The sequence below is a fragment of the Ahaetulla prasina genome, chromosome 10, assembly GCF_028640845.1.
Source record: "Ahaetulla prasina isolate Xishuangbanna chromosome 10, ASM2864084v1, whole genome shotgun sequence".
Taxonomy (NCBI): domain Eukaryota; kingdom Metazoa; phylum Chordata; class Lepidosauria; order Squamata; family Colubridae; genus Ahaetulla; species Ahaetulla prasina.
This window is the reverse complement of record NC_080548.1, coordinates 22160999-22430320: the sequence shown is the minus strand read 5'-3', so window position 1 is coordinate 22430320 and position 269322 is coordinate 22160999. Positions and strand designations below refer to the sequence as shown.

The window sequence follows — 269322 nt, the reverse complement described above, 5'->3', positions numbered from 1 at the left end:
GAACGGTAGCCACGCTGGTGCGCTTATGCACACATAACAAATTAATCTTTGTTCCAAAGATTAATTGTTCTGTCAGGGAACAAATTTATCCTTAGTTCTAGGTTAGTTCTCTCCTTGATTAGATTAGATGACATGTTTATGCTGAATTTTTTAAATTTGGGGGTGTTTGTGTTTTTATTTATTTATTTATCAAACTTATAAAGTCGCCCATCTCACAGAACAAATAACTTGTATGAATGAGTTTTTTTAATTATTTACACTTTTGTAAATAAGTGTGCTAATGCAAGCATTTTCATGTGTGCTTTTGGGTGCTTCTTCCATCTAGTATTCATATTTTGGCACACTCAGGTTGGAGAGTTATATTGCGACAGTTAGAGAAAGATAGCCACAGAAGTACAAATGTTTTTCCAATGTGCATGTTGTTTTCAGAGGAATGGAGAACTCTTCTTGTAAAATATTTCTGGACACGTTCAATTGTCAGAGATGTGGTGAGGGTCCCAAACAGGCGAGCTGTATTCTAGAATTGGTCTTAGCATTGTCTTAGCATTGTTTTAAAGTTAGTCTGGTTTCTCACCTTTTGCTAAGATTAAGTTTATTTACGTTTGCCATTTTTGTTGTGATTGATTTTTACAGGGACAGACAAATCTCCCAAGTACACTTCCTGTTCAGTTTTTTTTTGTTCTTTAATCTCTAGAACAGAAAATCAAGAGAATAACAGAGTTGGAAGGTCTTCTAGTCCAACCCCCTGCAAGAAACTTTATATCATTTCAGACACATGGTTATCCAATCTCTTCTTAAAACCTCCAGTGGTGGAGCACCCACAACTTCTGGAGGGAAGTTTTATTTTATTTTATTTTATTTGTCAAGCATGTCTTTTATAACAGATACAAGTATAAACATAATTATAAATACATGTAAAGGGTATGAATAAAAGAAAACATTAGTACAGGAACGGTAGCCACGCTGGTGCGCTTATGCACATAACAAATTAATCTTTGTTCCAAAGATTAATTGTTCTGTCAGGGAACAAATTTATCCTTAGTTCTAGGTTAGTTCTCTCCTTGATTAGATTAGATGACATGTTTATGCTGAATTTTTTAAATTTGGGGGTGTTTGTGTTTTTATTTATTTATTTATCAAACTTATAAAGTCGCCCATCTCACAGAACAAATAACTTGTATGAATGAGTTTTTTTAATTATTTACACTTTTGTAAATAAGTGTGCTAATGCAAGCATTTTCATGTGTGCTTTTGGGTGCTTCTTCCATCTAGTATTCATATTTTGGCACACTCAGGTTGGAGAGTTATATTGCGACAGTTAGAGAAAGATAGCCACAGAAGTACAAATGTTTTTCCAATGTGCATGTTGTTTCAGGAAATGAGACATAAATTAAGTTTGGATTCAAATGTGAACTGAATGAACCTCTGTCCCCTTCTCATCTTTATTTATGGGCCATAATTAAGTATCACTACAGGTGCCAATTTGGGCAGAGACAGTAGTTAATAAATGCCAGAGGTAATTGAGTAGAGGGATGAACGCAGCGATAAAAAATGGTACCTGTAATATGCTGCCCAAGGCAACCAATTCACCTTAGCTCATAAAAAGGCCAGCTGTGCTTCCAAACCACATTGGAACGATTTGCAGCAAAGTTAACCTGCCACTGGAGCAAATGATTCAGACAGCTTGTGCAAGGGAGAACAAGTGTCTAGTAATAAATGGCGAGATTTGTGTGATTTGCCTTTCAATATGGCAAATTTTGAGGGGCCTCTTCCTCCTTCTTTCACAGTCACCTGTTATATCATCAGGAAGTTATTCAATGTGAATGGTGGATTTGGTCCTAGTCACACGCTAAGAGAGATAAAGGCGGGGTGTTAAGAAGCACTTCCTGATTAAATCCGAGCCAGGATTCCAAATAAAAGCTAGGAGGGGAACTGGGAAGCAAATCATTGAATTCCCACATCTTGGGGTAAGAACTGCCTATACTTCCTTGCTGTCTTTCTAGTTCATTTCAAAGTCTGTACAAATGTGTGTGTTTTCCAGGAGCATCATGAAGAAGATCCCTGCTGGAGGCAGAGGAAATTGATTGTCAGGAGATCTCAACAGTTGACAGCTGCTAATCAGAGCATTTTATTCCAGTAAACGAACAGGGATATTTGCAGCCTTGATTTATGGAACTCGACAGATGTGGAACAGATGTAAATGGCCACCTCTAACCAAGGAGTTGGTTTCTGGAGCATAAGAGTTGGGCAGTCTTCTGGGATTGATGGCTGCCAATCACTTTGGGAGAGGACGAGAAGGAATACAGGGGGATTATGCAGCAGAGTTTGGATTTTCTGTTTCCATCCTAGAATTGGGGGAATCTTTGTTTTTGCTAAGTAATATTGCTATAATACTGTGTTTAAGGGTTATGCAGTTAGGCTAGGCTAGGCTAGGCTAGGTTTGATTAGAGATTTCAATTTTTTTAAATCTAAAACCCTGGAATGAAATGCAACAACACTTAGGCCTCATCCATCTACTGGCACTTGGGAGATTTTTCCTTCTCTGTGGAGTTCTTTGTCCCTTGTGTGGTTCTTGTATTCCTGTATTGCCTCGCAGCCTTTATACTGTACCTTGGTTACACGCAGTTGTATTGAGGTGCTGTGATTGTAAGTCGGCATGATCTGGCTTTTAAACTTGCTTTTCTGTAATTTGTAGCATCGGGTGAAGGTATGCATGAGTGGCATTTATCTGCAAGAATAATTTATTGAGCGTATAGATTTATTTATTTTTATTTATATCCCGTCCCTTTATTTTTATAAGCAGTTCAAGGCAGTGAACATACTCCTTGCTTCCTCCTCCTATTTTCCTCACCACAACAACAACCCTGTGAGGTGAGTTGGGCTGAGAGAGGAGGACTGGCCCCAAGTCACCCAGCCAGTTTAGAACTCACGGTCTCCTGATTTCTAGCTAGGTGCTTCCACTACTAGAGCAAATGGAGTCTATTTGTTCGGCCCCTCAAAATGGCTAGAACTAAACATTGTGGCTTTGGACAATAATGGGTGAGGGGGCTCAACATAAAGGAGCTGAAGGGGCCGACTCCAGCCTTCCAACCTCAGGTTACCCACTTTTTGGAAAAGCCGTTTAGAAATCTATGATTCTTTACTTTTCCTGTAAAATCAAAGGTTCTATGTGTCTGTTTTCTGGGAGATTGATGCTGACTATTAGTCTGAATGGTTTGGTAAACCAAGATGGTGGAATGTTATCCTCTTAAATTTCTGTATATTCTTGTTTCCAACAGATCTTATTCCCGGGAACTATTAGCGTTGTTAAGAACCATGTTACATCTTTTCTTCAAGGTACTGGCTGCCATTTTGCTCATGGCATCTTCAGGTAAAGATCATGGAAACATACATGCTTTTTCTTTAGATACATTGAATATATTTTGAATGTGAGTTGAGGGTGACGCAGTGGCTAAGATGCTGAGCTTGTCGACCGAAAGGTCGGCAGTTCAGCGGTTCGAATCCCTAGTGCCGCGTAACTGGATGAGCTCCCGTGACTTGTCCCAGCTTCTGCCAACCTAGCAGATCGAAAGCATGTTAAAAAATGCAAGTAGAAAAAATAGGGGCCACCTTTGGTGGGAAGGTAACAGTGTTCCGTGTGCCTTTGGCGTTGAATCATGCCGGCCACATGACCACGGAGACGTCTTCGGACAGCGCTGGCTCTTCAGCTTTGAAATAGTGATGACCCCCGTGTTCCTTAGAGCCCCCTAGGAACGACTAGCACATATGTGCGAGGGGAATATTTACCTTTTACCTTTTGGGGGTGACAGGGGTGAGGTGAATCCAGGGTCAATCCAAGGAGACACAAACACTCGCACATATTAAATCTCTTGCATTGCACTATATGCAGAGCTAGGCAAGTTATTACAGCCTCCCGCAAATGCCTTTCTCCCATATTTCATAAATGGGAACCTCGTAAAAACAAATATAATTGTGGTGGTGGTGACCCCTTTAGGCAGACAGGTGGGGAGCTGAGTAGCAATTGAAATCCTTTTAATCATACCTGACATTCCTGTTGGAGGGAAGGGTTCCCTTTTCTGCAAATTAAAAAAAAAGAAAAGAAAAGATGAGCTGCTTCCAGAACTGGGGAATCAGGACAGCTTCCTGCATACCCATGTTGGAAAACTGAGGTGAGCCGGTTTACAACTTACACTGAAAGCTGAGAGGACTTTTTTAAGGCTGAATGGAGCCATCAGGCAGCAGTTCCCTTTACTTTGCTGTCTTTTGTGTTTCCACTGTGTTGTCACAACACACACGGACACACATACAAACACACACACTCTTCATCATTAATTTTTTCCCCCTGTCATTTAATGACCCCGGGATCCCTTGAGGGGTGGAGTCGGGGCAACTGAATGGAGCTGGTTGTTTACTGGCCGGATGCCCTTCCTGTCGCCAATGTGGAGTTTTCTTCAGCCGATATATTCTCATTGTGCCTAGAGAGAGAAATATCTGCCTCTACCTAGGGTCGAACTCACGGCCTCCTGATTGTGAGGCGAGAGCTCCACCTCCAGGCCATCCTGCACCACTCTTCCTCCCTCATTAATGCATTCTTTCAAACTCAGCAAGCCGCGAGTCTGAATTCCCTGTTGAGTCCCTGCTAATGAAGCTGAATCTCAAAGAGGCTGGCATTTTCTCTTCACCACATTAAATAGCAACTAGATGAGATTTTTATGTAGGAAAAGTTCACCGTTGCACACGTGGTCCTCAGGGATGGGTTCCATTTACCTTTACTACCGGTTCACATCGTGCCTGCGCACACTCTTCTGTGCATGCGCAGAAGACTTTTGATGACGTTTGGGTCAGTGGGCGGAGCCTCCCGCCGGTTTTACTACCAGTTCTATAGAACGGGTCCGAACCGGGGGCAACCCACCACTGGTGGTCCTTCACCTGAATGCTCTTTGGAGATTTATTTATTTATTAGGAACATGTATATGGCCTTTCAACTCACTCATGGTAACACCGGGCGGCTTACAGAAATAAAACTCTAATACAGAAATCAGTAACACTCACCACCTTGGCAACAACGATCAAGCCAACCATTTGATGGGCTTCATATATTCCTGGGGTACCCCAGGCCATTTGCAAAACCTTGTCTTCAGGGCCTTTGAAAGAGTGTAAAAGTGGAGGCCATTCCTATTTCTGCAGGGATGATATTCCACAGGAAGGGAGCCACCGTGGAGAAGGTCCTTCTTCTTGGTCCCCCCCCCCAAATGAATCTCCTTAAGAGAAGAGATCTGTAATATCTCTTCTTGAGATCAAAAGGGAATCTCATCCTTTCTTAGAACTAGGTGCCTCGATTTCTGACTTTAACGCATCTTTAACTTCTTCTGGGGTTCTTCCTTCCTTGGTTTGCGGTTTATTCATTTTTATTCCCTCTGTATTTTTTTCAGCCGCTGCAGCGGAAGGAGAAAGAGTCTTGGGGGGAAAACCATGTCTGCCCAATTCCCAGCCGTGGCAGGCTGCCCTATTCTCGGGATGCAGGCTAATCTGTGGAGGGACCCTCATTCACCCATCTTGGGTGGTCAGTGCTGCTCACTGCAGAAGGTCATCGTAAGTGCAAACAGGATGTTGGGTGTGTTGTTCATTTTAACAAGACCATGAAGGATCATGAAGGCAAGAAAGGTTGAAGGGACGGAACGTGTTTAGCCCTGGACGTAGAAGAGTAAGGATATGCTAGCCCTTGGCCACATGGAAGGACACAAATCTTTATTTTGTCTTGTCTAAGAGGGAGGGGCTTGGATTTAATAGGCATACATGGCAAGGACAGATTGTGGGTTAAATTGTTGAAGAACGCTCTGGTGCCAATAAGAGAGTTCCATCAATGAAATTAATTGTATATAGGGGGATAGATGACTCTCTGTCACTAAAGGTCTTCAAGTAGAAGCTAGCTAAGTGGTAGTCAACCTGGTCCCTACCACCCACTAGTGGGCGTTCCAGTTTTCATGGTGGGTGGTAGGAGTTTTGTCCGATACTGAAGCACTTTCCTTTTTAAAAATGTAATTGACTTTTTAAAAAATATTCATAACATTATTTAAAAACATTTTCATTAGGTTTTCATAAAATTCCCTGTGAACAATTTAAAATTTTGAAAATATACTATTTGTATCACCTGCGCATAAGTTTAGTTCACGTTACGTAAGTGAAACTAAACGGCGCTATAATGTGACCGCAAACAAAAGAGCCTCATCCCAGAATAGCTCGCGCAACTCCCCTCACACCACCCAGCTGTAACAGACAAGCAGAGCTGGTAGCTGGCACTCCCCCCAACCCAATCCACGATGCGCGAGAGGCATGCGCCGACGATGATACACAGCGCATTACTGTGGAACCGGTTAGAAAATTTTACTACTAATAGAGATATAAAAGTGGGCGGTAGGTATAAAAAGGTTGCTTACCCCTGAGCTAGCTACTAGCTATCTGCTATAGATCTAGATCTAGATCTATAGATAGATAGATAGATAGATAGATAGATAGATAGATAGATAGATAGATAGATAGATATAGATATAGATATAGATATAGATATAGATATAGATATAGATATAGATATAGATATAGATATAGATATAGATATAGATCAGAAGTGGGTTTCAGCAGGTTCTGACCAGTTCTGGAGAACCGGTAATGGAAATTTTGACTAGTTTGGAGAACCGGTAGTAAAAATTCTGCCTGGCCCCGCCTCCACCTCTTCTCTACCTCCCAAGTCCCAGCTGATCAGGAGGAAATGGGGATTTTGCAGTAACTTCCCCTGGAGTGGGGTGGGAATGGAGATTTTACAATATCCTTCCTCTGCCACCCCCACCAAGCCACGCCCACCAAGCCATGCCATGCCCACCAAGCGACACCCACAAAACCGGTAGTAAAATTTCTGAAACCAACCATTGATATAGATATATAGAGACAGAGATATAGAGATAGATATATAGATAGCTACACACACACATATATAGACACATACATAAATATGTATGTGTACATATGTATAGAAATACATAAACTCACACAAAATATGTGCGTATGTGTGTGGATATATACACACATTCACGAAATGTATATAAAATATAAAATTTTGATTTTCTGAATGAAATAGACAGTTGGATGAAATAACCCAAGAATCAGCTGTAGGATTCAGCAATGATATGATAAATGTAGACTAAGCTCAAGAACGCTCACTGACTAAGAATGCATTACTTATACCTTTCCCCCCTGGTCCTCTTCAAAATTGTCTGGATTACAGTTCCAGGAATTGTTGCTAGACTGACCAGTAAAACCCTTCTGGAGGACATCGGATTGGAGGGTTACTCTGAGAAAGGAGATGTCATATAATTGCCTCTTTTACATGAATGAAGTAGATCGTCCTGTCTCATTTTTCCTCCTGCAGTAACAAAGAGGTAGTTTTTGACTTACAACCACAACTGGGACCAGAATTTCTGTCGCTAACCCAAGCAGTTAAGTGACTTGTGCTCAATTTTATGACCTTTTTTCTTTTTCCTTTTGGCTGTGGTTGTTAAGCAAAACCGTAAAGTGAATCATGCAGTCCTTAAACAAATCTGCCTTCCTCCGTTGACTTTGCTTGTTGAAAGCCAGCTGGAAAAATTGAACAGGGTGATCACATGATTCTGGAGCACTGCAACTGTCATAAACATATGCCAATTGCCAAGTGCCTAAATTTTGATCATATGACTATGGGGATGCTGCAATGGTCCTAACGTGTCCGGGCGTCATAATCATTTTGTTTTCCAGTGCTGTCATAACTGCCGCTAAATGAATGCCGCTAAATGAATGACTGTGTGATTGGATCCTCTGCAAATTCCAAAAACACAGGTCAAAAACAGGTTACTTCCTGGTTAAAACCAGGAAGTAACGACATCTGGGCGGGTGGACGGAGCCTCACGCTGCCGCCAACACTGGTTCTCCGAACCACGCGCCACCATTGTTATCGGTTTGGCTGAACCGGTCCAAACCGGTAGCATTTCACCCCTTGTGCGAAGGCAAAAAAACGGCCGGTGGGTGGGCGGGGCTTCAGCAATATTTGGTCTATAAGACGCACAGACATTTTCACCCCCTTTTGGGAGACAAAAAAGTGCATATTATAGTCCAAAAAATGCGGTAATTTAGCTACGTTTAGTTTAACTTAGTTTAACTTATCTCTAGACTCAGTGATAAGATCAGCACAATTCCTCCCTATACTTACAGCCCAGTTTCTTTCCTCTCCATAAGAAGTTCAAGGTGAGGGCAAATTGAGGACAAATGAGCTGCATTTGTTTTCAGGCATGGACAAAGTGGCTAGGAGGTCTTTTCCCTTTTTTTTTTAATTTTAAAAAGTCCTGAAGTTTTACAACAGCATCAGGTTGTCTGCAGGCAAGAGCTTTCTTTCCCAAAAATGGCTGTGGGATCTCATATTACAAGGTCAGTCTAGGAAACGTTGGGGATCAACATAGGTGTAGCCAGTGGTGGGATTCAGCCAGTTCGCACCACTTCGGGAGAACCGGTTGTTAACTTTCTGAGCAGTTTGGCAAACTGGTTGTTGGAAGAAATCATTAGGGCAGAGAACCGGTTGTTAAATTATGTGAATCCCATCACTGGGTGTAGCCCAGGGGCCTGCAAACTTGGCTCTTTTAAGACTTGTGGACTTCAATTCCCAGTTGAAGTCCACAAGTCTTAAAAGAGCCAAGTTTGCAGTCTTGCAAACTTGGCTCTTTATTTCAGTCTTGAAATAAAGATGAAATGAACTAGGAGGACTCGTTAGTTTGAGCATTTTTTAAAAAGTAGGCATCATCTATCCACTTCATTCTGGGCTGGTGAATTAAAAAAATAAGCTAACCACCTTAAAACACAGAGATCTGGAAATCAACTTTCACAATTAGGCAAAGAATAGGATAGGATAGGATAGGATAGGATAGGATAGGATAGGATAGGATAGGATAGGATAGGATAGGATAGGATAGGATAGGTTAGAATTTTTTATTGGCCAAGTGTGACTGGACACACAAAGAATTTGTCTTGGTGCATATGCTCTCAGTGTACATAAAAGACAAGATATCTTCATCAAGGTACAACACTTACAACACTTAATGATGGTCATAGGGTACAAATTTAACACTTAATGAAGTAGAAGTAGAAGTAGAAGAGGGTTGGTTTATTTTGGTCAACTCAATCAAGGCACATAGTCTTGGAGGCTGTTGCAATGATGGGAGGTGTTGTTTTATACCTTTTTTAAAAAAATATTATTATTTAAATATTTTATTATGATACAATATGACAAACACATAATATACAACATATAAATATATCCTCTTTTTAACCAATGTTTCTTATTGTCTTCTTTCGGTTTTATATCTTTCCCCCCATATCTCTCTTACTGTTTTATTTTCTTTATTGTCCCTTTTTCTTTGGTTACATTGTATTTTTCTAACACTAATAGCCTTACTTTTATACATTTCTATATATTGTTATATACATATTTTAAATTTTTAGATTCTCCCCTATATATATTGCATCCCCTATATACCTTTTTTAGAGACACTTTATATGGAATTTGTTTAAAAAGCAGTGGGATTTTGTTTCACCTACGTTGATGTATTCAAATAAAAATACAACACATGAGAGCTGGCGTATAACTACTCTTGCCAAGAATTAGAGCCACCAAATAAAAAAATTTAAATAAATAAACCGATGTTGTGGCTTCTTCATTTTCACAACAGCCCAATGTGAACAAATGAAAGCTTCGGTTTATTTTCTTTAAAGAAATCAGCAAGCAAAATAAATGAAAGTTCTTGTCAGAAAAACCTCACTCTCAGATGCCTTTAAAGACGCAAGGGCAGATCCATCAAGGTGGGGGGGGTGTGGAATGACAGTTTTGCAACAGGGCAATTTTCCAGCAACAGAAGATAATCTTGTCTTGTTTTTCCAGCATTTTCCCTGTGCGTCTTGGAGAACACCATCTCAGGCGCATAGATTGGTCGGAACAGCTCAAGTTATCATCAAAAGCCATTGTGCATCCTGACTACAACCGGCGGACCTTGAACAATGATATTATGCTGATTAAACTGCTGACCCCGGTTACCTTAAATGACAAAGTCAAAGTTCTGAATTTGTCTACCAGTTGCCCGGAGTCTGGAACCAAATGCCTCATTTCAGGATGGGGTACAACAAGCAGCCCACAACGTATGTTGACCGATAAACTGAGTTCTCAGATCATTCTACATGCCGGTTGGCCTAGTGATCATTTACTGAATAAATCTGAGAGATTACATTGGTGCAACATGCTGAAATAGAAACACTGTGGTTTAATGGAGCGGGAATATGTATTATTTCTGGTGTAAATTTAGGGCTACATCATGTTTCATAGAACTAGTTAATGAAACGGTGGAGGAATATTGTCAGTTCTGGGAGGCAGTTCTAAGTGTTATGGGATGCTCAGATGTTTAGAAAGACACTTTAGGCGTCTGCAATGCTTAAGACACCCCATAGCCCCTTAGAACTCCTAAATAAAAGGCTCTGATGTTGACCCCCGTCCTGCTGGGCTTATGGCATTGAAAGTCACAAAAGAGACAATGATTGCTTGCAGATTTTGCTACTTTGAGATAGTTTAATGGGACAGTCCAATCACACACAAAAAAATCTACTCCTCTTTTAAATCATCAAAATTAATGCCTATCGTATGGCCATGAATTCTACAAGTTGAAGAAGGTAAGATGCTTCCCTTTTGTCTAGTCCAGGGGTCAGCAACCTGTGGCTCTGGAGCCGCATGTGGCTCTTTCATCCCTCTGCTGCAGCTCCCTGTTGCTAGTCGGCTCCACAATTGATAAGGCTTTCGGTTAGGACAGGTAGAGGAAAAAGGACGCCATGCTAGTGGGAGACTCTATGGTGGGGGAACCGGACTTCCGGTCGGCTCCAGAATTGAATGTGGGGCTTCCGGTTAGGACCTTTGTGGTTCTTTGAGTGTTTAAGGTTGCCGACCCCTGGTCTAGTCTTAAATCTCTGACTGGTCCATTCCAAAGACAACCTAGGCATAAGAGGAAGGAGAAGAATGCTACTTTTTGCCTATCTACCTTCTCCTTTATTGAATCCCGTCTTCCTTTACAGCCAGCTATCCAGATGTTCTACACTGTGCCAACATCACCATCATCAGTCACGATGTTTGCCGATCGATTTATCCCAGTTATATCAGTGAAAATATGGTCTGTGCTGGCAAGATGGAGGGAGGAACAGATTCTTGCCAGGTAAAAGGAGTAGGGGGGTCTTACTCCTTACCAGCTTAATGGGATTTTCTCTAGTCCAGGAAGAGGAGACCAAAGTATGCCAGATAACAACTTGTCTCTACTCTGCCTTGATGAAAAGGCCAGTGACTGGTATAATTCTCACAATGTACTGCAAAGCAGGTTACACTCCAGAGTCTGATTGATTTTCCAGGGGTAGGAAAAAGGCTTTCCCCCCGCCCCCAAATGAGCTGGCTTTGGGAAGGAGGTAAATTTTGACTGATGGCTGGAACAACAAGTTTAGCCATCTGTGAAAAACCTTACAATAAAATATGTGCTGTAACCATCTTCATGTGATCGGCTTGTCAGTCTTGTTGGGAAACTCATGCCTGACTTGAAAATCATTCTGCAGGGAGCTGCTGTCCTTGCAAAGCAGAGGTTTCTGCAAGATCTACCACTTTTATCAAATGATGAAAGTTTCCCTGCACCTTTGCCATTCATGCTCTGGCTTTGCAACATCATGACGCATGCCCAGAAGAGGAGGAGCTCGCACTGTGACAAGTGCTATTTTCATAATTTACCCTGCCCATTTTGCCTTCTCAAGGGCACTGTTGCTGCCAGAGTAACCAGCCTGTGGAGACATCTACGCAGGGTTGACAAGCAAGTCACTGTACCAGGGGTGAAATCTAGCAGGTTCTGACAGGTTCTGGAGAACCGGTAACGGAAATTTTGAGTAGTTTGGAGAACCGGCAAATACCACCTCTGGCTCACCCCAGAATGGAATGGGAATGGGGATTTTGCAATATCCTTCCCCTGGAGTGGGGTGGGAATGGGGATTTTGCAGTATCCTACCCCTGCCATGCCCACCATGCCACGCCCACCAAGCCACACTACACCCACCAAGCCACGCCCACAGAACCGGTAGTAAAAAAAAATTGGATTTCACCACTGCACTGTACTGACATTCTCATCTATAGTTTGCTCATGGGGACACTTAATAATAATAATAATAATAATAATAATAATAATAATAATAATAATAATAATAATAATAATAATAATAATAATAATTTAATTTTTATAACGCCCTTCTCCCGAAGGACTCAGGGCGGTGAACAGGCAGATAAAATAATACAATATATTACAATAAAAACACTATTTAAAAAACTTATTCAATAAAGCCTAAATTTAAAATACAATACAAAATATAAAATAAACCCCAATAAAATCCATGTTTAAAAACCCTATTAAGCCAGTCCTGCTTGGAACAATAGATATGTCTTAAGCTCGCGGTGAAAGATCCGGAGGTCAGGAAGTTGTCGAAGTCCTGGGGGAAGCTCATTCCAGAGGGTAGGTGCCCCCACAGAGAAGGCTCTCCCCCTAGGGGTCGCCAGCCTATACTGTTTGGCTGACGGCACCCTGAGAAGACCCTCTCTATGGGAGCGTACCGGCCGGTGGGAGGCATGTAGTAACAGAAGGCGGTCCTGAAGATATCCCGGTCCTATGCCATGGAGCACTTTAAAGGTGGTAACCAACACCTTGAAGTGCACTCGGAAAACCACAGGTAGACAGTGCAGCCTGTGCAGAATCGGTGTTATATGGGAGCCACGAATAATAACAACAGAGTTGGAAGGGACCTTGGAGGCCTTCTAGTCCAACCCCCTGCCCAGGCAGGAAACCCTACACCATCTCAGACAGATGGTTATCCAACATTTTCTTAAAAACTTCTTTAAAACTTCTCCTTTCTCCTCCTCTCTCAATGCAGCAACACAAACCAACATGGCGATGATGGGCAAGTGAAGATGAGGTGGCACATCGGTCCTCTTGTTCCCTCATGTTCCCTAACAATAAACACCAGGAAATAGGTAGCCATAGCTTAAGGAGAGGCACTGTGGTTCTATATTGGGGATGGATAGACGTTCCATTGGATCAGTTCTTCATTCAGTCGTGAAGTTTACTGGAGAGGTTTGACTTTCTTGTAGCCTCGTACACCTTAAGAGTTGCTGTGAAAACATAAAGGAGGAGCAAATGTCACCCATGCTGCCTTGTACTCCTGGAGTGTGGGAGAAGGAAGGACTTACGTTTATATTTCGTTTTGTTTTCTGGACAGGGTGATTCAGGCGGACCCTTGGTCTGCAATGGGAAGCTGCAAGGCATTGTATCCTGGGGACCCTACATATGCGCACAGCCAAATATGCCAGGAGTTTATGTTAATGTCTGCAAATACATTGACTGGATCCAGGAGACTATCCAAAATAACTGAGGATTACAGGACAATTCTGAACAAATGGCAAAGGGAGAAGAAACTTTGTTTATTTTTTTTGGGTTAAATTGGCATTGTATTATATTGATGGTGCTTTTGATATGCCTCTGGAGCTACTAAAATGTCAATTAATAAAATCCATGTTTGTGGCTAGTTTTTCTTGGGTCCAAAACTTTATTTGACTCCCCCCAACGCACCCCACCCCAATACCAATACTCTTAGCAACTCAAATCTTCCTTTATAGATTTTAAAATATACCCTTTGGTTCACCAAGTCTGCAAGAACCCTAATAAAATTGTCCTTCTCAACTAGCCATCCAACCTCTCTTTGAACATACTCAACAAAAACATCTCTCATCTCTTTTCTTAACAGACTCCATTATTAATTCCTTGCGCCAGTAGAAACATTCAACTGGAATTTTTCTTTTTGTAATTCATGCCTTGCACCAGGGATGAAATTAAAAAAAAATTCCCCTACCGGTTCTGTGGGCGTGGTTTGTTGGCAGGAGATCATGTGACTGGGTGGGCATGGCCAACTCGACATCACTCACATCGAGGGGCTCCTCACCGGCCCCTCCCCTCCCAGCCACTTTTTGTCGCAAATGGCAGGAAAATGGGGAGGGGAATATTCCTGCCTATCATCCTTCCCTCAATCTGTGCTGAGATTTGAGGAATGGATGACAGGCAGGAAAATCCCCTTCCCCATTTTCCTGCCTTTCACAAAAAACGGCTCCATTCCAGCTGCTCGAATTTTTTGGGGTATACGTCTCTCCCTTGTCATCTCTCAGTTCTTGCAGGAGCAAAAAGTCCTGCTAAGCTTGTCACAATACTTTTGACTCAAGTCCTGGGGAATCTCATGCAGCTGAGCTCTTTGTCTAGAGTATTAAATCATTAAACACATGCATTAATAACCTCCTGCCACACTGTTAAGTGTCAACACTCCAAATTATAGCTTCTGTGGACAAGATAATCTATTGTTGTAGGTGACTAACAACTCCCCACTTTGCTATGGAGGAACAAGGTGTGACTCATGGGGCTTCAACAGGCATACAGAGATCGTATCCAATGCTCCAGCACCAGGGGATGTGAATTTTAGCACCTGTGTTGGTTTAACAAGCTTCAGGATCAATCCAGCACAGATAGTTGGTTTCCATGGTTGTCAACATCAGATGAGATTAGCCTTCTACAACTGCTTGCCTTTCAACTATTGGCATGAACTCCAGCCAAGAATGAGATGTCGGTTAGGGATAACTGGGACTAAGACTAAGTGTTTCTGTTACTTGGCAGAAGGGTCGTGATGCATCTAGACAAAGCATTAAAGTGCAGTGATATCGCAGGGCATATAATGGCATGTATTGTCAAATTGGGTAGGTCTAGTTTAATGAAAAGAAGGACCAGGGGAGACATGATAGCAGTGTTCCAATATCTCCGAGGCTGCCACAAAGAAGAGCACTGCACACCAGAACAACTAGACACAAGGACAGTTTTTTCCCCAAACGCCATCACTCTGCTAAACAAATAATTCTCTCAACACTGTCAAACTATTTACTAAATCTGCACTACTATTAATCTTCTCATCATTCCCATCACCCATCTCCTTCCACTTATGACTATATGACTGTAACTCTGTTGCTTGTATCCTTACAATTTATATTATTGATTGTTTCCTGATTGCTTATTTGTACCCTATGACTATCACTAAGTGTTGTACCTTATGATTCTTTATGAAGGTATCTTTTCTTTTATGTACACTGACAGCATATGCACCAAGACAAATTCCTTGTGTGTCCAATCACACTTGGCCAATAAAAAATTCTATTCTATTCTATTCTGTTCTGTTCCGTTCCATTCCATTCCATTCCATTCCATTCCATTCCATTCCATTCCATTCCATTCCATTCTATTCTATTCTATTCTATTCTATTCTATTCTCCAAAGCACCTGAGAGCAGGACAAGAAGCAATGGGTGGAAACTAATCAAGGAGAGAAGAAACTTAGAACTAAGGAGAAATTTCCTGACAGTGAGAACAATTAATCAGTGGAACAACTTGCCTCCAGAAGTTGTGAATGCTCCAACATTGGAAGTTTTTAAGAAGAAATTGGATAGCCATTTGTCTGAAACGGTGTAGGGTTTAATTCTAAACCCTACACTGCTTCTAAATTTAGTTGTGTCTTATACTCTGAAAAATATGGTAAGTTAGTTTAGTTAAGCAAAAATCGATCCGTAGCATTATATCTTATCATACAAGTGCATTAGTTGTATCACATAGAAGTTACACTTCATTACTAAATGAAGAAGTTATAAATGCTCCAACACTGGAAGTATTTAAGAAGATGTTGGATAACCATTTGTCTGAAGCGGTGTAGGATTTCCTGCCTAAGCAGGGGGTTGGACTAGAAGACCTCCAAGGTCCCTTCCAACTCTGTTCTTCTACTCTATTTTATTCTAAATCTATGATTTTCCCAGTTACAACATACAAAAGCTGGACCATCAGAAAGACTGAGTGAAAAGAATTGAGCTTCTGAATTGTGATGCTGGAGAAAATGGTTAAGAAATTGAACAATTGAATATCGTTCAATATTGGATGAAGACCAGACTTACTACTTATTCATGGTAGCACCATAATGAAGCTAACATTTAAATATTTTTGACACATCGCGCAAAGCCACAGATCCTTGAAGAAAACTGTATGGAGAGACTCTCCTCCATGGAGAATGGCTGACCACTGCTGACCAGTGCTACACAGGTTAGTAAGTGCACCTGTAGACTGCAGGAACAGTACCTACTTAGGATAAACATGAGGCCTCTTCCAAAGGAATTATCACAAGGATTCAAGAGAATTAAGCCAAATGAGAGAGATTCAACCAAGGCATCTGTCTGAAATTATCAATCAATCAGAGAAGAAGGCTATGTAAGAAGTGTTGCATGTTTTCCATGAGCACATTGAAGTGTAGAGTAATCGTTCCCCATCTGAAATTCTAGGGATGTCTTTCTTGGCCTACTGTTGACATACAAATGTGATAAGAACAAGGCTTTCAAGTTTTACTATTCGTTGCAACAGATCCGATTACAGGAAGTGTGAACATGTGAGAAATAATTAAGCGAAACTTTGAATATGTCTCTACTTTTTAAAAAAAAACAAAAACTGAGGTTCCCTACTTCAATCTACAGTTTACATATAATATTTCCTGGCAAGATAAATAGCATTTTATCAGGCGGAAAGAAGCAAGACCCTTCGTGTAGGTTGCAGCATAAGTGATTTATTGAAATCTATAGCCAAGAACCCAGTCAACTAACAGTCAGCACTAAATAGGCATTAGATAAGGGTCAACCAGGGGTGAAATCCAGCAGGTTCTGACAAGTTCTGGAGAACTGGTAGCGGAAATTTTGAGTAGTTCAGAGAACCGGCAAATGCCACTTCTGGCTGGCCCCAGAGCGGGGAGGGAATGGAGATTTTGCAATATCCTTCCCCCAGGAGTGGGGAGGGAATGGAGATTTTGCAATATCCTTCCCCCAGGAGTGGGGAGGGAATGGGGATTTTGCAATATCCTTCCCCCAGGAGTGGGGATTTTGCAATATCCTTTCCCTGGAGTGGGGTGGGAATGGGGATTTTGCAATATTCTTCCCCTGCCACGCTCACCAAGCCACATCACGCCCACCAAGCCACACCCACAGAACTGGTAGAAAAAGAATTTGGATTTCACCATTGGGGTCAACCAAATTCAAGGGGGCCTGGCCTGGGTCTCTTGTGGCAATGAAAGGATTCTAAACTGATGACACGTTTTACTCTGCCCTCCAAGTCTTCCTGCTCTTCTCCTACACAATTCTAATTAAAAGCCACCAGTTACATCAGTTGCAATCTTTTGTTGAACCTCCATGCATTTTTTGAAGCTGAACCTCTGCCATCAGAAGGAAGTATTTGAAATAATTATGGGATGGCAATCATGCCCCATAAATTTAATTAGAAGTTTTTATGAGTACTTTTAGTAGAAGAGGGTGGCATATGTATTTCTGTTTCTTAATTAAGTCCTAAACCAAAAAGTAAACAGCGTTGCAGATAAACAACAATAAGACAACTAAGTCATAGTATATTCAGAGCCTGAGATGGATTCAGAAGCTGACTGGGAGAACATAGGCGCCAAGTAATAACTTGGTTATCTGGAAAACCAATAGACAATTAGTTGGTTCACAAAGAGACAGTTAATTTAAAAAAAATCTGCCTCAATAAACAGAGAAATTGAATCCCAAAATGTAAGCAATTTGGCTGCTGAGATTTCTGTAATTTATTCCATTCCCTTCAATAAATCTTCTCAAAGAAAACTTCGGGAGAATATTGCTATTAGCTGAAGTCAACAGAGCTTCATGTGAAAATACGTTGGGGCAGATTATGTGATTCTTTTTATGGTATATGTCTAAGGGTTGTTTTTGAGGAGATCTAGTAATGGAAATTTCTGCTGGCGAGGGGGATGGATTTTGGCTTTACATTCCTCTTGACATATCTGTAAATTTTGTTTGGGTGTTATGGCTGTGATACTTGGAGAAGATTGTAAAGTTAAGGGTTGCCCAAGTTTTACATCACTGAGTGTGCTTAATAGTTACCAGACATGGGCTGCCAAACTCTGGTTCACCACTAAGTGGCAGTGGAGTTGCCTCTGACTCTTTGCTGCCATCTTGTGGCTGACTAGTCAATGGCAGCCCAGGATAGATATTTGACTCCTTATTTGACTCCTTTATATATATTTTTTTCTCCTTGTTTTCAGCATCTTCTATAATCTATATGACTATTGGAGAACATAGCCCGAAGCATTTTGAATGAACTGAACAGCTGAGGATTGTAATTAAAACAATCTACAAACAGGAATGATATCATGTTAGCTACACACTCTTGGATCCAGTGCAAAGGTTACCTGTGTCCACATTAGTCAAATAGATGTTTGATTTCCTATGGTGCCACATTTTTCACCAGGAGCTTTTCACTTCTCTTACTTAGATATCTTCTTGCTTCCCTCCCCCCTCCCCCCGCAATTTAAATCTTTCACAAAGGTAGTTCTTGACTTACAACAGTTCGTTTAGTGACTGTTCAAAATTACAATACACCAGGGGTGGGTTTCACATACCTTTAACCACCAATTTGCCGTGTGCACGCGCTGCCTGCGTGCGATCGCCACTACCAGTTCACCCAAACCGGTGCGAACCGGCTGAATATCACCTCTGAACGGCACTGAAAAAAGTGACTTATGACCATTTTTCACACTTATGACCACTGCAGCATCCCCATGGTCACATGACCAAGCACAAAATTCGAATGCTTGGCTTGGCAACTGGTTCATATTTATGATGGTTGTAAAGTCCCGGGATTATGTAATCAATCAATGTGTAAACAAAGCCAATGGGGAAGCCGGATTCACTTAACAAACTTGTTGCTAACTTAACAACTGCAGGGATTCACTTAATAACTCTGGCAAGAATTTACCGTATTTTTCGGAGTATAAGATGCATCTTCCCCCAACCCCCCCAAAAAAAGGCTGAAAATCTGGGTGCATCTTATACTCCGAATGTAGCCCTGCCCAAATTCTTAAAAGGAGGTTTCAGAGACTGAAAAAAGCAGCAGAAACGAAGCTTCAGAAAAAAAGCTCCAAATGGAGCTTCAGAAAAGAAGCTCCCAAACAGAGCTTCAGAGGCTTTTTTTCTGAAGCTGTTTCGGAGGCTTCCAGAGGCAGGAAAAAAAAGCAAAGGCACAGAGCTCACAACCAAGGAAACTGTTGCTAAAATTCATCTCTGGGAGCAGCTGATTGGGGGTATTTTGGGAGGCCGATCCACCTGCCAATCAGCTTTTTTCTTATTTTCCTCCCCAAAAACTAAGGTGCGTCTTATACTCTGGTGCGTCTTATACTCTGAAAATGACGGTAAATGGGGCAAAACTCACTTAACAAATGAATCACTTAACCACAAAAATTTTGGGTTCAATTGTAGTCATTACCCAAGGTCTACCTGTATACGTTTTAACTGGAGAGATCATTCAAAAATTTAAAATAGAATAGAATAGAATAGAATAGAATAGAATTTTTATTGGCCAAGTGTGATTGGACACAAAAGGAATTTGTCTTGGTGCATATGCTCTCAGTGTACATAAAAGAAAAGATACCTTCATCAAGGTACAACATTTACAACACAATTGATGGTCAATATATCAATATAAATCATAAGGATTGCCAGCAACAAGTTATAGTCATACAGTCATAAATGGAAAGAGATTGGTGATGGGAACTATGAAACGATTAATAGTAGTGCAGATTCAGTAAATAGTGCAGATTCAGTAAATTCTAAAATGGCTGCTTCAAGGTCCCACCACTCCTAGCAGGTAATTCAAGCCATTAATATAGAGAATTATCTATCAGAGGTATATTTGTTTGTTTGTGTATTAGATTTGTTTGTCGCCCATCTCGCTTAAAGACAACTCTGAGCAGCTTATAACATTAAAAGCAATAAAGTTGAAGTTTATAAAAGTTTCTAAAGAAATAAAGTGTTTGATGGAGAATCCTCACATTTTCTGTGTGTGCGTGTGTGTTCACGACACACAAGCTTGTTATAAAAAGATGCTGATAAAAATCTACACAAGTAGGATCACAGTAACAAGCTCAGCCTGAAATTTCTAGCGTAGATATATATGTATGTGTTTTCTGGAACACCCAATCAAATAGTTTTATTTATCTCTCCTGTATTCACACACCCTGATGATGATAATAACACCATCAGCTTGTGTATCTCCAGAAGTTTCCATTGTTTAAGGATCAAAGGAATCCATTTTAGCATTTAAATGATTGTATCAGAGACCTGTGCACAGGCAGAAATCTTTTGCATCAATCTCAGAGGACACCTGAATGATTCAGTGCTTCAAAACAGCAGAGGATGGGTAGATTAATTGTATTTCGCATATGGATGGGCAAGGTGGCATCAGAATTAATCGCAGCCACTTTGGCACATGCCGCTCAACTATAAAGCATAGGCATGCATGCAAAATTGATGGAGCCATTTCAGGTGAAGGCACGGGGGAATTTGTGTGGATACCACACCTATGCATTGCTACGCAACACCTGGACTTCCAGCTTCTGCAAAGAAACAGAGTTATTTGCATTATTCTAATTGACATTGTGTTGCATTATTTTGCAATGCATGCATAGGCTTGCACATGCTTTGATTCCTATGTTTGGATAGAATAGAATAGAATAGAATAGAATAGAATAGAATAGAATAGAATAGAATAGAATAGAATATGGAATGGGGAATGGAATGGAATGGAATGGAGTGGAATGGAATGGAATGGAGTGGAATGGAATGGAATGGAATAGAGAATGGAATGGAATGGAATGGAATGGAATGGACTAGAATACAGAATGGAACGGAACGGAACGGAACAGAACAGAACAGAGCAAAACAGAATAGAATAGAATAGAATAGAATAGAATAGAATAGAATAATAGAGTTGGAAGGAACCATGGAGGTCTTCTAGTCCAACCCCCTGCTTAGGCAGGAAACCCTATAGCATTTCAGACAAATGGTTATCCAATCTCTTCTTAACAACTTCCAGTATTGGAGCATTTATAACTTCTGGAGGCAAGTTTGTTCCACTGATTAATTTTCTAACTGTCTGGAAATTTCTTCTTAGTTCTAACTTGCTTCTTTCCTTGATTACTTTCCACCAGTTGCTCTCAGGTACTTTGGAGAATAGCTTGTCTCTCTCTTCTTTGTGGCAACCCCTGAAATATTGGAACACCACTATCAGCAGTACTGTCAGCCCTAGACATGATATGTAGTGTCAGTTTCCTTGCATGGAGTGATGAAGTTACTATGTACTAGTGTTTCTCAGCTTTGGCAGCCTTAAGATATCTGGGCTTCAGCTAGCACAATTCCCCAGCCAGCATATCTGTCTGGGAAATTTTGGGAGTTGAAATCCACGCATCTTCAAGTTGCTCAGGTTGAGAAACACCGCAATATACTAACCAGGGCAAAAGTTCCCGATTGAGTAAAATCATGCCTTGTGGCAGTAACACCACTGAATTATGATGCTGCTGCAGGTATTGTGTCCATAAGTCCTACTTTTTAGATGGGAGCCCTGTATTTCAAGCTATTAAGGATTTCCCAGTTTGAAGGTGTTTTCAATTAAGTTAAATCTAGTCTGAAAATAGCAAATGTGTGTGGTGAGAAATTCAGAATTTTCATAGTGTCTTCTGACTTGTGGTTGGTGTTCATGGATGCGTTCTGTTAGCCTTCTGCCTGTCTGTCCTACACAGTGATTGTTACTGTCCTTATACTGTTGTAATGTTGTAGATGAGTCCTATTTTTTTCTTCTTAGACTACTGGGTATTTTTGTTTACTTAAGATGGTTTACTTATTTATTTATTTTTTATTATTTATTTATTTGATTTCTTTTTTTTATTAATTTTTATTATTATTTATTTTTTTATTATTATTATTATTTTATTATTATTATTATTATTTATTTTATTTATTTGATTTCTATACCGCCCTTCTCCCGAAGGACTCAGGGCGGTGTACAGGCAAGAATAAAACAGACAGTACAATATACAAATTTAAAATGCAGTTAAAAAACTTATTTTAAAATTGGCCTGAGAAGTAAAATATATAATAAGCTAAAAAACCCCATTTAAAATTAATTTCTAAGAATTTAAAAATTTGTTAAAATCAATTTAAGCCAGCCCCGCGCGAATAAAAAGATGTGTCTTCAGTTCGCGACGGAATGTCCGAAGGTCAGGTATTTAGCGTAAACCCGGGGGAAGTTCGTTCCAGAGGGTGGGAGCCCCCACAGAGAAGGACCTTCCCCTGGGGGCCGCCAGCCGACATTGCTTGGCGGACGGCACCCTGAGAAGTCCCTCTCTGTGAGAGCGTACGGGTCGGTGGGAGGCATGTGGTAACAGCAGGCGGTCCTGTAAGTACCCAGGCCCTAAGCCATGGAGCGCTTTAAAGATAGTAACCAACACCTTAAAGTGCACTCGAGAGGCCACAGGTGGCCAGTACAGGCTACCTACTTAAGATTTTAGAGGGCTTAAGTTTGTCTGTGTGCTATAATAATGCTATATCTTTGTAATAGTCTGTTATCAATAGGGATTTTGTGAAATATAAGCAATTGGATAGCAGTTGGTGCATAAGAGCACCAACGTGCCTACCGTTCCTGTCCTAATGTTCCCTTTGATTGTATCCAAATTTCGTATAGTTATTACATACTTATGCTTATATATATATGCTTATATATCTCATAGTTATTTCATGCTTATGCTTATATATACTGTTGCGACTAAATAAATAAATAAATAAATAAATAAATAAATAAATAAATAAATAAATAAATAAATGATGCAGTTTCATCACCAACAACTGTCTTCTGTGGCCATTTCATTTTGCCTCTCTTATACTCCTGATCTATTCAATCTTAGTTGGAGGAAGGAAGTGGAACCACAATAAGGCTAGTATCAAGGGAATGTTATGCACCTACGCATTGCTGATCTCTGTCAACAATGCCTCGGTTTGCAATCCTAAATGCCACACAAAATTTTTGACCTAACTGGGACCCATGGCTCAACTTCTGGAGAACAATGCGGAAAAAGATTGCTTGCTTTAAGTTCAACACTCTATCAAGCAGTACTGAAATGAGAAGAAACCTCCAGGGTTGTGAAAATTAGCGATCGATTAAATGAACAAATAGATTTTAAAAAAACATGTTTTCTACAACGAAAGCCCCTCGGTTGATATGACAGTCAATTTAATGAGCTAAATAATCTCTTCTTATATAAACTGATACTTCTTCAGTTATTATCAAGCTTGACTCCTTTGAGTCGAGTTCAATGGTTGTTTACTTCATAGCAGAGGTGAAATGCTACCGGATCAGACCGGATCGCGCGATCCGGTAGTGACCATGGCCAGTAGTTCGGCAATCCGGTAGCGATGACCCGTCCATGTGTGTCATTAGTTCCTGGTTTTAACAAGGAAGTAATGAGTTTTTTATCTTCTACGCATGCGCAGAAGGTCTGCACAAACATGTGATGTGCATGCGCTTCCAAGCCGGTAATGAAGGTAAGTAGATTTCACCCCCTGCTTCACAGATCTACCAACAGCATCTACAAATAGTAAAGAATATTTGTAACGCAGAGTTGAACTGTGGAGTCCTTGGTGCTCTCTGAGCTTGGTTGTTTTCTTACAAATGTTTCATTACCCAACTAGGTAACATCTTCAGTACTGTCCATTTCAGTGCAGCACTGATGATGTTATCTAGCTGGGTAATGAAATGTCTGTAAGAAAACAACCAAGCCGATATGAGTGCATATACTTTTCTTAGCAACATTGTGGAGATAGTTTTTCGTTTTCTTCTAGGATTACATTATTTTTTCAACTTCTTAGTCTAGCCTAGGGCCACAGAAATTCCTGGTGATGTTCTGTCCAAAAAATAACTATGACTAATTCTGTTTAGTTTTTGTTCAGTTTTGTTCAAAATTGGCCTTTTTGGTGTATTATATAATAAAGACTCAGAAGGCGGGAGGAAGAAGGAGATGCAGAGTTCAAGAATAATTAAAGAATGGAGAAGAGAGATGGAGCTACTTTATATTAATCTGAAAAGTCAGATGATATAGGAAAGATGCCATTGTAACACTGTCATCTTGCAGATGTATTCTCACATGAGCTGAGCAGAGAGAAAAGTGATAAATATTGCAAGTACTTGATTGAGATGATGTGAGTACAACTACATAATTTCTGGGGGTGGGTGCAACAGAGTTTGGCAATCAAGACATGTGTCAGCTTTGGAAGCCATATTAACCCTGGAAGCTTCCACGCTGCTACCTTCTTGCGCTTGGGAAAGTAGGAGGGGGGATCTAGTAGAGGGATTGTAGTTAGACATAATAGCATTCTTCCCTTCGGTCAAGGTCTTGGTGTTTTTTTTGTGTGTGTTTTTTTTATTTGAATTTATATCCCGCCCTTCTCCGAAGACTCAGGGCGGCTTACAATGTGTTAAGCAATAGTCTTCATCCATTTGTATATTATATACAAAGTCAACTTAATTGCCCCCAACGATCTGGGTCCTCATTTTACCTACCTTAAAAAGGATGGAAGGCTGAGTCAACCTTGGGCCTGGTGGGACTTGAACTTGCAGTAATTGCAAGCAGCTGTGTTAATAACAGACAGACTTTAGTCCGTTGAGCCACCAGAGGCCCTTGGTGTTCCTGCAACTAGAGGAGGAATGGTTGCAGTGATGGCTCAAGTTTAGATGGATGGTGATTGGGCCATGTGATGGACTGATGGGTGCAGGGGGCTGGATTTGGGGTTCTGATTTACTAAGGGAAAACCTCAGTAACTCTCAGATTCGGGTTTTCCCAGATGTGCCACTCTAATAAACAGGAACATTGAGAAAATGCCTGTCTTGGAGTTTTTAATTGGGGTTGGGTTGTTCTGGAACGCTGACGACATGAGGATTTTGGAGGGAAGAAGCAAGGGCAAAGATGAAATGCAAATATGAATATGCATCCATGGAGAATCAAAATGGGATGTGTGTGTTCTTTTCCAACCAATTTATACCATTCCTCCACAAAACTCCAGATTTGAGAAAGTTTGACCTTTCTGAGTCAAGGTTAGGATGGCATTTTCATTTCCATGGAGGATTTTTTTTAAAAAAATTTTTTTTTTAAATTTAAAAAATTTTAAAAAATCCAAGTGTCTATGGAGACTCTCAGTCATCTAAGTTATAACTGCCTCAAAAGTGCTTTTTCAAAAGGCAACTGGATTTTTTTTTTCTTCTGGAGGAAAAAGAAGACTTTTAACTTTTCAGCCAAGAATCTTCATTAGTAGCGACTGGATGGTGGGTGGGTGGAAGGATAGTTTCTGACCACCCCTCTAAGAAGAATGAAATATTTTGAGGAATAATTTTAAAAAGGCAGGATAAAATATTTTCCTGAAAAGAGAAATAAAAAAAATCTTAAGGGAGACAGAAACTCAGAGCCCCAGCTCCCTGCCCCCAAGCAGATACTCAGCTGGGGCAGCGTTTAGAAATGCAGATTTGGTAATCCATTACTCCCTGCAGCAAAGTCTGAACAAAGGCAGAGTGATAGGATTAGCCCTAATTCAAGATCCAAACCAGGGCAAAGCCATTAAGCCAATTGCCCAACACCAGGGGTGAAATCTACTTACCTTCCTTACCAGGTTCAGAAGTGCACGCATCACATGCGTGCGCAGACCGTCTGTGCATGCGCAGAAGGTACAAAACACATTACTTCCTGGTTAAAACCAGGAAATAATGACAGCCGGGTGGGTGAGTGGAGCCTCGCACCTCAATTGCTACCAGTTCTCTGAATCACCTGCCACAATTGCTACCGGATTGGATGATCCGGTCCGAACCACAAGCATTTCACCCCTGCCCAATAGCCTTTCAGAACACAAGCTTCTTCGTTGCATCATCTCAGAGCAGAACAAACTTCAACCAAACTTAGCTCAGACAACCTATGACCCCTACATAAGCCCAACAACGGCCATTAGAATACATGCTCTTGCACAGGAACAGGGAGCTCAAGTGCAAAGCCCAAGAGAAGGTATAAGGCACCACCCCACTCTCAACTCCATGTGGTCAGCTTCACCAGAACCCATGTGGTTCTGCTTCATCATTAAACCATCTTTCCAAACAGCCTCCATGCTTCCAGTGTCTTTCTTTCTCCCAGCTTGAAACTGAATCAGATGGATATTTCTTCCAACAACTAGATGGTGGGGGGAGGGGGGATGGAAAGATTGCATTTCTTGTTGAGGGCACAGATAAACCCCACACGTGGCCTCAATGGCTCTCAGAGAGAGTACTAATGACCAGATGGATGCAAAGAAATACAATCCTTCCATCCCACCCATCATTCAGTCACAACTGACTTCTTCCTCAAAAAAAAAAAAAAAAAATCCAAACCCAGTCCATTTGTCTTTTGAGAAAATATATTTGTGTCAGTGGTAAGTTTCAAACTTTTTTACTACCAGTTCTGTGGGTGTGGCTTGGTGGGTGTGGCATGGCTTGGTGGGTGTGGCAGGGGAAGGATACTGTAAAAGGTCTCTGTAAAAGATACTGTAAAAGAGAGGGTCTCCTCAGGGTGCTGTCCGCCAAACAGTGTCGGCTGGGGCCCCCAGGAGTAGGGCCTTCTCTGTGGGAGCACCGACGCTCTGGAATGAACTCCCCCCTGGCCTACGTCAAGTGCCTGATCTTTGGACCTTCCGTCGTGAGCTAAAAACATACTTATTTATTCAAGCGGGACTGGCATAATAGTTTGATTTTAAATCGGGGTTTTATTAATATTTTAAATATTTTAAATTTAAATTTTAATTTATCAGCCGTTTCCGTAATTTTGCTATGTTTTAATTTGTTTTTAACTGTACATATCTTGTATTTTATTTCTGGCTGTACACCGCCCTGAGTCCTTCGGGAGACGGGCGGTATAAAAATTTAATAAATAAATAAATAAAATAAAATAAAAATCTCCATTCCCACCCCACTCTAGGGGAAGGTTACTGCAAAATCCCCATTTCCTCCCAATCAGCTGGGACTCGGGAGGCGGAGGATAGATGGGGGCGGGGCCAGTCAGAATTTTTACTACCGGTTCTCCGAACTACTCAAAATTTCCGCTGTCGGTTCTGCAGAACTGGTCAGAACCTGCTGAAACCCCCTCTGATTTGAGTCCCAGCCAAGGGTTTTCTTCTATAGAAGAAAACATCACCCAGGGAGGATTTCAAAGCAGAGGTCTGCCTCCTAAAATATGTAATTTGACACCTAACCCAGATGAAGACTATATTGTTATGTTCTGGGCTGTAGTGTTGTTGTTTTTTTTTTTTTGGCAACAGTCTTGGAAATGATTGGCAAAATATTATCACATGTTGCATTCAGTTCTATAGCACATACCGTGCCAATGAATGGTAAAGGAGCACGCATTAGAGTTATTTAGCACTTGCATAAATCTTATCTAAATATGTGAAGTGGAATGTGTGTGTTTCCTATATAGTCTACAGCATATATTTATATATGGTTAGCATAGGCATACAAGTGCATGCACAGATATGTTATGGGAATATGGGACACTCCTAATGATTTTCATACGAAACCATCTTGGCTAATGTTAACAGATAATGAGTCACTATAATGTTTTTAGGGCAGGAAATTATTTCCTATTTTGCATTACTTGTGCTACTCAGAAGTACAATGAAAGAAAAGTAGGTAAAATTGCCACCTAAATCCTATTGAATTTCATGGAGTTTATTTCTCCATAGAAGGCACAGATTTCATTGTAAGAAAATGCTCAGTGTTGGAGGTCTTTAAACAATGGATAATTAGACAACCTGGGCAGGAATAATTTCCTTCCCTCCAGGCTAGCCATACCCAACAACTCCAACTATTTGTTTTTCCTTCCCGGTCCTATTATTTGCAGAAATATAGTCCGTCGCCTCTGACAAGACCTAAGTTTAACTCACAGAATCATCTATTGTAATGTCCTTCCTGTTAAAGACTACTTCAGCTTTAATTGCAATAATACTAGAGCAACTAATAGATTTAAACTAAATGTCAACCGCTTTAATCTAGATTGCAGAAAATATGACTTCTGTAACAGAATCATCAGTGCTTGGAATACTTTACCTGACTCTGTGGTCTCTTCTCATAATCCTAAAAGCTTTAACCAAAAACTTTCTACTATTGACCTCACCCCATTCCTAAGAGGACCATAAGGGGCGTGCATAAGCGCACAAACGTGCCTATCGTTCCTGTCCTATTGTTTTTCTTTTCTTCTTCCTATATATATATATATATGCTTATACCTCCTAATATTTACTCATATATATGTTTATATGCTATATAATCTTTTTGTATGATACCTACATATATTGTTGTGACAAAATAAATAAATAAATAAATAAATAAATAAATAAATAAATAAATAAATAAATAAATAAATAAATAAATAAATAAAATACTGCACCGGTCAAAAAGAGGGCTGTGAAAATATCTACAGACCCCTCACATCCAGGACATAAACTGTTTCAACTCCTACCCTCAAAACGATGCTATAGGGCACTGCACACTAGAACAACTAGGCACAAGGACAGCTTTTTCCCGAATGCCATTACTCTGCTAAATAACTGATTCCCACAACACTGTCAAATAGTTTACTAAGACTATTACAATTATTCTTCTCATTCTTCCTTTTACCTATCTCTTCCCACTTTTGGCTATAACCATGTTACTTGCATCATTACAATTTATGTTTTTTTATTGTTTCCTAGTATGATTTGATTGCTTATTAGTATCCTATGACTATCACTAAGTGTTGCGTCTTATGATTCTTGATGAATATATTTTATTTTTTCTTTATGTACACCGAGAGCATATGCACCAAAGACAAATTCCTTGTGTGTGCAATCACACTGGCCAATAAAGAATTCTATTCTATTCTATTCTATTCTATTCTATTCTATTCTATTCTATTCTATTCTATTCTATTCTATTCTATTCTATTCTATTCTATTCTATTCTATAAATTCACATTCTCACATCTCCTAATGCAGGGGTGTCAAACTCAATTTCATTGAGGACCGCATCAGGGTTGTGTTTGACCTTGGGGGGCCGGGGTGGGCGTGGCTAGGGTAGGGTCAGCTCGACGTCACTCATGTGGGGGTCCCGAGCGCTCTGCTCTGCCAGCGAAAATGGGTTCCCAAGCTCCATTTTCGGCTGCAACAGTTGCCTGCAACCCTCTACCAGCAAAAATGAAGCTCAGGAGGCCTCCTGAGCTCCGTTTTTCGCTGGCAGAGGCACCAATCCTTCACTGTTTCCAGGGTGGGCCACATCTAAGCACCCCATGGGCCGAATCCAGCGCCCAAGCCTTGAGTTTGATATCCCTGTCCTAATGATACTAAAGGGGCCGCGGTGGCTCAGGGGTTAGGATGTTGAGCTTGTCGATCGAAAGGTCGTCAGCTCAGCGGTTCGAATCCCTAGTGCTGCCATGTAATGGGGTGAGCTCCCGTTACTTGTCCCAGCTTCTGTCAACCTAGTAGTTCGAAAGCACGTAAAAAAGTAGAAAAAATAGGGACCACCTTTGGTGGGAAGGGAACAGCATTCCATGCGCCTTTGACATTTAGTCATGCCGGCCACATGACCACGGAGACGTCTTCGGACAGCGCTGGCTCTTCGGCTTTGAAACGGAGATGAGCACCGCCCCCTAGAATCAGCAACGATTAGCACGTATGTACATCCCGGTACAGTCAGCTGCAGCCGCGGCTGACTGTTGGGGGCGAGTCATTGGCCCCAATGGAGAGGGTGCGCAATTTGGGCGTTCTCCTGGATGGACGGCTGTCTTTTGAAGACCATTTGACGGCCATCTCCAGGAGAGCCTTTCACCAGGTTCGCCTGGTTCGCCAGTTGCGCCCCTTTCTAGACCGGGATGCTCTGTGCACGGTCATTCATGCTCTCGTGACATCTCAGCTGGACTACTGCAATGCTCTCTACATGGGGCTCCCCTTGAGGAGCACCCGGAGACTCCAGGTAGTTCAGAATGCAGCTGCGCGGGTGATAGAGGGAGCCCCTCGTGGCTCCCACGTAACACCTCTCCTGCGCAGACTGCACTGGCTGCCTGTGGTTTTCCGGGTGCGCTTCAAGGTTCTGGTAATGATCTTCAAAGCGCTCCATGGCATAGGGCCGGGTTACTTACGGGACCGTCTGCTGCCACCGAATGCCTCCCACCGACCCGTGCGCTCTCACAGGGAGGGACTCCTCAGGGTGCCGTCGGCCAGGCAGTGCCGACTGGCGACGCCCAGGGGAAGGGCCTTTTCTGTGGGGGCTCCCACCCTCTGGAACGAGCTTCCCCCAGGACTTCGTCAACTTCCTGACCTTCGGACCTTCCGCCGCGAGCTTAAGACACATCTATTCATTTGCGCAGGACTGGACTAGGGTTTTAAATTTTAAATGACTAAATTTTAGATTTTGGTTTTAAATTGGGTTTTATTATTTATATGTTTATTTTAAATATTTGGCCTTTATAATAAGTTTTTTAGATGAATGTTTTACTTTGTATATTTATGTGTTTTTACATGGCTGTACACCGCCCTGAGTCCTTAGGGAGATAGGGCAGTATAAAAATACGAATAAATAAAATAAATAAATAAATAAATAAATAAATAAATGTGCGAGGGGAACCTTTAATGATACCTTTAATGATCATTAAACACCTTTAATGATACTAAATTTCTCAGATTAGTCAATCATATATAACTGAATTATAAGACACTTGAAGAACACATCTCCGCTAGTAATCTTTTGCTACTTGTACAGGTAAGAAAAGCCAGGGTCATCCAGATGTTCTTACATTCCAACTCACTGGAGTCTCTATGCTCAGAGAGTATAGAGTATTCTTCTGTGTGTCTAGAAATAGAATAAAACAAAATTGCTTGTTTGTTGTTTTTTTTTAAAGAATCCACCTCTATTGCAAAAATGCAAAGCTTGCAATGCTTGTCATGCATGGAGCCGAGTCCTATTCCCTGCCAATTTTATCTGAACATATTGCTGTTTAAAAGGCCAGGTATAGATTCCCATTTGAAGCTAATAATTCTACTTGTGTTTTGAATTTAGTCCCTGAATCAAGACAAGTAAAGAACGATACATGTGTCCAACATGAAATAGAGGGTTTGGATCTTGCGTTCTGATAAGGAATAAACCTTTGTTTATCCTTAGAGCTGAACAGCTGGCATTTCAAGTTCTCGAGTTTATAATAATAATAACAGAGTTGGAAGGGACCTTGGAGGTCTTCTAGTCCAACCCCCTGCCCAGGCAGGAAACCCTACACCATTTCAGACAAATGGTTATCCAACATTTCCTTAAAAATTTCCAGTGTTGGAGCATTCACAACTTCTGCAGGCAAGTTGTTCCACTGATTAATTGTTCTAACTGTCAGGAAATTTCTCCTTAGTTCTAAATTGCTTCTCTCCTTGATTAGTTTCCACCCATTGCTTCTCGTTCTACCTTCAGGTGCTTTGGAGAATAGCTTGACTCCCTCTTCTTTATGACAACCCCTGAGATATTGGAACACTGCTATCATGTCTCCCCTTGTCCTTCTTTTCATTAAACTAGACATACCGAGTTGCGCTTTCTTACTTTTTTCCCCCCATGCTTTATTTGTTTTATTTATATAGCATTTAATTTCCATCAAACAGTGTGTGATCTGGGTACAGTTATTTTTAAACAGTCATAATCCACGTATTTGTTGTAGTATTCATCACAATAATATTAATAATATAATAACAATAATACTTAACATCATCTTCTTTTCCACATTAACATTTCCTCTTTTTATATCTCTTCCTTTCTAACTTCTGTTCCTATTGTCTAGCCCAGGGGTCGGCAACCTTAAACACTCAAAGAGCCATTTGGACCCGTTTCCCACAGAAAAGAAAACATCGGGAGCCCCAAAACCCTTTTGACATCTACAGTGAAGTTAACAATGCATATATCGTTTTTTACCTTTATGCTATGTATAAAAAAAACGATAATGTGTTGCATTTATGAAATCAATGAACTGCTACAGAGAAAATTAATTTTTATTTCTGCGTGCAACAAAAACATTTTGAACTCCGAAAAAAAAAAGATGGGTCAGAAAGCGCAATAAATCACGTGCCGGCGGGTGTGACACATTGGCGGTTGTGACACATATTTTGAGTGACAGGGAGCCGCAACAGAGGGATGAAAGACCCCTGGTCTAGCCATTGATAAAATACATCCCATATCAAAAAAAATATTCAGTTTCTTCCTTATCTATCCACTTCTGCGCATTCTAGTATTTTCTGAATTACATTCCCCTCTTTTTTTTTTTTTTTTTTAAATTGCATTTATATCCCGCCCTTCTCCGAAGACTCAGGGCGGCTTACACTATGTTAGCAATAGTCTTCATCCTATTTGTATATTTATATACAAAGTCAACCTATTGCCCCTAACAATCTGGGTCCTCATTTTACCTACCTTATAAAGAATGGAAGGCTGAGTCAACCTTGGGCCTGGTGGGACTAGAACCTGCAGTAATTGCAAGCAGCTGCTGTTAATAACAGACTGCATTAGCAGTCTGAGCCACAAAGGCCCCTCTGACAGAATCTCATCATTTTTCCATTGCTGTGCAAATACCAATTCTAGTTGCTGTTAGTATATGCAAAGCCAGGAGCTGCGCTTTCTTTAAATTCAAATATTGGCCATCTAGTTTCCCCATTTCTCTACTACTGATACTCAAACTGCAAGTTTACATTATCAGAGAAAAGTACACTCTGTGATGGGGGGGGAGGGGGGAAGCTTATTACATTTTCTCCATTATATTCTAGGAAGATCCTGATGTTTCTTCAAGAGACATAATATGAAGAGGCGGAGGGTGTACCCAAGAGCTGGTAGGCTGGCCCATTCAGATTTTAATGTGGGTTTCTTGCTAGAAAAGAGATTGGACGATATACAACCACTATTTGAGTCACAGTGGATGCTCCAAACCTGTGATGCATCATCTAAGGACTCACATCCAGGACATCCTCCTTCTCTAGCATTTAAATGTTAACTTCTACATTAGTTACTCACTTTTAGACAACAGTATCAAGACTGTCTTCCCTCTGAAAAGCTTTGTCAAGAACCGCAGGTGAGTGAGATGATTCAATTCACAATTTCACTCCGGAAATCTAGCTATAAGTCTTAAATTTGGACAATAGTCTATGCTGCTGTATTTAATCTTTTGGAATGGGCTAGTTTGGTTGGCATTACAGTGCGTAGCGATATTGTACCCCTTTGTGGAAAGTTATCAATTTTTTTTTTTTAAAAAAAGAATGGTGTAAAATTTGCAATTTCCTTTCCTAATGCATTGTCTTTGTGGGAGAGAAGAAAGGTTGCTAAAGAAACCTCTTGTCAAAAGTGTCGGAGATTTAAACTAAATTGTTTTTGTAAAAGGGTTTTGGGTTGTTCTTTTTTTACATTTTTTAAAATTTGCATTTATATCCCGCCCTTCTCCGAAGACTCAGGGCGGCTTACATTATGTTAAGCAATAGTCTTCATCCATTTGTATATTATATACAAAGTCAACCTATTGCCCCCAACAATCTGGGTCCTCATTTTACCTACCTTATAAAGGATGGAAGGCTGAGTCAACCTTGGGCCTGGTGGGGCTTGAACCTGCAGTAATTGCAAGCAGCTGTGTTAATAACAGACTGTTTTAGCAGTCTGAGCCACCAGAGGCCCTTTCTGGGATCTATGGCTGGATCATGGATCAGAAGCACGCAGAAGAAAGACGACGAGAAGTTATAACATGATTTCAAAACTTTGGTGCTCTTTGGATAAATATGTGAGAACCACCCCCTTTCCCCTTCTCCCCCTACCCTTGTAGATCAGGCCACATTTTAATCATCGCATGAAACATAAATTATATGGAATTTATACAAATGAAAAAAGTATCTTTGAGATTTAGGCATTACCTAACGTACCCTACTTCTGGCTCTGGATAACATGCAGAGTAGATTGCAAAGATATATTTTAACTGGGCGTTGAAATGTGTGTCTTACTTAAGTGGCTGAAAAGGAAGCTATAAATCCATTGTCTAAACTGGAAGAAGGCAGTATGGGAATCCTATTATTGGAAAGAGTTATTTAGGTAATTGAGTCTAATCCTTTGCTCAGACCAGCAATAAAGGGACTTCCTAGAATTTTTATTGGGATTATTTACGACTGGTTATTGAATTCTTTATGTGCAAAAACTCATAACTGCCTGCCTCTCTCCCTCTCTCCATCTCTCTCTCTCATTCTTATTGGAACAGGGTTTCTTATCAAATGTGCATTACGCGTTATGGATAATAATTATAAGAGAACTTAAATGTTTAAGTGTGTGTGTGTGTGTGTGTGTGTGTGTGTTTGTGTGTGTATGCGTATTTGTATAATTTATTCAGAGTCAAAAAATGTGGGGAAGTGTTGAGATTAATAGGTACAATAGCCAAACATTCCGTTGTGTGGATTCTTCTTTTTCCTTCCCCCTATAATAACTAAATAGGGGACGCGGTGGCTTAGTGGCTAAGACGCTGAGCTTGTCGATCGAAAGGTCGGCAGTTCAGCGGTTCGAATCCCTAGTGCTGCCGTGTAACGGGGTAAGCTCCCGTTAGTTGTCCCAGCTTCTGCCAACCTAGCAGTTCGAAAGCGCGTAAAATTGCAAGTAGAAAAAATAGGAACCACCTTTGGTGGGAAGGGAACAGTGTTTCATGCGCCTTTAGCATTTAGTCATGCTGGCCATCTGACCACAGAGATGTCTTTGGACAGCGCTGGCTCTTCGGCTTTGAAACAGAGATGAGCACCGCCCCCTAGAGTCATGAACGACTAGCACGTATGTGCGAGGGGAACCTTTACCTTTACCTAAAATAACTAAATATATATCAGAGAAGTATTGGACTGTGCAAGAATTCAAACTTCAACAAACCAAATACTGAAATGTTAAAAAAAAAAATTATGCATCTTTCAATAGGGTTTTCTCTTCCAACAGAAAAAAAATATTTATATTTTATTGGAAGTGAAATTTGTTTTAGTTAATATGCAGATTTTCACACACCTATTTATTTAATCAATTTATATTCCTGCTCATCTCACATTATTTGGTTCTCCAGTAATAATGTGTCTCAAAAGAAAAGTTGGGAAGAGAAACAGCTAAAACACACTGGTAGACTACTTTTTTTCCCCTTCCAAATGATGGAACATTGTTCTAGTACCAATTCCATGATGTGCCTGTCATTCAGTGCTTTGAATGTTAAATGTTGCACTATTGTTATGCTTTCTTTTATATACCTCATGTTCAAAAGAGTCTAAGCAATGGTGGGCTTCAAATAATTTAACAATCGGTTCTCTGCCCTAATGACCAGCTGGGTAGGCCTGGCTCGGTGGTCACGTGACCACGTAGGCGTGGCCAACTGAACGTCATTCACATCGATGGGTGCTTCACTTTAGCTGTTACAATGTAGCAAGGGTTAACCAGAGAGGCAGTTTCTGTAAGCAGGGCAATAAAGATTAGGCTAGAGACAACTCCAGAACGTTCCCTTCCTGCCTTCCTTGCAGGATTAGCCCTGTAAAGTGGAAAAAAACAAAATAAGATTTCTTTCAACAACGGGTTCTCTGGACTGCTTAGAAAGTTAACAACTGGTTCTCCCGAATAGGTGCAAACTGGCTGAATCCCACCACTGAGTCTAAGAATCAAAATATAAATCAGCCTCCTCCTTCATTTTCTTCTCATTTCTATTATTTTATTATGATCACAGACAATGAAAATTCACTGTCACTGCTGTGAGAGAGGTGGCCATTTAAATAATTCAAATAAATAAATAATCTGAGTAAAATGTCCAACCTTCCCTGCCTGATTAAACCCATCTATGTCTCAACCACAGGAAGTGTTTACCGATGCTTCACAGCAGGACAAAACTAATGATAACGCATTATGGATAATAATTATAGGAGAACTGTTTACATGTACAGTTAATGCTGCTTGGCCTCATTACTGGCGCCGAGGAGGCCCGTAATTGTGGTTTAATCTTGTAGATATCCATGCATTTGTTCTTTGCAGATCTCTTGCCCTGCAGCCAATTGTCCCAAGATTTTTGGGTTCCAGTTGACCTCACAAAACTAAGGATGAAACAACTATTTTGGGGGTTACTTCTGGTGAGCTCAACAGGTAAGGAAATTAACGCCAGGTAACCAACTTTTTCTTATTTGTAAGCTTTATTAGGATCTTTGCTATCAATACTAGGAGGTTAGTAGAGATGGGGAAGACAGTGCAATATTGCAGATTTAGATGTATAAATTTATCAATATTTCCCCCCCACACACACTCATTCTCATTCCTAGATACACAATTATCATGGAGTTACTCTACTATAAGTTAGGTAGCCAATATATTTCATAAATAAATAATCAGTCTGACCCAGTAAGAAGCAAGAATGTTGTGTATAAATCTGGAAATCTAAAGTGAAACTCCTTGTAAAATTGAAGTATAATCTTTCATTTTCTTTTCTGGACATAATAAAGACCTATGTGATATGTAGTGACAAACAAAATGACAATTATAAGTCTATGATGGAATAAATGAAATAGAAAGATTTAAAGGGCAAACAGCTATATACTTTATCTTCCAATCCTGAAGTGAAACCTCAATTAAATGACCCCATTTAGCGGACTCTGGAAGTAACAGCCTGAATTTCTTCTCGAAATAGCAGACAAATGTGTTGTGTCTGAAATATTCTAGAGTGAACAATTACATTTGTTTTTTTACTTTAATTGTACTTTAATTTAAGTGGGATGCGGTGGCTCAGTGGCTAAGACACTGAGCTTGTTGAGCAGAAGTTTGGCAGTTCAGCGGTTCAAATCCCTAGTGCTGTGTAACGGAGTGAGCTCCCGTTACTTGTCCCAGCTTCTGCCAATCTAGCAGAAAGTGGGAAAGTAACAGCATTCCGTGCGCCTTTGGCGTTGAGTCATGCCGGCCACATGACCACGGAGACGTCTTTGGACAACGCTGGCTCTTCGGCTTTGAAACAGAGATGAGGACCGCCCCCTAAGGTTGGGAATGACTAACATGCATGTGCGGGGGAACCTTTACCTTTTTTTAGCAGTAATTTGTGACATTTGTGTCATGACACAAGTTATTTAAATTCACACCAATTTATATCATTTGCATCATGACACCATGATGTAGATATCATGAACTGCTGGGGGAAAAAAAATGAGATTTGCAATGTAACAATATTATAACTGCCTCTCCTGAATGGGCAGTTAAACTGAGATTTCGCCATTCTTTAAAATGGAGAGAGCAAAGAATAACTTAAGCCTGTCTGTCTTGTGAGCTCCGATTCTGATGAAGGCAGCATTATAGGGACATGGCAGAAAAAAAGAGGATGGCAGCAGTGCTGGAATTCAAATTTTTTTACTACCGGTTCTGTGGGCGTGGCTTGGTGGGCGTGGTGTGGCTCTGTGGGCGTGGCTTGGTGGGTGTGGCATGGCTTGGTGGGTGTGGTGTGGCTCTGTGGGCGTGGCTTGGTGGGTGTGGCAGGGGAAGGATACTGCAAAATCCCCATTCCCACTCCATTCTGGGGTCAGCCACAGGTGGTATTTACCAGTTCTCTGAACTACTCAAGATTTCAGCTGCCGGTTCTCCAGAACGTGTCAGAACCTGCTGAATTTCACACCTGGATGGCAGGTCATTCTGTGTTGTGGCTGGAAAGCTGGGAAAAGAAACGTCAGCGTGATTAAAAGCAACAGCATCACAATAACAAGCTGGGGAAGAAAGAAAGATAGGGAAAGATTGTCCCCAAGTGCTCGGAAATGAGATAGTTGGCTAACACTGATGATGTTACTTAGTTTGGTGATGAAATGTCTGCACGAAAACAGTCAAGCTCAGTGAGCATCAAGGACCTCAAAGTTCAGATCTGAGCTACAAATATTGTCTTCTATCGGAGTAGACCTTGCTCCTCCCCTCTTAAGAAAGAAGACAAAAAGCACACATTTCTATCAAATGTGTACATTCTGGTTTGTATAGAAACATACTATGGTAATTTAGAAATGGCCATTATAATAATGCCAATAGATTTGCTGTCATCAGAGTGTGGAAGACCTGTTTACATTCTTAGCCTGCTCTGCTCTCCAGGTGTTAACTAAAAGCAGGTAAGTTTGAAGCTTCTCCCATTGTCCTTCTTATGAGTTGCTCTTTCCAGACTGGTCTCACCTTTCCACTGAAAACAATTCTGCCCTAGTAGACTTCCAGAGAGAAAGTAGCCCTTGAACCACAATTCAGTGCATAATAGCCAAGGCTTTTAGTCACTGTAATGTTAAAAAAGATGTTGAGACTCTAAAAAGAGTGCAGAGAAGAGCAACTAAGATGATTGAGGGATTGGAGGCTAAAACATATGAAGAATGGCTGCTGGAACTGGATATGTCTAGTTTGATGAAAAGAAGGAATAGGGGTGACATGATAGCAGTCTTCCAATATCTCAGGGGCTTCCACAAAGAGGGGGCTGACCAACCTATTCTCCAAAGCGTCTCAAGGCAGGACAAGTATTGTGATCCACCGGCGGCCTGTGGAGCTGGCAGCAATCAGACAGTGAGGGGCTGGGGAGGGTAGAAACAAGAAGCAATGGGTAGAAACTAATCAAGGAGAGAAGCAACTTAGAACTAAGGAGAAATTTCCTGACAGCTAGAACAATTAATCAGTGGAACAACTTGTCTCCAGAAGTTGTGAATATTTCAACACTGGAGGTTTTAAAGAAGAGATTGGATAATTTGAAATGCTGTAGGGTTTCTTTCTATTCTATTCTATTCTATTCTATTCTATTCTATTCTATTCTATTCTATTCTATTCTATTCTATTCTATTTGAAATTATCTGGTCTCATTTTGGAGCAAAGAAACGGTTTTGCTGGAGAAAGTCCTTCTAAGTCCTTCTTAGAAGAACAATAGCAAACAATGCAGTGGAATGTAAATGGACTTCATGCTCAGGTTGGTTTTAGAAAATATCAAGTGGAGATGTCCAAGCAGCGGGCTAGGTTCTAGCAAATGATGCTCTGATGACCATTTCTTTCTTTGGTGTGCTTTTATCTCAAGTCTTGGCACAGGAAAGTGGTGGTGGCCGAATCATAGGCGGATATGACTGCAAACCAAATTCCCGTCCCTTCCAGGCAGCCATTGTAACTGGAAATAAAGGCAACTGGAGGATTTATTGTGGAGGAAGCTTGGTGCACCCGTGTTGGGTGCTGACAGCAGCCCATTGTAGAGCCAGACAAAGGTAAGTCAAAGAAGAAATTAGCATGAAGCAGCAAGGAGAATGGTAAGGATATTTATCCCAGGATAAGAGAGCCAGCTGATGCAGTGGTTAAGGTGGCTCAGTGGCTAAGACACTGAGCTTGTCAGTCAGAAAGGTCGGCAGTTCAGTGGTTCGAATCCCTAGTACAGGTCTCCTAGGTTTGGACTAGGTGACCTCTCTAAGGTCCCTTCCAATTCTGTTAGTGCTAGGTGCTATGAATGGGGAGAACTAGGGGGTGACGTTCTCCCTTAGGCATGGAAGCCAGATCGGAAATCATGAGACAGACAGTCCTGCTTTCTAAGTGCAAATCAGCATCAAGGTGACTATAGGAGAGAGACTGGCTGAGCTGAGGGAGGAGTCAAGTGGGAAATTAGTCTGTAATCCCTACATAGACATAAGAGGCCTGGCCCACTTGAATGCCATTGGACCTTATCTAGTCTGGCCCAGATGCAAACTGCCGGTCTGGGAAGATTCCTGCGAATTAGGCATTGAGCAATGTAGCTAATTAAATTCTTCACATTGTTCATGCCTGACACTGACTGAAAAACAAAAAAACTCTCATCATATCATCCGTGGATGGTTTTGTTGTGTGAACCAGGCAAATGCAGTGCAAAAACAAGCAGACTCTGCTACCAGGCAAGACAAACGTTAAGAAAAGGAACAAGAATCTTGCTCTTTCCCAGGAAGCACAACAAGAAACAGCCCTCAAAGTCCACGTCGCTCCCCGCACACAAGATTTGACTATCAACCCCAAAACCTCAATATGCAAATGTAATATAAGCATTTTAAGAACTGCCTACTGTCTGTTATGATCAATATAGTCTAAAATATCAATATAAAAGGCGCCACGGTGGTGCAGTGGTTAGAGTGCAGTACTGCAGGCTACTTTTGCTGCCTGCCGGCTGCCTGCAATTTGGCAATTTGAATCTCATCAGGCTCAAGGTTGACTCAGCCTTCCATCCTTCTGAGGTAGATAAAATGAGGACCCAGATTGTTGGGGGCAAGAGGCTGACTCTATAAACCGCTTAGAGAGGGCTGCTAAGCATTGTGAAGTGGTATATAAGTCTAAGTGCTATTGCTATTGCTATAATCCCCCTGAGCCAATTTGATGTAGTAGTTAAGGTGCTGGCCTAGAAATTAGAAACAGAAGACGGGGAATTGAATTTCCACCTTAGGCCTGAAAGCAGACTGGATGAATTCAGGCCAATCACTTTTTTTCAGCCCAACTCACCTCCAAAATAGTTGTTGTGGGGAAAATAGATAGGAGGGAGGACAGTGGTGGGATTCAGCCAGTTCGCACCACTTCGGGAGAACCAGTTGTTAACTTTCTGAGTAGTTTGGCAAATTGGTTATTGGAAGAAATCATTATGGCAGAGAACCGGTTGTTAAATTACTTGAATCCCACCACTGAAGTAGGAGTATTACGTATGTTCACTATCCCACTAAATTCTATTCTAAAAAAATATATATTCTTTTCTATTCTATTAAGTTACCCATAAAGTAATAAAAACCGGATAAAAATCTAATAAGTAATCATTCCTAGTTTCTATTAGGGTGGTGTTTTTCAGCCTTGTTCACGATTTTCTTGTGACTCGTTCTATTCTGTTTCCTTTCGTACAGAGTGAAGGTGTGTTTAGGAAAACACAACCTGAAAAAAGTTGAACCAACAGAGCAGTGCATGGATATCGCTGAAACTGTCCCACACCCAGGTTACAATAAAAAGAAAATGGACAAGGATTACATGCTTGTTCGGCTTAAACCCTGCGCCATAATAACCAAAGCAGTTAATGTCACACGACTGCCTACCAATTGCCCAAAGGACGGGACACGATGTACTGTTTCAGGCTGGGGCACGATCAAGTCACCTCAAAGTAAGGGGACAAAAAGGGATGGACAAATGTTGTTTTCCTCGTGTCATCATTCATGCAAATGTGGCCATGGCAATTTCTTGCCCCGGTGGCGCAGAGGTTAGAGTGCAGTACTGCAGGCTCCTTCTGCTGCCTGCCGGCTGCCTGCGATTTGGCAGTTTGAATCTCACCAGGCTCAAGGTTGACTCAGCCTTCCATCCTTCCAAGATCGGTAAAATGAGGACCCAGATTGTTGGGGGCGATAGGATGACTCTAAACCGCTTAGAGAGGGCTGTAAAGCACCGTGAAGCAGTATATAAGTCTAAGTGCTATCGCTATTGCTATTGCTATTACTGCTGTCTAATCTCCCACTCCTAAATTCAGTTTGTCTTATTGTACTATAAGTGCTGAGACAGACATTTGTGAAATGGCCTGTATACTTCTAAAAAAGATGAGCTTAAAAGAAATGAGAAACCTAGGGTTAGGTTTGGGGTTTGGATTGGCCTTCGAATATAATTCATAAAAACTAGAAACACTCAAAGGTCTGGTGTAACTTGAAGTGCAACATTGGAGCCATATGTAAGAACACGTATAAATTAGACTTGGAAGTCTCAGCTTTTAGTTTCCAGCTTGTATAGGAAAGGAAACCTAAAAACTGGCTCAACCAAACCATTGGACAATTCAGTCAACATTCCCCAAATTCATGTTCTCCAGAACTGTTAGGGTTCTGCTGCCTCCCATAATTCCCAGTCAAGGTGATCAAATTTCTGATTTCTGATGTCTGTTCAGACATTGTGGGTTTCTTCGAAAATATCATAATTGTCTCAAGTTCTGTTTGTTGGGTGAAATCTAGCAATCTGTCCAGTGGTGGGTTTAAATTTTTTTTTACTACTGGATCTGTGGGTGTGGCTTGGTGGGCGTGGTGTGGCTTGGTGGGCGTGGCTTGGTGGGCGTGGCAGGGGAAGGATACTGTAAAATCTCCATTCCCTCCCCACTCCAGGGGAAGGTTACATTTCCTCCCAATCAGCTGGGACTCGGAAGGAAGAGAATAGATGGGGGCGGGGCCAGTCAGAATTTTTACTACCGGTTCTCTGAACTACTCAAAATTTCTGCTACCGGTTCTCCAGAACTGGTCCAAACCTGCTGAAACCCACCTCTGAATCTGTCCCAATGGGAAGAACCAAAGGTGAACTTTGAATGAATGTCTCTCCCAGGAACATCTAAAAAGCCACAGATATGCCTGATGTTTATGCATCACTAACTTGTTTTGGGTTTTTGTTACTATTGTTCAATTGATATGTCTTGCAGACAAACTTCCAGCCAAGATGCAGTGTGCAAATGTCAGCATTGTTCCATTCAATCAATGCAATAAAGCGTATTATGGTAGGATCACTTCACACATGTTGTGTGCTGGAGTACCTCAAGGAGGCATTGACTCTTGCCAGGTAAGAGGAGAGCTGGTGGCGGTTTCAGCCCTGTGATGTACAGGCTTTTAAGAACATGTGAGAGTTATATCTTTATTTTATCGACAAAGAAATAAACGGTAAAATAAAAATTCAGCACAAAAGTAGTTTGTCGCAAAAGCAACAGGCTCAGGGGTGAAATGCTTCTGGTTCAGACCGGATCACGCGATCCGGTAGCGATGGTGGTGGGGATCGCTGTTCTACTTATCTTGTTAAGCATCCTTTTTCCACATGAAGGGTGCGTTTGGTGCATGCATGCCCGTGCAGTGTGCATTTGGTGCGCACTGTGCATGCACATGCAGTGTGTGTTTGCTGCGCACTGTGCATGCTCATGCAGCATGCATTTGGCGCGCACCGTGCATGCACAGGCAGCGAACCAGTGGCAAATCGTGAAGTATTTCACCACTGGTCTGCAGTTAGTGGTTGGGCTGGCATAAGAAGATTAAAAAAAATAAGATAAAAATGAATTAGATCTTTTTCTTGAAGTTAAACTAGGATAAGATCAATATGGGAGAGTTAAGTGACAATTTCTGCCTTTTTTTTTCCCCTTGTAGGGTGATTCTGGGGGCCCCCTCGTCTGCAATGGGCGACTTGAAGGTGTGGTTTCTTGGGGGAGGTTTGTGTGTGCTCAAAGAGGGAACCCAGGAGTCTATGCCAAAGTCTGCTGCGTTGTACCATGGATTCAGAACACAATTAAGAAGTGGATACGTTCTCTCTATGGAGGATTCGAATAGAAGGAAGACAATCATTTCTGAGAAAACCTTGGGAATGATTTGGCTCTCTAGCAAATCATTTTATCTCCCCACATTTCCTGGATGGGTTTAGGGTTAGAATCTGCAACTATGAGGGACGTTTTACATATTATGGTATTTGGCCAAGGGCTCTGTGTAGCTGGGTCAAGTTATTTGGTTGATTTAATGCAAATTTGTTATGCTATCCATTTTTTTCTTGGTTTCTCCTCCCGCCCCCCAACCCTATCATTCTGTATTGTGAAAAGCGATGAGAACAATTTTGTCTTGTACAAGTAGACCTCAGCTTGCAATCATTCATTTAGTGACCCTTCAAAGTTACAGCAGCACTTGAACAAGTAACTTACGACCGTGTTTCATTCAACAGTTGTAGCATCGCTATGATCACGTGGTCAAAATTGAGACATGCGGCAACTGGCTCATATTTTTGACAGGTGCAGTGCCCTGGGGTCATGTGATCACTTTTTGTGACCGACTGACGAACAAAGTCAATGGAAAAGCCAGATTCACTTAACAACCGTGTTATTAACTTAACGAACAATTCACTTAACAACCGTGGCAAGAAAAATCATAAAATGGGGCAAAGTTCACTTAACAGCTGTCTTGCTTAACAAGAGAAAATTTTGGGCTCAGTTGTGGTCGTAAGTCAAGGACTATCTGTATAAACAAGTGGTGGAGGAGCACTGAACCATCGTATGAGAAATTGGTGGGGGCAAGGGATTAGGGCCCCAAACGTCTTCATTCTTGGCTGTCTTATTCTGAGGGATTGGTAGAGCAAAGGAGTGGGGGAAAAGAGAACGGAAAGGAAAAAAATAATAATGCCCTGGTTCCGATATCAAAACCAGGTTTTGAAGGCTCCTCAACAATTTAAGTCAGATATATCTTTTCTTTTTTTTTATCAGTACCCCATTTTCAGACTTCATTTCCCACTTGGTAAGACCAATAACTAAATTGCATCTACCATTTGCTCGTCTCTTCTCTCTGTGTCTATTACAGGGGTGTCAAACCAGCCGGCCAGCACGCAGGCATGTGTCAGAAACAAAGACCAGCTGGCCTGTGCGCTCATTCATGCACGCTCATTCCGGTTTGGGCACTCGGTCCCAAAAAGGTTCACCATCACTGCCCTATGAGCACCTCTTAAAGCATGGCACGGTTGGGCCAAGCTTCAGGTTTTACCTGAATCATGGATTACGTTAAAATGGAGATCCTCAGTGATAGCTATCACCCCCGGCTTCCGGTGTGAGTCATGGCTGACTAAAAATGCCTCTGTGAACAAGTGGAGACAATGACCACTGTGCAAAAGACCGGTGAGTCCTTCACATTTCCCCAAAGAAGGAGAGATTGGGAAGTCATCCAGAGGTGCTCTGAATTTCAGCTTCTCATGAGGAGAGCTGGGGTTTCCCAGGGGTTTGAGCACCAGGAGCCAAGATAATGTCTTTGTTCTCAGTAGGGGCACAGCTTTTCATAAGGCCATTAAGATGGCTGAACTCGGTTTCTAATTACTTTTGGAAATGTTCAATTTAACTAGTTTATGGATATTAGAGACCTTCGAAACAGAAAGCTCAATTGGACACCTGGAGAGTTTTAACTTCTTTTGGATTTAAGTCATTTTAAATAGCGTTTTGAAAATTTACAATAATATACAATTGACAAAAAAACAGGGGAAAAATGGATTGGGAAACCAGGGAGATTGGTAATATTGGTTATTTTTTTCTGTAAGATTTGAAAGGCAAGTATATAATGAAATATATTTGTAGGAAATGGCTGAAACAAAAACCATATTAGTTTTAATAAAGGTTGATAAAGCTGCCCAGAGTCATTCGATTGTGAGATGGGTGGCATATAAATTTAATTTAAAAAATGAAGATTGCTAATGGATGCCAGTGGAAATCAAAAGATCAAGCAGAAAAGAGTTAAAACGGCCAACCCAGCGATAACTTTTTTTCATCTTAGAGGTTTTTTTTACATGGTCTAAAATTTTTAATAAGTAATATCTTGTAAAGGATTGGATTTTAATGGATAAACTTTTAAAAGATGATGAGAAAAAAATTAAAAACTTTCACCTGACAGAGTTTGAAACATGGAAGATAACAATAAAGAGGTTACCAAGATGGAAATACGGAAGAGAAATCAAGAAAATGACATGGAACAGCTGCAACAAAAAATTCTAGACAATGCCTTTCTATTGGTATTCTTGAATTACAATCTCAACCTTCATTTATATATATATTGATTAAAACTGGGACTAAATTTATTTATTAATTTACAATAAATCAGAGGGCAACAGTCCAACAGATGGGTGATCTTGTTACGTCTCCTTGGTTTGTACACTGAATCTTTCTTCAAATACTAGTGATAAGTTTTCTCTGAAATCTCCCACATTTATTGCTACTCTATCAGATGTTAGCCCTTTGAAGTAGTCCAGAGAAAAGGACCACAATGAGTACTAGTTCTATTTTTATTGTAAGGTTAATGTCAGGCCCCAGGGAAATCCAGAAATCCAGGCAATTCAAATGAATATAAAGATGTATTGCAAGTGTAAGCTCTCTACAAGAATCTGAACTACTAACGGTCAAAGCAAATTGACGGTAGGTGAGAGTCAAGGAAATCAAGGTGGGCTGAACGTAGATCTCTTGTGGATGCGAAGGGATTCGAGACTGATGATTTGTTCGACTCAGCCTCAGCCTCAGCCTGCTCATCTCCTATAGTTATATTAAAAGAATCTTGCTATTCTGAAAGTGTTCCAGCCCTAATTTCCTTGTACTGGCCAGAAAACTAGTGAGGACCTTTCTGAAATGCTTCCCATGTTTCCTCTACTTCTCTGAACTGAGATACCTTTTACATGGCAGTTGGGCCAAGCTTCAGGTTTTACCTGAATCATGGATTACGTTAAAATGGAGATCCTCAGTGATAGGTATCACCCCCGGCTTCCGGTGTGAGTCATGGCTGACTAAAAATGTCTCTGTGAATAAGAGGAGACAATGACCACTGTGCAAAAGACCGGTGAGTCCTTCACATTTCTCCAAAGAAGGAGAGATTGGGAAGTCATCCAGAGGTGCTCTGAATTTCAGCTTCTCATGAGGAGAGCGTAAAGCAGCTATCTCCCAGGGGTTTGAGCACCAGGAGCCAAGATAATGTCTTTGTTCTCAGTAGGGGCACAGCTTTTCATAAGGCCATTAAGATGGCTGAACTCGGTTTCTAATTACTTTTGGAAATGTTCAATTTAACTAGTTTATGGATATTAGAGACCTTCGAAACAGAAAGCTCAATTGGACACCTGGAGAGTTTTAACTTCTTTTGGATTTAAGTCATTTTAAATAGCGTCTTGAAAATTTACAATAATATACAATTGACAAAAAAACACCCAAAAAATGGATTGGGAAACCAGGGAGATTGGTAATATTGGTTATTTTTTTCTGTAAGATTTGAAAGGCAAGTATATAATGAAATAATATATTTGTAGGAAATGACTGAAACAAAAACCATATTAGTTTTAATAAAGGATGATAAAGCTGCCCAGAGTCATTCGATTGTGAGATGGGTGGCATATAAATTTAATTTAAAAAATGAAGATTGCTAATGGATGCCAGTGGAAATCAAAAGATCAAGCAGAAAAGAGTTAAAACGGCCAACCCAACTTTTTTCATCTTAGAGTTTTTTTTACATGGTCTAAAATTTTTAATAAGTAATATCTTGTAAAGGATTGGATTTTAATGGATAAACTTTTAAAAGATGATGAGAAAAAAATAAAAAACTTTCACCTGACATAGAGTTTGAAACATGGAAGATAACAATAAAGAGATTACCAAGATGGAAATACGGAAGAGAAATCAAGAAAATGACATGGAACAGCTGCAACAAAAAATTCTAGACAATGCCTTTCTATTGGTATTCTTGAATTACAATCTCAACCTTCATTTATATATATATTGATTAAAACTGGGACTAAATTTATTTATTAATTTACAATAAATCAGAGGGCAACAGTCCAACAGATGGGTGATCTTGTTACGTCTCCTTGGTTTGTACACTGAATCTTTCTTCAAATACTAGTGATAAGTTTTCTCTGAAATCTCCCACATTTATTGCTACTCTATCAGATGTTAGCCCTTTGAAGTAGTCCAGAGAAAAGGACCACAATGAGTACTAGTTCTATTTTTATTGTAAGGTTAATGTCAGGCCCCAGGGAAATCCAGAAATCCAGGCAATTCAAATGAATATAAAGATGTATTGCAAGTGTAAGCTCTCTACAAGAATCTGAACTACTAACGGTCAAAGCAAATTGACGGTAGGTGAGAGTCAAAGGAAATCAAGGTGGGCTGAACGTAGATCTCTTGTGGATGCGAAGGGATTCGAGACTGATGATTTGTTCGACTCAGCCTCAGCCTCAGCCTGCTCATCTCCTATAGTTATATTAAAAGAATCTTGCTATTCTGAAAGTGTTCCAGCCCTAATTTCCTTGTACTGGCCAGAAAACTAGTGAGGACCTTTCTGAAATGCTTCCCATGTTTCCTCTACTTCTCTGAACTGAGATACCTTTTACATGGCAGTTGCCTAGTCTGCAGCTCATCCTCCTCCCTCCCACATACCATTACAGCAGTGGTGAAATCCAAATTTTTTTACTACCGGTTCTGTGGGTGTGGCTTGGTGGGCATGGCGTGGTTTGATGGGATTGGCTTTCTGGGAGTGGCAAGGGAAGGATACTGCAAAATCTCCATTCCCACCCCACTCCAGGGGAAGGATGCTGCAAAATCCCCATTCCCTCCCCACTCCTGGGGGAAGGATATTGCAAAATCTCCATTCCCACCCCACTCTGGGGCCAGCCAGAGGTGGTATTTGCCGGTTCTCTGAACTACTCAAAATTTCTGCTACCGGTTCTCCAAACTGCTCAAAATTTCCACTGTCAGTTCTCCAGAACCTGTCAGAACCTGCTGGATTTCAGCCCTGGATTACAGTATATCTGAGAGGCAGGGATGGTTGCTGGGCAGGCATGGCCATGGTGGGCGTGGGCTAGTCGACCTCTTGCACCACAGCACGGGGATCGTTTTCGCCATCCTCAGTCTCTCTGGAGGCTGGAAACAGGCCCATTTCTGGCCTTCTGGAATTTTCCGCGAGCACTGTTTTTCACCCTCCCTGGGCTCCAGAGGCTTTTCTTGAGCCTCCAGGGGGTGAAAATGGCCTCCCCTGGGCTCTGGAGGCCCTCTGGAAGCCAGAAATGAGCCCGTTTCTGGCCTTCCAGAGCCTCCGGGAGGCCTGCTTTTTGCCCTCCCCAGGCCCTGCACTTACCTGGCATCCAAAACAGGCCACGTGGAGACTCTTGGAATGGGAGGGGTGGGGTGGGTGGGGTGGGGCCAGCCAGGAGTGGGATTTGGGGGTTCGCCGAACGCAAAAATCTTCGCTAGAGGATCGCCTGAACCTGGGTAAACCCGGAGCAGCCCACCCCTGCTGAGAGGGGAATCAGAACAATCAAGTTGGCATATGCAACCACATGATCAAAGCCCTGCCCTTTCATTTTATTTTATTTTTTAGTGGGTAGGGAGTAGGGTTTTCTTTTTTTTATTGAAAGAGTTTTAAAAAAAACAAAAACATTTTCCCCCTTTTTTCCCCCTCCCTCCCAAAAAAAAAGACAAAACAAAACACCCCCCTCCCTCCCCCACCCCCGGCTTCCCGGGTCAATCACAAGGTAAAGTCCAATCCAAATAACCACATCCAAAGCTTTTCGTCTCCCAACCCCCTCCCCATTACATAAAATAACTTTCTAATTATTCAAAGGCAATCTGATATTTCTTAATCTGATATCTGTTTTGTAGATAATCAATCCATTTTTCCATTCAATTAAATATCTTTCCTGCGTATTGTCTTTTAAAACGCTGAGATTTTAGCCATCTCAGCCAAGTTAATAACTTTCAATATCCATTCTTCTATTGTAGGTATCTCTTCTTCTTCCAGTATTGTCCAATCAACAGTCTTGCTGCTGTTATTAAGTTCAAAATCAGTTTAGTCTCAATCCCTGTACAATCCATTATAATTCCCAAAAGGAAAAATTGTGGCAGGAACTTTATCTTCTTCTTCAGTACATTTTGAATAATCCACCAAATTCTTATCCAAAAGACCTTAATTTTCTTGCAAGTCCACCAAATATGAAAATATGTAGCATCATCACAATCACACCTCCAACATTTCGCTTGGATATTAGGATACATACATGATAATTTTTTGGGATCTAAATGCCATCTATAAAACATCTTATAAAAATTTTCCTTTAATTCTGTGCTTGTGTAAACTTAACATTTCTAACCCAAATTTTCTCCCATGTTTCCAACATTATTGGTTCCTGAATATTCTGTGCCCATTTTATCATACAATCCTTTACCAAATCCTTTTCCGAATCTATTTCAAGCAACACATTATACAATCTCTTTATATGCTCCAGGGTCTGATTTCTAATTTGCTTTATTAAATTTTCCTCCCTTTGCATTATACCAATTTTTTGATCTTCTTTCCATCTAGCACTTATTTGCCCATATTGAAACCAAGTATAATTCCTCCCTTCTTCATTTAATACCTGTAATGATTTTAATTGCAATCTACCTCCTTCAGCATACAAAAGTTCTTTATATGTAATCATTTCCTGTTTCTGTTCTATATTTATATTCTCTATTGCATGTCTAGGGCTCGCCCATATAGGAATCTTATAATCTAATTTATAGGAATATTTATTCCAGACCATAAAGAGCACTTCTCAACACATGATTCTTAAAAGCCCTATCCACTTTTTTTCCATAAAATAAGTACGCATGCCATCCATATAACAAGTCATAACCTTCTATATTCAAAATTCTTTCCTCTGTTAAGTTAAACCAGTCACTTATTACTGAGAGGGTTACTGCTTCATAATATAGTTTAAAATTAGGCATTCTTAAACCACCTCTTTCCCGTGAATCCTGTATTATTTTCATTTTAACCCTCGCCTTTTTACCCTGCCATATAAAGGGAGTAGGGTTTTCATTATGCAATTGTAGATTCCTTCTTGACTTTTTTGGACAAACAACCCCTCCTCCCCTATGCTCCTGGATTCAGGCTTTACAGGTCTTTGTATAGGCTCCAAAGAGTCATCTATTTCCTTAGCCTGAGAAATAGGAGGAATACTGGAATGTGGCCAATCCTACCATTGTTACAAAGGATGCATTGTTGGCAAGTGATGAAAGAATAGCATATTATTCTGAAATACAACCTGAGTTTGGGGATCTGCAGCTTCTTTCAGGTCAATGGTTGTAGTCCATTTTTTTTGAAATTATACAAACATTTACATGCTGGCTATTCACCTAACTCAGAACCGGGGGTTTAGGGACAGAAAAGGGTTCTTTCATCCATAACCAACAAAGTTTATAAGATTCTCTCATTATAGCTGACAACAATAATGTAGAATTTCAATAATAGGGAAGAGGTGGCTTTTCACAGAAGGCTTTAGAGGAGCACAATGGCTCGAGTGGTTGGGAGTGTGGTCAGGAGGTTAGCAAGTCCACGTTTGAGACCCAACAGCTGCCATGGGCGGGGTTGAGTTCCAACCTTCGCTCCAGCTCATGCCGGGGACATGAAAGGAGCCCCCTAGTGGGCATCCCCAGGACAATGGTGATGTCACTGGCTAATTATTTCAACCTGATAGGATCTCTCGGTGCTTCTGACACAAGTGCAGCAACATAAGGCTTTATGGTCAAATGGACCGCTGCTTGATGACAGATGTAATAATATGTGGAAGTAACCTTGGGAGACTGGGCAAAGAGATGGTGCCTAGGGAATGATCAGGTGAGAGGAAACATAGCCCATAGCTGCATAACGGACAGAGTAAGTAGCTCAAGAGGAACCCTCTCTAAGTTATCAGAATGTAAAGGTAATGGCAGCAGTATTGTAATTTCAGACTTGCAAGATTCTATTAATGTAGCTTTACAATAAAGAAGAATTAGCTCATCTTGTCTATTTTATTTATTTATTTATTTGTTGAGTATGTATTAGATAATATATAAAAGTATAAGCATGAATTGAATACATAAAATGAATACAATTAAAGAGAACATTAGGACAATAATGGTAGGTACGATGGTGCTCTTATGCACGCCCCTTACAGACCACTTAGGAATAGGGTGAGGTCAACAGTAGCCAGTCTAAGGTTAAAATTTGGGGGGTTTGGGGATGAGACCACAGTCTGGTAGTGTATTACTGGCATTGACCACTCTGTTACTGAAGTCATATTTTCTGCAATCGAGTTTGGAGCATTTTACCTTAAGTTTGTATCTATTGTGTGCTCATGTATTGTTGTGGTTGAAGCTGAAGTAGTCATTGAAAGGTAGGACATTGTAGCAGATGATTTTATGAGCTATGCTCAGGTCATACCGAAGGCGGCGTAGTCCTCAATTTTCTAAGCCCAAAATTTCAAGTCTGGTGGCATAAGGTATTTTGTTGCGAGCGGAGGAGTGAAGGACTCTTCTTGTGAAATATTTCTGGACACGTTCAATTGTATTAATGTCCGATATGCAGTGAGGGTTCTAATCTATCTATCTATCTATCTGTCTATCTATCTATCTATCTATCTATCTATCTATCTGTCTATCTATCTATCTATCTATCTATCTATCTATCTATCTATCTATCTATCTATCTATCTATCGTCTTGTCTATCTGGGAAACAGCTCAGATGAAAAAATTGGTCTAGGCAGATTTGATACTGGCCAACTGTGCATCAAGCCAGGGTGATCTACTTCCTCAGCACTTTCATAGGTTTAGATTCCTTGAGTCACAAGGCTCTTTGTTCTTATTGGATACCCTTCCATTATGAAACCATTTTATCGGTCATTCAGTAGGGAGAGATTTTATTAGTCTGATATTGAAGGAGATGGTCTATCTCTGTGAAACCCATTGTTGTGACCCAGGCCCAAGTAGGTAGTGGGAAACTCAGTCAGTGTAAAAACAAACAAACTTTATTAGAACAGCTGAGAGTTACTTCATTAAAGCAAATTCCTCCCAACACAATTTCTCAGTCCTATCACTAGCCTTGGTCTAATTAGGCAAACTGCCAAAGGCCTTTCTTGGCAAAAGTTTATAAGATTCTCTCATTATAGTTAACAACAATAATGTAGAATTTCAATAATAGGGAAGAGGTGGCTTTTCACAGAAGGCTTTAGAGGAGCACAATGGCTCGAGTGGTTGGGAGTGTGGTCAGGAGGTTAGCAAGTCCACGTTTGAGACCCAACAGCTGCCATGGGGCGGGGTTGAGTTCCCATCCTTCGCTCCAGCTCATGCCGGGGACATGAAAGGAGCCCCCTAGTGGGCATCCCCAGGGCAATGGTGATGTCACTGGCTAATTATTTCAACCTGATAGGATCTCTTGGTGCTTTTGACACAAGTGCAGCAACATAAGGCTTTATGGTCAAATGGACCGCTGCTTGATGACAGATGTAATAATATGTGGAAGTAACCTTAGGAGACTGGGCAAAGAGATGGTGCCTAGAGAATGATCAGGTGAGAGGAAACATAGCCCATAGCTGCATAACGGACAGAGTAAGTAGCTCAAGAGGAACCCTCTCTAAGTTATCAGAATGTAAAGGTAATGGCAGCAGTATTGTAATTTCAGACTTGCAAGATTCTATTAATGTAGCTTTACAATAAAGAAGAATTAGCTCATCTTGTCTATTTTATTTATTCATTTATTTGTTGAGTATGTATTAGATAATATATAAAAGTATAAGCATGAATTGAATACATAAAATGAATACAATTAAAGAGAACATTAGGACAGGAATGGTAGGTACGATGGTGCTCTTATGCATGCCCCTTACAGATCACTTAGGAATAGGGTGAGGTCAACAGTAGCCAGTCTAAAGTTAAAATTTTGGGGGTTTGGGGATGAGACCACAGAGTCTGGTAGTGTATTACTGGCATTGACCACTCTGTTACTCTGTCATATTTTCTGCAATCGAGTTTGGAGCATTTTACCTTAAGTTTGTATCTATTGTGTGCTCATGTATTGTTGTGGTTGAAGCTGAAGTAGTCATTGACAGGTAGGACATTGTAGCAGATGATTTTATGAGCTATGCTCAGGTCATACCGAAGGCGGCGTAGTCCTCAATTTTCTAAGCCCAAAATTTCAAGGCTGGTGGCATAAGGTATTTTGTTGCGAGCGGAGGAGTGAAGGACTCTTCTTGTGAAATATTTCTGGACACGTTCAATTGTATTAATGTCCGATATGCAGTGAGAGTTCTAATCTATCTATCTATCTATCTATCTATCTATCTATCTATCTATCTATCTATCATCTATCTATCTATCTATCTATCTATCTATCTATCTATCTATCTATCTATCTATCTATCTATCTATCTATCTATCGTCTAGTCTATCTGTGAAACCAGACACAGCTCAGATGAAAAAATTGGTCTAGGCAGATTTGATACTGGCCAACTGTGCATCAAGCCAGGGTGATCTACTTCCTCAGCACTTTCATAGGTTTAGATTCCTTGAGTCACAAGGCTCTTTGTTCTTATTGGATACCCTTCCACTATGAAACCATTTTATCGGTCATTCAGTAGGGAGAGATTTTATTAGTCTGATATTGACGGAGATGGTCTATCTCTGTGAAACCCATTGTTGTGACCCAGGCCCAAGTAGGTAGTAGGAAACTCAGTCAGTGTAAAAACAAACAAACTTTATTAGAACAGCTGAGAGTTACTTCATTAAAGCAAATTCCTCCCAACACAATTCCTCAGTCCTATCACTAACCTTGGTCTAATTAGGCAAACTGCCAAAGGCCTTTCTTGGCAAAAGTTCAAAAGACACCAATACAAAATAAATGCAGCAAGACGAAGCTATCAATGTTGTTTTCCGGCAAAGAACCCAAATGCCGTTGCTGGTCTTTTAAGCCTTATGGGAGGGGCCAATCATCTCTTGTTCCTACTCCCGAGTCATCCTCTTTGCTTGAGCTGCTCTTGCTTCTGGTAGCTCTTCTCATGTGTGCATTAGCAACAGGCTCCTTCTATTCCTCTGCCTCACTACTGTCAGTCTCTGGAGGCTCTGGAGTCCACACCTCACTCCCCAATGGCCCTGGCCCCACCTCAGCCTCCGACGCAGAGCCCTCATCCGGGCCTTCTCAGCCTCCAGGACTGGCCCACGCTCTTCCTCAGCCTCATCGCTGTCCAACTCCGTTGCCAGCTCCGCAGGCTGCTGGCTGTCCACAACACCCATCCCCTACAGTGCTGGCACTATGCTTGTGAGGATACGACTCCTTGTCTCTTCTGCCTGCAGGCAGAACTCTGCACTGTCAATTCCTTTGCTGGATGGAGCTAGCTAAGTAGGAGAGTTGTAGCATTTGCCACCCTATCATTACAGAATCTCAAAGCAAGCCTTTCAGCATGTTACTGGCTTGCAACACTGCATCCAGTCATCAGCTTTGAACCCTGATTTCTGCATCTGCAGGAGGTTCATGTCTGTGAATGTACCCTTCAGCGCCACCCTTATCCACAATAGTCAAGGATTATGCCATCAGGAAAGGGTGCCTATTCTTTCATATCCACCCTGCACATTAGAAGTTCTTCTAAGTGACTCAAAACCAGAACAATGCTTAAACTGGAGTGGATTCAATGACCTGATCAAGATGCAATAAATCAGAGTAATAATAACCTTCAAGAGCCACCTTTGCGCTGCATCAAGCATCCCATTGGAATGAAGTGTGACTGACACACCATAACACTTCTGCCATGGTTACTAACCTTCATTTGGATTCCTAAAAACAGAATGAGGAGGAACAAAGGCTATCATCCGCCTATTGTTGTGACCCAGGCCCAAGTCGGTAGTAGGAAACTCAGTCAGTAAGAAAACAAACTTTATTCAAACAGCTGAAAATTACTTCATTCTCAGTGTAGTTCAACTAAATTAAAGCAAATTCCTCCCAACACAAATTCCTCAGTCCTATCACCAACCTTGGTCCAATTAGGCAAACTGCCAAAGGCCTTTCTTGGCAAACGTTCAGAAGACACCGATACAAAAATAAATGCAAGAAGACGAAGCTACCAACGTTGTTTTCCAGCAAAGCCCAAACGCCGTTGCTGGTCTGTTTTAAGCCTTATGGGAGGGGCCAATCATCTCTTGGCCCTACTCTCGAATCGTCCTCTTTGCTTGAGCTGCTCTTGCCTTCTGGCAGCTCTTCTCATGTGTGCATTAGGAACAGGCCCCTCCTGTTCCTCTGCCTCACTACTATCAGGCTCTGGAGGCTCTGGAGTCTGCACCTCACTCCCCGATGGCCCTGGCCCCACCTCAGCCTCACCACTGTTTGACTCTGTTGCCAGCTCCGCAGGCTGCTGGTGGACCACAACACCTATCACCTACACATACCCCAGAATTTGATGTGTCCCATTCAATTGTTCTGGGCAAGATTTCTTAACCATGGCAACTTTAAGATAGGTGGACTTCAATTGCCAGAATTCAGCAGACATCTGTGGAATTCTGGGATTTGAAGTTCACCTATTTTAAAAATGCCAAGGGTTAGAAACCCTGGTCATGGGGTTCCATAAGACCAAACTGGAAGGAATAAATACGTTGCATTCAAAATTCCCACTGGCCAAAGACCAAAGAACAGGGAAGAGAGGGGTCTGTGACATGGGGATAAGGATCAAGAAAATCAAATGGTGGTAAATGGGAATGTGATTGAAGCTGGTTTTTTACACGCAGGAAATATACTTAATTCATTCTCTGTAAAAGAACGTAAGCATATTTTTAACATCGCATACAGGGGTGGGTTTCAAAAAGTTTAGCAAGGAGTTCTCTTCCCGGTTGCTTATTTTTATTTTGCTTCCGTTAAAACAGAAGCTGCTCAGGGGGTTGTCTCAAAGCAAACAAGGCTATTGCTTTATTCTCGATCTCTACTGAAGGTTCTTCTGCCGAAGTGTAAGATCAAGACCTCTCTAACAGGATTTGCTTCATATGGCCAGGTGTGCCTCAAAGGATTGATTGATAGGATACAGGCTGCGTGGGAGGGAGGAAAGAGCAGTCACATAACTGGAACCTTCTGTTTCTAGACAAAGGCAAGGAAGGTGGGGCCAGTGGAGATTTAAGGGTGGTAAACTCTATGGAAATAAATGGCTCTTCATCTAATCGCTCCACTGGCAACAGGAAGACCCAACCAGATGACATCTATTCCCTGCAGGGATGTGTGGCTTTTCAAGTTATTTCTATTTCTACTGATACTTACAGGTAGGTTAAGGAAACCTGGGTATAATAATGAAGTGAACAATGGAAACAGGAATAGATCAGCATCTAGATGCTTCTATAATATCTATGTTTATTTGTAATCTGATGTCTAAGATAGTTTTTTTACATTTTAACACCAGGAGGGTCCTTGGGCGGCTTCTTCTTCTTCTTCTTCTTCTTCTTCTTCTTCTTCTTCTTCTTCTTCTTCTTCTTCTTCTTCTTCTTCTTCTTCTTCTTCTTCTGATTGTTTCCCGATTGCTTATTTGTACCTTATGCCTCTCCTTAAGTGTTGTACCTTAGAATTCTTGATGAATGTATCTTTTCTTTTATGTACATTGAGAGCATATGCACCAAGACGAATTCCTTGTGTGTCCAATCACACTTGGCCAATAAAATTATTCTATTCTATTCTATTCTATTCTATTCTATTCTATTCTATTCTATTCTATTCTCCTTCTCCTCCTCCTCCTCCTTCCCCCCCTCCTCCCTCCTCCTCCATCTTGGTCTTGGTCTTCTGAATTACACTGTCAGATTTGTTAGAAGTCTGGCCCTACCATTCATCCAACGGAGTGAAACCCAGGTTGGAGATGGGGCCACGATATTGGAAGACCATTGGCTCATCATGATCCTCAGGTAGCCAGATTCAACTGTTGGTCAGGTCAATTTATTTTCACCGAATTATGTAGCTGGGTGGCAAAATCTGTCCAGAGTTTCTTTTGATAGATGGGCAGTTATGCAAATTTGTTCAATAAATCTATCATCTATCTATCCATGTCTGAGTCAATATTGTAATTAGCTCGATGTGTGCTGAAATAAACCCACAGCTCTTTTTCCCAAGATTTTGTCAGGAAACAAGAGTTGTTTTCGCACCATGTTTTTTAAAATATGTAACAGGGTTTTTTGCAGGACAATGTCATTGTACTCAGGTCATTATTTTGATATTTTGATGCTATTTGTGGGAAATTGAGTCTGCCTCGAGCCATGAGCCATGGTGGTGCAATGGTTAGATTGCAGTACTGCAGGCTACTGCTGCTGACTGTCGGCTGCCTGCAATTTGGCAATTCAAATCTCACCAGGCTCAAAGTTGATTCAGCCTTCCATCCTTCCGAGGTGGGTAAAATGAGGACCCAGATTGCTGGGGACAATATGCTGACTCTGTAAACCACTTAGAGAGGACTGTAAAAGCACTGTAAAGTGGTATATAAGTCTAAGTGCTATTGCTATTGCCTGCTCGTACTTAATCTGATATTCTCCAGATCTGTGAAAGTAATACATCCCAAAGTATTTAGAAGACATTCAGATCAGGAAAGGTGGAGTTGATGTTGGCCCTGTCTCCTTGCTGATTTAGCGGTAGGACTTTGCTCATTGCTGAGGGATCTTTGTTTCCAGGGACTGCCCAGGATGAGTCTCGGATCATTGGGGGTCAAGAGTGCCCCAAGCATGCTCAACCTTTCCAGGTCATCCTCTCCAACGGGAAGAAAAATGAACCTGATGTCCAGTGCGGTGGCGTCTTGATAGACAAAGACTGGGTACTTACTGCAGCTCACTGTGACCAGCAGGGGTAAGAAAACCTTGAGTTGCAGCAAGGAAAGAAAGTCCAGAAGCGTTGTCTCTGAGTCACCAATTTCTAGATTTCCAGCAAGAGTCTCTGCGGCTCAGGGCCTCTGTGGCTCAGACTGGTAAGACAGTCTGTTATTAACAGCAGCTGCTTGCAATTACTGCAGGTTCAAGCCCCACCAGGCCCAAGGTTGACTCAGCCTTCCATCCTTTATAAGGTAGGTAAAATGAGGACCCAGATTGTTGGGGGGCAATAAGTTGACTTTGTATATAATATACAAATGGATGAAGACTATTGCTTGACATAGTGTAAGCCGCCCTGAGTCTTCGGAGAAGGGCGGGATATAAATGCAAATAAAAAAAAAAGAGTATCAATGGGCTATAAAAAAAATCATTCACTTTGAAATAGCTTTAGCATATTTTGAATACCCAGGGTTAATTTCTGAATACATCCCAGTTGTATTATAAAGATAAAGGTAAAGGTTCCCCTCGCACATATGTGCTAGTTGTTCCCGACTCTAGGGGGCACAGTCTGAAGACGTCTCCATGGTCATGCATGACTAAATGCCAAAGGTGCATGGAACACTGTTACCTTCCCACCAAAGGTGGTCCCTATTTTTCTACTTGCATTTTTTACGTGCTTTCGAACTGCTAGGTTAGCAGAAGCTGGGACAAGTAATGGGAGCTCACCCCGTTACGCGGCACGAGGGATTTGAACCGCTGAACTGCCAACCTTCTGATTGACAAGTTCAGTGTCTTACCCACTGAGCCACTGCATCCCTTATAAGTTGTATCATAGGAATGTTTAATAAGATGCTCTTTTGGGCTGCTCTTGAGCAGACTGGTAGTATTCATTCTGAAACACTGAGATAGAAGACAATTGTGTTTTCCAGTGATAGCCATACCCCAAAGAAATAATAACGTTTACCTTGAAGCAGAAGAGTTTAGCATAAACAAATGCAGAAGGATAGATAGACTCTTTAGCAGCAAGTAATATCAAGGAGGGAAATGGAATTGACATATCTGACTGATTATTCACAGGTAAGTTCCCCTGAGTTCAGTGAGACTAAGGTAAAAAATAAATAGCAATATAGCTTTAATAAGCCAAAACAATTCAATAGTCTATTGACTCTGAATGTTGGTATGAAGATGCTTGACAATACTGTGTTGAGGAATTACTGTATCAACATCCTCACTAAACTAAAATTCCCAGGAAACTTTGGGACAGAGCATGAGAATTAAACTAGCCTAAAAGCTAGTTTAAAAGTTTTAAAATTATTTTAAAAGAATTAAAAGCCTAAAAAGGATGTGGTGGCTCAGTGGGTAAGACACTGAGCTTGTCAATCAGAAGGTTGGCAGTTCAGCGGTTCGAATCCCTAGTGCCACGTAAAGGGGTGAGCTCCCGTTACTTGTCCCAGCTTCTGCCAACCTAGCAGTTTGAAAGCACGTAAAAAATGCAAGTAGAAAAATAGGGAAACCTTTGGTGGGAAGGTAACGGCACTCTGTGCGCCTTTGGAGGTTAGTCATGCCGACCAAATGACCACAGAGACGTCTTCAGACAGCACTGACTTTTCGGCTTTGAAACGGAGATGAGCACCGCCCGCTAGAGTCGGAAATGACTAGCACGCATGTGCGGGGGAACTTTACCTTTACCTTTAAAAGCAGTGTAAGGTAGAGGTGGCATCAAAGGTTGCAAATCGTGGGCCTGAAATGCAAGTTTGGGAAGTAACTCACTGCTGGTGGCCAATGTGGGAAGTGCAGTGGAGGATTAAATAGTTTGGCCCAACAAAAAGGATCTTTTGTGGAGACTTCCTGACAGCAATTTTTTTTCTTCTAACTATGCAGGGATATTCATACCCGGTTGGGTGATCATAGCCTTCGAGACATTGAGGGCTCCGAGCAATGCATCACCTCTGAGCAGAAATTCCGACATCCAGCCTTCAATCCTACCACACACGACAGTGACCTCATGCTGCTAAAGTTGCGCGATTCCGCCATGATCAACCAGTACGTCCGACCCATTGAACTGGCTACGGAATGCGCTCAGCCTAACACTCATTGTGAGGTATCAGGCTGGGGCACGATCAGGTCACCACAAGGTACAATTGTCAGATTGTGTAACCTAGAGCAGCATTTCTCAATCCGGGCAATTTTTAAGTTATGTGGAGTTCAACTCGCAGGATTCTTCAACCATTTTTGAATTCTGAGATATTTCTGATAAATCCATCTTTGTGTCAGGGGTTCTACGGATGCCCTAATTAAATCAGGAGTCTTGAGCCAAGTTTTTTAAAAAATCCAGTCATTTATTAGGAGCTTCATGTTGGCACGTTCCCAAGTGAAGCCAGCCCTACGTAATTTATGCTCCAATTATAACCCTGTTTCCCCCCTCCTTACCAGGGTGTGTCAGCAACCACATTCGCCAACGGAGCAATTTCGCGGGTTGTAGAAGTCAATTCCCCTTCAACTACTGTAGGTATCCCTGGGATATAGCCTTGAGGGAGATAAGCGTGGACTGTGCATCTGTTTTTGGCTGCTGTGCAGTTGCGCCAGTTTCCCATCCCCCCTGGCCTATGGCAACTCGAGAGCAGGCCAGGGATGCTTTGCAAGTTGACACTTTGGGGGGGGGGATGAGGAAGGCCTACATTTCACATAAACAGGAGGTGGGTGAAGAAAGACATTACTAAAACATCAAAGAGTGCTTGAGCAGATCTAAGTCCCAATAAATTTCTCTTACTGGATTATAATATCAAAAAATGTTGGTTTTTTGTTGGTGGTGGTAGTTGAATACCCTGACCTCCTACAGTGTGCACAAGTCTACACAATATCCCATGAAGACTGCAAACAGGCATACTCAAGCTCTATCACGGAAAATATGCTATGTGCTGGTGTGAGAGGAGGAGGTGTGGACTTTTGTCAGGTGAGGGGATTTGCAAAGCCAACATTTGTCACAATAGCTGCTGCATTCTCTCTCTCTCTCTCTCTCTCTCTCTTTCTCTCTCTCTCTCTCTCTCTCCCCCCGCCCTCCCTCCCTCTTTTTCCCTCCACCCTCCCAGAAACGGGCAACCTAAGGTGGTATGCAGTCTCTAAAGTTTCTTGTTGCAATCCGTGGAGCCTTTTCTGCAGAACACATTGAGAAAGCAATCTTCTGTTTTGAGATGGAAAACCCATGTCAACTATAGCATAAGGCAGTGTATTATAGTTGGGGGTAGGAGGGAAACTCCTGCCCCAAACGTCAACTCTCCTTCCACATTGGACATGATTATAATTCTAATTATATCATTAATTGACTATCATTAAGCGTTGTACCTTATGATTCTTGATGAAGGTATCTTTTCTTTCATGTACGCTGAGAGCGTATGCACCAAAGACAAATTCCTTGTGTGTCCAATCATACTTGGCCAATAAAGAATTCTATTCTATTCTATTCTATTCTATTCTATTCTATTCTATTCTATTCTATTCTATTCTATTCATAATTGAGAGCAAGCTTCACAGAATTCAGAGCTTCAGAACTTCAGTCCGCTTGCAGTCTTTAATTACAATTTAACTATTAGTAAATCGTTCACTACAGTATTTATTAGCCTGATTAAGCTGCTGCATACTAAGAAGGCTATTTCAAAGGGGATTTCTGAATTCCTTTCTTAATCAGCTTCCTTCCAACAGCTTTTTGCTTATGGATTTTCTACCATTGTTTTATTTCCCCGGGATCTTCTTGTAAGACCTCCATGCTGCATGTATTTGAACGGTACATCTACCAGTCTTTTATTGTTCCATGTTTTGGCTGGGTTTCTGCAGAGGTATGAATTTGGGATAGAAATCATTTTAAGGCAACAAATGAACAGTTCTGTTCTTTGCCCTGCAGGGCAATTCCGGGGGACCCCTAGTTTGCAACAACAGACTCCAAGGGGTCGTCTCCTGGGGGATGCAAATCTGTGCCCAACCTGGGAAGCCTGGAGTTTATACAAGCATCTGTCAATTCATCGAGTGGATTCGTGACACCATGCAGAGAAATTCAGGCAACCGAGCGGCTTATTCCCGCTAGTGCAATAGGAAGACTTCACTGTATTGGGAGGGATCCCGATGTCAGAATAAATGCTCTAGGAAATTAAATATTAGCTTTCTCCCTGTGCATTTCGCCAGCTTTCATTACGTCCCTTTTTCTATGCATTGACGCATCGTCCAAAATTTGGTGGTGAAAGTAGAGGCCTCGTATACTACTATAACCTTAGAACTGAAAGTTTAGAAATAATATTTGCTTCCTTTTATATTCAAAAAGCACATATATTACCAAACCGTATTTTTAAAAAAGACTCCATTGTTTCATGATTCCACCTTGCGCTCACAGCAGTGGGCAAGACACTGAGTCGTTTCCAAAGATTTTTATAGGATGAATGCAGGATATGGTCAAAAAGTCAACTTCTCCCCATGAATACTGTGGCATCATTGAGGATTTTGGACTCCACCAATGGGCACGGCGGCCACGTGAAAGTCAGATAATTGGCAGAACTAGAATTAGCTAGTGGCTGCATTGCTGGGTACCGGATGCCCCCTTCTGGCACCTGGTCTCCCCAGCAGCAGTGTTTCAGTTGAATTGCTCTACAAGCTGGTTTTTATACAGGTAGTTCTCAACATGCCTCTGGTGGCTCAGACTGGTAAGACAGTCTGTTAGTAACAGCAGCTGCTTGCAATTACTGCAGGTTCAAGTCCCACCAGGCCCAAGGTTGACTCAGACTTCCATCCTTTATAAGGTAGGTAAAATGAGGACCCAGATTGTTGGGGGCAATAAATTGACTTTGTATATAATATACAAATGGATGAAGACTATTGCTTAACATAGTGTAAGCCACCCTGAGTCTTCGGAGAAGGGCAGGATATAAATGCAAATTTTAAAAAAAAACCAAAAAACATGTGACCACAACTGACCCCAGAATCTCAGTTTTAACTCGAGACATCCCATGATAGGATGCGAAGTTACTTCATTAGCAGTCATTAAGTGAATGCCTCGGTTGTTAAGTAAATCCATTTTCCCCAACGGATATATTTTTGGCTGGAAACGAAGTAAATGCAAAAAGAAAAAAATTTGCAAACCATGGTTACGTGACTTTGGGATCCTGCAAATAGTTGTCTAAAGATGAGCCAGTTGTCTAAAATGTAATCACATGATTGCAAGATGGTGTGCGGCCACCATCACTCTGAAAACAGGTCGTAAACAGCTAGGGGAAAGTTCATCATTAAACTTTGAAAGGGTCGATTATTGACTGGTCGTTAATTCGAGGACTATCTGGAAGCATCATTTCCACAAGTAAGAAATCTTTCTTCGCCCTTTCGCTCATTGCATCTTGTCAATGTGTTGTTTTCTTGTCCTTCAGAAAAAGGTACTGTACTTTTCAGGGTTTAAGATGCACTTTTTTCCCCCCATAAGAGGGTGGAAATGTTGGTGTGTCTTATACACCGAATACAGCCATTTTTGGCCTCCCAAAGCCCTGCCCCGGGTGTTCCGTTTTTTGCAAAAAACAGGGTTGTTTTTCGGAAAAACAGGGCGCATAGAGGCTTTGGAAGGCCTGCAGAGTGGTCCTGTGGGCTGGGGAGAGCAAAAACAGGCCTGTTTTTGGCCTCCCAAACCCCTCATGCGTTGCGCTTTTGCCCTCCCCAGCCCCCAGGAACACTCTGCAGGCCTCATAAACCCTCTGTCCGCCCTGTTTTTGCGAAAAACGGGATGCGCAGAGGATTTCGGAGGCCTGCAGAGTGCTCCTAGGGGCCGGGGAGGGCAAAAAAATTTTTTTTCTTCCTTACCTCTTCTAAATCTTGGTGTGTCTTATACACCGGTGCATCTTATAGTCCGAAAAATACAGTACTTCACAGATGCAAGTTGAACAGTGAACAGTGTACATGGGAACATTAACTTGTTGTATGCATGAGCCCACAAAACAGGAAACAAAGTCAGGTGTTCATTACTATGGCGAAAGATACTGCTGCTTCTGTATAATGCTAAATAAATAATAAATAATAAAAATATAAATATCTGGAGAAGGCAATGCCAATTGTTATTGGTGTATGTAGGGAGAAAATAATTTTTTAGTATGAACTGCTGTGCAACTCCAATAAAACGGTATAATCTGCATTGCCAGAATTGATCCAAATTACTTTTTTTACAATTAAAATACCGAGTTTGCAACAGTCCAACCTTTATGGGGTGAAGTAGTAGCTGGGGTTGCAAACAGACAGAATAAGTAATCTAGATTTAATTGTGCGTAGACCACTTCATCCTCTGAATTGCACCAGCTGAATTTCAAGGTGTAATCCAATCCTAAACTGCAGCCAATATTAACTAGGTTTTGTAAAAACAGGAGTTTCGTAACCCATGGTTCAAAAAAGCCCTTTATTCAGCCAGCCCATAGTTAGCATAACGATTTGGAGGATGATTTTTTTTCACAAACAAGTGTTTAAGTTCATCCTTGTCCTTAAATTATGGCTTGGCACAAACTCTAATCCAGAAGAAGCTTCATGTTGCACACGCTGGGACAAAAACAGAAATGCAGATAGATCTTCCTTTCACAAACTGGAAAACAAGAGCCGGAAACAAGTGTTGTTTTTGTAAAACAACGTTTATACACATATTTGAGCTTAGAATGTTATGATACTGAGGAGAATAACTTTCACTTCTGGCCCAATGCACAATTCTGCTTTTCCAATTTCACAAATGTTTATTATTTTGCCCGTTATCCTAGAGATAACAATATCACAGATTATTCCAGAAGCACACACATGGACCTTCCACAATGCTCAACATTTATCCGTAGGGCCTTATGGATACTGAGGTCCAAAACATCTGAAGGATACCAAACGGGGTGAAATGCTCCCAGATCAGACCGGATCACACAATCCAGTAGCAATCGTGGCTGGTAGTTGGGCAATCCGGTAGTGATGGCGGAGCAAAGCTCTGCCCACCCGCCCGGGTGTCATTACTTCCTGGTTTTAACCGGGAAGTAATGTGTTTTTTACCGTCTGCGCATGCGCAGGTTTTGCGCATGTGCAGAAAGTCTGTGCGGTGTGTGCACTTCCGAGCCGGTAAGGAAGGTAAGTAGATTTCACCCCTGATACCAGAGTAACTATCCTTGTTTCAATTCTGGGACTTATCTGATCTCAGGCCCATAATAAAGATAACTGACTTGAACAAAGGAGAGAAACCACTTGTTATTGCTGCAAAATACACCCAATATGGATGGACATAAAAGTAAATTGAATGATAAAAGAAAAAAAAACATGAGTTTTAATAAAAGTGAAAAGACTTTGAATGGATTCAATTAGATGCAAACAATATTTCTTTTTTTTTTTTGATTCATTAAAACAAATCCAAATTGTAGGGAAATCCATAGCAAAAATTCTCAAAAGCCTGTAATTTCTTTCTTCCTAATCAATCTGCGGATGCCAGTAAAATATTTGATCTATTATAAAAAGTACTATTTTAAAAATAAAGCTTTTATTACAACTGCAATATCAAAAGTGTACAGAGCTCCATAACTTCTGAAGCTGCCACAGGTACGCCAGGAATTATGATCCCATCACTCGGTTCAGTCAAGAAAAGGAATTCTCATCTCCTGTCTCATCTTCATCTTCATCTTTGGAAGCATAGATAGCCTGGTTCCGCCTTTTGATTTTCTTGGGGCCAACCGTCCCTTCTTTGTTCTCATCACTTAGGCGCTTCAAAGGCTTCCCCTCAGGGCTTGGCTCCTCGGATTGATTCCCATTGCTGGATTTCTCCAGTTCATCTTCTACAATGTCCAGAGTGTCATTGGGGGACACTGCCATAGAAACAGGCAGGATTCTGATATCAGAAAAGATTTCTGAAGTATTGCAGGAGAGATCAGAGGATGGCCCTTCTGAAGTCTCCAAGTCGTCATCGCAGCTATCATCGTCCAGTAATATTTCATCAGGGTTTGAAGAAATTAAGCTAGAGATATCGGCACTGGACTCCATCATCGACCCGGTAGTGTCTATTTCTTCTTCTTCTTCCTCTTCCTCCTCCTCCTCCTCACCGCTGTGCTCTTCCTTCCGTTGTTGAATTTTAGCATTGATGTCCACAAGGCCGAACCGGGCACAGAATTCGGTAGTCTGGGGGCTGATTCTATGAATCAAGTCAGTCTTTTGCTGAGACTTGTTGGAATTGTAACAAGCCTCGGTAATGCTGAAGTTCTGGGGGATGGCAAGGTCGTGGTTGATCTCTTCCAAAACCTTCTTGATATCGTCTTCGTTAACACTGTAGTCCCATCTGCAAAAGGGGAAAAGCTAAAGAGTTACGGTGAAATGAGCCCTCCTTATTCTGTACCCCTCTACACGTTTTCATCAGGAGCAAAGTAAATTATGGAACTCCATTCGGTTGCATCCCTTACCACTGGCCATACTTCCTACAGGTACCAAAGTTGTAATTCAGCATCATCTCAGTAAAGCTGGCTGAGGAACTCTGGGAGTTGAAGTCCACAAGTCTTAAAAGAGCCAAGTTTGCAGACCCCTGCCCTAGGTCTGTGATGGTGGCACCCAGCCCCCTCTGTGGGCACACAAGCTGTCGCCCCAGTTCAGCTCCGCTGCGCATACACGCGCGCCACCCGCCAACTAGCTGGTCTTTGGGTCTCTGCCATGCGAGGGGCGTGTGTGTGTGGGCCGTATGTGCATGCGCAAGGAAAGGGGGCGTTGCGTGCACATGCATGGCTGGGGTGCATGCGTGGGGGCTGCACACACATTGGATTTTGGGGGTTTGGGTGCATGCGCACATTTGCATGTGTGCACTTTGGGCACTCGGTCTGGAGATGATTAGCCATCACTGCCCCAGGTTGCCCACTCTTGTTTTTGATTGTTACTTAACAGAGCTATCACCCATATGGGCAAACGCTGGTAGACACAATACATAGATAGTCCTCGACTTACAATTTTTTGTTTAGTGACCGTTCAAAGTTGCGACGGCACTGAAAAGAGTGGCTTATGACCATCCTTCACACTTGCGACCATTATAGCATCACCATGGTCAGCTGATCAAACAGCTGGCAACTGACTCGTATTTATGAGAGTTGCAGTGTCCCTGGATTACATGGTCACCTTTTGCAACCTTCCAATAAGCAAAGTCAATGGAGAAACCAGATTCACTTAACAACCGTCTTACTAACACCTGCCATGATATTTGTTTAACAACTGCGGGAAGAGAAGTTGTTAAATGGGGCAAAACTCACTTAACAAATGCCTTACTTATCAATATAAATTTGGGGTCAATGGTGGTCATAACTTGAGGACTACCTATATATAAAGTAATAATAATAACAGAGTTGGAAGGGACCTTGGAGGTCTTCTAGTCCAACCCCCTGCCCAGGCAGGAAACCCTACACCATCTCAGTCAGATGGTTATCCAACATCTTCTTAAAAAGTTTCCGGGTTGGAACATTCATAACTTCTGCAGGCAAGTTATTCCACTGATTGATTGTTCTAACTGTCAGGAAATTTCTCCTTAGTTCTAAGTTGCTTCTCTCCTTGATTAGTTTCCACCCATTTCTTCTTGTCCTGCCCTCGGGTGCTTTGGAGAAAAGCTTGGCCCCCTCTTCTTTATGGCAGCCCCTGAGATATTGGAACACTGCTGTCATGTCTCCCATAATCCTTCTTTTTATTAAACTAGACATACCCAGTTCCTGCAACTGTTCTTCATATGTTTTAACCTCCAGTCCCCTAATCCTCTTGGTTGCTCTTCTCTGCACTCTTTCTAGAGTCTCCACATCTTTTTTACATTGTGGCAGCAGAAAATTGCAGTATTTCAAGTGTGGCCTTACCAAGGCATTATTAGCACTGGTATTAGCGCTTCTCGTGATCTCGATTCTATCCCTCTGTTTATGCAGCCCAGAACTGTGTTGGCTTTTTTTGGCAGCTACTGCACACTGCTGGCTCATATCTAAATGGTGGTCCACCAAGATCCCTTTCACAGTTGAGAGGTATCTATTGAGCAAGGTACCAAGGTACCTTTTAGTCCAAGAAAGGGTCTTTTAGTTATGCTGAGAAACCTGGTCTATGTATCTACACTACAGTTCTCGAGAACAGTTTCCCAACCTTTCTGGGCTGGCAACCCAGAGTGCGGGGGAGAGGGAGGGGCCTTTACACACACATGCATGAACAGGGCTGTGAGCACGCAATGCAAATGGGGTGGTGACTGCACCCCAGCACTCATAAAGTTCATAAAGTTTCTTAGCAGTTTTGATATCGTGGCTTAGAACTTTAGCTCTTATTTTTAATGTGTCTGGGCATGAAGAATCTCTCTAACTATCCAGCAGCTTAAAACCGTGATGGTGAACCTATGGCACACGTGCCAGAGGTGGCACGCAGTGCCCTCTCTGATGGCACGCGAGCAGTCGCCCCAGTTCAGCCCCGCTGCGCATGCGCACATGCCTCCCGCCGGCCGATCTGCATGCGGGGCGGGGCTGTGTGGCAGGTGCAGGGGTGCATGTGAATGCACGGGGAGGCGCATGTGCATGGGGCACATGTGCATTGCATTTTGGGGGTTCGGCCACCTTTTTTTTTTGTTTGTTTACATTTATACCCCGCCCTTCTCCGAAGACTCAGGGCGGCTTACAATGTATAAGGCAATAGTCTCATTCTATTTGTATATTTTTTTACAAAGTCAACTTATTGCCCCCCCAACAATCTGGGTCCTCATTTTACCTAGCTTATAAAGGGTGGAAGGCTGAGTCAACCTTGGGCCGGGCTCGAACCTGCAGTAATTGCAGGCTCTGTGTTCTAATAACAGGCTTCACTACTGCCTGAGCTATCCCGGCCTTTTGGGCACTTGGTCTGGAAAAGGTTAGCCATCACCGGCTTACATGGTTGAATCTTCTTGTAAAAGCAACTGAATTTGGTGCTGAATTATATTTTCCCTTTTCATTCCAACACAGCACTCGTGGCAACGCTAGCACGAGTGCGCGCAGTGGCTAGCCAGTCATGTGGCCCGGTGGCCACAGGTTGGGGACCCTTCCTCTCAAACTTCAGACTGAATTTACCAGCCCACACGATTACAATAAACCTACTTTTCATGCAGTCCATTATTTTCAGGCATGTTCCAGTAGCAAGGAGAGACGTTAATGAGATCATTAGTAGCCTTCAGAACAGCAATCCATTCAGGGTCATATTCCAGGCAATCGGATGCAGTGGGATTGTGTTCGATCTCTACAATCTTAAGAGGAGAACGAGATATCAAGCGAGGCCCTCACAACAGAGAAAAGACAACCACAAACTTCAGGTGGGGACACCTAAGCAATACACGCCCTCGACTTTCAACAGTTCATTTAGCGGGTGAATGGCAAATTTGAAGTGACTTACGGCCGTTTTTCACACTTAACGACAGCTGCAGCCTCCCCATGGTCATGTGATCAAAACTGAGACACTTGGCAACTGACTCATACTGACAATGGTGGCAGTGCGCCGGGGTCACGCCCTCGTCACTTCCCGCCTGGACTATTGCAATGCTCTCTACATGGGGCTCCCCTTGAAGAGCACCCGGAGGCTCCAGTTAGTCCAGAACGCGGCCGCGCGGGTGATAGAGGGAGCACCGCGCTGCTCCCATATAACACCTATCCTGCGCGGCCTACACTGGCTACCGGTAGTCTTCCGGGTGCAATTCAAGGTTTTGGTTACCACCTTTAAAGCGCTCCATGGCTTAGGACCGGGATACCTTCGAGACCGCCTTCTGCCGCCGATTGCCTCCCAACGACCTGTGCGCTCCCACAGAGTGGGCCTCCTCGGGGTGCCGTCAACCAAACAATGTAGGTTGGCGACCCCCAGAGGGAGGGCCTTCTCTGTGGCGGCACCAGCCCCTGTGGAACGAGCTTCCTCCGGGATTATGACAACTCCCCGACCTCCGGACCTTCAGACGTGAACTGAAGACTCTATTATTTCAGCGTGCGGGACTAGCCTAAGAATAAAAATGTTTTCGCTAAATTTTAATGGGGGGTTTTACCGGTTTTTACTGTTTTAGTGATCAGGCCATGATAATATTTAGTTTTAACTGGGTTTTAATGTTTATTTATTATATTGTTTTTAATACGCCTGTGAACCGCCCGGAGTCCTCCGGGAGATGGTGCGGTATATAAGTTTAATAAATAAATAAATAAATAAATAAATAAATGTGATCTCCTTTTGGGACCTTCTGACAAGCAAAATCAGTGGGGAAGCCAGATTTGTTTAACCACCATGCTATTAACTGAACAACCGTGTTACTAATTTAAAGCTGCAGGGACTCACTTAACGATGATGTCAAGAAAGGTCATAAAATGGGGCAAAATTCTCTAAACAAGTGTCTCACTTAGCAACAGAAATTCTGGGCCCAGTTGTGGTCGTACGTCAAGGATTACCTGTACATCAGAAGCCTAACTGTAAAGTAGGTGTGCAGAATCTTTACCTAGGGGGTCAAAAATGACCTTAGTGGGTTTCAATCTAGACCTGTGATGCACCAAAGACAAATATCTTGTGTGTTCAATCACACTTGGCCAATAAAGAATTCTACATCCTATCCTATCCTATCCTATCCTATCCTATCCTATCCTATCCTATCCTATATGCTATGCTATGCTATGCTATTCTATTCTATTCTACATTCTATTCTACACTCTATTCTATTTTATTCCACTCTATTTTATTCCACTCTATTTTATTCCACTCTATCATTCCACTCTATTTTATTTTATTCTAACTGTAAAGTAGGTGTGCAGAATCTTTACCTAGGGGTCAAAAATGACCTTAGTGGGTTTCAATCTAGACCTGTGATGCACCAAATAACCATGAGCTTAAAACACATCTATTTATCTGTGCAGGACTGGACTAGATTTTAAAATTTAAATTGGTTTTAAATGGGTTTTATTATGTATATTGTTATTTTTAATTATTCGGCCATTTGTAATAAGTTTTTTAACTGATGTTTTATTTTGTATTTATATGTATATTTTTATTTGGCTGTGAACCGCCCTGAGTCCCTAGGGAGATAAGGCGGTATAAAAATACGAAAAATAAATAAATAAATAAATAAATATGCTATGCTATGCTATGCTATGCTATGCTACGCTACGCTATTCTATTCTATTCTACATTCTATTCTATTTTATTCCATTCTAAAGGTTTTCACTCCAGGTTATTGATACTACTTGCTTCTCCCAGATTTATGTTAAAGTATAAAGCTGGAAAGGCATAAATTGGGGAAAGAAGACCTACGAGCGGAAATTCCCTTTGCTGTTGCTATTGTCTATTGAGTAAGAGTATCATATGTAAATTGATGAGGTACAAGTTCTGCAAGTATGTCATGCTTACAGTTAAAATCCTTCTCCCAGACTGGGTCAATCAAGTGAAGGGCAGCCTTCAAAACTGGGTAGTTTCGGGCGAGGTGACGGAGGCTAGTCTTGTTGAGACCATCTGGGAGGAGTTTGACCCTGTGGCTCCCGAGGACATGGACAGGTTGCTGGGGCGGCTGAATGCCACCACATGTTTATTGGACCCGTGTCCCTCCTGGCTGGTGCTGGCCACCCGGGAGGTTACACGAGGCTGGCTCCAGGGGATTGTTAACGCTTCTCTGAGGGAGGGTGTTGTTCCCACCGCCTTGAAAGAGGCGGTGGTGAGACCCCTCCTCAAGAAGTCTTCCATGGACCCAGCTGTTTTGAGTAACTATCGTCCAGTCTCCAACCTTCGCTTTGTGGCGAAGGTTGTTGAGAGTGTGGTGACACACCAGTTACCCCAGTACCTGGATGAATCTGTCTATCTAGACCCGTTCCAGTCCGGTTTCCGACCCGGGTACAGCACGGAGACAGCTTTGGTCGCATTGGTGGATGACCTCTGGAGGGCCCGGGATAGAGGTTATTCCTCTGCCCTGGTTCTCCTTGATCTCTCAGCGGCTTTTGATACCATCGACCATGGTATCCTGCTGCGGCGGTGGGAGGGATTGGGTGTGGGAGGCACCGTGTTTCGGTGGTTCTCATCCTATCTCTCCAACCGACCGCAGACGGTGTTGGCAGGGGGGCAGAGGTCGACCTCGAGGCGCCTCCTTTATGGGGTGCCACAGGGGTCGGTTCTCTCGCCTCTCCTGTTCAACATCTACATGAAACCGGTGGGCGGGGTCATCAGTGGTTTTGGGGTGGGTTATCAACTGTCGCGGATGACACCCAGCTGTACATTTCCACCCCTGACCACCCCAATGTAGCTGTTGAAGTGTTGTCTCGGTGTGTGGAGGCCGTATGGGTCTGGATGGGGAGAAACAGGCTCAAGCTCAACCCCTCCAAGACTGAGTGGCTGTGGATGCTGGCATCCCGGTACAGTCAGGGGCAACCGCTGACTGTTGGAGGCGAATCATTGGCCCCAATGGAGAGGGTGCGCAATTTGGGGGTTCTCCTGGATGGACGGTTGTCTTTTGAAGATCACTTGGCGACCGTCTCCAGGAGAGCTTTTTACCAGGTTCGCCTGGTCCGCCAGTTGCGCCTTTCTGACCGGGATGCCTTATGCACGGTCACTCACGCCCTCGTCACTTCTCGCCTGGACTACTGTAACGCTCTCTACATGGGGCTCCCTTGAGGTGCACCGGAGACTTCAGTTAGTTCAGAATGCAGCCACGCGGGTGATAGAGGGAGCCACTCGTGGCTCCCATATAACACCGATCCTGCGCAGGCTGCACTGGCTGCCTGTGGTTTTCCGAGTGCACCTCAAGGTGTTGGTTACTACCTTTAAAGCGCTCCATGGCATAGGACCGGGATATCTTCGGGACCGCCTTCTGTTACCACATGCCTCCCACCGCCGGTACGCTCTCATAGAGAGGGCCTCCTCAGGGTGCTGTCAGCCAAACAGTGCAGGCTGGCGACCCCCAGGGGGAGAGCCTTCTCTGTGGGGGCACCTACCCTCTGGAATGAGCTTCCCCCAGGACTTCGACAACTTCCAGACCTCCGGACCTTTCGCCGCGAGCTTAAAACATATCTATTCTTTCGAGCAGGACTGGCTTAAATAGGGTTTTTTAAATATGGATTTTATTGGGGTTTATTTTATATTTTGTACTGTATTTTAAATTTAGGCTATTGGAATAAGTTTTTAAAATATTGTTTTTATTGAAATGTATCGTTTTATTTTATCTGCCTGTTCACCGCCCTGAGTCCTTCGGGAGAAGGGCGGTATACAAATTAAATTATTATTATTATTATTATTAACCGTTGACCGATGAGATTAAGATCAGATGCAAATGCAAATTCAGATGAGGTTAAAAAAAACCGCTAAAAAATGAAAGCACATCTACAAAGTGGTTAGCTCAGGGGTCAGCACCCTGCGGCTCTGGAGCCGCATGAGGCTCTTTCACCACTCTGCTGCGGCTCCGTCACTCAAAATACACGTCACAACTGCCAATGTGCGACACCCGCCGGCACGCGATTTATTGAGCTTTTCAATCCCTGGTAGGCCAACCACGGATAAATCCAAGAAAAGAAAAGTTTCAGAAGAAAACAGAACATTTAATTCAACTACATTTGTGGCCGCTCAAGAAACAGACAGGCCCGGGAAAGGTTTTGTGGCTTCTGGTGTTTTCTTTTCTGTGGGAAACGGGTCCAAATGGCTCTTTGAGTGTTTAAGGTTGTAGACCCCTCGGTTAGCTAATCATTTTGCTTTCCTTCCACAGAAGACTCCAAAGTTCGTGTATCTTACTGATATATCCCAAAGCGTCCAAACAGAAAAACTGAAGATTGTTTTTACCTGAAGGAAATCCCTGTGGGGCAGGCATTTATCCAGAGCCAGAAACTTGGTCGTTTTGGGTTGCTCTTCGCTATTATCAGCCTAAAAAGCAAGAACAGGGATAGTCATATTGTGAAAGGCCTCCCCCCTGCTACCTTTTTTAAGGCTCAATTTTTAAAGTTCATGACAACATTAATGATTTATAGCTTCTATTGCCTAAATACCACTGTACTCTGTATTCTATATCCTGTATTCTATAATGTAGTATTTTCCTCAACCTTGGCGTGTTTAAGATATGTGGACTTTTAACTTCCCAGATCTTGTCCTTTTGAGGCAACAAGCCAGGACGTGGTGTGAATCCCATCATTTGAGTTGATATTTTATTTTTTTATTTTTTATTTTTTTATTTGTCAATCATATACAACAGGTAGAAGTATAAACATAATTTGGATACATGAAAAGAGTAAATAAAAAAGGAATATTAGGACAGGTAGGTAGGCATGCAGGTGCACTTATACACACCCGTTACAGACCTCTTAGGAATGGGGTGAGGTCAACAGTAGACAGTTTAAGCTTACAGTTTTGGGGTAATAAAATATTATTTTACTATTGTGGATTTCCCCTTCTCCACAATTTGGCCATTCTTTACTGTTGTTTTAATTGACTTTATAACTTGTTTTAACGTACTGTAAGCTGTCCCGAGTCAATGGCGAAGTGGGTAACCTTAAAACAATGAAGTAATAAGTGAGTAAGTAAGTAACAATTTTGGTATTCCTTTAAGAAGCTGGTATCTTAACTATTATAGTTTGAAGCAGACTGTCTTTGTAACATCATTCCTGTGAAACATTTTACAAAATTGGAAGATTATGTCCACTGTTAAAAGTTCTCCAGTTTTCATTACAATGTACTCAGTTTACAGAAAACAATCCCCCTCATCCCACCCCCATTCTCTACATTTCTTACCTCTGGGGCAGTGGTGGGTTTCAAATTTTTTTACTACCAGTTCTGCGGGTGCGGCTTGGTGGGCATGGCATGGCTTGGTGGGCGTGGCAGGGGAAGGATACTGTAAAATCTCCATTCCCAACCCACTCCAAGGGAAGGTTAGAGGGGCAGAGAATAGATGGGAGCGGGGGCAGTCAGAATTTTTATTACCAGTTCTCCGAACTACTCAAAATTTCCACTACCGGTTCTCCAGAACTGGTCAGAACCTGCTAAAACCCACCTCTGCTGTGGGGGTCTCCAACCTTGACAAATTTAAAACTGGGCTGTTGGTCTGAGTTCCGAGCTCGGCAGTTTGGCTGCAAACGTTTCGTCCTCATTCAAGGAGACATCATTCCGTACGCTTTGAATTGTGCTCGCACACGGACGATGTTTCCTCGAATGGTGACGAAACATTTGCAACCAAATTGTTGAGCTCGGAGTTCGGCCCAATAGTCCAATTCGAGCTACTTATATTCAAACACATTTCGAATTTAAAACTTTTTGGACTCCGTCACCCAGAATACTGGGAGCTGAAGTCCACGAGTCTTAAAAGTTGCCATGGTTGGAGACCTGTGTCTTACCTGATGCTGCATTAATGCTGCAAACTTGACGTGCAAATGAGCCGAAAACCAGTAACTGGGTTTCAAGTGCTGCAGGAGTTCTGATGCCGCTGGGCTCCCTAAAGTGTTGTTCTCCACTTCTGAGCGGAAGAAGGATTTCTTCTTAAGCAGCAACGCCTTGTTCCCGTAGTGGTAGATGCTTCTAGGCCAATCATGGGACAAAAATACGTCCATGGGCTGCTTGAGCTGAAACCAACAACAGAAGTGAAGTGAAAGATCAGATCATATTTCCATTTGCCCAAAACTGGAAGCAAAAATATACCCCAACAAACATGATGGTTATAAAAAAAAGGTGCTGGAATGTGCAGAAGCAGATAAATTAATGATGGAACTTAAGGACGGAGAGGAAATGATTTATTATGAAATATGGAACAGATGGTATGATTGGCTGGAAAAGGAATAGAAAATTAATGGTTAGTGCACAGGCTCGATTTTCGGTCATGATGGCCTCCTGCAGCCCTCTGCCAGCGAAAACCGAGCTCAGGGCTTCGTTTTCACTGGCAGAGAACTGCAGGAGGCTGTCACAGCCCAAAATGGAGCCTCGACAAATGATGCTGATCAACACTCACCCGGCCACATTTTAAATGGTGAGAATGAATATAGGTATTTTCTACTTACAATGGTTCATTTAGCGACCATTCAAAGTTACAACGGCACTGAAAAAAGTGACTTACATCTTCATGCTAACATGATCAAAAATTCAGAAGCTTGGCAACCGGTTCATATTTATGGACGGTTGCAGTGCCCTGGGGTCACGTGATCCCCTTTTGCGACCTTCTGACAAGCAAAGTCAATGATTCACTCAACAACCGTGTTAACAAATCCAATGATCCACTTAACCACGATGGCAAGAAAAGCCGTAAAATGGGGCAAAGTCAGTCAACAAATGTTTCACTTCGCAACATCAATTTTGGGCTCAATTGTGGTCGTAACTCAGGGACTACCTGTATGAAGGAGAACCCAATATATGACAAGATGACATTTAGAGTTACCTGCTTCAGCTTGAAAACTTCAATATTTCTCACATGATAGATGCTTCGTACTGTGTCCTGGTTGTAAGGAGGATATTCAAAGTGACCTGAAACAAGTTCAGAAACATCAACTTGAAACATCAAGAAATGTCTTTAGTTCACTTTGAAAGACAGGTCCTGCCTAATACTTGCAGGGGGACTATAGGCTAAAGGAAGGGTCTGCAAACTTGGCTTTTAAGACTTGCAGATTTCAACTCCCAGAGTTCCTCAGCCAGCAAAGCTAGCAAAGCTGTCTGAGGAACTCTGGGAGCTGAAGTCCGCAAGTCTTAAAAGAGCCAAGTTTGCAGACCCCTGGGCTAAAATATTAACTTAAAAATAAAATCCCAGAAAGCGATAATAGTATTGTGCCAAAAAAACCTGCATAGATTAATCTAAGTTTTATAAACTTGAGTTCAAAGTCAAAGGAGACATGAATTTAACAGAAAGAGCTGCTAGACTGAAAATCATGCTACGCTTGGACTTATCCCTTTGGTTTCAACAAAAACTGAAAAGAGTTGGCTCCTGCACAGTCAAAGGAAAACAATCTGATAGCAGATTTGACTGTTACCAAAATATGGGACACATACAAACAGGGCCATTCACCCAGAGGACTGGCCTTTGATACGTGGCAAGCACTCGAATGCTTTCATAATGTCTCCTTAGCTTTTCTACCTGATCAGAAATTATTCCATTCTTGGGTGTTTGTTTTATTAGTTCCAATCTAACTTCAGGAGTAGCCTGGAGAGGGATTTTTGAGATTGTGTTAGTCAAATAACCCAAGATCAAACTAGAATTTCAGATCCTATTTTGACAAGCCAGCTTCCTATTCTTCTCCTTGTGCCATATCCGTCATCGGGCGTTGGCGAGCATGTTAGGTGATCCTATTTTTATCAACAGCCGCATGAAAAAGTGCTGCTGAGTTTTGTCCAAATCAGTCCCTTAGGTTTTGAAGCCGTGATGTTCTTCTTCTGCCTGGACCTCGTTTGCCTTCAATCTTTCCTTGGAAGATTAAATGAAGGATGACGTATTTTTCTGGCTGTCGCATCACCTGTCCAAAATATTCTAACTTTCGCTTTTTTATGGTTTTGATGATTTCCCTTGGCTTTCCCAGGCGGCTTACATTACAGCTTCCCATTACAGTTAATCAATCCTAAATGTATATATCAATAACAATAAAAGCAGCAAAAAGGACTAGAACGAAGCCACACAAATTTCGATGGCCCATTTGCTTAAAACCAGAGCTTGAAGAATTACTCATACGCACCTCTTCTGTAATCATGACCTTTGAAAATACCAGAGAGGCCACCAATTCTCACCCCTCGGTACCTGACAACTCCAGCATAACCTGTGTGGAGAATAATAAAATAACCTTGACAAAGAGATGCAGGAAACATTACCTAGGCAAAAGGCAACAATTGTAAATCCAGAACGTCCAGATAATAATTGAACACGTCTCAGGAAGGCTCCTCCCTAATTCTCAAGGCTCAAAACATCTTAAAAAGTTGCACAATTAAAAAATGTAGCATGGGAAAAAAATAAAGATATAAAATGCTGGGGGGGAAAAACAATCTGCTTCAACATCCCGAAGCAAACTACTGCAGTTAAAATGATGTATTTTTATATGATGTTCTGCGAAATGGGCAGCTGTATAAATATGACGGGTAAATAAATAAAATACTGATAGAAGAACCACATTGTCTCATCCATGTAGGTTTTCACCCCTTCTCCCTTTCTACACCAAGCTTTTGATACTATCAAGCCAGAAAGCAAAACAAAAAAACAAAAAAAACCACAATACCAAGATAATAGATGTTGGGGGCCACCCATCCACCATACGGTAACTCTTGCAAGTGGTTGGAGGCCTCATGATTGCCACCAATGAAGATAGTCAGGACAGGCGCTTTCTTCTCTCCAGAATAATATCTAGGGAAAAGACAGTTGGAAGTTTGAGCTGTTAGTGGTCCCGGTTTTTCTATTTTGATATCCTCTACTTAGAAGAAGTCACAGTAACACCATTAATTAACTCTTTCAATAGGAACTGAAGGGAAGGGCCTTGCCAAGAAGGTACAGCTGGTGGGCATAAAATTACCAGCAAAGCTGGCTGAGGAGTTCTGGGAGTTGAAGTCCACAAGTCTTAAAGTTGCCAAGGTTGGAGACCCCTGCTTTGGAGAATAGCTTGACTCCTTCTTCTTTGGGGCAAATATTGGAAGACTGCTATCATGTCTTCCCTAGTCCTTCTTTTCATCAAACTAGACACGCCCAGTTCCTGCAACCGTTATTTGTATGTTTTAGGCTCCAGTCCAGGGGTGAAATCCAGCAGGTTCTGACCGGTTTTGGAGAACCGGCAGCGGAAGATTTGAATAGTTTGGAGAACTGGCAAATACCACCTCTAGCTGGCCCCAGAGTGTGGTGGGAATGGAGATTTTGCAGTATCCTTCCCCTGGAATGGGGAGGGAATGAGGATTTTGCAGTATCCTTCCCCTGGAGTGGGGAGGGAATGGAGATTTTGCAATATCCTTCCCCAGGGGTGGGGAGGGAATGGGGATTTTGCAATATCCTTCCCCAGGAGTGGGGATTTTGCAGTATCCTTCCCCAGGGGTGGGGAGGGAATGGGGATTTTGCAATATCCTTCCCCAGGAGTGGGGAGGGAATGGGGATTTTGCAGTATCCTTCCCCAGGAGTTCGGTGGGAATGGGGATTTTGCAGTATCCTTCCCCTGCCAAAAAAAAAAAATGGATTTCACTACTGCTCCAGTCCCCTCATCATCTTGGTTGCTCACACTCTTTCTAGAGTCTCCACATCCTTTTTTTTTCTTTCTTACATCCTGGCGACCCAAAACTCACAACGCTTCGCTTGACTCTCCGACCTGCAACAGACTTTACACACACATCACACACTCCGGCCCCCCCATTCCGGTCCCCTCCCCACACTCACTTGGCAAAGCCTCCCAACTGGCGGTACTTGGACGGCACCGCCATGCAGCGCAGGTCGGCCGCGTTGCGCACGGCTTGGAAATCCCCGGCGCAGAGCAACAACTCCGGCCGGGCGTCGGCGTGGCGCTGCTCCAGCAGCTCCAGAGTCTCGTACAGCTTATCCAGCGCGCCATGACAGCAACCGGCCACCGCCACCTTCATCTTCCCGGACGGGACATGCGCGCTTTCGTCGGGCCGGCCTCTTACTCACACGCAGGCGCCCGCCTTCGCTTTCGGGGACTAGGCCGGAACCAACCGCCGCTTCTTGGCCGCCAATGCCCATGCGCTCGCGGAAGCGCAGCCGGGCTTGAGCGCTTGGCTGCCTTGCAAAGATACGAAGGGCTGTTTTACAGCTGGGGGGCTTCTTTTCTTTTTCCCCTTCTTCTGCTTTCGTCCTTCCTGCCCCAGAGCTTTTTTTTCTTTTTCGGGTGGGTTCCTCTGGAAAAATGGCGTGGAAACGAAAAATGCACGGAGAGCAGCGCGAAACGGAATAGAATAGAATAGGATACGATACGATACGATACGATACTGGAATAGGAATAGAATAGAATAGAATTGAATTGAATTGAATTCTTTTATTGGTCAAGTGTGATTGGACACACAAGGAATTTGTCTTGGTGCAGATGCTCCCAGATAAAAGAAAAGATACCTTCATCAAGAATCCTAAGGTACAACACTTAATGATAGTCATAGAATAGAATAGAATATGAATTAGGAATAGAATAGAATAGAATAGAATAGAATTTTTTATTGGCCAAGTGTGATTGGACACACAAGGAATTTGTCTTGGTGCAGATGCTCCCAGATAAAAGAAAAGATACCTTCATCAAGAATCCTAAGGTACAACACTTAATGATAGTCATAGAATAGAATAGAATATGAATTAGGAATAGAATAGAATAGAATTTTTATTGGCCAAGTGTGATTGGACAAACAAGGAATTTGTCTTTGGTGCATATGCTCTCAGTGTACACGAAAGATACCTTCATCAAGAATCCTAAGGTACAACACTTAATGATAGTCATAGAATAGAATAGAATATGAATTAGGAATAGAATAGAATAGAATAGAATAGAATTTTTATTGGCCAAGTGTGATTGGACAAACAAGGAATTTGTCTTTGGTGCATATGCTCTCAGTGTACATGAAAGATACCTTCATCAAGAATCCTAAGGTACAACACTTAATGATAGTCATAGAATAGAATAGAATATGAATTAGGAATAGAATAGAATAGAATAGAATAGAATAGAATAGAATAGAATAGAATAGAATAGAATTTTTTATTGGCCAAGTGTGATTGGACACACAAGGAATTTGTCTTGGTGCATAGGCTCACAGTGTACATAAAAGAAAAGATACCTTCATCAAGGTACAACTCGCTAAAGTCGCTGCCACCATCCTGTCCCATCTAACCTGTGGAAATTTGGCTTCTAGAAACAAGCCCCATCTTTAAATAGTATTTTTAGGGCACCTTTCCTTTTCCTAACGTACAAGTCATTTGGTGTTAGTGGTGAAGGGGCTTGGCTTGGTAGAAACTAGGAGACAATGTTAAATTCTAGTCCCATTTTAGAAATGAAAGCTGGTTTAGGAGGTGGCTTGGCTCCTCCTCTCTCTCAAAAACCCAATCCAACCCGCCTCACAGGGTTGTTGTGGTAAAAACAGGATGCACATTTGCTGTCCTGAGTTACTTATAAAGTTTTTATTTATTTTATTTCTTTGTCAATCATATATGAGATAACAGGTAAAAGTATAATCATAGTTGGATACATGAAAAGGTAAGTAAAAAAGGAATATTAGGACAGGTACGGTAGGCACGCGGGTGCCCTTATGCATGCCCCTTAATTTTATTTCATTTATTTTATTTATTTATTTGTCAATCATATATAAGATAACAGGTAAAAGTATAAACATAATTTGGATACATGAAAAGAGTAACAGAGAAAAGAGTAACAGTAGCAGAGTTGGAAGGGACCTTGGAGGTCATCTAGTCCAACCCCCTACTCAAATAGGAGACCTGTACTAGGGCTTCGAACCACCGACCTTTCTGATCGACAAGCTCAGTGTCTTAGCCACAAGTAGTAATAAAGTAAAATAAATAAATAATAAAATAAAATAAAGGCAGGATAAAAATCAAATAAATACATAAATGGCCGCCACAGATGGGGTAAGCAGCAGATCCATAGGTGGTAACTCAGGCCTCCTGTTTGCAAGTCAGCCCCTAAACCTGCTATTAGGGTGCCATGGGAAAGATGATGAAATTTGGCAGAAATGTGTGTAAAATTCAGAAAAGGGCGTTGGCCTCATGTTGGGCACTTGCCGTAGACGTGACTGAAGATTGTCGGTGGGTGAAGCAGAACAAAAACAGGACAGGGATGGCATTTCCCAACACCCTCGGAAATCAAAACTTCCACTCCAGAATCTGGAGAAACTCAAGTCACTCTTTAAAGTCAGTTCTTAAAGTCAGTTTTCCCCCCAGGTTGTTGATTGCACCATCGACAGGCCTCAACTGCCAAGTGTTCTCTTCCCTCCCTCTCTTCTCACGAGGTCAGTTGCATAACCTGTAGGAAAATACCAGAATGGAGTTGCCCAAACCTATTATTGAACCCAAATTAGCTCTAGCCACACCTTTCCAAGCAATGCAGATGAACATGGAAAAGGAGAAGCTGCCGATACTGCCTAGACACCGACAGTAGCAGTTGATACCCCGTAGGGTCGACAAAGGGTGCCGTGCGTTCAACATCAAGCAACCGTTTTGAGTATGGAGTTGCTCCTGAGGCAGGAGCAGAAAATGCCGGATCTGCTTATACCTTGGCAAGGTCCCTAAACCGCAGGGAAATGGCCATATGCTTCCTCTTGATGATCTGCTTTATTTGGATGCCATTTGTCGCTTCAGGTAGGTGGTGGTGACCCCAATTCAGGCAAGCCCTTAAAGCAAAGTGAATAAATAAAGTATTATTTCTAAGAGTATGGATTTAGAGCCAAAGAAGGTAGAGTTATTTTTGACCGGAGTGCAACAAGTTCAACAAGATCCTTTTGTAGCTCAGTTCGGTAGAAACTGGATACAAAGAACAGGCGATGTCGATCCAGCTTTCTTAACCAAATGTGTTTTTTCCCAGCAATGGGATTTAGGGAAGAGGAAAATCGTTTTGTTGAGGCTTGTTGTTTGTAATATGAAACTTTTTGGGGCAACGTTAATGTGTAAAACTGAATCTCTTTAATATTTAGAAACAGGTATTTCTAACATGCCACTTAAATAGAATTGACAGTTGGACATTGGTTAAAAAAAAAAAAGAACAGAATAACCTGATAAATTGATAGAGTGATGAATATTCACTGTATTAATTTCAGCAGGTTTATGCTAGGTATGTTTAAATCTACTCAGCCAACAGCTAAAGAGAAATATCGTAAGACTTATCCTTCGTGTACACTGTAATGGTGACTGAGAACAATGTTTGTACTGTAATGTCATCTCCTATAATATCAGTTGTGGGAAGAAGTGGAATACCTTAGAATGATGGTCCGATCGTAATTTTCAGCCAGGAAACAGAGGATACAATGGGATTATGGAAAATTATATTTCAGCTTGTGTATAGTGTTTGATGTTGGATTCAGTCCGGAAGTGTCAGGCAAAAAGCTACCCAGTTATTTTAGAGCTAGGTGTCCTCAGTTAATAAATAAATAATAAACAAGACTGCTTTTCCTAATATGCAATTCCAGCCACATTATTCCAGTAAATGGGATAGGAAATATAGCTCGTTTTTGACTCGTTTTATTTATTAAATTTATATGCTGCTCATCTCACTGTCATGCAACCCTGGGTACCTGACCTAGAACTGTTTGTTTAGCGATTGTTCGAAGTTACAAAAACCTTGAGAAAAATGACAGCTTACAACTAGTCCTTGCACTAATGGCTATTGTGGCATCCCCATGGTCACATGATCCAAATTTGAGTGCTTGGCAACTGGCATCTATTTACAATGGTTGCAGCATCCCTTATGGCCCCATTCCTTTAGAACACTCTACCACTGGAGATGAGAACTGTTTCTATCCTTTTGGTTTTCCCGGAAGGGTATTAAAACTTGGCTTTGCTAAGGCCCTGATGGAAGTGCTCACCACTAGAGGTGGTTGACAATAAGACCTCATCCCTGTGCCGTCCGAATCCTGGTTTTTGTAGAGTTTTAATATTTTAATTTGCATATTTTAATTATTTTTCCATTTTTCCTTTATAATCTATAAGCCACCCAGAGTCACCTTATAGGGGACGTGAGTGGTATATAAATAGATAGATAGATAGATAGATAGATAGATTGATCTAACCCTAACCCACACGATTCACAGAAACTGCAGGGATTCATTTAACAACCATGACAAAAAAAAATTGTAAAATCAGATGTGACTCACTTAACAACCATCTTTAGCAATGGAAATTCTAGTCCTGTTTATGGTCATAAATCGAGGACTACCCGTAGACAGTAAAGACATTCTTGGCAATAAGAAGAATATTGACAATCAGAAACTGCAAATGGCATTGTGTTGCCCTTGTATGAACTGAGAAGTGTCCTTCCTCTGATAGCTATCTATTTCTTCCTAATTTCAAGGTTGACTTGGCCTTCCATCCTTCCGAGGTGGGTAAAATGAAGACCCAAATTGTTGGGGGCAAGAGGCTGACTCTCTAAACCGCTTAGAAAGGGCTGTTAAAGCACTGTGAAGCGGTATATAAGTCTAAGTGCTATTGCTAATACTAGGGTCAGTCAGTCTGAGTCTTTGGCATACATGACTATGACTGGGAACAATTCGCTTCTGATATCATTCCAGCCCCATTATTCAGGCTAACTTGGTCCGTGACTTATAGTCTCCTAAATGAGAGTATCCTGCTCACAAATAGAGCGTTCCATCACAAATATGGAAGTGAGATTATTGTTGTTCCAGAAGGCAGGGGCAGTAGACAGAGAAGGCATGCTTTCCCAATCAGACAAGATGACAATGTTTAATTGAGGAGACCTGAAGCATGTTCACTCTGTCCAAACGTTGCAGGTGGGCATAAACTTGGAGATTGGTAGTCCCATAGTTAACTTATACCATGAAGGGCTTTATAGGTGACAGCCAGGATCTTGAACTGCACCTGGAAGCCAACTGGCCAACAAGGCAGCTCGTGTAGCAACGACGACACTTGGATAGACCAAAATGTGCCTATTAGTGCTCTTGCTTCTCCATTCATGAATCCACTGTAGCTTCTAGATGGTCTTCAAGGGCAGCCCCATATAGAGTGCATTGCAGTAGTCTAGGTGACCAAGGCATGAAAACCATCTGAAGGGTCTATCGGTTGAGAAGGAACGTACAATATGAACCTGGGCTAAGATGTTTTTGCTATGGCTTTTGAAGAGTGAAAGAAACTGGGCCCAGCCAGTATTTGATTCTATGTAAGATATATTCTTTTTATGCTTTTATGCTTCAGAGTTAGAATATTCTGTGCACACGCAGAGCATCCGTGATGACGTCCGGGTGAGTGGGTGGAGCCTACCATTGCCACCGCTACTGGTTCGCCAAACTGGGGCGAACTGGTAGAAACCCACCACTGATCTTAAGTGAATGTAAAAGGGATGCATCTCTAAAGACAGGAGCACATAAAATGTGTGCTGAGAAAATGTAAAATTCTCACAGCAGGAATACAACTTGAAGGAAAATATTTGAACTATGGGCAAACACATATTTATATCTTTAAACAAAAATGAATTGACGCAGAGTCTTCCTCATTCTTAAGTAATGTACAAGATCTGATAAGACACTTTTTCTAACCTGCATCTTGTAAAACAAATACTAAATGTCTGATAAAATTCTTTTTTTCTAACCTGTATCTTGTAAAACGAATACTAAATTGCATACCCATTTAGTTTGAGTTCTATTAAAAGCCCAATTAAGTTTATTAATTAAATTTGATTTCTATTAAAAGCCCACTGCAACTACATCGCAAAAAAGGCTTTAAGAGTTGTAAACCTAATCTTGCGTAGCTTCTTCTCCAGAAACACTACACTACTAACCAGAGCATATAAAACATTTGCTAGACCAATTCTTGAATACAGCTCGCCTGTCTGGAACCCATACCACATTTCAGACATCAATATAATGATCAATATTTTGGCCAGAAATATTTTACAAGAGTTCTCCACTCCTCTGAATACAACAAAATACCTTATGCCACCAGACTTGAAATCCTGGGTTTAGAAAATTTAGAACTCTGCCGCCTTCGACATAACCTGAGTTTAACTCATAGAATCATCTGTTACGACATCCTTCCTGTTGAAGACTACTTCAGCTTCAATCACAACAATACACGAGCACACAATAAATTTAAGCTTAATGTGAACCACTCCAATCTTGATTGCAGAAAATATGACTTCAGTAACAGAGTTGTTATTACTTGGAATACACTACCTGACTCTGTGGTCTCTTCCCAAAATCCCCAAAGTTTTAACCAAAAACTGTCTACTATTGACCTCACCCCATTCCTAAGAGGTCTGTAAGGGGCGTGCATAAGAGCACAAACATGCCTACCGTTCCTGTCCTATTGTTTCCTTTCATTATATCCAATTAATATAGTTATTACATACTTATGCTTATATATATGCTTATATATTGTATAGTTATTTCATGCTTATGCTTATATATACTATGTGATAAAATAAATAAATAAAAATAAAAAATAAAATAAATTTGGGGCATCTCTGTTAAGTAAATTCCACTGAGTCCCATGGTCCTTACTTCTAGCTAAGTCAACATAGTCTTTAAACTTAACTAAGCTCTTCAGAGCAGTTACTGACTGTTTAAGATTACAATGGCACTGAAAAAAGTGACTTAGGACCATTTTTTTGCATCCCAATGGTGACATGATCAAAATTCAGATGCTTGGCAATTTGATTCATATTTACGACGATTGCGATGTCCAAATGGTCATGTGATCATCTTTTGCAACTTTCTGATGAGTAAAGTTAATGGGGAAGCCAGATTCACTTAAAAACCATGGGATTAACAACTTCAGTGATTCAACTGTGGCAAAGAAAGTCGTAAAACGGGGCAAAATTCACTTAACTGCTTCACTTAGCAACATAAATTTTGGGTTCAATTGTGATCGTAAGTCAAGGACTACCCGTACACCTACATCTGGTAATTGATTATTCAATAATGAAGGATCTGATGTGATTTCCTAATAACAATCTCAGTGTCTCTAATCTGTGAGGTAATTTCTGTTTTTTTCTCTTTATATGTCCTTTTGATGATCCCTACATAAAGCTGCATTACTATCACCCCCTCAGAATATTACAATTCTGTCCACCAATATGAAGCACTTTCTCATTTGGAGCCCAGTTGCGGAGACTGTGCCTGGCGAGGTTGTAAAATACTCAGTCGAATTTCAAGGGTAAGTTCTTCTTTCATCTTGAGTAGCCTAAAGACAACTCAGCATGACTGATAACTAAATATGTGCTCCTTCAACTTATACCCACCAAATATGTTGGACTAAGATACAACTGATCATACCAGCTGCAAGTAGAAGTTACAGTCTCACAAATCGAGATTGCAAGATGAAGGAAAGCTATAATTTTTTTGCTATACTCAATACAATAGTTAACTAATAATGAGGAGGCACCACAGAGGTTTATGAAGTTATTTATGCTATGAAGAACATGAACAGGGTGAATTGTTCTCCATTTTGTCTTGTACTCATAGCAGATGGTTGCCTAGTAGGGCATTCAAGAGAAATAAAAGGAAATGCCTCACATGGTGCCTTAAATTGATCAATGAAATTTGGTTCCATGAAATCTAATTGAGGGCCACTATTTTTTTAAAAAAAAGAAAGTAAGCTAAGGTGCTTTCTTCGTTGACTGTTGCAGCATCCAGATGGTTTGCCAATCCCATTTTGCCTCTTGATCACATAATGCTGACCTTAATTTTGTCTTCTATCTATTTAAGAAGTCATAGGCGCCAGTTTTTATGTACCACTTTACTTTCCCATAGTTATTGAACTGACCATTGTTTGGGGGAAAAAGTTGACTGGTTAAGCCTTTAATTTGATTCAGCACATCCTGTTACTAGAAAGGCTGCCTGGGTGAGATAACTTTTTCCATTAGGCATTTATGGTGTAGGAAGGATAGGCAGTTAGGAAAGATGGAAAAATGTGTTAACACAACACCACAAAACCAGCAGTCACATCCTCTGTCGCTTCCTCCCATGTAATAAAGTTCAGAAAAGTCCACTGAGAGAAATTTGAAAAAAATTCTCACAATTAAGTAGAAAAATATCCTTTTTGACCAAAGAAAGCTGCTTAGACACCCCAAGGCAATTTTTAGATAAGATTTGAAGCCTCTTGATGTGTGCGTGGAGGATGGGTTTACTTGTTCCAAAAGTTGACCTCCAAAATTCCTCCTAATCAGGATACAAATGCAGGAATATAAGATGGAAAAATCTCCCAAAAGAGGAGATGGCATCACTTTAGACTACTAGAGAGTGATATTCTTTTCTTTTACTTCCTTTTAGAACAATCAGTGGAGCAACTTGCCTCCAGAAGTTGTGAATGCTCCAACATCGGAAGCTTTTAAGAAACGATTGGATAATCGTCTGTCTGAAATGTTCTAGGGTTTCCTGCTTGAGCAGGGGGTTTGACCTGAAGACCTCCAAGGTCCCTTCCAATTATTCTGTTCTACTCTCCTCTGCTCTGCTCTGCTCTGCTTTACTCTACTCTCTACTCTACTCTACTCTACTCTACTCTACTCTACTCTACTCTACTCTACTCTACTCTACTCTACTCTACACCTCTTAAGAAACCAAACTGCAATTAGAGAAATATTGGGAGAAAAATCTTCAGAACAGAATAGTTGAAAGGGACCTTGGAGGTCTTCTAGTCCAACCCCCTGCTCAAGCAGGAAACCCTATACCATTTCAAACAAATGGTTGCCAATCTCTTCTTAAAAGCTTCCAGTGTTGGAGAACCCACAACTTCCCACAAATCATTCCACTGATTAATTGTTCTCACTGTCAGGAAATTTCTCCTTAGTTCTAGGTTGCTTCACTCCTTGATTAGTTTCCATCCATGTTGGGAGAAAATTCTAAACCCGATCCCCCTTTACTAATCTTGTTTTCTACTCCCAAGGAATTTAAGAATAAGCATTTTGAATGTTCTCTCTGCTGTTTGGAGTGACGAAATCTCTCTCTTTTCCCGCCTTAAAACTTTGCCATGGCATTCTGCTGCATGTATAGGCAAGCAAGGCATGCAATAGTATTGCAACAAATGAACACATGCGTGGTTGGGCTGGTATCCCCTGCCAGGCTTACATGCCTTTGGGCTTCATCACATTGTAATGCAGATGTGCGGTTGCAGGTTGGGGTGGAAGAAATGCTTTTATCCAGAAGGAAGATTCAATTACAATCTTTATGTTCTCCTTTCCCTGTGACATGAACAAACACAGAGATCATGGGACAGGTGAAAGCACAGGTAGATCATTATCTCCAGGAGGTACTTTGGGCCATCCACAGCAATGTGCTTTCCTCTCTTTCTTGAAGGCATGTTGCTATGTCCTCAACAGTAAACAGCCCTTCCTTGCTCCAGGGCAAGGAGGGTGAGTGGATGAGATTTTTGTCAATAACATCTTTAGGGCAAAATGAATTCTCTTTGAATTTAACATCTCAGGCATCTAAGCCCTTCGTGGCATGGGTCCAAATTACTTGAGGGATTATCTCATCCCATAGGATTGGCCCATCCCACCTGTGTTGGCAGAGGAGGCATGCCGCGGGCTCCATCAGCCACAGTATTCCAGCTGGCGGGGTTCAGGAGAATAAATTTATCTGCTGTTGCACCTACCCTTTGGAACATCTCCCCCCTCCAAGGTCAGCTGCAACCCTCCTGACCTTCCATAAGAACCTAAAGATCCGGCTCTCCCAGTTAGTTTGGGACGCCAATGGAAAGATTTCACATTGGAGCTATTTGATAGATTAACAGATCCCACCTGCCCTCCTTCTCATCCTATTCCGTCCCTCCCTGTCTTTTAATTTGGGCCTCAGTAATTGGATCTTTATAGTATTTTATTTATGTCTTTTAGGTTTTGTGTAGTTTTTATCTTTTTAAGCTACCTAGAGGTATTTAGTGGTAAGATGGGTGGCCAGTAAATTTTACAAATAAATAAATAAATCTCAGCCAGAAAAGTGGGAAAATACATTGAAGGAGAGAAGGAAGAGGATGAGAAGCAAATTTGGAAAAAGAAGCAAATTTAGAAAGACTGGTATGAACACACATTGTTATGTATAAACACACATTACACTAAAACAGGGGTCTTCAACCATGGTCCCTTTAAGACTTGTGGACTTCAACTCCCAGAGTTCCTCAGCCAGCTTTGCTGGCTGAGGAACTCTGGGAGTTGAAGTCCACAAGTCTTAAAGGGATCAAGGTTGGAGACCCCTGCACTAAAATGATATTTCATTTTTTTATTCAACTATATCCCTCCCGCTGTTAATTTTTACAAGTAATTCAGGGTGGTGAAACGTATCCAACACACCGTCGTCCTATTTTTCCTACAACAATAACCTGGCGAGGTGAGTTGGCTGAGAGTGATTGGCCCAAAATCACTCAGCTGGCTTTGATGGCTAAGGCAGGACTAGAACTCAGAGTCTCCCACTTTCTCGCCTGGCACCTTAACCACAAGACTGAACTGTGTGAGAATCTGGCTTTTGAAAATTATAAACCATGATCTATGACTTAGAACTTGGGTAGTTTTGAGTATATCTATGAATTAAACTTTAGGCATTTTTATAAAGCAGTAGCAACAGAAATGGTAATAAAATAATTTTTAGCTGAAGGATACAAACTCTGTGGTCTTCCAGATGTAGTAAAATTAGTGTTTCCAATAGCTCTAGTCTAGGCAGTATTAACCAATAGTGAGAAATTTGGAATTGTAATTCAGCTGCATTTATTCATTTGTTAAATTTGTATGCTGCCTGACTCAACAGCTATGGGTGGTCCACAAGTAAAAACATATTTTAAAAAGCTAACATCTGGAGAGCCACAACTTCCTTTTTCCTTCCATTAGATCCACCAACGGGAGCCAGTTACATGAGAGAGGCTGGAGGTTCTATCCAAGGGGTGTCAAACTCAAATTCATTGAGGGCCACATCAGAGTTGTGTTTTACCTCGGGGAGAGGGGTGACATCACTCATGTTGAGGGCAAGTGGTGGCCAAGTGCTAAGGCAGGACTTCCCTCAGACTCTTCCTCACGCTCATTATAATCCTTCCTTCCTTCCTTCCTTCCTTCCTTCCTTCCTTCCTTCCTTCCTTCCTTCCTTCCTTCCTTCCTTCCCTCCCTCCTTCCTTCCTTTCCTTCCTTCTTTCCCTTTTTCCTTCCCTCTTCATTCTCCTTTCTTCTTCCTTCCCCTTTCCTTATTTTTCCTTCCTTGCTCTCTTCCCACCTTCCCTTCTTTTTCTTTGTCTTTCCTCTTTCCCTTTCTCCTTTCCTGTCCCTTCTTGCAGGCTCAAATGCAGAAAGGGAAACATTTCTCCTTTTGTTTTGTTTTTAGTTTGTTTTGCTAGCCCTCTGCCAGAGAAAACAGAGCTTGGGGGGGGGGGCGCATGCACCTCGACTGAGCTCCATTATAGCTGGCAGAGGCACCGCAGGCCAGTCCTTTGCTGTTTCCAAGGTAGCCCCACGGGCCAGATCTAAGCACCCTACCGGCCGAATCCAGCCCACGGGCCTTGAGTTCAACACCCCTGCTCTATCCTTAGGCTCAGGAAATGAGTTACTATACTTATTTCCAACATACTCTGAGCCATCTCTGTCTACTAGGGTTTAGATATCCTAACGGCCTAAAGATTGTTAAAAGGTTAACGATTTGGAATCAGATCTCTATGGTTGGCTGCACATGAGCCACTCATTAGTCGATCTGTCCATTTTTGAACTTATGTACATACACATCCAGGGATACCTAATCTCAGAGCTGCAATTACAGTTACAAATAGGCTACCAAGGAAATCATGTTGCTTATGAGCTGGCCCTTGTTATTTTATTTATTATACTTATATGTCATTGAATTCAAATGACTCAGGTTCTTTCTTTTTTTTCTTTTCCTGAGGCAACATGAGGAAGGTCCGATGTTCTCTGTGTAGAAGCTGGCATTGTTTTTGGTTTTTTTTTTCCTAACTGTTTCTAGGGAATATGAGAGAGACTATGCCAACGACAGCTGGATTCCCATTGCAGAATGCACATATGTTATTCTTACTCAGTGTGATATCACCGAAGACATATCGGCTACTGTGCCATATAATCTACGTGTTAGAGCATCTATGGGGACACAGGCCTCCCTCTGGGCCACACTCAACGGCTTCTTCAATCGTGTCACAAGTAAGTTTGCGTTCCCTGTTAGGAAATCTCACAAGCCCTGCACCTGTCTGAATGAGCCCAGTCTTGAACCTTGTTTTGTTGATATCAAGCCTAGCAACTATTTAAAGCGGCTGGATTGGGTGGGGCAGGATTTAGTGGCAGCTTTTTCTGACTTAAACTTCTACTGAGGTTGTGATTCAGCCTTCCTCAGTGGGAAGTAAGCTTTTTAAGCCACCGTTCACATTCAGGAGAGTGCTTGGGAGCAATAAATCAGAAAAGTTAAGCCAGCATAAACAGAGTAAGGACTCTATTTTAAAGAAAAGGCAGCTGAAATAATGCATTTTAAGAGTCCATTTACTCAATGGAAAGAGGAAAAGACTAATATTGACCATATGGAAAGGAATTGGGCCACAAGAGGTTGCTACATCCATTCAGCATAAAGTGCCACTGCAGTTATCTTATCTAGTTAGAACCAGAGCACAAGTAACAGATTACCGTATTTATTACTACAGAAGGCCCCTGGGGGCAAATACGACATTCAAACAACCCAGGAAACATTTCAAGTCCAAGCAGGATTGCTGGCTTTAATGATAGAACTCAGCTTCTACCCCACTTTAGCCCTAAGGGTTTTCTAACCAAAAAAAAATAATCAGGAATAGGTCAGGAGAAATAGAGGATGCACAAAAGTTGCTGTCTCAGGAATATAATTAGGGGATCTTGCTTTAAAAAAATTCAGCACACTGTCATTAAATTGTGAGGTGTCCTCTGATGAAGGGCTGAATTTACTCCTGATAGATTCTTATCTTTGACTTCCTTCCTTCCTTCCTTCCTTCCTTCCTTCCTTCCTTCCTTCCTCCCTTCCTCCCTTCCTCCCTTCCTCCCTTCCTCCCTTCCTTCTTTTAAGGCAGGATGATGACTTTTTGGTAGGTCATACATCTCATCAGATGTCCAGTAGCCCCGTATCCAGTGGTGGGATTCAAGTAATTCAACAACCGGTTCTCTGCCCTAATGATTTCTTCCAATGACCAATTTGCTGAACTGCTCAGAAGGTTAACAACCGGTTCTCCCAAAGTGGTGCGAACTGGCTGAATCCCACCACTGCCCGTATCTAAAAAAAAATAAATCCTAAATAACTTCCCAAATAAAACCAGCCCTGCTCTAAATCTCATTAGATTTGGACAACTTGTCCATAATTTTGAAGCATTTCTAAATATTCATTTAATAGGGCATCTTTTCTGAAACCAGGGGATGCCCTGATAGTCACAATGTTGAGTTGATGACACCTGCTACAAAGTGTATGAACATAAAACCCAACCACCTATTTAGGTCCTTCCTGGTTGGTCACAGCCACATGGTCAGGTCCACGTGGTGGCAAAGGGGCCGGGATAGCTCAGGCTGTTAAGAAGCCTGTTATTAGAACACAGTAGCCTGCAATTACTGCAGGTTCAAGCCCGGCCCAAGGTTGACTCAGCCTTCCATCCTTTATAAGGTAGGTAAAATGAGGACCCAGATTGTTGGGGGGGCAATAAGTTGACTTTGTAAAAAATATACAAATAGAATGAGACTATTGCCTTATACACTGTAAGCTGCCCTGAGTCTTCGGAGAAGGGCAGGATATAAATGTAAACAAAAAAATTTTTTAAAAAAATCCACACCTCCCTTGAAGGAGACAGTGGTACAGCCCTTCCTCAAGAATCCATTCTTGGACCCAACAGTTCTGAGCAATTTTTGTCCCGTCTCCAACCTTCCCTTTTCCCACCGACTGAATATGTGAATCCCTTTTCTTCTTTTTTTTATAGCATCCCTCATTCCGCCAATGTTGACCGTCACCACTGATGGATATCACTTGCTAGCAGAATTGGAACACCTGGGACCTGCCTTTGAATTCTGGATATTTTACTGGAAGAAAGGCCCAGAATCTACAGTAAGTTCTGATCTTGCTTCTGATCTGCAATTGTTCATTTAGATCAGGGCTGTCAAACTCCTGGCTCACGGGCTGGATGTGTCATGTGCTGGCCACGCCCGGTTTAGTGAAGGGGGAAAAAGTTCCCATATGTCACGTGACGCCGCCATGATGATGTGAGTTTGATACCCCTGATTTAGATGGATTGAAAGACAGGAACGTTTTTCTACTGGGCAAGGTTGAATCATTAAGTCACCCTGAGCTTTGACTGAAAGTCTGAATGCAGTGCTGTGACTCATCTGCCTTTCTTTGAGATTTCCTGTCATATAATGCTACCTGCACAGACATGGGATCATTTTGGTTCCTGCATGTGGCAAGTCAGCTATCTTGTTTGGAAATAGGAGCGCATTCACCTATTGCCAGCCTTCTCAGGTAGACCAGGCAGGAAAAACAACCAGGTGAGCTAATTCGATTTCATTGTAAGGCAACATTAACCGAAGCTTGAAAGTTCGAATTTCTCACCGTCTCCTTTACAGCAGTGTTGGTGAAGGAAATCTCTTTTGAGCCTCTTTCTCTGCTCATTATACGGCAGGTAGTCCTCAACCTTACAACAGGTCATTTAGTGACTGTTTAAACTTACAACAGCACTGAAAAATATTACTTACAACTACTTTTCACACTTATGACCGTTGCAGCATCCCCATGGCCAGGTGATCAAAATTCAAATACTTGGCAACTGGTTCATATTAGTATGATATATATTATGATGGTTGCAGTGTCCCGGGATCATGTGATCAACTTTTGCAACTTTCTGACAAGCAAAGTCAATGGGGTAGTCAGAATCACTTAATGACCAGTTGTTACTGATTTAACAACTGCAATGATTCACTTAACAAATGTGGCAAGAAATGTCGTAAAATGGGGCAAAACTCACTTAATGAATGTCTCAGCAAATGAATTTTGGGCTCAATTGCAGTCGTAAGTCAAGGACTACTGCCTGTATGCAGCTGCAGGTTATGTCCTCTCTTATTTGACTATTCCCTAGATAGGATCGCTCCCCTGACCCCTGTCTCCCAAGGTTATTCTCCCATATCATTACACCTCTCTGCAACCATTGTCAAAACTTGCTTTTGAATCCCACTGCCATTATAGAGCCATGGTGGCGCAGTGGTGAGAATGCAGTATTGCAGGCTAATTCTGCTGACTGCCGGCAATTCCATCCTGACCAACTGAAGGTTGACTCAGCCTTCTATCTTTCCGAGGTCGGTAAAATGAGGATGCAGATTGTTGGGGGCAATTGTCGTGTCCCACTCCTCCGCTGACGGCCGGGTCAGGGAAATCCGAATCAGGCTTGCCTCTGCAGCTCTGCCCAAAGTCCTAGCAAAGTCCTCAGAGCAGGCAGGAGACCAGTAAGTGACTTCAGCAAGATAAGTTCGACTTTGCCTGACTCAGAGACTGCCAGAAAGCAGATCCTTTATATAGGCCATGGGGTGTGGCTCCATGACTCAGCACTCATTAAGGCCTGCCCCTCCCTTCCTTCTTTTGCCTCCGCCTATCCAATCTTCTGATGCAAGGGTCACTCCAATCAGCTGTTGTTGGAAGTAAACTTTCCTCAGGCTCACATGCTGTGGAGGAGGGGGAGGGGTCTAGCTACTCCGTTTGCCTGGGCATGGAGCCAGGGCTGGGGCCGGGGGATGCTCCCTCCTCTGCAGTCTGCTTGGGCATGGAGCCAGGGCTGGGACCGGGAGGTGCCCCCTCCTCTGCAGCTTGTCTGGGCATGGAGCCAGAACTGGGGCCGGGAGGCATACATTCCTCCGTGTTCGGGAGCAGTTAAGCAGACCCCGGCTGCGGTGAGAGCGGACAAGACACAACAGCAATAGGCTGACTCTGTAAATTGCTTAGACAAGGCTGTAAAAGCACTATGAAGCGGTATACAAGGCTAAGTGCTATTGCTATTTTTTCCCCCCATTTATTATATATGGGAATAAAAATAATAATAAATAAACTCACCCCGACAATCAACTGTGGTTTTCCCAGTTGTAACATAATGGCTCTGAAAGCTGGATCGTCAAAAAGACTAAAGAAAAATGTACACAGTTGAATTTGGGACTGAAGAAAATTTTTATGAGTATCTTAGAACTGCGAGAAGAACAAATCATTAAACATCAGATAAAGAGAAACCATTGCAGCTCCTGGGAAGCATTAAGAAAGAAGTTGAATGTAAAATATTTGGGGACATAAGATGCAAAGACAAGAGTCATTAGCAAAGAGCTTGATGTTTGGGAAAAAATCAAAGGCAATAAAAAAAGACAATTGAAAATTAGATAATAGCACTGATGATACAAGTAGGAGGTTATAGGAACTCTGAGAAGCAGGCACAGATACACCATCCTGGCAAACTGACTTCCTTCAGGTCACAAGGAGTTAGAAGCCACTGAACTATCCAAGAAAAGCAACGATGCATAAATAGAAGTACTTCTATGTAATAGGAGTTGTTATTAGTTGAAATGCAAGAAAAGGATTGTTTTACTATACTTGGAGAGCCCAAAATCACCTGGGTGCCTGGTCAAAGAAGCCTCTGATGCATAGCTTTCTTCCCACTGGGGCCAATTGACTGTATTTGCCATGGAAGTTCTCAGGAGAAGGTCCGGTTGTGATGTTAATGTCTCACAATGCCCCAAAGAATCCTAAGTCTGGAGAATTTTCAGAGTTTTGGAGAGATACTAGAACCAGCTACTTGGTGCTGCTTGTAATGTTGGACCAGAAAGAAATAGTTCATTGCAGTGGTAAAATTTGAACCGCTTTACTACCGATTTGCTGGTTGCGCACGCACGCTGTGTGCCAAACGCGCGCTGTGCGCATGTGTGCACAGTGCACACCATGCATCAAATGCGAGGTGCGCGCGTGCACAGTACATGCCAAAAGGAAGCATGGGGTAAGTAGAACAGTGCGCGGAGGGGTGTGTGTGATCAGCTGTGGCGTGCAATCTTTTTTTTTTTTTTTTTGCTTTTAAAAGCATTTTTTTACAACCTATTCAGCTGAATAGGTTGTAAAAAATGCTTTTAAAAATAAAAAAAAAAGGCTCTGACAATCCCACGGCTCAGCTGTGATCGTCAGAGCCTTTTTTTTACCTTTTTAAAAGCATATTTTTGCAACCTATTTCTACCATTCAGGCGGGAAAAGCGGGCAAGCTGGAAAGAAGCGGCAAGCAAGCAAGCGGGCGATTGGGTAGGCATGGGTGGAGGGGCCAGGGATGTTTGCTACCAGTTCTCCTACCAGTTTGCTACCAGTTCTCCAAACCACCCGCTACTGGATCGGGCAATCCGGCCGAACCGGGAGCATTTCACCCCTGGTTTGATGGGCAGGAGAGCCATCTAAATTAGAGGCAGGGGTCCTTGCCAAACACCCAAGTTGTGGGCTAACTTAGGAAACCCAGTTGGATCCCTTCTTTATTGGTATTTTAGTGTGGTGCTAAAACATCTTTTTGATAGGCTGCATCTTTCGTGCATGGTTTAGGCTTGTTCTTTTTGTGTTTTTCTCTGTCGTTCCTTTGGTGCTGCTTGGGTTTTGTTGTGACCCAGACCCAAGTAAGTAGCAACAAACTCAGTCCGTGATAAAATAAACTTTATTCGAACAGCTGGGAATTAACTCATTCCCAGCGGCGTTCAACTCAAAGTAAAACAAAGGCCTCCCAAACACAAATTCTTCAGTTATCACAAACCTGAGTCCAATTAGGCAAATTGCCAAATGCCCTTCTTGATAAATGTTCAGAAGTTATCAAAACACGAAGCAGAAGACACAGCTGCAAGGCAAACTGAAACACCGGTGCTGGTCTCTTATTAAGCCTTATGGGAGAGGCCAATCATCTCTTGGCCCTACTCCCGAGTTGTCCTCTCTGCCTGAGCTGCTCTTGCCTTTTGGCAGCTCTTCTCATGCGTGCATTAGGAACAGGCTCCTCCAGTTCGTCCTCCTCACTACGATCAGTCTCTGGAGGCTCTGGAGTCCGCACCTCACTTCCCGATGGCCCTGGCCTCACCTCAGCCTCATCGCTGTCCGACTCCGTTGCCAGCACTGGAGGCTGCTGACGGACCACAACAGGTTTTCCTCTTCACCCGTTCTTTCTTTTAACCGTTTTACTGATTGCAAATTGCAAATCAATAAAGCAGTATATTGCAGCACGGGATGATTTAACTTCCCCGAGCCGCTTAAATGGCTATCAGACCCAAGAGACACGTAGCAGTTGGATAACCTGAATTCGCCTACAAACGCTCCAGCGTGTCCTTTTCCTCACTCCTTGTTACTGTTCTAAACCTCAAGGTTGAATCCCATACTCAAAATATAGATGGTCCTTGACTTAGGACCACAATTGAGCCCAGCATTTCTGTGGCTAAGCAAGACTGTTTGTTAAGTGAGTTTTGGCCCCTTTTAGACCTTTCTAGCCACAATTGTTAAGCGAATCACTGCAGTTGTTAAATCGGTAATATAGTTGTGAAATGAATCTGGGTTCTCCATGGACTTTGCTGGACAGAAGGTTGCAAAAAAAATAAAAATAAATGATCCCATGACTCTGGGACACTGCAGCCATCCTAAATACATGCCAAGCATCCAAATTTTGACCATGTGACCATGGGGATGCTGCAAGTGTGAAAAAACGGTCAGCAATCCTTTTGATCAACGCCATTATAAGTTGGAACAGTCACTAAATGCATGGTTATAATTTGAGGACCACTCGTGTATAACAACATTTCAATGGGTAAAACAGTGGTGGGTTTCAAAAACTTTTACTACTGGTTCTGTGGGTATGGCTTGGTGGGGGTGGCAGGGGAAGCATACTGCAAAATCCCCATTTCCTCCCGATCAGCTGGGACTCGGGAGGCAGAGAATAGATGGGGGTGGGGCCAGTCAAAATTTTTACTACCGGTTCTCCGAACTACTCAAAGTTTCTGCTACTGGTTCTCCAGAACTGGTCAGAACCTGCTGAAACCCACCTCGGGTGTAAAAACCCAAAATTTAAAACCATTTGTTTTCCTTTGGATTTTTTTTAAAAAATTTTAATTTTTATTTACATTTATATCCTGCCCTTCTCCGAAGACTCAGGGCGGCTTACAGTGTATAAGGCAATAGTCTCATCCTATTTGTATATTTATATACAAAGTCAACTTATTGCCCCCCCAACAATCTGGGTCCTCATTTTACCTACCTTATAAAGGATGGAAGGCTGAGTCAACCTCGGGCCGGGCTTGAACCTGCAGTAATTGCAGGCTGCTGTGTTCTAATAACAGGCTTCTTACAGCCTGAGCTATCACGGCCCGTAGGCATCCTGCAAAAAAAAACAAAAAAAAACCCAACAACAACACTGCAATTGTTTTTCTTGTTTAGTAACAGGGGTCCGGAGAAGGGCAAACCAATCTAGCTAAGGAGATTATTTCCACCTAACACGTGGAAATTTCCTTCAGCCTATATTTGCTTTTCATTCCGTGTTTTTACACGCCTAGGTTTACCGCAAAGTGGTGAGAGAAAGCACCACCACTGTGCATCTGGAAACGATGGAACCTGGAGCTGAATATTGTGTCAAAGCTCAGACCTACGTGGAAGCGATCAACAGGAGCAGCAATTTCAGCGAGGTGCAGTGCGTGAAATCGGAAGGTGAGACCAAGGTGGATAAAAGGGGCGGGACGGGCTTACAGATTTTGAGAAGCTGTTGATTGCATGGACTCTCTAGAGCAGGGGTCTCCAACCTTGGTCCCTTTAAGACTTGTGGACTTCAATTCCCAGAGTTCCTCAGCCAGCTTTGCTGGCTGAGGGACTCTGGGAGTTGAAGTCCGCAAGTCTTAAAGGGACCAAGGTTGGAGACCCCTGCTCTAGAGCAGGGGTGTCAAACTCAAGGACCAGGGACTGGATCCAGCCCACAGGGCGCCTAGATCTGGCCTGCGGGACTGCCCTGGAAACAGCAAAGGACCGGCCCGTGGTGCCTCTGCTGGCAAAAATGGAGCTCAGGAGCCCGTTTTTGCTGGCGGAGCACTTGGGCCGCCACAGGCGCTCCCGACATGAGGGATGTCGAACTGGCCATGCCCAGCCTGGTCACGCCCAACCTGGCCCTATGGTTAAACCAGTAGTGAAATGTAAAATTTGTTCTGTGGGAGTGGCTTGGTGGGGGAGGTAATGTGACTGGGTGGGCGTGGCCAATTTTTTTTTTTAACTTTTAAAAGCATTTTTTTTTTGCCTTTAAAAGAAAAAAAAGCTTCTGGCAATCAGGCAACTCAGCTTGGGTTGTCAGAGGGGCCTTTTAAAAGCATTTATTTACAATCTCGTCAGCTGAAGAGGTTGTAGAAAAAATGCTTTTAAAAGCCTCTGATGATTCCAGCTGAGCTGCGTGATCATCAGAGGCTTTTTTTTTTACTTTTAAAAGCATTTTTTCGGCTGAAGAAAAAATGCTTTTACAAGTAAAAAAAAAAACAACCTCTGATGATCGTGCGGTTTAGCTGGGCAGAGTGGGGGAGGGATTTTTGCTACCGGTTCTCCAAACCACCTGCCGCCATCGCTACCAGATCAGCTGATCCAGTCCGAACCGGGAGCATTTCACCTCTGGGTTAAACACAACCCTGATGCGACCCTCAATGAAATAGAGTTTGACACCCCTGCTCTAGAGCAGTGTTTCTCAACTGTGGCAACTTTAAGATGTGTGCTAGGGAATTCTGAGAGTTGAAGTCCACACTTCTTAAAGTTGCCAAGGCTAAGAATCCCTGCTCCAGAGGGAGCAAAGCCAAATGATTTAAACTATTTAATAATAACAACAACAACAACAACAACAACAACAGAGTTGGAAGAGACCTTGGAGGCCTTCTAGTCCAATCCCCTGCCCAGGCAGGAAACCCTACACCATCTCAGACAGATGTTTATCCAACATTTTCTTAAAAATTTTCAGTGTTGGAGCATTCACAACTTCTGCAGGCAAGTCGTTCCACTTATTAATTGTTCATTAATTGTGAATAGAAATTCCTTTTTGGATAAATTGATCTGGGAAAGGTTTGCCAGGAATACATGTCCAAGAGATATCTGCAGAAGGAACTTGCTCAGGGGAAAAGCAGTTTGGAGAATGCTTAAAAGCTATTGAGAACGCTGATTGCAAAATGCATTTATATTCCATTTGTTTATTTATATTAATTTTTTATGCTGCCCACCTCTCTTGTGTCTAAACATTTTCAACGCAAAGCCTTCACTGAGATATTGATGTTTCCTTCTGCCTCCAGATGCCAAAGTCATACTGTTGACCTTTGCCCCACTCTTCCTGGTTACTTTTTTTGTGGCTGTCTTGGTCCTTCCTTTTCTTGCTTGGAAAACCTGTCGGATCTGCCAGTATTCCTTCTGCCCAGACGAGGTCCTTCCAGATACTTTGGTAAGAAGCTCTGCTCGGTGTTCTCATTTGTGCTTCTGAGCTCATCTGCCTGGAGCTCAAGATACCTTGCTATTATTCTTTAAGGACATAGCTTTCATCTGCTTCCCAGCCCAAAGCGGAGACGGTTCCATTTCATATGTCTCCCATTCAGTATTGAAATGTAGACATCTATCTCCCAACCCAAACCTTGCTACACAGGATGCATGATCGGCAGCAACCGGTTGATGGAATATGACCAGTTTCTTGCTTTTGGCTCCTGTAATATGTGTACTCCCTCTCCCTTTTCCTCCCTCTCCCTCTCTCCCTCTTTTTTCTCCCTCCCTCTCCCTCTCTTTTTCCCTCATTCCCTCTCTCTCTCCCTCTCTTTTCCTTCCTTCCCTCCCTCTCTCCCCCTCTCCCTCTCTTTTTCCTCCCTACCTCTCCCTCTTTTTCCTTCCCTCCCTCCCTCTCTTTCTCTCTCCCCCTCTCTCTTTTTTCCCTCCCTCTCTCTCCCCCCACTTCCAATCCCATTTGGTGACTTCTCTGAATATCCATTTTATCTTGAGCAGCAGGTGTGATCAGACACCAATGTTGAATAAAGACATAATCTATGAATCATTATTCATGGGTTGAGTGGGGAGAGCATTGCTTGATCTGTGTGGTGATTGGGGGGTTTCCCAGTAAAGCAGGAAATCCCCCACCCCCATCAATGAAGTTCTGAGCCCAGCCTCACCCCTCATTAGGAAGAGCAATGAGTGAGATCATCCCTGCAAGGGGGAATTCCACCAACGAATTATCCTTCAGCTTATCTCTGCATTAAAATTGTCAGGACAGCATTACTTGCCGCCTTTTTAAGGAGGTGTAATAGACATCAGCTGGCAAGAAAGGGCAAATTATGTCATCTCACAGACTGGAGGGAGACTTGTTAAACTGGCTATCGGGCTGTGTACTTAATAGTGTTATGCTGGAGAAGGCGCACTTTCATAAGTGTAGGTTCTTCTGTGTAATAGGAGTTTGAGGGATCCTTGGTGCTCTCTGAGCTTGGCTGTTTTCGTGCTGATGATGTTACCTAATTTGAGTCTGCAAGAAAACAACCAAGTTTTTAATTAGCATTTATAGCCCGCTATTTTTCTATGAAGATTTTGTATTGTCCTGTTTTCCTGAGAATGCATCTGAAATCCCATTTAACAGGCACCCAAACTTGTATCATTCCAGTCCAGGCTGTTGATGCTTCACCTTCTGAAAGGATTCCCAAGATGATTGAGGGATCTCTTTGGCCAACGTAGGATTTAGATTGGTATAACCTGGGTGGTTAGATTAACAGAGCATTTGATGCTAAGCATTAGAAGATAAGTTACAGACGTTTAGAGCGCAAAATAACAAAAGACACTTGGGACAGAACATGTATAGTTTTATATTTATTTAGTTTTACCCAAATTGGCTTTGTCCAAATCCTTTGGACAAAGATTTACAGAATTCTCAGCTTCTGAGCTGAGAATTCTGGAAAACATAATGTGATATATCTTAAGGACGACGTCTTGGGAAAAGCTGTGGTATCAGCAGGCTGTTGATGCTTAGAGGTTGCACTGTATTGTTGGAAGAAATATCCTTCTGGGTTCAATTCCAAGTGGGGAAAAAGACACTGGAAACATGGTGGCTGCTTGTAAAGGTGGTTTTAATGGTGGGCAGGATCACATGCCTTGATGATGTTGGATGAAGAAGAAAAAGGACAGAGATGCTGAGAGTTCCCTGGTTTTATGCCCTCTCTGGGCATCACCTTAGAGCTTCCCGTTCCTGTACAAGAAATGTATCCCATTGGCTGTCAGACTGCCAGGGGGCGGGGTGTGTGTGTCTTAGCTAACTTAGTAGGTTGTCTGTCTCCCAGGTGCCAGGTGGTGAATTCTGTTGCTAGATGGGTAGAAGACTAATCCTATCTTCGTTATGTAGAATGGACTGGCTCAGGCCTTAATGGCCCATTAACACAGGTGGGGGCTGTGTTTCTGCCTCCCTTTTTGGGGAAATATTCTGCCCTTTTAATATTTTCTGAAATATTTCATTTTTCTAGGAGAGGGGTGGCTGCTAACTTCCTACAGTGTTTGTATTAGAATGTTAGGTACATCATCGTCTCTGTGGGTGAATTTGATTTCTGCAGTAGAAAGGATGTTTCTAGGTATTCTCTACTTAGCTTACCCTTTTCCCCCTTCTTCTAGAAGCTAACAGCATCACCTGCTAAGATACTAAAGGAGAGGGGAGAAGAGATGGAGAAGTGCGATGAATCAGTGCAAGTGTTGCCTTCCGAAGAGATTTTGCTTCATTTTTGGATCCATGAAACTCTTTAATATCACCCTGAAGACACTTAATGGCAAACTGAGATTAGCAGTCTTGCTCTCCTTCTTGACCCCTCTTCAGGCACACCACACGGTTTCTACTGAGAAGGACAGATTGCGCAAAGATGGGAACCAAAATATATGTGGATATCAGGAAGAGGTTCCAGCAACCTAGATTTCTTCATCTGTAACTTGACAGAGAAGTGTAGACAGGTTGTGGGTAACAAACAGACCATCTTTACAGCCACTTACTGAATGTTTAATTGGGATGTAAGGATCTTGGGCCAATCCCATTCCTCCGGTTCCTTAGAAAGGTAACATTGGAAAGAGGTTCACAAGTCCAAGTCTGTTTTCTAATTCATGCTTGCAAGCCAGGAGGAACAGAGGAAAATACCAGGAGGTATTCTGTCTTAGTCGTACAGCATATTCCTCTATAAGAAAGCAAGTTGCATGAAATGGCTCTTTTGGGGGATTATTTATTACAACCATTTTGTGAGGGCTCTGATGTCTTCAGAAAGCAGTGGTGATCTAGATGCCGCCATATTTCTACTATTACAGAAAGGCAATCAATGAGAGCCAGAAACTCAGAAATTTGGGTTGAGATTTAGTGGATTATTCAATCAATTGTTCAAAGAAAGGCTCAATCATAACCATTCCTAGGCATTATGGCCTACGCTGAGCTGACTATTCGTTGTGATACTGTCATTCCACATGACTGCAAATCAGCTCATCTAGATAAGGTCCTCTTTTTCATGCGAGTTCTAGAATCAAGTACAAAAGTCATTAACTCATAGCTGGCTTGCTGGCTGTATTTTGTGGAGTATTTTTTTTCCCTCTCCTTTCCGAGGGTCCTAGAGAGCTGTCTTATTTCCAACTGCCAGATCTTGAGTTTTCCACAAGCTGAAATGCTTACTGCAGAACTGGAATTCAAAGTTCGGAAGCTTTCTATTCCTGGGTGAGATTTTAAATGAATTTTTTTTTCCTTGTGCTTTATAACATGCAAGCACTGAAATGCTTAAACACATATTTAAAATATGGGGCTGAGCTTTTATTTACTTTGTGGCTTTACCTCTGAATTTTAAGTTCAGTTCGCATACTTGGAGGTTTAAGATGGATGTAAACCTTTGTATATTTCTTATATCAGCCATACAACAGCTAGATATCTCATTGTGTATCTGTATTTACAGCCTGATCACTCGTAAGATTTGCTATGGCTGAAAACTAATGTATGGGAAGGCATCAGATAATGCAAAATTATGACTATGGGGCTGGGAGGGGAACCAAGCTCTGGCAAATTCACATAAGTTGAGTGGCTTGTTTCACATTTCACACTAAGTCATGATATGATTTGTTTAGTTTTCAGCTTATTGCATTGTGAAAATCCAGGTGTTGTGACTTATAGGTAGCTTATGCCTTAGCATGAGGTGCTAAGAATATTATGCATAATATTCAACAACTCTAGCAAAAGAGCAAACTCTAGATTGTATAGTGATGTCCAAGAGCCTTTTAGATTGGGTAAATTTTTCCCTTATGTTGTCTGCCTGTACCTTTAACAAGTGCACAAAAGGCAGAATCTTAATCAGCCCAGCATTTTGTGCCATGATTCTGCAGGCAGGAAAAAACAGCACCAGGAAAATCATGGTCTGCCATGCAGCTATTAAAAAAACACTCTTCTCTATTAAAAATCAAAGGCAACCTGTTAACCATAGTTTCAAGGAGGAAGGGGGCCAGTTAGAAATTGTAGCTGATCTTTTTTTCCCATCAATCAGATTTTTCTTTCAGCCTTAAGGCAGTTAAGTCTGTCATTTAAGAAAATGAAAATGTTAGAATTGCTGTGAACATTGCTGCCTGGTTGAATAGCAATGGTTTGCAATAATAGAACAGAATCAGAATGCGATTTATGATTCATGATTTGAACGTTAGATCTAATTTAAATATATAAAAAATAATCCATAATAATATTGAATTGATAGTCTGTTCGTCTTTATTCCATTACAAATGTTAAAGATTATTTCTAGGTAACCATGCAAACATTTGTAACCTAGAATTACATTTTTAAGAACAATAAATATTGTATTAAATTTGCGGAATTTGCAGGTATATAAAAAAGTAAAGGTTCTATGTGTTAGTTGTTCCCGACTCTATGGGGTGGTGCTCATCTCCGTTTTAAAGCCAAAGAGCCAACCCTGTCCGAAGACATCTCCGTGGTCATGTGGTCGGCACGACTAAACACCGAAGACGCACGGAACGCTGTTTCCTTCCCACCAAAGGTGGTCCCTATTTTTCTACTTGCATTTTTTACATGCTTTTCGAACTGCTAGGTTGGCAGAAGCTGGGACAAGTCACAGGAGCTCACCCCTTTACACTAGGGATTCAAACCGCTGAACTGCTGACCTTTCGATCGACAAGCTAAGCGTCATAGCCACTGAGCCATCGTGTGTGTGTGTGTGTGTCTTTGGTTATTCGGGTTTTCTCCCGCGTAAAATTGGAAGTGTCTTGGCGACCTTTCGACAAAATCCCATTCGTCATCATCAGGCTAGGTGTTTATAGCCTGATGATGACGAATGGGATTTTGTCGAAAGGTCGCCAAGACACTTCAATTTTACGCGGGAGAAAACCCGAATAACCAAAGACCTACATACAAACACCCGCGAAAACCTCAGAAAACGTGTGTGTGTGTGTGTGTATGTGTATGTGTGTGTATATATGCGTGTGTTTCTGTTGAAGCACCTGGTCTGTCCCAGTGTGGGAAGGAACATACTGCACATATACAGAGTGAGTGAGTTCTGCCTGAATTGAGAAGCCGGCAGCACTCTGTAACAGCTCCCTTTAAAGCAAACGATTATTACAAACTGCAGATTACAAATCCCCCCCATTCATTCCGTGCTACGGAAAGCAAAATCCATCTCTAAAAGCAAACCCTGCGGCAACATAGAACCTCTCTTTTTTTTTTCCGTTTTGCTTCGGAACATGTCACACCCACGCACACACCCCCCCCCCCAAAAAATCTTAACACAAATTCTTGATTTTAAGATCCGAAACGATCGACTAAAATTTGATCGAATCAGGTGACGATCCTAACGGTGATCTCACGTGCCTGGAAAAGCCATAAATTACATTTGTGTTCTCTCTCTCTCTGCATTTCAACTGACATGAGGAGAAGGATGGATTTCCTAGCCAGCCCTGGTGGGTTTCATGCGCCAGGACTTTAAAAAAAAAAGGTCGCCATTTGCTATTCCTCCTCCCGCAATGAAAATGCCTTTTAGCGGCATCTAAAGTAGATCCGCAGGGATCAGTAAATCCTTTCCTAATCCAGCCTCCGCTGCGGGGAGGGGGGAGACAACAAAGGGAGGGGGAAAAAATCGTTTTGAACGTGAAAGGAAAGAAGCGATGGAGACCAGGAGCCAAAAAAAAAAAAAAAAGCGGGCGGGGAAAATCACTGCAGCAAACTGCATTCCCCAGAAAGCCCGGGGCGCTCGCCCGCTCGCGCATGCGCGCCGAGCCTTAACGTAGTTCCCGTGCGACCCGCGGCATATGACGTCGGAAGACTTGCGCGGTTGGCGTTTCCTGTCCTGGAATTTTAGGCGCGTGGGGTAGGAGGTGCCCGGCGTGCTCTCGCTCCAAACATGCGGCCCGGTAAGGCGCGTGTGAGGAAACTTCTTCGCCGCGGCGGAGTTGGTTTCCCGGCGGTTGTGTGTGGCGACTAACGCGGCCCAGCTGGTGGGGGACGGAGGGAATTCGGGCACACGGGTGGCTCGTGACCGTTTCTGACGGGGATTTCTCTGCCTCTCTTGCCTGCAGGTTTTACCCCTCGCGGGGGACGTGGGGACCGTGGAGGACGCGGAGGCTTCCGAGGAGGACGAGGTCTGTTAGTCTTACGAGTTCCTTCTCTTTTTCTCTCTCTTTCCCCCGCATCTCGAGATGGGCTTGGAATGGCGGCCTGCAGTTCCGCCGGCACCTCGATCTCGGTTGAGGGAGTGAGAGTGGGTGTACGGTCAGACTTACGAGGTTTTGTTAATGGAAGTCTCCGGTGGGGGGGAAAAAAATCTAAAATTATGATTGTGCTTCTAGCGTGGACTATCTCGCAAAGCTAACGTCATTCTTGTAAGTCTGAAAGTACTCCTCATTTTACTCTTCGTGAAAACTAGGAGAAGGTTCTTTGCTAGGGTGCTTTCTCCATTCCTCCTCTTTCGGGCTCAAATTGCCTCTGTCAGACCGTTATCTAGGCTGCAGATCTCTCAAAGCCATTCCCTCATAACCATGAAAGTAGGGGAGACCAAAGGGTACTGGTAGATTGTATTTATCAAAAGTATATCTCCCCCCTCCAACTTACTAACATGACTCTGAGTGGCATACAATAGAGCAAACAATTAAAATGAATCAAAAATAACCATCAAAACAGTTAATAAAACAAAATAATAATTTGGTTCAACTCAGTAATGGGGGGGAGAACATAAATTTCAAATTAATGATCATTCTTCCAGTCAAAACCTCGCATCTCTGGAAAGAAGAAAAAAGGAGATGAGAGAGGGGTGGGGAGGAGAGAGATGAGAGAGAGAAAGAGAGAGAGAGAGGACAGCAAGAGAGGACAGAGGGAGATGAAAGAGAGAGAGGGGGGAGAGAAGAGAGAGGACACACAGAGAAGAGTTGTAGAAGAACCTGCCAAAATCTCACATTTAGTGCAACCACTTCATGGATTCCTCATTACCATTTTGGTGAGCTGAAGTGAAAATCATTGTTTACCTGAAAGTTATGTTTAGTTGCATTTTCTGTTAACAGTTTGGTCAGTATGCAACTGGCGGACATCCGATGTGTTAACTTTTCCCCCTGAGATTACACGTTGGGCCTTGCTAGTGTGGTAACCGAAGCACAACCACGAAAAGATGATGTGATGCCACATCAACAAATATAATTATGGTAGAAATGTTTGTTGCTTAGAGCAACCTTTGTCTGCTTCTATATATCTGAATCTAATGTTGCTTTCTAAACTCTAGTCAGCAGTAATGGAGCTATTTGTTGAAGAACTAATGGGTTATTTAATGATTGATTACTAGATATCTGTTGCAAATACGTAGTTGTAATAATAATTGTATACATATAATCTTTGCTTAACAATCGTAATTGGGACCAGCAACGCCATTGCTAAGCAATATGGTTATATGAAACATTGTGTAACTAAGACTTGAGATTTTACTGCCAGTTTCTCCACTGAAATCTACTTGTCAGAAGACAGCTGTGAAACATACAAGCGATGGTCATATGACAATAGGACACTGCAAAGGGTATAAGTGCAAGAACCAGCTTGTAAAGTTATGTTTTCAGCACCATTGTAACTTCAAATAGTTCTAAACAGGGCATTCATTAAGTGGGGATTACCTGTACACTTTTTCTTTTACCTATTCTGTTGCTTGTCAAAATGAGTATAGGTTTATGGTTCTTACTTAAATTTGTTTTAAAGATATTAATAGAAAAGAGTATCTGTAGCTTGGGGTTGAACTGTCCTTGGTGCTCTCTGAGCTTATTTGCTTCCATATTAGTTTGCTTCTGATGTTATCTGGTTGGCCAATGAAACATCTGCAAGAAAACAGCAAAACTTAAAAGATATTTCTCTGAAAATGTGGGGTGTTGTTTTTTTTTAAATCTGTGGTCCTGTAGCCCAGGTTCAAATCTGTTATTTGTCAGTGGAACAAATAAAAGTCCAAACCTAGTATAACCTATTGGGTTATACTAGGTTTGAATCTTTTCTATCACCATGGGTTTGTTTTCAAGAGAAGTGATAAGATGTTGCCGAACATGTAATCTTGATTTTTTTAGGAGAGAAGCTAGGCTTGGAAGTACAATGTTAAAAAGGTTGTCTCCTTTTCACAGAACTTGTGTTTTGAAGGGAACACATTGGGCATAAGCGTTAAGCTAATATTAGTCGCAAACTTTTGGCTGTACAGGTTTTATCTTGAGGTTGATTTTTGGGATGTCGTTTAATACTGACCAGGTGCTGTCTATGCCATCTGTTTCTCCCCATTGTTCATAGGAGGTGGATTTAAATCTCCTGGAGGTTTCCGAGGAGGAGGAGGTGGTGGAGGTTTCCGAGGTGGAAGAGGAGGTGGTGGCGGCGGCTTCCGAGGTGGACGAGGAGGTGGAGGACGAGGAGGAAGGGGTGGCTTCAAAGGAGGCAAAAGGGTGACTATAGAGCCCCACAGGCATGAAGGTAAGACTTGCCCAGTATGTCATATATTGGCTCAAATGTAAGGATATAATTTTATTTTTTAGCTTTCTCTGCTAAAAAGTTGATGGAGGAATAATGCCATTGATCTAGACCAGGGGTCTCCAACCTTGGTCCCTTTAAGGCTTGTGGACTTCAACTCCCAGAGTCCCTCAGCCAGCAAAGCTGAGTCCACAAGCCTTAAAGGGACCAAGGTTGGAGACCCCTGGTCTAGAAAAGGCACAGGCAGCCTGGAGGTCCACACACAATGCAATCCCAGAAACTCTTTTTTTGCAGCCCTGATAGCTGTTGAAAATTCTTGGTACAATTTCTTATTGATTTGAAGTGAGGAGAGACTAAAACTCCCCTGTAAATTTCCCACAATGTTGGCTTTATATCCTCGATGCCTCTTGATTATAGAGTATAGCGATGTGGCTTCATGGGGCTGCCTTTGCACAATTATGCATACTGAAAAACATGCATAATTTACATTTCCTTTTCTTTGATTGCATTTATTGTGATCAAATGGTTTACTTTTTCATTTTAATACTTGGTTCTGTTAATAATTTTGATATCAGGGAAAGAAGATTGGTGCTAACAGATGTTAGCCAAGATCACATTACATTATTACTTGAGCTCTACATGAGTTACCAGTAGGTTTCTATGGGCAATTTAAAGTTTGGTTTTGTCCTAAAACACTCTGTGGCTTGGAATCTATCTATCTCTTCCATTTGAATTGGCCTTTCCATTATGATTTTCCTGGAAGATGGCTAGTGTTAAACAGAAGGTACTATTGCTCAGTGGTGCCTCCAGCCTTCCAAAATAGTTGATTAAAATCTCTTTTAGTCAGATTGCCATTATAGCTTATGTATACGCTATAATTTCCCTTAGAATTCCTCCACATTCTTTCTTATGGAGTTAGAAAGGAGTTTCTAAAGGAGTTACATATGATGGAACTCTGCTGAAAAACATGTATAATTTATATTTCCTTTTCTTTGATTGCATTTATTGTGATCAAATAGTTTGCTATTTCATTTTAATATTTGATTCTGTTAATAATTTTGATTCTTTTTATTGTATTTATTGCAAACTTGATTAGTAATTGGTTATTTTTAATTTGATTGGCACTTACTGTGGACATTTTAACCATTTATGGATGTTTTCTATTGACTATTTTGTAAACCACCGCAGGTCTGTATTGATTTGGCAGTATACAAGTAGGAAAAAAACCTAAATAAATCGTAAACTAGACTTAATAGTGTTTTTAAAAGAAAGAGAAATTTCCTTCCTCAAATCTAAGAATTATTTCCTTCAAAAATTCTGGCATCACCATTTTGCATCATGACCTTTCCTGTAAAACTCTTGACTACTGTCTCAAATAACATTAGATGTGCCCTTAACTGTCAAAATGTTGCCTGTGTTTGAGTAATTTTCTCTTTCTTACCACAGTTGTTAAGTGAATCATTGCAGTTGATAAGTTAGTAACTTGATTGTTAAATGAATCTGGCTTCCCCATTGGCTTTGCTTGTCTGGAGGTCACAAAAGGGGATCGTGTGACCCTGGGACAATGGGTCAGTTGCCAAGCATCTGAATTTTGATCACATGAACATGTGGATACTGCAAAGGTCGTAACTTTGAAAAACGGTCATAACTCACATTTTTCAGTGCCATTGTAACTTTGAACTAAACGCACTGTTGTAAGTCGAGGACTACCTGTATGTATGGGTAAAATCTGTCAATCAGAAAAGGCACTACTATACCAGATTCAGATTCTGGATATATATTTTTTGGCCGCCATAGACTTTGACATGGCTCTTCTCCAATAATAGCTTGTTAGCTGGGACCAAAATGATGGCCGGAATAGAGGCTTTAGCTAGCTGAGGCTTAACAAGGCTCTGTTCATTGTAGAATATTGGTTTTTTTAAAAAATTTGCATTTATATCCTGCCCTTCTCCGAAGACTCAGGGCGGCTTACACTATGTTAGCAATAGTCTTCATCCTATTTGTATATTTATATACAAAGTCAACTTATTGCCCCCAACAATCTGGGTCCTCATTTTACCTACCTTATAAAGGATGGAAGGCTGAGTCAACCTTGGGCCTGGTGGGATTAGAACCTGCAGTAATTGCAGGCAGCTGTGTTAATAACAGACTGTCTTAGCAGTCTGAGCCACCAGAGGTTTATGGAAAGCTTTTTTGTTTTGAACTCAAAGGCCATTTTCTCACAGTAGCTTGCTAAGAATATGCTGATGGGGAGCAAGGCTGTCTCCACTATACCTCTGACCCATTTTTTAAAGAACAGTACTTTGTTTCCAAGGAGGGAAAAGTCTTAAGTCACGTTCTTTCCCTAATAAATGCTTAGAATCTTCACAAGTCCATGATCTTGTAGAGCAGGGGTCTCCAACCTTGGCAACTTTAAAACTTGTGGACTTCAATTCCCAGAGTTCCTCAGGCAGCAAAACTGGCTGAGGAATTCTGGGAGTTGAAGTCCACAAGTCTTAAAGTTGCCAAGGTTGGAGACCCCTGTTGCAGAGTACTAGAAAGCTTGGATTTTTATTGTACAGGTAAATCCTTGATTTACGACCACAATTGAGCCCAAAACTTCTGCTTCTAGGTGAGCCATTTGTTAAGTGAATTTTGTCCCGTTTAGCAAACTTTCTTGCCGCAGTTGTTAAGTGAATCGCTGCAGTTGTTTAAATTATTAACCCAGTTAAGTGAACTTGGCTTCCCTGTTGACTTTACTTGTCAGAAAGTCATGAAAGGTGACACATGATCCTGGGACACTGTGACCATCATAAATATGAGTCCGTTGCCAAGCGTCTTTTTGATCACATGACCATGGGGATGCTTGTAACAATCATAAGTGGAAAACCGTCAATGTGTCACTTTTTTTCAGTGCTAGTGTAATTTGAACAGTCATTAAATGAACTGTTGTAAGCCAAGGATTACCTATATTTAACATATGTGTTAAATGTGTTTTTCAAATGCTAAGGCCTACCGTATTTTTCAGAGTATAAGACGCACCCTTTCCCCCAAAAAAAGAGGGTGAAAATTTGGATGTGTCTTATACTTCTAATGTAGCCCCACCCAGCTTCTCAAAGGGAGATTTCAGAGGCTGAAAGAAGCTTCAGAAAAGAAGTTCCCAAACAGAGCTTCAAAAAAGAAGCCCCCAAATAGAGCTTCAGAGGCTTTTTTTCTGAAGTTCTGTTTCGGAGGCTTTCAGAGGCAGAAAAAAGTTTTTTCTGAAATGGAGTTTCAGAGGCAGGGGGAAAAAAGCCAAAAAAAGCAAGGCACAGAGCTCACAACCAAGGAACCTGTTGCTAAAATTCATCTCTGGGAACAGCTGATTGGGGGTATTCAGGGAGGCCAATCCACCTGCCAATCAGCTTTTTTCTTATTTTCCTCCCCAAAAACTAAGGTGCGTCTTATACTCCAAAAAAATACGGTAATTCTAGCATCTCATTGTGCATTGATTGCTTGAAACTGCTCCAACTAGATTGGGCTATTTGAAAAGAAATCACTGTCTCTAATATTGTCTTCGTAGTGGTGTTTTAATTAAAAAAAAGGGGGGGTTGCTTTAAATTTTAAAGACCGGTAGTAATATCATAGGAAGCCATTGTTAACCCAAGCAAGTGCAGAACTTGGGACGTTCATTTTCATAACTTAAAAGAAATATAACACTTTCTTTCCCCATTGGAAAATAATAAATCTGACAGGATTTTGAAAAGAAGCTGCTAAATCTGGAAATATTCTGGTTGTCCCTGTTGTAAATAAGCCCTTTAAGTTATTTGCTCTGTCCCTGTCAGTGTTAAGCATGAGAGGCAGGGTGGTATCCAGTTTAATTTCCATGCCAAATTTTGAGGGGAGAGGGAGAAAGCTCCCCCATTTCGCCTCTGCCAGCCGGCTCGTTTGCCTGTATAAAATTCCATGCATGTGTCTCTGTGTGATCCCTTGTTACCAATGGCTACTGCATGGGTGTTTAAATTCCGAGCTATAATAAGCTTCATGCGTTACTCGGAATACAAATAAACACAGGCTGCATAGTATGTCTGTTACAAATTCTTGGAAAGAGAGTTCACGAGCTGTTGACATAGACGTGTTTTAAAGAGATGGTTGTTTTTCCTATTAATGTTATTTGAAATTTCCATTTGGCTTCTTGACAAACTTAGAAAGTAGCAGCAACAGGACCAAATAGGCCCATGGTCCCCTTGCTGTTGTCTGAGATGATGACTGTAGTCTTGTGCTTGCTTTTCTGAGAATAAACCTAGTTGAACCTAGTTAAGGTTTGTTTTTGAATAACCGGCCATGGGATCTAAGTTATGGATCCACGATTAGGGCTTTATTTGTATACCGTTGGTCCTTTTTTAATAAGGAAGAATTGCCTGGGAATAACTGAAGGACGGGAAAATAGCAGCTATATTTCCTCCTTCTGTCTCATATTCTACAAACTCTGCTCTTAGAATGTTGATTAGAAGCCAAGGCATTCAAATCTTTAAATCTCTATCACTACTATATTAATTAATCTTTTGTATACTTAGGCATCTTCATCTGCAGAGGAAAAGAAGATGCATTAGTCACACTAAATCTGGTACCTGGAGAATCTGTATATGGAGAGAAGAGAATATCTGTAGAGGTGAGTATCAGGGAGTGCTTTGGAAAATTACAAGACATTGGGACACCTGCAAAGAGGAAACGTAGAATGAGAGTGTTGGAAGGGTCCTTGGAGGTCTTCTACTCCACCAGTCCTCAACTGGAGAATCAGGCACGCAGCTCAATTCTTATGAGTGGTGGACCGACACGCATACTCAGCTTGACTGCAAGTGGAACTGTGCATGTGTGCCCGCTGGCCTACCGTGTCAAGTCGCACGTGTGCACGCCAGTCCGCAGCCCACTTGCAAATAGGCCACGGCCTGCTAGTTCTCCTGTTCTAGTCCAACCTCCTGCTCATGTAGGAGACCCTAAACCTTTCCAAACAAGTGGCTGTCCAGTCGCCTCCTCTTAAAAGCCTCCAGAGATGGAGCGCACTACTTCTGAAGGCTCCATTGGTAGTTTTCACTGTTAACAAATTTTCTCCTTAGATATAGGTTGCTTCTCTCCTTGTTGAGTTTCCGTCCATTTCTTTCCTTGCTTCTGGTGCTTTAGAGCAGGGTTCTCCAACCTTGGCAACTTTAAGCCTGGAGGACTTCAAGCTTTGCTGGCTGGGGAATTCTGGGAGTTGAAGTCCTCCAGGCTTAAAGTTGCTAAGGTTGGAGACCACTGCTTTAGAGAATAGGTTGACCCCCTTTTCTTTGTGGCAGCCCCTCAAATATTGAAACGCTGCTATCATGTCTCCCCTAGTCTTTCTTTTCGCTAGATTAACCCAAGGATTGTAAGTGCTGTTGGGAATACAGATAGTCCTTGGCTTACAACCATTTGTTTAGAGACAGTTATAAGTTACGGTGGCACTGAAAAAAGTGATTTACAACCAATCTTCCTAGGACGGTTGCAGCATCCCAGGGGTCATGTGATCACCATTTGTAACCTTCCCAGCCAGCTTCCAACAAACAAAATCAATGACGGAAGCTGGATTTGTTTAGCACAGTGGTAGTCAACCTGGTCCCTACCGCCCACTAGTGGGCGTTCCAGCTTTCATGGTGGGCGGTAGGGGTTTTGTCCGATACTGAAGCACTTTCCTTTTTTTAAAATTTAATTGACTTTTTAAAAAATGTTCATAGCATTATTTAAAAACATTTTCATTAGAATTCCCCGTGACAATTTAAATTTCTGAACATATACTATTTGTATTGCCCGCGCATAAGTTTATTTCACGCTACGTAAGTGAAACTAAATGGCGCTATAGTGCGACCGCAAACAAAAGAGCCTCATCCCAGAATAGCTCGCACATCTCCCCCCACACCACCCAGCTGTAACAGACAAGCAGAGCTATAACCAGTGCCCCCCCCAACCCAATCCATGATGCACAAGAAGCATGCGCAGACGATACACGGCGCATTACTGTGGAACTGGTGGGTGGTTAGAAAATTTTACTACTAACAGAGATACAAAAGTGGGCGGTAGGTATAAAAAGGTTGACTACCCCTGGTTTAGCAGCTGCACAGCTCACTCAACAACTAATGATTTTGGTTAACTGACAAAAAAGGACGTAAAATCACGCAGAATTCCTTTAGTCACCTTGCCTAGTAATGGAAATTCTGGTCTCGGTTGTGACCGTAAGTTGAGAACTACCAATGGTCAAGTTAGAAGCATGTCCCAAAGGATTCTTTCTCAATCCAGGATGCTTTGCTTTTCAACTCCAGGAGGGTGAAAAAAAAGTGGAATATCGTGCCTGGAACCCCTTTCGTTCTAAGTTGGCTGCTGCCATCCTCGGAGGCATTGATCAGATTCATATCAAACCAGGAGCAAAAGTTTTATACTTGGGAGCAGCATCAGGAACAACGGTGTCTCATGTTTCTGACATAGTGGGACCGGTAAGAAAACTGCTCAGACGCCAAAATAGCGACAATAACTTGAGTTAAATGTGCCTTATCCTTGCTGTAGGCTGCTGCTGCATCTGCAGTTGTATCGCAGTTAATTCCTACTGAATCGTTAAGCAAAGCAATTTTCCTAAGCCTTAATGCAGGGGTGTCCAAACTTGGCCCTTTGGAGAGTGGTGGACTTCAACTCCCAGAATTCCCCAGCCAGCATGAGCTATAAATTTAAGCAAGTTGCTAGTTGGAGAATTCTGGGAGTTGAAGTCCACCACTCTTCAAGGGGCCAAGTTTGGACATCCCTGCCTTAATGCATTTCCATGGATTTTGACTGGCCTCAGTCAAAAAAATTGCATTGGACCTCATTTTTAGATTTTTGGGATGAGTGGAGACAGTCTCTTCCTCAATTGCATATCAGAAGAGAGATGTGGGATGAGGAGAAATGGTTCCCAGTTGGGGATCCACCATGGAGGGCCAGGTTGGTGTAGTGCTTAAGGTACTGATCTGGAAACCATAAAAGCCAGCTGAGTGACTTTGGGCCAGTCCCTCCTCTCTCGGTCCAATTCACCTCACAGGGTTGTTGTGGGGAATAATAGAACGGAAGTATTAGGTATGTTTGCTGCCTTTAGTTACTTATAAAGTAATGCTATAAAGGGGGGATAAAAATCTACCGTAATACTGAATCAAATAAATATAATTGTGAGGATGAGCTATTACAATAATACCTAGCTAAAGAAAAAGATCAAGGGAAGCAACACAGAGAAGACTTACTTGCGTAGGATTGATCATTACTCTTCCAAATAATTAACTTTTAAATAGTTTCATTTAAGAGCACTCCCAAAGATATGAATACTTTGTCTGTTAGCCTCCATATACGTATATATGTAGCCGAGCAAGGCACCGATTCTCCTTCCTTCCTGTTTCTGGTTAAACAGGAAGGGCTTGTGTATGCTGTGGAGTTCTCCCATCGCTCAGGACGTGACCTCATCAATGTAGCAAAAAAACGGACCAACATCATTCCTGTCATTGAGGATGCACGACACCCACACAAATATCGCATGTTGATTGGTAAGAGATGTAAAGTTATGATTCCTGCCCAAAGAGACCCATGTGTTCTAATTTAAGAGTTTCTTGGAGGGGAGTCCCTGTATTCCTTTTCCTTCTATTCCGGGTTTTGGGGTGGAGCAACCATGGAAACACTATGACCTGTGGATTTCAAGTCCCAGAATTCCCGAGACATCATTCTGGGAGTTGAAGTTCCACAGGTCATAAAATTGCCTTAGTTGCCCACCTGTGCTCTATCCTACGCCTTGAACAAAAAGGAATAGCAGAATTTTAAGAATAAAAGAAAGCGGTAGGAATCTTCAAAACCTGTTTACATTGCGGATATGTAAAATTCATTGTTGGCATCCATTTAGCTTAACTGCCTACACTTTTCAAGGTTGACCTACAACTTCCCCAATCTGGGTGGGTGTTGTAATAAGGTTAGTTCTTCTAACCCTTGGTACCATGCTGCTTTGGGAATTCTGACAGTTGAATTTCACCCATTGTAAAGTTGCCATGGTTGAGACTTAACTAAGATTAATAAGGTATATGATTACATATTAATTGTAACATAAGTTATAAATTAAAGGCTTTGCCTATAGATCAGGGGTCTCCAACCTTGGCAACTTTAAGCCTGGTGGATTTCAACTCCCAGAATTCCCTAGCCAGCTTTGCTGGCTGGGGGATTCTGGGAGTTAAAGTCCACCAGGCTTAAAGTTGCCAAGGTTGGAGACCCCTGCTGTAGATGTTCTGATGTACCTGTTCTCTTTCCAGGCATGGTGGATGTCATTTTCGCAGATGTGGCTCAGCCTGATCAGTCACGTATCGTTGCCTTAAATGCACACAACTTTTTGAAGAACGGTGGTCATTTTGTTATCTCCATCAAAGTAAGGCTTTAATCTTGATTTAAGTTTTACTTTCTGGCTGTAGAATCTTGGGCCAATAGGGGAACATCTTCACGGTATGATCGTTGTTAGCGATCCCTGCTTTGTATTCCTGTATTTGATGGGAGTGATAAGGTGTTCCCTAATCTAGTTGGAGCTGAGGATTTGGTGTGCTTATTCATTCCCCTGTCTTCCAGGCCAACTGTATTGATTCAACAGCGGCCCCTGAAGCAGTTTTTGCGTCGGAAGTAAAGAAAATGCAGCAGGAAAACATGAAACCCCAGGAACAACTGACTTTGGAGCCATACGAGCGAGATCATGCTGTGGTGGTTGGCATATACAGGTATGGGGAAACCAGAGGCTACTGGTGGAATTCCAAGTGCTTCCCGGGATTTGGGAAGGTAGTATTTAGTTGCCAGTAAAATATGATCTGTTCGTCCATCTTATCCACCCTCCAACAACAGCAGCTATAATGCCCTCGCTTACCCAGAATCATTCAAAATATCGTCCCAAGAGCGCTTTTTCAAAAGGCAACTGGACTTTCTGCTTTTTCTGTGAAGACATTTTGCTTTTCATCCAAAAGAGCTGAAGAAGCTTTTTGAATGAGAAGCCAAACCAACCTTCAAAGAAAAACCAGAAAGTCCAGTTGCCTCTTGAAAAAAGCGCCTTTGGGACAACCATGACCTGGATGGCTGAGAATCTCCATAGACGTTCAAAATATCCATTATCTCATTTAACCTTCAGACCTGTAATCCTTATGTCAACCTGGTTCCGAATAATAGCATTTCTTGTCCATCTAATCTAGTATTGTGTGGATTGAAGAGAAATATCTCTCTCCCAGTGCCTTTTTTTGTTAATGCTTCTCCCTTTCATTGGATGATATCAGGAAAGGTATATAGGCATATAGCGCATGCGGTTATTCTTTACAATATGACATGGGATGAATCAAAGACGTACTGGCCTAAGGCCATTTATTCATTCAAACTTGAGATAAGCTTGGGCATATATTTTTTCTGGCTCCCTGTTGGACTATCTCCTGCCTCCTGGAAAACCAGCCTCTACTATTGCTGTCATATCTGGGTCCTCCTTTGCAGCTATAGCAAAGTCTGATGTTGGGATAATTGTTCAAAGATTACCTCTGAATCTGTATAAAACTTTGGAATTCAAATAGACTTTATGAATGAAGACTATTAATAAAGTTCTGTAGGCAAAGGCTGAAAATATTGTACATTGGCTAGTTTTGCCACATACAAAGGGTTGAGGTGTCGCTGTTTATTTCCAATTCAGGTAACAGATGCTCTCCTTTCTATTTTGCTGATAAACGTTAAAAAAATTAATCTAATCTTCCTTCTCTTACAGGCCACCACCTAAACCGAAGAAGCAAAACACATAAATAATTGATGCCTGTTGCTATAGGGGCAAAAGGACTTTTCTTACTTCTTTTTATGTCAGGATTCTTGCTACTGCCTGGGACTCAACAGTCTTAAGATGCTGTACTGCATCTATGTTCCGTGGCATTCTGAAATGTGTACATTTTATATTAAAATAAGTAATATAGAGACCTGCTAGATTGTTTGTAGTTTTGAGGGTGAGGCAAGACTTGCAAAAAATTAACAAATCAGACTGATTCAAGGAACTCTGGTCCAACTCTTTCATTCATTAACCGTGCTTACATCCTGCCCAGTATCTGCATCCGCCATTTTAAAATACTGTATATAAAGTATTAAAACACTTCCCATCATAAAACAACGTTAAAGATTAGTGAAATGTGTATACAAGTGTTGCCTGTTAGATGTTAAGGTAATTTATTTCCATTTTGATTTTTGGTTGACCATTTTCAGATTTGTTTGTTTTTCTTGGCAGCTGCATGGGCAGATCCCTGCAATGTTCTTGGCAACATTGTTTAGAAATGGCTTGCCATTGTCTTCTTTCTGAGACAGAGAGAGACTGACTGGCCCAAAATCACCTGAGCTGTTTCATGTCTGAGGCAGAAGAATTCATGATCTCTTGGTTTCTAGTTGGATGCCTTTAACACCAAACTGACTCTCATCTCCAATTAAAGCCTTGCCAAAAAAATAAAAATAAAAATCCCAGTGCCTTGGTCAGGAACAGTTCAGATTAACATTCAAATTGATAATAAAAGTGGGGCAGGAAGCCAAATTGGAATGTAGGAGGAACTGTTAATACTGCAAAAGCCTTACAAAAAGTAGCTTTTTTTTAAAAAAAAAAGTGATTTATGTAGAATTTTTCTGGAAAACAAATCCCAGATTTATGGGAATTAGAAATCATATCTGTTGGTCCTTGCTGATTGTTAACTCTTAACAGATTTTCACGGTTGATGAGGTAGATACTGTAGTGCATGCGATAGCTGTTTGGCCATTTATAATCCAAACATTTACTATCTTAAAGAGGAAAAAAACCTGGACATGCAGTTTAATTTCAGGAATAAAGAACAGTGTGAAGAGGGAGCTGTAAATTCTAGGGTTTCTGTAATAAACTAGCAAAGTGAGCCAAACCTCAGAAGTAGCATCCCCAGTTCTTTGTAAGTAGCCAAAGAATTATAAAAAAAGAATAGCTCTTTTTTGCCTTTTTAAAATATATATATAAATCCTCTGGTCCAGATGCACTAGTTATTTCCAAAAGCTTCCCTGACACACAACCACTGCATGTTGCAATGGCACCATCCATAGGTAACGCCACCAGATTCCATCCTACAGCATCTTTAAGGTAATGTCAATCCCAAGATTTCAGGCTAGGTGTTCTTAGCTTTTCCCATAGCATTCAATTCCTCAAAGTTGCTCAGCAGTAGGGATGTTGAAGGCTTTTTCTTTCTTTCTTTTTTAAAAAAATACGCTTTTATTAAATGTTGTCCAGAAAGGGTTGGGATCCTGTGCGTTATTTCACGTTCGTGTTATAAAACCCGGACGTGTTAGGGGTTTGTTTGGTTTTTTTTTTTTTTTTTTAAACGGCTTAATCTTCGGCAGCAAACTGATTGGGGTGGGGGTTGTCGAGGGGGTGGGGGGTGGGAAAAAAGACTCCCTCTGCGCTGCTCCTTTTCAGGGGTGATACCAAGGAGAGAGGGATCCGGTGCCTGCGAAAAAACTGAAATGTGCTAATCCTACCCATCGATTTGCCAATACCGTTAGGGCATTGCAGAGCGCGTTGTTAATTGCAGCGCCCCCCCCCACGCCCCAATCCTCCCCATCAAAGCTTGAAAAATTAGCTCAAGGAAAATCCTCCCCCCCCCAACGCGGCAATAGATCGCTTTTTCCGTATTTCCACCCACACCTGGAAGACCATTGAGAAAAAAAAACCTAAAGGGAGTTTTTCTTTTTTCTCTCTCCTTCCCCCCCCTCCCGCTCTTCAATGGTGCAGCCCATCTTGCTACCCTTCCCTTCTATGTCACGTAGAAAATGTTCTAGGCTTCGTCGATGCCATTCTGCAAATGGGGCGGGGGGGTGCAGAGATGCATATACGCCCAGCTGCACGGGCTGCAGACTCCGGCGCATGCGCACCCTCGGCAGGGAACACGCATCTTCATAGCGGGCGGGCGTCCATTTCTTTCCCCCTTTTTTTTCTTCTCCCCCCCCGCCCCATCCTTTCTCTCCCCATCCCCCCGTCGTTTCTCTTGCTTCTCCCGGCCCGCTGCCTCACGTGGCTACGCCGGCGGGGCGCATGCGCTTAGCGGCGACAGCGGAGGCGGTTTGTTGTGGTCGCCATTTTTTGTTGCATTACTGGGAAATCCCGGCGCCGGAGCAGCCGCCGGAGAACGCCCCTTGCGCTGGGGGTGGGGGCGCAAGACGCCCGCCTGCCGCGCCCCGCCCCCAGCGCGCTTCTCCTCAGCCCCAGCTTTGAAACACGCCGCGGGCCGCAGCCGCCTCCTCAGGTAAGAGACCCGCCCGGCTGTCTCTCCCGCCCTCCCGTTCACCTTAGGGCCCTTCCCAGCGCGAAGAAGGGAGCGGGAAGCGGGGCAGGCGGGAGAGCCTCCGGGGCTGCCTCAGCTTCTCCCCGCCCGCTTTCCCCTTCAACCTCAACCGCCGGGGGGCTGCGGCGGGCAGCTTCGCCCAGCGAGCCGGGTTGCCTCGTCAGGCCCCGCCCCTGTCCGGCTCTCCGGCTTCGCCTCGGGCGGAACCCCGCTCGGCCTCCCGTCCGTCCCGCCCCGCCCTCGTCCCCTCCCCGCCGCCCGACCCCACCCTGATCCCCCCCCCCTGCCGCCGCCGTCGCCCTTTTTTTTCTCCCCGGTTCGGAGCCCCAAACTTCTGCCCGCCGCAACCTCTCCCGGCTGCTGGCTTCAGAATAGGCCCGGTCCGCTGGATCGGATTCACCGCCGCCGCCTCCTTTTTTTTTTTCTTCCCTTCCTCTCCCCTTCCTTCCCTTTGCGCTGCTGCTGCTGCTGGTGCATGGATGGCCCATCTCTCTTCTCCTTCTTTCTCTTGCCTTCGTGATAGTCAGTTTCCACCGGGTCTCTCTTTTTCCCCCTTTTTTTTTCCTTCCTTCCTCCCTTCCTTCCTTCCTTACTCGCGACCCCCCCCTCTCTCCTCCCCCCCCTCCCTCCTTTTGGGTACCTTTTCCAAAAGGAATGAGATCTGTTCTGGCATTCGTCCATTTATTTCTCTTTCGAAGCTTGCTTGCTTCCTTTCTGTGTGTGTGTGTGTGTGTGTGTGTGTTAAATGCCATTATGATTGCTGATGCTGTTACAGTTGGTAGAGAAGTCATTGCTGCTCAAGATCAGCGATGTACTAGTAAAATTGAGGTTCCAGGCAATTCGGTGGTCTTTTTAAGATACCACTGGATTTGGTAGTGCTTCCCTATTTCCCCCCCCCCTTTTTTTTTTCTCCCTTCTTCTTCTTCTTCCAGAATTTGTGATGGGTAAAAAAAATATCTCTGGGTGAGCTGACTTGCTCTGTACTGTACTTAAAAAAAAAAACCATTAGCACAGGTTGTGTCTCTGGTATGTGTGTATTTGATAATCCTGTATCACAAATAAAATCCATTTGCAATCCTTCAACCATTATTTCAAGGTTTTGTATTCAGGATACATGGAGAAGATAGTTAGCTCTCCTAACTTTGGACAAGTTAGGATCCAAAGGCCCTTGTTTTTCCAAAACTGTAAATTGTGCCTCAGTGTGCCCCATTATTTTTAGGAGACTGCTGGTTGAAGATTTAAATTGGACAAGCCTGAACCTTAAAATAAAGTGTCGTTATTGATCTTAATGGAGTGAATTGATTCCTTTAGGATTTATCTTTAGGGAAGCAAAATTATGTTTCCCTCACATAATCATTTAAATATTGTGGCATGTAAGTACATTTGTTTCTGTTTCTGTCACTTCTTGAAATATATGATCTTCAAATGCTTTCCTTGTCCTAATATATATTGTATTTTCTCCATTGCCCCCAACCAAACGATTTTAAAAAAAAATCATAATTGCCATCTTTGCCTCAGTATTACTAATTCTAGTGTGACCTGTTTCTTATCTCCTGTCTGAGTTTCTTATGTTAAATATAATGCTAGCAGCTGTAATGATATAATTCAGAATAGTTATGAATTGGAAAAGCTCCTTGATGCCAATAACTTTGAGGAGAAATTCATGGTGAACCTATTAGTGCTTCTCAGAAATAAATGTCATTATGTTCGGTCAGGCAGTGCAAAGCTTCAATCCATTTTTGCCTGATATATACAATAAAAATACAGTGGGACTTACTTTTGATTAAACATTAATAAAATTATGCAATGTAGATAATTCACAATAATGCTAGGGAAATAAATTTCACTACATATCTATCTGCCAACAGTAAGTGATAGAATTTACTTAATTCTCTAATCTGGATAGGTACTAGCATATATAAACACTGCTTTTATGAAAAAAATGTTACAAAAAAGTAGTGTGTCAAATCAATATGATTTTTGACTATTATAAAATAAATGTTTAGCAAGTAACTCGGCTGCTGAGTTCAAAAAAATGCTGTATTGGTTTGTCAAGCTGTAGTAGCACTGATTTTGTTTGTTTGGAAATATTGTGGATGTTGATGGTAAGTTGGATTCCTGGAATTCTCAGCTGTTCCTGAGTTGAATCTGATGTTATTCATTGAAGTTGGGATTGGCTTATGTGGTGTTATATACAGCCTTCACAATTCTCTGCTAATATCCATTTGTGCAATAACATATCACGAAACTCTTTGAAAAGCGTAAATAATTATGATTTCAGACTAAATTGTTTTTGTACTTCTTGCTTAGTCTAACTTTTGTATGGTTTAATTTGTGAAGATTTAGTTTGATTTTTGTAGAACCCTGTTCTTGATTACATTTGGGCCTGGATCATTGAAAACCTGGAAGCCTTTGTGACCAAAAGCTCATCCCCAAAAAATTGGAGGAGCTTTTGGTCATAAAGAATCAACCTTGAGTGATGTATGTGTGTGTGTGTGAGTATCCATCCCAATTTTAAATTTCTTGTGAATTAAATTTCTAAGATCATAATACCCTATAAAACTATAGTAGTGGTATTGGGTAATGGAAACAAGTAATATAATTATCTGCTCAGAGGCAACAAAAAAAGCATCACTGATAAGTGAATTATGTTATGCAAAAGTGAATGTAAACCAGGAAAGCTCAGAGCAAGTTAATGATATGAGGCAATGGAAATCATTGGCAAAGGACCATAGGATGATATGTTACACAGTCCATAAACTCTAGCAGGTTAGAATAGGGAGTTGAAATTTTGTTAGGAGAGAAAAACAGCCTTGGAAGTTACTTCTGAAAATGAGGGGCTAGATACTTCATCTTGAAAACCCAAGTAGACAATTTCTCTAGCTTACTGTGCTGTTCAGGTATGGTTTGCTTATTTTTTGTAGTTCTGGAACCTTTCATATTTGGGCAAAAGTTCAGGGTACTTTTTGCACTGAAAGAAATGAAATTGCCCCAGGGAGCATGTAAAGGTTACCACATTAGAGGCATTTCCTGTTGTTGCAAACTGATACTATGACATTTGCTGATATGTTGATAAGCATAATAAAGATAAGTTACAGTTATTTCTGTGACAGAGCTGAATGATTTCATAAACCCTGTATATAATGAAAGGTAACGTACTTGAGACTCTCTAGCCTAATACACTGGTAAATGATTATGAATACCAAGCCATTGTTTCATTGCCCCCAAAAAAAGTAATTTGGATTTTTCAGTGGGTATGGATAAGATGGCTAATACTTTTACATGTTATTAATGAGAAATATTCTAGTTTATAGGAGACATCATTTTTGACAATCACGGAGCTGAAGAAACAACAGAAAACTTAATTACTCTGTTAGAAAGGGTTAATTCACATGTCAATTTAAAGTTAATCCTTGAATCCACAGTGTACCATAAACCAAGAATTTAAAAGGTCCTGTAAGAACATCTAATTTGGTAATTTAACAAGCAAGTCAAGATATATACTGCAAATTCACAATGATTACATTTTCCTTTAAAGTGAAATATTTTGTGCCATGGTTCACATTCGAGAATCTAATTCACTAGATTCCCCCCCCCCCAAAGTATTATCACTTTTGCGCTGGTTGTCTAGAAACCAGTTCATGGAGGAGGCCAAACCATAATTTCCCATAAGCAACCAGGGTAAATTGCTGTTGACACTAAAATACAAGTGTCTTGCAATGATATTTATGGAGTATGGCTGAATTGCAGTCACCAGTATGACTAACCTAGAGTATCACTGTGTTGTGTAGAAATAGCTTAGATGAGCTCTTAAAACTGGATGGAACATAGAGTCATATTAGCCAACTGTTTTCATTTCTAAAGAGAAACTAAAATGCCATAGGACATGTAACATACAAACTAATATTAAGCTATACTTTTATCTACTTTAGAAATTATTATTTTCTATTAAATGTAAGCATTGACAATAATGTTATAATCTGAAGTCAGAACTGTTATAATTGAATCCATGACTTTCAAAAAGTCGTTTCAGTGGTAGGCTGCTTTAATTTTCCTGGATACTATGAAAACACAAAACACTTAGCTGCTTGGTTATTTTAATACTGTATAGTTTTAAGACTTGGCTCAACATTGTATGTTAATTTAATAAGAAATTATAGGAGTTTCAGAATTGGGAAAATGTATAAGGTTTGCATATAATTGCTGATAACCTATTCTTTATTCATATTTCAGACAAGAGGTTGGATATTATGGTAAATCTTATTTTACTAGCCATAGTATAATAGTGCATATATTAGGATCAATCTTTGTCTTTGATAGAGAAAAACTACAATTCTATTAAACTTAAAAAGAATATATAAGTTGGAAATACCATACAGGTACTTCTGAACCAACAATTTACAGGGCACATAGAGCAACATGAGAATAAGGAGTTAGTAACACATATAACTACAATAAACATTGGTCCTTTACAATCTTAGACATTGCAGATTCAGTTGAATAGGTCATTTGTGTTTCATTATTATTTGGCTAAATTCTATTCTGAATCATTTCTCCAGCAATTTAAACCACTAAAACTAGTTCCTAGCCTACATCACCTTCATGTTAGTATATTCTGACAATTTGTGCATACGGATGTGTTGGGGTGTCTTTAGCTCCAAATTGGTGACATAGATTCAGATTTGCTATGAAGAATATGCAGAGAAGAATTACTGTCTTCTCCAAAAATCTAGACCTATTATATTTAGAGTCTACGATATACTTTCAAATGTTCTTTTTTTCTACAATATAACTTTTTATTGATCAACATTCCTATGTTCTGTTCCTCATGTGTTTAATTTTGGGGCTCTAAATTCTTTGATACGGATTTTCTACCTGTTTTTCTGATGTTTTCTAATGTCTATTTGCTGGTATTTTTTATATATTTGATGCCTTTTACAGTTTATTAATAATTGTACATTTAATGTGGGAAACTTGTTTTGGTTCAAGAGAAGGATTAGACTAAAACTTGGTAATTATCTTTTTGGACTTAACTTCTGGCTACTCCACCATCTATCAACATTGTGAACAAAACTTGCAGTTTCATTAGATAGGAAAAGCAGATTTTTTTAAATGAAAAAAAGGATTTAAAATGTAGATTTTTTTAAAGTCTTATGAGCCCAAAAGAACTTTTATGATATAGTAATTATTGAAATTCTTGTAATTTTGTAATATTTCAGATGTAGAATAGAAGTAAGAAGTATGTATGACTTTAACTCCAAGTACATTATGATTTGTTTTACAATTAAGATCCCAAGAGCAGGTAATTTCTGATATTCTAAAAGGAGCAGGTAAATTCAAGTGCTTGGTTTTGGTTGTTCGGAATATAGTTAGGAAGATCCTGAAAGTTATTCCTATAAATGTCACCTTGAGACATTCTGTATCCGATGGATGAGGGAAGATAAAGATTTTAACTTTAAGCTTAGGTAGAAAATAATCCCTAAAAATAGACTTTAACATGACTCATGTATATATCCACATATTTTGCTGTGAAAATCTTGGCTCACTCACATCTAAAAATGTGATCGGTTTTATCCATTTCAATATGCTAAAAATGTTAGAACCCTCTTCCCTGAAAGTGCTAACAACTTGATTAAAAAGGCAAATTTGGAATGAATTTTGTTCATTCACAAGATAAAACTTTCAGGAAAGTTCAGTTTTGATCCACTGAATTCAGTTACATAAAATGCAGAAATGATTTTAAAAGATACAAATGAATGGAAGTGTAACAGTAAGAAAGGGACTGTTCTTTTAGCATCTTGAACTATTAAAATATATTGGCTACTTTTGCCCATCATCAGTGTGTATTATCTTTAGCACACTAAGTCCAACTTATGTGTATCTTCAATATACATGTCCTCCCTCCTTCCTATGAAGTTATCAGAAGTGTTCCATTTTAGAACATTAGAGGTTGAGTTTTGTCATAACTCAGTATACTACTAAATTTTAACTATGATTCAATTTAAACTATTCATCTTCAACATTTGAGATAATGAAGCTGGCTTGTGATTTATTATGCCATCTGAATGTTGTCTTGTTAACACTCAAATGTAATTACTGTTGGCAATGAGTTACTTGGCTGATAAACCTTCAGTTTATCCCAGAATGGCTTGTCTGCTCAAGGTTTCTGCGCCGAGGCAGGATCTTTCACACCCAAACATGGCTTGTAGGTTAATCATGTCATCTATGTTACTGCCAAGTCTGCTGCACACACTTTGCCTGCTATAACTGAACTCCATTCACTTGCTATTTGAGCTTTCCATGTACCTTATTCAGTAGGAAAGCTGGCAGAAATTCATTTTCATTTATAGTTTGTTTTCTCCTGTATGATATCTTCATACACTTTTTTTTTGTGATGCATTGAAAATATTTTGGGGGGCTTCTGTAGATCTTGAAGTTTCTGATGTGTGTCACAGTGCCCTGAGTCATCTCTACGGTTTACCTTTTACTCAGAAGTGTGGCTCATAAGACTTCCCAGTAAGTGTGCTTAGTGTTTCAAAACAAGCTGCTCTCTTAAATACATTTGGAAGTAATTTCTCTTAAAATCCAAGAGGTGAACTTAGATTTGGAAACATCTTTTTTAAAAAAAAACAATTTTCTTCTACCGAGTCTTTCCTATTTTATTTTATGTTTTATGATACTGTTTTTGAGTTTCTGATGAGAAAAGGTTTAGGAATGATTTTCTTATATGTGGGTACCATGTAATTTAATAATTGTCCAATTAATTTTGACACCCCCCCCCCAATAATTTGTAAATGAGGCAGATATGTGTGCTTTATTGTTGATTTAATTGAAGGTGAGAAATTTAGAAGGTGAGCTTACAAAAAAATACTATGACATATAAATTTGGTTTACATATTGCAAAGTAATAATTACAGATACTTTTAATGAATTTTTATACAGTTTCCTGTATGAAAGCACCTCAAAGCAGTTTACAAACTTATTTATATTATGTAATACAAACTATTTATATTCTATCTATTATTGACAGGTTGTAATATATTTGAAATCATCATTTATTGTTTAAAAGGTACAGTATTTGAAAGCTTTCAAGCTGGGAATAGTCTATGTAGGTTTTTTTGACATAAATTATAATCCATACAACCAAAAGACTCTTTGGCACCCTTCCTCATGAGATCATATGCCCTTAAAGTGTTCTGCAAGGATTTTGCTTGTTTTAATATTTCAAGGTGTTTCTGAGAGGCACATTTAGGACTGCAATTGCATGACCTTTGGGGGCTTTTGCTCACCTCCAGTGGGTTGCAGTAGGTTCCCAGGTGCATAATTCTCTTGCCAGGAAATAACTATAGATTGGGGGGTGGGGGGACGACTGCTCTTTCTGGCTAATTAGGGCAATCCTGGAGTAGAAAGACTCGGCTTGATCCAGACCTTGATTTATCTAAAGGAAAGGTTCACAGTTTATTCCGGTGGCCTTTGGCTATAGTCTCAAGCCTGTAGAATATATAGTAATGCTTTTAACTGCCCAGTTTTATAGCACAGCTGTTTCCTATTCGTAGGGCCATTCATTTTGACCACGTATTTTCCTTAACTATATGAAACTCTCGTAAGCTTCTGATCTGGCACTGAGCCTCTTCTGAGAAAGAGACTGGATGCCTTGTGGTTGGCACAAAAGAACGCAGGACCTGCTAGGGCATTGTGGCCAAACCAAGAAGCCCTTTATGATAGAGTTGCTTGTTACACTGAAGATGGAGAAAGATAGGAAATGTGATTCAAGCACCACTTGGGACGGGGGGGGGGAGGCTTTTGACCCAGCTGGCTGTAAGAGTCACCACGCAAGAGAGATCACGGCTGCAGTGAGTGGCTATGGCATTCTGCCAGCACTGTGAACCCTGTTGTTGCTGGGTCTCCCTTTGCAGGTTATTTCTAGCCCCTGTTCCTGGAAGGAGAGCCAGTTCTTCACCGAGGTATTTTTGGAGACTCTCGCCTTCTCTTTCTTGCTTTGTTTGGGCATAATCAGCCCATTGCATCCCGGAGAACCTAGCAACACCGCCTGGCTTCTCATTGGCTCCTCAGCAGCGCTCGTTCTCCAATGAGAAGCTTGTTGCCATGGCAGAGATACCATTGCACAGAAGCAAATGAAGAGGCGGGGATTGAATTTGCTGCCTGGTGGAAATCTGCAGGGCAGAATAGGGACCAGGCAGAGGGTTAATGCGTAGCCTGTGGCCTGGAAGCAGAGTGCAGGCTTGGCCCAGTGCCAGTGACGTACAATGCCAGGGTGGGCTGACAGACTGAAACTCCCCTAGGTAACCCTGCATACATGGCAGTACGGCTCCTTGGCTAATATTTCCTCTGCTGCAAAGTGCCTGTAACATGCTTCTCTTTCCCTACCCCTCCTCTGCCTCCTTTTCATGTAAGCTCTCTCTCCCTCCCTCCCTCCCCCCCTCTTCTCCCCCCCATCTACTCTGAACAGTAAGAGTGTTCTGACAAGAGACATATGCAGCCTCAAAAAGCTTGTTGTGCATTCTCCTTGTGTAGGGGCTTGTGCTAGCTACACAGTTCCATCAGAAGCCATTGCAGCAGCAGAGCTGGCAATGTTGATATGTATAGAACTCACCGGCAGCCATGAAAGTCTGAAATTTTGAATTTTTACTGGTATGCAGTGCAATTTTTCAGCTTGTGCTGGCATCAAATTCTTATCTCTTTAGATGTGATTTGTTTAATGCAGCTGGTTTTAAACCAATCACTTTTTTACACTAGTGTATCTTTGTTTATTGAAAAATGGAGCACATTCCAAAATTGCATCAGAATAGTTCCCTTTCGTAAATCTAATTTGCTAAATATCAGATTGCTTGCATCCACTTCCTTCTAGGATTATATGATGGCCCTAGTATAGGTGTAATTTTTAATTATCACTAGTTAGTGCTGGGTTATAGAACAAGTCTTAGGAGTCAGGATCCTCAATAGAATTGCTCTGATAAACTGCATAGCTTCACGTACTGCATAGCTTCATGTACAAGGAACTCAAATGATAAGCAGCTTATAGAAAATAGAGGACTGAAGAAGAAAGATGGAAAATTTTGTGTTTTTGTTTTCAGCTGAGGGTATCATGTACTATCTGGGCAAAAATCCAAATGACCATTAGATGGCAGCAGAGGCTTTTCTGTATCATTCTGCTGCTATCCAGTAGTCATTTGGATGTAGCAGTGATGTATTAACCTTACTTTTTGCAAGAAAAGTGGTGTTATCTTCCAACTTAAAAGAAAGGGGTTTCTTTTCCATTTTTTCTTGCCCCAGTAATTAATCAGATTACATTGAGAAAATGTACAAAAATAAGAAAAATTTAAAAATATATTTTTTGATGAACATGTGTCCTCTACTAGATTTCATATTTTTCTCAAGCTTTGAACTACTTGCACAAGTTGTATGATTGGCTGTCCCAAGTTTCTGTCCCCAATGCTTCAAAACTTGTAGAGATTGACACATAAACAAGTAGAAAGCAAATAGAGACCTCCAGAAATGACAACTGTAGTCATTTTGATTATGTGTGTGGAATTCAATAGGCAGCTGGGTAAATTATGTGGTCTTTGCATTCAACTTCAAGTTATTAGTTGATTTCATCTTATTGCCAGCTCAAATTGTATAACATGCAAGTTTGATCTAGAAAGCATCTCTGAAACAGTTAAGATGGCAAAATAATGTTAATGTCAAATAAACATGAGGTTCCGTGTCAATATCTTTCCTAAAAAAGCTATTCCTTATTATTCAGGTGGTAGATAGATATGAGAGAGAGAGAGAGAAGAGAGAGAGAGAGAGAGAGATATCTCAGTATATATATTATTTCAGTGATTCCAGATAGTAGTTGCTTCCTCCAGTCACTAGCAGAAGAAGTGGCAAGTACTTGGGCACAGCAAAAGTATGGACGACACAATTTTGAAAGCTGTTAGGAGCAACACAATATCTTCTCAAGACTTAGAGAACTGCCTTTAGGGACCCAGAAGTTAAGGGAAAAAATACTGCAACACCCCCCCCCAAAAAAAACCCCAGAACCAAAAAAGTTTTCATGCCTTCCAGGAATGTAACCTTTTTCATTGGAAGTTCTCTAGACTGCTCTTTTCCCAATAGATGAAGGAGCTTGAGATACTTAGAGTTGCATTGAATATTAACTACAGAAATTATTTCATTTTTCTTTGGTTTCTTCAAAGAATATACCAACATTCTGTAATTTGCTTACTATTGGTAAGACCTTATTTGAGATTCTGCATGCTAGATTTTTAAAAATAATGTGTTAATATATTAGAAGGAATTAATAAGAGAATAGAAAGGCTAGTGATATGAGGGATAATCAGGTGTCATTGGGGAAGGAAAGACTGCAGGACCTTCTCTCAATATGCAGATGGAGGGGGACAATTTACCCCTGCATTGATGGTTGGATAGAAAATACATTTGATTTCACAGGGTTAAAACAACATCAACATCATCCCATCTTTAATGGCCATTTAATAATGATATAATTTTATTATCTCTTCCAAGTTTAGAATTGAATGTTTTATTATCATCAGTGTTAGATCTGAACTAAATTTCACATTCTAAGATGTACACACAGTGCCTCTCTCCTGATACCAAAATATAAACATAAGGGCACATTTGCCTTCTCCCAATGAGCTCTGCTCTGAAGAAGTCCCATGAGCTTGGTCTTTCTTGTATGTCTTATTTCTTGGGAATGGTGACAGTGTTGAGCCAAAAACAGGATGAGGCCAATTATTGAAGAGCCGAAAAATGAGAGATCAGACAATTCCAGGAAGAAAGTATAATTTGGCCTACAGCTCCACTTTTCTTTCTTTTTGCTTATTTACAAAGATTTTTTTTCAGTTTTATCTCCCTTTAAGGAGGTGTTTCACCAATGCTGTGGCCAGCAAACTTTATTTTGTAAATTTTCAAGACGCAGCCTCAGTCATTTCTATGTGCCAGACTATTCTTCAGAAGTTAGGCTATACATAAATTGGTAACAATAGTATGTCTATACCAAAAGATATACCTTAAGGCCTTAAGTCTCTCCAGACATTTTACACTAATTCTTTGAATAATGTTTTTACTGACAAATCAATCATTAAAATTTAGAACTGGAGAAGTAGAACAGTTGCAGAATAGAATAGAATAGAATAGAATGGAATGGAATGGAATGGAATGGAATGGAATGGAATGGAATGGAATGGAACGGAACGGAACGGAACGGAACGGAACGGAACGGAACGGAACGGAACGGAACGGAACAGAACAGAACAGAACAGAACAGAACAGAACAGAATTTTTTATTGAGCAAGTGTGATCGGACACACAAGGAATTTGTCTTGGTGCATAGGCTCTCAGTGTACATAAAAGAAAAGATACAGTCATCACAAATCATAAGATACAACACTTAAAGATAGTCATAGGGTACAAGTAAGCAATCAGGAAACAATATCAATATAAATTGTAAGGACACAAGCAACAAAGTTACAGTCATACAGTCATAAGTGGAAGGAGATGGGTGTTGGGAATGTTGAGAAGATTAATAGTACTGCAGACTTAGTAAATAGTTTGACAGTGTTGAGGGAATTATTTGTTTAGCAGAGTGATGGCGTTTGGAAAAAAACTGTTCTTGTGTCTAGTTGTTCTGGTGTGCAGTGCTCTATAGCGTCATTTCGAGGGTAGGAGTTGAAAAGGTTATGTCCAGGATGTGAGGGATCTGTAAATATTTTCACAGCCCTCTTTTTGACTCGTGCAATATACAGTTTAAGAGCAGCATTTGTCTTTTCATGGATAGTAAAACTACCAAGCCTGTTTTTCTGGGAGGCAAAAGATCTGATGCGACCAATCAGATTGAATTTGAAGTTGCTGGAAAACTTTCTGGGCTTTAGTCAAAGTTGCAAAGTTTGTGCATTTGGATGCATCCGTTTGCTGTAAATTAATACTGCAAAAATGAGTGCAGCAAATGTTCATTTATACAGTTCCAAACTATGATTTGTCTTACTTAACCATGGTTTGTTGAATAAAACATAAGCTAAACTTGCTTAATACATTGTCAAAATGTGCCAATTCTCAACTCCACTAAAAAATGCTTCCTCTATGCTACCACTTGCCTCCGTGAGTTTTCCCAATGGTATTCATTTGTTAGTAAAGGCCTGGGCCACAAGGCTTTAGGAGATGTATATAAATATGATCACCCACTTTTTTCTGCCAAAATACAGCATGCTGTTTCAGTGTATTTCAGCCCTTTCCTTAGTGGCTTCTCTGGGCTGCATTTAGAAATCTTTTGTCAGCTGTTCCTCTGATCAGTTTCCACTTGGCCATGGCATGCAACCAGCTGTTTGCTTTGATCCAGGCAAAAGAGCATTCCAAGCCCACTGACCTTCCATAGCCTTTGCAATGACAGCTGTGTAGCACTGCTTTCTGGGTTAGCTCACTTTGGCTTTAAGACTCACTTGGGCACAACCTGGGTGAGTACCGTCCAAAAAGCCTGGCTGTCAACTCCGTGGATTGTATGTGGTTGAATAAGGGTGGCCTTTCACCTATGGTGATCTTCTCCATCACCAAGACCTATCTTGTACAATGCTGCTGACATTGCAGTCCCATTGGGCCCGGCAAGAGCCTTCCTGTTTTCTGCCTTCCACTTGCAATAACAGAAAAATGGTCACAGGTAAGATCTGTTTGTGGTTAGCAGAAGGATTCTGCATAGCCATTTAAAAATCTCCTCCTCCTAAGCGGTCAATATGGAGATGGCGGATGAGGTGTACAATTGTCTATGATCATAGGGCAAAAGGACAATGGATTATTTAGAGAAGGAAAAGGTATTTTGTTTTACATTTGTAGTAGATGGGAAAGGAAGTTGTAATGTGAGAATATTTTTCAAGCCATATGAAAGAGCAATGTCAGAAACTGGAAGATTCTGAGGAGGAAAGTCTAGCTGAAGTGTTAGTTTATTTATTTATTTGGATTATATCCTGCCGTTCTACTCCGACAAGTACTCAAGATAGTTGAGAAAAGTTAAAAATAGAGGAAGGTAAAAACCTAGATTAAAATTAACAGTAAAATTGATATTAAAAATTATTTAACAGTTAAAATCTAGGTTAGGGTGCCTTTTTATTCTTGAAGATGAAGTGACCTAGTTTCTTGAAATGCAAGGAATAGGTTGGTCTTCAGTGTAATGAGAATGAAAATCTTATGAACCATAGCAGTACATCTTTAGGGTTTCATAAGTTACATGCGTGAGTTAAAAGTAACATGGCTGAGTGTGGATGAATTTCTAAGACTCAACATGATGAATTCTATACTGATGCATCATAAAGACCATGCTCATAATTACTGCTATAACAGAGGAGCATTCCTTATATGGAAGTTTTTGAATCTTATCATGGTTACAGAATTTTATTTAGACTGAATGAGCAGTGAATTTTGTGGGAGTTGCATATTATATTGCTGGTTATCTTTGTCGTTTATCTGATGGAAACACTTTTTGATCTGCTTAGTTAAGGGTGATCAGCTGAGTTAAGGTGGTTGCAGTGTTATCTTTAAAATGCTTATTGTATAAATCATTTCTTGTGAGAAGAAAAGTGCGGTAAAGAAACAAAATCTTCGTTTAAATGACCATGAGCTTGCACCCTCCTTTAAAGATACTTGTTTTACTAAAGGAAAAAAAGGGAAATGCCTTGAGTAACTTCTATTTTACAAACACAAAAAGCCCTCAAACCGTTATAGGGCTATAAGACATGGGCTTCAAAATGCAAGACAACGCATGTTGAATATGAAACTCAAAAAACTACTTGCAGTTGCATTTAATAACAGAACATTGGTTGAGCTGGACCTAACAATAAAATACTTTCAGGTCTAAATTATTCTTACATTTATTAATTTCATGTCCAAGCCCTGGTTTGCTAGATAGAATCCAAGATAGAGAAGTCTAAATAAATAGTACTGGTGCATCCAGAATTGTGTTTCTGAGAATTTATTTGTGGCTATCCTTTTTTAAAAAATTAAGTAAAATTAAAAGTGTGAAAGATGAAGGGAATGAGATATAATTGGGGAGTACAATCCATGGGGGTGGTGCATCTCATGACTGGTGGAGAGACAATACCTCCGTAGCTTTAACGGTTTTGATCATCAGTTATTTAAGTCATAGAATCTGTACTGTTTGGAATGCCATATTTCATAGTACATAATAAAGCCAATCAGGGATAGTCATGGATGAACCATTTATAGCAACTAATAAAGAAATGACTTTATTAAAGATATGTTCATCCTGGAGGATCAAAAGATGGTTTAAGTTTTAGCTTATTTTTGAGAAAGATATGCAGTTAACTCTAAGATTGGATTGAATTATAGATCATTTCTGCATTATGCTTAGGAAAGACTGTTGTCACATACTTAACTGTACTTTTTAGTTGAGAAAAGAATTGGCTGTCTTAGTTAAGCAAACTCTTCTGAGTTGGAATTGATGGGGCTTGCTCTGCCTGACCAGAATTGTGAGCTCAAGTTGTCTGCACAGCGCAGAAGCACAGCACCACAGCCCTGCTGCTAAGTATGCAGCTATAGCTAGCACAACATTATAGAGATGCTGTTCTGCTAAGAATTGCATGTAGCTGGGCTGAACTTGCCAAGACAGTACTGGATTTTGTGCTTCAGTGGAGCAGAGCTAGGAATAGAAACGGCTAGCTCTCTAACATGTTCGCTACTGTATCCCATTCCAGCCACTCTTAAAACATCCCTTGCACATCTAAGAATAGCACTTAGTACTTTGAGTGTTGCTGGGGCACCATCCTTAGTAATAATAAATTCTGTTTATTATTTATTTATCAAATTTATATGGCCACTGATCTTACAAGGAATGATTCTGGGTGCCCAACAGCAAAAAAATGTATAAAATAGTAAACACGACAAACACAGTCATATTTTAAAAGTTTTTAAAATAGCATACACAAGAGATTTGACCAGTAACGGAGCCATCGCAAGATTGAACCTCATAAAATTGCATTTTATGTGCAAAAGTGAACAGTGACGTAGACCTCTGTTTTGAGGAAAAGCAGAATTCCTTCAATGGAGAGAAATCGCAAACATAACTAAGAAATAGCCTATAACTTCAGTGCCAATTTTGAAGGCTCCCCAAATCTCAATATTAGTTTAGTGTTGAATAGGTTCTGCTGTTCCCCTGGTATCAACCATTTATGTTAATATGGCATCTTGAAAGACATAGGACATAATATGGCATCTTGAGAGACAGAGTGCCCTGAGTCTTGAGAGACATGGCATCTTGAGAGACATAGGAGAGACATAGGAGACATAGGACATAGAGACATCCTTGTCCAATTTATTTAAACAACTATATATTTAAATGCATTGTAATTAATTGCATTATAATTAATTCCCCCACAGTGTAAAACTTACAATGCTGTGCAGATTTAGCCAGCTCCAGCCCACTGTTTTGACTACTGACTAATATGACATGTCACTGGCTTTTGTTATTTGTGGGTACTCTTAAGGCAAGGCTGCATTTTAAACTAAACAAACAGCCGTGCCTCCTTGAATTGCAGCAGATGGTCTAGCTGCACATTTTTCATGTTGAGATCAAGTTGGTATCGGCTCAAATCTTATACCAGGCCGAATATATGTAATAGGTTAAAAATCCTTCACACCATATGTGACATCAAGGCATTGGAAGGATAGTACTTGACAGAGAGTCTGAAAATGTTCATTGAGATCCTTGTCCCTGCAGCATTGCTCTGTGGAACCCATTCTTTGGCTAGTTTTATCCTCACTTCAAAAGTAGCAGAAATTAACTGCAAACATTACAAAACTGCATTTAGTTTCGGTCGCCATGATGTAAAAGAGATGTTGAGACTCTAGAAAGAGTGCAAAGAAGAGCAACCAAGATGGTTAGGGGACTAGAGGCTAAAACATACGAAGAATGGTTGCTGGAACTGGGTATGTCTAGTTTAATGAAAAGAAGGACTAGGGGAGACATGATAGCAGTCTTCCAATATCTCAGGGCCTGCCACAAAGAAGAGGGAGTCAAACTATTCTCCAGAGCACCTGAGAGTAGAACAAGAAGCAATGGGTGGAAACTAGTCAAGGAGAGAAGCAATTTAGAACTAAGGAGAAATTTCTTGGCAGAACAATTAATCAGTGGAACAACTTGCCTCCAGAAGTTGTAAATGTTCCAACACTGGAAGTTTTTAAGAAGAGATTGGCTAACCATTTGTCTGAAGGGGTATAGGGTTTCCTGTCTAAGCAGGGGGGTTGCACTAGAAGACCTCCGAGGTCCCTTCCAACTCTGTTATTCTATTCTATTATTTTGTAATACTATATATCATTTGCAGAGTGCCCTGAGTTCAGTCCCCAGCATCACTAATATAAGGTCTTTGGTGATAGGTCTGAAGAAAACATCTCATGAAAGCCTAAGAGAATTGCTATTGAGTCAATGTAGACAATGTTGGCTTAAAAGTGTTACAAATCTAGCTCAGCTTCCAATGAAACATTGTTCACATGACAGCTAAATTGCTTCCTGCCCCTGATGTGTCCCTGCTTGAGCTAATTTCCCTCTCAGCTATGTCCCATGTCTTCTTCCAATGGCCCTTTGGAATATACTGTGAATCATTAAGAATAAAATTTGAACCTAGATTTACTGTTTTAGTCTAGAAATGTTTCTTGTGAAGAGGGCAGGTCTTATTATAAAGGAGAACTACTATACTGTAATACCTCCTAAGATCATTAGGTTATATTTTTGGAAATCTTTGAAATCTGATAATATATATGATAAATATGACATAAAACTTTTTTTTACCAGTATTTGTGCACATCAAGGCCATAAATACCGTATTTTTCATAGTATAAGACGCTCTGGACTATAAGACACATCTACCTTTTTTGGTGAGGAAAACAAGAAAAAAAAATCTGCCTCTGCCTCCCAGCAATTTTGCCTCCTTGCAGCAAAAAGCAAATAGCCTGCTTTACTTTCATTTTCATTTTCAGCATAGCTTGATTAGCACAAGAAAAAAAAAATCTGCTCCCAGCAATTTACCTCCTTGAAGCAAGCAGCAGAGGCCTGCGCAGCAACAGGCAATGGCAATCCCTGTAGCCTGAAACAACTGAGAGTCAGGAGGCGGATCCAAAGGACAATCAACTTGTGCTAATTAGCCTGTGCTGAAGCTGAAATGGGCTGCTTCTGCTTGCTGCAAGGAGGTAAATTGCTGGGGGCAGAGGCTAAAGGGGGGGCAGTAGGTGGGTGGGGCTACATTCGGTGTATAAGTCGCACCCAAATTTTCACTCCCTTTTGGGGGGGGGAAGGTGCGTCTTATACTCCAAAAAACATGGTATATCCATTATAACAGAGGAAATAACATGAAGAAAATGAAGTCAAATCAGATTTCCAGTACATATAAAACTAGAATTCTGTGACCTGCACTACCACTTCTCATGACTCGCAGAGAATTTGTGTGTGAGAGAGAGAACATGTATGCACGAACAAAATTCTTCTCTTGGCATATAATTAGATTAATATCTTACATTAGTAAATATTTAGTGTTTATTTTTTTTCATAAATAGTAATGCTGGGAGGAAAAAGAAGTATCCTGTAGGACTTTTCTTCTTTGAAAAGAAAATTGGTAATACCATAGTATTCTGGTAGTCTGGTCCTGCAGAAGTTTTCATCTGGAAGTTAAAAATTAGAGAAGACAATTTATATATACTTACAGATAATTAGAAAATACCATGACCTTATTAATATAACATGCAAATGGATGAAAGTTATTTGAGCAACATGTAAGTTATTTCAAGAAGTTTTGGGGTTGTTTGAATACTTTGAAAAAAGTGCTGTGATAGGACACATAAATCTCAGCAAAGGAGTCCACAAAAATAGAAATGTATATCCTGGAAAGTAGTAAAATAAAAGTGATGATCTGATGGTATCTCCAGGGTTTAAGAAGAGTGCTGCTCAGGTTTCCAGTGCAAAATTACAATTGCTGGAAAAGAAATCAGCTGGCCTTCCTCAGTCAAACATGCAGGTGCTAGAATTCTTGCTGGATCACATGGGCTGACCAAGAACTACTTGAGTGAAATCATCTATAACAGGGGTCCCCAACCTTTCGGACCTCAGAGACCGCTAAATTCATAATTTTAAATCCCACGGACCACTAATGATCTGCCTAATGACTGGCTGGGTTGGCCTGGCTAGGTGGTCATCTGACTGGGTGGGCGTGGTAAACGTGATGTCACTCAAATTGAGGAGCACCTCTACTTGCCCCTCCCCTCCCAGCTCCTCCTCGCCTGCCCGGCCAGGCTCCTTAGTGCCCCAACAGGAAGCAGTTATTGGAGCTAAGCAGCCACCATGAGAAAGAGTTGGCAAAACAGCTTAGTTCAAATTGGGTCTGACCGAGGAGGCTCAGCAGAAGCACCTCACTGAGGACTAGGAGCATAGGATTTAAAACAGAGGGAAGACCTGTGGGAGTGCAAGGCCAGGTACCAGCACCTGGAGGCTCAGCAGTGTCAGACCTGGAAACCATACTAGGCCGTATGTTTCCAGGCGCTGCCACATTTCTCCCCTGAGGGGAAGAAGGGGGGGTGATGGGTATGGTTACATTCCTCAAGCGATCAAGGTCGGATTGTGTTCGCATCTGCAGAGGGAGTGGCAAGAAGAGGTTTCGAATAAAGTGGAAGAACGTTGGACCATGTGACCGGCAAAAGGGTTGGCGGGGGTGGGACTCTTGGGGTTTGTATAACAGAGAAAAGAATCCGGAAATTTCAGTTTTGGAATTTCACTCATCATGTGCCAGTTTCCTTATGCTAGTAAAGAACTTTGAAAGACAATGGCTTCAGAGTTTTTTTTATGCAGAAGAGGTTTTTCTGGAACCTTGAGAAGCGGGCTGAGATGGTCAGCCAGTTCCAGGCCATGATGCAGTCCCATTAGAACAGGGCCCTCCTGTTCTTCTCCACCAGAGGCGCTTCCCTCCAGCCTTCGCCCAAAGTCCTGCATCAGGAAGCTGAAGCAGACCTCAAGTCGGAATTTCTGCCCCCCTCCGACCCACACAAAAGACCCCAAAGCGGGAGACTCTCTGCAGCAAAACGTTCATTTCACGTATCCAGTTTAGGGGCCGTAGTTTGAGGACCCTTGATTTAGTGCAATATAAAAAATGCAAATAATTTTTTGCAGACCACCAAAATTATCTCATGGACCACCAGTGGTCCCCAGACCACTGGTTGGGGACCGCTGATCTATAATGTCATGTGGAGCAGGTAGCTACTTCAGAACAAAATATTTGCCTATAGCTGTGCTGTATTTTTAGTCCAAAAATTATATAAATTCTTAGTGTTGTAACATACAATGGTTCTGCACCTTATTGCCTTTGAAGCTTGAACCATGTGAAGATGTCCAGATCTTTCTGACTGATCGAGAGAAAATAAATGATCAATTCTATTCCTCTAGCCACTATAATTGGGGCTGGGGCTGATAGCTAGAATAGCTCTAGAACAGCTGCCTCTTTGCACAGGGAATATGGTTGACTTGCTAGATCGTAAACTTCCTGCAACAGCTTCAGAATGAGCCCTTGGCCCTCATCTTTATATCAATGTAATGGGGGGAAATGCATCTGGGCTATAATGCAGCATTGAAATTAGTAGCAAGCAAGAGGGACACTTGCCATTTCCAGATTATTCCGTGACTTCTTGTTCATTACTTTTCTACTAAAACTTCTAGTAAAATTCTAGCTCACTATGGTCTTTTATCAGGACCTTGTCTGGAGCTGTTTGTAATAATTGTGTGTTAGGAAAAGTGAATTCCACACATTCAGATTGATATGTTCTTGCACTGACAGTAAAAAGTTATTTCTTGTGGGAGAAGAGCAATAAACGATAGTTTAGAATCTCAAGGCAGTGCCAGAAACAGTTAAAAAATTGATTACCCCATATACTCTTGGGAACTCTTTATTTATTTATTTACTTATTATTTATTTATTTATTTATTTATTCATATTTTTATACCGCCCTTCTCCGAAGACTCAGGGTGGTGTACAGCCAATAAAAAGACAGAAATCCTAAACAAATTAAAATACTATATAACAAATCTAAATTTAATTTAATTTTACCTAACTATGTTCAAAAAGTGATCTTATTTGTAGGGGTTACGTTGCTAAATGGTTTAGATTTAATGATAAGCTTAATGTCTATTAATTTTATACAAGTATTTATACTTTGCGGATCTTTCTGTTCTTATTTATGGATCAATTTAAATATTTTAAGATATTTACTTTTTTGTTCACTGTGTAATCACTACACAGTGCTGATTCTTCTTTTGTATTTCATTGTTTTAATAAATAAAACTGATGTTAAAATGTGTAGGGGTGCATAAAACAACCATAATATGATACGAACTCAAGATTAGTATTTGAAGATGGCAGGATTTGATTTTCATGTAAGGTTCAGGATTTAGAAGCAACAAGATTAGATTTGAACCTATTCAAAGTTTTGATAGTTGTTTTTTCTTTAAAAAGGGAATGGAGAGGAATTAAAACTTTTCAACAACTTTATTTGCAGAGTGGAATGTAAATAGCTGTGGTGATAGAAGTTTTAGAGGATACTAACCCTGCAAAATTTTGTCTAGCTACCTTAGAGGATTTAATTGTAATATATTTTTGAACTATTCCCCTTTCACTTCTTTTAAAACAGGCTAGAAGGGATGAGAAAACAGACTGTAAAGAATTTGCCTGAATCAATTTAGAAATAAAAACATCAAAAACCTGTTTTTAAACCTGTTATTATTAAAGATCAATGAATTCGCAACTCTCGGACCACCTGTTTTTGCTGGGACATTTCTTGGCCTAGTTCATTGTCCAGCTATTCATGTCACCATCAGGGAATCCAGTCCCCTTCTACTTCTTTGCTCCTCAGCTCTGTCATTTTATGGAAGGAAAATTATAATAATATTTAAAACTCCAAAAGCCAGAAGCTGCAAGGAATCTTTGAATCGCCATCAAATCACTCCAAAGCTATTTGAAGACACCTCAAATCATAGGCTTGATTTGAAAGGGCATTCAATTGAATCTCATTTGAAATAAGTCACCACTTCAACATTTTGCACAGCCCTAAGCAATTTGGTTTGGCTGCATGACAAAATTTTGCTTCTTGCCTAAGCTCCACCTAGTCATCTGTTTCAATCCTTGCGGTCCCAGCCTACCAGGAAATGTATCCAAGGAGAGGTATCCACCAAAAATTAATGCAAATGCCTTCTTGTTTTCTACTTGTTGCCCCTCCTTTATGCCTTTCAAGCTTGGCCCCACCTTAGTTTCTCCTCTTGCTTCTCTTGCCTGTACCTATGATGCTCTCATCCTCCCTTTCCAAAATCCCATTACAGTAGTGATAGGACATGCTCAGGAATGCATCCTTGGTTCCCAAAAGGTAAAGAAAAACTCATTTTCCAGACCTAGAATTGATTACATTTCTATCCTGTCCTTCCTCTAAGAAGCAGAGGGCTATATATTGGGTCTCCCTTTGTTTGATCTTAACAAACCTCTAGAATGGGTGGGAACGATGCCCTTTTATGACTTGCGGACTTTAACTTAAAGCCAGCATGGCTAGCTCAGGAATTCTGGGAGTTGAAGTCCACAAGTCATAAAGGGGCCATAGTTTATTTTTTATTTATTTATTTATTTATTTATTTGTCATAACAATATATCAAGCATCACACAAAAGATATAGTATATAAACATATATATGAGGAAATATAAGGAGGTATAAGCATATATATATATATATATATATATATATATATATATATATATATATATATATGTATGTATGTATATATATATATATGAATATATGAAGAAAAAAGAAAAACAATAGGACAGGAACGCACACCCCTTAGTTCTCCATTTTTCTCTAGGAGGATTAACTGAATGAATTGTTCAGAATTGTTCAGAATTGTTCTGAAGGTCACTCAATAACCTTCAGGACTGAGCACGGAGTTTGAACCCAAATCTTAGCGGACAGAGTCTTAACAGCAGACCTCCCATGCTGCATTGCTCGACATTTGAAAGCCACCTTTGAGAGTTTTCATGTACTGAATGGAGGACTAAAAGTATTTTGGGAGGTACCCAGTTTTCTTTCTCTTTTCCTTTTTCTGTGGTTTTAAATCTTGGTGCCAACATTTCATTCATCTCATATTTGTCCCTCAGTTTTCCTGATGGTGTTGTTCAGCCGATACTTCCATAAGCACTTAATCTGAAAAATATTATAAAATGCGTGCCATTTATTTCTTAATGCAATACCTTGTAGCTGCGCAAATAAATTCAGTGGACTTCTTATTTGGCAAATATAAAGGGAAGTCTAGGTAAATAAAGTAAATGCTAGGAAATATGAGCATTAAAATGGTGAATTGTATGTGTTTGACCTTCACTTTGTGGTTTACCGTATTACTAAAGAAATATACTTAATAGTGAAATACAGACAACAATTTGATGTACTTCTGTTGTCGTTCTGGGCTATTTTAGGAAATTAGATCTATTGTCAGCTCTCCTCCTTTCCTACAGACAAGCTAGGAATAGAACCGAATTTCTGGGGCACATCTTCACTCTAAATTGTAATGGAGATAGCTGACTCTGTTCTTAAACTGGAGTTCATTTTGCGGTCAAGGCATAATGTTATTTTGGGGCAGTACAACCATGTTTTGCAATATTTTTCATCTAGGCTCTTTTTTTGTCCTCTAGGTGGCAGCAGCACCCCACAATGCCAGCTGCCTCCCTGCAGCCAGGTTGCCTCTCTGGGCCGCTCTCTTCCTACTGAGACAATCATGTCGAGCCAGCACAGCCATGCTCCCTTCTCCAGCATCCAGACCATGGCTGAGCATCAGCAGGTAGTTCCCTGGAAAATCCTTACACTGCCTTCCTTAGAGATCTCCCATTCATCTCATCTTCAAAAAGCATGCAGTTAAACTGTTAAGCTGTTTTCTCGCTTTCGACCGGTAGCTATTCCAACCAAAATCTGCATGCATATCTTGCAGTTTTGAAGCCCTCGTTTTTAGAACCTGCTATTAGAATCCAGGCATTAGTTCAGTTTGTGAATCATGGAACATGGATAGAAATTTCAGAAGAGGTAAATGGCTTCTATAGTATCAGCCACAACCTCCAATTGATGGCAAACCATTGGTCAAGCCTCTAAAAAGGAAGCTCAAATTTGGTGACAGGCTCTATATCCAAAATCAAAATACAATCATCTTAACATCACTACTGCACACACTTTTCTTTGTGAATTTTTTTCCCCTAGTTCCATGGGAATTATGCCTACAGTATATCTAACTCTTGTCTTTTCGTTATTTCTCTTCCATAGATCATGCCAGACCTGGCCATTCTGCAGAGAAGGATCCCACTTACATTTCGGGACTCTGCCACAGCCCCACTGCGCAAGCTCTCTGTGGACCTCATCAAAACATACAAGCATATCAATGAGGTAAGTTCTTTTGAGGGCAGCTTTGATTAAAATACGAAAGGAGGAGGAGAGTGATGTCATAAATACCAGCCTCATTTTTCCCTTCATTTTCTATGTTGATAGTACCATTCCATGTTCTTTCAGTAAACAAGCTGAGACTTTAGTTGTTGCCCTGAGAAAAAGTAACTTTCATTTTTTTTAAAGGAGCACAGCATTTTCTTTTTGCTTGGGTGGTTGGTTGGTTTTTAGTTACACCCTGATCTTTGCTATAATCGACAGGTCTATTATGCTAAGAAGAAACGCCGAGCTTTGCAGGTGGCACCTGAGGACACAAGTACCAAAAAGGAACGGAAAGTGCACAACGAAGGCTATGATGATGACAACTATGATTACATTGTCCGCAATGGCGAGCGCTGGCTAGAACGTTATGAGATAGACTCCCTCATTGGCAAAGGATCCTTTGGACAGGTCAGAGGATGGGGGAGGGGCAGCAAAGAAAATAATTTTGTATCTGATCTGTAACCATATGTGGGGTTGTGTTCATTTCCATTGTGAACATGGACTAGAAACCCTCCTTTGCTGCAGGTAGTCTTCCATCAGATGGAAGACAGTGTAGACATAACAGCAAATTATCTTCAATCTTCAGAAAGAAAGAGCCAGTGGCCAGTGGTAGAGCACATGGTTTGAAGGCTACATAAAGCCATTTTGCATTCTAGAGCAGGGTGTGTAAGCATTCTGCTTGAAATCCTACAGACTTTTTGCCTGTCAGGAAACAGTACTACATTATGTGGACTGGCCATTTGTCTCTGTAAGGCTGTAGATTCTGTCTCCTGTAAGTGACTAGGAATTGTATTTCCACCTCATTCTAAGCTAAGTTTCCTTTTCCAATTCCCAAAGAGTATTGTTGGCAACTTGACTGTTTTCTTCTATTGAGCAATTACTTCCACTTGTTAGTTTTCCATAAGAGTTAACTGCTAACATGGTAGATGGTGGAACCTTGGTGACAAGCTAGGGATATTGACATGGTCTTGGACTCCCTATCACCAGCTTTATTCCTACCTAAGCTTGTTGGTACTGGAATTTCAGTTTCCCTTCATTAGGAGATGGGGATGCAGCTTCTGAACTCATGACCACCATGACATTCATGGACTTGTTCAGGATTGTGCCCCAATACATATGGGTGGCTACATGTTCAACTTTTTTATTTGGCTTTTGTTTTGGAGCACTAAGACACAGTCTTAGGGATAGGATCAATCTCTGGTTCCTGTAGAATTGATTGGCTCCCCGCACTTCTTTGAGGAAGGACTTGTTTGATTGGTCCACCCCAAGTGCTTAATGATTCTTGTTGGTTTCCAATGGACAGTATTACTGAGTATTTGCTAAACTGGGGGGGGGGGAAGGGTGCAGCTGCAGGGATTGACAGAATTGCTTCTGAGTGACCCATCTCTGGCCATCAGCTTAAGAGAGCATATTGGAACTCTGAGAAGCTCTAGGAGATTAAATGATTTAAGAGTCAAGTTGACCAACTGATAGGTAAAAAGAAAAATATATGTGACTGAACATATAGGGAAAGCCTCAAGTTTATGCCTACATTGGGACCGTAAGACCAGTGAAAGATATTCTCCACTGTTACAGAATCCGTGGACAACCATCCAGCAGTAGCCCTGTTAGAGAAAACCAAGCCAGATTGTCTATTGGGCTTCATGTAGCATTTAAAGGATCAAATCAGCCTACTTCACTCAGTTAGATACAATCTAGGCAGGATCATCTGAGTTGATAGAGGCCTCATTTTGCACAGTTATATCAGTTAGATTTGTGCCAGTGAATCCTAGGAAGTTTAACAGGATGTGCACTCATGCTGGTCGGAGAATTCTGGGAGTTGAAGTCCATCTATCTTCAAGTTGCTGAGGTTGAGAAATACGGCTCTAGGAGTCACTTGGGGATCCCTGAAGATTCTGCTGTCCAAATGATGACACACCAAGGCCTTTTTCATTCTGAAACTGACTGATTGTGCTTTAATTTTATGCTATTACTTGTAAGCTACTTGGGGTCTTCAGAAATGGTGGCATATACCAAAGTAATAAATCATAAACTGCTGAATACAAGGTAATTTTGTTACGTTTTTTCTGCCCCTGTAGGTAGTGAAGGCCTACGATCAACAGGCTCAGGAATGGGTAGCCATCAAGATTATCAAGAACAAGAAAGCATTTCTGAGTCAGGCTCAGATTGAACTGCGGCTGCTGGAGCTTATGAACCAGCATGACACTGAGATGAAATACTACATTGGTGAGATTTTGTGGGAGTAGACTCACTTTAAAGGGAGGGAGAGATTCTGGAATTGGTTGAGAAACATTAAATAAGATGTAGCCAGGACTGGAGATTGATGAGAAGTTTGCATGCATTGGAGGAGTTACCATATTTTTCGGAGTATAAGATGCACCTTAGTTTTTGGGGAGGAAAATATGGGGGGGGAAATTCTGCCAGATAGTCATCTGGCTAGCCTCCTTAGTCTGGTCAGCTTCAGCACATTAGTTTGCTGGTTTTGAGCACGTGCACGCTTTTTATCCCCTGGTTGGTGATAAAAAAGAAGCTTCTTAAAGCACAGCTGATAGTCTGAGAGAGAAGCAATGAGAAAAGCAGGCGAAGCTCAGATCACTTCACTCGCTAGTGCCTCGTTAGGACTGAAAAAAAGCTTCTAAAGCACAGCTGATTGTCATAAGGAGCAGCAGTGAGAAAAGCAGGCAAAGCGAGGAAGATCCCTTCACTCTCTAGCCCTCGTTAGGGCTGGAAAAAAGCTTCTAAAGCACAGCTGATTGTCATAAGGAGCAGCAGTGAGAAAAGCAGGCAAAGCGAGGAAGATCCCTTCACTCTCTAGCCTTCGTTAGGGCTGGAAAAAAGCTTCGAAAAAGCTACATTTGGAGTATAAGATGCACCCAAATTTTCAGCCTCTTTTAGGGGAGAAAAAAAGTGCATCTTGTACTCCGAAAAATACGGTAATTAAAGACAGGATGGAGAGAAGTGGCTAACAGCATACCTTTTGATAAGAAGACAGGATTTCACTGGCATGATACTCTGGAGCAGGGACCAGCAACCTGCATCTCTGGAGCCACATGTGGCTCTTTCACCCCTCTGCTGTGGCTTCCTGTCACTCAAAATATGCGTCACAACAGCCAATGTGCGACACCTGCTGGCACGCGATTTATTGAGCTTTTCAACCACCGGTAGGCCAACCATGGATAAATCCAAGAAAAGAAAAGTTTCAGAAGAAAACAGAACATTTAATTCAACTACATATGATAGTTTTGTGGCCGCTCAAGAAATAGTCAGGCACGGGAAGGGTTTTGTGGCTCCTGGTATTTTCTTTTCTGTGGGAAATGAGTCCAAATGGCTCTTTGAGTGTTTAAGATCGCAGATCCCTGCTCTAGAGCAGCAGTCCCCAAACTTTTGCCATTGTGGACCGATTTCGTGGAAGATAAATTTTCCACTGATGGGGGTAGAGGGAGGAGGAACATAAAACCTAGATCCCTTGCATGTGCAATTTACAGTGTGGTTCGCAGTCCTATGAGACTAATGCCCGATGAGGTGAGATAGAGCTGAGGCCGTGATGGTAGCGCTGGGGAGCAGCTGCAAATACAGATGAAGCTTTGTCTGCTCGCCTACCGCTCACCTCCAACTGTGCGACCTGGTTCCTAACAGGCCACGGACAGGTACCATTGTGTGGCCTGGGGTTTGGGGGGCTCCCTACTCTAGAGAGAAAATTTGTCAGTGAGGTGGTGTTTCTTTACGTACTGAACGCAAGTACTTTATGAACCAGGTTCTTTCAGCAGGATGCTGTCAGAACAATAAGAGTTGTAGCAGGCTGGCAGTGTCATCATCCCGCTTTGCTCTCTTTCCGTCCTCAGTGCACTTGAAGCGTCATTTCATGTTCCGGAGCCATTTGTGCCTGGTGTTTGAGTTGCTGTCCTACAACCTCTATGACCTGCTTCGTAACACCAACTTCCGTGGCGTCTCTCTCAATCTCACGCGCAAGTTTGCCCAGCAGCTGTGCACTGCGCTGCTCTTCCTGGCAACACCTGAACTCAGCATCATCCACTGTGATCTCAAGCCTGAGAACATCCTGCTCTGCAACCCCAAACGCAGTGCCATTAAAATTGTGGACTTCGGCAGCTCCTGTCAGTTGGGCCAGCGTGTAAGTGACTCTCTAGCTCTAACCTGCCCCCTGAAACTGTCTCCCAGGGCCTTTCTGTTGGCTCACCTTGGCACTTTTTGAGCTTGAAGAGGTCCCCTCACTTTCAGATCTTCAGCATTTTGACCTTGGCTAGTTGGGAGTTTGTTTGATTCAGTCCCCATTTGACAAGAGAACCACAAGAGAGGAATCCCATCTGCCTTGACTTTCCAATACGCTCAGTGCAGACGTTTGATCATCTCTTTATCTTTGGCCTTGCAGATCTATCAGTACATCCAGAGCCGATTTTACCGCTCGCCGGAAGTGCTGCTAGGCATGCCTTATGACCTGGCAATCGACATGTGGTCCTTAGGCTGTATTCTGGTGGAGATGCATACAGGAGAGCCCCTCTTTAGTGGTGCCAACGAGGTAAAGTGGTCTTTACATTTCAAAGAACAGCTCAACAGCAACTGGAATTGGAACTGTGTCGGGAGGGCCACCAGTCCCTAGTCAGGGAGTTTAGCCAAACCACGGTTGTTTTGAGTCAAAAAGTACTGGTTGTGTCTGAGCACCGCCACCAGTTGTTGTGACCTAGGCCCAAGTAGGTAGAAATAAACTTAGTCCGTGGAAAAACAAACTCTATTTGAATAGCTGGGAATTACTTCATTCCCAGCGTCGTTCAACTCAAAGTAAAACAAATGCCTCCCAACACAAATTCCTCAGTTATCTCACAAACCTTAGTCCAAATAGGCAAACTGCCAAAGGCCCTTCCTGGCAAACATCCAGAAGCCACAAAAACAAAGACGTATACGAAGCAGAAGACGCAACTACAACGTTGTTTTCCAGCAAAGCTCAAATGCCATTGTTGGTCTGTTTTAATCCTTACAGGAGGGGCCAATCATCTCTTGGCCCTACTCCCTAGTTGAGCTGCTCTTGCCTTCTGGCAGCTCTTCTCATGCATGCATTAGGAACAGGCTCCTTCTGTTCCTCTGCCTCACAACTATCAGTCTCTGGAGGCTCTGGAGTCCGCACCTCACTTTCCAATGGCCTTGGCCCCACCTCAGCCTCATCGCTTTCTGACTCTATTGCCAGTTCCATAGGCTGTTGACGGATGACAATACCAGTTTTCTAAGTCACTAAGCATATAGATGGATTCCCAGAGGTCACTGAAGAAATAAGGAGATCAGAAATCCATATCGGGGGAGAAGGTCTGCGAAGCTGTGGCTGTCACCTGCCGCCCCTGATCCTGTGATCCCCCTTTCTCTTACAGGCGGATCAAATGAGCCGGATTGTGGAGGTGCTGGGACTGCCCCCACCTCACATGTTGGAGCAGGCTCCCAAGGCTCGGAAATACTTTGAGAAGCTGCCCGAGGGGGGCTGGGTCCTCCGGCGGGGCAAAGATGGCAGGAAGGTAATAATTCTGCACCACTCTTGGATCTTGGGGGGGGGGGGTTTCTTCTGACTCCTAGTTCTGCTGACTTTCAAGAAAATGTAGACCACTGCAGTAAAAGTCTACCTGGGATGTTAGAGCAGTGCTTTGCTGGCTGGGGAATTCTGGGAGTTGAAGTCCACCAGGCTTAAAGTTGCTAAGGTTGGAGACCCCTGCCGTAAAGCGCATCTCAAGTGAGGATGATAATAATATTTGTAAATCTGCTCTAATATACCTGTCAAAGGAGAACACTGAAGAAATGGATTTTCATGATGAAATTCTTCATTCTAGTATGTTTCCTGTAGAGCACTAGCTAAAGTAAGGGGAAGGCAATACATGGACAGTTGCTGATTAATTCTTTTCTTTTCTCTTTTTCTGCTCACGTGCTGGTCTTTTTTTTTCCTTCCGCCTTCTTGCATGCCACAGGGGGTGTGGGAAACAAACTGCTGAGGAATAGCCATCATGCTGTTCTTTGGGTTGGCTTTTAGGGTCACGTTAAGCCTTTTGCTTGAAGGAGACGAGGGCATTCTTCCTGGTGGAACTTGCGTTAAAAGAAAAGGTTTTGATTCTGTACAGTAATGAATATTACATATTCTCTCCAACTTCCCCTTAATTTTCCTGCTGCTTGATCTCTTTCAGGACTACAAGGTTCCAGGGACACGGCGGCTGCATGAAGTATTAGGGGTCGAGAGTGGGGGCCCAGGTGGACGCCGTGCAGGAGAGCAGGGCCATTCGCCTTCTGACTACCTGAAGTTCAAGGATTTAGTGCTGCGCATGCTGGACTATGAACCCCGTAGCCGCATCACTCCCTTCTATGCCCTGCAGCATAACTTTTTCAAGAAAACTGCTGATGAGGGCACCAATACGAGTGCCAGCACCTCACCAAGCCTGGGAACAGAGCATAGCCACTCCACCAGCACCACCAGTTCTGTGTCCAGTTCGGGTAAGTATCTCTCCTTCCCTTCCCCTCCCCTTCTTTCTAGCTCTCCTTCTCTCCTTATGTCCCCAGCATTCCTCTTCCATCTTCAGCTTGGAGAGTTCATGCTAGTCCTGTCTGGTGAGTATTCTGTTCTCCACTGTCCTGTCTTTGCCCAGGTGGTTCCAGTGGTTCTTCCAATGACAACCGTGGTTACCGCTACAGCAATCGTTACTACAGCAACATGGGCACAGTGCATGCTGACTGTGAGATGCAGAGTCCCCAGGTATGTTGGATGTCAACCTCCCCTCCCCAGCCCTTTAGGGCTACAGGTCTTCTCTGAAACCCTAGTCCTAAAAGTAACAACACTACCCGCTTCTTGTGCCCATCCATTCTATAACGATCCCTCTTTTCTCTTGTTTTCCTGTAGGCGCTTCCTCAGCAGCAGATGCGTCTCTGGGCCAGCGGTGACAACGAGGGTATTCCTCACATCTTACCTCATAAGCCCACACCTAGTCAGGCCATGCCATGTTTCCCCCCGAGCGGGCACCCTCCGTACCAGCGCCCTCCACTCCCGCTATCTCCTCCACTTCCGGAGGCCATGGAGGTGTCTCTGGGCCCTCGCCATCTGGACTGCAACCCCACTGGGCTGGGCTCCTCCGGCTTGCACTTGGGCGCCTCGGCCTTCCGGACTAGGACTGCTGGCGGCTCACGCCCTGAGGGACTTGGCCTCAACTATCCACTTCGTGGCCGTGGGCACCGAGACACTGACGAGACTGCACTGATGGGCGTCTGCGTGCCCCAGGGCACAGCTGCCAGCTCCTGATGATGGACTGGCCCGGCAGGCTAGGAGCCGGTGCCCAGCGAGAGCACTCCTTTGTTGCACCAGAGCCTGGACGGGCCGGGACTAACTGTAGGGCAGGGAACTAGTGCCCATAGAGCACTTCTCCACATGCGAGAATCTGAGTGGGCCAGGACTTGGGGTGGGATGGGTCAGGTTGCCTGGCTATGGCCAGTCTGGAGACCAGGTCCTGTTACTACCCAGGACCCTGCTGCCAGTGGTAAGCATTACGGGGTGGGAACGAGGGAGGGAGGGGGGATTTGAGAGGGGGAAGCATGTGGAGCCAGCATCCTGCCGCCCTTGCAAACTGGATGCTGCCTTCCCCCTTTTCAGTCAGTGCTTTCTCTGACATGCGGTCCTTCCTGGCCACAGCCCCCCTTGATTCACTCAGCGACATGTGGCCTGCCAGCCATTCCCTTCCCTGGTGCGAGAGATTTCAACATTCTGTGCTTGGACGGACGGACAGACTCCTGTGCACTACATGGACTGATGGGCTTGGTGGCCTGTGTGGTCCCATGGGAATTGCTGCTAAAACTCCCTCCCTGCTTGGAAATAAAGGGTTGCCCCAACCAGCGAATGTTTATGCTGACTCATGCGCAGCCATCTTGGACCTGCCTCTTGTTATGTGTATGCCAGGGGATAGTGCCTAGGTCTGTGCTCTGACATCCTTGGGTGGAACCACACGTGCCAGGCTACCTTAGGAAAGGTGGCAAAGTGGGACCTGAGCTGGACCATGGCTGTGAACTGTTAACTCTGCCTTACTTGAGCTCTTGCATCTTTGCACAGTCGTCTGATTCTGCTTTCTTGAATAGGAAGTTTGGAAGCTGTGCAGAGAATGAGGGATGTGACCCGATATCACTATTCATTGTCACTTGAGATTGGTCCTTAACCTTAGCACCCAAGCATGCACCAATATATTAACTTCATATGGGTATTCCCCCCCTCCCCCTCCCCCTCCCCTTCCCTCCCTTTCCCTGTTGGATAGGCAAGAAACCGATGCACCAAGGCCAAAGGTCTCCTGGAGAACAGATCTCCACTTTCCACTTGCTTCTTGTTACTCACCAGGTGCTTAGTGCTATCATACTATGCAGTCAAGAAAAGTGCTAGTGTCTGACCAGAGTTAGAGATGTTTTGTGTTAGTATTGTAGCACCAGCAGATTGCTCTGGAATGAGGTGTTCTCCTCTTTGTTCTCTAGCGCAGGACACATAGTTCCAGGCCTGGCTAAAGTCAGACCAAAGGTGATGCCTCAGTGGAAATACCAAGTGGTTGAATGTGGCTTTTGTCTATGGCGCACAGCCTTTTTTAGTCTAGAAACTCATTCCAGTGGATCAGGGTTAAGAAACGTGTGACGTTCCCATCCCGTGGGCTTTCAGCCATTATGTCCAGAGATTAATGACAGTTCTAATTTAGCAATATCCGGAGAGCTACAGGTTTCACACTCTGTGTTTATATTAGCCTTGCGCTTAGCTGTCATGACACATAACACACAGGTACGTTGTAGCTTGACATTTAATATTAGGATCCAGTTTCCTGAAAATCTGCCATAAAAGGCTAGCTTTAAAAGTGCAAACAGGCCTGGTTGAAGTAAGGAGGCAGCTCATTAGGTTTCGGATCGGTTGGAGCGAGGACGCTGCAGTTTTTCCTGTTCGTGTCCGTTGCCACCTAGAGAAAGCTGGAATAAAGCATACTTCGCCATCGACACAGGTTTACGGTATTTTTAAGTTTTCTCAAGGCTGCAAGGCTTTGTTGTGTTATTTACAACAAGGTACATAACCTTGCACAGGTTGCTGCTACTTAAAAGAAATTTGAAAGACGTAGTACTGCAGAGGTGGCGTGGCATAGATAGCCAGTTAGGGAGGAGGGCTATGGAGACATCAATAGCTGTAGGCAAGTCTTAACTGGGAAGAAAAGTCACAGCCGTACTCGAGAGAAAAAATGAAATTGGCGCTCATTGATACTTGTGCGAAGAACTTTCTGCTGGAAACGGAACCCTCAGGCACTGCCACTCAGCAACAAGCATCACAAAAGTTGCACACCCCCTGCAGTTTTGGATGCTGATTCTGAGCTGACGTTAGTTAGAATTTAAGCTAAACTTGGGAATGTATTGTTAGCTAGCAAGCCCTCCTTAAATGATAAATGTTTAGAAATGAGCATCAAAGGATTCTGTGTTCTTGCTTGCCTACCTGTTGTCTCTCCCTCCCCACCATGGAGTTCACATTTTCACACCTTTGTCATTCATCCATCTAGATTCTTTCAAGATGCACACAATTTACAAAGGAAGGACGTAGGTTTCATCTTCTGCAACTTGCCTCTTATGTGATTATCTTGGTACCGATTAACTGAAATGCTAGTTGCCACAGGGTAGCTGTAACTGCAAATACAGTTCTTGTGCTGTGTTTTAACAAATATTTCACAAGCTGAAACGAGGAACCGCAACAGTATGTAGTGCGTGCAGGTGCACAAGGGAAGGAAACGATTTCTCGGTTCTGTAGATTTTTAACTTTCTTGAATTTTAACTTGCCCCCACCCAAGGAAAGGTTGTCATTGCAAAAAAAAAAAAGTCACTGTTTTTTCCAGTTAGATATAAATCTAAGAAAAAGTAATGGAAACCAAAGGAAACGTGGACATTCCTGTTTCAGTGGTTTAATTGCAAATTACCTGGATTAGGCCCGAGTGTTCATGCCCGATTTTTAATTGGGGGATTTTAAAAACGACAATGGAGATTGGTTTTAAGCAAGATCAAATTAGAGTGGTGGGGGATAAAAGCTACTGTAAATACAATCCCTAACACTATAAAGTTAATTCAGGTAAGCAGGAAGACTTGTAGCATAAACTTGACACGGGTGTTTAAAAACCATTTGGATTTAAAAAGTGATCATAGGACTGTTCCTTCCCCTGGGCTGATGTGGTTAAAGGCAAGGAATGACTAAAAGCATAGGAGAGGTTCATACATTGTACTAAGTCACAATATGATTTGTTTAGATTTGGATTAAGGGTAGCATGTTGGGTTAACCAGTCAGACACCATCTACCTTGTCAATCTTTCACTGTAGATCCCCACTGGGTTTATGCCATGAGACCTGTATTTTGCTTTGGTGAATAGGTAACAAAAATAATAGCGTATTTTTGGTTCTTGAGGAGAGCTATCTTACCATCTTGTACCTCAAAGTGACAAATAGGGAAGAAAATGGAAAATTTGCAATTTGCCTAGCTTGTACAAATCATAGCCTATATATAGGGTTGCTGAGGATATTAATGTCTAATCTGCTCAAGTCCCTTCATTTTTAATTCACCATTTTGACTAATGGGTGACATCCCCGGTGTTTCAGGGTGTGTGTTTGAGATAATTACTGTTTTGATTGGGTTAGCTTGATTTTTCTCTTTCCAACTTCTAGTCTTGTCTGATTATATACAGTGAAAATACAGAATTCCACATGTTGGACTCCGCTATCGTTACTCTTGATGTATTGCTGTGGTCGCTAATATAATGTTCTTTTTCATTCTGAGGATATGACATGAAAATGTGATTAGTTTAATCACAAGCAGGTTTTTCATGGGGGAAAAAAATCAGAAACGTCTCACACACACACACACACACACACACACACACATATACACAATTCCGATCCCCGTGTTTTCTTCCAGTTAATAATTTCTACGCAATACATGGTCTAAGATGATATGTGTGCTACTTTTTTCTACTTCAATCTAATGTTTTGACCATTGATCCATAAGAACAACTGTCACGTATTGGCTCACACTCTTGAGGTGCAGGTATTTCTTCCTCTTATCACCTTTCCCTCTCCTTAAGTAAGTTTATTTAGCCCAGCCATGAAATCTACAACTTGCTTCCTGGGCCAAATCAGCTCAAATGCGGAAATCTTTGGTAATATTTTGCACCAGGTCTACCTGTGCATTTGGTTTTGTTTTGTTTTGTTTTTGAGAAAATGGATTATATATATAATTACAGGAGCGCAGAAAAATATTTGCCTAGATCAGGGGTCTCCAACGTTGGCAATTTTAAGCCTGGAGGACTTTAACTCCCAGAATTCTGGGAGTTGAAGTCTGCCAGGCTTAAAGTTGCCAACGTTGGAGACCCCTGCCCTAATGCGCATCTCAAGTGAGGATGATGATAATATTTGTAAATCTGCTCTAATATACCCTGTCAGTTTTTAGCAGAGATCAACCCCTGCTACCCAATGAACGGTGCTGTTAACTTCCATGCACTTTGAACGGGAAGGGGGAGAATTCTCTTCAAATTAATTTCTTCCCTTTCCTCTATTCGGATGATAGTAGTTTGGATTTGGCTTGCTTGGGATTTGGAGACGGTTTTTCTTGGGAGGGTATGAATGAAAACAAGCCGGTGCTCCTCCTAACGGGAATACCCGATTTGTGTAGACACAAAGCAACCTGCCAGAACTTTGTGTGGTGTTAACTTACTCTTTAAATGTGTGTGTCATTTCTGGCAGTTTTTTTCAGTTTCTTCCCCAAGAAATAGACATTTTTATTTGAAACGCCCACAACCACGCAGAGATCATTGGTTACACTCAACAGTGAACTTGCAAGTCGGTGTGCAAGTAGTCTTTGACTTACGGCCACAGTTGGGATCAGAATTTCTGTTGGCTAAGTAAGTGAAGCGTGCCTGATTTTACAACCATTCACGGTGGGGGGGAAAAATGACTCTAGTCATTAAGTGAATTGTGGTCATTAAGTTAATCTGCCTTCCCGCATTGATTTTGCTTGCTAAAAGCTGGCTAGGAAGGTTCCAAATGGTGATCACATGACCCCCCGGGACGCTACAAGCATCGTAAATACATACTGGTTGCCAAGTGAACGAATTTTGATCACATGATTAGGGATGGTTATAAGTGCAAGGACCAATCCTAAATCCCTTTTCAGTGTTGTAATTTTGAACGGTTACTAAATGCATGGCTATAAGTCGAGGATTGCCTGTACCTATGTATTGGGAACGATGCATTGGTGTGAAAAGATAGCAGGGCAGGAGTTTTTAATTGGCACAGCTACCTCATCCCTCCCAATTTCAAACTTGCTTAGATTAGACCGTGTTACCTGAATAGTGACATTTGCAGGTTTCCCTTTCTTACGTTTTATTTCTGCCTGCTGCTTGTAAATACGTTAGGTTGTTTAATCATTTTGTCCCATGAGCAAGCAGCGTTTCCACAGGAGCTTTCAATCTTCTGAACCCACTTGCTTATTTTATATGCTTAAAACATTTAAAAGCAAAAAAAAAAAAAAATATAGCAAGGTAGAAGTTGTCTCTGCAGAAACAACCATCCTTCTTGAGCAAAATTTGTCATGTTAATTTTAACATGCCGTTTCCTTTTTAAGGAATCACTGGTAACCATTGGTTACTTTCCAATTTCCATCTGCAATAAAGGATAATAGATAGAAGCAGCATGGATATTTGGGCTGAATGTTTTGTTCAAGATCATGTTAACACATCTCTACCACCTTTGTTTTGAAACTCCATCCTGAAAAGGTCTGATGAGAAATGGGTGTTTTACAGTGTTTTTAACAGTGAAGCGTGTTGAGGAATTCTGTTTCTCAACAGTCTAACTTGCCATTTAGGAGGCCAAAAGGGTCTCCGGCTGTATTTTTTAAGGGCACTTAAAACACAAGACAATAGGTGTGTTCACAAAACCCTCTAACCCAAAGCAAAGCAAGCCACGTTTGGCTGAGTCCAGGATTCGAACCACAACTTCCTGTTAAGTCTTTATACCGGCAGTATTTCCGAGATTCTCCCCATTTCCTTAGCCACCAAATTACATTTCATGCACCAAATTATTCCCTCCTGCCTTCAATTTGAGTACTACCGTTTTTTTTCTGAAGGAAGTTTTCTGGAGCTTTATTGCTTCCTTGATGAGTTTATTCATCACACTGGTATCCTTTCAAACTTCCCTATTTTGAAGTAGAGATTATATCCACGTTTCTGTTTTGATTTCCTGACTTTGTTCAGCTTCCTTTTTAAGCCGACTCTTCATTTTTTTTAAAAAAAAAAGTTTTTCCTTTTTGAAAATAAATATGTCAACATCATGGAAGTCACTTAGCAGCAGGGGTGGTATTCACTTATTTTCCCTACCGGTTCGCAAATGTGAATTCTGCGCATGCGCTTTGCTGGCGCACGGGCCTTCTGTGCATACACCCAGCCTCAAAAACATGCCTAAATAGAATGGCACAGAGCCAGGGTGGCTGGGTGGGTCCATCTGCAATTTCCGCTACCGGTTCGAGCGAACTGGTCCAAACCGGCTGAATACCACCTCTGTCTAGCAGGATAGTGAAACTTGTTGCTGTTGTGCTATAGAGCAGGGGTCCCCAGCCTTTTGGACCTCAGGGACCACTAAATCCCCGTGGACCACTAATATGATCTGCCTAATGACCAGCTGGGTGGGTGTGGCTATGTAGTCATGTGCCTGGGTGGGTGTGGCTAACTCAATGTCACATTTAGGGCGCCTCACCAACTGTACTCGCCCCTCCTCTCTCAGCCACTCCTTGCCTTCCCGTGCAGGCTTCTTAGCTTGGAGCTAAGCAGCCACCATCAGAGTTGGCAAAACAGCTCAGTTCAAATTGGATCTGGCCAAGAAAGAGGCTCAGCAGAAGCACCTCACTGAGGACTACAAGCATAGGTTTTCCAAGCATAGGGAAGACCTGCAGGAGTGCAAGGCCAGGTACTGGTGCCTGGAGGGTCAGCAGGCTGAGATGCCATGATGCAGTCCCACTGGAACAAGGCCCTCCGGTTCTTTGCCACCAGCGGCGCTTCCCTCCAGCCTTCACCCAAAGCCCCGCACCAGGAAGCTGAAGCAGAACCTAAGTTGGAATTTCTGCCCCTCTCCGACCCACACAAAAAGACCCTGAAGGGGGAGACTCTCTGCAGCAATACAAATGTTCATTATACATATCTGTCCCAGGGGCCATAGTTTGAGGACCCCTGATTTAGTGCAATATAAAAAATGGAAATAATTTTTCTTCGGACCACCAAAATGTTCTCGCAGACCACCAGTGGTCCACAGACCATCGGTTGGTGACCGCTGCTATAGAGTAGTGGTTGCCAACCTTTTGGCCACCAGGAACCGGTTCCAAGGGAGAGTTTTTCTGTGGAACAGAGGGGGCGTGATTTCACATGCTGCCTGCATCCCATGGATGGGACTTTGCTTGTTCACGCGGCCCCATTTCTGGCATGCCACAGCCCAGTGCCAGTCCTTAGGCTGGAAGTTGAGGACCCCTGCTATAGAGCTAACAGAATTCAGGCCGCTTCTCCACTACCATGCAGCTCCAACTATGCCTCTCTCTTCATTCTCCCTTACATCAGTACCTGGATGATACATGGTCCTTGTGCCCCGACTGATGTATCTGCTGGTCTAGATCGATCTTTGGTTCTTCTGAGTAAGTACAAGTTCCTCTTGTCAAAACTGACCTGCAGAGGGTTTTTTTTTTTGTTTTTTGTTTTGCATAACTGAAAAATGCTAAAAATACAAACCTATTCATAAAGGTCACTGCTGTGTTCATTGCGAGACAGTTTTTGGAAAAAAACAACACCCCGTAATCTGTTAGGAGCAGCAGAAGAGGGGGGGGGAGAACTGAAGGTGGCCACGAAATGCTAACAGATGGAAGTCTGCAGTGCAAGATTATTGCCACCCACTCCCTTGGGAAGTGCAAACTGGCCCATTCGCTCATTTCCAAGGGTGACAGAACAAACGGAGTTAACTCAAATGACAAAAGCTAGAAATCATTTTAAAAAAAAAATAGCTGAGTATCCGTTTGCCAAGTTACAAACTAGATATCCTGCATGTTTGACCAGGCTCGTTTTTATGTGAATTTAGAACTGGCCAGACCCCTTTGAAATTGACCATTTGAATGTTTATGGCAGAGGTCTTCAAACCTGGCAGCTTTAAGACTTGTGGACTTCAACTCCCAGAATTCTCCCAGCTATGCTGGCTGGAGAATTCTGGGATTATTATTATTATTATTATTATTTATTATTTATAATTTATTGGATTTTTATACCGCCCTTCTCCCGAAGGACTCAGGGCGGTTCACAGCCAAGATAAAACAGCAATAATATACAAATAAAACAATAGTTAAAAAACTTATTAAACATAAGGCCAGATTAAAACATTTAAAACCATAAAAACCCCATAAAATTTATATCAAATATTAAAAGCTATTTAAAATTCCTATGCCAGTCCTGCGCGAATAAACAGATAAGTCTTCAGCTCGCCGAGTTGAAGTCCACAAGTCTTAAAGCTGGCAAGTTTGGGGACCTCTGGTCTATGGAGATTCTCTGTCATCCAGGTCATGGTTGTATGGTTGTCCCAAAGGTGCTTTTTCCAAGAGGCAACTAGACTTTCTGGTTTTTCCTTTGAAGATGTGTCTTCGCGTCTCATCCAAGAAGCCTTTTCAGCTCTTTTTCAGGGACACAGCTGAAGAAGCTTCTTGAATGAGACGCGAAATGTCTTCAAAGGGGAAAAAAAATAAAAACAAAATGCAGTTACCTCTTGAAAAAGCATCTTCTGGATGACTATCTTGAAAGGGGTCAAACCAAACCAGAGTGCCATATGGAGCAACAGAATGAAATCAAAAATGAAGGTGTTTTCTGAGCCACAGGGTTTGCAAAAAAAACCCAAAACCAATAAAATGAAGCTAGTTTAATTTTTATCGTGCTCATCTAGACTAGTATTTCTCAACCTTAGCAATTTTAAAATGGGTGGACTTCAACTCCCAGAATTCCCCAGCCACAATGATCCACATAAAAGTCGTTGAGGTTGAGAAACACTGATCTAGACCAGGGGTGAAATCCTCCCAGTTCGGACCGGATCACCCGATCTGGTAGCGATGGAGGCGGGTGATTCGGAGAACCGGTAGCAAAAATCCCTTCTCCCCCACCCCCAATGCCCAGCTGAGCTGCGCGATCATCAGAGCTTTTTTCTTTTACTTTTAAAAGCATTGTTTCTTTGGCCGAAAAAATGTTTTTAAAAGTTAAAAAAAAAAAGCCTCTGGTGATTGCATGGCTTAGCTGGGATCATCAGAGGCTTTTAAGAGAATTTTTTTACAAGCTCTTCGGCTAAAGAGGTTGTAGAAAAAATGCTTTTAAAAGGCTCTTCTGACGATCCCAGCTGAGTTGCCTGATCGTCAGAGGCTTTTTTACCTTTTAGAGGCAAAAAAAAAATGCTTTTAAAGGAAAAGGCTCTGATGATCAGCAACTCAGCTGGGATGCTTAAATGCTTAAAAAAAAAAAGTTGGCCACGCCCACCCAGTCACATTACCACCACCACCAAGCCACACCCACAGAACCGGTAGTAACAAATTTCACATTTCATCACTGATCTAGACCTTACTGAAGGTATACAAGCAAGCCTACTGCTCCTCTGGCACCTACTTGGGCTCTCATTTTGGCAGAAACTACCCCTAGATCAGGGGTCTCCAACCTTGGAACTTTAAGCCTGGAAGACTTCAACTTCCAGAATACCCCGGCCAAGCTGGCCGGGGAATTCTGGGAGTTGAAGTTCACTAGGCTTAAAGTTGCCAAGGTTGGGTACCCCTGCCCTAGTTTAATGTGTCGACTTGCAGCCAGCTCCACAAATGGAGCCACTAGCGCTGGCTCTCAGCCAATGACTCTCGCCTTCTAGCTGAATGTAGCCCAACTTCTCTCCTGGCAAAGAGTACCACTCATTCAGGAGATCGGACCCCTAAGCATTTCCTTCTAGAACCAGACACCAGAGGGGTGGGGGGGGAGGGGGAGGGGAAAAAAATAAAAAATAAACTGCCACTCACTTGGCCATTACGTTTAAAATAAATTGCACTTTAATAAGAAAAAAGCCAACCCTGGCACAACAGCTCTGAAAATTCGGATTGCTTAAGGGAGCTCCACGTGACTTCAGCGACGCTCCTCCAGCCAAGGTTCAGAAGGCATCCCAGGAAAGGTCAGAACCCACCTCAATCCCCAGGGTTAAAAAAAGGCCCAAACCTCTGGGGTAAAGGGGTGAGCGGGTGGGCTGTGTAAAATCCTCATTTGGTCACTGCAGGGCTGTTGCTCACAGCACCCTGGCCGGACTCTGCAGTCAGAATATGATTACAGCCACCCATCTTCTGGGCAAGATATTCCTCGCTGGAATCTTTGGTTTCGTCCCTCCAGAAGCAGTGGCAGGGCGGGGCTCCTGTCCCCGGGCCACTCTTGTCGGATATGCATCATGTGGTGTGCTGCATGCCCTTCTCAGTCCCAATGAACACAGTGATGTTGGTGTAGAGAGGGTGGAGTTCCTTGGAGAGCAGCTGATATTCCAAGGTGTTCATCCCGTCTTGTTTCCAGGTCCTCCTCGTCTTGGCCAGCAAGTTAAATCTGCAGGAGACATTGGGAAGAACTGATGCCTTAGCTTCTCCTTCTTGCTCCTCTTCTCTCCCCAAGAAGACTGGACAGTCATTTGACAGAAGGTCTCCGGCCTTGAGCAGGGGGTTGGACTAGAAGACCTCCAAGGTCCCTTCCGGCCCTATGATTCTATGACAGTGATGGCGAACCATTTTTTTCTTCGGGTGCCGAAAGCGCAAGCACATGTGCCCACACCCATAATTTAATCCCCCCCCCATGCTCTGCCTCTCTGCACATGTGCGTGCGAACCTACCCCGCACTGCCTTGCCCCCCCCCCCGCACGCAATCCCCCATGCTCCCCTGTGCATGCACGCACGACACCCCCCTCGTGCCCTGTTTTGGGCCTAGCAGACCTCCCTGAAGCCTCCGGAGGCTGGAAATGGCCGATTTCCAGACTTCCGGTAGTCCTGGTACGCCCGTTTTTCACCCTCCCCAGGCTCCAGAGGCTTTCTTGGGGCCTGGGGAGAGCGAAAATGGCCTCCCCTGCCCCCCCTGGAGGCCGGAAATGCCCTCCCAGAGCTTTGTACTTACCTGGCATCCAAAATGGGCTCCTGGAAGGGGAGGGGCGGCATGGGCAGGGTAGGCGAAAACCAGCTGGCCAGCGCGTGCATGCGTGCTGGAGCCGAGCTAAGGCAACGGCTCGCGTGCCCGCAGGTATGGCCATGCATGCCACAGGTTCGCCATCATGGTTCTATGACTTCTAAGAGCTTCCCATATTTACAAACGAAGAGAAGCTTTATGCATGCTCTACCACAAATTCCTAATGCTTTTAACAGTTTGCAACAAAAGCCAGGAAATGGAAGGATTTCCGTCTACAAATCCTTCGTAAATATTTCTTTCTGCTCACCTCTTGGGATTCTGTTCATTGCCCTTGTCGTGTCCATGTTTGATCATGCGATAGCGGCCATACTGAATAGACGGGCGAGAGATCACCATTCCACTTAGGGCTACCCTGCAGGAGAGGGAGGATAAACATTAGCAGACGCTAGCAAGTGATCGCAACAGACATGGCGGCTTCTAGAATCAAAGATATACTCAGGGATTGCTCTACTACCACACTCTTCAGATGGAAACTGGCTTTTTAACCTGCATAGGAAGAATGGAAGCAAACAGACAAAACAAACAGACAAACACAGTGTTCCAATATCTCAGGGGCTGCCACAAACGAGGGAATCAAGCTCTTCTCCAAAGCACCTGAGGGCAGGACAAGAAGCAATGGGTGGAAACTAATCAAGGAGAGAAGCAATTTAGAACTAAGGAGAAATTTCCCGACAGAACAATTAATCAGTGGAACAACTTGCTTACAGAAGTTATGAATGCTCCAACACTGGACGTTTTTAAGAAGATGTTGGATAACCAGTCGTCTGAAGTGGTGTAGGGTATCCTGCCTAAGCAGGGGGTTGGACTAGAAGACCTCCAAGGTCTCTTCCAACTCTATTATTCTATTCTATTTGCTGCCTTAATTGCCTAAAGGAGTCTCATGTGAAAGTAGGAATACATCTTTTATAATTTTTTACTGACTTCTTAATACAGACAATTAATGAGTGGTTGGGGATTGAGCCAAGGTGGCGCAGTGGTTAGAGTGCAGTACTGCAGGCTATTTCTGCTGGCTGCCTGAAATTTGGCAGTTCAAATCTCACCAGGCTGAAGGTTGACTTAGCCTTCCATCCTTCCGAGGTGGGTAAAATGAAGACCCAAATTGTTGGGGGCAAGAGGCTGACTCTGTAAACAGCTTAGAGAGGGCTGTCAAGCACTGTGAAGCAGTATATAAGTCTAAGTGCTATTGCTATTGTTCTTCCTTGAACTAATTGCCTTCAGCCCAGATTGCTACAGACCTGTCAATAGAAGTCATACCTGACGGCGATGTCATCATCTTCACCACCCCAGCCCCAGTAGTTGTTAGGAAAGCCGTTCATCTTCATATATTGCTCTGGACTAAGTGCCGAAACCCCTCCAAAATACGTCTTGTAGGGAAGCCTGCCGGAAGAACGGTGAAGGAGAACATTTGCTTACAAGAGGCAGCAGCCGTGGAACAAGGAGAATCTTTCTGAAAACTTAAAACTGGCACAGATACCTGTGGGCTGACATGCTTACCCCAACTCACAACTTTGTTAGCGAGAAGGTTTGTTAAGAGCTGGTTCCCACCAAATGGGTAAAAGGGAAAGGCTCTGGATTGGTACCGTTGGGGCTTTCAAGAAAGTCTCATCATACGCTACCAATCCTAGACAGCACCTGACTGTCCCCTGTCTTGAGATTGATCGTAAGATGGATAAGCTAATACTCATTATTCCAGGATATCTAAAAATCCCCTCCTCCGCTTGTTTGATGGAAAGTACCTGCCTTTCCTCTCTGTTAATCAGACAAGCCAATATAGTCAATAAGATTTCCCATCTAACGAGGCATTGTTTTCATCACCTTTCCTCTAGAGCAGTGATGGCTAACCTTTTTGCCACTGTGTGCCAAAAGCAGGGGGAGTGCGGGGGCGGGTCACGTGCGTGCCCACACCCATAATTCTATGTGCCCAACCCCCCACGCATGCAGGCACTCCCCCCTGGAAGTCGGCAAACAGGCAGTTTCTGGCCTCTGGGAGGGAGGAAGGCCGTTTTTGCCCTCCTTAGGCTCCTAGAAAGGCTCTGGAGCCTGGGGAGGGCCAAAAAACGGGCCTTCCTCACCACCACCTCCAGGCCCTCCGGAGGCAGGAAACAGTCTATTTCACTACTTCCGGTGGGCCTAGAAGGCTCAAAAAGGAGCTGAGCTTGTGTGCCCACAGATATGGCATGCATGCCATAGGTTCGCCATCATGGCTGTAGCGTTCAAGACTATAGTGATGGTTCCTATGCCACCAATTTAACAATCTAGAAACTATGGCTGGTTCAAAATACGGTAGTAGTGCAGGCAGTTACGAGAGCCCTTCGGCGTACATGTTATACCCCTGCTCTGCAAGCTAACCCTGGTTGCCAGTATTTTTCTTGGTGCAAATGAAGCCGTTGGTGATCATTTGTGAGACTGCCTCCTCACCCACCTATTAGATCTGGGAGAAGAGGCACTTTACAGATCCAACGGCTAAGGAATATAATCTGGCGGGACCAGGAGAGGAGCCTTTTCGGTTGTTGTACCTGCCCTGTGGAACATGTTCCTTGCAGAGATCAGCTTAACCCTAACTCTATTGGTGTTTTGGCAAGGTCCCGAGCTCATGGCTGTGCTCCTGGACTTGGGGGCTGGATTGTCAAGAATCATGGGAAGCCATACGAAGTAAGAATCAATCCAGAAAAAGAAATAAGCTGGGAAACAATGACTGCCAGCAGGTACATTTTATGGTTGAGCAAGGATTTTAAACCCACAGGTTTTCTTGGCCTTAGTACCTCAAATTGCACCCTATTTCCAAAATAGAAATGGAAAGAAAGAAAGAAAAAGAAATGAAATGAAATGAAAAGCTGGAGAAACAATGATTTCCAGCCACTAAGTTCTATGGCTGAGGAAGGATTTTAAATCCAGGGTTTCCCAGGGTTTTAATCCCTCAAATTGCACCTTATTTCTAGATGGAAAGTTGAAAGAAATCTCCCTTTCTGAATTCGTTTTTGTTTCCAAAAAAAGTATTAGAACAGGGAAGGGGAAGCAGCTGCGTGTTTAGGAAAGAAATATCACTAGCCTTAAGCTTAAGCTTACTTGTAGCCAAACTTGTCCATGGCAACAGCCACATGTTTCGGAAACTGATCGCACGTATAAATATTTCGATCATCCTCCGGAATGAGATCTACATCGTGGAAGAATATGCAGTCCCAATCCTCGTCTTTCATCGCTTCCTTGAAACCCACATTCAAAAGCTTGGCCCGATTAAAAGTATAACTTTCAGTCTGGGAAAAGAGAGGATAACAAAAGAATTGGCATGGATAAGCAACAGCCATTAGGCCAGTGTTGGTGAACCTATGGCACGCATGCCGGAAGCTGCATGCAAAACCATCCCGCAATGAATTCGCAGCCTCACCAGCTCCTCTTTTGTGTTCCTATGCTGAAACGTGCACCAGTCAGCTGGCTGTCGCGCGCGGGGGGGGGCGGACTCTGGAAGAGCAGCGGTCCATCACACATCCATGAGCCGGCACCCAACCTTCCGGATTGACGTCACGTACATGCGCAATGGCCAGCTGTTTGTCAGGTGTTTGAGTGCCGGCTCGCGCATGTGTGATGGACCGCTGCTCTTCTGGGGTCCGCCGTCCCCATGACAGCCAACTGACCAGCGTGCGTTTGAGCACAGGAACGGGGAGAGGAGCCAGTAAGGCGGCACATTCATCGTGGGACGGTTTTGTGTGCCACTTCCGGCACTGAGGCCGGCACACAAGAACGCCAAGGGTTCACCAACACTGCATTAAGCATTGTTATCAGATCAGCCGCATATCCATCGGCTAAATTTCCACAAGTGCCAGGCCATTTTAGACCAATTTCATGCTTACTGCATTCCACTTCACAGCCTGACACTATTGTCCGCAGCCCCGATTACACAATTCATCCTTCCTCTCTTCAATGTAACTAGAAGGGGTGGTGCCTTAGTACTCAAGTACTGCTTTGAATTTACTCAAATGTACTCAGCACATTCTGATGTGAAAACTTTGTCCCAGTACTCATTATTTGTTTAGTACTCAACACACAAGCTAGAACTTGTCACTGTCAGTTGCCTTGTGATTCACTATACGAGTGGCTATATTTTTCCTTATGGGAAACCAATTAACACTGAGTACCAAGGTACCACTCAGAGGAGATATTCAGCCAGTTCGGACCGGTTCAGGCGAACCGGTAGCAGCGACTGCAGATGGGCCCACCCACCCGCTCTGGGCTAATGCCATCCTATTTAGCCACATTTTCGAGGCCCGGCGGATGCACGGAAGGCGCACACATGAACAAAGCACATGCATGGAAGGCCAGGTGCATATGTGCAAAGCGCACACAAAGCGAGCATGCACACAGCTAACGGGTGGTAAGACTATTGGAAACCCACTGCTGGTACCACTGGACTAGATACTGGCCACACCTTTATTTTCAGTTCCTAGTCCCAGTTCTGTGTTTAAAATTTGGATGTATAATCTTAATTTTGATTCCCTTGGAGTCCTTGCTTAGTTCTAGTTTCTTTAACAGCTAAGTTGTTAAGAGTTCTGCACAGCAGAAAAGCATCTCATGCTTTGGGGTTTAGAGGAGTAACTCCTGCAATCTTCTGCTATTACTTCTCATTGCAGCCTAATTTTATACAAGCAGCTTCCGGTAAAAGCTTGTTTCCAACTGTCAAGTCCTTCAAGGCTGAAACCTCAGGAAAACAGTTGGATTTCAAGAACAATCTTTACAGCTAGGTAAGACGGAAAACCTGCCAAGGCAATTTTCCAGATCAACTTATCCCTAGCACAGTGGCAGCTTTAAAATGTATGGACTTCAACACCCAGAATTCCCCAGCTGACATTTTAAAGCTGCCAAAGTTGAGAAACGCTGAACCTAGCAAAATTAAAACTGAGTTATTAATCTCCTTTTCATACTTCCTCTCTGTCCAGCATGAAGGAATTTTAGAGCCGTGGTAGCGCAGTGGTTAGAATGAAGTACTGCAGGTTACTTCTGCTGACCGCCGGCTGCCTGCAATTTGGCAGTTCAAATCCCAATACGCTCAATGTAGACTCAGCTTTCCATCCTTCCAAGGTTGGTAAAATGAGGACCCAGATTGTTGGGGGCAAGAGGCTGACACTGTAAACAGCTTAGAGAGGGCTGTGAAGCGGTATATAAGTTTAACTGCTATTGCTCTTCTTGGTAATGGTCCTCCTCCCTCCTCCATATTACCAGGTGGGAATCTTCTGGTGGGCATTCCATCAGAACAGCCTCCTTCCCACTGACTGAAGCACAGAATCCTGGGCCACAGATGTAGCCCACACGTCAAACTGAAGACTACGGCTGCCAGTTTTCCACAAGGGGAAAAACGGTGACGACTCTGCCTACTACACATCCCTGCTCCCCACTTCCTTGCTTTCATCCCGAACGCTTGTCTCCTTTTAAGCACTGTGCTGAAAAATGTACGAGAATTTGTCCCCAGCTTCTGGAACTGAACCAATGCCATACCTGATGGATGATATAGATGCCATAGCTGAGCTGCTGTCGTTGCAGGAAAGGGTGCAAATAATATAGTAGGTACTTGAGGTGTTGCTCCCGATTACGGTGGGGAATGATGACAGCTGTTTTGTGAGTGGCGTCACAGTCGGGGGGACGGTAACGCCCCCCTTTGGTCACATAGGGATTCCTCCGTAGGACACCTTCAAGCGTCAATCCGAAGGGAAGCGTCACTCGAATGGGCCCTCCTGCACGCGAGCAGAGATGTATTAGTCCGTTTCTTTCCTACTGCCCCATAGATCAGTGAATTAGAGCAGTATTTTCCAAACTTGGCAACTTTTAAGATGGGTGGACTTCAACTCCCAGAATTCCTAGCCAACACACCAAGGGAGAAAATGGGTTAGGCTGCAGCAGGTTTGAAGTTTCCTATCCTCTCTTTGAACCGGCAGACTCAATGAGTGGCCCACCATCAACATATGAGTGTCTGGACTCTTTTTTACTTCTAAATAAGGCTTTGTTGTTGTTGTTGTTAGTTGCGAAGTCGCGTCCGACCCATTGCGACCCCATGGACAACATTCCTCCAGGCCTTCCTGTCCTCTACCATTCTCTGGAGTCCATTTAAGCTCATGCCTACTGCTTCAGTGACTCCATCCAGCCACCTCGTTCTCTGCCCTCCCCTTCTTCTTTTGCCCTCAATCTTTCCCAGCATTCAGCTCTTCTCCAGTGATTCCTTCCTTCTCATTAGGTGGCCAAAGTATTTCAGTTTCATCTTCAGGATCTGGCCTTCTAAAGAGCAGTCAGGGTTGATCTCCTCTAGGACTGACAAGTTTGTTTGTCTTGCAGTCCAAGGGACTCGCAGGCTTACCAATATTCTATTCTGTGCCTGAAAAAGAACCTAGGTCTGAGGCAGAGAGCACAGAAGCGGGGGGGGGGGTCTTCTTTAAGCAGACCTTGATAAGAGTAATTCCAGCAGGGCTTTTCCTGTGCAGGCTTCTCGTGGTCTTCTCATATTGGCTGGACTACCTGCCTCCCTCCATCTTCTCCTTCTTCAACCCACATACTTTCCCTTTCAACAAAGCAACCTTTACACTTAGCCAGCCCGAGTATAGTCTAGAACCGTGATGGCACAACCTTTGGCACGCGTGTTGGAGGTGGCACACAGAGCCCTCTCTGTGGGCATGCACACCATTGCCAACTGCAATTCTGGTTCTGGTGCCAGCCAGCTAGTCTTCGCGGGCACCGGAGTGCCAAAAAATGGCCCGAAAAAAGGCCAAAAAAACAGGAAAACAGAAGAGCAGCTGGCAAAAAACAAACTGTTTTTTGGGCGAGTTTTGGGTTGTTTTCCGGCCGGTTTTAGGTAATTTTTCAGGCTGTTTTCCAACCATTTTCAGCCCGCAAACTGGCCTGAAAACAGCTGAAAAACTATCCCGAAAATGGCCCAAAAAAAGCCTGAAACTGGCTAGAAAAACGGCCTGAAAATGGCCGAAAAAACGGCCAAAACAGCCTCAAAAATGGCCAAAAACCAGGCATGTGTACCGGCCAGCTGGTGTTCGGGGTTCTGGCGCACGCACATGTGTGCGAGTTCTGGTTTGGGCACTCGGTGTCAAAAAGGTTCACCATCACTGGTTTAGAACCAAGGCTTATTTTCAAGGTAGCTGGTGTTTCCTTCTCTGCCACAAACTGAAGCCTTGCCACAAAACTCAAATTCTAGGTCCAAAGGTTACGAGAACTGATTATTGCAAGAGTTTCGGTTCACTTACCAAGAAAAGGCGAGACTTCAGGGCAGTAGGGAAGTTCCTCGGGGGGCAAAGGAGGCCGGGCAATCAGGCTGAGGTTGGCGTAGACATCCCCTGGCAGCGATGCGTTGGGGAAGCCGTTCAGCATAGTCAATGCGCCCCCTTTGCAAAAAATGCCTAAGAAATAAGCGACGCGTTTCCGGTAGCCCTCGCGGTACAGCAGGGCCATCACCACCAGCTGTACTCCCAGGAAGAGCAGCAGGTAGCGGCCACGCATTTGTAGCATGGCGGCGCAGAGCCAAGATCATCTGTCCATGGTGTCCCTGGGCAGGAATGCTGGGGCAGCAATTGGGAAGGTGGCGGAAAACCAACCTGCTGGGAGTTGAAAAGAGGGAATTAGAGAGTTCACTTTTCAGAATCACTCGTTAAAAATTGCATCCATGTTTAAAGAAAATAAAGGTTGCTCCCTACTGAAGCACTCTCAGATTTAAACATATATGAATTATTCATACACACACATGCATATACATACATATACACATACACATATACATACATACACACACATACACACACGTATCCATATATTTCTCTCTCTATGTATATCTATATACTCTGTTTCCCCGAAAATAAAACCTAATCAGAAAATAAATAAATAAATAAATACACTGTAAGCCGCCCTGAGTCTTCGGAGAAGGGCGGGATATAAATGTAAATTTTAAAAAAATAAATCCTAGCATGATTTTTCAGGACGCTTGTTATATAAGCCCTACCCCAAAAATAAGCCCCAGTTAAGATTGTCAGCCAGATGGATGCATTTAGTACCGTATTTCCCTCCAAAAAAGACCTAACCAGAAAATAAGCCCTAATGTGTCTTTTGGAGCAAAAATTTATATAAGACCCGGTCTTATTTTCGGAGAAACATGGTATCTATCTCTATATATCTAATCTATCTGTATCTATATCTATATCTTATCTATATCTAGTCTATATCTATCTAATCTCTCTCGCTTTCTAGATAGATAGATAGATAGATAGATAGATAGATAGATAGATAGATAGATAGATAGATAGATAGATAGATAGATAGAACGATAGAACAGACAGACAGACAGACAGACAGTAATTCTCCTTGTTTGATTGGGGTCTTGCCAAGACAAAGGGGTTTGTGTGGGTAAATGAGACATTCGGCAAGCTAAGCATAATTTTCAAAAACCACCTCCCCCTCTCTCTGAAAAGTTTTTGATCAGTGTGTGCTACCTGCTCCGACATATGCCGGTGAAAATCGATACAAAAGTTACAAGTGGCCTCAAAGGGCCACGGAAAGATACTTGCTTGGCATCACAAGACAAGATAGAAAGTCCTGCACGTATATTAGAGAACAAATGAAAGTATACGATATCAAGAGAATAAAAGAATGGAAACGGAAACGGGCCGGTCACAGAGCAAGAAGAACTGACGGCAAGTGGACCAAAGCAGTCATAGAATGGATCCCACTTAACATAACATAACATAACATAACATAACATAACATAATACTTGATAAAAAAGCATCCACGAAAGAGACCCAAAACAAGATGGATCGACAACGTCAGCAAGAATTGAGGGCCCAATTGGCAAAGGAAAGCCAAGGACCATATTGGTTGGAAACATGCGGAAGAGGCCTTCCTGCTGCAGTGGACAGACAATGGCTAAAATGAGGATGGTGATATATTGTAATTGAGCATCTATTATGAGAGGCATCCTCTCATAACGGAAGGAAAAGCCTCAATCAGAAGATATGACTGCAGCACATGCTCGCATCACCCAAAAATAGATTCACTCCTCCCACTTACCAATTAATTTTTCTTGGGAGAAAATTTATGGAGATTTGATCATTTCATTGTCTTCTTTAACTGGCCTTAGTGTTCTGACCTAGGCTTCCTTAGACAGCATGAAGCAAACTCTTAATCCCGGTAAAACCTCTTTTATGAACACAACTGTGTATTCTGTTCATTCAGTCAACAAGGCTTTGGCAAACAGTCTTTCAGAGTAATGTTTATCAACCCCCACCTTATCTCACTTGGAACGCTGCCAGAGAACCAATTTCCAAATGCAGAGCAAGGCCAAACTTGGCACCGAGTCTATTACAGCCATGAACAGAACTTTTCAATCTTGAAACAAGATGAACTAATTGCTTCCTGCAAAAGCCCCCGCCCTGTTCGCTCCTCTTTTATGTCTCCTATGGGAGGGGCCAATCATCTCCAAGATGTGGCCTTACTCCCGAGTCGACCCTGCTTTCTTAATTGTTCTTGTTTTCTGGCAGCTCACTATGTGCACACTAGGAACAGGCTCCAGCTATTCCTCTGCCTCGCTGCTGTCTAACTCCCTCTCTGCCTCTGATGCAGAGCCCTCATCTGAGCTTTCCCGGTCCCCAGGACTAGCCCAAGTTCCTTCCCAACCTCCACTCTGCTGCCAGCTCCACTGGCCGCCGGTGGGTCACAACATCTAGTTAAAACCCTGGATTTGTATCAGATATCTACTCCAGCTTGGACTTCAATAATAAAATGTCCTTTATTCTGTGGTTCCTAGGGGTTCACGCTGCAATCCCAGTCCGTCCTTAGAACAGCAGTAATATGTTACCGATGAGTTGAAATCTCCTTACAGCACGCTTAAGGGAAGAAGCAGGCACATGGCTGAAGTGTCTTCCGGCTTTGTCAAATGCAAAATGCCCACAGGAAAAGAGAGGAGTGTGGAAACGGAAAGACAAACACATTATTGCGAATAGGTGCACCGAAGAGGGGGGAGGAAGGATGCTAAATGGCAGAGGAACAGAAAACCTTGGTTCTTTTGGGGTCATAGTTCTTAGCGCCTTACTTTGTGCAGTCTAGATTTGTTTCCTTCTGGATTTCCCCAAGTTGCAGTTTGGGTTCTTTAGGACAGGGGTGTCAAACTCAAGCCCCGGGGGCTGGATCCGGCCCACGGGATACTTAGATCTGGCCCACAGGGCCGCCCTGGTAACAGTGAAGGACCGACCAGTGTTGCCTCTGCCAGAGAAAACAGTGCTTGGGTGGACCGCCTGCGGCACTCCAGAGCTCCGTTTTTATTGGCAGAGGGATGCAGGAGGCAGTTCGCAGCCGAAAACAGAGCTCAGGAGCCCGTTTTCGCAGGCAGAGCACTCCCCACCCCGACACTAGTGACATTGAGACAAGTGACTCGCCACCACCACCCCGCGCCCCTGAGGTCACACATAACCCTGATGCGCCCCTCAATGAAATCAAAGTTTGACACCCCTGCTTTAGGATGAACCCTTCCATGCAAAGCTCTTAACTTCAATCCTTGCAGGAGCCCCAGGACACGACAAGGTTTCTACTCAAAGGACTGGACTGGATTGCAACAAATTCCTTGGCTGCCAGCATCAGTGCTGTTTTCGCTGTTCAGTCCAAAGAGACCCACTAGGATTGCATGGTTACACCTACCCTACTGGACACACCACAAGTGTCCTGACATCATGCCAGTTTGCAACAGTCAAGAAGGAACAAGGAAATGGCAGGAAAGATTTCTGAGTAAGACGTCACAGGATTATGCGGGGAGCAAGCGGATCGAGTATGTTTAAAGGGCTTGTTCCCTTAGAAAGACTATTACCTGTGGAAAGAGTTTGCTATCGAAAGCTTGTCAGCTGCTTGGAGATCTCACACACAACTCCTGACTCTAAACCTCTATAAAGAAAGCAGCTGTGTTCCAAACTTAGTAAGGGACTTAGCAGACAAAGAAACTTCTTTAATTCCAACAAGATTCTTTTTCATCTTCAAAAATTGCTATGCTAGCCCAAGCTGGACTTCTATGGAATGTTTCACTTTTGTCTGCTTTTAGTGGGTTTTTTTTTTAAAGTAATGTTCCATTATTAATATGCAAATACATGATTTCCTTCATAACTAGCCAAAAAAAAAAGAAGCTTGAACTGATTTTACAGTTGTTACGCAAATACAGAAAATGATTTGCTGGATGGAGTCACTGAAGCAGTAGGCATGAGCTTAAATGGATTCCAGAGGATGGTAGAGGACAGGAAGGCCTGGAGGAACATTGTCCGTGGGGTCGCGATGGGTCGGACACGATTTCGCAACTAACAACAAGAAGAATGTACAATACAGTATATATTGTATTACATAACAGCTTTTCATCTTATTTCCTATTGGGAAACAGTAGCTTTTCATTCATTAGCTATTTATTGACAGTCCTGATAAACTTTAGCCTGCCTGCGTCATATGTGTCAAGTCATTTGGAACATGAATGCAAAATAAATTCTACTTTCACAGACATCCTTTTGGAAATGGCAACTCCACTACTTGAAGTGGTGTAGTTAATGAGTAATTTTTGGAGCCTAAATTGCTGTCCAAGTATGTTGGGTGAAAAAGATCACTTCAGATCCTGCAGAGATGTGGATCTCTCTCTCTCTCCCTCCCTCTCTCTCTTTCCTACATATAATCTTAGTTCATGCCCCACAAAAAGGAATGGAGGGTTGTAGCCGGGTAAAAAGGTAAAGGTTCCCCTCGCACATATGTGCTAGTCGTTCCCAACTCTAGGGGGCGGTGCTCATCTCTATTTCAAAGCCGAAGAGCCAGCGCTGTCCGAAGACAACTCTGTGGTCATGTGGCCTGCATGACTAAATGCCAAAGGCGCACGGAACGCTGTTACCTTCCCACCAAAGGTGGTGCTGTGTCTTGCCCGCTCTCACTGCAGCCGGGGTCTGCTTATCTGCTTCCGAACGCTGAAGAATGTCCTCCCGGCCCCAGCCCTGGCTCCATGCCCAGACAGGCTGAGGAGGGGGCATCTCCCGGCCCCAGCCCTGGCTCCATGCCCAAGCAGGCTGCAGAGGAGGGAGCACCCCCCGGCCCCAGCCCTGGCTCCATGCCCAGGCAAACGGAGCAGCTAGACCCCTCCCCCTCCTCCACAGCATGTGAGCCTGAGGAAAGTTTATTTCCAACAGCTGCTGATTGGAGTGACCCTCGCATCAGAAGACTGGATAGGCGGAGGCAACAGAAGGAAGGGAGGGGCAGGCCTTAATGAGTGCTGAGTCATGGAGCCACACCCCATGGCCTATATAAAGGATCTGCTTTCTGGCAGTCTCTGAGTCAGGCAAAGTCGAACTTATCTTGCTGAAGTCACTTTCTGGTCTCCTGCCTGCTCTGAGGACTTTGCTAGGACTTTGGGCAGAGCTGCAGAGGCAAGCCTGATTCGGATTTCCCTGACCCGGCCGTCAGCAGAGGAGTGGGACACGACAGGTAGTCCCTATTTTTCTACTTGCATTTTTTTTACGTGTTTCAAACTGCTAAGTTGGCAGAAGCTGGGACAAGTCACGGGAGCTCACCCCGTTATACGGCACTCGGGATTCGAACCGCTGAACTGCCGACCTTTCAGTCGACGAGCTCAGCGTCTTAGCCACTGAGCCACCATGTAGTGACACGCAATTTTTGCACAGTCTGTTCAGCTTTGCTCTGACATTGCTTCCTGTCTACAGCACAGTGAAAATCCCTAATCCATGTTTTCAAAAGCAGAGAGAGGAAAAAGAACAGGATGCAAGTAAGGTGGTGCTGATCACAAAGGCAGCGAGAAGCAGATACAAATCAAATAATGCTACTTTGCTGCCTCTGACACAAGTCCGTGCCGCTCGTAAAGAAAAAACAACGGCTCCCTTAAGTCAATTAAATTGATCAATCTTCGATGAAAACGATCTCAGCGCTATCACCGAAGGAACATACCTAAGAGAAACCCTGAGATTCGGAAAAAGAGACACAGGGAAAAACAAACACACACAAGGTTGGAAAAAGCATCTTCTTCTTCTTCTTCCCCTTTCAGATCAGAACAGAAAATTTTGATTTCAACTGTTTTGATCAGTGGTGAAATGTAAAATTTGTTACTACCGGTTCTGTGGGTGTGGCTTGGGGGGGGTATAATAAGACTGGGTGGGCATGGCCAACTTTTTTTTTTTTTACTGTTAAAAGCATTTTTTCTACAACTTCTTCGGCGGAAGAGGTTGTAAAAAATGCTTTTAAAAGGCTCTGACGACCCCAGCTGAGTTGCCTGATCGTCAGAGGCTTTCGTTTTCTTTTAAAAGCATTTTTTCGGCTGAAGAAAAAATGCTTTTAAAAGTTAAAAAAAACAACACTCTGATTATCGTGGGGCTCAGCTGGCCATGTGGGGGGAAAGGGATTTTTGCTACCGGTTCTCCAAACCACCCATCGCCATCGCTACCAGATCGGACGATCCGGTCCGAACCAGGAGCATTTCACCCCCGGTTTTGATCCTTTTGGCTTATGAAGACAATGAACTCTGTTCCTTCCTTCCCATGAAGGAATACTTGTGGCACTGAATTCCTCTCTTACTCCCAAGCTCCCGGCAAAGTTCTCATAATATAGTATCACACCCAAAACCCATTAGTATATTATCAGGCATTTACATGCGAGCCCACGTTGGACTTTGGTGTGGAATTTATAACGGCCTGATAAAACGTGTTGATCTTTATGAAATAAAACTGACCAATTCGTGCAATAGAACAAGACATAGCTCATTAACGGGTAATAAATTAATAAAAGTCCCAGTAGGGCTGCTGCCCAAGTTAAGACAAAGGCTTGAGAAAATATACTTCATGGACGCCGTGTTCTCGCTGACCTTCCTGATCTGCATTTATCTCCCCAACCTTCCTCCCACCCCCTGCTCTCCAAACATGCAGCCATCAGGAATCATTGCAATACCTAAAGCTCCTTGAAAATCCCCAAAGCCAATTCATTTGCCCCCTTTCTATTGCTCCTCTTCCTCTTCCCCTCCCTTTCTGTCACCATACTTTGCCAGCTTCTTCCAACCACCATCAAGAGTGTCCAGAACAATGGCCAGCCCTGTTAAAAGAGACCTTATTCCTTGAACTTACACTCTGAGTCTCCAAGGTAAAGATAAAGGTTCCCCTCGCACTTATGTGCTAGTCGTTCCCGACTCTAGGGGGCGGTGCTCATCTCCGTTTCAAAGCCGAAGAGCCAGCGCTGTCCGAAGACGTCTCCGTGGTCATGTGGCCGGCATGGCTAAAGGCCAAAAGCACAAGGAACGCTGTTACCTTCCCACTAAAGGTGGTCCTTATTTTCTACTTGCGTTTTTTACATGCTTTCAAACTGCTAGGTTGGCAGAAGCTGGGTCACGGGAGCTCACCCCGTTATGTGGCACTAGGGATTCGAACCACTGAACTTCCGACCTTTCGATCGACAAGCTCAGCATCTCCAAGCAGAGGTAATATTGGAAAAAGACTAATATGAGGCAGCGGGGAGAGTCTTCAGGGATAAAGTTGCCCTCTAGGGATTGCCCAACCCTGACAGTCTTCTTTAATCAGTGAGTAAGGAAGAATGAACTCAAAAGCCTAAAACCAAAACTGCTCGACAAATAGTCCCTCCTAGTTCTTTCATAGTTCTTCACCTCAAACACATCATCATCAAGGAATGAAAATTGCAAAATCAGTGATTTTTCACAAGCTGGAGCAGCGTCTGGTTCCCTGCCACTAGCAGAGAAACAAGATCTGAAGGACCCAGATCCCGAAGACTAAGCCAAGGGTACCCTTCTTACAATTTCCTTAATGATCCTATTTCATTGGTGTATGCAACTCGATTCTTATGGAAAAAGCCATTCTGCTTGGGATTTGACTAATCCCCAAAGGAATGTTTTAAGGTTACTCTTCCGCTGTGAAAGGCCCTTATTTCTGCTTGGCAAGACTTCCTAAAGCATTGAGAGCAGGAGGAGGCAGGGAGATCAACTACACTCATGGTTTGCATATGCATCGGATCTCCAGCAAAGCTTTGTAGGGGGACATCTTACTCTGTGGTCATCAAAAATCTTTGTGGCACCTTTTCAAACTACTGTAATAAGAGTTTATTAAAAGGTATTTATTAAAAGCTACAGTTCCATGGCCCTGAAGTTAATGAAGTGAGCAGTAGTTCACAAACCACTATGGCTTTTAATAAAATTTGTAAGTCTGAAAAGGTGCTGCCACACTCCTTCTGATTTCTGTATGAGCTTGTATAGATTAATAGCTGATTCACTCTTTGCCAGTTGGGTTCCAGTTTAAGAACAGAACAGAACAGAACAGAACAGAACAGAACAGAACAGAACAGAATAGAATAGAATAGAACAGAATTTTTTATTGGCCAAGTGTGATTGGACACACAAAGAATTTGTCTTGGTGCATATGCTTTCGGTGTACATAAAAGAAAAGATACATTTGTCAAGAATCATAAGGTACAACACTTAATAATAAAGGTAAAGGTAAAGGTTCCCCTCGCACGTACATGCTAGTCGTTGCCGACTCTAAGGGGCGGTGCTCATCTCCGTTTCAAAGCCGAAGAGCCAGCGCTATCCGAAGACATCTCTGTGGTCATGTGGCCGGCATGACTCAACGCCAAAGGCGCATGGAACGCTGTTACCTTCCCACCAAAGGTGGTCCCTATTTTTCTACTTGCATTTTTACGTGCTTTCGAAACTGCTAGGTTGGCAGAAGCTGGGACAAGTAACAGGACTCACTCCGTTACACGGCAGCACTAGAGATTCGAACCGCCGAGCTGCCGACCTTTCGATCAACAAGCTCAACGCCCTAGCCCCTGAGCCACCATGTCCCCCCTACACTTAATAATAGTCATAGGGAATCAGTCAATATAAATCTTAAGGATACCAGCAACAAGGTTACAGTCATACAGTCATAAGTGGAAGGAGATGGGTGAGGGGAACGATGAGAAGATTAATAATAGTGCAGATTTAGTAAATAGTTTGACAGTGTTGAGGGAATTATTTGTTTAGCAGAGTGATGGTGCTCGGGAAGAAACTGTTCTTGTCTTTAGTTGTTCTGGTGTGCAATGCTCTATAGCGTCATCTTGAGGGTAGGAGTTGAAACAGTTGGTCATACAATTTTGATTTTATAAAAAATACTAATAATACATAACAACAATATGATAAAGTTGCAACAACGGTCAATTGGAATATCTGCAAGAAACAACATCCGTCTACTTTAGAATTCAAACGGATAGGCACTTGCCACGTAACATCCCAGACCTAACAACTGTCAATCAGAAAGGTGAAAAAGTCTGAATAGTGGTGTGACAGAAACTGGAGGCAGCAGAATACAAGAGAAGTTTGCAACTTATCATAGACCTGTCATTCATAAGTAGAATGACAGTGGCAAAAGAAAGCAAAGATAATATTAATATACTTTGGGTTCAATCCTAAAATATCTGGCACACCACTATAACAAAATCATCACTCAATTGCAAAAGGCAATTTTACTTGGATATCTTTCAATAACCTTCTTTTAACACCATCAAACTATATCTCCCTATCCCAGATTTTTTGGAAAGGACTTTTGCTAGGTAGTCCCAAAGGGTTTCCGAATGACCAGATGATTGCAATATAAATCCTTCCATTCCTCACCATTCAGTCAGAACTGAAGAAACTTCTTGGATGAGAAGCAAAACGTCTTCAGGGAAAAACAAAACCCAGTTGTCTCTTGAAAAAGGCACCTTTGGGACAACCATGACTTGGACGACTGAGAATCTCCATAGACTCGACGTGATAGGCAGATGAAGTCTGAACACTTGTGTTGTGGTCCGTCAGCAGCCTACAGAGCTGGCAACGGAGTCGGACAGCGATGAGGCTGAGGTGAGGCCAGGGCCATCAGGAAGTGAGGTGCGGACTCCAGAGCCTCCGGAGGCTGACAGTAGTGAGGCAGAGGAACAGGAGGAGCCTGTTCCTAATGCAGGCATGAGAAGAGCTGCCAGAAGGCAAGAGCAGCTCAAGCAGAGAGGACAATTTGGGAATAGGGCCAAGAGATGATTGGCCCCTCCCATAAGGCTTAAAAGACCAGCACCAGTGTTTTAGCTTTGCTGGAAAACAACGTTGTAGCTGTGTCTTCTGCTCCGTCTTCTGCTTCGTGTATGTCCTTGTTTTTGTGGCTTCTGGATATTTGCCAGGAAGGGCCTTTGGCAGTTTCCCTAATTGGACTAAGGTTTGTTAGATAACTGAGGAATTTGTGTTGGGAGGCATTTGTTTTGAGTTGAACGATGCTGGGAATGAAGTAATTCCCAGCTGTTCGAATAAAGTTTGTTTTTCCACGGACTAAGTTTATTACTACCTACTTGGGTCTGGATCACAACAACTTGACCGACAGTGCAACCCACAATAAAAAATGATTTTGCAAACCCGAATGCTGCCCTCCCATTGTTAAAAAAGATATTCTGTCCCTACCAAGGAGCCACTTCATACATCCAGCAGGAGAGAACGAAACCATCCAATCTACCAACCAAATGGAACACGAAACACAGGAAGCATTGTACAGATGAGCCTTAAATCCATATGTAAACATATGGGTAAGGGCTACATGCAAGCGTTGTAACAAGAACATGGATTTGTAAAACAAAAGTGTAAATAGCGTTTTGGTTTCATCAACCTGTCTACCTCTGTTTACAAATAACTTAGAGAAATAAAAAGCATATAATTAATCCTTTATAAAGTAGGTACATCAATATCTGCACCATTTGTAAAAACAACAACTGGTCCTTAGGATCTCTTCGTCTATTGTAGGTTAATTTTTCATCTGCAATGAAGAAAACAGCTTCTAGAAATAAAATATAATTATCTACTTTTAAGAGATGGGCAAATTATCACTGAAACGTTAAGTAAAAATTATGAGGGTTTATAGAAGATCTGAGCCTCGTGGGTTTTCATTGAGCTAGATCCTGGACAGCTATTCCTATAAAGCTCAGTCAAGTAATAGCAATAGCACTTAGACTTATATACCACTTCATAGTGCTTTACAGTCCTCTCTTAACTGTTTACAGAGTCAGCATCTTTTCCCCAACAATCTGTGTCTTCATTTTACCCACCTTGGAAGGATGGAAGGCTGAGTCAATCTTGAGCCGGTGAGAATTGAACTGCTGGCAGCCAGCAAGCAGAAATAGCCTGCAGTACTGCATTCTAACCACTGCACCACCACGACTCTTGATAATTGATACCAATCTAGTATGGAGGTTTTTTTAACACCATATCCTCCAATGCCAATAGAATAACAGAGTTGAAAGGGACTTTGGAGGTCTTCTACTCCAACCCACTGCTCAGGCAGGAAACCCTATACCAGGCGTATCAAACTCAAGGCCCTTAGGCTGGATCCAGCCCACGGGATGCTTAGATCTGGCCCATGGGGCCAGCCTGGAAATAGCAAAGGACCGTGGTGGCTCTGGTAGCAAAAACGGGCCACGGGGAGCCACACACGGGAGGCCCATGCTCCGTTTTGGCTGCCAGAGTGCTACAGGAGGCGTCCAGGCCAAAAATGAGATACGGAAGTCTATCAAAGCTAAAAACAAAACAAAAGAAGAAATGTTTCCCCTTTTGCATTTGAGCTTGCAAGAAGAGGCAGGAAAGGAGAAAGGGAAAGAGGAAAGAAAAAGATGAGAAGAGAGCAAGGAAGGAAAAATAAGGAAGAAGGGGAAGGAAGAAGAAATTAGAATGAAGGGGGAAGGAAAAAGAAGGGAAGGAAGGAAGGAAGGAAGGAAGGAAGGAAGGAAGGAAGGAAGGAAGGAAGGAAGGAAGGAAGGAAGGAAGGAATATAATGAAAGTGAGGGAGGGTCTCAGGGAAGTCCTGCCTTAGCACTTAGCCACCACAGGTGCCCACGTGTCATGCCCATGGCTGCCCATGGCTACCCATGGCCACTCAAGGTCAAACACAACCCTGATGCAGCCCACAAAGAAATTGAGTTTGACTCCTTATGGCTAAACGCAGAAGAGTCCAATTCTTAACTTGCAGCTCTGCATTCCTGTCAAAAGTTACGTACCTTGTGTGACCCAGAGCAAAGCTTCCTGGCGTCCATATTGGGCAGAGAGACAGCCATGAAGCAACCTTTCAGTTCACACCTGAAGAAGCACCCTAACTCTTTAATTTGGGGACAGCATTTTTCCAAGTCTTCCATCAGTTCATTCAGAAATAAGAAGTGCTTCATATTAAGGATAAAGCAATATTGTACAATATAGAATAGAATAGAATATTTTTTTATTGGCCAAGTGTGATTGGACACACAAGGAATCTGTCTAGGTACAGATGCTCTCAGTGTACATAAAAGAAAAGATACCTTCATCAAGGTACATCACTTACAACACTTAGTGATAGCCATAGGGTACAAATTTAACACTGAATGATACAACACTTAATGATAGTCATAGGCTACAAATAAGCAATCAGGAAACAATATCAATAGTAAGGAAACAAGCAATATATATATATTGGGCCTATCCAGCTTGTTAACTCCTCAGCTACGTGGCCACTTGAGAAATCTTTTAAAAAAATACTGTGCCAACACACTTTTTTTTTTTAAAAAAAAATTAATTTATTAAGCAAATGTATATGGCCGCCTGACTCATATTAACACAGCTTTGTTTATTCAGCAGAACTATGGTAAAAACCTTTGTTTCCTGGAGTGCAGGATTTGTCTGATTCCAATTTCAATAAGAGTTTCTGCAATGAATCAGAGACACTAAAAAGATGTGATAAGTTAGAAGCAGGGCAGGCAGCCAGGCCAACAAGCCCGAAGGCAGACGGATAAAACTTGGCATTGACTGAGTAATATATATAGTCCTTTCGAGCCAATAGCATTCAGCCAATTTAAACAGGAAGTGGAACGCTGCTGGTGCAAAGCAAAAACCAGGAAACTGGAAGGGTGGTGGGTGGGTGGGTGGAAAGGAGGGGAGGGGAGGGGAAGAGGGGTGTCACACATCCAGAATGTGCAGTGCCTTCATGAGGAGGATAGAACTTAGTCAATACCAGATGTCACTTCTCCAACAGATAACAGCTCTCTGAATTAGCTCATGGCGTTTGCTAAACCAGAGGTCTTCAAAATTGGCAGCTTTTAAGATTTGTAGACTTCAAATGGAGAATTCTGGGAGTTGAAGTCCACAAGTCTTAAAGCTGCCAAGTTTGGGGACCCCTGTGCTAAACGGTCCCAATGTTGGTTTTTTTGTTTTTTTTCTCAAGATGAGCCCAACTTTCACTACAACAACATGGATGGAATGATAACAGAAGAATTCCAACTCAAAACAACAAAACAAACAAATCCTTCTCGGGAACTGAACCATTACTTGGATGTTTTTCCGTAGCTCCTAGACTAATTCTTGGCGGCCTATTTTACTTATTTATTCTCTAGGGAGAAAACACAGAAGCCATACGAGAGTTAAAGCACGGGTTCATTAATTCCAATCCCCAGAGCAGACTTTGCATTCAGTTGCTTAGAAAACAGAGAGGCTCCCAAGATTCCACCCTTGGATCTAGTCTTTCTTAAAGGGCTACCTGATCTCAAAGGAGGTTTGGTTTTTTGTTTTTTTTTTACATAGAAACAAGCCCCAGCTTGCAAACAACATCCAATCTAGGTTGACAAATTCAAGGGCATGTCTAATGCACTTTTTCTTTTCTTTTTGGAAGTCTACAGATCTTGATTTAATGCAGGGGTGTCAAACTGGATTTCTGGATCGGCACTGTAGTTCTCCTCCGCAGGGAGGGAGCAAGGGGGGAGACAGGGACGGATGCCTCCTGCAGCCGGCCAAAACAGGACACGGGGAAGGCACGCGTGACCCCCCTCTGCCCCATTTTCAGCCTGAATTGCAGCACTTTACTGGCCAAAACAGGGTGGCCTGTTAGCATTCTCTTCCTATTTGTACTTGATTTGATTGTAACAGTTGAATCCGACCACTTCATATACTGCATGCTCCCTCAAGTTACACCCTACTCATTCTCTTAAAACATGAGGTCATGGTGCCCGTATTGGGCTCATGTACTTTTTATTGTACAACCTAATTCATTTCACCTTTCGCTCTACCAAGTCCTTTAGATCAGGAGTCTCCAACCTTGGCAACTTTAAGACTTGTAGATTTCAACTCCCAGCCTGCATGCGCCCCACCCCCACCCCCGTGCCTCATTTTCACCTTCTGCAGTACTCTACAAGCCGAAAATGGGCCGAAAACAGGCCATTTTCGGCCTCCAGCTCCACTCTGCTGGCCAAAAGCGTGGCCCGTTTTTGACCGGCAGAGTCCTGCAGGAGGCCGAAAATGGGCCACGAGAAGCTGCAGGTGTATCCTTTTAGCCAGAAGAGGTACTGCAGGCCGGTCCTTTGGTATTTGCAGGCTGGCCCGATGGGCCAGATTTAAGCACCCCGTGGGCCAGATCCGGCCCGTGGGCCTTGAGTTTGCCACCCCTGATTTCATGGATTCAAAAGACAATCCAGTGGCTTCATCTGAATCCATGAATTCTTCTAGGAACTTTTTTTTTTTTTTTTGATTCTCAGAGAGGAGTAACCAAGGTATGCAACTCTCTAAAAAGTTGCTGCAATGTAATTTTTCATTTGCTTGTTTTTTTCCATGTAAAAGTTTTACAGAAATGATGAAAAAGGGGAGAAGGTTACACACACACACACACACACACACACACACACACACACACACTCACACACACACAAAAGGGGTAGTGAATGAAAGAAAATGAATTGTTATAATGATAGGTATGATGGAATATATACCTAAATAAGGGATAATGGGACAAAAAAGATAAGTATAATTAAAGGAAACGAGAGGGGAAAAATGTAAATAATAGAAGAATACCTAAACAAAGCTGATGTAAAGAAGGACTATATGTTTTATTAGTGCTTGTTATGTCTTGTTTTTTTTTAAAAAAAAATAAAAAGTATTTTTTAAAAAATAAATAAATAGAAGTTTTACAGAAGAGTGATAAACTATATGGATAAAAAAATGGCAAAGAACATTTTTAAATGTAAATTATACAGGAGGTAAACATACAGGAGATTTAATAACCTGTAAGTGGCTATAATTTTCCTCACATCATTAATTATGAATAATTGAATATGTTACGTTAAGGAACCAAAAAAAAAATAATCAAAACTTCGAGCTAGGATAAATAAGAACCATAGTTAACACAGTACGAATCACCAAAATCATTCGTTGATAAAACACTGAACTGCAATTTTTAATGGAACAGGAGAAAGTATAAACATATGATTACAGAGTAAATGATAGATTCACTGCGATTTTAGCCCAAATAAATTAAATCCAGGCCTCTTCTAGTTTCATCCACTCCTTTTTAGAACCCAGTGCCCGGCACAACACTCAAAAGGCATGTACTATACCTGTACAAAGTGACCCTAAATTATATTCTAAATATAATCTAGAAGAGGCCATGCCAAAGCCCCATTGGATGACTTTAAAACAGCCTCTGGATAAACTCTTGTTTATCCAGAGGCTGTTTTAAAGTCATCCAATCCTTAAAATCTATATGGTCGCTAGGAGCCAAAAAAGACTCGATGGCCCACGCTCAAAATCCATCTTTACAAACAAGGGTGACACAACCCTGAGGAATCAATCGCTTCTTACAATTATTTCTGAACAGGTTAACTCAAGATAACGTTGCTTGTGTGCCGTTCATTCAAAATAGGAAGTTGCCATAGTAAATATAGATACTTAATGGCATCGTGGAAACTGTTAAGGAAAAAGGAAGACTTGCCCTGTACACCAGGTGACACTTCCTAATAGTTTCTTACGCTCTCTTTACAGGCTTAGCATTCTCTTCCTATTTCTACTTGATTTGATTGTAACAGTTGAATATGACCACTTCATATACCGCATGCTCCCTCAAGTTACACCCTACTCATTCTCTTAAAACATGAGGTCATGGTGCCCATATTGGGCTCATGTAATTTTTATTGTACAATGTAATTCATTTCACCTTTCACTCTACCAAGTCCTTTAGATCAGGAGTCTCCAACCTTGGCAACTTTAAAACTTGTGGACTTCAACTGCCAGAATTCCTCAGCCAGCCCACAAGTCTTAAAGTTGCCAAGGTTGGAGACCCCTGCTTTAGATGATAGATAGGAAACTATCTTAGAAGATCATCTGATTTAGCATCCATTTTCTATCCATTTAAGTTGTGGCTGCTCCAACATAGGAAGTTTTTATGAAGAGTTTGGACAACTATTTGTCTGAAATGGTATAAGGCAGTGGTCACCAACTGGTGGTCCGTGGACCACTGGTGATCCATGAGAAAATTGTGGTGGTCCGCAGAAAAATTATTTGCATTTTTTATCTTGCACTTAATCAGGGGTCCTCAAACTACAGTCCCTGGACTGGATACGTGCAATGAACGCTTGTGTTGTTGCAGAGTGTCTCCCCCTTTGGGGTCTTTTTGTGTGGGTCGGAGGGTTGGAAATTCCAACTTGGGGTTTGCTTCAGCCTCCTGGTGTGGGGCTTTGGGCAAAGGCTGGAGGGAAGTGCTGCTGGTGGCAATGAATCAGAGGGCCTTGTTCCAGTGGGAATGCATCACGGCCTGGAACTGGCTGACCATCTCAGCCCACTGAGCCTCCAGGTGCCAGTACCTGGCCTTGCACTCTCTCAGGTCTTCCCTCTGCTTGGAAATAACATTCCAGCCTTTATTTAAATAGCTCTAAACTAGGGGTGTCAAACTTGAGTTCATCGAGGGCCACATCAGGGTTGTGTTTGACCTTGGGGGGGCCGGGGGCTGGGTGTGGCCAGCTCGATGTCACTTGTGTCAGGGGTACCAGTGGAGGCCCCGAGCGCTCTGCCAGGGAAAATGGACTCCCGAGCTCCGTTTTCAGCAGCGACGGCCTTCTGCAACCCCCCGCCAGCGAAAACGGAGCTCGGGAGGACTACGCCACTTTCACTGGCAGAGGCACCAGGGGCCAATCCTTCGCTGTTTCCAGGGCGGTCCCAAGGGCCAGATCTAAGCACTCCACGGGCCGAACCCGGGCCCCGGGTCTTGAGTTTGACACCCCTGCTTTAAACAAAGGAACATCCCTCTCAAATTTTCAAAGAGATAATCTCCTGTCAACCAATTCCTGTTAGTTTTTTCCCCCCCCCTTAAATTTTAGTTAAAAACTGCTTTCCTTCCATTTCTGTCTCCTGGGCTCTAGTCCTAAGGCACAGTAATGAAACACAGTTTTGTTTGTGTACCTGAAGAAAGTAACTGTTGCAATCTGCCCAGAAGAAAAAATGCAATAAATCTGAGTTAGCTATTAAAAAGTATGTGTGTGTGTGTGTGTGTGTGTGTGTGTGTGTGTGTGTGTGTGTGTGTGTGTGTATGGACATGCACATACTCACAAGAACAAAAGGGCTTCACAACCGAATCTAAATTTGTCTATCCTGGTTCAGAGATAAGAAGTCGCGCAGAAAATGATTAACCAAGCTGAACCAAGTGTTGAAATGTGTTTTATATGGGGAACACTAAAACGTGTATTACTTTTCCTTAGAAAAAGGGAGTAAGATAGTAGCTTATGAAAATACTGTATTCCTCATTGAAGGAAACTAGAAAGAACTTCCTGTTACTGTAATAACCATTCAGAATCACCCAATGAAAAGTGGTCGGTTATAGATGCAAAACAAACTACAACATATATTTCTTTGTGCAATGGAAAAGCTATCCAATGCAATTTGCTATCATCAGGAATGGCAATGGCCACAGACTTTGGTAACTTTCAAAGGTAATCAGGCGAATGAACAGAAGAAAAGCTGAAATTAATGGAGCAAAACTCATCTGCTGCCATGGCCACCACCACAAAATACAAAGTCTATGTTCAGAGTTTACTTTTTTTTTTTAATTAATTACTGAATTTACACCCTGCCTTTCTGTTCAAAATAAACCTTAAGGCAGTTTACTGCCATTAAAAACAGGTGGTGTGTAAAATTATTCCAATAAAATCGGTCATTAAAATACAAGTGTTGGGAGAAACCACAGGAGGAAAAACAACATCGTACTTCTCAACCACAGACTATCAAACCTACAGCTTTTGAAAAGTTCGCTAGTCCGGAGTTCAGAAGTAAGAGGTATACTCCCTTGTGCCTTTTTTTCCCCAACAAGGAGAAAAATTTGACTCTAAGGAAAGTCAGACTTGATTTGCATTTGGATGGGAGCGGGGGGGGCGGGGGTTCAAAAATTTTAATAAGGGGTTCTTTGCCTGGTTGCTGGGTGGGTGTGGCTGTGGTGGGCGTGGCCTAGTCAGACTCATCATCATGGGGGGGAGGGGGACGTTTTTATCCTCCCTGGGCTCAGGAGGCTTTTTTTGAACCTCCGGGAGGGCAAAAACGGCCTCCCCAGGCTCCGGAGGTCAGAAACAGGCCCATTTCTGGCCTTCTTGAATTTCCCATATGTCTGTTTTTCACCCTCCCCGGGCCTCGGCCCATGCCCTGCACTTACTTGCATCCAAAATGTGCTGCGTGGGGACTCCTGGGAGGGGTGGGGCGGGGTGGACAGCGCCAGCCAGGAGTGGGATTTGGGGGTTCTCCAAACTGCGCATAATTTCAGCTAGAGGTTCTCCCGAACCCCTGCGAACCCGCAGCAGCCCACCCCTGGATGGGAGATTAAATGCTATCTCAAAATCCCAGGACTGCATCTTAGAAAAAAACCTGCATTAGAAAGAAGGCAATGGCAAAGAGCTTCTGTGCTGTTCTCTATATCAAGGAGCTACCCAGGAACTACAGGGAGTCCTTGACTTACAACCACAATAGAACTCAAAATTTCTGCTGCTAAACAAGACATTTATTAAGCTGGTTTTGCCCCATTTTACGACTTTTCTTGCCACTGCTGTTAAGTGAACCATCACTGTTGTTAAGTTAGTTGCACCATTGTTAAGTGGCTCAGCAGACTAAGTCTGTCTGTTATTAACACAGCTGCTTGCAATTACTGCAGGTTCAAGTCCCACCAGGCCCAAGGTTGACTCAGCCTTCCATCCTTTATAAGGTAGGTAAAATGAGGACCCAGATTGTTGGGGGCAATAAAAGTTGACTTTGTATATAATATACAAATGGATGAAGACTATTGCTTAACGCAGTGTAAGCCGCACTGAGTCTTCGGAGAACGGCGGGATATAAATTCAAATTAAAAAAAAAAAAAGTGAATCTGGTTGCAAAAGGGAATCACACATCGTAAGTACGAACTGTAGTTGCCAAGGGTCCAAATTTTCATCATGTAATCCTGGGGATGCTGCTACGGTCATAACTGTAGAAAAATGGTCATAACTCGCTTTTTCAATGCCATCGTAACTTCGAACGGTCACTAAATGAACTGTTGTAAGTGGAGGACTACCTGTAATCCAATGATTCTCAACGTTTTCTTTACCATGGACCCCCTTTTGTGGCCACGGAACCTGGCCACAAACCCCCAAAACTTAACTTGAGATTTAAATCGTAACAGTTCTTCAAACCTTTAGACCCCCACAGGGATCCACAGGTTGAGAGAACCAGTGAAGTAATCAATTAAGCCCAGTTTGTTCGGAAATGTTTGCCTTTTTCTGGATTTGAGGTCACTCTTAACAGGATCCTTTAGAAGAAACAAATGCAGGGGAATTACTTCTAAGACTTCAGGAGAAGGTAAGAAAAAAGAATATTATTCCCTCCCCATCCCCGACATTTTCTTTTTGCTCTTGTTTCTTCATTTTTTTTTCTCAGTCTGGTCAGGTTGAAGGTTCAGACAAAGAAAACCTTCCAAGCCCAACAGCTGAAGCCATCATGCTATTTTATTTATAAAGCATTCTAAAATTATGAGGTGCTGAACAGTAAAATGGAGAGTGATAGTTCTCTGCCCACAGACTCAAGTCTAAAATTAACCAAAATCTTTCCTTCTTACAATGGGGAGCGGGGGGGATGTAGCGAAACAAAAGAAAAGACTGAAAAATCTTTTCTTGATTCTAGAAAAGTCAATTTCTCGATACCTATAAGACTGTTCACTGGGATACAGGCAGTCCTTGACTTAGGGCAACAATCGAGACCAGAAAATTCATCGTCAAGCATTGCGGTGGTTAAGCAAGACATGAGGTGAAATTGTACCCGATTTTACGATATTTTTGCTGTGGTCATTAAGCAAGGCATCACATGATAGCAATTTACCAGCTTCCCTTGCTGGCTTCCCCACTGCCGACTAGGAGGGCCACAAATGGCAATCAGGTGACCCCAGGGATGCTCCTACTGTCATAAATGCGACCATTTGCCAAGTGCCTGGATTGTGATCAAATTACCGCAGGGACACTGCAATAGCAATAGCACTTAGACTTATATACCGCTTCACAGTGCTTTTACAGCCGTCTGTAAGCGGTTTATAGAATCAGCCTATTGCCCCCGACAATCTGGGTCCTCATTTTACCGACCTCGGAAGGATGGAAGGCTGACTCAACCTTGAGCCTGGTGAGATTCGAACTGCCAAACTGCTGGCAATCAGCAGTCAGCACAAGTAGCCTGCAGTACTGCACTCTAACCACTGTGCCCCCACGGCAAACAGTCATAAGCGGGAAGACTGGTCCTACATCATTACTTTTTTCAGACCCTGCTGTAATTTCAAATGTTTTGCTAAACGAATGGTCGTAAGTCACGGATTATCTGTATTTACGAATACCAGCATGATGACAAACAGCTTATCTGCAAGAGTAACTCCCAGCTGACATGGAAGCCCCACTGCAGAATATACACACTTCTTCTACTTAGAATTACAAAATAAAACTGCTGTAGTGCAAGCCATGATCCAATTGGAATATCACTGCCTTAGGGATGTATAGGGTTTGTGCTGGATGAGAATCCTAGCCACGGGCTACACCCATACAGACAAAAATCTCTGAGAAATTAAGTTTGTATGTTGTTCAGAAAAAGCTCCATCCAAAAGCCAATATTTAGAATTGGCCGACAAAAGGAAAATAACTGAGCATTACAAAATGCATGTAAAGAATGTTGTACCTTACAAACTGCCAACTGATAGTTAGAAGTGCAGAAAAACCAACTGCAACCAGCCTGCCTTCCACTGTGGACTTTGTTCACTGCACGAGCCAAAAAGAGGGCTGAGAAAATGTCTACAGACCCCCCCTCACATCCTGGACATAAACCGTTTCAACTCCTCCCCCTCAGGATGCAGCTACAGGGCACTGAATGCCAAAACAGTTTTTCCCCCATGCCATCATTCTGCAGAACACCTAATTCCCGTAGCAGTCTTATGCCTAAAGATATACCTACGGTATGTAATAGGGAGTAATACTATTATCCTTCTCACCTTTCCTATTACTTTTTCCTATTGGCAACTTATGATTGTATTACCTTGTTGTTTATGTGTACTTTGAGAGCTTATGCACCGGAGACAAATTCCTTGTGTGTCTAATCACATTTGGCCAATAAAGAATTCTATTCTTATTCTTATTAGCCGTAATAGTGCAGTGGTTAGAATGCAGTATCACAGGTGCAGTCTGCCGATTGCTAGCAGTTCAATCCTGCCCTGCTCAAGGTTGACTCAGTCTTCCATCTTTCCAAGGTTGGTAAAATGAGGAGCCAGATTGTTGGGGCAATATGCTGGCTCTATAAACCACTCAGAGATTGCTGTAAAAGCACTGTGAAGCAGTATACACCAGTAAGTCTAAGTTCTGTTCTGTTCTGTTCTACTCTATTCTATTCTCAAAAGGAATGGCAATCTGGAGCCTCTAATAATACACAAATGAAGGCTCACAAGAAAAAAATCTAATTTATTTTACCTTACAGCATAGGATTTCAGTCTTGAAAAGTACTAAACATTCAAGTTCGAAACATATTATAAGAAAAATCAAGACTATCTTTGTTGAGAACCTCCAAGATAAAACAAGAAAAAGATGCATTCATTTAAGGAGAATTTGAATGAGCCAAAAAAGCTCTTCAGTTATGAAGAACATTTATATAATCTGGAAATCTTGGATGCTTAGGTAGAAAATAAAAGGTTTCAATCTATCTTATATTGAGAATTCCCAACAAGGCGCAGCAACTTGATGTCTCATTATGCAGGCTTTGTGTATTACCTATAATTGTGGAATAAGCAACAATTGTTCTTTGTGTATTACCTATAATTGTGGAATAAGCAACAATTGAACACATAGAATCCAAAACAAGCAACCCGTATTATGGTTCTGCATGACATATAAATGCTTTCACACACTTTCTATACCAGACTTGCCAACCTAGGAGCTTCAACTTCCATAAGCCAACAACCAATAAGGATGGAAAGGTTCTTCCATTTATAGTGGTTTCAGTACTACCTTTCCACAGCAAACATGTTTCCGGTGGATGGAAGAGGTACCCTAAAATATGAGACCTACCTGTGCAATAGAAAAGATGCAAGCATTTCATCGTGTTTGAGGTAAGGGTCAATGATTTCCCTTGAATTGGAAAGGAAAAATCCAAGTCTTAGGGAGCCCAAAACGCAGCTTTCATGTTTATAAACCCTGGTTGGATTCATACATTGAAATATGACTTGTCAGTTGGTGGCATGTCATTAATGCTGCCAGCAAATAAGTTTCAGATCTGTTTAATATGTAATTTAGTACCTAAAAAAATTCTTCCATACATCTAGCCACTTAGGTTAAATCAATAGGGTTGTCTTCTGCTACCTGGAAAGCCTTCAAACATACGGCATTAATTAAGTCTTAAATAAGATTGTCCTGCCTTTATTACCTTACCTTCCTCTTCCTATTTTCCATACAACAATCCTGGAAGGTGGGCTGGGCTGAGAGCGACTGGACCAATATTACCAAGCTAGCCTTCACGCCTAAGATAGGACTAGAACTCACCCATCTCCTGGTTTCTAGGCCAGAACCTTAAACACACCACCCATCCGGCTTTCTTTTTAATCCCCTGTCCATCACAACCACACCATACAATTCTGAGGGACAGAATCTGTCCAACTAAAAGAGGCCGAGTGTGGGGAAAGGCTGGACGAACACATTGTGTGAATGCGAGACTATTAACCCCAAAGGAAGATTATGCCTTCCTCCCTCCTCTTTTCTAGCTGTGCCATTTGTGAAACACAACTCATCGAAGCTGTCAAATTGTGGTTTCCTTTTTATTTATTTATTTATTTTCTCTAGGTTTATAAGAGACGCAGTGGCTTAGTGGGTAAGACACTGATCTTGTCGATCAAAAGATTGGCAGTTCAGTGGTTCGAATCCCTAGTGCCGCGTAACAGGGTGAGCTCCCGTTACTTGTCCCAGCTTCTGCCAACCTAGCAGTTCGAAAGCATGTAAAAAATGCAAGTAGGAAAATAGGGACCACCTTTGATGGGAAGGGAACAGCATTCCGTGCGCCTTTGGCGTTGAGTCATGCCGGCCACATGACCACAGAGACGTCTTTGGACAGCGCTGGCTCTTCGGCTTTGGAACAGAGATGAGCACCACCCCACAGAGTCAGGAATGACTAGCACGTATGTGCGAGGGGAACCTTTACCTTTACCTTTAGGTTTACAAGCAGCAATGAAGAAGGAAGAACAATGCCACCAAACCTCCATTCTACATAAACGTGCAGGCATCCCCATTCCATAATAAACACGAGAGAAACCTGCCAACTTTGGCCAATTTCTTCCTCTTAGGATTGCCAGCAACAATTTTTCTTCTTCTAAAAAGGTAAAGGTTCCCCTTGCACATACTGTGCTAGTCATTCCCAACTCTAGGAGGCGGTGCTCATCTCCGTTTCAAAGCCGAAGAGCCAGCGCCGTCTGAAGACGTCTCCGTGGTCAGGTGGCCGGCATGACTCAACGCCAAAGGCGCACGGAACGCTGTTCCCTTCCCACCAAAGGTGGTCCCTATTTCTCCACTTACATTTTTTACGAGCTTTCGAAATGCTAGGTTGGCAAAAGCTGGGACAAGTCACGGGAGCACTAGGGATTCAGGATCGACAAGCTCAACATCTTAGCCTCTGAGCCACCACATCCCTTTTTTCTTCTTCTACTGGTACCTATTTTTGTTTCTTTAAAAAAAAAAAAGAAGAAGCAGAAGAAGCAGTGGAGAACATCACTAGATTTCCCTCCTCCCCCCCCCACATCTCCATTCTACATTTTGTTTTAAATTATTAATATTTCTCTCTTCCTTAATTGGGAAAGTAGCCCATTTCCCCAAAGTCCAATTCTTCTCTCCGGCCAAAACATCTGACATATATGTTCACTTTTTTGGGGGGGGGGAGGGAGGGAAGGAAGAAGGCAGGAAATGAATACTTTTTCAGTCCCATTCCCCAAGGAGGGGGGGAGGGGGAGAGAGAGGCTGCTCTCCCTCCTTCTCCTCTCCCCCCCCACCCCGACTTGTGGGGATTGGGGGAGATGGGAGGGGAGGCCGGGAACTTCCACTCTTTTGGGTGCGGGGGAAACGCGGGTTGAGGGGAGGGGGGAAAGGCGGAGAGAGAAGCCCTAAAGGAACCCCTCACTCACACACACACACGCGCGCGCGCGCGTCGGCGGGTTCTCACAACACGCCAAGTAAGCCACGACACGCGTGTCTGGAGCTGCTCGTGTGAACCCACCGCGGCGATGGATGATTTATTGAGTGGGTGGGCTGCGACTGACTGGCTGCCCAGCCTGTTGCACGAGCGCGGGTGGGTGAATCCTGAGGAAAAGTCGCCGCCGCTACCCCGGCAATCGCCTTCCCTGAAGAACCGACCCCCCATCCCGTCCTCCATACGGCGCCGCGCGGCCGCCACAAGCCCCCTTCCGACGCCCCGGGGGTTTCCTTGTGAGGAAGCCCGCACTTACTGCCGGGACGATGCTTCTCCCTTTGAGGGAAGATCCGGCGCTCGCTCTCTGCCTGCTGCTGGCTCCCCGCTCCGCCTCCGGGTCGCCGCTCCCGCCGGCGGGCTCCGCGATCGTCGACGGACTGAGGGCGGCCCTCCCTCCCTCCCTCTCTTTCTCCCTCCCGAGAACGGTCTAAGAGGCGACGCGGCTGAAGCCAAGAGAAGGCGAGGCGGCGCCGGAGTAACGGCGCGCCTCATGACCCGCCCCCCTCCCCTCAACCCCTCTCTCTCTCTCTCTCTCTCTCTCTCTCTGTCCCCGCCTCCGAGCGCAAGCGGGTCGAAGAGTCGAACGGTTCGGCCCAATCGCCTTCCGAGGCGAGAAAAAGGGGCGGGCCGCGCGGGAGATGGGGCGGAGGCGGCGCCCAAGCCGACCAATCGGAACCCGAATGCTCTCGACGTCATCGGGCGCAGAGTGGTGGCAAATTCACAAAACCCGGGAAAGAGGGCGGGGCCGCTGGCTATGGTTGGGGATGGTTGGGGCGGGGGCAGCGAGGAAAAAGCGGGGCGGCTGCAGGAGCCGCAGAAAGCCAAATGCAGGGTTAGGTTAGTTCAGGAGTCTCCAACCTTGGCAACTTTTAAGTCCTGGCGGACTGGGGATTTCGCAACGGTCATTAGTGTGAAAAATGACAATAAGTCCCTTTTTTCAGCACCCTTGTAACTGAATAGTCACTAAACGAACTGTTGTAAATTGAGGACTAGCTGTACATCCTGGGAATATGAGAAATGAATAACCCTCAGTGAATTACTTCAAATCTTGGGATTCATTGCCTGCTTCTGAATTAATTTTTATCCCACTTTTGTTACTTTCTATAAATAACACCAGGTGGCAAACATACCCTACCTAATATTCCTTCCTCTGCCTATTTTTTCCCCCACAACCAATGGCTGTGAGAAAGAAATGCCCAAAAGTCATACAGCTTATTTTTATTTAATCTTTATTTGTTTGAGAAAGATGTCTTATCCCAATTCTAATCCACTTATTAAACCAAACAATCATTGCATAACAATTTCCAAGATATCAACATCTTTGTGCTTCTTTTTGGTTTCTTAACTATCTGCAAATGCCACAGCAGAAAAATGACTCGTTATCTGTTTTCCTTTGGATCTGGATGAGAGATGCTTCCTATTTTTTTGCTGAAGCCAAATCTGGCCACAAAGATCACTTGGAATGGGAAGTGACAGTAGCCCTCAGAACACCTTCAGGGTTCATTTAAGATGGCATATCAAGTGCAGAATCATTTTATTTAGTTAATCCCATGTTTCCTCCAGGGGAGGCCTTCTTCTTATTCTTGTGCCATATCCGTCATCGGATGTTGGCAATCCTATTTTTATCAACAACTGCACGGAAAAGTGCTGTTTTGTCCAAACCAGTCCCTTAGATTCTGAAGCCATGATGTTCCTCTTCTACCTGGACCTCGTTTGTCTTCAATCTTTCCTTGGAGGATTAAGTGAAGGATGCCGTATTTTTCTGGATGTCGCATCACACATCCAAAATATTCTAACTTTCGCTTTTTTATGGTTTTGAAGATTTCCCTTGCTTTTCCCAGGCAGCTTATCACCTCCTCATTTCTGATTTTGTCAACTAACTTATATGTATCCTGTTTCCTCCGAAATAAGACATGGCAATAAGGCCAAGCGCTTATTTCAAGATTCAAAAAAATATAAGTCGGGGTCTTATTTTTGGGGAAACATGGTAACAGCCACCAGTAAATCCACATTTCAAATGCTTCTAGTCTCTTCAAGTGGCTTTCTGCCAGAGACCAACTCTTCATTCCAGGGGAGGCCTAGAACTCACTATCTCCTGGTTTCTGGGCCAGCACCTTCACTATTCCACCAAACTGTTTTTAACCTTCATTAAAACACAATTACATCTACCCAACCCACCGAATTAAGGAGGCAGGGTATGTTATGGATCCCTCCAGCAAGGAGGTCCATCTAGTGAAATGATACAGGATCTCCTGCTTGAGCAAGGGGCTGGACTAGAAGACCTCCAAGGTCCCTTCCAGCTCGATTCTGGGATTCTGATTCTTAGTGCAGGGGTAGGGAACGATGGCCCTTTTATGACGTGTGGACTTCAACTCCCAGAATTCCAGAGCCAGCCATGCTGGCTCAAGAATTCTGGGAGCTGAAGTCCACAAGTCATAAAGGGGCCATTGTTCCCCACCTCTGATTTAGTGGGATCAAGAAGAAGGTCCTTTTCTGTCATGGCTCCGTCCCTGTGGACATAAGACTGGCCTCCACCTCGATAATCTTCCGACAGGTCCTGAAGATACTGTTTTGCCAGAAGGCCTGGGAGATCCCAGGTGGATATGAAGCCCCTCAAGTGGTTTGTTGGAATGTTGTTGCTAAGGCAGTTTTTTTATTTCGGGTTTTATTCTTGTAAACCACCTGGAATCACTATGAGTTAGGCCAGGGGTCTCCAACCTTGGTCCCTTTAAGACTTGTGGACTTCAACTCCCAGAGTCCCTCAGCCAGCAAAGCTGGCTGAGGGACTCTGGGAGTTGAAGTCCACAAGTCTTAAAGGGACCAAGGTTGGAGACCCCTGAGTTAGGCGGACATATACATTTGTTTAATGAATAAAAATAAATTCCTCAGCCCCCAATGTGTGCATTTACGTCATCAAGGGCTGTGCTGCTACATAATTAAAATTATTATTAAGCATACAAAGGGGCTTAAACTCTGTACAACTTTCCCAGCGGTTCAAATTTCGAGGAAGATATTTTGAGGCAGAACACATACTTCAGTACAAAACGTATTCTTCATACAGATAGACTCTGAGGTGTTGGTGCCTCCCCAGCAGATGTTGAGAAGTTACTATAGCCTGGAAAGCGCTCAAATATAAGCAGGAAATGTTTATTTTATTTTTTATTTTTTTTGCTTCAAATGACGTGTGATCAAGGTGTAAAGGCAAACCTTTATAAAACATAACTCATATTTTAACAATTGGATTGGCGCTACGGGCCTTTGATATTAGCAAGATTTATTTCTGTGTAAACATATTTATGTTTGCACCCTTAAAGGTGAGGTAAAGCTTGACAGTGTTCTTGATTAAACGGAAATGTTCCTTTCTGCACTTCTTAATGTTTAATTAGAGATCCGGGATCACCTTGAAGTTGAGTGACTTAAAGTCACTTATTCCACTACTGCAATTCCAGATTAGCCATATCAACCATTAGGGTAGCACACATCATTCAAAGCAATAGGGTTGAATTCACAGAGACATTTAACCTGCTTGCAGAATAACCAAGCACAGAATTAATCAAAGTTAAGGTAGCGTAGCAAATCACAGATTTGTAGCTGATCAGGTTAAACCAGGAGTAGTCAACCTTTTTATACCTATCGCCCACTTTTGTATCTCTGTTGGTAGTAAAAAGTTTGGGAGGGGGGCGCCGGCTACCAGCTCTGCTTGTCTGTTACAGCTGAGTGGTGTGGGGGGAGATGCGCGAGCTATTCTGGGACGAGGCTCTTTTGTTTGCAGTCGCACTATAGCGCCATTTAGTTTCACGTAACATGAACTAAACTTATGCGCGGGCGATACAAATAGTATATTTTCAGAAATTTAAATTATCATGGGGAATTTTATGAAAACCTAATGAAAATGTTTTTTAAATAATGCTATGAAATTTTTTTAAAAAGTCAATTAAATTTAAAAAAAGGAAAGTGCTTCAGTATCGGACAAAACCCCTACTGCCCACCATGAAAGCTGGAATGCCCACTAGTGGGCCGTAGGGACCAGGTTGACTACCACTGAGTTAAACATACCAAGGTAGGTTGCAAACTGCACATTGTATAGTTTTAAAATTGTAATTTGCATAGTTTTAATACGTTAATTATTTTCCCCTTTATCTTTTATCTGTAAGTTACCCAGAAAGCCACCTTAAAGGGGAGAGGAGGTGGCATAAAAACTTAATAACTAAATAAAACCCACAAATTACATTTTAAATTCTAAGATATAGTTCGGTTTATTTTATGTGCTAGAAATCATGCTGTCCTCCTTCATCCATCCCAAAAACCTCAGCCTCACCTTGAAAAGAGAAGGAAGTTAAAAACAATATATCAAGGCTTCCCATCACCATCTGATCAAAGGTAACAATGATGGAATGTTGCAAAACTAGGTCTACAACTTCTAAGAACACTTTAAGTGGTAGAAATTGCAACAAAACTGCTGGTCTGGAACGCCTGTAGCTCAGTAAAATGAACTAATAAACAAAAATAAACTAAACCCACAATGCAGGAGTGAAATCCAGCAGGTTCTGACAGGTTCTGGAGAACCGGTAGTGGAAATTTGAGCAGTTCGGAGAACTGGTAGCGGAAATTTTGAATAGTTCGGCAAATACCACCTCTGGGTGGCCCCAGAGTGGGGTGGGAATGGAGATTTTGCAATATCCTTCCCCCAGGAGGTGGTGAGGGAATGGGGATTTTGCAGTATCCTTCCCCTGCCATGCCCATCAAGCCACACCCACAGAATCGGTAGTAAAAAAATTGGATTTCACCACTGCCACAGCATTAGTGACAACAAAACCCATGTGAAATCATCTGGGGGAAAATGCTGTATTCAGAAAGAGCATGTGAGACACTGAGATACAGGATCCTTGAATGAGCCAAGATAGTGATTGTCCCCTGGTTGTGTTGCTGTTAATTTAGCCCAGAGTTGTCTGTTGAGTTTCTGCTACATACGTCTTCCATCAGAGGAGCTCAGAGCTTTTAATTCTCAGATATTCTTAAGGACTGCATAGGCTTGGCATGGCATGTTCATAACTGCCTTCCAGAACTGGAAAAGAGAACTTAAAGAAATTTAAAGGGTGCACAGCTAGTCCTCAACTTACAACCATTCGTTTAGTGTCCATTCAAAGTTGCAACAGCACTGAAAAAAGTGACTTCTGACTGTTTTTACGACCATTGCAGCATCCCCATGGTCACGTGATCAAAACTCAACAGTGTTGAGGGAATTCATTGTTTAGCAGAGTGATGGCCTTCGGGAAAAAACTGTCCTTGTGTCTAGTTGTTCTGGTGTGCAGTGCTCCATAGCATCGTTTTGAGGGTAGGAGTTGAAACAGTTTATGTCCAGGATGTGAGGGGTCTGTAAATATTTTCACAGCCTTCTTTTTGACTCGTGCAGTATACAGATCCTCAATGGAAGGCAGGTTGGTAGCCATTGTTTTTTCTGCAGTTCTAATTATCCTCTGAAGTCTGTGTCTGTCTTGTTGGGTTGCAGAACCAAACCAGACAGTTGTAGCGGTGCAGATGACAGACTCAATAATTCCTCTTTAGAACTGGATCAGCAGCTCCTTGGGCAGTTAGAGCTTTCTGAGTTGGCGCAGTAAGAACATTCTTTGTTGTGTTTTTTTGATGACATTTTTGATGTTGGGTGTCCATTTTAGGTTGTGAGATATGGTAGAACCTAGAAATTTGAAGGTCTCTACTGTTGATACTGTGTTGTCTAGTATTGTAAGAGGTGGTAATATGGGAGGGTCTCTCCTAAAGTCCACCACCATTTCTACGGTTTTGAGTGTGTTCAGTTCCAGATTGTTCTGGTCGCACCACGAGGCTCAACCTCCTGTCTGTATGCAGATTCGTCATTGTCTCCAATGAGACTGATCACTGTTGTGTCATCTGTGAACTTCAGTAGTTTAACAGATGGATCATTTGAGATGCAGACTTATGCCAAATTTGGAGGGTACTTGCAGCACCTGTCATTTTAAAATTTAAAGTTGATAAAAGAAAAAGAGAAAATATTTAATGCTATAGGAGAGAGTTATGTTCATGTGACCTCATCTGTACAACGCTGACTATTGCAGAACATAACAGAGAGGGAAATGCTCATGTTTTACCAAAAAGGATGTATTGTCCAACAGGATGTACTGGAACACCAGGCAAACATGGTTAATGGCAGAGGACAGTGGGAGTGTTAGTTAAGCAATATCATATCTGTATGTTGCCAGCAGCAAGAATGCTTTATGCACAAAAATGGAAAGATACTTTAATTCCCACAATGGATGAATGGCTAGAGAAACAGATGGAACTAGCAGCAATGGTTAAATTGATTGGTTTAATCAAAGACAAGAACATGTCCAATTTTGTTTCTGCTTGGAAACCACTTCTGGACTTTGTGCTTGAGATGGAAAAAAAATGAAACTTGGATTTTGCTGATTAGATAAGCTTCTTGTTATAGAAATGGCTAGCATATATGAATATGTAAAAATAAAATGTTGAGACTGCAATGTTACTATCTTAATGAAATTAATTATCTTGATGAAAGAAAAGATTTTGTCTAGCTTTCTTTCTAAATGGAAACCACTTTCGGATTTCTTGCTCAACGCTGAAATAAATACTATATTAATTTTGAGATCTGATTATTCAAATTGTTTAAGATTATAGCAATATTGAATTTTAGATCAAAAGATTGTTTTACATCTGTAACTGTATTGAAGAAAGTTGGAAGTTACCTTTTTTCTATTTTTTTTTCCTTTTCACTTTCTATCTTCCCCTTCCCCTTTTATTCCTTCTTAATTTCCTTGTTTTATTATATTTAAACTTTTCCAGAAATATAATAAAACTATATTTTAAAAATTCTCTTTGCTTTGATCTGTAGCTCTTGGGGAAAAAAAGTGAAAAGTTATTTGATCAGAAAGTTTTCTGTGGGCCTCTTTGGGAATGCAGTTGCAAAGAAGACAGGAAATTAAATTCTTTTGACCCCAGGCAAAGAATGATGGAAAAATAACAGGAAGCAGATTTTGCAGCTGGGCCCATCTTCTTTCCTACATAATGCATTTCTATAGGTTAAACAACCATGACTGGGCAAGTCTTTGAGTGCAAAACAAAGCTAGGCGGAGCAATAACATTGGATGTCACAGGGGTCTCTGGAACTTGTCCAATGTCATCCAATATGTTGTTGGGTCATCAGAATCATTAAGTGTTCAGGAAAGGTAAGAGATCCCATGATCTTCTGGTCCAGGTTCCAGACAGAAGATGCTTAAGATGAGTCTGCCCCCTAGTGGCAGTGTCTCATCATCCGAGTCAAGCATTAGGTGGGCCAAAGGTTTTGGCTGAGATTAATATTATCACCCAACATATTTTATCCATACTTATCCAACCTTCGCTTTTATCAAATAATTCAAAATGGCAAATATACCTGATACTCCTTCATCCTATTCCCCCCCCCATAACAACAACCCTGTGGGGTGAGTTGAAAGAAAGAGACTGGCTACTCTCATTTATTTATTTTTTATTTATTTATTTATTTGATTTTTATACCGCCCTTCTCCCGAAGGACTCAGGGCGGTGCACAGGCAAAAATAAAACAGATAATACAATGTACAGTTTAAAATGCAATTAAAAAACTTATTTTAAAATTGGCCTGAGAAATAAAAATATACAATAAACTAAAAACCCCATTTAAAATCAATTAATAAGAATTTAAAATTAATAAAATTCAATTTAAGCCAGCCCCGCGCGAATAAAAAGATGTGTCTTCAGTTAGCGACGGAATGTCCGAAGATCAGGTATTTGGCGTAAACCCGGGGGAAGTTTGTTCCAGAGTGTGGGAGCCCCCATAGAGGGGGGTATGCTTAAGGTAGGACTAGAACTCAGAGTCCCCTGGCTTCTAGCCTGGGGCCTTAACTACTAACTAGACCAAACTGGCTCTCTTACCCTTGTGATGAGGCTTACTGTTAAATCACAACAATACTCTAGTTAAGCAGTGCTTAGGAGAGTTCAGAAATCACCAGGGAGAAAAATTGGCAGCATTTCACAATTTGCTTTTAAGAACCAAAGTCATAATTGTACACCATAGTCACTGCCGGAAGAAGCAGCTGAATGAGCTGAGAATGATGTAGTTTTCAAAACCAGAGTGCCAGAAATATCACTTTCCATGTGTTTCAGAAATCTTGTAAGACTGTCTCTTACAAGATTGTCTGGGGTTATTGTTTATGGAGCCCCTGTCAACTCTTTTAATATAAAAAGGTAAAGGTAAAGGTTCCCCTTGCACATATGTGCTAGTCGTTGCCGACTCTAGGGGGCGGTGCTCATCTCCGTTTCAAAGCCGAAGAGCCAGTGCTGTCCGAAGACGTCTCCGTGGTCATGTGGCCAGCATGACTCAATGCCAAAAGCGCATGGAACGCTGTTACCTTCCCACCCAAAGGTGGTCCCTATTTCTCTAATTGCATTTTTTAGGTGCTTTCGAACTGCTAGGTTGGCAGAAGCTGGGACAAGTAACGGGAGCTCACCCCGTTACACGGCAGCACTAGGGATTCGAACCGCTGAGCTGCCGACCTTTTGATCGACAAGCTCAACGTTCTAGCCCCTGAGCCACCGTGTCCGTTTCTTTTAATATAGTCTTTGTTTTTATTATATTTCTAACCAGGTTTTTAAATGATGTGTATATGAGATATACGGTCCAGAGTGCTTTCAAATTGTGGTGTTGGAATCAAGACTCTTGACTGCAAGAAGATCACATTGGTCAATCCTAAAGGAATTGAAGTCAACTTTCACTGGTTTTTGGAAGGACAGCTACTGAAGCTGAAGCTCAAATACTGCGTTAGTTTACTTTATTGTCATGGCACCTCATAGAATGAAATTAAATGCCATCTTCAGTGTACATTATACCTATAAAAATAAAACAAGCACACATCCTTCACATTCTATACAATTGAGTTGAAACCCCCTGATATTGCATTAATATTGCACTCTACAGTAGAATTCAATATAGTTACTAGCCAGTGGTGGGTTTCAAAATTTGTTACTACTGGTTCTGTGGGCGTGGCGTGGCTTGGTGGGTGTGGCTTGGTGGGCGTGGCAGGGGAAGGATACTGCAAAATCTCCATTCCTACCCCACTCCAGGGAAGGATACTGCAAAATCTCCATTCCCTCCCCACTCCTGGTTCGGACTAGACGATCCAGTAGCGATGGCGATGGGTGGTTCGGAGAACCGGTAGCAAAAATCCCTGCCCTCCCCCCTGCCCATGCCCCCCCAATGTTAGTACGTTTGTGAGAGTGTGTAGTTCGGTTTTTAGGTGTTGTTCGTCAGCTAACTACTACACACTCTCACAAACGTACTAACATCCAATGGATTCCAGAGAAATAAAATTACCAAACTAATCCAAAAAGAACCCCCCACTAAAACCCAAGACAGAGAGCAAGAAAATGGCACAGCCCTCCTCCCATATATAAAAGGCACCACAGACAGAATCAGCAAGATCCTCCACAAACATAACATCAAGACAGCATTCTGCACAAACCAAAAAATATCCACCATCCTAAGAAACCCCAAAGACAAAATTGAGTTAGAAAATCAAGGAGTATATGAAATCCCATGCACCGCCTGCCCCACCACATACATTGGACAAACCAACAGAAGAATAAGTGCACGCATTGAAGAACACAAGAACTCATTCAAAAAAGAGGAACCAACTTCTTCCCTGGTCCAACACTTTAAAGTCACAGGACACGATATTGACTTTAAAAAGAACTATCGCCAAAACTGAACAGTTTAACAACAGAAAAATCAGAGAAGCCATGGAGATAGAAAACGCCCACACAGCATGAACAAACGAGATGATACCTCCGCCTACCAGCCATTTGAAACTTGCCTTATTGACAAACGTGTCCCTAACACGAGGAATGACACCAGACCCACACTCACGAGGTCCACACAGGATGTCACCACCACACATCCACCCAGAAAGCACACCCAAACCCACACTGATCAGGAAGCACGACCAAGGACCAGAAGCCAGACCGCAGCTGCAACATTAGCCACTTCAAACCCCTCCAATCCATACATGCAGCAGACTGACACCCACTACGAAGATGTAGCACGACCACGAACACGAAGCCAAACAGCAGCAGTGCAGCTCACCAGCTCAAATCCCCCTGCAGCACAGATTAGACTGAGCACAACCAAGCCCCCACCAACACAGGACACACCCCCATCCAATCAGAGCACAGCCAAGCTCCCACCCAATCAGTTCAAACCCCCACTAGCAGTTAAAAGGAAGAAATAGCTGCGATCACACATTGCTCCCAGAAGCACGAAGCTGAAGCCTGAAGATGACGAATGAGACTTCGTCGAAACGTCGCCAAGACACTTCCAATTTTACACGGGAGAAAACCCGAACAACCAAAGACCTATATACAAACACCCGTGAAAACCTCAGAAAACATATATATATATATATATATATATATTCGCATTTATATCCCGCCCTTCTCCGAAGACTCAGGGCGGCTTACACTATGTTAGCAATAGTCTTCATCCTATTTGTATATTTATATACAAAGTCAACTTACTGCCCCCAAGAATCTGGGTCCTCATTTTACCTACCTTATAAAGGATGGAAGGCTGAGTCAACCTTGGGCCTGGTGGGACTAGAACCTGCAGTAATTGCAGGCAGCTGTGTTAATGTTGTTGTTAGTTGCGAAGTCATGTCCGACCCATCGCGACTCCATGGACAACATTCCTCCAGGCCTTCCTGTCCTCTACCATCCTCTGGAGTCCATTTAAACTCATGCCTACTGCTTCAGTGACTCCATCGAGCCACCTCGTTCTCTGTCTTAATAAGCTGTGTTAATAACAGACTGCATTAGTCTGTTGAGCCACAAGAGGCCCTTTTCATATATGAGTATGAGTATGTAATAACTATATTAATTGGATATAACAAAAAACAACAACAATAATAGGACAGGAACGGTAGGCACGTTTGTGCTCTTATGCACAAACAGCAAAGCTGGCTGAGGATGAGAGTTGAAGTCCACAAGTCTTAAAGTTGTTAAGGTTGGAGACCCTGATCGATTTTTTTTTTATTTTTTTTTACATTTATACCCCGCCCTTCTCCGAAGACTCAGGGCGGCTTACAGTGTATAAGGCAATAGTCTCATTCTATTTGTATATTTTTACAAAGTCAACTTATTGCCCCCCCAACAATCTGGGTCCTCATTTTACCTACCTTATAAAGGATGGAAGGCTGAGTCAACCTTGGGCCGGGCTCGAACCTGCAGTAATTGCAGGCTACTGTGTTCTTAATAACAGGCTTTACCAGCGTGAGCTAAACCGGCCTGGTTTAACCCTGGTTTGGCGGGGGGGGGGGGAGAAAAAAACCCTACAGGGAGCCAGACCTCAACTACGGTGCACCAACCCCAACAGCTGGGACGGTACTTCCACTCAACTTCTTAACACAGCTGCCCACCGTGAGAACTTGAGTCCTGAGCTCTGATTGGGCGAACGGAAGGACGGGTGGGCGGGGCGAGCGAGCAAGCAAAGCGGAGCATGCCGGGAAGCGTAGTTCCTCCCGGCCTCGCGGGCGGCCCAGTCTTCCGTCTGGCAGGGATGCCGCCGGTGCCCGTTCTTTGCGGGAGCTGCGGGGCTGAGCGGGCCGCGCTCCGTCGCCCCAAAACCGGCCAGGCGCTGTGCCGGAGCTGCTTCGCGGCCGCTTTCGAAGCGGAGGTGCACGAGACCATCGTGTCCGCGGGGCTTTTCCAGCCGGGCGAGACGGTGGCTATCGGGGCGTCGGGAGGGAAGGACTCGACGGTGCTGGCGCACGTGCTGCGCCTGCTGAACCAGCGCCACGGCTACGGCCTGCGCCTCGTGCTGCTTTCCGTCGACGAGGGCATCGCGGGCTACCGGGACGACTCGCTGGCCGCCGTCCAGCGCAACCGGGGCCGCCTGGGCTTGCCTTTGCACGTGGTCTCCTACCGGGAGCTTTACGGATGGAGCATGGACCGCATCGTCCAGCACACCGGCTCCAGGAACAACTGCACCTTCTGCGGCGTCTTCCGCAGGCAGGCGCTCGACCGGGGCGCCGTTCTCGTAGGGGCCGACAAGATAGCCACAGGTACGGCCGGGGATGGGCTGGAGCAGGGGTCTCCAACCTTGGTCCCTTTAAGACTTGTGGACTTCAACTCCCAGAGTTCCTCAGCCAGCTTCGCTGGCTGAGGGACTCTGGGAGTTGAAGTCCACAAGTCTTAAAAGGGACCAAGGTTTGGAGACCCCTGGGCTGGAGGACAAGGGTACAAAACGCCTGTTAAGAAATCAGTGTAGGTAGCCCTAGGTTTTCGATCACAGTGGAGCACCAGGTTTCCGTTGCTAAGTGAGACAGTTGTTAAGTGTGTTTTGCCCAGTGGTGAACCGGTTTATAACTGGTTCTGTGGGCGTGGCATGGCTTGGTGGGTGTGGCATGGTGGGCGTGGCAGGGGAAGGATACTGCCAAATCCCCATTCCCTCCCCACTCCTGGGGGAAGGATACTGCCAAATCCCCATTCCCTCCCCACTCCTGGGGGAAGGATACTGCCAAATCTCCATTCCCACCTCACTCATGGGGGAAGAATACTGCCAAATCCCCATTCCCTCCCCACTCCTGAGGGAGGGATACTGCAAAATCCACATTCCCTCCCCACTCCTGAGGGAGGGATACTGCCAAATCCCCATTCCCTCCCCACTCCTGGGGGAAGGATACTGCCAAATCCCCATTCCCTCCCCACTCCTGGGGGAAGGATACTGCCAAATCCCCATTCCCTCCCCACTCCTGGGGGAAGGATACTGCCAAATCTCCATTCTCACCTCACTCATGGGGGAAGGATACTGCCAAATCCCCATTCCCTCTCCATTCCTGAGGGAAGGATACTGCCAAATCTCCATTCTCACCTCACTCATGGGGGAAGGATACTGCCAAATCCCCATTCCCTCTCCATTCCTGAGGGAAGGATACTGCCAAATCCCCATTCCCTCCCCACTCCTGGGGGAAGGATACTGCCAAATCTCCATTCCCACCTCACTCATGGGGGAAGGATACTGCCAAATCCACATTCCCTCCCCACTCCTGGGGGAAGGATACTGCAAAATCTCCATTCTCACCCCACTCTGGGGCCAGCCAGAGGTGGCATTTGCCGGTTCTCCGAACTCAAAATTTCCACTACCGGTTTGTCAGAACCTGCTGGATTTCACCCCTGGTTTTGCCCCGTTCTGTGACCTGTTACGTTATATCTGTGGGAGTGATTCAAATAGAAGAGAATATATATATGTAACTCATGAACTGTGGCATCCTTTGTGCTTTTTGAGCAACGTGAAATTTACTTGCAGAAGTTTCATTGTTGAACTAGACATGCTGATCTTGTTACCTAGTTGGGTAATGAAATGACTGCAAGCCAAACGACCATGCTCAGAGACCTCCAAGAACTTCACATATCTATTTATTTGAAAGGCCACCGAGGTTTTAGGAAAGGATGCCAATTCAACCCCCGTTTCTACTTATTTTTCCACAGAAGTAAGTCCTGTTGATTTTAATACTCCCAAATGAGAGTGTGTGAAGTCTGTTTCAGACTTCAATCCCCATAAGCTGCGGCTAGTATGGCAAATGGCAGGAATCATGGCAGCTGTATTTAGAACATTCTGGAGGCACCATGTAGCTCTAGTAGGTGGTATTGCTGGGTTTGCACAACATGCTAACCCTATTATGGTTTGAGTTTGCTTTTAGTTTACATTATTGTGTGAGCCCAGCCATTTATGGTTTATTAAATAAACCATAGTTAAACGGGGATTTTTTATTATTATTATTATTATTATTTATTAGATTTCTATACCGCCCTTCTCCCGAAGGACTCAGGGCGGTGTACAGCCAGAATAAAAACCCAAACAGTACAATATACAATTAAAACAAAATTAAAAAACTTATACAATTGGCCGAAAACTTTAAAACATTTAAAATTCTAAAAACCCATTAAAATTCATATAAAATTTAGAAATATAAAATATAAATTTAAAAATACAACAAAATTTAAGCCAGCCCCACGCGAGTAAATAAATACGTTTTCAATTTGCGGTGAAAGGTCCGAAGGTCAGATATTTGGCGTAAACCAGGGGGAAGGTCGTTCCAGAGGGTAGGAGCCCCCCACAGAGAAGGATCTTCCCCTGGGGGCCGCCAGCCAACATTGTTTGGCGGACGGCACCCTGAGAAGTCCCTCTCTGTGTGAGCGTACGGGTCAGTGGGAGGAATGAGGTAACAGTAGACTAGATTAGTATGTTGTTTGTAATTATAAGATTAACTCCTTTAAAATTTAGTAATGCCCTAAAGCTTTTGGAAGGATAATAATAGGGAACATTAACTTTGGTAGCATTATGGCTATATTTAGACATCTCATTGAGTAGTAAGGCAGTGTTTCTTAATCTCAGCAAATTTAAGATGTGTGGCTTTCATCTCCCTAGATTCCCCAGCCAGCCTTGATGGCTGGGGAATTCTGGGAGTTGAAGTCCACCGCCATAGAATAGCCAAGGCTGAGAAACACTCTCGTTAGCTATCTAGTTTGGTTTGGATTGAGCATGTTGTGCAAATGCACCTTGATGTATAAGTGAGGAGTTTGTGGCTAACTGTATCTCATTGAACGAATTGTAGCAAGAGTGACACTGAGCACATGCAGAATCAGGACCTTCATTTTCAGTTTCGGAACGGAGCCGAGCCTGCTTACTAAAAGACCTGAAATTCCTTCATTCTCAATGTTGCACCTTAATTTTGAAAATCTTCTAAAGGTCTTTGTTAAAACAATGACTTCTATGTGTATCCGCCAAGGATTTGCTAGTTAAACCCAAACCAACTTTCTGGCAGCTTCTGAGGAAGAGAGTTGAGTTTCCAGCTGACTCTGTAAAAGACTCCTGCAAAAGAAAATCCAAAGTCTGTTTGTCCCATTTCATCCCCCTGTTGCACTTCTCTTTGCTTCCTAGGTCATAACGCTGATGACGTAGCTGAGACAATCTTGATGAATTTCCTGCGGGGTGACGTTGGCCGGCTTCAACGCTGCGCCGAAATCCTGACGGGCGGTGAGGGAACCCTGCCTCGCTGCAAGCCGCTGAAGCACGCTTACGAAAAAGAGATTGTGCTCTATGCCTACTTCCAAGGGTTGGATTACTTCAGCACCGAGTGCGTGTACGCCCCCAATGCCTACCGGGGCCATGTCCGTGCCTTGCTGAAAGACCTGGAAGCTATCCGGCCCAGCTCAGTGGCTGATTTGGTGCACTCGGGGGAGCGCCTGGCGATCCGTAAGGACATTCGCTTGCCCGTCCAGGGCACCTGCCGGCGGTGCGGCTACTTCTCTAGCCAGCCCCTTTGCAAAGCTTGTGTGCTGCTGGAGGGGCTCAACCGTGGACTCCCTAAACTGGCCATTGGCAAAACCAACCGACTGCAGAAGGCTTTGTTGGAGGGGGAAAAGCCAGAGGTTGGATTAGAAATGGAGGAGAGCTCAAGGAAACCAAGCCGGATTGGAAGGACAATAGACTTCTGAACTCCCTCTTTTTATGTCCTGGTCAGGGTTGCTGAGAATGAATGGCATAGAATGAATGGCATAGATCAGGGAGTTGGGAAGCAGTGCACCCCCCCATCCCAGTTGCTGGACCACAAGTCCCAGCAGGATGGGCAAGGGTGATGGTTCTTGGTACAGCCATCTTGCAAAAGTCATTAGATTCCCGGCTGCAGTAGTGGTTTCAGTCAATGCGTTTGCATTAAAGGGGCAGGAACCACCTTCTGTGCTGTCCTTCCCTGATAAGGAGCCCTCTTGGGCAGCAGTCACCAACTGGTGGTCTGTGAGAAAATTTTGGTGGTCCGCAGAAAAATTATTTGCATTTTTTATATTGCACTAAATCAGGGGTCCTCAAACTGAACCGGATATGTGCAATGAATGTTTGTTTTGCTGCAGAGAGTCTCCCCCTTTGGGGTTTTTTTTTGTGTGAGTCAGAGGGGGGCATAAATTCTCACCTGGGGTCTGCTTCAGCCTCCTGGTGCAGTGGTTTGGGCAAAGGCTGGAAGGAAGTGCCGCTGGTGGCGAAGAGCTGGAGGGCCTCGTTCCAGTGGGACTGCATCATGGCCTGGAACTGGCTGATCATCTCAGCCCGTTGAGCCTCCAGGTGCCGGTACCTGGCGTTGCACTTCCGTAGGTCTTCCCTCTGCTTGGAAAGCCTATGCTCCTAGTCCTGAGTGAGGTGCTTCTGCTGAGCCTCCCTGGAGTGGGGAGGGAATGGGGATTTTGCAGTATCCTTCCCCTGGAGTGGGGTGGGAATGGAGACTTTGCAGTATCCTTCCCCTGCCACAGGCACAGAACCAGTAGTAAAAAAAATTGGATTTCACCACTGGTTTTGTTACGTGTATGTTCCTACTGCTCTTTGGCAAACAGAATTGTCTTGTCCTTACTGAGATTCAAACTGTTGTGTGGTCTCTAAAATAGCAGAATTTTTCAGTTTCCTTAAAAAAAATGCTTTGAATATAAATTGTTCTGATTTTGTTGCCTCTCCCTTTTTAGCCACCGTGCTACTGGCTATCTTGCACAGTTAGAAAACACCTAGTCACCTAGTCATCGTTTGCTCAATGTCAGTTCTCCCATTTGCAATTTGGGATGGCAGTTATCAAACAGTAGCCATCAGCTGCGTCTCTGTGATTCTGAAGCAGTGAAAACCACAGAAAAATTTATTTCTTCGTTGCTCCTTTTATAGACATTTGAACCAGGTTTATCCTCCTCCTGACCATCAGATACCCTGATTTCTCAGCCTAGGCCCAGATTCTCCTTAGAGATGAGCTGCCATTTATTATTACATCCTGTTGCGCTATCATTTCTACTTGAACCTGTGTGAGGAACTAACTGTGCTCCTCATAAAGGAGTTCCTAAGCAGAGACAACCATGGGAACATCTACCTACCATGGCTATGATTTGAGGATATCTGGGGGTCCCTCAAGAAGATCATGAGAGGTTTGCAAACTCAAAATTATTTGCCAGATATTGAAGATATTTGGAAACATTTAAACAATGTTTTGGAAACAAGATATTTGGAAACAATGTTTTGGAAACAAGATATTTGGAAACATTTAAACAAATATTTTCTAAATTTGAATTTAGAAAATAAAATAGACGATATTCAGGTTAAGGTAGATAGGGCAGATGAAGAAAGGGTTATATTACAATATAAATTAATGAAATATGCTATAAGGGTGAGAGGATTAAAAGAATGTTCTTATTATTTTTCATTTGTTAAAAAAAGACAAGACAAATTGCACCAAGACAAATTCCTTATGTGTCCAATCACACTTGGCCAATAAAAAAATTCTATTCTATTCTATTCTATTCTATTCTATTCTATTCTATTCTATTCTATTCTATTCTAAAATACTATTTTTCCCCCATGAACAGTATTTTATTTACATTAATATCTAGCAAAGATATTCAACCTTGGCAACCTTAAGACTTGTGGACTTCACTCCCAGAATTCCCCAACCAGCTTGTTGAAGTCCAAGAAGTTTTAAAATTGCCAAGATTGAACATCCCTGATCTAGTGGGTTTAATACTGTATTGTTATTTTTACATGATTCAATAAATATAAACACTGTTTTAGCAGAAAATAAGACCACTCTCACCTGTAATGTAGCCAAATTTTGTCTTGCTGCCACAAGAATGAGGAAATTAGCATCATCCAATAAAATTGTATTTTCATGACACATTTACAATTTCCTATTTGTTGTCTTCTTTTAAACTCTTTAAATTGTTTTTTGTTATTTTTGTGATGTGTGTATAATGTTTATATATGTGTATAATAAATATACACACAGGCTGAGAACTGCAGTAAAATTTATATGCCTACCATTTATTATAGCACATAGCTAGATTTTGCATAGCAATGCATAAAATCCACCTGATCATGACAGCTCAAGTTCCTACTACATACAATTTATGCAACTGTAGATATCACATTTTATCTAATTTTAGGTATTCTCTCAATTATAGCCAGACATATATTGGATTACTGTACACTTATGGGTCCAAGTCAGGCTGTTATATAGACACATTTTATTTTGGTTTTAATTTTTTATTTAATGGTGTTTTTTTTTTATTTGCATTTATATTCCGCCCTTCTCCGAAGACTCAGGGCGGCTTACACTATGTCAAGCAATAGTCTTCATCCATTTTGTATACTATATACAAAGTCAACTTATTGCCCCCAACAATCTGGGTCCTCATTTTACCTACCTTATAAAGGATGGAAGGCTGAGTCAACCTTGGGCCTGGTGGGACTTGAACCTGCAGTAATTGCAAGCAGCTGCTGTTAATAACAGTCTGTCTCAGCAGTCTGAGCCACTCAAGGACCCTTAAGCTAGACAGTTTTATAGGTGTCACTTACTGCTACATTTCTTGTATTGGTCTGAGACTACAATAAAATGACTGACATACACCTGTACCAATGTTAGCTACAGCATCCTTTCCTGTGGAGCTCAGGAACAACACTGTTCAGGAACTATTCCATGATAACGTGGCAAACAAGCCAACAAGGGAAATTTAATGTTATGCCTGCTGCCACTATTCAAAATGCACAGTTAACAAAGGAATGAATACTTCTCTATTGACTACCCTAAAGATTTCAACTTTCCTATTGGATTTGCATCAAAACCCTTCTCACTGAACCATTAGTACAATGCCTGGGTGTGAAGCAAGCGTTTTAGTGAGTCAGAAGGTAGAGAGGATTAGCTGGGCAGTGGCCTGGATTCAGAATACAAACAAGGGAATGAAATTTGAGGCTTAAGATTGTTTAAAGAGTGACTTCAGCTTGGAATCAGCCTGGAGCGCATCTTCTCACTTTGCATACCATATTGAGCCTGCATCAGTAGGAAAAAAAAGGGGGAAATAAGCATAAATAAGGTTCAGGAAAATTGTATGTGTGGTAATTCTCTCCCCTCCCGTTTTTTAGAAAAAGTGTTGCGGTAAGTAAGAGAGATGAATCAGCTTCAGGATCTCAACACAGGAAGGGTTAGGCCTTTATTCTGGATTTAATTGAGATAATTATGATTTCTTCTGCCCTAATGGGAATTATTATCAGCACTTTTAAAAAATAAATCCTATAAATTTGATTTAAAATGGATTTATGATCAACTCTGTCCACGAGATTAACATGCAGTGGTTGATTCATACAATATGCTAAAACTATCACACAAATTAACAAACATCCTATGTTCCCTCCTTCCAGCAATAAAATAAACCATATCATGGTTTAACACGATCTGCTTGTAGACTTGCTGCCAGAAATAAATTCTAGAACTGTGAAATACACATATATTCTTAATTTGTTTAGGAATACCTTGTAGGAATAGGGTTGTTGTTTTTTGAATATTTGTTTAAGAATAGTTTTGCTCGTACGGTATTTCATTGGTAGTGCTTGTTATGCACTATTAATGTGCAATAATCTCCCTTCTGAAATTTGGAAAGTGTTTGCTATAGAATGTTTTAGTTACCTGTTAAAAATTCATCTCTTCATTCAGGCCTTCCTGTTATGAATATTTTAAGAACATTTGCCCTCTCCAGTGTTTTAATATTTTATCTACTAAATATTGTTTCACATCATTTTAATGTATTGTTTATTTTACTGTTTTAATTGTAAATCATTATGAAATACTTTGGCAAAGGAAGCAGTATATAAATATATTAAACACATTTGGTATTTTATTCTCTCTTCTAAGCCTTGCATTTTAAAAGGCTTTCCTAATTACTTTTGCTTCTGTTACCTAGAATAATACAAAAGGATAGTTCAGTGGTTACAATGCCTTTCTTTGATGTAGATTAGGATGTAGATTCTGGCTGGTAGCTACTCCAACACACCTGTAGAGTGTGTGGGCAAAGGGTTTAAAAAAAATAAATCACTGAGTGGCAAAGATTTTCAGAAATCAGCAGAAAAACACCACCACCCATTTCTCCTAGAAACTTAAATAAATACAACTGGTAGTAGAAAAAGGAAAAAATATTAAAGCCTGTAGTTAAATTAAACGCTTAAAATATTTTAATTGAAAAAGGAAATATTTTAATATAGTTCCATTAATAGATAGATAGATAGATAAAAAAATATTTCCGGATCATAACCTAACCTATTCAAAACGTTAAAAAAACAACAACCACAAAGATTTTTTAAAAATTAAAAAATAAATAAAACGGTGGATCGCATTAGAGGTTATTTGCTGAAGCCCCACGGCCCAGGCTTCCCGAACCATCGCCCTGAAGCAGGAGCTCCGCCCCTCCGCTCCATTGGCTGGCTCGAGGAGGAAAGGGGGGGCCCCGCCCAGCGCGATGTGTTGACGTCACGATTTCGAACGAGAGAGCGAGAGCGAGTGAGAGAGCGGCGGCCAATGGGAACTACCCGCTGGCAGGTTCCCGACGGGCGGCAGCATGCGCAGGAAGGGGAAAGGGGGCGGGGCCCGAGGAGGCGGGGCCGGGCTGAAAGTCACGTGACGCGTCCCCGCCGATGTGGTCAGCGACGGGAGCGGGGAGGGTGTCACGTGATCGGGTTGCCTACGCGCAGTGGGGCCGGGTGCAGATGGCGGACGCCGAGGCTGACGCGGCCCTGCCGCCGGAGATGCAGCGGCTGGCCGCTGGCCTCCGCTCCCGGCTGTGGCAGTTGCAGGCGGAGCTGCGCGAGCAGGGGGCGGCCGAGGCGGCCTCTTCCAGCGCCTACTGCCGAGGGTTCTGTCAGGTAAGCGGGGCTGGCGGGGTGGGGTGAGGGGTGGGGAAACACGAGACGGCGGGACGTTCCCGGGGCGGGCCTGGTGGAGCGGCTTCGGGGGCCACAACTACAAGAACCGGACCTCGGTACCCCTCGGGCCGGGAACGACGTGTGTGTGTGTGTGTGTGTGTGTGTGGTGGTGGTGGGGGAATGTGGCTGCGCGGAAGGCGAAGGTGGCAGCCAGCCGTTGCCTGGCGCTGGGAGGCGGGGCTGGGAGACCGCGCAGAGATCACCCGCCGACGCTCCCCTTGGCCGTTGCCCGTCGCAGGTTGGGCTGGGAATCCCCTTCTCTGCCCCCATCCTCTTGGGAGAGTGGGGGGCTCCCTTCGCCTTTCCCACCCCCCCACCCCGCTTTCCCAACGGGTCCACCCCGGATCCGCCTCCTTTTCATCGCGGGGGCGGGAGCCACCTTGATTCCTTCAAAGGATTTCGGTGAAATCCAGCTGCCCCACCCCCACCCCGGGGGGGGTGTCCCCCAAGGCTGACCCCGCACGCCCTCGGATCTCTCCCCAAGCCGCGGCCGTCGCGGGAACGGATTGGTAGCGCCCGAGCGTGCAGCTTGGGCGCAACCGCCTGTGTTTGAACTGCCCCGCATGTCTTGCGCGCTTGCCCTCCCCGAACCTCCCCACCCCCGAAAAGCGGAAGGTCCTCGGCCGGGATCTGAGCCCCGAGGATAGTAACCGAGCGAGGTGGGCCGGGGACGTATAGGTCCTTCCTGCCCTCGATTAGGTTGCAGCCTCCCTGCTCTTGTATTGATTGATTGATTGATGGATGGAGGCAGGAAGATAAATAAGTTAGGGTGCTCTCGATAGAAGAGAATCTAAGTGGCTCAAGAGTTCACAGTTCCACTTGTCCTTCAGTGTTCTCTAAGCCTTGGGGTGGTTTGCCGGCAGACGTCTCCTTACCCAAGTGGGTAACAACATCAGTGCACTGGAAATTAACAACCTACACCAATGGCTAATGAAATGTCTGCAAGCAAACAATCGAGCTCGGAGAGCAACCAGGACATCTTTCAAGTGTGGTCTGTTGGTTTGGGCAGCTTGTGCTCAGGAAGGATGAAGGAGTAGTAGGTTGGGTGACTTGGAGTACAGGTAATCATCGCCTTTATTTAGCGGCCGTTTGAAGTTACAACGGCACTGAAAAATATGTCTTGTCGTTTTTCACACACCCCGTGATCAAACTTCACACACTCACACGGCGAGGGACTCGTATTTATGACAGTTGCAGTGTCCCGGTGTCACGTGATCACCTTTTGTGACTTGCAGGCAAAGTCAATAGGGAAGCCAGATTCACACAACTGTGTTACTACCTTTACAGCTGTATTGATTTACTTAGCAACGGTGGCAGGAAAGGTCTTAAAACGGGGCAAAATCAACAAATGTCTCGCATAGCAACAGAAATTTTGGGCTCAGTTGTGGTCATAAGTCAAGGACTACTTGCATTGGTAGTTGTTTCAGTTTTGCTTTTAAGTTTTGTGTCTCTCCAGAACTGAAAAAGTATGTTGGAATCCTGCCTTTGGGGATTAGATAGATGCTTGTTTGTGGTAATTCCTGAACTAGGATACCTCCTTCAAGCATATTTAATGGATAATTAGTTTAGGTTCTTTTAAATTTTACATGATTACTGTGCATTTTTTAAAAATGAATGCTCTATGTGTATTAGAGAGCAGTTGGCTTCATTTGTGTTTCTTATAGATGTTTTGTATTTTAATCAGGGCTGTTTATGATTTTAGTTGTGTTTTTATACTTTGGAAACTTTGTTGACTAGCATTTATAAGAAAAAAAAACTAGTGTCAGTGGAATAATAATGGAATCTGGGATCAATTATATATTTGTCAATGATTTGGAAACTAATCTTTGTATGGTATTCTTCTGGAGAGTATAATATTTTTTATTAAAAAAAATAGGTTTGCATTCTTTCTCTTCGTGCTAATTTTGGTAGTCCAGGAATGGTCTATACAGAAAAATAATACGATGCTGAAAATGTGAACAGTTTATGTATGCAAAAATATTAAAAATGTTACTTTGTTGCTGAATAATTTTGAAGTCAATGTCTACTTGGCTTGGATTACTTGACCGGCTTCTTCTAGCTTGTAAACTTTTTCAGATAACTAGATTTACCTTAACTGTCTGATATTTAGAAGAGAAGGGTGAGCCTAGATAGGATTGGAGTGGGAAAGAGGTTCTTATATTAATATGTGTGAGTTTTCAGTGAAAAACTTTATTGGACTAGAGACTAATAAGAGATGTGATGACACGGAAATTACTGACCTTTTAGAGAAGTTTACAAATGGTATCTCTTATTTTGTAGCATCAAGAAAGTCCACCTGCTCCCATTAGCTTTGAGTAGTATTGGGAGTCTGTTAAGGATTTCTAGTTGTACTTTAAAATCTATCTGGTATTTTTATTGAACAACATATAATAGAATAACTATTTTACATAGATATTTAAAATGCAGTGGGAGCATCTAGAATAAAATAACCTATTTATAAGAAAGACCAAGGTTTCTCTAGAATATTCCAATGGATCCTACAAGTGCAATCCCAAAATTTGGCTGTTTATTTGTAAAATTTATTTACAAATAATCCATGTCACGCATGCACATTCATTGTAGAAGTCAGTGATGCTGAGAATGGTTCAGCATCAGTGATGCTGAACTTGCTGGTTTGATACCATCACAACTTATAGAAAGATAAACATCAGGTTGCATGAACAGCACTTGCCTATAAAATTACCGGACACAACTGAATGGTTAAAGCTACTATATTTTTAAGATTATCTGCTAAAAGGAGAGAAACTTAAACTTCTGGATGCTTAGAAACAGGTAGTATATAGAAGTGAAATTAAAAGTTGTGAAATATGATTCCCAATGGTTATGCTCACACCATATACCAAGCCAGATCAATTATAAACTAATTGCTGCTTTTAAATGGCATTCTAAGCCTGATTTATTTTAAAATTGGTTAACTTTTATGGCGAAACATGAACCTACTCCCTTCCATTAGATTCTGATTCAAAATATTGTCCAAATAGTTGACTCAGCTAGGTTAAGCACAAAGTTTGATGTTTGATGTGGTGATCACCTGAATTCTTCACATTTGCAATTCTGACAAGTACTTTGAATATCATTAATATTTATTTTATTAACATATCACATTATTTCTATACCTGCTTATTATTTATATGGCTCTATCTAGTCCAAAAGATTAGTCTTAAAATGGATGGAAGGAAGGAAATGAAAGATAAACAAGAGAAGAATTTATGACTGTTCCACTTTCACTTACTTATGCTTATTTACTCTTTTGTAGAGGTTATTTATTCTAAAGGCTTTAGTACTTGGCATATGATTCATTCTAGCTGTATGGATCTTATTTCATATTTGCATGGATCCTACATGGATGCTATGTTTGCCCAGTCTCTTTCTGGAATCTCCTTTGTGTCCAGAAAAAGCCAGAACACAGTCAATAAATTGACAGTGTTTCTAGATTTGGAGTTGACCCTAGCTGTTCACTAGAGTTATAATTTAAACCTAGGAGTTTGTTAAGTGAAGGACTCTGGTTTATCCTCCTCCAGTTTTGCTGGAGGAGTAGAGAAAAGGAAAGCTAGACAGTTCCTTTCTACATGTGTATATATACAGTTTGTGTGATGGGAATCGATGTAATTTGCTTTACCAGACCTGTGAGACTCTGGCATTATCATCAAGATCTATAGGAGGCTGGGCAAAGTGCACACTGCAAAGGTGACGAGTTTTAGAACAGAACTCTTCAAGTTTGTATTTGATTCTGTATGTTGACAGAGGGGTTTAGTAAGTAATTTCTGGACAAACGTTATAAATTGGACCTCTGTTTTCACTAGCTTCCTAACATTTTTTCCCCTCCATATTTGGGGAAGACATTGACCTACAAAGCATCCTAGCGTAGTTACAAATACATAGAATAGATAGATAGATAGATAGATAGATAGATAGATAGATAGATAGATAGATAGATAGATAGATAGATAGAGTTGGCTTGGCTTGGCTTGGCTTGGCTTGGCTTGGCTTGGCTTGGCTTGGCTTGGCTTGGCTTGGCTTGGCTTGGCTTACTGAAGTGTTGGTGTTGTGTCCATAATTCAGAAGACAAACTCTTTTAACTGTCTTAGGAATGCAGATTAGATATAACATTCCCCTTGCGGGATAAATTGTACAGCTGCTTTTTAAAGACATAATTTTAGATTTTTGCCTCTTACACAATAGAGGAATACCTATTAGATTTATAGTTGAGCGTATGGCAGGTGCCTCATACAGCCAGATTCTCTGTTCCTATTTCTAATTAATATTAGCTCTCAAATGGCTTGGTGAAGTTCGAGATATGCTGTCTTTTGTGGAGCATACTGTTTCTCTGGATTCAACATAATTTGGTATTTAAACCATGAGATTGAGTTTCTTCAGCCATTATATTTCTCGCTTTTATGCACTTCAGCTATGCACTTCAGCTATTTCTAGGTATTCTAGCTTTGACATTTGAGAATTCATGGAAAAAGTGCTTTGCTTTAAAAAGGCAGGAAAAGGACAAACGTGAGCACCTCACTTTACCTAAGCTTCATTTAACTTATCCTTCCAGCTAATCAAGCAAAGAATTTGACTATTAAATTAAGTATCCATAAGAAATTGCAGTAACTTCTACAATTCTGTGATGCTCATTGTGGTGAAAGGCACTATATTATGTGCAGCTTCAGTTTTCCTAGATGGCTTGACATATCTGGAAATTCCTGAATTTTCCAAACTCATTACATCATAGTCTTTGGGCAAATATAACCACTCTTGCTTGGACCCATGATCTGAAGTAGCTACTTCAAATGAATTTCAGGTGTCTGTGCTTTTGGGGTTTTGACGACAGATTCTCATGCATTCCTAATAACATTGAGACTGTTTTTCACTTCTGACTGGTTTACTGTTTGCACAAGTCACTTGAGGAAAATGAAGTCCCAGATCCCTTTAGCTATGGCAAACTGGCATTTTAAAGAATTGTACATATATTCCCAGTGCAGGGCACAACATATAAAGCATGCCATTTAAATTCTGTTTACAGAACATGCTTATACAAAGAACAACTTAGCTGTATTGCTTCCAAGGTTTGATGGATTCATGTAGAGTGTGGCAAATATACTGATGTATCTTGCAGAGTAATGTAAGAATTAGCAGGAGAACATAAGTAGGACACATTTGAGCACTCACAGCAACGTAAAAAGGCTCATTAATGCTTTCCATTCATAAGGCAGCTGTAATCTGGTGTGCAATTCCACCACCACCTGTTTTTGCGTTGAATTCATGAAGTCTTATTCCTCCTCGTAGGCAGAACTGAGCCAATGATACAAGTCATGGGAGGTAGCAGAACTTGTATTCTTGTTTGGAAGGTACTTCAAAACATGATTTTCTTAGGTGATACAATCTGAAATGGAGGCGAAAATCCAACCAACAAAACAAAGAGCATTGATATTTCTCTTCCTACCCAGGTGTATTATTGTAAAAACAGCTCACATGAAAAGATTAAGACTAAAATACTGGCATCTTCAGGTTTTGTTAGGTTGTGGCAATTTCCAACATAATCATGACTTTGGTTAAAAGTTTTAGTAAAGTTGGGTTTTGAGCAAGCTGTAGAGGCCTGCTTTGCACAAAATACTAAACCATAATTAATGAATTCATGCATTGTACAAAGCCAAAATCAACCTGTTTAGCATGGTATGAGAACCAGCCCTGGATGTGAACATTTAAAACGGGTGTCGAACTGGCGGCCCATGAGCCAGATGCGTCGTGTGCAGGCCACGCCCACTCCAGCTCCATGAATGGGGAAAAACATCGCGAAGCATCACATGACAGCAACGTGATGCAACAAGTTTGACACCCGTGATTTAAAACATTTATATACTATTGGTTAAATATTTGTTGGTTAAAAGCAACCATGTTATTGGGAAGAATTTGGACTAAGGTGTCTTTATATTTATTCTGTATTTCTTTCACTATTGTTCTAGCCCAGTGATACTCTTGGAATGTTTTTAAGCAAGGAAAAACTCTTCAAGAAATTTGATCCTGGATTTCTCATATGACATTTAGATTACAAATTCGAGTTCACGCATCTCACTGATGTGTACTACAGTTGGTTTGTTTTTAGCTTGTTGTGATTTGTGAAGTCTAGCTATGACAGCTGTAGATAAGAGAAATCATTGTTCTGTACAGTTTCTGAAATGCACTGGACCGGTGCGTTGGGAAAAAACATTGTTTATTTTGTGTCAGCAGATGTGACTGTACATGTGAAATATATATTTTAAGCAAGCTTAAAACCATTTCTGAAAATACAGTTGTAATGTTATAGTCACGTTACATCACATTACCGTGATTCAGAAAGCAGATCCTGTGATTCCAGTAGGCTACAAAGATTATCTAATTCATAAGCTTCTTCTGCTTCCACCTAGCCCTTTCAAGAATTACATTTCCAAAAGATAAACAGCAACCACCACTTTCGTTTTAGGAGTACAGGAGAAAGAAATGCCATCTCCTTTCTTTTCTTTTCTTTTTGGCTGTTAAAAAAACTTAAAATGTTTAATTCCCTCAGTGTGATACTATAGAATTCAATATTGCTTGGCAGCCAGAGTTTTAAAATTTCCAGCTGATAACCAAAATTCTTTTCTGATCTGTTTCTGTTTTCAGACCTTGCTACAATATGCTGGCAATCAGGGTACTTCGGAGCAAGTTTTGCCTTTTTTGGAAGTATATCGAATTGCCATTCAGAGTTTTGCCAGTGCCCGATCTTACTTGACTACAGAATGTGAAGACGTTCTTCTGGTACTTGGCAGGCTAGTATTGTACGTTTGGTTCCAGGCATTCTGTTTTAATTGAAATTTTGCTCTTGTGGTAAAATCGTCTCTTCTCATATGTACCTGTGGCCTATTCTATTTCTAGACATTCTGGCCCCCTCCAACTGTGCTGGCCCCCAACAGGGTGTCTGTTGTAAGAATTGTAGTCCAGAACATCTGAAAGGCAGCAAGTTACATATCCTACGTGGACTAAAAAACTCTGAACTGTGTCCATGGGATCCTAAGAACCATAGGAGGAAGAATTGTGGAAAGTCATAATCAGGAGCAGGGGTCTTCAACCTTGGCAACTTTAAGACTTGTGGACTGGGAGGAATTCTGGGAGTTGCAGAATTCCTCAGCCAGCTTTGCTGGGACTTGAAGTCCACAGGTCTTAAAGTTGCCAAGGTTGAAGACCCCTGATCAGGAGGTTGTTTTTTTAAAGACGCTAAATTGATGCTAATGTATAAGAATAGTTACCAAGAATCTTGATTTTTTTTTTCTCTCATAAGGGGTGTGTGTCTGTGTATCAGTAACGGTTATGTTGTTATGCTGAAGCCTCAAATTAATGGAGCTCAGCATTGTGGACTTCTCATGCAACAGGCCAGATTTCCACAGTGCTATAAGACCATTAGGGACGCGGTGGCTCAGGGGCTAGGACATTGAGCTTGTCGTTCAAAAGGTCGGCAGCTTGGCGGTTCGAATCCCTAGTGCTGCCGTGTAACGGGGTGAGCTCCCGTTACTTGTCCCAGCTTCTGCCAACCTAGCAGTTTCGAAAGCACGTAAAAATGCAAGTAGAAAAAATAGGGACCCTTTGGTGGGAAGGTAACAGCGTTCCGTGCGCCTTTGGCGTTGAGTCATGCCGGCCACATGACCACGGAGACGTCTTCGGACAGCGCTGGCTCTTCGGCTTTGAAACAGAGATGAGCACTGCCCCCTAGAGTCGGCAACGACTAGCACGTATGTGCGAGGGGAATCTTTACCTTTACCTTTATAATGCCATTGCACAAATGAGGCTGTTACACAAATATGTAGCAGGTGGTGAAATGTCATCCTTTAGTACCGAATAGGCATTTGTGAATAAAGAACATGCCTTCCCACAATTAGGTCTAATAGATTCGTCTAATAGACTATTTGTGGGGAGGCACATTCTTTATTCACAAGTTATTAAAACAAAGCTTCAGCGTGTTTATATTTTTGCTAAGTAAAAAGTCCTCAAATTCTTAGCTTGCTTATATATCTTTTTGGCTTGGATGAAAAGGCAAAGTACAGAATCATTCAACAACAACAACAACAGTTGCCACTTCCTGTTTTTTTAACAACTTGCATATTTCAGGAGCTGTTTTGAACAACTGCTGTCTGTGCCTGAAAGTGAAGAGCTCTCTGAACCATTTTTAAGATTGTGTCAGTCCATACAGGCAAGTATATTGACTGTTTTTATCTACAAAGAACATTGTTTCAACATCTGCCATTTATAATCAGAGAGTCTTACGTCTATGTGTGATTCTTTTGAATGATATCAAGGCCTGGTTGGCATATTTGGGTGAAACCACAGCTTGTTTAATCCTCATTAATTGAATGAACCAGGGTAGGTAAGGTCTGTATAATTCCCGAAGCTATGAACTGTGGTTTAGAAAGTAAACTGTCTGGACACATCACCTGCTAAACCAAAACCAAGCTGACCACATTATGTTAAGCAGAGCATGTGAATCCAACCTTATTAATTCAGACATGAAATCCAAGGACACATTTTTGTGTTGTAGCATTAATTTACTCCTGTCCTGCAGTATCCTCTGTCTTTGGTTCAGGAGGTAAAAGATATAGAAGGATGGGTGGGATATAGATTTGAAGATAGCAATGTGCAGCAGTGGTGGGTTTCAAAAATTTTTACTACCGGTTCTATGGATGTGGCTTGATGGGCGTGGCATAGCTTGGTGGGTGTGGCAGGGGAAGGATACTATAAAATCTCCATTCCCACCCCACTCCAGGGGAAGATTACTGCAAAATCCCCATTTCCACCCGATCAACTGGGACTCGGGAAGCAGAGAATAGATGGGGGTGGAGCCAGTCAGAATTTTTACTACCGGTTCTCCGAACTACTCAAAATTTCCACTGCCGATTCTCCAGAACTGGTCAGAACATACGGAAACCCACCTCTGATGTGCAACCTCCCAAAACATGTAGATCGGTGGTGTAAAAAATGCATGTAACACGGTTGTACATTTTGTCCTTTTAAAATTCGAATTGAAATGACAGCAACGATTCCAAGTTAAACATAACAATTGACAAGGCTTTCCCCCCCTTTCCTTGTAGGACTCCCATAATGCTTTACTTGAGTTTGGAGACAATAGCCTTGAAATTCTAGCTGATATCTCAAAAGAAGGTGTATGGAAGAATCCAGTTCTTTTAAAGATCCTTTCACAGCAGTCAGTGGAAGCAGAAGAAAGTAAGCTGTTCAGCTGCGCTTTTGAGCATTCATGTTACTTTGCTGCCTCTCCAGTGTAAAACCAAATCTTGTCTTTTCACGGTGGGTTTTGTTTTATTTTGCCTCTGAGGAGCCGAGCAAGAAGATAGGTGTTGGAAAACTGCTGTGTGTCATAGCACAGTGGTTCTCAACCTTTTCTTCACCACAGACCCTTTTCGTGGCCAGGGACCCCCAAGACTTAAGATTTAAATCATAACACTTCTTCAAGCCTTTGCGGACCCCCCACCCCCACCCCTTGTGATGACACACCTCCAAGGGTCTGCGAACCACAGGTTGAGAACTACTAATAGCAAACTTGCATTGATAGATGAGCTGTCATTTTAAGTCTCTTTAACTTATACGTGTTTACCATTTTTATTTAGATTGGCACCTTCCTCTATTGTAGTAAAAGAAGCTCCCTTTTTTCAAAAAAAAGTTCTGTTGGTGATCTTTTCGCCTTTCCAAAGCATTTTTGAACAGTCTGTAAAACGTCAGAGATTAGTTCTTGAGCAACTACAATATTCTGATGGTTTTTTCAGTTTAGGGTTATTGCAAATTTACTTTTTAAATCTATTGTTAAAATAAGTTCCACATTGTCTTGCATTTCATTTACTTGTGGTGGCAGAGATGGAGGGGAATTCTTCTAAGGCCCTTGCCTTAGACAGTGACTAGATGCCATGGGGTAGTTTCTTTTGCAACTTGCCAGAAAAACCACTGCGGAGATGATCCACCATTCTGCCCTAATGTAGGGCTAGTCTAGATATGGGAATTTTGGCTTTTTAGAAAAGAACAGGAATTGGAGGATATGGAAGTCATCTGAAATGCCCTCAGGGGACTAATGTGGCCCCTGTGCATTAATCATACCTTTCCCCATTGCAAAGCCATGGGCCTTGGGTCATGTAGCTTTGAAACAGGTGGCTTTATGATCTATTCCGTTGGCTCAAAGATTGCTCAGTTGAAAGAAAGGCTAGCAGTCTTCCACATCAAAATACGTATGAGCAAGCTTTGTAGAAGAGATTTGGTGGATCATGCAGTCTCACTCCAATGCCACAAATATTTGAGATGTATTTGTTTAGTTGGACCAAAAAAAGGGCATGCAATGAACCAGTTTCCTAGTAAATTTCATAATAAAGTAATTTGTGGGACATTCAGGAATTCTTAAGAGAGCAATCGCTGTCAAGATCTTTCCCTTGAACTTCCTGAATTTCTTAGCCTTCATACTAAATAATACTTAATACTAGTACTTACTTTATTTTATTGCTTTTTTTCTAGTGAATCAGTTGATTAAACGGGAAGGACAGGCATTTCTGCAAATGAGAGTAAAACATTTGATGAAGACAAACCGCCTTCCTCAAGCTGCTTCCTTGTCCAAATTATGTAAAGAATCTCCAGAAATTCCAGATGTCTCTCCTTTTCTTCAGTCCTATATCACATGCTTGTGCTCCATGCTTCCAAATGAAGAGTCCATCAAAGAGGTAAATGGCCAGTCACTACAGCTTGTTACTCTTAAGGCAACTGATATTTAGTATCTGAACTGACGTGATCAAATTTTGAAAGGGATCAGAGTATTGGCTCCCATCTCACCAGGGGCTAGACCATCTCTACTCTGAAGAAGGTTTGAGGAGACTAGTGATTCCATTGTGTGAGATAGCCCTGTGCTATTTCTCTTTGTCCTTATCAGAAATAAAATTACCATAATTTTCGGACTATAGGACGCACTTTTTTGCCTTCCAAAAGGGGGGTGAGAATGTCTGTGCGTCTTATAGACTGAATATTGCCGAAGCCCCACCCACCCGCTGGCCTTTTTTGGGGGAAAAAATGGGACAAAAAGCCTCAAAAGTGGGCCAAAAAAAAGCCTCAAAAACAGGCCAAAAAAGCGCCAAAACAGGCCGAAAAAGGCCTCAAAAATGGCCAAATGGCCAAAAATGGGGTGCGTGGAGGCCAAAACTTCCTTTTTGTTGTTTTCTTCTTCTAAATTTAGGTGTGTCTTATAGTCAGGTGCCTCTTATAGTCCAAAAAATACGGTAAATGTACCTTCTTGTTTGGCGTCTGAAGCCTCAACTTTTGTAGTGTCATTTAAGCTGCTGCATATAGGAATCCACATTAAATTATTCTTATTGTGATGATCCATCCCGGACTTTAAACAGGTTACCAAATGATCTCTCAGTATTAGAATAGAATGCAGAGGTTCTCCTGGGAGGGTAGCTTACTTTGTTTAGCAAGAAAAGAGGTTTTTTCTTAAAAGTATTTATCATGTAATTTTTTCCCTGTTTTTTTCAAAAAGATTTCAAAAGTGGACTGCAAAGAGGTCCTAGATATGATATGCAATTTGGAAGCTGAAGGCCAAGACAGCACTGCTTTTATTCTCTGTACAACATATTTCACTCAGCAGCTTCAAACAGCAAGCGTATACTGCTCTTGGTAAGTGTTCTGTCCAAGAATTGGCTTTCAGAATTTCCCATCCTGACCAAAAAAGCTTCTAAAAGTTTCTAATTCAACAGCCGACAAAAATACATTATGGTGCATTCTGTCTGTTGATGAGAAGCTTTAAAATAAAAGAGAAATCCAAGTATTTAAAAATGTTGAAGTCTGCTATATTTGCTGCTATATTTCAACAAGTAATAGTGTGTTGATAACAAAAGCCATGTCCTACTCCACATGGTAAAATCAGCTGTATGCAACAGGTGTGCGGGTCCTTTTCTTGCAACTTTACTCCACACCTGCATCATTAAAATTCAAGAACAATTTTCCTGGTTGTTTTAAGTATAAGTAAGAAGTGGATGAAATGTGTTAAATCCTTGATAGCTTTATCATTTCCAGTTTTTACTTAAACACAAAAGAGACTGTATGTTTTTGGGTCCTTAACAGAGGTGGTATTCAGCAGGTTCTGACCAGTTCTGGAGAGCTGAAATTTTGAGTATTTCGGAGAACCAGTAAATACCACCTCTGACTAGCCCTGCCCCATCTATTCTCTGCCTCCCAAGTCCCAGCTGATTGGAAGGAAATGGGGATTTTGCAGTAGCCTTCCCCTGGAGTAGGGAGGGAAGGGAGATTTACAGGATCTTTCCCCTGCCACACCCACCAAGCCATGCCCACAGAACCGGTAGTAAAAAATTTTGAATCCTACCACTGGTCCTTAAGCCATATTAGCTCAGCTCCTTTTCGGGCCTTTTGGGCCCACTGGAAGTAGGGAAAATGACTGTTTCCTGCCTCCAGAGGGCCAGGGTGGGGGTGTGAGGAAGGCCCGGTTTTTGGTCTCCCCAGGCTCCAGAGCCTTTCTAGAAGTTTGGGGAGGGCGAAAACAGCCTTCCCCCACCCCCCTGGAAGCCCTCCAGAGGCCAGAAATAGCCTGTTTGCCGACTTCGGTAAATGGGCCATTTCTGGCCTCCGGAGATGGGGGAGAGGCCGTTTTCGCCCTCCTCAGGCTCCTAGAAAGGCTCTGGAGCCTGGGGAGGGTGAAAAAAGGGCGCACCGGGCCCACTATGCCATCATGTGCCAAAAGCGGGGGGAGCGCGTGCATGCAGAAGGTAGGGCGCATACAATTATGGGTATGGCCAAGCGCTCCCCCCGCTTTTGCCACGCGATGGCAAAAAGGTTAGCCATCACTGTCCTAGATCCTATTTTCCAGGTTTGGCACTACAAAAATACATTGTGCTCTATTTTCTCATCGTGTTTTGGTTGGGGTTGGTTGGCTATTGTCGAAGTTGTGTGAATTGCCTCTAATTCCTTACTCCCCCCCCCCACTTCTTCTGCAGGGAACTAACTCTGTTTTGGAGTAAATTACAAAGAAGAATTGACCCATCCTTAGATTCCTTTCTCGAGCGATGTCGGCAATTTGGCATCATTGCGAGAACATTGCAACACTTGTTCTTCCTCATAAGAGTCATACAGGCTGAAGTACGTATCCATTTGCGGTTTACTAACAACTGCTGTTTGATATTTGTGGAGGGTGAAAATGTATCACATAATTTGGGGACTGAATGTAGAAATTATTAAAAAATATATGTAAGGAACTTGGAGGTGCAGTCTTGCCTTGACTTCAGAAAGCAGAGTGATTGATTGTACTTTAGTATGGATAGATTCCATAGACTGAAGATTGCACTGACGGTTGGTTATTTACACAACTCATATAAGATTACACATATTTTTGTCACTTCAAAATTACAGCCTGCTGCCTTCTAGCTTGCACATTTTTCCTTTCTGTTCTTGCTCAACCTGTGACTCTACGAGTTTTCTTTACTCATGCTAGCTGAGGCTTCCTCTGCTTCAGGCTGCCTTTCTGAGAGCTCTTGCAGGGTGGAATTTCCTCTTTCAAGGCCTCTTTATCCTAGTCTGCAAATAACAGTGGAGTACAATAAATTTTAGCCCAGTTCCCGCAGCTTTCTGCTCTTGTTTATGTTGCTCTTCTGTTGAATTTTTCACAGTCTTTCTGTCTGAAGAGATAAGAGAAATATTTCAACAGCGTAAAAGCCTGGAGCTGAAACAGGAAGTGATAAGGGATTACACAGAACTTGAGAGACTCTTCTTGTTTTGCATCAGAAGAGAATCTAGAATCAGTTGCCTGGCCGCTAACATCTCTGGCCAATTTCAAACTTACAGCTGAGTCCTCTACAAATTTAAGTGCCTGCTTCCTAAATTTACTTAATCCCTAAGAAAGCTAAAATCCATTAAAAAATAACTTTAGCTTTATAAGTGATGCTTTGACCTGCAGCTTTTCAAACCCCCCTGCATTCGGTTCGGGAGAATGTTCTTGTTTGTTTCAAAGCCAGAATAAATTTAGAGCATTCTATTTTTCCTCTTAGAGTTGTTTGACTTACATTTCACTCAGGACCTCTCAATCCGGAGCAGGTTTATTTATTTCTCATGGTACAGTAAGAATGGCTTTATTGTTGGATATTGAATGTTGCAGTTTGGAATATTTATATATATATATAAACGGGCCTACCGGGCCCACCATGCCATCCCTAAGCTTTCTCCAACTTGTTACCCTACAAAAGTATTCAGAGAAAATCCGGAGAAAAACAAATCATTGATTTGTCTGTGTTTTTTTCATTTTCCTAGGCAGAAGAAGCTGGCCTTGCTGTATCCATCTTGCTGTGTGTGAGAGCTCTGCAGCTCCGGTCCAACGAAAAGGACGATATGAAGAGCTCTGTTTGCAAAACAATTGCATGTTTGCTGCCAGAAGACCTTGAGGTCAGAAGGGCCTGCCAGCTTACCGAATACTTACTGGAGCCAAGTGAGGAAGGATACAGTCTACTAGAAGAACTGCATGTACAACCAGATCAGAAATTTGATGAAGAAAATGCCCCAGTTCCGAACTCACTCCGTTGTGAGCTCCTGTTAGCCCTGAAGGCATACTGGCCCTTCGATCCAGAATTTTGGGACTGGAAAACGTTAAAGCGGCATTGCCTCAAATTGTTGGGGAAAGAAGTGTCCGAGTCAGAGGACGACCTGAGTGGCAATGAGATGTTGTCACTCAACGAAACTGAGCTGTTAGATAGTCTCCCCAGCGACTGCGAAGAAAGTAGGGAAGAGAATAATTTCGAAAATCGTTATTTAAATCGGCCCAAAGAGAGAGTAAGAGTCAAAAAGCCGATTGGCTCCTCGGAGAGATACCAGAGATGGCTTCAGTACAAATTCTTTTGCGTCATTTGCAAACGGGAGTGTATCGAAGCTCGAATCCTCCACCATTCTAAGATGCACATGGAAGACGGCATTTTTACATGCCCGGTATGTACCAAAAAGTTTAAGCGGAAGGACATCTTTGTGACCCACGTGATGGAGCATGTGAAAATGCCACCCAGTAGAAAATGCCGGGCAGAGAAGAAGTTGCTGTTGAAGAAACGGAAGCTGGCCCAGAGCAACCTCTCCAGGATCGCTTCTGCAGCCCTTGAAGGAAACCACCCTCTCAAAATTATCCATTGCGAAAAACCCAGAAGTGACCTACAGGACTATGTAACATTTAGCAAGCTGGAAAATTGTCACCTGCAAGACCGAGACCTGTACCCTTGCCCAGGCACGGATTGCTCCAGGGTGTTCAAGCAGTTCAAGTACTTAAGTGTTCACCTAAAAGCTGAACACCAAAACAACGACGAGAACGCAATGCACTACTTAGACATGAAAAACCGGCGTGAGAAGTGCTCCTACTGCCGGCGGCATTTCATGTCTGCCTTCCACCTGCAGGAGCATGAGCACGTGCACAGCGGCCCCTTGCCTTACATGTGTGTCTCCGTGGGCTGTTACGCTCGGTTTGGCTCCGTGAACGAGTTGCTACATCACAAGCAGCAGCATGACGATCTGCGTTACAAGTGCGAACTGAACGGCTGCAACATCGTTTTCAGCGACCTGGGGCAGCTGTACCATCACGAAGCCCAGCATTTCCGGGACGCTTCTTATACCTGTAATTTCCACGGCTGTAAGAAGTTCTACTATTCCAAAACCGAATTAACCAACCACCTCTCCGTGCACATGTCGAACGGTGAAATGAAGGCGGCGCCCATTAAGCAGGAAGGTAGCGTTTCTCAGGACGGGCTCGCCTGCCATTTGGATTCGGAGGCGTTAAAAAACAAAGAACCTCCTGAGCAGCAAGAAAATCTTAATTTGCCTTCCGGATCGACCAAGAGAGAAGAAATGCTGGCCGTGAAACAAGAGCCCCTTTCTGACGGAGAAGAGGGTGGCCAAAATAACGGCAGCGTGGAAAGTCACGCTTCATCCGTGGCCAATGAAAATCAGATGATCTCAGTGACTGATGTCGTGGATCAGGGCCAGGCCTTTTCGGGAGCTGTGCTACCTCAGGAGAAAGCCTGCCTTCCCTCCAATTTGAAAGAGCGCTACTCTAACGTGGCTGTCTACTTCGATGGGAAAAAGTTCACCTGCGGTTTTGAAGGCTGCGGATCGACCTACAAGAACTCAAAGGGGATGCAGAAGCATCTACGAAGGGCGCATCCCTACCATTTCAAACCAAGAAGGAAAGATAAAGATACCGGTCAGCTGGAAAGCCCTGTGGGAGAGATTAGCTCAGACTCTCAGGACATTGGAGATTTTAGTGATGTCTGTAAAAGCAGGAACTATTTTAAGGAAGAACTGTGCCCTTCTTCCCCAGAAAGCTCCTTCTACGTACATTCAAAAATGTCAAATACCGAAGACAGCATGTTCGAACTTCTCCTGGGCTTGAAGCACTTAAGTTTAAAGAACTCCAGCAGTCACTCTTCTCCCAGATTCTTGCAGTCCTATTCCTCCAAGTGCCCCAACTCTGAAGACGAATCTACCTCTGACCACTTCCCCGAAGAACAGCGAGGCAAGCTCCCCACCCAATATCTCACCCAGTTGGCTGCCAAGCCCTTTTTCTGCGAGCGTCAAGGCTGCACGTGTCAATTTGTCACCAGAGAGGCATTGCTGACCCATTATGTTAGGAAACATAATTATTCAAAAGAGATGGTGCTTCAGCTCAACATGTTCCGACATCGCTATTCACCTTTCAAGTGTCATATTTGCCAAAGATCCTTTACAAGAAAAACGCATCTTAGGGTGCATTACAGGAACAAGCATAAGCTTGGCAACATGACAGCTGCCCAGAAACTGTTTGCAAACGAAAGCTTTGAGGATATGAACGAATGTGCTGAGGATCGGCTGAACAGCACAGAAGATTCAATGTCGGCGTTCTATACCAGCACGGATGGAGAACTTGACCACAAAACGAAGCTTGCTATAGATCCACACCATCCTTCCAAAACGGAGGACTTCAGTTCCGAAACCGACTTGGAATCGAGCGAAGAGGCGGAAAGCTGCATCCCTGGAAAGCAGGCTAAGTTGTCGTCGCTGGACGGCCACCGAAAAGAACTGGAAGCCAACGAAGGGAGGGGAAGTAAAAGGACCGTTGCCAAAGGAAACCTATGCTACATCTTGCATAAGTACCACAAGCCGTTCCACTGCATCCACCGGAATTGCAATTCTGCATTCACCAATCAGAAAGGGCTGATCCGCCACTACAGGACTGTGCACAGGTATAACAAAGAGCAGCTCTGCCTTGAGAAAGACAAAGAAAGAACCAAGAGGGAATTTGCCAAATGTAAAAAACTGTTTGTTTGCAAACACAAGGCCTGCAGCAAGCGTTTCCTGTGTTCTAAATCGCTCGCCAAGCATTGCATGGACTCCCACACCTTTGATCACGAAGACGATTCCAAAGTGCTTTCTGAAACCGTGCGGTTCCCTTGTCATCATCCTCACTGCCCGGCTGCATTTTATTCTTTCCACAAGTTAAAGCACCACCTGATGGAAGAGCACGAAAAGGAGGAGGACCTGAACAAAGGCATTGAGATCCATTGTGACCTGAATGGCTGTAACCGAGTGTTCACAACTTACAGCAGCTATTCCCAGCACGTGTATTTTCGGCACAGCGATTACGACGGTGTCTTGCGAGGAACCAAAGAAAAGGGGGGCCACCTTGAAGACGACGAGGAGCAACGGTGCTTAAAGTATCGGTGCCTCAGGCAGGATGGGAGTGAGAAGAAGAGGCAGAACAGTGAAAGGGGCGGTGGCGGCCGAAATAAAGGAAAGCAATTATACGCCTTCAGAACAAGGTTGGAAGCTCTGCAGATGTGCAGAGACAATTGCAACCAAACGCAGTATCCTTGCATGGTTCGGGGATGTCCCTCTGTGGTCAAACTGGAGAGCAGCATCGTGAGGCACTATAAGCGCACCCATCAGATGGCGGGTGCCTATATCGAGCAGCAGTACGACGAGCTTGTCCTATGTGTCGACTGTGGCACGGCACTGAATGACCTCTGCCTGGAAGCAAATTCGGAGCCAGAGGGCGACTCCGACTTTAAACCAGATGTCACGGGGCACTCTGCCGACGAGCACAAAAGGGAAAGGCATCTTCCGAACTCCAGTTGTGACGAGAAGGGCAGCCAGCTGAGTCGGTATTCTGAAGGGGAGGAATCCCAGGAGGCGGATGTCCTTGTGTATTCAGGCACTTTAAAACATATCCATCATCCCAAAACCAGGTGTTCAGAAGATTGTAACCGAGTGGGGTCATCTCAACAGTCTGAGGCCGGGAATATCCTGAGAAATCATGGACAAGAGAACGCCTCTTACTGTGCGAAATCGCACCTGCCGTTATCTAGAGACAAAGATTCTAGTGACTGGCAGTCCTCCTCGCAGGAGGCGACAAAAAAGCTTCCCTTCTCTGCTCCTAAAGAGAAAGTCCAGAAGCCCTTTGATCTGAAGTCTTTCAAGCCCATGGGCTTTGAGTCTTCATTTTTAAAGTTCATTCAGGAAAGCCAGGAGCGAGAAGAGGAGGAGGAGGAGGAGGAAGAAGAGGATGATGTTGATGACGACGACAACCTCCTCGACAATGAGTGGGAGCCGGTTGGACCCTATAGAATGGGTGGTGTGATAGAGAAGGCTAAAGACTCCAAACGGGATGTGTCGCAGGGCAGGGGCTTGTACGCGAATGTCCCCCCTGCAGCCATGTCCAAGAAAAACAGTGGCGCCAAAGCTCATGGGCAGCTGAGAGGAATGCAGCCCCTCTTATCCCCGGACTCCCCACCCCTCCCTTCTCTGGAGAACCTGAGGGCCATTTTGGGCAAGGCGTTAACAGGCTGTGGGGACCACGCCTTAAAACAACTTCATTACTTGCGGCCAGTTGTTGTTCTCGAAAGGTCTAAATTTTCCCCCTCCCTCATAGACTTTTTTCCGACAAAAAAAACAGATCACCTTTGTGTGGGAAGTTCATAAATAGTTGTGTTTATTTAAAAAAAAAAAAAGGAAGGAAGGAAGGAAGAAGGATGAAAGAAGAGACTTTTGGGGAAATGCTAAATCTGATTCCGTGCACATGTTGTTGAGGTTAGATTAGACTGTTCAGTTCCATGAATGTATGACATCTGTCTACAGTATTGGCTAATGTAGCTCCCCGGCTAAATTAAAAGAGAGAGAGAGAGAGAGAACTGATATTTTGGTGCTAATTAACAGAATATCAAAGGTGGGGGGCGCTTCCTCTCGCAGACTAAAATGTGCATGATTGTATATGGAACAAATACTTGGGGGTACCAAGGTGGGGCGGGAGCGGGCGGGGAGATGGTGATCTTACTTGACTTGAATGTGCACCTCAGGGTGCTTTGTGTAACATATTGTACACTACAGCATCTTATATTTTTTGAGTTATGAGTTTCAATAAAAGGAATTTTTTCACCCATTTTGGTTGACTACAACCCCCTGTTGGCAGCCTGAGGACTTTGAATTGAGTGTAGTGAAGCAATTCTGGACAGTGTGTTTTATATCTTAGTACTGATGGGAGGAAACTCGATCAAGGTTGGATAATGCAGGGGTCTCCAACCTTGGTCCCTTTAAGACTTGTGGACTTCAACTCCCAGAGTCCCTCAGCCAGCAAAGCTGGCTGAGGAACTCTGGGAGTTGAAGTCCACAAGTCTTAAAGGGACCAAGGTTGGAGACCCCTGGGATAATGTATTGCCAGGGGGGTGGGACCACTTGGGGAACTGTAGTGAAGTGTAAGGAAGTTTTTATGTCAAGAAGGAACTGAGCAGCTCGCCAAAGATACAAAATATTACCATGACAGAACTGGAAGCGAACTCCCATTATAGGGAGCCTGGTCCATAAGAAAACCCAAATATAAGCAAAAACCAATAAAGATTGTTCCTGGGAGTAAAATTGCATTTCAGATGGATGAAATGAAACTGATTTAAAAAGTTTCATTGGCAGAGTTTATTCTGAGCATTTGTTCTCCCTCCTTCATTTTTTAAAACATGAAGGAAATTTTTTTTTCAGTTCTTTAAGAATATATCTTTTTCTTTCCTTTACTGAAACTGTCAAGTAAATTCAGTCAATAAATTACTATTACTATATGAGTACAGTAGCATAAAGGGGATAGATTTCATTCATAGGCCCTAAATCTTACTCCGATAAGTAAACTGATTTTTATAAATTAGATTTTCTAATTTAAGTGGCTTCTCAAAGGATCTGTACTGTAAAATTTCAGTTCTCTACAAACGCTCCCTCCTGTCCCCTTTCTAGTCTTATTTTTGTTGCTAATCACTAAATGCAGTACGTGTGAAATAGGTAACAAGAATTGCTTTCTAGAATCAGACCAAACAGCTTTCACATCCTATGTGGAACATATGTGAACAAGCAGATACACAGTTACTTAACTCTGAAGAAGGAACTTAAAAAGCAAAGATGCCAATGTATATTTGCCCCAGCTGGCATTAGCCAGTCATAGCTTTTGAAGACAAATGTTAGCTCTTCTTCAAGGAATTGTAACTTCTTTTGTTCAGAGCACAATGACTAATTTGCTTTCTTAATCCAAAATCTGTTCAATGTATTTGTCCCAAATTACATGGAGCTTCCGGGTCCAATCCAATCCATCGGAATTTACTAGCTTTAGCATAATTACTCAATATTTGGGCAACACTCTGCTTTAAACCTGATATTTTACCTAGTATTTCTACGTAAAACTTTTCTGTTTATGAAATACTCGGCTACCCAGTGACAGGTCATAAGGCTGAAAAATAATCACCGTAGTACGGTCTCCAAAGTCATCAACCTATCTTTTCAATACATTATTTCACAATGCATTCATCCGTTTACTAGACTACCTTGATCTGAATGCAAGAAGGTTTTCAGTTAAAAAAAAGTGTTCCTTAGAGAAAGTTTCTTTTCTTGTCTGCTTACAGCTGGTTCAACAACTGACTTTTCCCCCCAGAGAATTTCTGGTGTTTAAAGGTAACGTGGAACAGGCAAGATTGCACATTGGGAATTATAAAACAGAATAGTGGACCTAATCTCTAGGGACTTTGACAAGGATGTCCCCAGTTGTAGTAGTCTCAAAGGTACGACTGCTGAAATACCAACAGCTACACTTTATATTCTTTAAAACTAATACCAGTATATAAATAAATGTTGTTTTTCTGATTTAATATAGCACAGAATATTTTTTAAAATTTCTAAATAGGTATTTAGGTAGGTATCTGTAGAAATGATATAAGGGCTGATGATGATGATGAATCAATCCTTTTTTTATTGAACATTACACAGAGTATATATAGCGTTTCATAGTTCAGCTAACATATGTGTTACTTCATCATTGGTTAATAATATCTCCAAGGCACAACAATTGGTTAATTATTACATAATTGGTTTTCAAGCGAATATGCATGTATGCAAGGAAGATAAAAGCAAAAAATGTTTCAGTTTATACTTTGTTTCATCTCGTACCTTTGTATATGCTGGGAACATTGCTTACTGAGGTTTGCCATCCAAGATAAGAATGCTACCCGCATTCCAACACGTACCAGATGATGAACAAAATATTAACCCTACAGGCATCTACTTGAAATGTATGGATAGCAAATATCCCAGATAAAGTGTACATAAGTTAAATACGGGTTTTCAAAATCTATTCTCCAATAGGCCTTTTGACAGGAGGCCAAATTCTAACACGACTTTTAAGCAATTTTTAATTATTGTTTATAGCTGCCTTTAAAAACATCCTTCTTGCCTTATCTTATCTCCTTGTCTGCAGTAATTTGTCAAAATAAATGCACTATTGGTGCTCTCTAAGCTTGGTGATTTTCTTGCAGACGTTACATTACCAAACTAGGCAACATCATCAGTGCTACTATTTCCAGTTAATCACTTAGGATAAACTTCCACTACATTAGATGATATCCATTAAATTATAATAAATTTTTGTACTGATTGTTCAGGCCTGTTAGTACGCTTGTTGATTCTCATTATATTTTGCACCTATTTTGGAAGTGTTGCATTTAGAAAGTAGCAGAAAGTCAACCGTGCTACTATATCATGTCACCTTCTGAAGCAACTAAATAGTATTTAGTTAAAGCACGGGGCAACCCTGATTTTTTTTTAAAAAAAAGAAAAAAATGGGGTTAAGCAAGGGAAGTGTCAAGACTACTATATATGAAAAATCGTACATGGAATGGAAGATTAATTTATTGCTGTAGTGATTCATCTGGAATATGCTTTTTGTATTGCGTAATTGACTGCTATGCAGATTGGATTTGAATATTTGTAACCTTATGGTTTTGTGAAGATTTTTTTATCTGTGCTGAAAGAAAAGGGAACGCAAAAACTGGGCCTCAAATCTGTCAGAAAAATCCCATTCTGTATTCGAAGTCATTTTCTTAACCCATGATAGAGTTTCTCTGTAACAGGTCCTGAAGAAGTAGACCCACATCCTAGGGCCATGATGACGATATGGCATGCAGAGCCATATCGGTGGGCATGCGAGCTCAGCTCTGCCAGCTGATTTTCAGGACTTCTGGGCACACCAGAAGTAGGGAAACAGATTGTTTCTGGTCTCCGGGGGGGCAGGTAGGGAAGGCCCATTTTTCGTTCTCCCCAGGTTCCTAGAAAGGCTCTGGAGCCTGAGGAGAGCAAAAAACGGGCCTTCTGGTCCCACTGGAAGTCAGCAAATGGGCTGTTCCTGGCCTCCGGCGGGCCTCCAGGGGGATGGAAAAGGCCTTTTCTTTCTTTTGGCCATTGCAAGCCAAAAGCGGGGGAACGTGGGGGGGTTGCGCGCATAGAATTATGGGTGTGGGCGCACGCGCGTATGACACACACACCCTGCTCCCCTCGCTTTTGGCACGCAATGGCAAAAAGGTTAGCCATCACTGTCCTAGGGAGTCAACTTTCTCCTCAGTGGGAGGATTGCTGAATCATTGTGGACATTTGTTTGAAGATCACCAATGAAAGAATATATCACTCCTGGCAACCCTTTCTGCTGGTTGACAGCTCAAACCTCAGTAAATTCTTCCTAATATCTAACTTGAATCTATTTCACGGTAGCTTCAATTCATTAGTACTGTTCCCTCTTTGTATGGGAGCCACAAACAAGACTGTTCTCTTCTTTATAGGACAACTCCTGGATCTTTTCTACTGTAGCAAAATAGGGACAGTTCCAGGGGTGGGCTTCAAAAATTTTAGCAAGGGGTTCTCTGCCCGCTTGCTGGATGACCATGGTCATGGTGGGTGTGGACTAGTTGACCTCCTGCACCTTGGTGGGGAGCATTTTTGCCCTCCCCGGGCTCCAGAGGCTTTCCTTGAGCCTCTGGGGGGGTGAAAATGGCCTCCCCAGGCTCCGGAGGCCCTCTGGAGGCCAGAAATGGGCCCGTTTCCAGCCTTCCCAAACTTCCAGTAGGCCTGTTTTTTGCCCTCCCCAAGCCTCTGCATGCGCCCTGCACTTACTTGCATCCAAAACGGGCCACATGGGAACTCCGGGGAGAGGAGGGGAGAGGTGGGTGGGGCCAGCCAAGAGTGGGATTTGGGGCTTCTCCGAACTGCACAGAATCTTAGCTAGAGGGTCTCCCAAACTCCTGTGAATCCCCAGTAGCCCACCCCTGGCCAGTTCCTTTATCCCCATTTCAATTTAGAGGTATTCCAAGTGGGCTGAACAAGGAGAATAGGTTGAGAGAATTAACTTGTAATGTTCCAGGCTTTGTGCCTATTAATACATCCTCAAATGTATTAGGAAGCACATTTGTCTTTAGGAGCTGCATCACAGTAATGGCTCATGCGCACCTCATCATAATCTAAGTAGAACAACATCCAGATCCATTTCTTCCTGCCAAGTCAGGCCTCTCTAACCCCTCCTATCTTCATTCTCAGAGGCAGGATCTGCATTTCACCTTGGTAAAATTCATCCCATTTGTTTTGGTCCTTTGTCTAAGCTTATCTAGACCTTTTGCATTCCTCTTCTAAAGCAGGGGTCTCCAACCTTGGCGACTTTGTGGACTTCAACTCCCAAGAGTTCCTCAAACAGCTTTGCTGGCTGAGGAACTCTGGGAGTTGAAGTCCACAAGTCTTAAAGTTGCCAAGGTTGGAGACCCCTGTTCTAAAGGGTTAGTAGCCATCCCTAGTTTTTGCACTGGTAATTCCCTGTTTGGTCCAAGTCATTAATTAAAACGTTGGAACAGCCCTGAGCCCAGGGAGTGGAATCATTTATGAATAATCTGAGGATGATCATTTAGGAATTTATGGATGCAACTAACAAATGTTATAACTTAACTATATTTTACCATTGTATTAATGGCATGTCATTGAACGTTAGGGAGACTGAAATATTTAACTGGTTTTGCCCCCACCCCTTATGAAAAACTGCTGCCCAGGATTGCCACTGGGAATGTCATTTTGTGGTGTTTTAATTCTATAGGGCTGACGAGACAGTGGGCTGACACCTTTTTACCTTCAAATACTAAAATCCCAATGCCAGTCATTCATAAAGCAATTCAGGATAACAATTAGGACAATATTTACTTATCAGCAACTGTACTAGCAAAATAAATAAGCCAGAAATTATTTTCTCTCGGTCCTATTTCCCTAAACTTTTGCTGCTCTAACTTATAAAAGTGGTTCTATGCGTGTGACTTATTTGGCATATATTTTCATCCTGATGCTCCAGAGTTGGGAAAAGGATCTTCTATCTATAGCAAAAGATGTGCTTTATATCGTTGTTCCATCCCTCAAGCGCCACTGAATTGAAGGTATCTTTCAGAGCTTCATACTTAACTATGACTCTTGCTTTCTGCTTTAATCTCTTCAATATTCAAGGAAACAGTGCCCTGTTTTTCTGATGCAAAAATCCTGAAGATTTATAGTTGGTGTAGTAACAATGCATGTTGCCTCTTACTGCCGTAGTAGAGAAGTCTGAATGGAGATGCTGAAAGACTGTCTTAAAGAACCTCAGCTTTAAAACCCAATGTCAGTCTTTAGCTCTAAACTGAGGTATAGGAGATTCTGGATCATTAGAGAATTTTATTTTATTTTATTTTATTTATTTATTTTGTCACAACATCATACAAAAAGATTATATAGTATATAAACATATATATGAGTAAATGTTAGGAGGTATAAGCATATATATATATAGGAAGAAGAAAAGAAAAACAATAGGACAGGAACGGTAGGCACGTTTGTGCGCTTATGCACGCCCCTTATGGTCCTCTTAGGAATGGGGTGAGGTCAATAGTAGAAAGTTTTTGGTTAAAGCTTTTAGGATTATGGGAAGAGACCACAGAGTCAGGTAAAGTATTCCAAGCACTGATGATTCTGTTACAGAAGTCATATTTTCTGCAATCTAGATTAAAGCGGTTAACATTAAGTTTAAATCTATTGGTTGCCCTTGTATTATTGCAATTAAAGCTGAAGTAGTCTTTAACAGGAAGGACATTACAATAGATGATTCTGTGAGTTGTTAAACTTAGGTCTTGTCGAAGGCGACGGAGTTCCAAATTTTCTAAGCCTAGGATTTCAAGTCTGGTGGGATAAGGTATTTTGCTGTTTTCAGAGGAATGGAGAACTCTTCTTGTAAAATATTTCTGGACACGTTCAATTGTATTGATGTCAGAGATGTGGTGAGGGTTCCAAACAGGTGAGCTGTATTCTAGAATTGGTCTAGCAAATGTTTTATATGCTCTGGTTAGTAGTGTGGTGTTTTTTGAAAAGAAGCTACGCAAAATTAGGTTTACAACTCTTAGAGCTTTTTTTGCTATGTAGTTGCAGTGGGCTTTGGCACTTAGATCATTTGACATGAAAACTCCAAGGTCTTTAACGGGATGGGGGTCGTCTGTAAGGTAATGTCCATCTAGTATGTACTTAGTTTTTGGGTTCTTTTTTCCTATATGTAAGACTGAGCATTTGCTGGTTGAAATTTGGAGCTGCCAATTTTTAGACCAAGCGGTTAGATGGTCAAGGTTGTTTTGAATGATAGAAGTGTTGTCTGTGGTGTTAAATAGTTTGACATCGTCAGCAAAGAGAACACAATTACTTGAGATATGGTCACAAAGATCATTAATGTATAGTATAAAGAGTGTTGGTCCAAGGACGCTGCCTTGAGGAACGCCACTCTTGACAGGAACAGGATTTGATAAAGCATTGTCCATATTAAAACCAGCCTTCTTCTAGCAGAGAGTTTCCAAACAAGTTAGTACTTAATTTAATTACAGTTCCTCCTTTGGGAATATTTCAAAGGGTAGATTTTGGGATGTATTTATGGAATGATTGATCAAGTGCCCTTAAAGTTGTTGACTCTTAGCAACCATATAGATTTTCTCTGTGACGATCTGCCGTTAATTTGGTCCTTCAGCTCTTCTAACAGTGTCACCCCCCACCCCCCGTTGCCACCATAACTGAATTCATCCACATTACTGCCAGCTCTCTTCTTTTTTTTCCCCTTCCATCTTTCCCAGCATTAGAGCCTTTACGAGAGAGCTAGGTTTTCTACATAATGTGTCTGAAATAAGATAATTTGATCCTTTTCATTTGCACCTTGCATGACAACTCTGGGGTGATTTGTTCAATGGTTTAAAGTGACTTTGCACAACTCACAAAATCATAGGTCAATTAAAATCGGAATAGTTCACATGAACCAAGTGAGCTACGTAATATGTGTGTTGTATAAATCATGCAATCATGTATCATAATGAGTTTCGTATTGAGTGAATACAGCTACTATTGTTTGTTTTCCATGGTATGAGCTAAGCAATTGCTGAATATATTGAATGTTCTTTTTTTTTTTTAAGGTATAGACTCACCCCACCCCACTCCACCCAGTGGATACTCTTCAGAGGCTCTGAGGCTGCAAATTGTGTGCCTCTTATAATTCTGTTAAGTACTACTGAGTTTGTCATAATTTTGTCCAGGATAAATCTGATTTCTGTGGAAAATACCTGATGAATAAATAATAACCTCTGTCTGGATAGGATGAACCAGATCCCATCCAAGACTTCCCTTTTGTTCATGCACATCCTGTTTGGGTTTAAATATAGTTCAGAAATATGAAAGTAAGAAATATTTCCATTTTCTTGAAGGCTCCCCACTTCACATGTGGACTGAAAATGTCATGTGCGGAAAAAAAATTCAAGAGTGGGGCAGGGACTCTGCCCTGTCTTTCTGCGGTTAAAGCCAACGTTTTCCCCAAGAGGAAGTGAGATTGGGGTAGAAGGCAAGATGCAAAAATAACAAAGTCCTTTGCTGTAAGCTCTAGGGGAGGAAATGTGGCTCAAAATAACAGCCGCAGCTAGATTTTCTCTCCTGGAAATAGTTTATTATACTTCTATCTCACAATGAATTAACTCTTGGTAGCATGTAAGCTATAGGCTTTTTTTTTTTTTTTTTACTATTTCCCTTTTTAATTCTGAAAGCTACTCACAGTTCTTAGGAAGTTAGCAGCCTTCCAAGTCTTAATTTTTTTTAAAAATACATCCACCAAGGTGGCTCTCAAAATCCGAGGTTGAAACCATTAGGTTTCAAAGCTGCCATGAACTTAATATACGTAGACCTCATTTAATGAAGGTAATTGGAACTTGGAACTCTTACTAAGCAACCTGATTGTAAAGTGCGATGTCACACCACTGCACCGATGACAGCAATTGGGGCAGTTTCTGGTCGCTATTCTTAATTTAATCCCATGCAGTGACAGTGGCCAGCAGTTGTGAGATCCATCACTATTTTGCAACGCCCTGCTGGTTTCTCCATTGACTTCCCCATCACCGCCAACGGTGAAGGTCGCAAATGATGTAGCTGTGCAATGTTACAATGTCATCATTATCTCGCCTAGGTGCCAAGCTGCAGTCAGTGACTGGAAACTGTATGACCACATCTACAAGAACCTGTTGCAAGTTCCCCTGGTTCAGCCCTGTATAACTCCAAAGTGTCCCATACTGTTGGGGAATCCTGGGAGTGGAAACCTGCACAATAAATTCTGTTCTGTTCTGTTCTATTCTATTCTATTCTTTACAGTTATTAAGATGGAGCAGGTTTTTGGTCAAGAGCCAGTTTGGTGTAGCGGTTTAAGGCACCAGGCTAAAAACCAGGAGGCTCTGAATTCTAGATCTGCTTTAGGCAGAGGCCTTCGAACTTGGCAGCTTTAAGACTTGTGGATTTCAACTCCCAGAATTCTCCAGCCACCATAGCACATAGCTATGAGTTTTCAATTCTGGGAGTTGAAGTCCACAAGTCTTAAAGCTACCAAGTTTGAAGGCCTCTGGCTTTAGGCATGAAGCCAACTGGGTGACCTTGGGCCAATCACAGACTTTCAGCCCTAGGAAGGCAATTGGCAAAACATCTTCCAAAACCTTCCCAAGGAAAGTACAGGGACTAATCTAGCCAGTCGCCAGAACAAAACACTCACTTGAAGGGAATTTTTAAAAAAAAAAAATTTATAAACGTCAGGCTACAAATGCCACACACACCCCTTCCCTTCCCCCTCCTCTCATCCCACCCCTCCCAGCACATGGCTGACATTCTGCCTTTCCGGAACCGGAAGCGCTGCCAACGTACGGGAAGGCGCTTGCCCCGGAAGTTCTTCGGGAGGAACTACTTCCGGCGCTTGCTCCTCCAGTGTCACTGCAGCCGGAAGCCGGCTGAGAAAGGACCAAGCGTGCTTGGCCGGCGGCTGTGTGGGAGAGCGGCGGATCGAAGCCGGACATGGCGTTGCTGCTGCTGAGCGATCTGTGGACCGAGAGCCCCGTGGAGGACAAGATTTTCTGCTCCGTGCTGCTCTTCTCCTGGGCGGTCTATCTGTGGGAGGCCCTGCTCGCCTGGCGGCAGGTCAGATCCTTCCCGAACCAAGCCCGCCCGCCCGCGCTCCCTTGACAGCCCCGTCAAGTTTTAAGGCCGGGACGGGACGAGACGAGACGAGCCGGGTCCTCCCCCACGCCGCCTGGTGCTGCGGCGAGCGGTCCTTCCGTCTGGGGGTGCCCGGGTACCTGTGGGGACTCGGGCGGGCGGGGGGGGGGATGATGGAAGGCTTGGTTTCTAAAGCCGGCGGGCAGCTCTCCCGAAGCCTCCGCAGGTGGCCGCCCATCTGGACGTGGGAGGCGGCGGATGCAGCTTCTGTTATTGCATCTCTCTCGCTCTTCGTTTGAATGTAACGGATCGGCGTGAGAATGATACCGCGATCCGCGTGTACACGGGAGCTTAGATAAGTACAAGCCAGGGGTGAAATCCAGCAGGTTCTGACAGGTTCTGGAGAACCGGTAGCGGAAATTTTGAGCAGTTAGGGGAACCAGCAAATACCACCTCTGGCTGGCCCCAGAGTGGGGTGGGAATGGAGATTTTGCAGTATCCTTCCCCTGCCAAGCCACACCCACAGAACCAGTGGTAAAGAAATTTGGATTTCACCACTGGTACGAGCTATAGGTACCAGCCATGCTCGACACAGGACAAACACAACAATTAGGCTGGGCAGAGGGTTCCTTGGGTTTGGCCTGTAGGATTGCAGTCTTAGGGAGGAGAATTTTGTTAGTTGCAAAGTCGTCTCTGACCCATCGCGACCCCATGGGCAACGTTCCTCCAGGCCTTCCTGTCCTCTACCATCCTCTGGAGTCCATTTAAGCTCACACTGACTGCTTCAGTAACTCCAGCCAGCCACCTCATTCCCTGCCGTCCCGTTCTTCTTTTGCCCCCAATCGTTCCCAGCATTAGGCTCTTCTCCAGTGAGTCCTTCCTTCTCATGAGGTGGCCAAAGTATTTGAGCTTCATCTTCAGGATCTGGCCTTCTAAAGATCTCCTCTAGGACTGACTAGTTTGATCACCTTGCAGTCCATGAGACTCGCAGGAGTTTTCTCCAGCACCATAGTTCAAAGGCCTCAATTCTTTGATGCTCAGCCTTCCTTATGGTCCAACTTTCACAACCATATTCACAAGCCGTGTGAATTGCTTTGGCCTAAACCATTATAGAACAGATGTCTACGGATATTCTCAGTCATCCAAGTCATGGCTGTCCCAAAGATGCTTTTTCAAGAGGCAACTGGACTTTCTTTGTTTTTGCTTGAAGACGTTTCACTTCTCAGCCAAGAAGCTCCTTCAGCTCTGAACTGGATGGTAGTGGGGAATGGAAGGATTCAGTCATCATCCAGTCAGAGCTGAAGAAGCTTCTTGGATGAGAAGTGAGAGGAGAATCAAGACGTCTTCAAGCAAAAGCATAGAAAGTCCAGCTGCCTCTTGAAATGCCACCTTTGGGATTTATTTATTTATTTATTTATTATTCATATTTGTATACCGCCCTATCTCCCGAAGGACTCAGGGCGGTTCACAGGCAAATAAAACATTTATATACACATTAAAATAACCATTAAAAAACTTATTCTAATGCCAAATTTTAAAATATAAATATAAATATTAAAACCAATTTAAAACCCCTATAAATTTAAAATCTAGGCCAGTCCTGCACAGATGAATAAATGTGTCTTGAGCTCGCGACGGAAGGTTCGGAGGTCCGGAAGTTGACGGAGTCCTGGGGGGAGTTCGTTCCAGAGGGTGGGAGCCCCCACAGAGAAGGCCCTTCCCCTGGGCGTCGCCAGACGGCACTGCCTAGCTGACGGCACCCTGAGGAGTCCCTCTCTGTGAGAGCGCACGGGTCAGTGAGAGGTATTAGGTAGCAGTAGGCGGTCCCGTAGATAACCCGGCCCTATGCCATGGAGCGCTTTGAAGGTGGTTACCAAAACCTTGAAGCGCACCCGGAAGGCCACAGGTAGCCAGTGCAGTCTGCGCAGGATAGGTGTCACACGGGAGCCACGAGGGGCTCCCTCTATAACCCGCGCATCTGCATTCTGAACTAACTGCAGCCTCCGGATGCATATAGGACACAGATTCTTTTCCTTAAAGTGGCTTCATTTGCATTAAGGCTGTGGTCAGGGCTACGCTGTCTTTGTCATTCAACTGGTTGTCTCCCTGAGAGAGGTTTTCGGATTTTGACTCCCAAAGACGGTAGAAAGGAGGGAATTGAAGTCCGGTGTACAGTGGTATCCTATATTTTCAAAACCTAAGTAATTAAGAACATAAGGAGATCCTTGATAGACTATAAAGGCTGTTTCCTGAGCTTATACCTGTATAGAATAGAATAGAATAGAATAGAATAGAATAGAATAGAATAGAATAGAATAGAATAGAAAATTTTATTGGCCAGGTGTGATTGGACACACAAGGAATTTGTCTTGGTGCATATGCTCTCAGTGTACATAAAAGAAAAGATACCTTCATCAAGGTACAACATTTATGATACTTATGATACTGGTTCTACAATGCCCCTCGTCCTCTTCCTCCCAATAGAATTGCTGGGTGTCTTAACTTGAAGTACATCGAAACACATGCATGCCTCATATTTTTAATACTGTGTTAAATCTTCAGCACTGGTATTATTAAGGCCAACATCATATTATAAAAATTACACAGCTTTCCCTAGCCTAGGGTATCAAGAAGGGCCCAGAGTCTGTTTCTAAGGTGGATCCTCTAAAATTTAATGAAACACAAGCCATACTATTCTATCTTGAGAGTGTTTGACATTGAGATGTTACAGTAGAGCAGGGCTTCTTTTGTCATTGTTGTGGTCCACCAGTGGCCAGCGGAGCTGGCAGCAGACTCGGACAGTGAGGAGGTTGGGGAGGAACATGGGTTAGTCCTGGAGTCTGGGGAAGGCTCTGATGAGTGCTCTGCATCGGAGGCAGAAGTGGGGTCAGGGCCATCTGACAATTATCAGGTACCATATTTTTCAGACTATAAAACGCACCTACCTTTTTTGGTGAGGAAAACAAGAAAAAGAAATCTGCCTCTGCCTCCCATCAATTTTGCCTCGTTGCATCAAACAGCAAATAGCCTGCTTTACTTTCATTTTCATTTTCAGCATAGCTTGATTAGCACAATAAAAAGAAAATCTGCTCCCAGCAATTTACGTCCTTGCAGCAAGCTGCAGAGGCCCGCGCAGCAATAAGCCATGGCAATCCCTGCAGCCTGAAACAGCTGAGAGTCTGGAGACCGATCCAGCGGACAATCAACTTGTGCTAATAAGGCTGTGCTGAAGCTGAAATGGGCTGTTTCTTTTTGCTGTTTGCTGCAGGGAGGTAAACTGCTAGGAGGCAGAGGCCAAGGTGGGGGCCAGTGGGTAGGTGGAGCTACATTCGGTGTATAAGATGCACCTAAATTTTCACTCCCTTTTAGGGGGCAAAAGGGTGCTTCTTATACTCTGAAAATACGGTACCTTCGGAGTCGGAGATAAGTGGGGCTGAAGAACAGCTGGAGCCTGTTTCCGATGTGTGCATGCACAGAGCTGCCAGGAGAAGGGAACAGTTAAAGGAACAAGGGCTGACTCTGGAGTAAAGGCACAGGTGAACGGTGAATGGCCCCTCCCATAGGGAATAAAGAGGAGTGAAAGAGGAGTGGAGTTTGCAGGAAATAATTAGTTCATTTCATTAGTGTGATGACCTGTTTGTGACTCTCAGAGACTCCTTGCCAGGTATTTTCTTGTACAGCATTGCATTTGGAAGATATCGGCCTGGCAGCTGTCCAAGCCTGATAAAGTCTGTGGTTGTAAATTCACCCTGGAAAGACCGTTTGCCGGGACTTTGCTGGATGTGAATGAGAGGAATTCACATTTGCTTAATAAAAAGGGGTTTTGTCAAGACCAGGAGTCTGCTTTATGCTTTTGTGAAGCCTAGGTCAGAACAGTCACATAGCCGCAGAAATTTTGATTAGTTTTTCCAAGTAGTTTTGCCCCTAAGCCTTAAAAGAATTGATCAGATCTATTCAGTAAAAGCTATTGGGTAAACTAAGGAAGATTCTTTCTTTATCCACTAAGATAATTCATAGAACTTGTATTTGTGCATGTATCTATTAGTCGCACATGGGTGCTTTTGTAATCATGGTATCATTAAATTATCATATATTTTAACAATCCTTGTGCTGTTGGACATTGAACTTCCAGTGGCATGTGAAAACGTTTTTGAATGACTGCTTGTTTTTAAATATTTCAGCGGACTGTCTACAAGACAACCACCCACGTCCCAATGGAATTAGGGCCGATCATGGACTCAGAAACATTTGAAAAATCCCGTCTTTACCAATTAGATAAAAGTGCATTCAGCTTCTGGTCAGGACTGTACTCAGAGTTAGAGGGCACGGTTGGTATCTTTCATCCTCTTCGGTTTCGTGTATTTTTTTTAGTGAGTTAGAATGTATTCTAACATGTATATTTGTGAGTGTGTGTGCATGCATGCAGAAGAATATTGACAAAGGAATTGTACAAAAAATGCCAGAAGGATTTATTCTGTGACAGAAATCCATAGGGTGTTCTGTCCCCCTCGCCTCAGTCTGAGCGATGACTTAATTAGCCGGCAACTATCAGCTTCTGGTAGCAAACTAGCGAGCGTCTGCCAAGTGTCTCTGTTATCTCGCTTGATGCCGATGAGTCAACCAGGAACAAACAGTACTTCAGCTCTAGTTAAGCAGTTGATTTGCTTGCCACGAAGGGGTATAGCAGCCCTTGCTGCTTTTATATCCTGTGGGGTGTGGCTCCATGACTCAGCACTTCCTAGGCCTGCCCCACCCTTGCTTCTGTTGCTCCTGCCTCTCCTGCCTACGAAACCTAGGGTCCAGCCAGGACTGATTGCCATCAGCCGGGTCTGGAGGCGTGGCCGGGAGGGAAAGAGTCAGGGGGACGGAGGCCTTGTTATCTCCTCCACCTGGTGTTCCAGAGGTAAGTCCTGATGGCCCTTCCCCCTCACTTTCCGAGTCACTTTCTGGCAGGGGCTCCGGCTCGGGGGGCGCAGACACAACATAGGGTTTTGTTTGTTTGTTTGTTTTGCTTTATAGAATATTGAATAAAAGAGACCTTGAGTTGGAAGCAAATGCTACGAAGAAGCCCAGATAGATTTCCTTCAGGCAGAATTGAGAGTGTCTTTTCCTCCTGCTCACATTTCCTGAAGTTATCCCCTTCAAGGGCTGTATGTCAATAGCAGAGGAGGACCTAATAGATCAGGGTGGGCCAACTGTGGCTACTTTACGACCTGTGGACTTCAACTCCCAGAATTCCTGAGTCAGCCTAACCCTAACCCTGCAATAGATAGTAGAGCAAGAGCTAGCCATGAATGTAAGAGTTAGCCACGAATGCTACGAGTGTATTAGCTAACGCAGGATTAGCTTATGCTCTTGCATTCCCTGTTACCTCATATTTCTATCTTATGCAGCATTTTGTCTATAATGCTCCATTTCTCTCTACAGCCTGCATACAATTGAGCTTTAGCTCAGAGGTTCCTTGTCCCTCTTTTTTCTAATGCTTAGAGAATGGGGAAAAAATTCAGTGAAAGTAGTGCTCAGGTGATTAAACTGCAGCATTGAACTATTTGCTGGTACACGAATGAGCTTTGGGCTCACATTAGCTTTGCCTGTTAGTTGATGGACACCCAATAAGGTTTACAGTTAAATAAATGCAGCTTTGAATCAGTACCTCTTTGATTTCTGGAATCCCACAATTAAAAAGGTTACATCATGTTAGCCTTTTCCATAAATCGTATTTTTGTTCTTCACAGGCAATTCTTCTTTTTGGAGGAATTCCTTTTCTTTGGTCTGTATCTGGAGAACTTTCAAATCGTGCTGGTTTTGGACCCGAATATGAGGTAGGCATATTGGTTTGCTCGATTCCGATGAATACTAGCCTGATAAAGCGCCAAGTAATCCCTTTATAACTTTTGTTTGAACTTTTAAGTATGTAAGAAAAGGTGTGCTAAAACAAAACAAAGAAATATCTGGTTTAGAAGGTGGAATAGTATTCCCAGCTAGTCTGGATTCCCATTTAGGATCTAGCTAGCTAGCTCTGTTACTATCTAGATTGGATACTAATTCCCTAATCCTTCTCAAACTATGCACCATGGTGGTGCATTGATTAGAATGCAGCACTGAAGGCTAACTCTGCATTCCACTGTCAGGAATTCGATCCTGACCAGCTGACTCGGCCTTCCATCCTTCTGAAGTTGGTAAAATGAGGATCCAGATTGTTGGGGGAAAATAGGCTGACTCTGTAAACTGCTTAGAGAGGGCTGGAAAGCGCTGTAAAGCTGTATATAAGTCTTAAGTGCTCTTGCTATAAAGCACTGTGAAGCAGTATAAGTAAGTGCTATTGCTATTGCTAGTCAAACATTCTTCTAAGAAACCTAAAAAGAGAATCAGAAGCCTGTGAATGGTCATTAAGCGAATCCAGCTTTCCCCATTGACTTTAAGTGAACAGTCACTAAACAAATGGTTGTAAGTCAAGCACTGTTTGTATTCTAGAGCAGTTCACATTGTTTTGACGCTGTGACCAAGCAATTAAAAAGGAGGAAGATAAATTTGAATTTTGCTTCATTGCTGTTATCATAGAAAATCTCACTCAGTAACAAAAGTAGGTTTCCTGTTGTGGAAGATTCTATGCTGCCCCGGCAACAGCCTTTCTCACCATTCTCTGGTTGATTGGGCTGTTTTACAACCATTAATCATCCAGGTGGCAAGTTAATGTTGCATTCATCCCGAATATTACAAACAGCTTCCTGTTTGGAAGACTGATTTCTGGTAAAATCAAGAAAGGCGGGGCGGGAACAGAAAGCACAAGAGTTTGCTAGAATGTTCTTTTCCTGGATTTATAGATTTTGCAGATTTCAATCTGATATTTTTCCTAATGGCTTTCCTTGGCTAGTGCCTGCTGCTTGATAATGCAAGCTGGGCAGCTCAGCTCAGTGGCGCTGAGTTAAATAAATGTGACAGTTTCGTAGTTTGGCTCATGCTCTAAATGTATCAAATACTTTGTTTGATTTGTTTTTCCAAACAAACTGGTCATTAGCCATGCTTTATGCTTTGTTCTTGCATAATTGTGGCTTACTTGGAGAGAACCCAACTGTAGGAGTCCTGGTTTGTTTGTAACATACAGCTTATGGATGGATCTACTTGTGATTTTTTTTAAACTATTTTTTTTCTCAATCTTGGCAACTTTCAGATGTGTGGACTTTCAGAATTCCTCAGTCAGCGGGTGGGGAATTCTGGGAGTTGAAGTCCATGCAACGCAAAGTTGCCAAAGTTAACTTAATTTAAAGTTGCCAGAGTTGAGAAACATTGGATTAACAGCTTCCAGTGGCCAGAGGAACCTCAAACAATTTATGCCAGGATATAATTTCAGGGATTTGGCCCTAAGTATAACTCCAAAGTGTATAGGAATTACAGGCTGTAAGTCAGACATAGTCATGTTTAGGCTAAACCATTAAAATCAAGATAGTTGTAATTAACTCATATCCCGTTTATATTGTAGGGAGACTTTGCAAGTAGAACTAAGTCTTAAGGTAAAGGTAAAGATTCCCCTCACATATATGTGCTAGTCCAGTGGTTCCCAACCAGTGTGCCGCGGCACTAAGGGGTGCCGTGAGATCTTTTGAGGGTGCCGGGAACTTTTGAGCTACGGAGATTTTAAATATCTATTTCCTTATAAGGGTGCCGGGAACTTTTGAAAGGCTTTCCAAGGGTGCCTCAAACAAGAAAAGGTTGTGCCTCAAACAAGAAAAGGTTGGGAACCACTGTGCTAGTCATTCCCAACTCTAGCGGTCGGTGCTCATCTCCGTTTCAAAGACGAAGAGCCTGCGCTGTCCGAAGACGTCTCTGTGGTCATGTGACTGGCATGACTCAACGCCAAAGGCGCACGGAACGCTGTTACCTTCCCACCAAAGGTGGTCCCTATTTTTCTACTTTCAATTTTTACCTGCTTTCGAACTGCTAGGTTGGCAGAAGGTGGGACAAGTAACGGGAGCTCACCCTGTTACGCGGCACTAGGGATTCGAACCGCTGAATGGCTGACCTTTCGAACGACAAGCTCAGTGTTCTAACCACTGAGCCACCGAGCCATCGCGTCCTAAGTCTTAAGTACTAAGTCTTAGTCTGACTCTATTATGTAGCCAAGGGTAATATTCATCTGTAACCATTTCCCTCTTCATTATTCCAATGCACAGATTGTCCAGTCATTGGTGTTCCTTTTGCTTGCTACACTTTTCAGTGCGGTGACAGGTCTGCCCTGGAGCCTCTATAATACTTTTGTCATTGAGGAAAAGCATGGTTTCAATCAGCAGGTATTACATCATTTCAACCTTCTCTTCGCGATAGACTGCAGTATCTTACTGTGGGTGTTTTAATGCTGCATTTGTTTGCATTCTTCTACCCATGTTTTATAGTTCCTTACTGTGGATGTTTCATGCTGTAAACCAGGGGTCTCCAACCGTGACAACTTTAAGTCTGGTGGACTTCAACTCCCAGAATTCTGGGAGTTGAAGTCCACCAGGCTTAAAGTTGCCAAGGTTGGAGACCCCTGCTGTAAACTACCATGGGTCAACTTATTGAAATTAGCTGTGGACAAATTTAATAAATAATAAGATATCCATGACTGACCACACTGCCTAACGGCTGATGGAAACTATACCCCAGCTAATCTTGAGAAATTGCTATCCTACATCTATTAACAGACAAGAGTCTTCTCTGCCTGTTACAATAATAACCCTCTGTTGTGTCATTTACCCGTATCAGCAGAGGTGGGTTTCAGCAGGTTCCGACCAGTTCTGGAGAACCAGTAGCAGAAATTTTGAGTAGTTCGGAGAACCGGTAGTAAAAATTCTGACTGGCCCCACCCTCATCTATTCTCTGGCTCCCAGCTGATTGGAAGGAAATGTGGATTTTGCAGTAACCTTCTCCTGGAGTGGGGTGGGAATGGAGATTTTACAGTATCCTTCCCCTGCCATGCCCACCAAGCCATACCCGCCAAGCCACGCCCATAGAACCAGTTGTAAAAATTTTTGAAAGCCACCACTGCATATCAGGATTCAAAATTTTTTACTGTGGGCATGGCTTGGTGGGTGTGGCTTGGTGGGCATGGTGGGGAAGGATACTGTGAAATCTCCATTCCCGCCCCGCTCCAGGGGAAGGTTACTGCAAAATCTCCATTCCCTCCCGATCAGCTGGGATTTGGGAGGCAGCGAATAGATGGGGGCGGGGACAGTCAGAGGTATTTACCAGTTCTCCGAACTACTCAAAACTCCTTCCCTAGAAGGCAACCATGAAAATGGTTGCCTTGCCATGATTAATTGCTGAAATATGAGCTTCATAGTGAACAATCAAAACATTTAGTGTACTTTGCCTGTATTCTCTTTAAAGAGCCCTAGTTCCCTTGCAGATGTCTGTGGGCGTTGCCCATGTCCTTTCTTTTCTGTTTTATTTTAGCTTATTTCCTGGTTGCATGTCTAAGCCCATTCTCTTTCAGTGCCATCTTGAGTAAACTTTTTGTGTCTTTGGTTTTTGGATGTGCTGCTTTCTCATATCTGGGAAAGCAGTAGTAGTACTTTATTGCCATTGCACCTCGTATAATGAAATTAAATGCCATCTTCAGTGTACATTATAACTATAAAAATAAAACACAAACACACATCCTTCACATTCTATGCAATTGAATTGAAAACCCCTGATATTGCATTAATATTGCACAGTAGAATTCAGTATAGTTACTGCTCTGGGATAGAAGCTGTTTTTCAGCCTATTTGTCCTTGTCTTTAATGTCCTGTACCGTCTGCCAGATGGTAATAGTTCAAAAAAAAAAAAAAGGTGCCCAGGATGAGATGGATCTTTAAGAATCTTCTGAACTTTCTTAAGCCAGTGGGGGCTATAGACCTCTTCCAAAGAAGGGAGAAGGCAACCAGTGATCCTCTGGGCAATGACATTGACCCTCTGGAGTGCTGTCCTATCTGCCATTATGCAATTGGCAAACCCTACTTAGGTGCAGTAAGATAAAATAAAAGGGATGTTTTAATGTTCTGTCCATTTTAGCTGTCTCGGCAAAATGGCTGGACAACTTTGAAAGTAACTTAGGTGCACACAATGTAAAATTCGTGGAATTTATGGAGTCCATTTCAGATTCCAACCCCACCCCCCAGCTTATTATGTATGCTTTTCTTTCATAGACCCTGGGATTCTTTTTTAAAGATGCCATCAAGAAGTTCATTGTGACGCAGTGTATTCTCCTGCCGGTGACCTCGCTCCTGCTTTATATCATCAAAATGGGCGGAGACTATTTCTTCATCTATGCCTGGTTTTTCACTTTAATTGTTTCCTTGGTGAGTTCACAACAGCCGGATGTTTTCTTTAGAATGATTAAAAAATGGTCTCCACTGTTAAGGTTTTGCTCTTTATCCCTTTGATGATAGTGATTTTCCTTTTTTTAAAAAAAATAATAATAATAGAATTGGCTCAGGGGCTAGGATGTTGAGCTTGTTGATCAAAAGGTCGGCAGCTCAGTGGTTCGAATCCCTAGTGCTGCCATGTAACGGAGTGAGCTCCCGTTACTTTGTCTCAGCTTCTGCCAACCTAGCAGTTTCAAAAGCACGTAAAAATGCAAGTAGAAAAAATAGGGACCACCTTTGGTGGGAAGGTAACAGCGTTCCGTGCGCCTTTGGTGTTGAGTCATGCTGGCCACATGACCACAGAGACGTCTTCGGACAGCGCTGCCTCTTCGGCTTTGAAACAGAGATGAGCACCGCCCCCTAGAGTCAGCAACGACTAGCACGTATGTGCGAGGGGAGCCTTTACCTTTAATAATTGAATTTTACAATAAAAGTATGAAAAGAAATGAAAAGAAAAATAAGAAAGGGATGAGGAACAAGAAAAAAGTGAAAAAGAAAGAAAACGGAGAATGTTGACTTCCTCCTTTGTGTTTAATCAGAGCCATCTTATTCTTTCTCCTCCCTCCTAAATCATCAGTTCTTTCCTTCTTTCCGCAAAAACTCCATTATGAGGCTTCTGCTTTTTAAAACAGTCTTAACTGCTTTTTCCCTGGACCGAACTGGTCAGCTTTGCCATTTCTATGAGCTCCATCAATTTTATTATCCAATCTTCTGCTATCTATGTTTCTTCCAACTTTGTGCCTGTAATACTCTTACCTCAATCACTATATTAAAAAATTGTCCCCCATGTGTTTTTTTCCCCTAGTTCAGCATCAGTAAAATCCAATAAAATAATAATAATGACTTCACTGATAATGTCTTTCCAATTTGCTCTGTAAAAGTGCAAGCTGGATTTTTTTTTTTAAGTGAACAACAGTATCTTTATCGTTGTAAGGGATTTGCGTTCTATCCTTTTGCTCCGTTCTAGGCTCTTGTCACAATTTATGCTGACTATATTGCTCCGTTGTTTGACAAATTCATTCCACTTCCCGAAGGAGAGCTGAAGCAGGAGATTGAGGCAATGGCAAAGGATATAGACTTCCCGCTCACCAAAGTTTACGTTGTGGAAGGTATGAGAATAGAATGCTCGGGTTCCGATTCTGAAGATGGGTAGTCCTTGTTGTGGCCCGCCAGCAGCTAGCAGAGCTGGCAGCAGATTCCGACAGTGAAGAGGTTGGGAGGAACATGGGTCAGTCCTGGAGTCTGGGGAAGACTCTAATGAGGGCTCTGCATCAGAAACAGAGAGGGGGCCAGGGCCATATGCCAGTTATCAGCTGCCTTTGGAGTCAGACATCAGTGAGGCAGGCAAATAGCTGGAGCCTGTTCCCAGTGTGCGCATGTGCAGAGTTGCCAGATGAAGGGAATAGCTAAAGAACAAGGGTCGACTCGAGGCCACAGGTGGACGATGAATGACCCCTCCCAGAGGGAATAAAAGAGGAGCAAAAGGGGAGTGGAGTTTGCAGGAGACAATTAGTTCATTTCTGCATTTTTGTGAAGTATTGCAATATCTGAAAGATATCGGCCTGGCCACTTTCCAAGCATGATAAAGGTCGGTAATTGTGAACTATCTTGAAAGATTGTGGGAGAGGAATTCACTGTAAATTAAATAAAAGCCGTTTATTGGGATGAGGACTCGGCTTCGTACTGCTGGGAAAGCCTAGGTCAGAACGGTCCTTGACTTACAACCATGTGTTTCGTGACTGTTCAAAGTTACAACAGCACTGAAAAAAGTGACTGATGATCACTTCTCACACGACGGTGATCATGGGATCAAAATTCACTTGGCAACTGGCATGTATTTATGACAGTTGCAGTGTCCCAGAGTCATGTGATCCCCTTCTACAACCTTCTGATAAGCAAAGCCAATGGGGAAAGCCAGATTCTCTTAGCAATGGTGTTACTACTTAACAACTATAGTAGTTCACTTAACAATTGTAGCAAGAAAGGTTGTAAAATTGGGCAAAACTCACTTAACAACTGCCTTAGCAGTGGAATTTTTGAACTCAATTGTGGTCATAAGTTACAGGACTACCTGTATTGCCAAACTACACTGGCTTTCTATAATTACGGAGGCAGCCTTAGCTTGCTGACCGTGGAAACCTGCTACAGCCATAAAGGAAGAACGTGAATTCTTCCAGGTGTGCTTCCTGGGATCTTAGCTCATTACTTTGTAGCTGAGCATATAATAAAGCAGGGAATTGACTCAACATCTTGAATTGTCCAAATCTAGTGATTATAATAATAATCAAGCAGTAATGTTCAGAGCACTTTAAACATTGGCAGTATAAGCCTTATAAGTATCTGCAACAAATCTCAGCCCTTGAACTAGTATTATGTAGCCTGGATGTTTAGGTCTTAACCCAGCTTCCTCCCGTCTGGGTGTCCTTTACATGTGCTTGATTGCTACTGAGAATTCTGGGATTTGAAGTCTGCTTATCTGGAGGGCATCCAGACTGAGGAGAGTTACCTTAAGTGCTTGAAACCTCACAGTCACATTAAAGGTTTGCAATGTTGCCAAGACAGTCCTTCACTCGGTTGGTATAGAAAGGATGCTCTACAGTCACCACCGAAGTTTGCTGGCACACAGTGCGGCCTCCTTCTTCAGGTTAAGCAGTTTGATCCCGTTTAGTGTCTAGGTCAGGGGTGTCAGACTCACGTCATCACGGTGGCGTCCCTCCCCCTTCACTAAACCGGGCATGGGCGTAGCGAGCACGTGTCGCATCTGTCCCACGGGCTGGAAGTTTGGCAGCCCTGATCTAGATGGATGGTCTCACAAAGTCCCACAAGGGTATGATTGCCTGTTGCCACTTTTCTCCATGCTTCATGGAAACTATTTGCTACAGCTACACAGTTTGAAATAGCTTCTGTTTAGCACTCAGCCTTAAAGCTATGCTGGATGCTAAACTTGATTTCGGACCTTTCCAATTGCACTATAGCCCATGTGGTTGGGTCACCAGCTCCGTGCATCTGAAACAAGTGAAAAGTTTCATACCCAAGCAAGTTTACTGGTTGTTGTGGCCCGCCGGCAGCAAGCAGAGGTGGCAGCAGAATCAGACAGTGAGGAGGTTGGGGAGGCATATGAGCCAGGCCTGGGGAAAGCTTGGATGAGGGCTCTGCATCAGAGGCAGAGAGGGAGCTAGACAACAGTGAGGCAGAGGAACAGCTGGAGCCCGTTCCCAGTGTGCGCATGCACAGAGCTGCCAGAAGACAAGGACAGCTCAGAAAGCAGGGTTGATTTGGGAGTAAAGCCACACCTTGGAGATGATTGGCCCCTCCCATAGGAAACAAAACAGGAGCGAACAGGGAGGGGGCTTTTGCAGGAAACAATTCATTCATTCCGTGACTCTGAGAAACTCTGTGCCAAGTTTTGCCTTGTACTGCGTTTGGAAACTAGTTACCTGGCAGCCTTCCAAGCGAGATAAGGTCTGTGTTTATAACTATTCCTTTGAAAAACTGTTTGGACAGCCTTGCTGACTGTGAATGAAAGGAATTCACAGTCGTGTAACTAAAAGAGGTTTTGCCGGGATTGAGACTCTGCTTCCTGCTTTTTAAGGGAGCCTTGGTCAGAACACTGGTCTCTAACAGGACGCACTAGCTGATGCTGAAAGCTGAATACTCTTAAGCCTCTCCTTCATAAAATCTAGAGTACTATAATATGACTGAATTTTCCCCTATTTTTTCTCCCCAGGCTCCAAACGTTCTTCCCATAGCAATGCTTATTTCTATGGTTTCTTCAAGAACAAACGTATTGTGTTGTTTGACACTCTCCTGGAAGATTATTCCGCCCTCAACAAAGAGCATTCCGAAGAGCCTGCTGTGGACACGCAGGTAGCTGGAGGAAATGAGGGAGGACCCGAGACAAAGGCGAAAACCAAAGTGAGCCCTGATTTGTTTTTGTTGTTGTTAATTGCGAAGTCGTGTCTGACCCATCGCGACCCCATGGACAATGTTCCTCCAGGCCTTCCTGTCCTCTACCATCCTCTGGAGTCCATTTAAGCTTACGCCGACTGCTTCAGTGACTCCATCCATCCACCTCGTTCTCTGCCATCCCCTTCTTCTTTTGCCGTCAATCTTTACCAGGATTACCAGTGAGTCCTTCCTTCTCATTAGGTAGCCAAAGTACTTCAGTTTCATCTTCAGGATCTGGCCTTCTAAAGAGCAGTCAGGGTTGATCTCCTCTAGGACTGACTTGTTTGTTCGCCTTGCAGTCCAAGGGACTCGCAGGAATCTTCTCCAGCACCATAGTTCAAAGGCCTCAATTCTTTGGTGCTCAGCCTTCCTTATGGTCCAACTTTCACAGCCATACATTGCAACTGGGAAAACTATAGCTTTTACCCACTTTTGTTGGCAGGGTGATGTCTCTGCTTTTTAGTACGCTGTCTAGATTTGCCATAGCTTTCCTCCCCAGGTTTGTTTATGTTGTTATTATTGACAGACCTGATCCAAAGTTTCCAAATAACAAAAATGGGTTGCCTAAACGGAAAGCCTAAGCAGCAATTACAAGAAAACCAGCATCCCCACCCTGAATCTTTGGTTATAGTGATAACAAATTGCCAAGAAACAAATTTCAATGTGGTTGATTGTTTTTGGATATATATTTGGCTATACAGGTAAAATGTGTGTGTGTGTGTGTGTGTGTGTTAGTATGTGTGTATGGATATATAACATACATCATACATATCTATATTGAGAGAGAGGGAGAGAGATTGATTGCTTCCTATTCTAGTCCTGAGTTTGGAAAAAGTTACCTTTGTGTGTACAAGGGTAGGCAGCGTTTTCTTAGTTGAAGGCTATACCTTTCGTGCCTTAGTTATGCCTTAAGATTGGTGGGAATCATAGGAGGCATGAAGACAACAGATGGATAAAGCTGAGAATTTTGGCCTGAGTTTGGGGAAGTATAGTTTTAAGTGGTAAAATAGCTAATTCAAAAGAGTTTTATGTACCTGTTTATGTAACTTTCACCATTTTTAAAGGAGCTATGAGCATCTTGGGTCTTGCTCTTTTAAAATCCTTTTTAAAAATCCATCCAGACTTGGTAATCCAAGCAAGAACATTGTGTCCTGTCCATTCGTATTTGTGTGTGCATACTTGCGAGTTAAAGAGATGGATTTATATTTTTCTCCACATGTCTAGAGTAAGAAGCAAGGTTGCAAAAATGAAGAAGTTTTGGCTGTGCTGGGACATGAGTTGGGACACTGGAAACTTGGCCACACCATTAAAAATATTGTCATTAGCCAGGTATGTAAAAAATATTTGGGTTACCTATCTACTGTTACTATTCATTCAGAAAATAAAGTGGTTCCATTTTTCTGCTTGCTTTCTGCTTTTTTATATCTCTGTTGTATAATTGAAAAAAATGGAATGAGGAGATATACAAGATTTGAGCAATGTTGTTAAAACAGACTAAATGACACATGACGTAGGAAATCTGAATCTTTAATTTTATTTTTTTTTAATTGCTTTTTTCTAACAAACAAAAAAGAAAATACATTATTGCACCCTTGTGCTATACATAAAAAAGGAAGATTTGGGTCTTCGGATATATCCTCATGATTGCCAAAATCCACGTTCTCGAGGTACAGGTACCGAGGCGTCCAATTTTCCAAGCGCATAGTCCACGAATGGTTTCCAGAAAATATCTTCTTTATACACACCACTTCTAATTTTAATATCACATGTCATTTTATCATTTAAGGCTAATTTCCACATTTCAGAATTTAATTTTTAATTTAATTTAATTTAATTTTAATTTTTAATTTAATTTAAACATTTAATTTTTTTTAAAGTTATAAAAGCTACCCTAGAGAAGTGTATGGTAGGTATCGGTGGACTGGATCAAAGCTGAAGAGAGCTTGCTTTTATTTATTATTTGTAACTTCCGTTTTATGTTTTAACCTGCCTTGCTTGTCGTATAGAAATGATTGCAACAGAACAACCTGAAAGATTGTTAGCTCCGAGTACGGTGCATAGCCAAACAAAATCGAAAAAGTCCCTCTGGAGTTTGGGAATACTTCCACATTCTATAAAATGGTATATCTTTATCCATGCATTTGGCATGGTAGACCAGACCAAATACTTCTCTGGTCCAGCATTCATTGCCTGTGGTAGCCAACCAGATGTTCCAGGAGTATATCCATGCAGGCAGGATATAAAGGATGTAACACGGGTGAAATCCAGCAGGTTCTGACAGGTTCTGGAGAACCGGTAGCGAAAATTTTGAGTTCGGAGAACCAGCAGATACCACCTCTGGCTGGCCCCAGAGTGGGGTGGGAATGGAGATTTTGCAATATCCTTCCTCCAAGAGTGGGGAGGGAATGGGGATTTTCCAGTATCCTTCCCCTGCCACACCCACCAAGCCACGCCCATAGAACTGGTAGTAAAAAAATTTGGATTTCACCACTGATGTAACACCCACTTCCCTCTTATGTTACCCAGCATGTGATATCCAACCTTGATATGAGAAGATAAAAATGAAAGATTCGCTATTAATAATCACCCTGTTCTGTCCCCCTCGCCTCAGTCCAAGCGATGACTTAATTAGCTGGCAACTATCAGCTCTGGCAGCAAACTAGCGAGCGTATGCCAAGTGTCTCTGTTATCTCTCTTGATGAGTCAACCAGGAACAAACAGTACTTCAGCTCTAGTTTAAGCAGTTGATTTGCTTGCTATGAAGAGGTATAGCAGCCCTTGCTGCTTTTATATCCTGTGGGGTGTGGCTCCATGACTCAGCACTTCCTAGGCCTGCCCCACCCCTGCTTCGGTTGTTCCCGCCTCTCCTGCCTATGAAACCTAGGGTCCAGCCAGGCCTGGTTGCCATCAGCTGTTTTGGAGGCGTGGCCTGGGGGGGAAAGAGTCAGGGGACGGAAGCCTCGTTATCTCCTCCACCTGGCCTGCCTCTGGCTCCTGGAGCTGAGCCAGGGAAGCCGGTGCTCCCGAGGTAAGTCCTGATGGCCCTTCCTCCTCACTTTCCAAGTCACTTTCTGGCAGGGAGCCCGGGTCAGGGGGCGCAGACACAGCACACCCGTTCAATGCACCTTCCTATCTCTGTACTCAACTTGCCAAAACCAAACCCAATCACCTCAGCTGCAGTGTGCTACTGTTTCCTTCTGAATGCCCAACTCATTTATTGTAGATCATTTTTAGGATAACATTCAAGGTGGTTAACAATTCCTAACACCCACTGTCTTGTTTTCTCCTCAGATGAACTCCTTCTTATGTTTCTTCTTATTTGCGGTGTTGATTGGTCGAAAGGAGCTTTTTGCTGCCTTTGGATTCTACGAAACCCAGCCTACCCTGATAGGCTTGCTGATCATCTTTCAGTTTATTTTCTCACCTTACAATGAGGTAAACTTCCATTTTGACTGGCACTTTGCTCAACTGACAGGAGTTTGTTTTCCTGGCAAAGTTGCCTGGGTTTCAGGAGTGGGATTCAGCCGGTTCATACTGGTTCCGGTGAACCGGTGGTTGTGACCTGCCCCGGCGCTATGCCATTCTATTTAACTGCGTTTTTTAAGCTGTGTATATATGTGCAAGCGTGCGCTTGAGCAAAGCACGTGTGCAGAAAGCCACGTGCATGTGTGGAAAGCACGCATGCATATTTTTGGTGCTGGGGGTGAACCAGTTGTTAAATTATGCAAAGCCCACCTCTGCCTGAGTTCCATGTGGAAAGTTTGGTTCCCAAATTACTGTTAGATTGTATAAATGGCTTGGATCCTAGCATCCTCCCATGAAAGGAGATGAGGAAGTGGACTTTTCTGTTCCTAGTTCTCCATCCAGGCCTTTGGTCTTCCCAGAAACGTTTCTCCCAGGACTTCCTTCTTGCTTTCTTTTTTTAAATCATTTTTTTATTTTATAGACAAACAAACATACAATACATAATCATTCAGTGCAGTGGTCTCCAACCTTGGTCCCTTTAAGACTTGCGGACTTCAACTCCCAGAGTTCCTCAGCCAGCTTTGCTGGCTGAGGGACTCTGGGAATTGAAGTCCGCAAGTCTTAAAGGGACCAAGGTTGGAGACCCCTGATTCTGTGTATCATCTGCGTACATCTTTTGTGTCTTATTTTTACTCTTCCTATATTCATCATTTCTTGATATTATCCGTTCATTTGTTGTAACATTCACCCCACATTTCTTGCTTTACTGTTAATACATTAATTTATCTTCACTCTCCCCTTCTTCCCTTGTTTCATTGCAACATTACCCTATATATATCTTTCTTCTCTTTTTGTTGTTAGTTGCGAAGTCGTGTCTGACCCATCGTGACCCCATGGACAATGTTCCTCCAGGCCTTCCTGTCCTCTACCATCCTCTGGAGTCCATTTAAACTCATGCCTACTGCTTCAGTGACTCCATCCAGCCACCTCATTCTCTGTCGTCCCCTTCTTTTGCCCTCAATCTTTCCCAGCATTAGGCTCTTCTCCAGTGAGTCCTTCTTTCTCATTAAGTGGCCAAAGTATTTCAGTTTCATCTTCAGGATCTGGCCTTCTAAAGAGCAGTCAGGGTTGATCTCCTCTAGAACTGACTTGTTTGTTCGCCTTGCAGTCCCAGGGACTCGCAGGAGTCTTCTCCAGCATCAGAGTTCAAAGGCCTCAATTCTTTGGCGCTCAGCCTTTCTTATGTCCAACCTTTTCAGCCATCCATTGCAAGTGGGAAAACCATTGCCTTGACTATACACACTTTTGATGGCAGGGTGATGTCTCTGCTTTTTAGTACGCTGTCTAGATTTGCCATAGCTTTCCTCCCCAGGAGCAAGCGTCTTTTAATTTCTTGGCTGCAGTCCCCATCTGTGGTGATCTTGGAGCCCAGGAAAATAAAATCTGTCACTACCTCCATTTCTTCACCATCTATCTGCCAGGAATTGGGAGGGCCAGATGCCATGATTTTAGTTTTCTTAATGTTGAGTTTCAAGACAACTTTTGCACTCTCCTCCTTCACCCGCATCAAGAGGCACTTTAGTTCCTCTTCGCTTTCTGCCATTAGAGTGGTATCATCTGCATATCTGAGGTTGTTGATATTTCTTCCGGCAATCTTAATTCCAATTTTTGATTCATCTAGCCCCGCCTTTCCCATGATGTGTTGTGCATATAAGTTAAATAGGCAGGGTGATAGTATACAGCCTTCTTCTCTAACCAATGATAAAATAATCCCCATATCTTAAAATATTCCGATTCCTCTCTTTCTTTAATTCTCAAAGTCAATCTATTCATTTCTGCACAATCCAGTATTTTCTTAATTACTTCCCCCTCTGAAGGGATCAAGACTTCCTTCTGATTAGGAAGGACGCTTACAAAAACACAGGAAGTCTTCCGCCTCTCACCCCTCTCCCAGAGGTTCTTCTCTGTGGTTTTCCAAAACCCTTCAATCTTCCATGCTATAATCCAACTCATTAAGGTGACTTCTTTCACTCTTTGTAATATTTTTTTTTTTTTTTGGAGGGTGGCATCTGGGGCCTTACAGGAAGGAGAGAGAGCTAGTTCCTTTCTGTAAAGAAATCTCTGTACTTAAGAATTCATCCCAAATGTGGCCTACTTCCTCCTCCCTTTTAGACTTTGGAAGGTTTGATGAGATTTGGAGAAGTGGTTTTGAAAGACTGCGAAACTCATTCTGAAATTTCATCCCGTGTCACCCTCTTGTTTTCCGCTGCAGGTGCTTTCCTTTTGCTTGACTGTATTAAGCCGGCGATTTGAATTTCAAGCCGATGCATTTGCCAAGAAACTCGGAAAGGGAAAAGATTTGTATTCTGCATTGATCAAGTTGAACAAAGATAACCTGGGATTCCCCGTTTCAGACTGGTTATTTTCAATGTGGCATTATTCTCATCCTCCACTGTTAGAAAGACTTCAAGCACTGAAGGAAACTAAACAGGACTGAGGGGAAAAGAACTGAGGAAGCCCAGAGGAGAAACCTACTCTCCCCAAATTGAGTTTCCAGGTGTTTGTTTTTTTTTAAAAAGAAGTATATACCCTATGCCCATTTCATTCCTAAACACAGCATCCTGCATAGCTCTGCGCTGTTCACTTGATTTGAAACAACCTCCCCGAAGTCCTGTTTCTGACTAACACATGAATTGTAATCAGGAGTTGAGGGAGAAGTGTAACGTGTAACATTTACCTTAATCACAAAGCCGTGCTTGAAAGGAAAAATAATTTGTCGCAACCGACATGTCCATGCTTGAATCTGTGAAAGCTTTGAATGTGACTTTTGTACCTTTTAAGCATTTTGCCCAGATGTTCTTTAAGACAGTATGGGAAACTCTTACTCATCTGTGGCAGGACTGGAGGATAAAGATCTGAAAAATAATTTTTGGACCATTGGGATTTGACATTTCTAAACCCAATCGCTATCCGGATGGGAACAGTGGAACTTCCTTCCACAATTCAAGTTCTTATCTGCAATGAAATTACAGAGGTGATGAAAACATCTCTTTCCCCCAATAGGGGAAACAGAAAATAAACAGAAAATAAATTACAAATTATATAGATCTTAGTTATGTGTCCTATGTATATTACTATTACAATGGTTTGGAATTTGGTTTGCCTTGTCTCCTGTATCTAATGTTTCCTGATAGCAAATAATTGCAATGTGATTTTCTGGATGTCCCAAATACCACATAAGGTGTCGGTATACCTACAGACACCCCCTTGGTTTCTGTTGTCTGTCTTAGAGCAATTAAGATGATCAAAGGCCTGGAGACTAAACCAGGGGTCTGCAAACTTGGCTCTTTTAAGACTTGTGGACTTCAACTCCCAGCAAAGCTGGCTGAGGTACTCTGGGAGTTGAAGTCCACAAGTCTTAAAAGAGCCAAGTTTGCAGACACCTGGACTAAACCATATGAAGACCAGCTGCAGGTTTTGGGTCTGGCTAGTCTAAAAAAAAGAAGAATTAGGGGTGACATGATAGCAGTATTTCAGTATTTGAGGGGCTGCCACAAAGAAGAGAAGAAGGTATATAAATTCAATTAATAAATAATAAATAAAATAAAGAGAGGGTTCAAATTCTTTTCCAAAGTACCAGAGGGCAGGACAAGAAACAACAGTTGGAAACTAACCAAACAGAGAAGCAACCTGGAATTAAGGAGAGTGGGAGGCACCGTTTATCGGTGGTTCTCCTCCTATCTCTCCGACCGGTCGCAGACGGTGTTGACGGGGGGGCAGAGGTCGACCCCGCGGCGCCTCACCTGTGGGGTGCCGCAGGGGTCGATCCTCTCGCCCCTTCTGTTCAACATCTATATGAAGCCGCTGGGTGAGATCATCAGTGGTTTCGGTGTGAGGTACCAGCTGTACGCTGATGACACTCAGCTGTACTTTTCCACACCGGGCCACCCCAATGAAGCTATCGAAGTGCTGTCCCGGTGTTTGGAAGCCGTACGGGTCTGGATGGGGAGCAACAGGCTCAAGCTCAATCCCTCCAAGACAGAGTGGCTGTGGATGCCGGCATCCCGGTACAGTCAGCTGAGTCCACGGCTGACTGTCGGGAGCGAGTCATTGGCCCCGATGGAGAGGGTGCGCAATTTGGGCGTTCTCCTGGATGAACGGCTATCTTTTGATGAACACCTGACGGCCGTCTCCAGGAGAGCTTTCCACCAGGTTCGCCTGGTGCGCCAGTTGCGCCCCTTTCTAGACCGGGATGCCCTATGCACGGTCACTCACGCCCTTGTGACGTCTCGTCTGGATTACTGCAATGCTCTCTACATGGGGCTCCCCTTGAGGGGCATCCGGAGGCTACAGTTAGTCCAGAATGCAGCTGCGCGGGTGATAGAGGGAGCCCCTCGGGGCCCCCGAATGACACCTATCCTGCGCAGGCTGCACTGGCTGCCTGTGGCTTTCCGGGTGCGCTTCAAGGTTTTGGTGAACGTCTTTAAAGCGCTCCATGGCATAGGGCCGGGCTATTTACGGGACCGCCTGCTGCTACCGAATACCTCTCACCGACCCGTGCGCTCTCAGAGAGGGACTCCTCAGGGTGCCGTCGGCGCGACAGTGTCGTCTGGCGGCGCCCAGGAAGGGCCTTCTGTGGGGCTCCCGCCTCTGGAATGACCTCCCCAGGACTTCGTCAACTTCCGGACCTCCAACCTTTCGCATGAGCTTAAAACTTACCTATTTATTTGCGCTGGCCTGGGTTAGTTTTTAAATTTATGGGTTTTTAAATGGGTTTTAGTTTTAAATTTTAATTATGGCCAATTTTAATAAGTTTTTTAAGTGTATTTTAAATTGTATTTATATATTGTCTATTTTACTTGGCTGTGAACCGCCCTGAGTCCTTCGGGAGAAGGGCGGTATACAAATTTAATAAATAATAATAATAATAATAATAATAGAAACTTCCTAACAGTGAGGACAATTAACCAGTGGAACAGCTTCCTACCGGAAGTTGTGGGCGATCCATCACTGGAGGTTTTTAAGGAGAGACTGGACATCCAGTTGTCTGAATAGGTATAGGGCAGTGGTGGGATTCAGCCAGTTCGCACCACTTAAGAACCGGTTGTTAACTTTCTGAGCAGTTTGGCAAACTGGTTGTTGGAAGAAATCATTAGGGCAGAGAACCGGTTGTTAAATTACTTGAATCCCACCACTGGTATAGGGTCTCCTGTTTAAGCAGAGGTTGGGTTAGATAGAAGGTCCCTTTCAGCTCTATTCTATTCTGTTTGACTTTCCATGTAAAAATGGAAAGCTGACACATTCCAGATTGAAATTTCAGCTTCCCTATTGTATCTGTTTCCAAGAAAGTCTCTTAAGAGAGTTGAGTCTTTTTCCGTTGGGAGGCTTTTGTAATGAATCTGTTGACGGGAAAGTGGACAGGCAAAGGTTTAATATTGCAAAGGATGTTTATTAAAGCTAAGTTTGTAATAAAAACTTTTACTGTAAGGAGTGAGTGAGTGGATGTCACCCATTCAGGACTATTGCTGTATTTCATACAGTGTTACTGTTTTTCCCCGGGTGTGTGTGTGGGGGGGAACCAATCCAAAAGAATAGAATAGAATAGAATTTTATTGGCCAAGTGTGATTGGACACACAAGGAATTTGTCTTGGTGCATATGCTCTCAGTGTACATAAAAGAAAAGATACGTTCATCAAGGTACAACATTTACAACACAATTGATGATCAATATATCAATATAAATCATAAGGATTGCCAGCAACAAGTTAAAATAAATGAATAAAATGAATCTTATCTTAACATAATCCTTAAAATGGACCAATGTAGAAAATATTTCTTAACACAAATATTTGAGAAGTATATTGTATGCTGTCTCTGGCTTCATAGTCGTCCCTTTGCTACTCAAGCCCTAAACCAGTGTTTTTCAACCTGGACGATAAGATATGCATGCTGGTGGAGGAATTCTGGGAGCTGAAGCCCATGCATCTTCAAGTCACCAAGGTTGAGAAATACTGCACTAAAAGTCTAGAGATTCTCAGTCATCCAGGTCATGGTTGTCCCAAAAGTGCTTTTTCAAGAGGCAACTGGACTTTGTTTTTTCTTTCAAGATGTTTCACTTCTCATCCAAGAAGCCTCTTCAACTCCTATAGGATAGTGGGGAATGGAAGGATTTATATTCCTTGCAGACAGCTGGTCATTTACATCCTTTTTAAAGATCCTTGAAGCACTTGGAGGTTTATCTGTGCCCTCAGGGGTCACCCAAGTAGTGCTTAATGGTTCCTTTCCGAAAATCTGTTCATACTCCCACACCATTCGAAGGGTGCTCATCCCACGTTGCATAGCTATTCGATAGATATGAATCCTTCCATTCCCACTACCATCCAGTCAGAGCTGAAGAAGCTTCTTGGATGAGAAGCGAAACTTCTTCGAAGGAAACCCAGAAAGTCCAGTTGCCTCTTTAAAAAGGCACCTTTGGGAACTACTAATGTTAATGTTCTCAAATTACTTATATCATTTATAATCTGAATCCAATTTTCCCAGT

General features: G+C 42.6%; 11 protein-coding genes across 13 annotated transcripts; 9 read left to right on the top strand and 2 right to left on the bottom strand.

The window, feature by feature from the left end:
- The first annotated feature begins 3279 nt into the window (after positions 1–3279).
- On the top strand, positions 3280–13509 carry LOC131204500 (trypsin-like). Its single transcript, XM_058195874.1, has 5 exons — positions 3280–3370; positions 5433–5592; positions 9956–10209; positions 11131–11267; positions 13354–13509. Exons 1-5 carry the CDS (start codon positions 3316–3318, stop codon positions 13504–13506), a joined length of 759 nt encoding a protein of 252 aa, XP_058051857.1. The 5' UTR covers positions 3280–3315; the 3' UTR covers positions 13507–13509.
- A 19631-nt stretch (positions 13510–33140) lies between these two features.
- Positions 33141–43700, top strand: LOC131204499 (trypsin-3-like). The gene is made up of 6 exons (XM_058195872.1): positions 33141–33182; positions 36128–36235; positions 39153–39333; positions 40972–41222; positions 42507–42643; positions 43216–43700. The coding sequence occupies exons 2-6, from the start codon at positions 36193–36195 to the stop codon at positions 43393–43395; spliced, it is 792 nt and encodes a 263-aa protein (XP_058051855.1). The 5' UTR covers positions 33141–33182; positions 36128–36192; the 3' UTR covers positions 43396–43700.
- A 12825-nt stretch (positions 43701–56525) lies between these two features.
- On the top strand, positions 56526–62326 carry LOC131204498 (kallikrein-14-like). The gene is made up of 5 exons (XM_058195871.1): positions 56526–56649; positions 58036–58207; positions 60049–60302; positions 60984–61120; positions 62066–62326. The coding sequence occupies exons 1-5, from the start codon at positions 56535–56537 to the stop codon at positions 62243–62245; spliced, it is 858 nt and encodes a 285-aa protein (XP_058051854.1). The 5' UTR covers positions 56526–56534; the 3' UTR covers positions 62246–62326.
- A 2326-nt stretch (positions 62327–64652) lies between these two features.
- On the bottom strand, positions 64653–80326 carry DBR1 (debranching RNA lariats 1). Its single transcript, XM_058195866.1, has 8 exons — positions 79463–80326; positions 78327–78451; positions 77793–77873; positions 76511–76596; positions 75480–75704; positions 73939–74019; positions 69258–69403; positions 64653–66472 (listed from the first exon to the last, which is right to left on the bottom strand). The coding sequence occupies exons 1-8, from the start codon at positions 79660–79662 to the stop codon at positions 65779–65781; spliced, it is 1638 nt and encodes a 545-aa protein (XP_058051849.1). The 5' UTR covers positions 79663–80326; the 3' UTR covers positions 64653–65778.
- Positions 80327–82060: 1734 nt separating this feature from the next.
- IL20RB (interleukin 20 receptor subunit beta) lies at positions 82061–105549 on the top strand. Its single transcript, XM_058195870.1, has 7 exons — positions 82061–82396; positions 86791–86917; positions 91690–91880; positions 93659–93783; positions 99258–99408; positions 101013–101158; positions 103348–105549. Exons 1-7 carry the CDS (start codon positions 82339–82341, stop codon positions 103474–103476), a joined length of 927 nt encoding a protein of 308 aa, XP_058051853.1. The 5' UTR covers positions 82061–82338; the 3' UTR covers positions 103477–105549.
- Positions 105550–107011: 1462 nt separating this feature from the next.
- On the top strand, positions 107012–119619 carry FBL (fibrillarin). The gene is made up of 9 exons (XM_058195869.1): positions 107012–107100; positions 107266–107328; positions 109493–109669; positions 114202–114296; positions 115960–116130; positions 117066–117198; positions 117949–118061; positions 118256–118401; positions 119418–119619. The coding sequence occupies exons 1-9, from the start codon at positions 107091–107093 to the stop codon at positions 119449–119451; spliced, it is 942 nt and encodes a 313-aa protein (XP_058051852.1). The 5' UTR covers positions 107012–107090; the 3' UTR covers positions 119452–119619.
- Positions 119620–121316: 1697 nt separating this feature from the next.
- On the top strand, positions 121317–156221 carry DYRK1B (dual specificity tyrosine phosphorylation regulated kinase 1B). Of its 2 annotated transcripts, none has more exons than XM_058195864.1 (11): positions 121317–121944; positions 144711–144856; positions 145330–145449; positions 145708–145896; positions 147567–147714; positions 149331–149617; positions 149876–150022; positions 150864–151004; positions 151662–151965; positions 152118–152224; positions 152369–156221. In XM_058195864.1, the coding sequence occupies exons 2-11, from the start codon at positions 144794–144796 to the stop codon at positions 152762–152764; spliced, it is 1902 nt and encodes a 633-aa protein (XP_058051847.1). In that variant the 5' UTR covers positions 121317–121944; positions 144711–144793; the 3' UTR covers positions 152765–156221. The 2 variants fall into 2 exon arrangements, with proteins under 2 accessions (XP_058051847.1, XP_058051846.1); XM_058195863.1 differs by lacking the exon at positions 121317–121944 and adding an exon at positions 134437–134659.
- Positions 156222–162575: 6354 nt separating this feature from the next.
- On the bottom strand, positions 162576–195760 carry LOC131204495 (beta-1,4-galactosyltransferase 3-like). Of its 2 annotated transcripts, none has more exons than XM_058195867.1 (7): positions 195549–195760; positions 170996–171346; positions 169248–169483; positions 166827–167014; positions 165015–165137; positions 164008–164112; positions 162576–163133 (listed from the first exon to the last, which is right to left on the bottom strand). In XM_058195867.1, the coding sequence occupies exons 2-7, from the start codon at positions 171255–171257 to the stop codon at positions 162983–162985; spliced, it is 1065 nt and encodes a 354-aa protein (XP_058051850.1). In that variant the 5' UTR covers positions 171258–171346; positions 195549–195760; the 3' UTR covers positions 162576–162982. The 2 variants fall into 2 exon arrangements, with proteins under 2 accessions (XP_058051850.1, XP_058051851.1); XM_058195868.1 differs by having other exon boundaries at positions 170996–171343.
- Positions 195761–206859: 11099 nt separating this feature from the next.
- CTU1 (cytosolic thiouridylase subunit 1) lies at positions 206860–213144 on the top strand. Its single transcript, XM_058196250.1, has 2 exons — positions 206860–207414; positions 210294–213144. The coding sequence occupies exons 1-2, from the start codon at positions 206910–206912 to the stop codon at positions 210848–210850; spliced, it is 1062 nt and encodes a 353-aa protein (XP_058052233.1). The 5' UTR covers positions 206860–206909; the 3' UTR covers positions 210851–213144.
- Positions 213145–215833: 2689 nt separating this feature from the next.
- Positions 215834–235459, top strand: RLF (RLF zinc finger). The gene is made up of 8 exons (XM_058195420.1): positions 215834–216062; positions 222777–222931; positions 224256–224337; positions 225233–225365; positions 226656–226858; positions 227668–227804; positions 229139–229280; positions 230445–235459. Exons 1-8 carry the CDS (start codon positions 215835–215837, stop codon positions 235119–235121), a joined length of 5757 nt encoding a protein of 1918 aa, XP_058051403.1. The 5' UTR covers position 215834; the 3' UTR covers positions 235122–235459.
- Positions 235460–244746: 9287 nt separating this feature from the next.
- ZMPSTE24 (zinc metallopeptidase STE24) lies at positions 244747–265892 on the top strand. The gene is made up of 10 exons (XM_058195421.1): positions 244747–244967; positions 249167–249313; positions 250721–250807; positions 253157–253273; positions 255149–255301; positions 256335–256476; positions 259095–259282; positions 260540–260644; positions 262607–262750; positions 265053–265892. The coding sequence occupies exons 1-10, from the start codon at positions 244845–244847 to the stop codon at positions 265275–265277; spliced, it is 1431 nt and encodes a 476-aa protein (XP_058051404.1). The 5' UTR covers positions 244747–244844; the 3' UTR covers positions 265278–265892.
- The last annotated feature ends 3430 nt before the right edge of the window (positions 265893–269322 follow it).

Coding starts and splice junctions, on each gene's coding strand:
- LOC131204500 (XM_058195874.1), top strand. CDS start 3,316: ATGTTACATCTTTTCTTCAAGGTACTGGCTGCCATTTTGCTCATGGCA. Junction 10,210..11,130: donor TACAACAAGCAGCCCACAAC/GTATGTTGACCG, acceptor CTTCCTTTACAG/CCAGCTATCCAGATGTTCTA. Junction 11,268..13,353: donor GAGGAACAGATTCTTGCCAG/GTAAAAGGAGTA, acceptor TTTTCTGGACAG/GGTGATTCAGGCGGACCCTT.
- LOC131204499 (XM_058195872.1), top strand. CDS start 36,193: ATGAAACAACTATTTTGGGGGTTACTTCTGGTGAGCTCAACAG. Junction 36,236..39,152: donor ACTTCTGGTGAGCTCAACAG/GTAAGGAAATTA, acceptor TTTTATCTCAAG/TCTTGGCACAGGAAAGTGGT. Junction 39,334..40,971: donor CATTGTAGAGCCAGACAAAG/GTAAGTCAAAGA, acceptor CCTTTCGTACAG/AGTGAAGGTGTGTTTAGGAA.
- LOC131204498 (XM_058195871.1), top strand. CDS start 56,535: ATGGCTCTTCATCTAATCGCTCCACTGGCAACAGGAAGACCCAACCAG. Junction 60,303..60,983: donor CACGATCAGGTCACCACAAG/GTACAATTGTCA, acceptor TGGTGGTGGTAG/TTGAATACCCTGACCTCCTA. Junction 61,121..62,065: donor GAGGTGTGGACTTTTGTCAG/GTGAGGGGATTT, acceptor TTTGCCCTGCAG/GGCAATTCCGGGGGACCCCT.
- DBR1 (XM_058195866.1), bottom strand. CDS start 79,662: ATGAAGGTGGCGGTGGCCGGTTGCTGTCATGGCGCGCTGGATAAGCTG. Junction 77,874..78,326: donor CCCCAACATCTATTATCTTG/GTATTGTGGTTT, acceptor TTCTCCACACAG/GTTATGCTGGAGTTGTCAGG. Junction 74,020..75,479: donor CAGCATTAATGCAGCATCAG/GTAAGACACAGG, acceptor CTTGCTTTTTAG/GCTGATAATAGCGAAGAGCA.
- IL20RB (XM_058195870.1), top strand. CDS start 82,339: ATGGCCATATGCTTCCTCTTGATGATCTGCTTTATTTGGATGCCATTT. Junction 91,881..93,658: donor CTTCTTCAATCGTGTCACAA/GTAAGTTTGCGT, acceptor TTTTTTTTATAG/CATCCCTCATTCCGCCAATG. Junction 99,409..101,012: donor GCAGTGCGTGAAATCGGAAG/GTGAGACCAAGG, acceptor TTCTGCCTCCAG/ATGCCAAAGTCATACTGTTG.
- FBL (XM_058195869.1), top strand. Junction 107,329..109,492: donor AGGCTTCCGAGGAGGACGAG/GTCTGTTAGTCT, acceptor CATTGTTCATAG/GAGGTGGATTTAAATCTCCT. Junction 114,297..115,959: donor AGAAGAGAATATCTGTAGAG/GTGAGTATCAGG, acceptor TTTCAACTCCAG/GAGGGTGAAAAAAAAGTGGA.
- DYRK1B (XM_058195863.1), top strand. CDS start 134,572: ATGCTGCTGACATTGCAGTCCCATTGGGCCCGGCAAGAGCCTTCCTGT. Junction 150,023..150,863: donor TCTTTAGTGGTGCCAACGAG/GTAAAGTGGTCT, acceptor TTTCTCTTACAG/GCGGATCAAATGAGCCGGAT. Junction 151,005..151,661: donor GGGGCAAAGATGGCAGGAAG/GTAATAATTCTG, acceptor GATCTCTTTCAG/GACTACAAGGTTCCAGGGAC.
- LOC131204495 (XM_058195867.1), bottom strand. CDS start 171,257: ATGCTACAAATGCGTGGCCGCTACCTGCTGCTCTTCCTGGGAGTACAG. Junction 169,484..170,995: donor TGAAGTCTCGCCTTTTCTTG/GTAAGTGAACCG, acceptor GCTCGCGTGCAG/GAGGGCCCATTCGAGTGACG. Junction 167,015..169,247: donor GCATCTATATCATCCATCAG/GTATGGCATTGG, acceptor CTCTTTTCCCAG/ACTGAAAGTTATACTTTTAA.
- CTU1 (XM_058196250.1), top strand. CDS start 206,910: ATGCCGCCGGTGCCCGTTCTTTGCGGGAGCTGCGGGGCTGAGCGGGCC. Junction 207,415..210,293: donor GGCCGACAAGATAGCCACAG/GTACGGCCGGGG, acceptor TTTGCTTCCTAG/GTCATAACGCTGATGACGTA.
- RLF (XM_058195420.1), top strand. CDS start 215,835: ATGTGGTCAGCGACGGGAGCGGGGAGGGTGTCACGTGATCGGGTTGCC. Junction 216,063..222,776: donor ACTGCCGAGGGTTCTGTCAG/GTAAGCGGGGCT, acceptor TTCTGTTTTCAG/ACCTTGCTACAATATGCTGG. Junction 226,859..227,667: donor ATGAAGAGTCCATCAAAGAG/GTAAATGGCCAG, acceptor TTTTTCAAAAAG/ATTTCAAAAGTGGACTGCAA.
- ZMPSTE24 (XM_058195421.1), top strand. CDS start 244,845: ATGGCGTTGCTGCTGCTGAGCGATCTGTGGACCGAGAGCCCCGTGGAG. Junction 255,302..256,334: donor TCACTTTAATTGTTTCCTTG/GTGAGTTCACAA, acceptor GCTCCGTTCTAG/GCTCTTGTCACAATTTATGC. Junction 262,751..265,052: donor TTTTCTCACCTTACAATGAG/GTAAACTTCCAT, acceptor TTTCCGCTGCAG/GTGCTTTCCTTTTGCTTGAC.